Source organism: Mytilus trossulus, chromosome 4 (genome assembly GCF_036588685.1).
Source record: "Mytilus trossulus isolate FHL-02 chromosome 4, PNRI_Mtr1.1.1.hap1, whole genome shotgun sequence".
In the NCBI taxonomy this organism is placed as follows: Eukaryota; Metazoa; Mollusca; class Bivalvia; order Mytilida; family Mytilidae; genus Mytilus; species Mytilus trossulus.
The window spans coordinates 50,369,121-50,611,312 of NC_086376.1; the positions used below are offsets into that span (position 1 = coordinate 50,369,121).

The 242,192-nt window shown below is 32.8% G+C and overlaps 2 protein-coding genes and 2 long non-coding RNA genes across 12 annotated transcripts; 1 reads left to right on the forward strand and 3 right to left on the reverse strand.

Annotated features, from left to right (window-relative positions):
* Positions 1 to 10,400: 10,400 nt before the first annotated feature.
* LOC134715467 (uncharacterized) lies at positions 10,401 to 28,954 on the reverse strand. The gene is made up of 5 exons (XR_010106724.1): positions 28,821 to 28,954; positions 21,151 to 21,222; positions 18,806 to 18,902; positions 16,340 to 16,450; positions 10,401 to 10,777 (listed from the first exon to the last, which is right to left on the reverse strand). It is a non-coding gene; the product is annotated as an uncharacterized LOC134715467 (long non-coding RNA).
* A 38,149-nt stretch (positions 28,955 to 67,103) lies between these two features.
* Positions 67,104 to 202,057, reverse strand: LOC134715464 (uncharacterized). Of its 7 annotated transcripts, none has more exons than XM_063577643.1 (21): positions 201,837 to 202,057; positions 194,867 to 194,930; positions 189,615 to 191,336; positions 182,760 to 182,825; positions 179,538 to 179,660; positions 167,852 to 167,974; positions 156,640 to 156,714; positions 155,802 to 155,929; positions 148,291 to 148,383; positions 129,341 to 129,430; positions 128,069 to 128,197; positions 126,836 to 126,905; positions 120,520 to 120,732; positions 119,457 to 119,672; positions 117,157 to 117,300; positions 114,490 to 114,551; positions 106,882 to 106,964; positions 94,960 to 95,072; positions 74,201 to 74,345; positions 73,752 to 73,825; positions 67,104 to 68,110 (listed from the first exon to the last, which is right to left on the reverse strand). In XM_063577643.1, the coding sequence occupies exons 2-21, from the start codon at positions 194,904 to 194,906 to the stop codon at positions 68,061 to 68,063; spliced, it is 3,759 nt and encodes a 1,252-aa protein (XP_063433713.1). In that variant the 5' UTR covers positions 194,907 to 194,930; positions 201,837 to 202,057; the 3' UTR covers positions 67,104 to 68,060. The 7 variants fall into 7 exon arrangements, with proteins under 7 accessions (XP_063433713.1, XP_063433717.1, XP_063433715.1 ...); XM_063577647.1 differs by having other exon boundaries at positions 201,852 to 202,056; XM_063577645.1 differs by having other exon boundaries at positions 201,842 to 202,056.
* Positions 98,631 to 100,035, forward strand: LOC134715465 (putative nuclease HARBI1). Its single transcript, XM_063577650.1, has 2 exons — positions 98,631 to 99,544; positions 99,824 to 100,035. Exons 1-2 carry the CDS (start codon positions 98,836 to 98,838, stop codon positions 100,033 to 100,035), a joined length of 921 nt encoding a protein of 306 aa, XP_063433720.1. The 5' UTR covers positions 98,631 to 98,835.
* An 8,865-nt stretch (positions 202,058 to 210,922) lies between the features above and the next one.
* LOC134715466 (uncharacterized) lies at positions 210,923 to 215,503 on the reverse strand. 3 transcript variants are annotated; one of them, XR_010106722.1, is made up of 3 exons: positions 215,392 to 215,503; positions 213,378 to 213,465; positions 210,923 to 211,316 (listed from the first exon to the last, which is right to left on the reverse strand). It is a non-coding gene; the product is annotated as an uncharacterized LOC134715466 (long non-coding RNA). The 3 variants fall into 3 exon arrangements; XR_010106723.1 differs by having other exon boundaries at positions 215,443 to 215,495; XR_010106721.1 differs by lacking the exon at positions 215,392 to 215,503 and adding an exon at positions 213,936 to 214,279.
* Positions 215,504 to 242,192: the final 26,689 nt, after the last annotated feature.

The following is a 242,192-nucleotide window of genomic DNA, read 5'->3' on the forward strand; positions in this document are numbered from 1 at the left end:
CTATGTCTATCTTATCAAATAACTTCAGCAATCCCTAAAATCTTGTTCTTATAAATCATTTTATTCTGTGATTTATCAAAACCCAACCCTTCATACATGAATCACTTTCAGATTATATCATATTGGATTTTGGATTGATTGATTGTTTGTTAAATTTTAGACGGCAGCAATTTCAATAATTAAACTTATAGAATTGATGAAGACAATAGAAACTACATGAGACAAAACAGAGAAGTAGACTTCCAGACCAGTACATCCTGCCCTTACCATGAAATTCCATTCTCTCACAGATTTCCTCCCTCTCTAAATTCCACTCACAATCATATACCCTCACCCTCTCAATCATTTTATTTTTCTCCCTCCCTTCCTCGCCTTTTCATCTATTCGTAACACCCTTAACCACCTACCACCTATACCCCTCAGTTCTGCTTCGTGTTAAGTCCCTATGAGAAAATTGGGTTAGTAGATGAATACGATATTATATGATGTATCAGATATGGAAGAACTTAAATTTTAGAAATAAGAAGGAAACTTAGAACTTGATATCAAACATAAAAATATGATCCTGAGCCACTTTTAGAAATGTAGTCTTATTTTCTACACATAATGGTTATCATAGCATTCATACAAAAGATTAACAGCCAAAGTTACAGAAAGCCAAATTGTGTAATGTAAATATTAAAAATAGAATGCTACCTTGATTGATAAACATCATGAATGCCAAAAGTGTATATTTAACTTTCAATTTAAGTGTTTTAGGTGTGTTGAAAAAAAAGTACATGAAAAATACCAAATGTTATAAAAATCCAAATAGTTCAAAACACATAAAGCAAAAAGCCAAATGAAAAATGCCAAAGTTTAAAAATGCCAAATGGTATTAAAAAAAACCTGTCTGCTTGTACTAGCCAGCTGGCCTGTGGGTTAGCTGGACTTTAAGGTGCTAGTACACCAAAACAAATGCCCACAGTTAGGTCACTTATCTTTTCCTTTTGGAGTACCAGTTTTTAAGTCTTTGATTTGACTTGGGGGCTTAACATTTTTACTAAATTAAAAAAAAAAAAAAAAAAAAAAACAAGAGACAAATTTTAAGTCTTAAAAGTAAAATATTCCCTTTGTCCCCCATTCCCAAAATGGATTGATAAAATAAAATAAAATACCATTTTCCCCTTAAAAGCATGTTACAGAGCTTTCACATGCTAAAAAACATATTTGGAAAAAACATTCCCAATTAGAATTTGATAAACTCAAATAAAATACCCAGTCCCTTTTAAAACAATAAGATATTTCCAATTAAAATTTGGATAAAAACAGTAAAATATCCCCAATTAAAATTTGGATAAAAACAGTAAAATTTCCCCAATAAAATTTGATAAAAACAAATAAAATACCCATTTCCCATAAAAGCATGTTACAGAGCTTCACATGCAGACTGAGCCCCATCACTCTCAGTTTGTTCCAGTAAAAACAGTAAAATACCCCAATTAAAATTTGGATAAAAACAGTAAAATTTCCACAATAAAATTTGATAAAAACAATTAAAATACAAATTTCCCCTTAAAAGCATGTTACAGAGCTTCACATGCAGACTGAGCCCCCTTACTCTCAGTTTGTTCCAGTAAAAACAGTAAAATACCCCCAATTAAAATTTGGATAAAAACAGTAAAATTTCCCCAATAAAATTTGATAAAAACAATTAAAATACCCATTTCCCCTTAAAAGCATGTTACAGAGCTTCACATGCAGACTGAACCCCCTCGCTCTCAGTTTGTTCCAGTAAAAACAGTAAAATACCCCCAATTAAAATTTGGATAAAAACAGTAAAATTTCCACAATAAAATTTGATAAAAAAATAAAATACCCATTTCCCATAAAAGCATGTTACAGAGCTTCACATGCAGACTGAGCCCCCTCTCTCTCAGTTTGTTCCAGTAAAAACAGTAAAATACCCCCAATTAAAATTTGGATAAAAACAGTAAAATTTCCCCAATAAAATTTGATAAAAACAATTAAAATACCCATTTCCCCTTAAAAGCATGTTACAGAGCTTCACATGCAGACTGAACCCCCTCGCTCTCAGTTTGTTCCAGTAAAAACAGTAAAATACCCCCAATTAAAATTTGGATAAAAACAGTAAAATTTCCACAATAAAATTTGATAAAAAAATAAAATACCCATTTCCCATAAAAGCATGTTACAGAGCTTCACATGCAGACTGAGCCCCATCACTCTCAGTTTGTTCCAGTAAAAACAGTAAAATACCCCAATTAAAATTTGGATAAAAACAGTAAAATTTCCCAAATAAAATTTGATAAAAACAATTAAAATACCCATTTCCCCTTAAAAGCATGTTACAGAGCTTCACATGCAGACTGAGCCCCCTCACTCTCAGTTTGTTCCAGTAAAAACAGTAAAATACCCCCAATTAAAATTTGGATAAAAACAGTAAAATTTCCACAATAAAATTTGATAAAAACAATTAAAATACCCATTTCCCATAAAAGCATGTTACAGAGCTTCACATGCAGACTGAGCCCCCTCTCTCTCAGTTTGTTCCAGTAAAAACAGTAAAATACCCCCAATTAAAATTTGGATAAAAACAGTTAAAATACAAATTTCCCCTTAAAAGCATGTTACAGAGCTTCACATGCAGACTGAGCCCCCTTACTCTCAGTTTGTTCCAGTAAAAACAGTAAAATACCCCCAATTAAAATTTGGATAAAAACAGTAAAATTTCCCAAATAAAATTTGATAAAAACAATTAAAATACCCATTTCCCCTTAAAAGCATGTTACAGAGCTTCACATGCAGACTGAGCCCCCTCACTCTCAGTTTGTTCCAGTAAAAACAGTAAAATACCCCCAATTAAAATTTGGATAAAAACAGTAAAATTTCCACAATAAAATTTGATAAAAACAATTAAAATACCCATTTCCCATAAAAGCATGTTACAGAGCTTCACATGCAGACTGAGCCCCCTCTCTCTCAGTTTGTTCCAGTAAAAACAGTAAAATACCCCCAATTAAAATTTGGATAAAAACAGTAAAATTTCCCAAATAAAATTTGATAAAAACAATTAAAATACCCATTTCCCCTTAAAAGCATGTTACAGAGCTTCACATGCAGACTGAGCCCCCTCACTCTCAGTTTGTTCCAGTAAAAACAGTAAAATACCCCCAATTAAAATTTGGATAAAAACAGTAAAATGTCCCCAATAAAATTTGATAAAAACAATTAAAATACCATTTCCTTAAAAGCATGTTACAGAGCTTCACATGCAGACTGAGCCCCCTCACTCTCAGTTTGTTCCAGTAAAAACAGTAAAATACCCCCAATTAAAATTTGGATAAAAACAGTAAAATTTCCCAAATAAAATTTGATAAAAACAATTAAAATACCCATTTCCCCTTAAAAGCATGTTACAGAGCATGCAGACTGACCCCCCTCACTCTCAGTTTGTTCCAGTAAAAACTGTAAAACACCCCAATTAAAATTTGGATAAAAACAGTAAAATTTCCCCAATAAAATTTGATAAAAACAATTAAAATACCCATTTCCCCTTAAAAGCATGTTACAGAGCTACACATGCAGACTGAGCCCCCTCGCTCTCAGTTTGTACCGTTTAATATTTTGACTGAGCCACCGCACATCAGTCGAACTGAGCCTCCTCACTCTCAGTTTGTATCAGTAAGAATGGATACTTGATACGTATGGTAGGGGACGTTACTATACCTAGAGCAGAGGTATAGTATCTGTGAACCCTAAACACAGAAGGGGACTTAACTTCCCATACGTGTACACAAGTATCTAATGCTAACTGATACATAAGTTTGTCATGTTTTTCATTTTCGTCATGTTTTTCATTTTCAGTCACTGAAAATAATTTTTAAATGTAACAACTAAAAGAATAACAAAATCCTTGAATATAAGTTGCCTGTGTTTTGAAGAGAAATAACTTTTCTTTACAAGATATCTAGTTTTGATATCCTTGATGGTTTTCGTAAGGATTGAATAATATGTTTCATTCCAGTAAACACAGTACAGTGTGACAGCAACTCAACTAAAGAGTAAAACCAAAAAGATATGAAAATTTCAAAATAGTCTTTTATGTTTACAAATAATGACTTGGATGGTGAATTGCCTCATTGACACTCATACCACATATTGTTATATCTATTAAACAATGAATTGTTTCAGCTTTATTATATGGTAAGCTGTTTTACTATTTATTTAATTTCAAGATATCTCATATAATTAATAAGATATCTTATATATTATATACGATTTTTCATATAATAAATAAGATATCTTATATATTATATACGATATTTCATATAATAAATAAGATATCTCATATAGCAAATATGATATCTTATATAATCTGTTTTTCTAAGATATCTTATATGATATAGAAGATATTAGATATATCTTATATAGTTTATAAGATATAGTATGTACTTTATCTCCTAGTTTAGTAGATATCTTATAAATATATTTTATATAAGATAACCTATAAATTAAATATGATATCTCATTATCTATATGAGATATCTCATAAACTATATATGATATCACATGAACTATACAAGATATCTAATGAATTATATAAGATGTCTAACTGTATAATATATCTTTTTAACTGTTTGAGATAACTTAATATATAGATATAGAATATCTTATAAAGTTAATGAGATATCTTATAAAGTTAAAGAGATATCTTATAAAGTTAATGAGATATCTCAAATGCTTTTAATTATAAGATATCTTATAAATTATAAATTGTATAAGATATCTATATATATTTTAATTATATATTATGTAATTTATAACATATCTTATATAAAATATGTTTATATAGTAATCTCTCTTTCGTATGGAATCCATGATACACTATAAGGTATTCATTATCTTTGATCATTGGCATTTATTTTAAGGATAGTTGTCTCATTGGCAATCCTACCATATATCATTTTCATTTTGCATTTGGTCTTCTAGTTCTAGTTGCCTATGGCACTCATATCACATATCAAATATAAATCTTAGAGTAAGATAACACTATTTATGTCTGCCTTACCTTTTTTTCTTCGTGAACAGTACATAGTGGAGGATGCTGCGTTCATCTTTTAAGATAGCTGCTGATGAAAGTTGAACGTCCCGGAAGTTATACCGGATTACTTATTTCGGAACGTATACGGAATTACCCCCGGATTTGCTATTGCGGAACAGAGATAAAAATAGAAACTTATCAGCTTAGGCAGCAACCATTTGATTTTCGGGGGGGGGGGCTATGTTTTTTTTTCTGTGCAAACTTTTTTTTCGCCTCGGCGAAGAACAATCTATTTTTTAGCGACAAACCGAAAACAATTAATTTTTTTCTTTCAATATAAGCATTGCATATAGTGGCAGCTGAGGGTGAAACAAACGAATTTTTTTTCTCAGGGTCCAAAACAAATTATTTTTTTCACCACAACCTGGAAACAAACTTTTTTTTCCAAAAAAAAACATAGCCCCCCCGCCCCCCCCCCGAAAATCAAATGGTTGCTGCCTTATGGGAAGAAAAAAAACATTTCTCCATAATCAAAGAAAACACTAGTCTCACAACCTGGTCACTCTGGTGTCATTCCGAAATAGAAGGATACACTTAGCTGCTGCTACAAATGTTGAAAAGCTACAACTCTATCTAGTAACTGAGAAGTGCTACAATAGTTATAAATAAGCAGCACATAAACAGTAACAAGAAAGGCTGTTAACCCTGTTAAATTTTAGACGGCAGCAATTTCAATATTTAAACTTATAGAAATGATGAAGAAAATAGAAACTACATGAGACAAAACAGAAAACTGAACTTCCAGACCAGTACATCCTGCCCTTACCATGAAATTCCATTCTCTCACAGATTTCCTCCCTCTCTAAATTCCACTCACAATCATATACCCTCACCCTCTCAATCATTTTATTTTCCTCCCTCCCTTCCTCGCCTTTTCATTTATTCGTAACACCCTTAACCACCTACCACCTATACCCCTCAGTTCTGCTTCTTGTTAAGTCCCTATGAGAAAATTTGGTTAGTAGATGAATACGATATTTTATGATGTATCAGATATGGAAGAACTTAAATTTTAGAAAAAAGAAGGAAACTTAGAACTTGATATCAAACATAAAAATATGATCCTGAGCCACTTTTAGAAATGTAGTCTTATTTTCTACACATAATGGTTATAATAGCATTCATACAAAAGATTAACAGCCAAAGTTACAGAAAGCCAAACTGTGTAATGTAAATTTTAAAAATAGAATGCTACCTTGATTGATAAACATTATGAATGCCAAAAGTGTATATTTAACTCTCAATTTAAGTGTTTTGGGTGTGTTGAAAAAAAAGTACATGAAAAATGCCAAATGTTATAAAAATCCAAATAGTTCAAAACACATAAAGCAAAAAGCCAAATGAAAAATGCCAAAGTTTAAAAATGCCAAATGGTATTAAAAAAACCTGTCTGCTTGTACTAGCCAGCTGGCCTGTGGGTTAGCTGGACTTTAAGGTGCTAGTACACCCAGACAAATGCCCACAGTTAGGTCACTTATCTTTTCCAAAAATATATGGTTTTATTTCAAGAACTTATAAATAGTAAAATCTATCTGGTGTCATATTAAGTATTTTAGGCTTGTTCAAATCTACTTGTGCAACATTTTAAAAGTACTTTGTTTCTAGTAAATTGTATTAGGTGCCTTATAATTACTTTTATTTCAAGGATATTATGATTATTTATTATTACAAATGTTCGTAAACAAACTGATATCGTTGTACAATTTATTCATCTGAATTAATAAATGTCAGCGATTGTTGGAGTATTTAACGATGTCTGCATGTTTTAATTTCTAGGACACCTTCATCAGAATAAGTACTACAGATGAGTACAAAATGGTGAAGTAATAATTCGCACTTCAAAGTGTCAACAAGGGGAATAATCATAAATAGAAAATGAAAGTAGGTATGAAAGTAAACTTTAAAAAGAATGTTAAACAAAATTTGTTTAAAAGTGTTTAATTAATTTTGCAGAGGTACATGCTTCCAATTGGCTTCGCTCAGAGTTACATGCCTCTAATCGGGACCGCTCTGCCAGTGGTACATTACTTCCAATTAGTGTTAGCAGACAGAGATATATATGCACTGCTTCCAACTGGCTTCGCAAGGACAGAGGGTACACTCCCAATTAGCTTCACTAAGAGGTACATGCTTCCAATTGGCTTCACTCAGACAACCGTACATACTTCTTCAAGTGTTGAATTGGTACGGGACTACAAGTCTGTACTATTTCCAATGTAGGAAATGGTACATAATTGCAAGTAAAATGTCGTCCAAATTTATAAAAAAAAAATATTTTATTTAACATTCTTGATCAAGTTATCTTTCACATCTACTTTCACTACCTATTTATAATTTCTCCTAATGATGACATTGTAAAATACTAATTTTTTCTTCAGGCTTTATTATATCTCTTTAGTTTTAATTCTGATGAAGGTGCCATAGATACCAAACTACTGTCTATCTTATTAAATCACTTCAGCAATCCCTAAAATCTTGTTCTTATAAATCATTTTATTCTGTGATTTATCAAAACCCAACACTTCATACATGAATCACTTTCAGATTATATCATATTGGATTTTGGATTGATTGATTGTTTGTTAAATTTTAGACGGCAGCAATTTCAATAATTAAACTTATAGAATTGATGAAGACAACAGAAACTACATGAGACAAAACAGAGAAGTAAACTTCCAGACCAGTACATCCTGCCCTTACCATGAAATTCCATTCTCTCACAGATTTCCTCCCTCTCTAAATTCCACTCACAATCATATACCCTCACCCTCTCAATCATTTTATTTTTCTCCCTCCCTTCCTCGCCTTTTCGTCTATTCGTAACACCCTTAACCACCTACCACCTATACCCCTCAGTTCTGCTTCGTGTTAAGTCCCTATGAGAAAATTTGGTTAGTAGATGAATACGATATTATATGATGTATCAGATATGGAAGAACTTAAATTTTAGAAATAAGAAGGAAACTTAGAACTTGATATCAAACATAAAAATATGATCCTGAGCCACTTTTAGAAATGTAGTCTTATTTTCTACACATAATGGTTATCATAGCATTCATACAAAAGATTAACAGCCAAAGTTACAGAAAGCCAAATTGTGTAATGTAAATTTTAAAAATAGAATGCTACCTTGATTGATAAACATCATGAATGCCAAAAGTGTATATTTAACTTTCAATTTAAGTGTTTTAGGTGTGTTGAAAAAAAAGTACATGAAAAATACCGAATGTTATAAAAATCCAAATAGTTCAAAACACATAAAGCAAAAAGCCAAATGAAAAATGCCAAAGTTAAAAAATGCCAAATGGTATTTAAAAAACCTGTCTGCTTGTACTAGCCAGCTGGCCTGTGGGTTAGCTGGACTTTAAGGTGCTAGTACACCAAAACAAATGCCCACAGTTAGGTCACTCATCTTTTCCTTTTGGAGTACCAGTTTTAAGTCTTTGATTTGACTTGGGGGCTTAACATTTTTACTAAATTAAAAAAAAAAACAAAAAAAAAAAACAAGAGACAATTTAAATTTGGATAAAAACAGTAAAATATCCCCAATTAAAATTTAGATAAAAACAGTAAAATTTCCCCAATAAAATTTGATAAAAACAATTAAAATACCCATTTCCCCTTAAAAGCATGTTACTGAGCATGCAGACTGAGCCCCCTCACTCTCAGTTTGTTCCAGTAAAAACTGTAAAACACCCCCAATTAAAATTTGGATAAAAACAGTAAAATTTCCCAAATAAAATTTGATAAAAACAATTAAAATACCCATTTCCCCTTAAAAGCATGTTACAGAGCTTCACATGCAGACTGAGCCCCCTCGCTCTCAGTTTGTACCGTTTAATATTTTGACTGAGCCACTGCACATCAGTCGAACCGAGCCTCCTCACTCTCAGTTTGTATCAGTAAGAATGAATACTTGATACGTATGGTAGGGGACGTTACTATACCTAGAGCAGAGGTAAAGTATCTGTGAACCCTAAACACAGAAGGCGACTTAACTTCCCATACGTGTACACAAGTATCTAATGCTAACTGATACATAAGTTTGTCATGTTTTTCATTTTCGTCATGTTTTTCATTTTCAGTCACTGAAAATAATTTTTAAATGTAACAACTAAAAGAATAACAAAATCCTTGAATATAAGTTGCCTGTGTTTTGAAGAGAAATAACTTTTCTTTACAAGATATCTAGTTTTGATATCCTTGATGGTTTTCGTAAGGATTGAATAATATGTTTCATTCCAGTAAACACAGTACAGTGTGACAGCAACTCAACTAAAGAGTAAAACCAAAAAGATATGAAAATTTCAAAATAGTCTTTTATGTTTACAAATAATGACTTGGATGGTGAATTGCCTCATTGACACTCATACCACATATTGTTATATCTATTAAACAATGAATTGTTTCAGCTTTATTATATGGTAAGCTGTTTTACTATTTATTTAATTTCAAGATATCTCAATAAGATATCTTATATATTATATACGATTTTTCATATAATAAATAAGATATCTTAAATATTATATACGATATTTCATATAATAAATAAGATATCTCATATAGCAAATATGATATCTTATATAATCTGTTTTTCTAAGATATCTTATATGATATAGAAGATATTAGATATATCTTATATAGTTTATAAGATATAGTATGTACTTTATCTCCTAGTTTAGTAGATATCTTATAAATATATTTTATATAAGATAACCTATAAATTAAATATGATATCTCATTATCTATATGAGATATCTCATAAACTATATATGATATCACATGAACTATACAAGATATCTTATGAATTATATAAGATGTCTAACTGTATAATATATCTTTTTAACTGTTTGAGATAACTTAATATATAGATATAGAATATCTTATAAAGTTAATGAGATATCTTATAAAGTTAAAGAGATATCTTATAAAGTTAAAGAGATATCTTATAAAGTTAATGAGATATCTCAAATGCTTTTAATTATAAGATATCTTATAAATTATAAATTGTATAAGATATCTATATATATTTTAATTATATATTATGTTATTTATAACATATCTTATATAAAATATGTTTATATAGTAATCTCTCTTTCGTATGGAATCCATGATACACTATAAGGTATTCATTATCTTTGATCATTGGCATTTATTTTAAGGATAGTTGTCTCATTGGCAATCCTACCATATATCATTTTTTTAATATGACAGAGATATATGTATTTTTCTGTGTGAATAACCATTGCATTGAGTTGTACGTTCAGGCTAAAAATAAACTTGTAAATTTCAAGAATTAGTATATATATAAGAATTTATTTTGTAATAAGTTTCAAGAAAGAAAAAATAATGTATGTTGTTTTTGTATATTTAAGATGTAAAACATTTTCATAATTCATTTAAATGAGCAAAAATTCTTCAATTCATACTCAGAATTTACTTAAATCTGAAGAAGGCAGTACAAGTTCTTCAAGTCTTTAAACATGTAAATGCATACACATGTTTGCCACAGCCAATTATTTGCCTTGTAAGTCTTCATCCATGTAGTCTTTGAATTATTTGATAATTGTCTCATTTCTGTTTAGGCTTCACTATAATTTAATTTATTCAATGATGACGTGCTGACAACTTCTCCTCAAACAAAATAGCTTGTTCTGAACTTCTCTCAACATACTGAAAAGTAAAAATAACATTTATTATTCCTAAAGTATTCTTGACCTATAATGGTTTACTTTTATAAATTGTTATTTGGATGGAGAGTTATCTCATTGGCACTCATACCACACCTTCCTATACATTTTGTTTGAGTTAAATCAGCCATTCATATGACAAGTTTAGTTTGATAAATTTTGAATTGGTAAATTTTTATAAAAAAAATGTGGTTTGATTGCCAATGAGACAACTCTCAACAAGAGACCAAATGACACTGAAATTAACAACTGTAGTATAAGTCACAGTATGGCCTTCAACAATGAGCAAAGCTCATACCACATGGTCAGCTAGAAACAGCTCAAAAATGTTCATTGTAAAATAATTCAAACAAGAAAACTAATAGCCTAATATAAGTACAAAATAAGGAACAAAAAACAAATACATGAGACAGCCACAAATAACTACCACTGAATTACAGTCTCCTGACTTGGGACAGACACAATCATACATATTGTGGTGGGGTTAAGCATGTTAGGGGATGCCCAATCCGTGTCAATGTCAGATAAATCCAAAAGGGAATAAGGGAGAGGCCAAAGGTTAAAAAATTTGTGTACATAGGAACTAGACAAAATGATAAAAATATATTATAAAAAATTGTAAGAGTTTCACCTACTTTTGCTGTAAGTCACAAGCTCAACAAAAAAAAAATATTAAAAAAAAATCCTCCAAGTTTGGTAAAAATCCAGGAAGATTTATGAATCTTATAAATGTGTTAAAAACTTGAACTGCAGACTTTATGTAATATAAACTAGAAGAAAAACTAAGTCCATTTATAAATAATGTATAACAAAACAGGAAATCAGTTTTTACAAAATTCTCTTCTACTATAAGATCATGAAGATACTAATTTTCTATCATAAATTATTTTTAAGCTTCTGTCCATGTTTAGTAGACACCCAGGTTATTTTATGAAAGCTATTTAAATTTTAAAACCTTATCTTTAATTTTAAGGCTAGTTAAAGAAAGTTATTAAAATTGCAAAAGCTCTGACCATAGAGTGAATATTTGTAAAAGGATCCGATGACATAATGGGTAGCTTTTGTGACAATTTTTTTAAATATATCTCATATTCTCAGATATCTTTTTAAAAATTAACTTCCGGATACTATCTTATGATCATAAACAAGCTTCTGTCCAAGTTTGATTGAAATCGAGTATGGTTTCAGAAAGTTATTAAAATTTCAAAAACTTTAACCACAGAGTGAATATTTGTCGACGCCGCCCACACCAATGACGACGGAATTTAGGATCCCTTAGTCTCGCTTTTTGACTAAAGTCGAAGGCTCAACAAAAAGGAGAAACGACAAACACTTATGAACCACATCAACAAAAGAAAACTACTGAACATCATATATTTCATTTAATTTAAATACAATGTATATTTTATTCTAAAAAACTGCTGAGGACACAATTCAATTTTAAAAGATATAAAAAAAAACAAGAGGCTCTCAAGAGCCTGAATCGCTCACCTTAATTTTTTTGGTTAAATCTCTCATCAATGATTATTTTGGCTTTTCAATTTCTTTAAATGTTCTTTGAATCGTCCTATTTTCTTCAAAAGCAAAAAAAAAAATCATTTTCTCCTATGTTCTATATTTTAGCTATGTTTCTTGACATACAAGGAAATAAAATATAAAATTTATACTAGATACTCTGAAACTCATTTAGCCTAAGTTTGGCTGAAATTGATACAGCAGTTTCAAAGGAGAAGATTTTTTAAAGTAAGTCAACATGATGAACAAATTGTGAAAAAAGTCTTTAAAGGGCAATAACTCCTTAAGGGGTCAATTGACAATTTTGGTCAAATTGACTTAATTGCAGATCTTACTTTGCTTAACATTTTTGCTATTAACAGTTTATCTGTATCTAAAATAATATTCAAGATAATAACCAAAAACCGCAAAATTACTTTAAAATCATCAATTCAGGGGCATTATACCTGAATAAACAGTTACCTGATTCGGCTGAAAATTTCAGGACAGGTAGACCTTGACCTAATAAATACTTTTTGTCTTATTTGCTCTAAATGCTGGAGTTTTTGAGATATAAGCCAAAAACTGCATTTTACCCTGTGATCTATTTTTAGCCATGACAGCCATGTTTTTTGACGAAATAGAAAATAAAACACAAACTTTATTTTATACACCCTACTGATCATTCAATTGAAGTTTGGTTGAATTTGGTTGAGTAGTTTTAGAGGAGAAGATTTTTTAAAGTTATCAAATATAATATACAAATTGTGAAAAATTGTCATTAAAGGACAATAACCCCTTAAGGGGTCAATTGACAATTTTGGTCATTTAACTTATTTGTAGATCTTACTTTGCTGATCATTTTTGCTGTTTACAGTTTATCTTTATCTATAATAATATTCAAGATAATGACAAAAAATTGCAAAATTTCCTAAAAATTTCCAATTAAGTGGCAGCAACCCAACAATGGGTTGTTTGATTCATCTGAAAATTTCAGGGCTGATAGATATTGACCTAATGAACATTTTTACCCATGTTAGATTTGCTCTAAATGCTTTCGTTTATGAGATATAAGCCAAAAACTGCATTTGACCCCCTATGTTCTATTTTTAGCAATGGCAACCATGTTTGTTGTTAGATCAAAACTTCGGATACAATTTATAAACTAGATACCCTAAGGAACATTCAGTTAAAGTTTGGAAGTATTTGGCCTAGAAGTTTCAGGAGAAGATTCTTGAAATAGTTTATGACAACAGACGACGACGACGGACTATGACGGACGCCAAGTGATGGCATAAGCTCACTTGGCCCTTTGGGCCAGGTGAGCTAAAACTCCAGGTACATTTTTAGATTCAACATATCAAAGAACCGCAAGGATTCATTTTTTGTTAAAATCAAACTAAGTTTAATTTTTGACCCTTTGGGCTCCTTATTCCTAAACTGTTGGAACCAAAACTCCCAAAATCAATCCCAACCTTCCTTTTATGGTCATAAACCTTTTGTTTAAATTTTATAGATTTCTATTAACTGATACTAAAGTTGTGGTGCGAAAACCAAGAAAAATGCTTATTTGGGCCAGAGATGGGTCCGATTACTTTCAATGTAATTGATTGAATTACAATTACTTTGTCATTTGAACGATTAAATTAAATTAATGATTACATCATTTCTGAAAGTGTCTGATTAAATTAATGATTACATTGGCAAAGTAATCATGATTACATCTGATTACAATGAATTAAAAAAACCAAAATATTTTACATGATGTAAAAATTAAAATTGAGAATGGAAATGGGGAATGTGTCAAAGAGACAAGAATAAACATTTGATATATAACTATAGCATTTTTTAGAAAGTATTGTGTTGGCTATATTATAAAAATGATAACTTCAAACTTCATCTATTTAATAAACCTCAAAAGTTCACTTCATACATGAACATTTTGTCACTTGTTACGACGCATTGCACTTAATCTCTGAATTATTTTGACTTCAATTGAATATAGCTGTATAAAAAGCGTTTGCTGTTTGTCTTCTGACATATAGACTTTGATTTATATTTGTTTCAAGGTGCAGTTTATGGGAGTTAAAATATGGATGGGTTGTGCCTGATGTTCATATGATGAAATCATAATCTTTCAGTCAGTTTAATTGAAGTCTGGAGCTGGCATGTCAGTTAACTGCTAGTAGTCTGTTGTTATTTATGTATTATTGTCATTTTGTTTATTTTCTTTGGTTACATCTTCTGACATCAGACTCAGACTTCTCTTGAACTGAATTTTAATGTGTGTATTGTTATGCGTTTACTTTTCTACATTGGTTAGAGGTATAGGGGGAGGGTTGAGATCTCACAAACATGTTTAACCCCACCGCATTTATGCCCCTGTCCCAAGTCAGGAGCCTCTGGCCTTTGTTAGTCGTGTATTATTTTAATTTTAGTTTCTTGTGTACAATTTGGAAATTAGAATGGCGTTCATTATCACTGAACTAGTATATATTTGTTTCGGGGCCAGCTGAAGGACGCCTCCGTGTGCGGGAATTTCTCTCTACATTGAAGACCTGTTGGTGACCTTCTGCTGTTGTTTTTTTATTTGGTTGGGTTGTTGTCTCTTTGACACATTCCCCATTTCCATTTACAATTTTATGAAATAAAGTTACCTGTTTTAATCAAATTATAAAGAAAATACAAGTGCTAAAAATCATTGCATTTTACATGTCCAGTCCAAATACATACAACAATTTGCTTATTTTAAACAAGATATTTGTCCAACTTTTAATTATTTTTGTGCTAATTGGATAAATTATCACATGTCTGATTTATCTTTTACCATATATATTGTCCTACAACTATATTCAGTTGGTAATTGCAATAAAAACAAACCTCAATTGGTTTCCTACCTGTCAATTCAAAGTTGACAAAAATCACAACATTAACAAAAGATTACAATTTAAAAGGGTTAAAGAAAATTATTACTTGAATATAAAAGTTATTATCAAATATATACAATGTATATGTACATCTTTAAATTGTGAATATATGTACAATATCTTTTACTAAGGCCAGAAAAATAATTGTACTATATATGTCTCTTCTAAGGCTATTGTCAGAAGACTTCAATATTGTAACAGTTTATTTTTTACAGAAATATACAAACCAATTGGCATGCTTTATAAAAAAAAGTAAACCAAACTATCTTAAGATGTTCAATATGAATTGAATAAGAATAACAAAAAGTTTCCTTTATTGACCATAAACACAGTTTGAGATTTTTTCATTGTAATCAGAATGTAATCATAAAGTAATCAGGATTACAGGGTATTTTAAAAAGTAATTGATTAAATTAAATTACATGTAATCAGATTTTTGGCTGATTTATGATTAAACAATGATTACTTGAAAAATTGTAATCAATAACAGCTGATTAACGATTACAATTACAATTACCCCAACTCTGATTTGGGCCCCTTTTTGGCCCTTAGTTCCTAAACTGTTGGGACAAAAACTCCAAAAATCAATCCCAACCTTCCTTTTGTGGTCATAAACCATGTGTTAAAATTTCATGGATTTCTATTCTGTTTTACTGAAGAGTGCGAAAACTAAAAGTATACGGACGATGATGCAGAGGATGACGCCAACGTGATACCAATATATGACCAAAAAATTTCCATTTTTGCAGTCGTATAAAAAGTTAACTTTGACCACTGAACTATGCAAATAAGGTCAAGGTCAGATGACACTTGCCAGTAGGAGTTGCACACCTTACAATCCTTCTATACACCAAATATGCAAGACCTATTGCTTATAGTATCCGAGATATCGATTTGACCACCAAAACATAACCTTGTTCACTGTTTCATGAAATGAAACTGAGGTTGAGGTCAAGTGAAAACTTGCAAGGTAAGCACATACCAAATACTCGTTATAAAATTAACATTACAAAAAATCTTTTTTCAAGAAGTCACTAAACCATGAAAATGAGGTCAAGGACAATGGACATGTGACAGTCACAAGCACAACAAAATAATGTAAGTTTTCTCTGATGTGACCTCACCTTTAAAATAAGCGACTTCATCCATTGGCCAATAAATCTTTATATTTCTTTTCTTAGTTTTTATGATTTTAAGTCACATTTTCTTCATATGATTCAATCGCTATTTCTGTCCTGAAAAACATTAATTTAAAATCATGAATTAGGATTAACAAATAGGAATACTTTTGGAAAATATATATTAAGTATTACACTATATATATATATATATACTGAGTGCCAATGAAAACGCAACACTTGGTTTTTCAAAAATTAAATTTATATTACAAATGATAATCTTTCAAAATAAATTGTTTTTGAAAATTAACAATCCTAACAATAGATCGATATCAAACAAAAATGTTTCATTGTCATCTTTTAGACGCTATAGGTAAACGAAACATTCAATGTTGAATCATCAACTTACAGTCCTAGCAAAACATGTTACAACCCCATTGCAGCGCAATCTCGACATCGCCGTGGAATTAATCATCCCGGACATTTAATGTGATCCCGAGGAATGTTGTTCCACTTGTCCCGCATATCAAACTCAATCTGACTTTATGATATTGGTGGTGGTTTTCATCGACTTAACCATGTCCAACCTGATGCGAAATTTGCTCGGTCGGACCAAAATCGGGCGAAACACATGACTTTTGGCCAAGATGGGTGCCAAATGTCTATGTAACCGCCACCGACGGTTTTAGGTACACTATGAATGATTTTTGGTCTACAGAATTCGATATTTACGTCTTACGGCCGTTTATATGTCACTAAGGAAAGACTTTGGTGCTCTTTAACAATTTCTGCGCAAATGGTGCTTTACTGAAATTGCTCCAAAGGATCTACTGTGACCACCATTGAACTCTCGTGACCTTTGTACACCCATCAGAGTCAATATCGAATATGTTTAAGACCAAGTGTATCGGTTTGGCTGAGCGTTTCTTGCTTTTTGTACCCGGGATGTCGCTTATCATTAAATTATCCATTTTGGTTGAATTTGTGGATGAATTGGGTTATTGTAGAGGCTACAACTTCTGTCTTCTCGTAGTTGTATGCAGGGAAAGGCTTCATTGGATCATACCCAAAACTGCATGTTGCTGGCTGTCAGACAGTCCTGGGATTTACTCAAATGTTTATTGCAGTTTTCTTAAAATAAGGGCGGGAAAATTCATGACATTAGCCAAGCTTTAAATAACTCGAATAATTCAAGCCCTTTCTGTGTCCAATTTACTCCCCACGAGGGCTTGAACTCCTTGTGATCAATGGCCGCGTCGCCTGCTCTCTGTGACAGAGAGCCAATTGGCGGCGATCAGGATAATGAGTCTGCGCAACTGTCTTGTAATTGTCTTACCAAACACGTGTGTTCAATTAACACAAATCCGATAATAATTAATTAACATCAATTAACATCAGTTAACATCATTTAACATCAATTAACATCTGGAACTCCTCCTTCCTTAGCTGCCAATTTAAATCAAAATTCCCATATTGCATAGCGGTGGGAATTTTCCGGTCGACGGTCTTGATCGAGGAAGATGTTCAGGCGTTAATGTAGCTTTTGTAGATCAGAGGAATATAACGACTTATTCGGGTTAAGCTTTAAATGACAAAATCGTGAAAATGGTGCGTATGTTGAAAAGCGGTGAACTCGGTTTATGACTGTTCAAAATAATCCTTACTTCGCATTTGTTCCAAAAATCACTCAACCGTAAAGTCATTTTAAACCAACTGTACAAAGTTCTCATAAAAATAAAATAAAAATTATAAGATTTTTTTGAAAAACAAAAGTGTTGCGTTTTCATTGGCACTCAGTATATATAGCTAGGTAATTTTGGAATAATAAGTCAACCCTGCCCTACAAATAAACAGTGCAAAGAAAGATAACTCTGTTCATTTTATATGACATTATCAACAAAAAAAATGCCAGCTTTAAAAACTATGGTTTAACATGTTTTGGACTAAAAAAAAATTCAAAATGTAAAAATGTCTGATATGTGGCTTGGTGGAGAAAGAAACAGAAATAAGTCAAAGGGGAAAGAATATCGGGGAAACTGAAAGTGACATAAGAAAATGGTTACACCATTATTTTCAGATAAAACATGTTAAGCAGAATACGTGAATGATAGCTTTGCTGATGAATACATTCCTGATATGCCATGTACCTTAGTAAATATATATAATTAAATTTACAGAATTGGCTCTATTAGATTATCACTTTATTGGCACAAATGATACATTCATACAGTCTTTTAAATGAAATGGTGCTGAGGTAGTATTGGCACAAATGAGTTCATTTTTGGTGCAAAACGGTATATCCTACCAATATAAATCCCCTTAAACTGACACAATCACGAGTTGTCTCATTGGCACTCATATCACATCTTCCTATATTTTCAATCAGGAACTAATATAATTGTTGACATCAACAATTGCTGTCTTGCATTTTGGCTTTTCAAGTCCAGATATTAAACAGAATACAAAACTTACCATGCATGAGGTACAATTGTCATGTATACACAAAACTGTGAGGACCCTGGATGTGGTACTACATCATGTACAATCTTGGAACAGTCTGGTTCAATATCTGCAATAAAAAACATTATCATAACTGTTGTGGGTAAGAGTTTCAGTTTGATCAATTTATAATAACAAATATGTCTTAACCCTTTCCTCCATAATGACGCCTTTTGACGCGTAACCCCCTTACTCCATAATGACGCCTTTTGACGCCTGTGTAGTACCTCAGTTGAAACACTTTGACTACAAAGTGTCTGCAGTTGGCTTAATAAAATTTGTATCCAATATGAAAAGAAATATCATAGGAACATCCGACTTCAATTTATTTGATAAAATAGTTGTTTTTCGCAATGCCTTAACACTTTAAAGCATATGTTTGGCATTTTATTAAAAAAAATCATATGCGAATCAAGTATGCAAAAAAAAAATTCAATGGAGGAAAGGGTTAACATACAAGTTAATAATCAAATCAAATCAAATATTTTATTGTCATATAAACTTTACAGTTTGTGACCAACATATATTAATACAATAAACACAATAAACATATATACATACATATGTCACATATTAAACATACACAATAACAACAGCCTTAAAATTTATAACAACAAACAAGCTGTTAAGAGTCCCCTGCCCTCAGTTCTAATGACTTTTTCAAGAAGGATCCTAACTTATTTGTTTGTAAAGACGATGATGGATTTAGTAAATAATGTTTTTTTTCTTCTTCATTTCTTAGTTTTATTATATTCACAATAGAGTAAAAAATGTTTCTCATCCTCTAGTATTTTACAGGGGCCATTTTACATTTATGGCAAGGTCGTTCCTCTCTTGGGATTTTAAAATATCTCCCCTTTTATATCACTTATTCTAAATTTAGTGATTAATCTCCTTATCTGAAAATTAGATGTATTTAGATAAGATTCTAGTTTGTAATCTTTTTTAAGTTTTTTATAAAGTAAAAATTTACTTTTATCATAAATGTTTTGAAATTTAGTTTGAGTTAAATCTTCATTTCTATTTTTCATTTTTAACTTTATATTGTTTTTTATTTTATTTACATCTTTTATGTACTTTCAACTAGAAAGAATATTAAGGTCAACATTAGACTCTTTAACAATATTTGTTGCATATGTATACCATGAGTAAGTTCCTGTCAAGTCTAGAGACTGTGTTAGAGAAAAAGCTTCCTTTAACAATGGATTAATATTATTTTATATAGGCTAGCTAAATATAAAAGGGTTTGTGTTTTGATAAAACATTCTATAGGCAATCTTCCTAATTCAACTCTTCCTCCTAAATTTGTTTTTTTCGTCAGCTCTAAAGTACTTTGTGATAAATTTCCATTACAGTTTATCAATATTCCCAAAAATGAATATTCTGTTACACTCTCTATGGCTTTATTCTCATAGTAAATATGTGATGTTTCACTATTATGTTTTGACTGACTGAAATCATGGATTTAGTTTTGTTTGTATTCAAAGATAGTTGCCATTTGTTACAATATAATTTAACATTATTTAAACTGTTTTGTAGACCCTCTTTTGATTCTGACAGGATTAAAAGATCATCCGCAAAAAGAAGGACTTACCATTAATTGGTCAGTGAATTGTATCTCAATTAAGGTATACTTCATCATTTGACATATAATGAGGTATAATGGCATTTTTTATCCACAAAAAAAACAAATAAATATTGAATGAAAACAGGGCGAATTGACTCTATTGGGGTACAAACTCAGGGCATACTTGACGGTCAGACCTGATACCAGAAATATTGGAACATGACTTCTTATATTTCTCCGCCATTGATGTAATTGATTCACAAAACTCGTCAAATCAATAGTTATTCCTGACATGTTTAATCTTTAAAATATTTGGAATCTTTTATTTTGACCATTTATGCAATAAAATCATATTAGACCATATCAGTTATATGTTACAATTTGAGATATTGCAAATGTCATAAAAGAAAACTTACCTTTTTTTTTTAAATTAAAGATATCTATAAAATATGAGTAAAAACTATATCAGCACCCTTCAGTTCAAGATATAAGCAAATTTTAACCAAGACAATAGAATTTCCCTCCAAAAAAAAAACATGTGACTAAATGAACCAATCATTATAAAGAAGAAAGACTTGTCATAACCCAAACTTGTAAAACATAAGAGGTTATAAAAAACCTAACTCATTGATCCATGACGATAATCACTAGTGCATGACTTGAAACTACTCACTAAGTAACTTAGGGTTAAAAATATTAACTCATCAGATATATTATTTAGAATATTGTTAAAGAATTTATAATTGTTTACCTCCGCTTGTCTGTCTATAAGTTTATTCACTGGAAGTTTTGCAAGTTTCATGTGATATGGGGTAATCTGAATCTAAAAAAAAAATCAAATATAATTTTCAAAATTTCTATTATGGGAAGTACAGAAATATTGCATACAAGTGTTATGTAATACCAAAAGATTATGGATATTTTGATAATTTTAATAGCTTATTAGTCCAGGACCGTAAATTACATAGAGGCATGTAGGCAGTTCCTATTGCAAACCGAGAAAAAAAAAAGAGAAAACATGAAGAAAAAAAACAAATGGTTAAAATCATGCTTTATTTTAAAAGTACTGGTTGTTACTCTTACGCATATTAAAGAGGTTGGGTAAATATATTCGAGAGAGCAAGCATTCAAACGTAATGTCATGCAATTAAAACATGGAACAGGTGAACAATGACAGAAAGCAGATCGTGTAATCTCTCATACATCTACATAGAAGTCACAATGTTGCAATATTGAATGCATATATTAAGTACGTGCTAAAGGGATTCGATCAGGCATAGAAAAATCCCTTAAGCATTTGACAAAGCCTTACCGAATAAAACTTTCAGTGTAAACAAACTGTCAGTCAGGGGTACTACTTGTACAAGTGTATTTTATTTACTAAGAAGTGAAAAAAAATATGCACATATAAGTGAATAAATAATGTTTGAATAATCTCCCCTTAATTTTCTGAAAAATTTACTTGTACATGTAAATTTTTCTTACAATCCCACAAAAATCCTCAAGTTTTGAGATGTAAAATCATGCCTTTAATGATTTTTCCCAGGTCTGCTCAAATTTTTTCATTAAAGTTCAATGTTTCATCTCATTAATTCATCAAAGAAACTGATTGAGCAAAGATCTTGTATATTTGCACAAGGCAATCAAAAATTGCTCCTTTGGGGCCTGTAAATGAGCAGTGTTTAGAAGATAACAATCTTCGCTAGCCAAGGGTTACGATCCACTCCCGCTCTCTTCAGAGTAAGTAAGTAAGTAAGTAAGTAAGTAATTTTTATTGGTTTAAAATCCAAAATTACAGGATTGATACCAAGACAATACAAATTTGTTATACACAAACATACAAACATATATATATATCATACCAAATTTATAAACATTATATGAGGAGGTGGTACCACAAAGTTATTTAGTGCTTAATAGAGCATTTCTAGAAATGTACATGTCGCTTATAAATTTAACAATAATTCTAATTATATCAGTCTCAACACACGTATACAAAAATTTAAATCTTGCTTCATTAGTCATATTGAAAAAAGAGGGAACTATTTCCCTAATTCTGGAAAACAGTTGGTCTCTAATTATATTCAATTTTGTACATTTTAAAGTGAAATGAAATTCATCTTCTACTTCTAAGAGACACAAAGGACAAATTCTTTCTTCTACAGGGGTTTTAGTGTGACGCCCTTGTTCAATTCTAAGAACACTATTACTAATACGAATTTTAGCAAAATTCCCTATTACTTTTCTGTCTATATTTAACAATAAATAGGTTTCCAATTTATAATTTTCTTTAAGCTGTCTATATGTTCTCAGCTTATTACCATGTACTGATTTATTATCACAAAATATATTTTCTTTCCAATAATTAAGATATCTATCATTAAGTTTGGTATGAATTGCATATAATAAACGCTTTTTTTGAAATAGTATCATGATTTTTCCAAACATGTGAAAAATTTAATGTAGCAAGTAACTGTTCAATCTTTTTAGCAAATCCATTGGTTAATTGCAGGTTGGAACAATATACATCTTTTAGTAAACAATTGTTATCAGATTTTATGACATGCAACCAGAAGCCAATTGACAGTTTTAAAGCTTCTATAAAAACTGGATACATACCAAGTTCAGCTAGTACTGCTAAATTGACAGCTGATTTATTTACTCCAATTAAAGTTTTTGCAAATTTAATTTGGACTTTGATGGTAGCCAATGACCAATATTTTGACTCTAGATTTGTAATATCTTTTATCATATACAGAGACCAAACTTCGCTACAATAAAGAAGTATAGGTTTAACACAAGCATCAAAAAGCTTTAAGTGAGGTAATACATTGATATTTTCAGAAAATAACAGTTTTCTAATACAAAATATAGCTTTTGAGGCTTTTTTACAAAGAAGTCTCACTGCCTCTGTAAAACTACCAGATGGTTTAAACAGTATACCCAAATATTTATATTCTGTACAGTGTTCCAAAATATTATCACTAAAAACAAACTTGTCTTTTATAAGTTTTTTACCTGATTTGTTAAAAATCATAACTTTGGTTTTGTCAAGATTTACTGTTAAATCCCAACTAGTGCAATATAAACTAAGCTTGTCAAGGCATTTTTGTAAGCCATTAGCCGATTCAGAAATAAGAACTAAATCATCAGCATATAACAGACATGATATATCATTATCATTTAACTTGGGTGGTTCACATGTTGAGTCAAAAATAGATGGTAAATCATTAATATATAAAGAAAATAATGTAGGGCTTAAAATACACCCTTGTTTTACCCCAACTGAGGAATTAAAAAAATCAGTGATACCTTCCGAGATCTTTACCGAGTACAAAACCTCTTTATACATATCTTTCATTATACTAAAAAAGGGACCATCTATGTTGTAATAAGACAATTTGTAAAAGAGGGCATCTCTTTTAATAGTATCAAATGCCTTCCTGAAATCAATGAAACAGGCATATATCTTTTTTGATGATTTAAATGCTTTATCAATTATAGTTTTTAGAGTTAAAACATGATCACTTGTTCGACTTCCCTTTCTGAATCCAATTTGCTCACGACATATAAGTTCATTTCCTTCAAGATACTTTTCTAATCTGTTATGTAAAACTTTTAGAAAAAATTTTCCCAAACAACTTGAAAGGGCTATACCTCGATAATTAGATGGATAATTAAAACACCCACCCTTGAAAATGGGCTTAAAGTTGGGTAGATACCAGACTTAAGAATAAGATTAAACAATTTTACATACACATCAATATTCATATAACAAGATATTTGTAACATTTCATTCGTAATACAATCTGAACCACTTGCTTTATTATTCTTTAAAGATTTTGCTGCAATAACCACCTCCTCAGTTGTAATAGAACTGTTTAACATCTTAGTACATGTGTTACAATCTTTAAAAGTAGTATACTCTTTCTTGTCATTACATACATTTTTATCATAATCAATATTCATTAATTTATTAAAAATATTTAAACCATTCTTTAGGTTGTATGTTAGAACTAGGATCTTTGAAGTTCTCCTTTTTTAGTTTCTTAATTGTTTTCCAAAAATCATTTGGACAGCTATTATTTGAATCTATAATCTGGTTTATCATTTTATGTCTAAATTGTCTATATTTTTTCCTTATAAGTTTATTCAGTTCCTTTTTATGATATAATACTTTGTGTCTAAGACTGTCATTCCAGGGCTCAGTACATAATTTTCTAGTCAGACTCTTTAGGGACCTATATTTAGATTCACATTCATTATCATAATATGGCTTTTTTATTTTTCTTCTTTTACTTCTCTTGTCTTTACCAGGGGTCTTATTAGTATTACTTAAAAAAGCAGCATTGTATAATATTGATGATATACTGGAGACGGTGTCATTAACACTTTGAGTTACATTGGAATTACATGTATTATTCGCATCTATATTTTGGGTTATTTCTAACTTTGCATACATTATCTGCCACAAATTATCTACATCAGAATTTATGGTTCTAAAGTTCACTTTCAACATATTGGACTTAAAAATTTCTTCTCGTTTAGTAGTCCATTTAACTCTTCTAAGAGTTGGATTAACATAATCATCACATGACTTATTCACTAATTGAGAATGTAAAGTTATCGAAATTGGACAGTGATCAGATATTGTTGGTTCAAATTGTCCTACACTAAAATTGACAATACTTGGTAAAAATTCAGATGAACATAAACAATAGTCATAATTGACACACCATTATGATTATACCTTTTGAATCACCAAGAGTTCTTCCATTAAGGATTCTTAATTGAGATTCTGTGCATAAGTCAAGTATTAATTTTCCATAGTTATTAGTTTTTTGGTGTACTTGAGTATAATTAGTGGGAAGAAAGTTGTCCAAACTGTCATCTACTTCATTTGTTATGAAATCTAACTCTTTACAGTTTATATGTGCATTTAGATCTCCCATAAGGATTATATCCCCTAATATACTATATTTCGCAATATCTGCTTCAAGTTTCTCAAAAATTTGTTTATCAAAATTTGTTCTTAATGTGTAAGATGAGTTTGAAGGAGGAATATATAAAAAACATAAAAATACATTTCTATCAAAACTGAAAAATGTCTTGTCTAGTTTAAACCACATTATATCATCCATTGATTTATCCATCAACTTTACACCTGATAATATTTCCTTCTTAAAAAATGTAGCTAAACCACCTCTAACTTTATTTGAATCAGATGATCTACAGTTTACAAAACATTTATAACCATCATAGTTTAAAATCTCATTGGCGGGAATATGAGTTTCTGAAAGACCAATAATGTCAGCAGTCATAATATGACAAATATTAGCATCATCTAGTTTACAAACTCTGTTACCACTTATTCTTTTAAATAATCCATTAACATTCCAAGAGCTGATAGATAATTGCTTTGAAACTTTTATACACATGATCAAAATTTAATTTGAATTTCAAAATGCACAGGGGTCGGTGAACTGTAAAACAGATAGAGAGAGAAATTAAAGTGAAAAATAAAATAGAGAAATACTATCACTGTTTAATTATTTTCAATTCTAAAATCTTACTTGCTTAAATTATTTGCCTTTATCCAGCTTTGATTATAATATGTGAAATTAAATAAAAGTGCTTGCCCTGTACTAGCATACAAGCTGGAAAGTTACTTTAAATGCAAGTATTTTTAAAACTATGATAAAGTGTAAGTATTACAAATGTATTACAAAACTGTCTTTTGCCATCCTTGGCTAAATTTATCCCTAATCTACATGGGCGATATCTTTTTGCGCCAAAAAGTAACTCATTTGCGCCACAACTTAATTGCGCCAATACTTCTTTTGCGCCACCTAATTTTCAAAACTATAGGTATCATTTGCGCCAATAAAGTAATCCTCTAATTGTGCCAATTTTATTTATTTTTATATAACAACTAAATGATTGATCAGGTACCATCAGCAAAAAATTCCTCTGACATTGTACACAGAAAATAGCCTCGCATCCGATTAAACTGATTATCCCGCTTTGTGGGTCGTTACACATTACAAAGTCATCATCTTTGTTTGTTACAACACCAATATCATACAATATTTTGAAATTCTGCTTGATTCTATAGGTTAAGCCGGACGCAGTTTTCTTCTCTCTCTATACATAGACTGACGCATATATTTTAAATCTTTCGTTTCTAAATTTTCTCTGAATTTAATATTTTTGAAGGTCGCTCTGTAAACATATTGGTTGCTTTTCTTATGCTTGCAGATCTCAAAATTTGACGTTCTAATTTCTGGAGACTGATAATGAAATAATTATATTTTTTTTACAAATGAAAATGTGGTATTGTATTCTGCCAAAATTTGCTATGAAATTTTCATAAAGCGAAAATGTATTTTATACTCGTGATAGTTGACTTGTATTTGTATGATAACTTTAAGAAAAATTGGTTTATAGTCTCTCAAAACTCTTTATAGAGTGGCTCTTGTTGTTATCTTGTGTTTTTAAAAGCTGTACATTTTATATGTAACAAGTGGTGAGACTTTCATAAAGTATTTGTCTTGTCTTGTCTTGTACTGATATAGGTAAAACATGTACAGGTATGATAAAGGTAAAAAATATTAACAGGTAAATGTGGCGCAATTTCATTTCATTTATTGGCGCAATTTATACCATCAAAATAAAAGAGATTGGCGCAATTAATACCTTTTCAAAACCGCAATTGGCGCAAATTGATTCTGCCCATCTACATACTAATAGTAAATACTGAGAAATATCACTTCTACAGAAGCTTATGACAATAATAATAATAATTAGAACCAATAATGAATTCTTAATATATATATACCAAAATGCATATTTTAATTAAATAAACAAATAATAAATTCTGTTATAGTCTACATTTTGTACATTATGTTTATTTTTCTAGGATCCAAATTCATGATACTGATGAAAAACGCTGGCTACTGCTGATGCAATACTATCTGCTAGCTTTCTGTCATAGTACGTGTTGGGTGGCCCCTGATAGGTGTTTCCTGTTGGAGTTTCAGAGTTTCGTCCTTGATCACTTCGATTACTGCTCTTTCTGTTGGGTGTATTGTACTGATACTTGTAATCATTTCTATTGCTGATTGTGTCTTTTTGAGATTCTCTGTATGAATTCACATATAGATTGTTTTGTGAATGTGGAACCTGGTTCCTGGTTCGTGGGAATAAAGTGTTTCTTATGTTCCCAGCTAAAACACGAACTCCTTCAAATTTGTTAAGTCTAAATGAATCCCAATAGAACTTTTTTACCACATTACCATTTGAAATGAAGTTGCTATTTCTACAAACTTTTATCTTATCAGCTGTGTCATATTTGTACAGAATTCTCTCATTAAACTCTTTGATTTTTACATTAAGCCTTTCTATTTGTGAAGGCAACACCAGTGAAATAACTACTGATTCAGATGGAAGATAACAGACAAATGGGACTTTCATTGTCCATGAAATTACACTTGAATGATTAGTAAAGACATCTGCAAAGGGTACACAATTTAAAATTCTGTTAGAGCAAAGAAATCTTCAGAATTCAAGAAAAGAAGAAAGGATGATTTTTTTACCTATACAAGTAAAAAAATCTGAATGCGGAAGGGACATAACTCTGCCAATTTTTTTTTTACCTATACAAGTAAATAAAATTCACTTGTATAAGTATCCTACAAATTTACTTATATGTGTATATTTTTTTTTACTTCTTCAAGTAAATAAAATACACTTGTACAAGTAGTACCCCTGACTGACTGTGTTACGCTATAATAATTTTAATTTGATAAATAAAGTTTTGATTAGTATGCATTTCCATTTTAAGGTTTGAAAATTGTGTCTCTGAAATGAAGTGAAATAGCTCCATTTGGACAGCCAAAAAAAACCTGATAAACCATCAAAATAGATATTCAACTTCGGGGGCATTTCATTTTAAGTACGCAAATTGGTTCCCTAAAACTTAGCCAATAATAGCTTTTGAAGAGTCATAAAGCAGGACAAAGGATAAAAAAAGTCATACTTTAACCGCACACGCTATCTAACTTTGGATAATAAATATTTTCAATATATTCCAGGCGCTTATTTATTGAAATATTACATAAATTTAACAAGAGGTGAATTCTGGGGAAGTACATTGCATTATCTGCATAAAAAGGTCCACAAAATGTTTCGCCTCACGTCCTCAACTGCCTCCCCTTATAGGGAAGACAATTTACGGCCCTGTTAGTATACATGTACACTGAGACTACTATAACACATGTGTTATAGTAGTCTCAGATGTACAGTAGTATCTTAAAAACACTGCTACTTACAAAGTTGGCAAGTTATAATTGAAGTCAGGAATTGTGTTTCTATTCCTTTCTTTTCTTTTATAGTATAGAATAGAAGTATTTAAAAACATACTTCAAAAGCTAAAATCATCCAGAACTAGCAAGCTCTCTCTGTTTAAATTTCTTTCATGCCTTGTTTATCCAAAGTTCGTTGGCTCTGTTTTTGTCTGCCATATAATATCCAAAGTGCCATTTGATGAACTAATGGGAGATAACTCTATATGAGAAGCACTTCCAGAGTGGATTGGGGGTCAGAATGGGGTAGGGCATCACTTTTTAGGAGTTTGAATGTCCTTTAGCATCTTTCACCTCTCTTGGAACATTTCTATATGCACTCATATTATGAAGTTTAGAACAGATATATATAAGATGAAATGTACAAAAGTAATAGAAGCTCTTTTATGTAGTCAGGTGCGGATCCAGCCATTTTAAAAGGGGGGGGGGGGGGGCGGGGGAGTTCCCAACCCAGGACAAAAGGGGGGTTCCAACTATATTTCCCTATTCAAATGCATTGATCGGCAACCCCCGGACCCCCCCCCCCCTTTTTGGATGAATCCGGGTCCGTTCGCGCCCATTCATGTTCGCACCCACTCATGTTCGCCCCCTTTCACTTTCGCATCCTACATGTTCGCACCCAAAGTCCGTTCGCACCCTACATGTTCGCGCCCAATTTTACTGATTGGTTTTGGGTTTAATAACTTTGTAATTAAGTTTTGGTAAGTAGTATTCTTTTAAGTATAATAGTTTTCATTGTCTCAAAACTTAAAGTGAGACAGCATTTTTTATTGTGTTGAATAAATATTAATTATGTTTTGGATAGTGTATTGTTAAATGAATTTAATTTCTTTCTAAATAAAGTGGGATTCTGTCAACGTTTTATTTTTTGTTGAATAACTCTTAATCATGTTTTGCTTAGTGTATTGCTATAACTTTGATTCATTGACTTGTTTCAAATTGGACTGAGATTCTGACTACGTTTTTTTTGGTTGTTTGTAGAATAAATTTTATTATGTTTGATCATGTTTTGGTTATAATAGTGTATAGCTATATTTTTTTGTTTATTTGTTTCAGATCAAAGGGACCCAGCTGATAAAAACAATTTTCTTTTGTGTTTTTCATTTAAAATCTTCATTCTTTTACTCATACCAAGCTATAAATACATTCAGTATTTACACGATAGCAATTAAAAACAACAATCATGATTTTCCAATTATTCAACTGGAATTTGAATTAAAATTGGGCGCGAACGTGTAGAGTGCGAACGGACCTTGGGTGCGAACGTGCGAGGTGCGAACGTGTAGGGTGCGAAAGTATATTGGGCGCGAACGGACCTGATACCCCCCTGGATCTGCCAATGGTAGTAACAGGTAGATGTTTTCTATGAACACCAAAATTTGGATCTTTATATGCACAGAAGCACCAATTATTTGCTATGTTAACTTCTAGTTTGGCCTCATTTAATATAATGTTTTTAATGTACAGTTGAAGTTGAATATTATTTTTTTTGTTCAATAAAAGATGGATAAATTAATCTACATTAGCAGCAAGATCTCTTTTATGTACAGTAACAGTAAGCTGTTTTCTTTGTTCGGTAGCAGCTGGAACTTTTAATTTAAAGTACCATTTCTATGAAGACACCTTATAACATTTGTCCACATTTACAGGACATCACAGAGGTTCCAATAAAAGAGAAAATGTCTGAAGTCCCAATGGAAAATTAAGTGATAGATGTATGACGTCAATAGTGCAAGTGCTAAACAGAAATAAGTGGTTGTTGTTTGTTGCTGTTTAACATACATTGTATATCTTACATTGTTTGGAACAATAATTACATTAGATGTAAGTTTCATTATAATACGTTATTCTGATTGGCTAACATGTTATTCCGTAAACAATTGCATTTATCATGCATGATGACACGATATCCCACAAAAAAGTGCACAGGTGAATTAAATAAAACTGGATAAAAATCGTGTTTTCATGATTTTAGCTAAAAAATGTAATTATAAGTATTGAATACTTCTTTTTGAAACTTTATAGGGTGGTAAAAGCGTTGATCGTGCGTACATTTTTAGAATGAAGCGCTTCCGCGCTTCATACAAAATGTACTTCGGTCAACGCTTTTACCACCCAATAAATTTACAAAAAGAAGCATTCAATTCTTATGATTAGGCTTGTTTGTTTTGAATTGTTTTACATTTGTAAATTTGGGGCCTTTTATACATTATTTTGCGGTATGGGCTTTGGTCATGGTTGAAAGGCAGGTGGCAGTTAGGTCCGCTGCTGTATGCCCTGAGGTAATCGGTGCCCTGAGGTAATCGTGGTAATGCGTCATTGATTAAATACGCACGAAAATATAGTTCTTATTTAGATAGATCTTAATACCAAATTTTAATGTGACCAAATACCAAAGATGTCAACAAACTTCTTGTACACCGATCATTCATTTCGTATGTACGTGAAGGGTGGGGATGGCTTGTAAAATTATATATTTTTTTTTTTATAAAAGTTCAATTAATGATCTGAAGTATTCATTCATGACAGGGTTACCTGAGGTAGCTCCAATTATAACAACAAATACAATCATTAAACTCAAGTCAACTGAGGTAACTTTATATATACATCACATAAACAATACAAATCTATGAAGTCCTACATTCTAAATTAAGAAATTGTGTTATTAAAATATAAATGTATACACTAGCAAAGTGTGTACTAAAAATTCTTTCATAACAGGGTAACCTGCGGTAACCCAAACAATAACAGCAAATACAACCTATTTAACTGAAGTTAATTCAGATCACCTTTACATATACATCACATAAACAATATAATTTCAATGAATTCCTACATAACAAACGAAGAAAGTGGTTTATTACAGCATAAATGCATATACTAGCAAAGTATCTACTAAGTATTTTGCTATGACAGGGTTACCTCATGTAACCCATAAAATAGCAACAAGTATTATCCATTGATATCAAGTTAACTAAAGTCGCTTTTCCGAAGAATCACATAAACAATACACATCTATGAGGCCTACATGTAAAATAAAGAAATTGTTTGATTACAACATAATTGTTTTCACTAGCAAACCATCTAATAAGCATTCTTTATAACATGGGTACCTGAGGTAGCCCCAGACATAATTATAAATATAACCCACTTAACTTAACTGAAGTAAACTGAGATCACCTTTACATAAACATCAAATAAACGATACAACTTTCATGAAGTCCTACATTTAAAATAAAGAAGTTTGTTTATTACAATAAATGTAAACACTACCAAAGTATCTAAGAAGTATTCATTCATGACAGGGTTACACGAAGTAACCCAAATAATTCCATAAATACAACCCATTCAACTCAAGTTAACACAGGTTACATTTATACATACCTCGCATACACAATACAAATCTATGAAGTCCTACATTTTAGATTAAGAAATTGTGTCATTACAGCATAAATGCATATACCAACAAATTATCTACGAAGTATTCTTTCATAACAGAGATACCTCATGTTATTTCAAAAATAACAACAAATATAATCCATTCAAATTAAGTTTACTAAAGTCGCCTTTCCTGAATATCATATAAACAATACTTATCTATGAAGTCCAAAATGAAAAAGTAAATGGTTTATAAGAAATTAAATGTATACCCTGGAAAACCATCTACGACGTATTCTTACGTGACAGGGTTACCTCAGATAACCAAAACAATCACAACAAAGTTAACCCATCTAACTCAAGTTCACTCAGGTTACCTTTAAATATATATACATCACGTAAACAATACAAATCTATGAAGTCCTACATTTCAAATTAAAAAATGTGGAATAACAATATGAATGTATACACTAGCAAAGTATCAACTAAGAATTATTTCATAGCAGGGTTACCTGAGCTAACCAAAACAATAACAGCACATACAACTTATTTAACTCAAGTTAATTCAGATCACCTTTAGATATACATCACATGAAAAATATAACTTCAAAGAATTCCTACATTAAAAATTAAGATGTTGGTTTATTACACCATAAATGCATATACTAGCAAAGTATCTACTAAATATTCTGTCATGCACGGTCACCTCAGGTAACTCATAAAATAGAAACAAGTATTATCCATTCATATCAAGTTAACTTAAGTCGCCTTTCCAATATATCACATAAGCAATACCCATCTATAAAGTCCTACAGTTAAAAGAAAGAAATAGTTTGATTACAATATAAATGTTTACACAAGCAAACTATCTAAAAAGCATTCTTCATAACATGGGTACCTGATGTAACCCCAGACATAATTACAAATATAACCCAATGGCATATAACTGAAGTTAACTGAGGTCACCTTTACATGTGCATCACATAAACAATACAACTTTCATGAAGTCCTACATTTAAAATAAAGAAGTTTCTTTATTAAAATTAATGTAAACACTAGCAAAGTGTCTACGAAGGATTTATTCATTACAGGGTTACCTCAGGTAACCATAACAATAATAACAAAGATAACCAATCTAACTCAAGTTAACTGAGGTCACCTTTATATATATATACATCACATAAACAATACAACTTTCATGAAGTCCTACATTTAAAATAAAGAAGTTTGTTTATTACAATTAATGTAAACAATAGCAAAGTATCTTCAAAGAATTCATTCATTACAGGGTTACTTCAGGTAACCATAACAATAACAACAAATACAACCCATATAACTCAAGTTAACTCATGTATCACCTTTAAATATATATGCATCACATAAACCATACAAATCTATGAAGTCCTACATTTTTAAATTAAGAAATTGTGTAATTAAAATATAAATGTATACACTTACAAAGTATATACTAAGAATTCTTTCATAGCAGGGTTACCTGAGGTAACCAATACAAAAGCAACAACACAAACTATTTAACTCAAGTTAATTTAGATCCCCTTTACATATACATCACATAAACAATATAACTTTAATGAATTCCTAAATTAAAAATAAAGAAGAAGATTTATTACACCATAAATGGATATACTAGCAAAGTATCTACTAAATATTCTGTCATGACAGGGTGACCTCAGGTAATCCATGAAATAGAAACAAGTATTATCCATTCACATCAAGTTAACTTAAGTAGTCTTTCAGAAATATCACATAAACAATACACATCTATGAAGTCCTACATTTAAAATAAAGAAATTGTTCGATTACAACATAAATGTTTACACTAGCAAACTATCTCAAAAGCATTCTTCATAACATGGGTACCTGAGGTAACCCCAGACATAATTACAAATATAACCCACTTAACTGAAGTTAACTGAGGTCACCTTTACATGTGCATCACATAAACAATACAACTTTCATGAAGTCCTACATTTAAAATAAAGAAGTTTCTTTATTACAATTAATGTAAACACTATCAAAGTGTCTACGAAGGATTCATTCATTACAGGGTTACCTCAGGTAACCATAACAATAACAACAAAGATAACCCATCTAACTGAAGTCAACTGAGGTCACCTTTAAATATATTTGGATCACATAAACAATACAAATCTATGAAGTCCTACATTTCAAATTAAAAAATTGTGGAATTACAATACAAATGTAAACACTAGCAAAGTATCTACTAAGAATTCTTTCATAGCAGGGTTACCTGAGGTTACCAATACAATAACAACAAATACAACCCATTTAACTCAAGTAAAATCATATCACCTTTACATATACATCATATAAACAATATAACTTTAATGAATTCCTACATTTAAAATGAAGAAGTTGGTTTATTACACCGTAAATACATATACTAGCAAAGTATCTTTCAAATATTCTGTCATTGACAGGGTTACCTCAGGTAACCCATGAAATAGCAACAAGTATTATCCATTCATATAAAGTTAACTTAAGTCGCCTTTCAGATTTATCACATAAACAATACACATCTATGAAGTCCTACATTTAAAATAAAGAAATTGTCCGATTACAACATAAATGTTTACACTAGCAAACTATCTCAAAAGCATTCTTCATAACATGGGTACTTGAGGTAACCCCAAACATTATTACAAATATAACCCACTTACCTGAAGTAAACTGCGGTCACATTTACATGTGCATCACATAAACAATACAACTTTCATGAATTCCTACATTTAAAATAAAGAAGTTTGCTTATTACAATTAATGTAAACACTAGCCAAGTTTCTACGAAGGATTCATTCATTACAGGGTTACCTCAGGTAACCATAACAATAAAAACAAAGATAACCCATATAACTCAAGTTCACTATGGTCACCTTTTAATATATATACATCACATAAACAATACAAATCTATGAAGTCCTACATTTCAAATTAAAAAAATGTGGAGTTACAATACAAAGGTATACACTAGCAAAGTATCTACTAAGAATTTTTTCATAGCAGGGTTACCTGAGTTAACCAATACAATAACAACAATACAACCTATTTAACTCAAGTTAATTCAAATCACCTTAACTTATACATCACATGAACAATATAACTTTAATGAATTCCTACATTTAAAAAGAAGAAGTTGGTTTATTACACCATAAATGGATATACTAGCAAAGTATCTACTAAATATTCTGTCATGACAGGTTACCTCAGGTAACCCATGAAATAGAAACGAGTATTATCCATTCACATCAAGTTAACTTAAGTCGCCTTTCAGAAATATCACATAAACAATACACATCTATGAAGTCCTACATTTAAAATAAAGAAATTGTCCGATTACAATATAAATGTTTACACTAGCAAACTATTTCAAAAGCATTCTTCATAACATAGGTACCTGCGGTAACCCAGATATAATTACAAATATATCTACTTAACTGAAGTTAACTGAGGTCACCTTTACATGTGCATCACATAAACAATACAACTTTCATGAAGTACTACATTTGAAATAAAGAAGTTTGTTTATTACAATTAATGTAAACAATAGCAAAGTTTCTACGGAGAATTCATTCATTACAGGGTTACCTATCAATAATAACAACAAATACAACGCATTTAACTCAAGTAAACTCAGGTATCACCTCTAAATATATATGCATCACATAAACAATACAAATCTATGAAGTCCTACATTTTTTAATTAAGAAATTGTGTAATTAAAAAATAAATGTATACACTTACAAAGTATATACTAAGAATTCTTTCATAGCAGGGTTACCTGAGGTAACCAATACAATAACAACATATAAAACTTATTTAACTCAAGTTTATTCAGATCACCTTTATATATACATCACATAAACATTATAACTTCAATGAATTTCTACATTAAAAACGAAGAAGTTGGTTTATTACACCATAAATGCATAAGCTAGCAAAGTATCTACTAAGTATTCTGTCATGACAGGGTTACCTCAGGTAACCCATAAAATAGAAACAAGTATTATCCATTTATATCAAGTTAACTGAAGTCGCCTTTCCGGTAAATCACATAAACAATACACCTCTATGAAGTCCTACATTTAAAACAAAGAAATATAAATGTTTACAATAGCAAACTTTCTAAAAAGCATTCTTCATGTCATGGGTACCTGAGGTAACCCCAGACATAATTACAAATATAACCCACTTAACTGAAGTTAACTGAGTTCACCTTTACATGTACATCACATAAGCAACACAACTTTCATGAAGTCCTACATTTGAAATAAAGAAGTTTGTTTATTACAATTAATGTAAACACTAGCAAAGTATCTACGAAGAATTCATTCATTACAGGGTTACCTTAGGTAACCTAATGATAACAACAAATACAACCCTTTTAACTCAAGTTTACTCAGGTAACATATATCTATACATCGCATAAACAATACAAATCTATGAAGTCCTACATTTTAATATAAGAAACTGTGTAATTACAACATCAATGCATATACCAGCAAAGTATCTACGAAGTATTCTTTTATAACAGGGTTACCTCAGGTAACCCCAAAAATAACAGTAAATATAATCAATTCAATTAAAGTAAACTTAAGTTGCCTTTCCTAAATATCATATAAACAATACACATCTATGAAGTTCAAATTTATAAAAAAAAGTAAATCGTTTATTACAACTTAAATGTATATTCTGGAAAACTATCTACAAAGTATTCTTACATGACAGGATAACCTCGAATAACCATAACAATAACATCAAATAAAAAATACAAATCTATGAAGTCCTACATTTTTAAATTCAGAAATTGTGTGATTAAAATACAAATGTATACACTAGCATAGTATCTACTAATACTTTTTTCATAACAGGGTTACCTGAGGTATCCCAAGCAATAACAGCAATTACAACCAATTTAACTCAAGTTAATTCAGATCACCTTTACATTTACATCACATAATTAATATAACTTCAATGAATTCCTACATTGAAAATGAAGAAGTTGGTTTATTACACCATAAATACATATACTAACAAAGTATCTAAGTATACTGTCATGATAGGGTGACATCAGGTAACCCATAAAATAGCTACAAGTATAATCCATTTAAATCGAATTAAGACAGATCGCATTTTCTAAATATCGCGTAAGCAATTTACATCTGTGAAGTCCTACATGTAAAATAAAGAAATTGTTTGATTACAACATAAATGTTTACACTAGCAAACTATCTAATAAGCATTCTTTCATAACAGGGGTACCTGAGGTAACCCCAAATATAATTGCAAATATAACCCACTTAACTGAAGTTATTTGATATCACCTTTACATATATATCCCATAAACAATATAACTTCAATGAAGTCCTACATTCAAAATGAATAAGTTGGTTTATTACAATTAATGTAAAGACTAGCAAAGTATCTACAAAGTATTCATTCATGACAGGGTTACCTCATGTAACCCCAGTTATAACACCAAATATAACCCATTTAACTCAAGTGAACTCGTGTAACATTTTCATATAATACCAGCAAAGTATCTACGAAGTATTCTTTCATAACAGGATTACCTCAGGTAACCCAAAAAATAACAACAAATATAATCGATTCAACATAACATAACATTAACATAAGATTGCAGTCTTGTTATTGACTGCTCCATAGGCTTACATGCAAAACAGCTGATCTTAGAAAAAAATTCATGTTCATATCATGGATGTACCAAAGTGAAATTGTGATTTAATTGAAAAAAGGGGGTCTTGCCACGAAGAATAAAACGTGACGCAATCCTGAAGTCAACTCATTTTTTTACTACTTTCTGTTTGCTATTTTTACAAGACCTCACCACTTCAAGTAAACATGATATCCTTCTACTTTCCTGGAATGATATCCCCAAAAGATGCAAGATTTTTTTTAAAAGTCTATATTTATGTTTCCATTAACCATAAACCTATAAACAAACAGATACAAATGAGTTCCGAAAAAAATTCAGTCTACTAAATTATCTGTAAATCTCATTCTTGTCTATCTTTACGAATAACCTGACCATGCACAAGAGTACAATGGTTCCCTGAGGTAACCTGACCATGCACAGTTGTACAGTGGTTCCCTGGGGTAACCTGACCATGCACAGTAGTAGAGTGGTTCCTTGTAGTAACATGACCATGCACAGTAGTGCAATGATTTCCTAAGGTAACATGGCCATACACAGAGTTGCAATTGTTCCCTGAGGTAACCTGACCATGTACAGTAGTACAATGGTTCCCTGGGGAAACCTGACCATGCACAGTAGTACAATGGTTCCCTGAGGTAACATGACAATGCGCAGTATTACGATGGTTCCCTGAGTTTACCTGGCCATGCACAGTAGTACAGTGGTTCCCTGAGGTAACATGACCATGTGCAGTAGTGCAATGAATCCCTAAGGAAACATGACAATGCACAGTAAAACAATGGTTCCCTGAGGTAACCTGACCATGCACAGTAGTACAATAGTTCCCTGAGACAAACTTATCATGTACAGAAGTACAATGGTTCCCTAAGGTAACCTGGCAATGCACAGAAGTACAATGGTTCCCTGCAGTAACCTGACCATATACAGTAGCACAATGATTCCCTTTGGAAACCTGACCATGCACAGTAGTACAATGGTCACCTGAGGTAACATGACCATATACAGTAGTATAATGGTTCCCTGAGGAAACCTGACAATGCACAGAAGCACAATGGTTCCCTGAGGTAACCTGACCATGCACAGAAGCACAATGGTTCCATCGGTAACCTGACCATGCACAGTAATACAATGGTTCCCTGAGATAAACTGACCATGCACAGTAGAACAATGGTTCCCTGAGGTAAAATGACCATGTACAGTAGTACAATGGTTCCCTGAGATAAACTTATCATGTACAGAAGTACAATGGTTCCCTAAGGTAACCTGGCAATGCACAGAAGTACAATGGTTCCCTGCAGTAACCTGATCATGCACAGTAGTGCAATGGTTCTCTGAAGTAACCTGACCATGCACGGTAGTGCAATAATTCCCTAATTACTTACCATGCACAGTAGTACAATTGTTCCCTGAAGTAACCTGACCATGCAGAGTAGTACAATGATTCCCTGAGGTTACCTACCATGCACAGTAGTACAATGGTTCCCTGAAGAAACCTGACCATGTAGTGCAATGGTTCCCTGAGGTAACCTGACCATGCACAGTAGTACAATGATTCCTTGAGGTAAACTCACAATACACAACAGTACAATGGTTCCCTGAGGTACCATGACCATGCACAGTAGAACAACGTTTCCCTGAGGAGTCTTGCACATGCACAATAGTACAATGGTTCCCTGAGGCTACCTGACAATGCCCAGTTGTATAGTGGTTACCTGGTGTAACATGACCATGCACAGTAGTACAATGATTCCCTGAGGTTACAAGACAATGCACAGTAGTACAATGGTTCACTTTAGTAACCTGACCATACACAGTACAATGGTTCCCTGCAGATTAGTATAATGGTTCCCTGAGGTTACCTGACCATGCCAAGTTTTACAGTGGTTCCCTGAGGTAACCTGACCATGCACAGTAGTACAATGTTCCCTGAAGTAACCTGCCATGCACAGTAGAACAATGGTTCCCTGAGGTAACCTGACCATGCACAGAAGTTCAATGGTTCCCTGAGGTTACATGACAATGCACAGAAGTACAATAGTTCCCTGAGGTTAAATAACCATGCACAGTAGAACAATGGTTTCCTGAGGAAACCTGACAATGCAGAGTAGTACAATGATTCCCTGAGGTACCTTACCATGCACAGTAGTAGAATGGTTCCCTGAGGTAACATGACCATGCACAGTAGTAGAGTGGTTCCCTGAGGAGACATGACAATGCACAGAAGTACAATGGTTCCCTGAGGTAACCTGACCATGCACAGAAGTGCAATGGTTCCCTGAGGTAACCTTAAAATACACAGCAGTACAATGATTCCCTGAGGGACCATGACCATGCACAGTAGAACAATGATTCCCTGAGGAGACTTGGCCATGCACAATAGTACAAAGGTTCCCTGCACAGTATACGTAGTACAATGCTTTCCTGAGGTTATCTGAACATGCCCAGTTGTACAGTGGTTCCCTGAGGTAACATGACCATGCACGGTAGTGCAATAATTCCCTAATTACTTACCATGCACAGAAATACAATTGTTCCCTGAAGTAACCTGACCATGCAGAGTAGTACAATGATTCCCTGAGGTTACCTACCATGCACAGTAGTACAATGGTTCCCTGAAGAAACCTGACCATGTAGTGCAATGGTTCCCTGAGGTAACCTGACCATGCACAGTAGTACAATGATTCCTTGAGGTAAACTCACAATACACAACAGTACAATGGTTCCCTGAGGTACCATGACCATGCACAGTAGAACAACGTTTCCCTGAGGAGACTTGAACATGCACAATAGTACAATGGTTCCCTGAGGCTACCTGACAATGCCCAGTTGTATAGTGGTTACCTGGTGTAACATGACCATGCACAGTAGTACAATGATTCCCTGAGGTTACAAGACAATGCACAGTAGTACAATGGTTCACTTTAGTAACCTGACCATACACAGTACAATGGTTCCCTGCAGATTAGTATAATGGTTCACTGGGGTTACCTGACCATGCCAAGTTTTACAGTGGTTCCCTGAGGTAACCTGACCATGCACAGTAGTACAATGTTCCCTGAGGTAACCTGCCATGCACAGTAGAACAATGGTTCCCTGAGTTTACCTGACCATGCACAGAAGTTCAATGGTTCCCTGAGGTTACATGACAATGCACAGTAGTACAATAGTTCCCTGAGGTTAAATAACCATGCACAATAGAACAATGGTTTCCTGAGGAAACCTGACAATGCAGAGTAGTACAATGATTCCCTGAGGTACCTTACCATGCACAGTAGTAGAATGGTTCCCTGAGGTAACCTGACCATGCACAGTAGTAGAGTGGTTCCCTGAGGAGACATGACAATGCACAGAAGTACAATGGTTCCCTGAGGTAACCTGACCATGCACAGAAGTTCAATGGTTCCCTGAGGTAACCTTAAAATACACATCAGTACAATGATTCCCTGAGGGACCATGACCATGCACAGTAGAACAATGATTCCCTGAGGAGACTTGGCCATGCACAATAGTACAAAGGTTCCCTGCACAGTATACGTAGTACAATGCTTTCCTGAGGTTATCTGAACATGCCCAGTTGTACAGTGGTTCCCTGAGGTAATATGACCATGCACAGTAGTACAGTGGTTCCTTGTAGTAACATGACCATGCACAGTAGTACAATGATTTTCTAAGGTAACATGGCCATACACAGAAGTGCAATTGTTCCCTGAGGTAACCTGACCATGCACAGTAGCAAAATGGTTCTCTGAGGTAACCTGACCATGCACAGTAGTACAATGGTTCCCTGAGATAAACTTACCATGCACAGTAGTACAATGGTTCCCTTAAATAAACTTACCATGCATAGTTGAACAGTGGTTCCCTGAGATAACCTGACAATGCATAGTTGAACAGTGGTTCCCTGAGTAACCTGACAATGCATAGTATTACAATGGTTTCCTTAGGTAACCTAACCTTGCACAGTAGTACAATGGTTCCCTGAGGTTACATGACAATGCACAGTAGTACAATAGTTCCCTGAGGTTAAATAAACATGCACAGTAGAACAATGGTTTCCTGAGGAAACCTGACAATGCAGAGTAGTACAATGATTCCCTGAGGTACCTTACCATGCACAGTAGTAGAATGGTTCCCTGAGGTAACCTGACCATGCACAGTAGTAGAGTGGTTCCCTGAGGAGACATGACAATGCACAGAAGTACAATGGTTCCCTGAGGTAACCTGGCAATGCACAGTAGTACAATGGTTCCCTGAAGTAACCTGACCATGTCAATAGTTCAATAGTTCCCTGGGGAAACCTGACCATGCACAGTAGTACAAAGGTTCACTGAGGTAACATGACAATGCACAGTAGTACAATGGTTCCCTTAGGTAAAGTGACCATCCACAGTAGTACAGTGGTTCCCTGAGGTAACCTGACCATTCACAGTAGTGCAATGGATCCCTGAGGTAACCAGACCATGCACAGTAGAACAATGATTCCTTGAAGTAACCTGATCATGAACAGTAGTACCATGGTTCCCTGAGGTAACCTTACCATGCACAGTAGTACAGTGGTTCCCTGAGGTAACCTTGTCATGTATAGTATTTACATATGACCTGAGGTAACCTTGTCATGTACAGTAAATTACAGATGCCCTGAGGTAACCTGGTCATGTACAGTAATTTACAGATGACCTGAGGTAGCCTGTCCGTGAAAAAAAAGAACATAGATGTAATCTGGATTGACTAAGCTGACGAAGGGAGTTATGAACATTCAATTGTGGTAACCTGAGGTTTGTAGAAAATTAGCGTTTTGCAAAGTTTATCTGTGGTAACATGCAGCTGGTACAATGACCATGAAGTTATGACCTTAGGTAACCTCACCATATTCTAACATACAGATGTATTCTGAGGTTACATATTTATATACAGTAGTTAAGAAATGACATTAGTTAACATGTGCACTTGGCCATGTATAGAAATGCAGAAGTGCCCTGAGGAAAACTAAAAAAATAGTGTTTTGTAAAGTTTATACAAAGTGTGGTAATACGAATATGTGCAGTAATACAGAGTAACCTCACCATGTACAGCAATACAGAGGTAATATTAGGTAACCTCACAATGTTCAATCATACAGAGGTGACCTGAGGTAACCTCACCATGTGAGCAATCATAGATATGATCTGAGATACAGGAAATACACAGTAATTTAGAGATGACCTAAGGTTATCTGACCATGTACAAAAGTCCACTGGAGATGTTAGGTTTTTTCTTGAAAATATCCAACATCTCTCAAATAAGATTTATTAAGACAATTAACATTTTCAAAAAAGCAGTTATATACTATATAACCTGTGCTTGTAACTACGTTACTTTCAAAGTAATGTCAAATGAAAAAAAAAAAAGATTACTGTTCGTACTGCAATGTTTCTCTTTTTTAATACTGGTGAATAAAATCCTTACAGTGTGTACTGGCTGTTAATCATCGCGTATGATACGATTTTGATACTCACACACAGCTAATGAATATTATGCATAAATATAGATAAGATCAGCACGTGTAGCCATAGACTGAGAGTTGTAGATTTGTAGTGTAAATACATAGATGCCGTTTATAGAATACAAAATTAGATCAGAAACATAGTTATTAAAATTGAGAAAGGAAATGGTGAATATGTCAAAGCGACAACCACCCGACCATAGAGCAGACAACAGCCGAAGGCAACCAAAGGGTCTCCAATGTAGCGAGAATTCCCGCAGCTGTAGGTGTTCTTCAGCTGGCCCCTAAAAATATGCATAATAGTTCAGTGATAATTGACGTCATACTAAACTCCGAATTATACACAAGAAACTAAAATTTAAAATCATACAATAGTTATCAAAGGTACCAGGATTATAATTTAGTACGCCAGACGCGCGTTTCGTCTACATAAGACTCATCAGTGACGCTCATATCGAATTAGTTATAAACCAAACAAATACAAAGTACAAGCCTAACAAAGGCTAGAGGCTCCTGACTTGGGACATGCGCAAAATTGAGGCGGGGTTAAACATGTTTATGAGATCTCAACCCTCCCCCTATACATCTAGCCAGTGTAGAAAAGTAAAAGCAAAACAATACGCACATCATAATTCAGTTCCAGAGAAATCCGAGTCCGATGTCAAAAGATGTAACAAAAGAAAATAAATAAAATGACAATAGTACATAAATAACAACAGACTACTAGCAGTTAACTTACATGCCAGCTCCAGACCTCATTTAAACTGATTGAAAGATTATGTGTTCATCATATGAATATCAGGCACAATCCCTCTCGTTAGGGGTTTGGTATCATACTATCATAGAATATATGAGAAGAACATAACCCGTGTCATGCCAACAACTGTTTTTTAGAAATAGATGTGGTTAGTTCCGATTCAAAGACTCTATCAGTGAATCAATATTAAAGCCAAAATATGCAATCTTTAATGACCTGACAACAGTATCGTAACTATATCCCTTTTTTATAAGTCTATTTAAAGGTTTATATAGTTTCTGAGGAGAATACTGACATTTTTGTTCTTTATATAGAATACTTCCATAAAAAATTGGATGTGAAATACCTGAACGTATAAGGTGTCTACATGTTGAGTTATATTTACGAATTATTTCCTTATACTGATGATAAAATTTAGTAAATGTTTTGACCAGTTTGTGATATCGAAAACCCTGGTGTAATTTTTTTTTAGTAATACATAAATTTCTCTCGCTAAAATCTAATACGTTGTTACATACACGAGAGAATCGTACAAGTTGAGATATATAAACACCATAAGATGATGACAATGGAACGTCACCATCTACAAATGGATAATTAACAATAGGAAATGAAAAAAAACATTTCTCTTATCAACAATGTTTGTATTAATCTTCCCGTTTATGATATAGATATCAAGATCGAGGAAAGGGCAGTAGTCATTGTTATCATTAGATTTAATTAAAGTAAGTTCTACAGGATAAATTTCTTTAGTATACATACGGAAGTCGTTATTATTGAGAGCCAATATATCACCCAAATATCTAAAAGTATTGTTAAATTTTTGTATCAAATATTGTTTTGATGGGTCTTTGCTAATTTAAGTCATAAATTGTAACTCATAACAATACAAAAACAGGTCCGCAATAATTGGCTGACAGTAAGTCCCAATTGGAATTCCAATAACTTGACGATATACGGAATCTCTAAAGCGAACAAAAATGTTATCAAATAAAAATTCAAGCGCATTAATAGTATCAAAGCATGTCCAATTGACATAGTTCTTTTGTTTATTGCTACTTAAAAATTAAGAGTTTGAACATATGTACAAAAAAATGTACTCGCATTCCGACTTTTTAAATGCCCAGTTAATTAGGGATGTGATTTTTTTCTTAATAAGAATATGAGGCAAAGTGGTATATAGGGTAGAAAAATCACAACTTTAAACAGATTTTAAATCACCAATATATGCATGCAATTTATCAAGTACTTCCAACGAGTTTTTGACACTCCAAAAGTATTTTTAAAATTCCACTATTTTCAAAGGCCTTATTTGAACAATTTATTATCAGGTTTTTTATTGTACCAAGTGTACTTGTAAGTAAAACAGACAATTTAGTAGTTGAACAATGGACAGTGGCGGGTCCAGGAGTGTTCTGGGTATAGGAACCCTTTTGTTTGGAGATCAATGCATTTGAATGGAAACATATAGTTGGAACCCCCTCCTTGTGTCCTGGATTGGGAACCCCCTTTTTTTAAATGGATGGATCCGCCACTGCCCCTCATGCAGTCGGACAAGATGGACTGATTTTCAATAACCTATCTATTAAATGTAATCATTTTCTACTTATGTTACTTTAAAAGAAGTAACAAAAATCAATATATGCGTAATCTGTCCATATGTTAGTGTCATATATTATTAACTATTTTAAAGCCAATCGAGTAAAATACGGATCTATAAATGTATGCTTTGCTTAAATGATAAAGATTTATGATTATTTATACTTTGATATAATTGATGGAATACTTTTCACACATCGATTGTTTGTACAACTTTTATGAGAAAAAAAAACCGTATGTGCCTGCCCCAAGTCAGGAGCCTGTAATTCAGGGGTTGTCGTTTGTTTACTAGTATGTGCTACATATTTGTTTTTGTCTATTTGTTTTATATAATTAAGGCCGTTAGTTTTCTCGTTTGAATTGGATTTCATTGTTATTTCTGAACCTTTTATAGATGACAATGCGATATGGACTTTGTTCATTGTTGAAGGCCGTACGGTGACCTACAGTTGATAATTTCTGTGTCCTTTTGTGGACAGTTGTCTCATTGGGATTTATACCACAGCTTCTTGTTTATATGTATCATTATTGAACGCATACACATCGTTATCTAGGTTCTTCTATTTTTATTGTATATATTTTATCCAACGCAGTCATAGGTTTGAACGTAGTTTTCAATTTAGACTCGTATATATATATATATATCTACTATCCCTTTCGAATAAACAAAGAATGGTACACAAAGAAGCTTTAAATAAAACACATTTCAAACAAAGATAAGAAAAAACCAACGAAAGTGGTAATTACTTAACAATTTTGCATTAGTGTTAATGCTAATCTTAAAGTGCAAGATGCATGCAGTACACAGTTTATAGCGATATTTTTTGTAACAGCTCAGTGCCGGGTCCAGGGGTGTTCTGGGGATAGGAACCCTTTTTTTTTTTTTTTTTTTTAGATCAATGCATTTGAATGGGAACATATAGTTGGAACCCCCTCCTTGTGTCCTGGATTGGGGACTCCCCCTTTTTTCTTTTTAAAATGAATGGATCCGCCACTGCCCCTCATGCAGTCGAACAAGATGGACTGATTTTAATAACCTATCTATTAAATGTTATCATTTTCTACTTATGTTACTTTAAAAGAAGTAACCAAAATCAATATGCGTAATCTGTCCATATGTAAGTGTCATATATTACCAAACACAATGATAGTCAAAGTTTCAACAGGACATTCACGAAACTTAGGCAGCAATCATTTCATTTTCAGGGGGGGGGGCTATGTTGGTTTTTTTTAAGTTTGTTTCTAATTGTTCTGTCACTATATGTAATGCTAAAATTGAAATGAAAGAAATAAAATGTTTTCGACCTGTCTCCAAAAAATATTGTCTTTCGCCGAAGGAAAAAAATCCATGAAAGAATCGTACAAGTTGAGATATATAAACACCATAAGATGATGACAATGGAACGTCACCATCTACAAATGGATAATTAACAATAGGAAATGAAAAAAAACATTTCTCTTATCAACAATGTTTGTATTAATCTTCCCGTTTATGATATAGATATCAAGATCGAGGAAAGGGCAGTAGTCATTGTTATCATTAGATTTAATTAAAGTAAGTTCTACAGGATAAATTTCTTTAGTATACATACGGAAGTCGTTATTATTGAGAGCCAATATATCACCCAAATATCTAAAAGTATTGTTAAATTTTTGTATCAAATATTGTTTTGATGGGTCTTTGCTAATTTAAGTCATAAATTGTAACTCATAACAATACAAAAACAGGTCCGCAATAATTGGCTGACAGTAAGTCCCAATTGGAATTCCAATAACTTGACGATATACGGAATCTCTAAAGCGAACAAAAATGTTATCAAATAAAAATTCAAGCGCATTAATAGTATCAAAGCATGTCCAATTGACATAGTTCTTTTGTTTATTGCTACTTAAAAATTAAGAGTTTGAACATATGTACAAAAAAATGTACTCGCATTCCGACTTTTTAAATGCCCAGTTAATTAGGGATGTGATTTTTTTCTTAATAAGAATATGAGGCAAAGTGGTATATAGGGTAGAAAAATCACAACTTTAAACAGATTTTAAATCACCAATATATGCATGCAATTTATCAAGTACTTCCAACGAGTTTTTGACACTCCAAAAGTATTTTTAAAATTCCACTATTTTCAAAGGCCTTATTTGAACAATTTATTATCAGGTTTTTTATTGTACCAAGTGTACTTGTAAGTAAAACAGACAATTTAGTAGTTGAACAATGGACAGTGGCGGGTCCAGGAGTGTTCTGGGTATAGGAACCCTTTTGTTTGGAGATCAATGCATTTGAATGGAAACATATAGTTGGAACCCCCTCCTTGTGTCCTGGATTGGGAACCCCCTTTTTTTAAATGGATGGATCCGCCACTGCCCCTCATGCAGTCGGACAAGATGGACTGATTTTCAATAACCTATCTATTAAATGTAATCATTTTCTACTTATGTTACTTTAAAAGAAGTAACAAAAATCAATATATGCGTAATCTGTCCATATGTTAGTGTCATATATTATTAACTATTTTAAAGCCAATCGAGTAAAATACGGATCTATAAATGTATGCTTTGCTTAAATGATAAAGATTTATGATTATTTATACTTTGATATAATTGATGGAATACTTTTCACACATCGATTGTTTGTACAACTTTTATGAGAAAAAAAAACCGTATGTGCCTGCCCCAAGTCAGGAGCCTGTAATTCAGGGGTTGTCGTTTGTTTACTAGTATGTGCTACATATTTGTTTTTGTCTATTTGTTTTATATAATTAAGGCCGTTAGTTTTCTCGTTTGAATTGGATTTCATTGTTATTTCTGAACCTTTTATAGATGACAATGCGATATGGACTTTGTTCATTGTTGAAGGCCGTACGGTGACCTACAGTTGATAATTTCTGTGTCCTTTTGTGGACAGTTGTCTCATTGGGATTTATACCACAGCTTCTTGTTTATATGTATCATTATTGAACGCATACACATCGTTATCTAGGTTCTTCTATTTTTATTGTATATATTTTATCCAACGCAGTCATAGGTTTGAACGTAGTTTTCAATTTAGACTCGTATATATATATATATATATCTACTATCCCTTTCGAATAAACAAAGAATGGTACACAAAGAAGCTTTAAATAAAACACATTTCAAACAAAGATAAGAAAAAACCAACGAAAGTGGTAATTACTTAACAATTTTGCATTAGTGTTAATGCTAATCTTAAAGTGCAAGATGCATGCAGTACACAGTTTATAGCGATATTTTTTGTAACAGCTCAGTGCCGGGTCCAGGGGTGTTCTGGGGATAGGAACCCTTTTTTTTTTTTTTTTTTTTAGATCAATGCATTTGAATGGGAACATATAGTTGGAACCCCCTCCTTGTGTCCTGGATTGGGGACTCCCCCTTTTTTCTTTTTAAAATGAATGGATCCGCCACTGCCCCTCATGCAGTCGAACAAGATGGACTGATTTTAATAACCTATCTATTAAATGTTATCATTTTCTACTTATGTTACTTTAAAAGAAGTAACCAAAATCAATATGCGTAATCTGTCCATATGTAAGTGTCATATATTACCAAACACAATGATAGTCAAAGTTTCAACAGGACATTCACGAAACTTAGGCAGCAATCATTTCATTTTCAGGGGGGGGGGCTATGTTGGTTTTTTTTAAGTTTGTTTCTAATTGTTCTGTCACTATATGTAATGCTAAAATTGAAATGAAAGAAATAAAATGTTTTCGACCTGTCTCCAAAAAATATTGTCTTTCGCCGAAGGAAAAAAATCCATGCCCCCCCCCCCCCCCCCCCCCCCCCGAAAATCAAATGTTTGCTGCCTTAGGCATGTGTGGTTAACTTTTATTCTTTAATAGCTAGTTTAAATAATTGTATATACATTTATTTACATAAATCTCTATGAAACCAGTTTTTGACAACTATTAGTATAAAAGTTTAAATCGCCATTCAAAAAGTGTTTTCTTTTTAATTATTTTAAGTCATTTACGTTTCACTAAATAAATATCTGTTCACGTTGCAATGATCACAAATAAACCAAATAATTGATTTTTTTCGTGAATTATTTGTCGTAACTTATTGTAAAAAATTGTATGTGTTCCTGTTTTCTCCTATTTTTCGCACATATACTGTCAGTTGAAATAGAAAGTACAATGATGTATTTTTAGTTTATTCTATTTTTAGATCATGTTATTACTACGCATATGGGCACTATTGCCACGATTACCTGAGGGCACCGATTACCTCAGGGCATACAGCAGCGGACCTAACTGCCATCTGCGGTTGAAAGAGGGTTGAAGGCCATACAGTGACCTATAACTGTTAATTTCTGTGTCATTTTCTCTTTAGTGAAGGGTTGTCTCATAGGCAATCACACCACATCATCTTTTGTTAAAACAAGGTCTATTTTTAGTCATTAATTACTCTGAATACCTTATCAGATAGTGAATTATTGTTGCAGTAATTAAAGTATTCCCTGAAATGATAACAGATAACCTCACTTTGAAAAAATGCCGTAGGCCTAAAACTGAAAATGGCACTCAACCGGTCTAAAAACCCAACATCTATTAAAAGAACATTTTCATGTATACCCAAATTTCAAGCAACTAAAATAACTTCAAAGGGACTTTTAATATTCCTGCAAACATCTGTCCTTGCATGTAAAATTAACTGCACAAATACTATGTTTTGTATAAAAGATACTTTATTTGTATAATGCTTTTTCATAGCACAAATAACAAACGGATTTAGATGAACATGGACACAATGATATCTTGCACTCACCCTTTATATCAACAATTTAACACTGGTCAATTATACTGGTCTCTGGATATTTATTTTAGGTCCTAACAAAGGTTACATCTAATAAATGAGTTCTTAAGCATTTGTTAAGCATTGTGTTTTGGAATGTTTTTACTGAAAATTCAACTAAAAAATTAAAAACTACTTCAGATGACTATTATAAATATTTGCCAAATGTAGCCTTCGTAGATCAGCGGTATATAACGACTGAATTATTCGGGTTAATTTTATCTATAAATAAAAGGGCCTAGAGGAAGCAGTAACTGAATACTGCTCAAAACATAAATATGAGTGTGAAAATACAACTGGTTGCCATGGTAACAGACACTCTATTTTTTTTTTATTGTATATCATTGTAAAATCTTTCAAAAATCAGCTAAATCATTACAATTCAGTCTGATATGGAATAGAATCAAACATTTTTCATTAATTTTCATATGTAACATTGATATAGACGCAACGTTAGATATTGCTACTACCACGAAAAATAGCGTTAAGTAAATATTTGACGGGAATATTTTTATAAAAATGTAATAAATATTTTAAATTATACATGAAAATAAAGATTGATTCATAAATTTTCACATTATGATAGAGAAAGAATAGAAATATAATATTCATAGGCTTAGGAAGACACAGAGCATCCGACTTATGTGTACTTAGCGGTTGTCCCATGTAACATACTACACACATAAGACTCGAACTCTTCTCGAAATGTTCACGCAACTCTTCGAAATTTGGCATGCACATTCGATGACGTGATATATTTCAGTATTGGTTAACATGGCTGTCTCCATTATTTTCAAAAGAATATGATGTACGGAAATGTCCCATCGGAAATTTAATTTGGAAACTTGAAACATTTCATTTCAAAAATAAAATTTTGACAAGATAATTCATTAAATTGTAAGCACGACCGTTTTGTACTAAGTGTTAGCTTCCAAAATTCGAATTGAAAAATAAATTGAGCTACATATTCAATTCAAAACAATAGATTTGCAATGTCTTGCGGAAATGTCCGAGTTAAACTTTCATGCCTTCACAAAACTTTTACGGCCAAAAAAACAGAGATTTGACTGCGTGAAAATTATTTATTGGTTTTGATAACTATACCAATAAAAAGTACTTTTAAAGTTGAAGTTGGTACACCAAATAACATTAGTATTACAGGGTTATCTATAAAAAATACGGATTAATGAACATGTCTTGCAAGTTTGTCCGTTATCATAATTTGACGTCGACACAAGCGTAATATGCTAGGGACGGCATGCACTGCATTCGCATGTCCATTCTTCCACTAAATATAAATGGCCTGCTTTCAAGAAAACGAAATGATGCACACATTACAAAAAAACATATCTATCAGACGATCAAAAAGTAAGAAAAGTATCATAAGTATAACTTAAGTATTGTATGTCACTGCTTGAATAAAACCATACTCGGGTTGAATATAATGCAGCAATATGCCTCCAAAAACACATAATTACTAGCAGTAGAATTGAATATCCTATGTTAATTATAAAATCATATTAGATTGGATTCTCACGGTATTTATACTTGTGTGTTATGCTTTACATTTACCCAAAAGAGAAAACATGAAGAATTAGATGAAGCTCGTTTCCAATTTAACGTCATTTTTCTGTTACACTAAATGGTAGCAATATCTGACGTTGCGTCATAACTTTGTTTTAGCATCATTTTAGTTAAGATTGCATGTAATCGGGTTGTTGTCTCTTTGACACATTCCCCATTTCCATTCTCAATTTTATCAAATTTGTAAATTTTTGAAAAAATTTTGCCAAATAATGCATATTTTCAACTTTTCTGAATTTGGGATTTTTGCGAAATTATCAAAATATCTATGGTGTTTTTCAGAAAAGAGCAACTGTACGTGTATATAGCACACCCTTATGAAACTGAATTGTTTGCGGCAAACTTGCAGCAGACTTGCTGCAAGCTAGCTTGCGGCAAACAAAAAGTTTGCAGAAACACAGAAAAAAATGTTTGCAGATGTTTGCCGCTAGCTGCAAACTTCCGGCAAACATTGCTGCAAGCTTGCAGTAAGTTTGCAGAAACATCAATATAAAAAAGAAGATATCGTATGATTGTCTATGAAACAACTACCCACAAAAGACCAAAATGACACAGACATTAACAACTATAGGTCACCGTACGGCCTTCAACAATTAGCAAAGCCCATACCGCATAGACAGATATAAAAGGCCCCGATAAGACAATGTAAAACAATTCAAACGAGAAAATTAAAAATGTTTGCCGTAAGATTGACAGAAAGTTTAAGATAATAAAGAATGTTAAAACTTTGACCATTCAATATGTTTGTCGCAAGATTGCTAATGTTATCATCCTACATAATTAAGTATTAAACCAAATATATATACATGTATGTGTAATTGAAAAACTTACGTTAAGCTATTTTAAGTTTGAATTTGTTACTGATGTACTGCACCATCATGATCATGTTTATTAAGATTAAGTTAAATTCTGTAATACAATTATACCTGTAAGCTTTATACTCAATACATCTTGAGATTTTATCTTTTTCAGTTTTTAATACAGGTATATTATGTCATTTAATTTGAGAATGACTCCTGCCCCTTTTTATGCCCGACCTACGATAGTAGCGGGGCATTATGTTTTCTGGTCTGTGCCTCCGTTCTTTCGTTCGTTCGTCCGTCTGTGCGTCCGTTCGCTTCAGATTAAGTTTTTGGTCAAGGTAGTTTTTGAAAAAGTTGAAGTCCAATCAACTTGAAACTTAGTACACATGTTCCCCATGATATGATCTTTCTAATTTTAATGCCAAATTATAGTTTTGACCCCAATTTCAGGGTCCACTGAACATAGAAAATGATAGTGCAAAGTTCAGGTTAAAGTTTTTGGTCAAGGTAGTTTTTGATAAAGTTAAAGTTACATCAACTTGAAACTTAGTACACATGTTCCCTATGATATGATCTTTGTAATTATAATTCCAAATTATAAGTTTGACCCCAATTTCACGGTCCACTGAACATAGAAAATGATAGTGCGAGTGGGGCATCCGTGTACTATGGACACATTCTTGTTCAAAACTCAAATGCATGTATGTATTTCCTCACATCTCATGAGATTGCAAGAATTCTTTCAATGACTGTTTGTATAAAGACAGGAATTGACTTTTTAAAAATTTTGCTGTGTAATTTGAAAGAGATATATGTATATGTGTAGTTCCTGCAAGTTTGCCGCAAGTTTGCAACAAACAATCGCCGCAAGCTTGAAGCAAACAATTGCCGCAAGCTTGCGGCAAATCTTATTTGCATAATTATGTTTGCCGCAAGCTTGCCGCAAATTTCATTTGCTTGGTAAAATGGTTGCGGCAAGTTAAATTTACCGCAGGGCTTCTTTTTCGGTAAGGGTAGTTAGCACTTTAGTTATGAAGTTTAAATACTACTTTACCAAATTAAATAGAAAAAAGCTTGGGACTTTCTTTAGTTTTATCACCAAGCAACCAATTATTTCCTTGGAAACAGAGTTATTATTTGCAGAATATTGCAGTTTTAGAGCTTAAATGTACTGAATTGTTTCATTACTGATAAAAAAAAATACATTTAAGCACAAGCTTATACTCTAAATTACCATCGTTAATAGTTGCCGACTTCAATAGTTACCATGGAAATACATATTACCCATAGCAACATCTATTTTAAAATGTATAAACCTGAGAAATTTGTGTAAAGAGTTACATATATTATATATACGGTGTTTATATTCAAATTGGAATATGACTGCATGCTTTGCTTCACTCACAGTCTTGTCTGTTCTTTTCAGAAGGTTCAACCGATGTAATATATAATGAAACATTGGGGTTAGAACCGAAGGTTAGGGAAAAAAGGGGGTATGTTTATTTAAAAAAAATAATCATACATGTAGATTCTTGAAAAGATAACGTTTGGTCGGAGAGCCTGATTATGAATAGAATCAATTGTATTTTCAGAAATTACACATACTTAACATCGATATAACTTGGTTTAAAGATTGCATATTTTGGCGTTAATATTGAGTCACTGATAAGGTCTTTGCGTCGGAACTAAAGACATTTATTCTAAAAACAGTTGTTGGCATGACACGGGTTATGTTCTTCTCATATATGTTATGATGGTATGATACTAAACCCCTAACGGGAAGGATTGTGCCTGATGTTCATATGATGAAATCATAATCTTTCAGTCAGTTTAATTGAAGTCTGGAGCTGGCATGTCAGTTAACTGCTAGTAGTCTGTTGTTATTTATGTATTATTGTCATTTTGTTTATTTTCTTTGGTTACATCTTCTGACATCAGACTCGGACTTCTCTTGAACTGAATTTTAATGTGCGTATTGTTATGCGTTTATTTTTCTACATTGGTTAGAGGTATAGGGGGAGGGTTGAGATCTCACAAACATGTTTAACCCCGCCGCATTTTTGCGCCTGTCCCAAATCAGGAGCCTCTGGCCTTTGTTAGTCTTGTTTTATTTTTATATTAGTTTCTTGTGTACAATTTGGAAATTAGTATGGCGTTCATTATCACTGAACTAGTATATATTTGTTTAGGGGCCAACTGAAGGACGCCTCCGGGTGCGGGAATTTCTCGCTACATTGAAGACCTGTTGGTGACCTTCTGCTGTTGTTTTTTTATTTGGTCGGGTTGTTGTTTCTTTGACACATTCCCCATTTCCATTCTCAATTTTATTTAGCTTCAGATCTTAGTTAGTATTGCAGTTCAACCCCGACTTTTATATTATTTGTTAAATCAATCCATCCTTGGCCTTCCGTCAGTCCGTCCCTTCTATGACGTACCACGATTTCCCGAGAAATACAAGAAAAATGTGATATCCCCAAAACAAGCTGATATATCCAGATGGTTTAATAACCGGTTATTATCTGGCACGCAAACACAATTACAAGTAACAAATAAAAGGTATGAAATAAGCCATAAATAAGTTGATCAATCCAATATTGTTTGTGATGACAGTAATTAAAATCACATATACAGTTGAATTTTTTAATAACTTGAAAAGTTATTGCATTTTTCATTTGGTCCTGATTTAAATTTTTGTTTTGCCTTTGAGCAATTCACTATGCTGTTGAATATTAATCCTCTCAAAACCAGATGCTCCGCAGGGCGTAGCTTTATACGACCGCAGAGGTTGAACCCCGAACGGTTGGGGCAAGTATGGACACAACATTCAAGCTGGATTCCGCTCTAAATTTGGATTGTGATTAAATAGTTGACACAGCATAGGTTTCTGATACAGAATGAATGTATTCAAATGAACTTAAAATTTTTGTTTTCTCTTAGAGCAATTCACTATGCTGTTGAATATAAATCCTCTCAAAAAAATGTTTGAAGAAATTTTCTTTTTATTTATGAAATTTCAAATGAGAAAAATTTAACCCAATTTTTTATTCACATCCCCCTTTCCCTTATTCCAAAACTAATTTCAATTAAAATATTCTAATGGAGTTTGCAACAATTACTACTCATTTAAATACATGATGTAAAAAAACTGCTTGTTATCACTGAATGGTAAAGATTATTTAAATTTATCAGTTGGTAGTAAAAAGTGAATATACATTGTATATTGTATATAACAAAGATTTAAGTTGATTCTGGACAAAGAAAGATAACTCCAATTAAAAAAAATCTTGCTATTGCAAAATATTGTGCAATTATATATTTCTTGCTTACTATTCTGGACAAAGAAAGATAACTCTAATTAAAAAAAAAATTTGCTATTTCACAATATTGTGCAATTGAAAAGACTTGCTACATGTATTGCACAATACTTTTATAATAATTTTAGATCCTGATTTGGACCAACTTGAAAACTGGGCCCATAATCAAAAATCTAAGTACATAACTCCAATTAAAAAAAATTCTTGCAGATATTCTTGCTTACTATACTGGACAAAGAAAGATAACTCTTAATAAAAAAATAAATTTGCTATTTCACAATATTGTGAAATTAGATATTTCTTGCCATTGCACAATACTGTGCAATTGAAAAGACTTGCTATTGCACAATACTTAATATAATAATTTTAGATCCTGATTTGGACCAACTTGAAAACTGGGCCCATAATCAAAAATCTAAGTACATGTTTAGATTCAGCATATCAAAAGAGGCCCAAGAATTTAATTTTTGTTAAAATCAAACTTAGTTTAATTTTGGACCCTTTGCACTTTAATTTAGACCAATTTTAAAACTGGACCAAAAATTAAGAATCTACATACACAGTTAGATTTGGCATATCAAAGAACCCCAATTATTCAATTTTTGATGAAATCAAACAATGTTTAATTTTGGACCCCGATTTGGGCCAACTTGAAAACTGGGCCAATAATCAAAAATCTAAGTACATTTTTAGATTCAGCATATCAAAGAACCCCAAGGTTTCAATTTTTGTTAAAATCAAACTAAGTTTAATTTTGGACCCTTTGGACCTTAATGTAGTCCAATTTGAAAACGGGACCAAAAATTAAGAATCTACATACACAGTTAGATTCGGCATATTAAAGAACCCCAATTATTCAATTTTGATGAAATCAAACAAAGTTTAATTTTGGACCCTTTGGGCCCCTTTTTCCTTAACTGTTGGGACCAAAACTTCCAAAATCAATACCAACCTTCCTTTTATAGTCATAAACCTTGTGTTTAAATTTCATAGATTTCTATTTACTTATACTAACGCTATGGTGCGAAAACCAAGAAAAATGCTTATTTGGGTCCCTTTTTGGCCCCTAATTCCTAAACTGTTGGGACCGAAACTCCCAAAATCAATACCAACCTTCCTTTTGTGGTCATAAACATTGTGTTTAAATTTCATTGATTTCTATTTACTTTAACTAAAGTTATTGTGCGAAAACCAAGAATAATGCTTATTTGGGCCCTTTTTTGGCCCCTAATTCCTAAACTGTTGAAAATAAAACTCCCAAAATCAATCCCAACCTTTATTTTGTGGTTATAAACCTTGTGTCAAAATTTCATAGATTTCTATTAACTTAAACTAAAGTTATAGTGCGAAAACCAAGAAAATGCTTATTTGGGCCCTTTTTGGCCCCTAATTCCTAAAATGTTGGGACCAAAACTCCCAAAATCAATACCAGCCTTCCTTTTATGGTCATAAACCTTGTGTTAAAATTTCATAGATTTCTATTAACTTTTACTAAAGTTAGAGTGCGAAAACTAAAAGTATTCGGACGACGACGACGACGACGACGACGACGACGACGACGACGACGACGACGACGACGACGCCAACGTGATAGCAATATACGACGAAAATTTTTTCAAAATTTGCGGTCGTATAAAAATGTTTGAAGAATTGAAATTTTCTTTTTATTTATGAAATTTCAAATGAGAAATTTATTTTTTTCACATCCCCCTTTCCTTTATTCCAAAACCGATCTCAATTCAAGTTTCTAATGGAGTTTGAAACAATAATTACTCATTTAAATACATCATAAAATATTAAAATGTAAAATAAGTGCTTGTTATCACTGAATGGTAAAGATTGTTTTAATTTATCATTTGGTAGTAAAAGTGAATATGCTTAGTATATTATATTATATTGGCTTTACTTTTTGGACCTTTTGGATTATAGCTCTTCATCTTTTATATATGCTTTGGATTTCAAATATTTTGGCCACGAGCATCACTGAAGAGACATATATTGTCGAAATGCGCATCTGGTGCAACAAAATTGGTACCGTTGATTTTATATATATAAAACAATGATTTAAGTTGATTCAACTACTATTCTGGACAAAGAAAGATAACTCCAATTGAAATTTCTTGTTATTGCACAATATTGTGCAATAAGATATTTCTTGCTATTGCACAAGACTTTGCAATTGAAAATACTTAATATTGCACAATACTGTGCAATTGAAGATTTCTTGCTATTGCGCAATACTGTGCAACTGAAAATTTCTTGCTATTGCACAATACTGTGCAATTGAAGATTTCTTGTTATTGCTGGGTACTGTGCGATTGAAAATTTCTTGCTATTGCACAATACTTAATATAAAAATTTTGGATCCTGATTGGAACCAACTTGAAAACTGGGCCAATAATCAAAAATCTAATTTATTCAATTTTTGATGAAATCAAACAAAGTTTAATTTTGGACCCCGATTTGGATCAACTTGAAAACTGGGCCAATAATAATAAATCTAAGTACATTTTTTAGATTCAGAATATCAAAGAACCCCAAGGATTCAATTTTTGTCAAAATCAAACTAAGTTTAATTTGAACCCTTTGGACCTTAATGTAGACCAATTTGAAAACGGGACCAAAATTAAGAATCTACATACACAATTAGATTCGGCGTATCGAAGAACCCCAATTATTCAATTTTTGATGAAATCAAACAAAGTTTAATTTTGGACCCTTTGGGCCCCTTATTCCTGTTGGGACCAAAACTCCCAAAATCAATACTAACCTTCCTTTTATGGTCATTAACCTTGTGTTTAAATTTCATAGATTTCTATTTACTTATACTAAAGTTATGGTGCGAAAACAAAGAAAAATGCTTATTTTGGGCCCCTTTTTGGCCCTTAATTCCTTAACAGTTGGGACCTCATCTCCCAAAATCAATAAAAACCTTCCTTTTGTGGTCATAAACCTTGTGTTTAAATTTCATTGATTTCTATTTATCAAAACTAAAGTTATTGTGCAAAAACCAAGAATAATGCTTATTTGGGCCCTTTTTGGACCCTAATTCCTAAATTGTTGGAACCAAAACTCCCAAAATCAATCCCAACCTTCCTTTTGTGGTCATAAACCTTGTGTTAAAATTTCAAAGATTTCTATTCACTTTTACTAAAGTTAGAGGTGCGAAAACTAAAAATATTCGGACGACGACGCAGACGACGACGCCAACGTGTTAGCAATATACGACGAAATTTTTTTCAATTTTTGCGGTCGTATAAAAAGGTAAACTATGATATGGAAATTTAGTTCTTTTTCGCAAAATAAACCCAATTAACTGAACTTTAACCCTTTCCTCCATATTGAAGCCTTTTGACGCCACCCCCTTTACTCCATAATGACGCCTTTTGACGCCTGTGTAGTGCCTCAGTTGAAGCGTCTTACCTAAGACAAATGAGAATCAGACTTAATAAAATTTGTATCTAATATATAAAGGATATTCATGAGAAAATCTGACTGGAATGTCAGAGATGAAATATTCGTTTTACCAATGCATTTTAATACTTTAATCCTGATGATTTTTTTTTATTGAAAAAATCCTATGGTTATGTGAATTAAAAGTATGTAAAAAAAAATTCCATGGAGAAAAGAGTTGAATGCAAAAGACCCCTAAATGGCCAACAGATATTGCTATAAAGATCTATAAAGAATAGCTAGTCCATGATTATACATGATATTAAAGAATTCATATAATTTACACCAATTCTGTCAGTTGAATGGACTGGAATAAAATAAGTTATATAGACATAAAGGTTTTTTTCCAACAGTTGTGGAGTAAATTAAATCAGTTATATGTTATGGTTGAAATATTTATGTATATACATAAATGTAGATCATTGGCTTTTCAACTAATTGATATTTAACAATATCGATTATCTGTTTATTTTTCTATTTTTGGTATTTTTCAGCTAGCTTCATAAAAAATTTTTATTACAACATGAGCGCAAGCTTGATAGGGTGTCCTCGCACATTTAGACATGGCTGCAAACATTTTGGTTTACATATGTGTCCTCTTCTCATCGGTTATTGTTCTATTAAGAATGCATTCTGGCGTCACCATTTCATTTGAAAAGGCATGCAAAGTACAAATTCAAATGACATTCGATAACATACGGAAGCCGATAAGAGCCATTCAAAAAAAAAATTTTATATCGTTATTACGACATAACGACATCGCCATGTCGTAATTTCGACATACCATGTCGTTATAACGACATCGCTATATTTAAAAGAATATGTATTGTGATTGGCAAGAGACTAAATGACACAAAAATTAACATTATACGTCATCATAATGCCCCCGATAATTAGAAAAGCTCCCGCATAGTCAGCTATCAAAGAGAGGGAGGAAAGGTACCAGAGGGAGAGTCCCCGAAATGCTGTGTGGCAGACAATGTTATTATTCAATTACATGTATTAGCTCCCTTGGTAAAACTCCAAATTTAACATATGATCTGACCATATACATGTATGAGGGTAGTTATGGTGGTACCTTATTGAAGTATTCTTGCCAAATGAAGATTAAACGGTAATTTTTTGACATGATGATAAAATGTACACTTTTTTTCAGACGATAAAACAATCAGCTGAATTTGACATTTGATATTTGTTTTCCAAAAATAACAGTAATGATAATCATTTGAGACATCTGTCAAATCACCTTAAGGATATTTTGACTAATCACAGCTAAATTTTAACCAATTTGAAGCTAACAGTAGCCGAGAATAACTGTTTGGCGCCTGACAGTAAAGGGCATTAACACCCTCATGTATGTACATGTTATCAGCTTTTCTACATATAAGCTAGTGAGCCACAATGAACTTAATGGCGAGTGAGTGCAGCTATTGAGCTAATGTGAATCAAATTGTGTCCTCAGTGGGGGAATTTTAATGGATCTTTACGAAGAAAACCTGATCGTCAGTTCATCGTTCTGTTACTGGCTTTTTCACCTCCATAACTTAAACTATGACATTTTCTACAGACGAAAGCCAGCTTGATATTAACTTTTCCTCGCACCCATGTATATGGCAAGCCAAAGTGGACAAAAAGAGCTAATTTTTAATATTAGAAAATCATTTGTTAATATTAAAAAATCATTTTCTAATATTAAAAAATCATTTTCTAATATTAAAAAATCAGAAAAAGTCTATTTATTAATATAGAAAAAATGATTTCTTAATATTAAAAAAGGAATTTCTAATATTAAAAAATATTTTTTTAATATTAGAAAATCATTTATTAATATTAGAAATTCCTTTTTTTAATATTAGAAAATCAAAAGTAATTTCTTATATTAGAAATTCATTTTCTATAGAACAAAAGAAATCGACCTCTTGTGTTTAGAAGGTAGAAAAGTGTAATGAACTTTGTATACGGTTGTCAAGACGTCACAAAAGTTACTTTCCGTAAAGTCATTAAAAATATTTGCATTCACTATGTTTAATTTTCATATTGTACAATTGTTCACGATGCAACTTGCAAACAATCGTTTTTTAAAACGACCATAAATCAAGCTGTTACGTCATTTAGGGGATCTCCTTATAAACTGCTACTTTTTTTTGATGGACATAGAAAAAATCTAGTAAAAATTACAAAAATTGAAAAATAAATTGTCAATCGTTTAAGACCATTCCCAAAGTGGCACACCTAAATTTGACATTAAGACGCAACTTCAAAGTTGGATGTTATATGACGGGGTTTTGTTAATTAATTTACGCATCGAACACACCCGTCCTATATATGTAACATCACGACTTTTAAGTGATTAAATCTATTCATTTTTAAATAATATTTGCATGCTTGACATGTTTTTTTGTAAACAATTACAATTACACCGACAGTCATAATTTCTGTAATATTTTAAATTTTTTGTTTCACATTTTGTTACACCTTAGTTATACAGTAACCCGGATTGCTTGACCATTGTAAAGTTGAGTTTTTGGGGTAGCATAGGTTTATATCGCGGTATTCCGTTTGTTTGTGTTATTTTTTATGCGTCATTTATTGATCTTGCAATTACTTGTAATTTAGTTTGGGTCTTATTTCTTGAGTGTCATATTTTGTCTATGTTTGTGCTCGATCATACAATATAATAAGTCGTAGTTGCCCGCAAATGGATTTTTTTTTCATTTCTTGGACTCTTTGCGTCTTATTTGTTGATTACAGTTGGTTTTTGTTTTGTGTCATGTGGCGATATGGTGTGATTTTGTTTTTCTTTTCATGTGTTTGCATCCTAAATTGGGATTGCACCGAGTTATTTCATGATTTCTTTTGTGCTATATTTTCGATACATTTTTAGTCCATCAATTGTACCTAACGTGGACTTAAGCTTTGCCGTAGGGATTTTTCTATGAATTAGAGTAGGGAGGTTGTAGGGTCACCTTACCTCAACTTTGGATTTCATTTTTTTTTAAATCCGTAACTTTACCCACCTGGGTTTTTGGGTCCAGGCAACCTTAGGCAATTGCCTATAGCTACCATGTGTTTCTAGTGTGGACAAAACTTTGCTGTAGGGACTTTCATTGTGAATTAAAGTCTGGAGGTGATTGGGGCACTCTACAGAATTAAATTTAATAAAGTTTTTTTTTAACATAACCTGTATGGTCTTATGATGGCAGATCTGAGAAATATGTTTAATAATGCAAACCAGATGCTCCGCAGGGCGTAGCTTTATACGAACGCAGAGGTTGAACCCTGAACGGTTGGGGCAAGTATGGACACAACATTCAAGCTGGATTCCGCTCTAAATTTGGATTGTGATTAAATAGTTGACACAGCATAGGTTTCTGACACAGAATGAATGTATTCAAATGAACTTAAAATTTTTGTTTTCTCTTAGAGCAATTCACTATGCTTTTGAATATTAATCCTCTCAAAAAAATGTTTGAAGAAATTTTCTTTTTATTTATGAAATTTCAAATGAAAAAAATTGAACCCAATTTTTTAATCACATCCCCCTTTCCCTTATTCCAAAACTAATTTCAATTAAAATATTCTAATGGAGTTTGCAACAATTACTACTCATTTAAATACATCATAAAATATTAAGATGTAAAAAAACTGCTTGTTATCACTGAATGGTAAAGATTACTTAAATTTATCAGTTGGTAGTAAAAAGTGAATATACATTGTATATTGTATATAACAAAGATTTAAGTTGATTCTGGACAAAGAAAGATAACTCCAATTAAAAAAAATTCTTGCAGATATTTCTTGCTTACTATACTGGACAAAGAAAGATAACTCTTATTTAAAAAAATTTGCTATTTCACAATATTGTGAAATTAGATATTTCTTGCCATTGCACAATACTGTGCAATTGAAAAGACTTGCTATTGCACAATACTTAATACAATAATTTTATATCCTGATTTGGACCAACTTGAAAACTGGGCCCATAATCAAAAATCTAAGTACATGTTTAGATTCAGCATATCAAAGAGGCCCAAGAATTTTTGTTAAAATCAAACTTAGTTTAATTTTGGACCCTTTGCACTTTAATTTAGACCAATTTTAAAACTGGACCAAAAATTAAGAATCTACATACACAGTTAGATTTGGCATATCAAAGAACCCCAATTATTCAATTTTTGATGAAATCAAACAATGTTTAATTTTGGACCTCGATTTGGGCCAACTTGAAAACTGGGCCAATAATCAACCAGATGCTTCGCAGGGCGTAGCTTTATACGACCGCAGAGGTTGAACCCTGAACGGTTGGGGCAAGTATGGACACAACATTCAAGCTGGATTCTGCTCTAAATTTGGATTGTGATTAAATAGTTGACACAGCATAGGTTTCTGACACAGAATGAATGTATTCAAATGAACTTAAAATTTTTGTTTTCTCTTAGAGCAATTCACTATGCTGTTGAATAGTAATCCTCTCAAAAAATGTTTGAAGAAATTTTCTTTTTATTTATGAAATTTCAAATGAGAAAAATTGAACCCAATTTTTTATTCACATCCCCCTTTCCCTTATTCCAAAACCAATTTCAATTAAAATATTCTAATGGAGTTTGCAACAATTACTACTCATTAAAATACATCATAAAATATTAAGATGTAAAAAAACTGCTTGTTATCACTGAATGGTAAAGATTATTTAAATTTATCAGTTGGTAGTAAAAAGTGAATATACATTGTATATTGTATATAACAAAGATTTAAGTTGATTCTGGACAAAGAAAGATAACTCCAATTAAAAAAAATTCATGCAGATATTTCTTGCTTACTATACTGGACAAAGAAAGATAACTCTTAATTAAAAAAAAATTTGCTATTTCACAATATTGTGAAATTAGATATTTCTTGCCATTGCACAATACTGTGCAATTGAAAAGACTTGCTATTGCACAATACTTAATATAATAATTTTAGATCCTGATTTGGACCAACTTGAAAACTGGGCCCATAATCAAAAATCTAAGTAATTGTTTAGATTCAGCATATCAAAGAGGCCCAAGAATTTAATTTTTGTTAAAATCAAACTTAGTTTAATTTTGGACCCTTTGCACTTTAATTTAGACCAATTTTAAAACTGGACCAAAAATTGAGAATCTACATACACAGTTAGATTTGGCATATCAAAGAACCCCAATTATTCAATTTTTGATGAAATCAAACAATGTTTAATTTTGGACCTCAATTTGGGCCAACTTGAAAACTGGGCCAATAATCAAAAATCTAAGTACATTTTTAGATTCAGCATATCAAAGAACCCCAAGGTTTCAATTTTTGTTAAAATCAAACTTAGTTTAATTTTGGACCCTTTGGACCTTAATGTAGACCAATTTGAAAACGGGACCAAAAATTAAGAATCTACATACACAGTTAGATTCGGCATATAAAAGAACCCCAATTATTCATTTTTGATGAAATCAAACAAAGTTTAATTTTGGACCCTTTGGGCCCCTTTTTCCTTAACTGTTGGGACCAAAACTCCCAAAATCAATACCAACCTTCCTTTTATAGTCATAAACCTTATGTTTAAATTTCATAGATTTCTATTTACTTATACTAACGCTATGGTGCGAAAACCAAGAAAAATGCTTATTTGGGTCCCTTTTTGGCCCCTAATTCCTAAACTGTTGGGACCGAAACTCCCAAAATCAATACCAACCTTCCTTTTGTGGTCATAAACATTTTGTTTAAATTTCATTGATTTCTATTTACTTTAACTAAAGTTATTGTGCGAAAACCAAGAATATTGCTTATTTGGGCCCTTTTTTGGCCCCTAATTCCTAAACTGTTGAAACCAAAACTCCCAAAATCAATCCCAACCTTTCTTTTGTGGTCATAAACCTTGTGTCAAAATTTCATAGATTTCTATTAACTTAAACTAAAGTTATAGTGCGAAAACCAAGAAAATGCTTATTTGGGCCCTTTTTGGCCCCTAATTCCTAAAATGTTGGGACCAAAACTCCCAAAATCAATACCAGCCTTCCTTTTATGGTCATAAACCTTGTGTTAAAATTTCATAGATTTCTATTCACTTTTACTAAAGTTAGAGTGCGAAAACTAAAAGTATTCGGACGACGACGACGACGACGACGACGCCAACGTGATAGCAATATACGACGAAATTTTTTTCAAAATTTGCGGTCGTATAAAAATCTAAGTACATTTTTAGATTCAGCATATCAAAGAACCCAAAGGTTTCAATTTTTGTTTAAATCAAACTAAGTTTAATTTTGGACCCTTTGGACCTTAATGTAGACCAATTTGAAAACGGGACAAAAAATTAAGAATCTACATACACAGTTAGATTCGGCATATTAAAGAACCCCAATTATTCAATTTTAATGAAATCAAACAAAGTTTAATTTTGGACCCTTTGGGCCCCTTTTTCCTTAACTGTAGGGAACAAAACTCCCAAAATCAATACCAACCTTCCTTTTATAGTCATAAACCTTGTGTTTAAATTTCATAGATTTCTATTTACTTATACTAACGCTATGGTGCGAAAACCAAGAAAAATGCTTATTTGGGTCCCTTTTTGGCCCCTAATTCCTAAACTGTTGGGACCGAAACTCCCAAAATCAATACCAACCTTCCTTTTGTGGTCATAAACATTGTGTTTAAATTTCATTGATTTCTATTTACTTTAACTAAAGTTATTGTGCGAAAACCAAGAATAATGCTTATTTGGGCCCTTTTTTGGCCCCTTATTCCTAAACTGTTGAAACCAAAACTCCCAAAATCAATCCCAACCTTTCTTTTGTGGTCATAAACCTTGTGTCAAAATTTCATAGATTTCTATTAACTTAAACTAAAGTTATAGTGCGAAAACCAAGAAAATGCTTATTTGGGCCCTTTTTGGCCCCTTATTCCTAAAATGTTGGGACCAAAACTCCCAAAATCAATACCAGCCTTCCTTTTATGGTCATAAACCTTGTGTTAAAATTTCATAGATTTCTATTCACTTTTACTAAAGTTAGAGTGCGAAAACTAAAAGTATTAGGACGACGACAACGACGACGACGACAACGACGACGACGACGACGACGCAGACGACGACGCCAACGTGATAGCAATATAAGACGAAATTTTTTTCAAAATTTGCGGTCGTATAATAAAAACTGTCTTTATTATCAAATGTCTTTTTTGAAAAAAGGGTTTTGCATACTATTTACCTGTTTTTACCTGTAATATTGGTGCAAATGAAAGGTTTTAGTATTGGCGCAAATGAAATATGGTTTGTGGGGCAAATGAAATGCCAATTGGCGCAAAAGCAAAGCACTGTTGCTATGACATTAGACATGTTAGACAAACAAAAAATTGTAATTTTGTCGTATTTAGGTATTTCTGTACAAATGGATAGTGTTATAGTTACAAATGTATATATAACAAAGATGAGGAAAATGTAAAGCTTTATTATTTTTGATTGCCAACTTCCTTTACATCAGAAAACTTAATAAGCAAGCTATATAAGTTTTGATTCTAACAATTAAAAATGTTATAAAAATAGATAGATATATAAAATTAACCTCAAAATATCATATTTTTTTAAAAAACAATATACTTCCCAGTACATTGAGAAAAGTTATTATGCAAAATTCTATCATATGCCACTACTGCTTCAATTTATCAAAGTCATTAGTGAAAATTTCGAGTTTGAGCTAGAACTTAGTCAAAGTTCAAGTCAAAGTTATATTTCGATAAACAATGTCATGAGATTGAGTTAAAATGTTGAGTCAAGACACGACATATGAATATTAAAATGTTGCAAGTAAATAGCATCCAGATCTAGACACTAACCTATAAAATTGATAAATTCAATTTTTTATTACTTTAAGTGCATTATGCTTATCAGTACAATAAATAGTACAAACACATTTTTATGCCATAACATGACATATTACATAAGAGAAGCAAATAAATATCAATATATCCTTCCTATGATTAAATACATAAAATTGGAAATTACACAAATAACACAAATCTTTGACATAGTCAGTGCTGAGAAGTTAAAATAATTTGAACGACATTGGGCGCCTATATAATAACATTTACTAAACTGTCTCTGTAAATCTTTATACCATTCACATTGTAATACAAAATGTATTTCCTCTTCAATAGTATTCAAAGCACAAAGAACACAATAAACTATTTTCTGTTTAACCATTTTACTTAATGATGACATCCTACTTCAACAAACAAATCATTAATGTCATATTAGTTTATCTTCTTTATAAAATAACATACACAATAAAAGAGTAAATTTAAAAATTGAATAAAATGAAGCACAAATAAACAGAATGACATTACATTTATCCTTTATCACACTGTTTCATTTAAAACAGTTTAGTTTTAACTTGAGAACATATCCTGAAGCTCTTTCAGTCTTTCTGCATCAGCCTCTGCAAAGAAACAAATAATACGGCTTTTTTTTTTTTAATTCTGTGATTAACATAGAACTGATAACAACTTTTATATAATGAAAAAGCTAGTTTTGGCATGAAAAAAGAGCATTTGTAGTAAATCAGTTATTTCAACATGGAATTAATCCTTAGTTCTCTACAATTGGTTAAATATTACAGGATCTCCATAATTGGGTATCAGGATATCTAAAATTATTATTATTATCTAAGATTATTGTAGACCTCCAAAAATATTTTCTTGATGAATGCTCATCATTTTTGCTACTTATCATTTCTATCTAGTCTTACCCTACCGCATAATCACCACTTCAGGTGTTGGTTCACTTATACTCTTACATTTCTATCTAGGTATAACAGTTAGTAAGGAGTTTATTGAAATAACTTTTGTTAAATCTATTTAAATATAATTTTTGCCATTCACAGTTTCTCTCAAATTTTTACAATTTTAAAGATAATGGCCAGACAGGGAAAATGCATTATGTGAGACAGAAAATTCTATTCATTATGGTTTTTGTTGAGCCTGCGACTTTTGTTGCAGATAGCTTGACATAGGGATAGACCTCATTTCATGGATCAGTGAACAAGGTTAAGTTTTGGTGGTCAAGTCCGTATCTCAGATACTATAAGCAATAGGTCTAGTATATTTGGTGTATGGGAAAAACTAAGGTGCACATGTCCAACTGGCAGGTGTCATCTGACCTTGACCTCATTTTCATGGTTCAGTAGTTATAGTTAAGTTTTTGTGTTTTGGTCTGTTTATGTTATACTGCATGCAATAGGCAGGGGCGTAGCTAAGCATTTTTGATGTGTACACAATGCTGGGGAAGGAAATCATATGGCAGGGCGCTTAAGGCCCCCAGAAGCTCTGGGGTAAATGGTGCAAAATCCTGCATTCTCGCAATTTCCGCGGACTTAAAATTACCTCACAGAAATCTTACTTTCAGGAGAAACAAGTCTTTTTTGAAATAAATAATCAGAGAAAACCAAAGAAACCCATACTGTTGGCTTAACAATTTGATTTTTTTCCTAATGTGTAATGGGTTAAATTGGCTTAATAAGGTTTATTTTATTTGTTTTCTAATCATGCTGAACCCACTTTACATTAGAAAACAAACTAATTTCTAAGCCAACGCTTTGCAACTTAATTGGTATTTTTTTATTGAAAAAATACATAAATAGAAATTCGAATCATATATCTTTATGTTTCATTTTATGAGTGAACAATCAGTGTTTTTCATTTTTTTTTCTCTCAAAGTTAATTCAGATAAATGTCAATTCCCTGATTTCCTTTCTTTTTTTTCTACGAAAGATGTCCAAAAACGTGTCTGCTTTAATTTTTTTCTCTGGGTATATGTTCAAAAGACCGAATCCAGTCTCAGATAAACGATTCGTTAACATTGTACTTCTAAAGTAGTTTTTCACTCGTATCGTGATACTAAAAGACCGTTCTGCCGTTGCCGTCAAGACTGGCATACATGCAAATACATTAAATATCTGAAAGAATATTTTATTTCATCAGTTAATTTGGAATCTTCAGAAAAGATGTCAGGGTGAGGAGGCATAGAAGACATGAGTGACAATTGTGTTTTGACAGTCACTCCCGGAGAACTCAGCCATTTAAAATTATTTGCATCAGCAACAGAATCACGATGGTTTCGTAAATGAAAAGGGAAGTTTTCGGAATGGAATATAGCTAAAAAGTGATCATTATCATATTTGTATATATTTTTTTATTAACTTTATTACTTTAGTTTTATTCTTACTAGATAAACCATATTTTTATTTTTGTGAAATTTTCGATGTGTACGCAACTGCGTTTTTGCGTACGGGTTGCTACGGGCCTGATAGGTCTACTATATTTGGTGTATGGAATGATTGTAAGGTGTGCATGTCTATCTGGCAGGTGTCATTTGACCTTGACCTAATTTTCATGGTTCAGTGGTCAAAGTTAAGTTTTTGAGGTTTGGTCTTTATTCAAATACTTTATGCAATAGGTCAACTATATTTGATGTATGTAAATATTTTATGATCTATATGTCAGTCGTGCAGGTTTAATTTGACCTTGACCTCATTTTCATGGTTCATGGCTCAGTGTTTAGATTTTGTGTTTTTATCTGTTTTTTTCAAACTATAAGCAATAGGTCAACTATATTTGTTGAATGGAAGAATTGTTAGCTGTACATGTCTGCTTGGCATGGTTCAAGTGACCTTGACCTAATTTTCATGGTTCATTGTTTAATGTTTAGTTTTCTTGGTTAATGTTAAGTTTATGTGAAAGTTGTAATAAAGCTTTATATTTAGGAGCATAATATCAATGATTAGTAAAGAAGGGGAGACACTTCAGCGTGTGCACTCTTGTTAAGATATTGGACAATTTTATAGGGACATGCACTTTTACATTTGTGTTCAATTTTAAGCCATGGAAGCCATGTTGGTTGATTGACGAACTAAAAACATGTATTTACTTTATACTAGATACCCCAGTCCATGTTTGACTGAGCTTTTCTTACTTGTTATAGAAAAGAAGATTTTTAAATAGATATTTAAAACTATATAAGTCTGATTCTAACTAAGCAAGACCTTGACCTCTGTTGACTCTTAATCAACGGGCTTTTTTCCTTCCCTAAATCTTACATCAAAATAACATTCATTCAAATTCAAGCAAGGAAAACTCCTGAAATCAATTTTTCGATAATATATACTTTATGTAATAATGACCTTGACCTTTAAATGAATGGGGTTTTCTCCTTCTCTGTATCTAAAATCTGGACTGAAAAAGAAATTAGTTTGTGCTGCCAAAATATTTTAAAGGATTTTGTAACAAGAATGTGTTCATAGTACATGGATGCCCCACTCTCATTATCACTTTCTATGTTCAATGGACTGTTAAAATGGGGTTAAACTCAAATTTGGCATTACAATTAGAAAGATCATATCATAAATGGGAACATGTGTACCGGTACTAAGTTTCAAGTTGTTTAGACTTCAACTTCATCAAAAACTACCATGACCAAAAACTCGAACCTGAAACAGGACAGACAGACTTACAAATGAACGACTATTGTACGGACAAACAAACAGACACACAGACTGGAAAACATAATGCCAAAGTGTAGAAAGCATTTAAAACAGTCAATTCAGATTATTGTTTTATGCAATTTTTTATTACTTTTAAAGGGGCAAATTCATGTTCCCCGATTTGACTCAAATTCTCATATTTTATTTATAACAATGTAAAACATTTGTTCAAACCATCAAAAGTATAATATAAACAATTTACAGGACATGGTCTCAATAAGATGTAGCTTCGTTTCGTTTGAATTTTAGCCATGGCGCCATTCAATTAACTATATTGAGTTGACCTTCTATGACCATATAAGCGATGTAAACATAAACATAGATATGAATAGATTAAGCAACTCGTGGAACTGGATTTTTATATTTCTATTAAATTTTGTATAATAGATTAAAAATTTATGTTTATCATCATCTTAATCTTTAAAAGAATAATTTTGTGTGGATCGAATCAGTTAAACAATTTTTTACCTTTGTTTCACTTTCAATGTTGACGTTCTTTTCCTTTAAATACCCGTACACGGACAATGCTTGTGTTATTCTATCTCTTTCTACGGGGTTAAATTGGAGTTCACATGAATACAGATTAAATGAGGTCGAATTATTCACTTGCAAGTAAATAAGTCATTTTCAATGTTTGTTAGCTTAATTTGACAAAATTGAATCATTTTAGCTAATAAAAGCACAATTATTATTTCACTATTTCACTTTCATTAATGAATGAACCAAAAAAATCATACTTTTGATTTTTTATATATCTGGTAGCTAGTGCACCTTTAAGATTAAATATTTATTCTTTTCAACAAAATTGCTGATTTTTATTTATCAATTAATGTTAAAGTCATATGAAACGAGTGAGTGGTGAAAAATAATGTTTGTCCAATTCTTGAACCAATGCATGTATACATCATAAAATTAGTCCTATGTGCACTATTGTATCATTATTTTCGCAAATATATCATATAATCGTCAATTTTTTCTCTCTCTGTTTGTTATGATTTAACAAATATGGCTGCTCATTAAACCGTGTTTTGAAGCCGAGTTTTACCGATTGTCACCTTATAGTAAACAAATCACAAAAAGCATGGGTATTGAGCACGTGTTTAACATGTATAATCAGATATTTGTTTATTTCAATGACAGATCCATGAGTATTGTGGTCACCGGATTTTTAAGAGGAGGGTTACGCTCGGGTCACTATGCATACGGAAAATATGTCAGCGAATTGCTTCCTAGAAGCAAGCAATTAATGGATCTCCTGTAGTTGGTGATCGCAATACTGGTATACTAATTTTGTACCAGTATTGTGACTTTTTATAAAAAAAAAAAACAATACTGGTACATCACTGATATACCAGTATTGTAGTTGTATTGTTGACTAGACTATATTGAAGATCAAAGGGAGATTAAATTAACTCAAAAAGAGTATAGAGGATAATTGTGAAATCAATTAACAACCAGTTAAAAGTCATTACTATACTTGCAAAATAAAATAAAAGCTTATTATTATCCAAGTAATTATTTTATAAATTCAAGAAAATTATTACACTCTTGTATTAAAACACTGTAAATTCAGCATTTTCATGTATGCCATATCATATTTTGACAGATATTTTAATACATGTATACATGAATGTTAAGGGTTGAAGCAGTTGATTCAGAACCATGGACAATGTATATCTACTGGTACAAATACTTATACTAGACAAGCACTCTGATAGTAAGAGAGCTGTACAGATGCTATCTGAAAAAAGCTTGTAATCTAGTAAGCATAAGAGGGTGTCCACAATACATAAATACCAATATAGGAAGGTAGAGGGGTTGCAGAAATCACATCAGAATAAGAAGTAGACAATACCAATGCTGATGATACGGAAGCTATCACAGCATTAATGTCAATATAAAATTCACTAAGATATAAAGTGAGAGCTGAAAAAAACCAAACAGAAAGTAAAGAGTTTGTTAAAATGCTGAGACAGTTCCATTAAGAAAAATCAATCAGTAGATTTAAAACTTTACATTATGACAATCACAGTCTACCATCAATGGCATCATCAGTTAAACACAATCATTCCTAATAAAATTGTCATGTCATATGTTAATTTCATTATGTAATATGTGACACTTTTAATAAATGATTAATTACCTATATTGTTTATTTAAAAAAAAAAGCACAATACTGGTACAATACTGGAATACAATACTGGTACAAAATTTTTATACCAGTATTGTGGACAATACTGGTATACCAGTATTGCGATCACCAACTACAGGAGATCCCAATTAATAATAAGTAAACTTCTTCTAAATGTGGACTAATTAAAGAATTTTCCTCATAAAAAAGTACATGTACATAAGTTGTATAATGAAAACTATCCATTTAGTTTTAAAAAACATTTGCATATTTTTTTTTAATTTGAGGTTTCTTATGACTTTAAGACTTCTATGAAGTAAATGATTCAAATGGTTGCAGTTGATAAAAAAGCAAAAGATACCGAAGGGATATCATATCTAGAAATTTAAAAAGTTCAACCATATAACATACCTATTCTCCTCACTTGTCTCCTATGATGTTTGTCTATTCGTCTCTGTTCCATTTTCTCAAATACTACTCTTTCACTAAAACAAAATTGCTGGATTAAAATAATTTCTCTATCTTTATGTGGAACTCAGAAACATATTATTCCCCTAAAACTCGTCCAGTCCCCACAAAGTGTTCATATGATATCATTTGTGCCTATACATGGTCTATAGCTTGTATAGGATCATGAAACTTGTCCTTTTCATAACTCCAAACCATCTTCATTTATTTTATGTATGTTTGTTTAGTAGTAGGATGTGGACTCAGGAGAAGATGTAAATGTGGTCTGTTGTTATGTGGGGTATTTCAAGAATTATTTATCATGCTTATATCCCTTTTATATATTGTTGTTAACTGTTGTCAATAAAACTAAGAAACTTATGACCTTCCAAAATAAAACCTAAGAAACTTACTTATGATCTTCAAAATCAATAACCACTGTGCCTTTACCATTCCTTTTGATGAAGGTCTGTTCAAGCTTAGCCTGCGTATCTGTATCATATGTTCTCCATGTTCCATCATTTTCTTGATACTGCCATACAAAACAGATTTGTTCCTCTGAAAATTAATATTTTCATTAATTGCCGTCAATGTTATAATTTTAATAATGTAAGAACCTTGAAATTTGATTGGTTAATAACCCTAGCTAAATGTTTTTCATCCAGAAATGAAAAAAGTAGTATTTTTCTCACAGCAATCAACCAAAGCTTAATGTTTTTCTTCTGAAGATAAAAAAAATAATATTTAAGGTGGCACCAAACCTTGACTAAAATAAATTTGACTAGTTTAATTTTATTAAATTTTGACAAAATATTCACCTTGACCCTTTGACAAAACTATAAAAATTTCAAACTTGAGGTTCTAAAGAGCCTGTGCATATAAAACAAAGGATGAGATGAATTCATGTCAAAATTGTATTTTGGTGATGGTGATGTGTTTGTAGATATTACTTTGCTTGCCTGATAAGTCTGAAATTGCAGGGCAGATAGAACTTGACATTATAAACAATTTTATCTCATCAGATTTGCTCTAAATGCTTTGGGTTTAGAGAGATGATAAAAAAACTGCATTTTACCCTTATGTGCTATTTTTAGCCAAATTAAACCAAACTTGGCCACAATCATCATTTAGGTATCTAGTTAAAACTAGAGGCTCTCAAGAGCATGTATTGCTCACCTGACTCTACTTTGGTTTTTGAAATCATATAAAAAAAGATAAAATTTGGCTACAAAGTAACAACACTTGGTCAGTACCTCCCTCATAAGGAACATTCATGCTATGTTTGGTTTCATTCCATTCAGTGGTTCTCTAACAGAAGACTTTTGTATGTTAATCCCATTGGGTTCTATGTTAAATAAGTCCCCCGCTGACGGCCATCTTGGATGATTGATCGGCTACAAAGTAACAACACTTGGTCAACACCGCATAAGGAACATTTATACTATGTTTGGTGTCATTCCATTCAGTTGTTCTCTTAAAGAAGTCATTTGTATGCATTTACCATAAGGTCCTATGTTAAACTAAGTCCCACGCTGGCAGCCATCTTGAATGATGGATCGGTTACAAAGTAACAACAAAGTAACACTTGGTCAGCACCTCATAAGAAACATTCATGCCATGTTTGGTTTCATTCCATTCATTAGTTTTCTGGAAGAAGTTCAAAATGTAGAAAGTTAACGACGACGGATGACAAACAAAGGACATCAAGTGATGAGAAAAGCAAAAAATGTATCCGGTGACCCGGTCAACCAACCAAGATGGCTGCCATGGTTTAAAATAGAACACAGGGGTAAAATGTAGATTTTGGCTTGTTAAAGTAATTAAATTATGAAAACCATCCTAGCATTTTAGCTATGCCTATCAGAACATTAAGTCTAGAGATAGACTGACCCCCTGTCCCTTAGTTCCAGCACATACGAGTTAGCTCCCCCTTATGCTTTCGATGGACCTTGGTGACAGATATTATTGTGTCTGGGACAACACCAATGATGCCCAACAGATAGAAAGTCTTATTTTAAAATACCCAAAGTTGAGCATGGGAGCATAAAAAAGTCATATTTTAAAGTACACAAAGTTGAGCATGGGAGCACATAAATTTAGGGTCCACTGTAGGACTACTTCTTGTACAACTCAATACTCCACAAATGACTTTGTTCAACTATTCCAAAAGAGCCTTTCTTTATAAAAACCAAAACCCTGGCCACATGCACACCTCCAATATATGTCCAAACCGTTAAAGTACCAAAGTGAAAACTTCCTAACATTCAAACTGTAGGAGAAATTATCCAAAAATGCTTTGCACCTCTTATGCAAGAATATACTAGTGAAATGTTCAATCATTTTTTTTATTTCATGGAGAAAACAAATTTGTTCAGAAGAAAAGTGATTTTTTCTCCTCTCTTCATTAAAATGATGACTGAATATAAATTGCTATACAGTTATGTAAACTTTAATGGTCCTACATCCTCTGGATACTTATACTTTTGTTATGTAAAATTTAATGGTCCTACATCCTCTGGATACTTATACTTTTGTGATGGGCACTTTAATGGTCCTACATCCTCTGGATACTTATACTTTTGTTATGGACACTTTAATGGTCCTACATCCTCTGGATACTTATACTTTTGTTATGGACACTTTAATGGTCCTACATCCTCTGGATACTTATACTTTTGTTATGGACACTTTAATGGTCCTACATCCTCTGGATACTTATACTTTTGTTATGGACACTTTAATGGTCCTACAACCTCTGGATACTTATACTTTTGTTATGGACACTTTAATGGTCCTACATCCTCTGGTCGTCTGGATACTTATACTTTTGTTATGGACACTTTAATGGTCCTACATCCTCTGGATACTTATACTTTTAGTCCTACATCCTCTGGATACTTATACTTTTGTTATGGGCACTTAATAGTCCTACATCCTCTGGATACTTATACTTTTGTTATGGACACTTTAATGGTCATACATCCTCTGGATACTTATACATTTGGTATGGACACTTTAATGGTCCTACATCCTCTGGATACTTATACTTTTGTTAAGGACACTTTAATGGTCCTACATCCTCTGGATACTTATACTTTTGTTAAGGACACTGTAATGGTCCTACATCCTCTGGATACTTATACATTTGTTATGGACACTTTAATGGTCCTACATCTTCTGGATACTTATACTTTTGTTATGGACACTTTAATGGTCCTACACCCTTTGGATACTTATACTTTTGTTATGGCCACTTTAATGGTCCTACATCCTCTGGATACTTATAATTTTGTTATGGCCACTTTAATGGTCCTACATCCTCTGGATACTTATACTTGTGTTATGGCCACTGTAATGGTCCTACATCCTCTGGATACTTATACATTTGTTATGGCCACTTTAATGGTCCTACATCCTCTGGATACTTATACTTTTGTTATGGACACTTTAATGGTCCTACATCCTCTGGATACTTATACTTTTGTTATGGACACTTTAATGGTCATACATCCTCTGGATACTTATACATTTGTTATGGACACTTTAATGGTCCTACATCCTCTGGATACTTATACTTTTGTTATGGACACTTCAATGGTCCTACATCCTCTGGATACTTATACATTTGTTAAGGACACTTTAATGGTCCTACATCTTCTGGATACTTATACTTTTGGTCCTACATCCTCTGGATACTCATACTTTTGTTATGGACACTTTAAAGGTCCTACATCCTCTGGATACTTATACTTTTGTTATGGACACTTTAATGGTCCTACATCCTCTGGATACTTATACTTTTGTTATGGACACTTTAATGGTCCTACATCCTCTGGATACTTATACTTTTGTTATGGAAACTTTAATGGTCCTACATCCTCTGGATACTTATACTTTTAGTCCTACATCCTCTGGATACTTATACTTTTGTTATGGGCACTTAAATGGTCCTAAATCCTCTGGATACTTATACTTTTGTTATGGACGCTTTAATGGTCCTACATCCTTTGGATACTTATACTTTTGTTATGGCCACTTTAATGGTCCTACATCCTCTGGATACTTATAATTTTGTTATGGGCACTTTAATGGTCCTACATCCTCTGGATACTTATACTTGTGTTATGGACACTTAAATGGTCCTAAATCCTCTGGATACTTATACTTTTGTTATGGACACTTTAATGGTCCTACATCATCTGGATACTTATACTTTTGTTATGGACACTTTAATGGTCCTACATCCTCTGGATACTTATACTTTTGTTATGGACATTTTAATGGTCCTACATCCTCTGGATACTTATAGTTTTAGTCCTACATCCTCTGGATACTTATACTTTTGTTATGGACACTTTAATGGTCCTACATCCTCTGGATACTTATACTTTTGTTATGGACACTTTAATGGTCCTACATCATCTGGATACTTATACTTTTGTTATGGACACTTTAATGGTCCTACATCCTCTGGATACTTATACTTTTGTTATGGACATTTTAATGGTCCTACATCCTCTGGATACTTATACTTTTAGTCCTACATCCTCTGGATACTTATACTTTTGTTATGGACACTTTAATGGTCCTACATCCTCTGGATACTTATACTTTTGTTATGGACACTTTAATGGTCCTACATCCTCTGGATACTTATACTTTTGTTATGGACACTTTAATGGTCCTTCATCCTCTGGATACTTATACTTTTGTTATGGACACTTTAATGGTCCTACATCCTCTGGATACTTATAATTTTGTTATGGGCACTTTAATGGTCCTACATCCTCTGGATATTAATTCTTTTGTTATGGACACTTTAATGGTCCTACATCCTCTGGATACTTATACTTTTGTTATGGACACTTAAATAGTCCTACACCCTCTGGATACTTATACTTTTGTTATGGACACTTAAATAGTCCTACATCCTCTGGATACTTATACTTTTGTTATGGACACTTAAATGGTCGTGCATCCTTTGGATACTTATACTTTTATTATGGGCACTTTAATGGTCCTACATCCTCTGGATACTTATACTTTTGTTATGGACACTTTAATGGTCCGACATCCTCTGGATACTTATACTTTTGTTATGGGCACTTTAATGGTCCTACATCCTCTGGATACTTATACTTTTGTTATGGACACTTTAATGGTCATACATCCTCTGGATACTTATATTTTTGTTATGGACACTTTAATGGTCCTACATCCTCTGGATACTTATACTTTTGTTATGGACACTTTAATGGTCCTACATCCTCTGGATACTTATACTTTTGTTATGGACACTTTAATGGTCCTACATCCTCTGGATACTTATACTTTTGTTATGGACACTTTAATGGTCCTACATCCTCTAGATACTTATACTTTTGTTATGGACACTTAAATGGTACTACATCCTCTGGATACTTATACTTTTGTTATGGACACTTTAATGGTCCTACATCCTCTGGATACTTATACTTTTGTTATGGACACTTTAATGGTCCTACATCCTCTGGATACTTATACTTTTGTTATGGACACTTTAATGGTCCTACATCCTCTGGATACTTATACTTTTGTTATGGACACTTTAATGGTGCTACAATCTCTGGATACGTATACGTTTGTTATTGGCACTCTAATGGTCCTACATCCTCTGGATACTTATATTTTTGTTATGTATACTTTAATGGTCCTACATCCTCTGGATACTTATACTTTTGTTATGGACACTTTAATGGTCCTACATCCTCTGGATACTTATACTTTTGTTATGTAAACTTTAATGGTCCTACATCCTTTGGATACTTATACTTTTGTTATGGGCACTTTAATGGTCCTACATCCTCTGGATACTTATACTTTTGTTATGGACACTTTAATGGTCCTACATCCTCTGGATACTTATACTTTTGTTATGGACACTTTAATGGTCCTACATCCTCTGGATACTTATACTTTTGTTATGTAAACTTTAATGGTCCTACATCCTTTGGATACTTATACTTTTGTTATGGACACTTTAATGGTCCTACATCCTCTGGATACCTATACTTTTGTTATGGACACTTTAAAGGTCCTACATCCTCTGGATATTTATACTTTTGTTATGGACACTTTAATGGTCCTACATCCTCTGGATACTTATACTTTTGTTATGGACACTTTAATGGTCCTACATCCTCTGGATACTTATACTTTTGTTATGGACACTTTAATGGTCCTTCATCCTCTGGATACTTATACTTTTGTTATGGACACTTTAATGGTCCTACATCCTCTGGATACTTATAATTTTGTTATGGGCACTTTAATGGTCCTACATCCTCTGGATATTAATTCTTTTGTTATGGACACTTTAATGGTCCTACATCCTCTGGATACTTATACTTTTGTTATGGACACTTAAATAGTCCTACACCCTCTGGATACTTATACTTTTGTTATGGACACTTAAATAGTCCTACATCCTCTGGATACTTATACTTTTGTTATGGACACTTAAATGGTCGTGCATCCTTTGGATACTTATACTTTTATTATGGGCACTTTAATGGTCCTACATCCTCTGGATACTTATACTTTTGTTATGGACACTTTAATGGTCCGACATCCTCTGGATACTTATACTTTTGTTATGGGCACTTTAATGGTCCTACATCCTCTGGATACTTATACTTTTGTTATGGACACTTTAATGGTCATACATCCTCTGGATACTTATATTTTTGTTATGGACACTTTAATGGTCCTACATCCTCTGGATACTTATACTTTTGTTATGGACACTTTAATGGTCCTACATCCTCTGGATACTTATACTTTTGTTATGGACACTTTAATGGTCCTACATCCTCTGGATACTTATACTTTTGTTATGGACACTTTAATGGTCCTACATCCTCTAGATACTTATACTTTTGTTATGGACACTTAAATGGTACTACATCCTCTGGATACTTATACTTTTGTTATGGACACTTTAATGGTCCTACATCCTCTGGATACTTATACTTTTGTTATGGACACTTTAATGGTCCTACATCCTCTGGATACTTATACTTTTGTTATGGACACTTTAATGGTCCTACATCCTCTGGATACTTATACTTTTGTTATGGACACTTTAATGGTGCTACAATCTCTGGATACGTATACGTTTGTTATTGGCACTCTAATGGTCCTACATCCTCTGGATACTTATATTTTTGTTATGTATACTTTAATGGTCCTACATCCTCTGGATACTTATACTTTTGTTATGGACACTTTAATGGTCCTACATCCTCTGGATACTTATACTTTTGTTATGTAAACTTTAATGGTCCTACATCCTTTGGATACTTATACTTTTGTTATGGGCACTTTAATGGTCCTACATCCTCTGGATACTTATACTTTTGTTATGGACACTTTAATGGTCCTACATCCTCTGGATACTTATACTTTTGTTATGGACACTTTAATGGTCCTACATCCTCTGGATACTTATACTTTTGTTATGTAAACTTTAATGGTCCTACATCCTTTGGATACTTATACTTTTGTTATGGACACTTTAATGGTCCTACATCCTCTGGATACCTATACTTTTGTTATGGACACTTTAAAGGTCCTACATCCTCTGGATATTTATACTTTTGTTATGGACACTTTAATGGTCCTACATCCTCTGGATACTTATACATTTGTTATGGACACTTTAATGGTCCTACATCCTTTGGATACTTATACTTTTGTTATGTACACTTTAATGGTCCTACATCCTCTGGATACTTTTACTTTTGTTATGGACACTTTAATGGTCCTACATCCTCTGGATACTTATACATTTGTTATGGACACTTTTATGGTCCTACATCCTCTGCATACTTATACTTTTGTTATGGACACTTTAATGGTCATACATCCTCTGGATACTTATATTTTTGTTATGTAAACTTTAATGGTCCTACATCCTCTAGATACTTATACTTTTGTTATGGACACTTTAATGGTCCTACATCCTCTGGATATTTATACTTTTGTTATGGACACTTTAATGGTCCTACATCCTCTGGATACTTATACATTTGTTATGGACACTTTTATGGTCCTACATCCTCTGGATACTTATATTTTTGTTATGTAAACTTTAATGGTCCTACATCCTCTAGATACTTATACTTTTGTTACGGACACTTTAATGGTCCTACATCCTCTGGATACTTATACTTTTGTTATGGACACTTTAATGGTCCTACATCCTCTGGATACTTATACTTTTGTTATGGAAACTTTAATGGTCCTACATCCTCTGGATACTTATACTTTTAGTCCTACATCCTCTGGATACTTATACTTTTGTTATGGGCACTTAAATGGTCCTAAATCCTCTGGATACTTATACTTTTGTTATGGACGCTTTAATGGTCCTACATCCTCTGGATACTTATAATTTTGTTATGGGCACTTTAATGGTCCTACATCCTCTGGATACTTATACTTGTGTTATGGACACTTAAATGGTCCTAAATCCTCTGGATACTTATACTTTTGTTATGGACACTTTAATGGTCCTACATCCTCTGGATACTTATACTTTTGTTATGGGCACTTAATAGTCCTACATCCTCTGGATACTTATACTTTTGTTATGGACACTTTAATGGTCATACATCCTCTGGATACTTATACATTTGGTATGGACACTTTAATGGTCCTACATCCTCTGGATACTTATACTTTTGTTAAGGACACTTTAATGGTCCTACATCCTCTGGATACTTATACTTTTGTTAAGGACACTGTAATGGTCCTACATCCTCTGGATACTTATACATTTGTTATGGACACTTTAATGGTCCTACATCTTCTGGATACTTATACTTTTGTTATGGACACTTTAATTGTCCTACACCCTTTGGATACTTATACTTTTGTTATGGCCACTTTAATGGTCCTACATCCTCTGGATACTTATAATTTTGTTATGGGCACTTTAATGGTCCTACATCCTCTGGATACTTATACTTGTGTTATGGCCACTGTAATGGTCCTACATCCTCTGGATACTTATACATTTGTTATGGCCACTTTAATGGTCCTACATCCTCTGGATACTTATACTTTTGTTATGGACACTTTAATGGTCCTACATCCTCTGGATACTTATACTTTTGTTATGGACACTTTAATGGTCATACATCCTCTGGATACTTATACATTTGTTATGGACACTTTAATGGTCCTACATCCTCTGGATACTTATACTTTTGTTATGGACACTTCAATGGTCCTACATCCTCTGGATACTTATACATTTGTTAAGGACACTTTAATGGTCCTACATCTTCTGGATACTTATACTTTTGGTCCTACATCCTCTGGATACTCATACTTTTGTTATGGACACTTTAAAGGTCCTACATCCTCTGGATACTTATACTTTTGTTATGGACACTTTAATGGTCCTACATCCTCTGGATACTTATACTTTTGTTATGGACACTTTAATGGTCCTACATCCTCTGGATACTTATACTTTTGTTATGGAAACTTTAATGGTCCTACATCCTCTGGATACTTATACTTTTAGTCCTACATCCTCTGGATACTTATACTTTTGTTATGGGCACTTAAATGGTCCTAAATCCTCTGGATACTTATACTTTTGTTATGGACGCTTTAATGGTCCTACATCCTTTGGATACTTATACTTTTGTTATGGCCACTTTAATGGTCCTACATCCTCTGGATACTTATAATTTTGTTATGGGCACTTTAATGGTCCTACATCCTCTGGATACTTATACTTGTGTTATGGACACTTAAATGGTCCTAAATCCTCTGGATACTTATACTTTTGTTATGGACACTTTAATGGTCCTACATCATCTGGATACTTATACTTTTGTTATGGACACTTTAATGGTCCTACATCCTCTGGATACTTATACTTTTGTTATGGACATTTTAATGGTCCTACATCCTCTGGATACTTATACTTTTGTTATGGACACTTTAATGGTCATACATCCTCTGGATACTTATATTTTTGTTATGGACACTTTAATGGTCCTACATCCTCTGGATACTTATACTTTTGTTATGGACACTTTAATGGTCCTACATCCTCTGGATACTTATACTTTTGTTATGGACACTTTAATGGTCCTACATCCTCTGGATACTTATACTTTTGTTATGGACACTTTAATGGTCCTACATCCTCTAGATACTTATACTTTTGTTATGGACACTTAAATGGTACTACATCCTCTGGATACTTATACTTTTGTTATGGACACTTTAATGGTCCTACATCCTCTGGATACTTATACTTTTGTTATGGACACTTTAATGGTCCTACATCCTCTGGATACTTATACTTTTGTTATGGACACTTTAATGGTCCTACATCCTCTGGATACTTATACTTTTGTTATGGACACTTTAATGGTGCTACAATCTCTGGATACTTATACGTTTGTTATTGGCACTCTAATGGTCCTACATCCTCTGGATACTTATATTTTTGTTATGTATACTTTAATGGTCCTACATCCTCTGGATACTTATACTTTTGTTATGGACACTTTAATGGTCCTACATCCTCTGGATACTTATACTTTTGTTATGTAAACTTTAATGGTCCTACATCCTTTGGATACTTATACTTTTGTTATGGGCACTTTAATGGTCCTACATCCTCTGGATACTTATACTTTTGTTATGGACACTTTAATGGTCCTACATCCTCTGGATACTTATACTTTTGTTATGGACACTTTAATGGTCCTACATCCTCTGGATACCTATACTTTTGTTATGGACACTTTAAAGGTCCTACATCCTCTGGATACTTATACTTTTGTTATGGACACTTTAATGGTCCTACATCCTCTTGATACTTATACTTTCGTTATGGACACTTTAATGGTCCTACATCCTCTGGATACTTATACTTTTGTTATGGACACTTTAATGGTCCTACATCCTCTGGATACTTATACTTTTGTTATGGACACTTTAATGGTCCTACATCCTCTGGATACTTATACTTTTGTTATGGACACTTTAATGGTCCTTCATCCTCTGGATACTTATACTTTTGTTATGGACACTTTAATGGTCCTACATCCTCTGGATACTTATAATTTTGTTATGGGCACTTTAATGGTCCTACATCCTCTGGATATTAATTCTTTTGTTATGGACACTTTAATGGTCCTACATCCTCTGGATACTTATACTTTTGTTATGGACACTTAAATAGTCCTACACCCTCTGGATACTTATACTTTTGTTATGGACACTTAAATAGTCCTACATCCTCTGGATACTTATACTTTTGTTATGGACACTTAAATGGTCGTGCATCCTTTGGATACTTATACTTTTATTATGGGCACTTTAATGGTCCTACATCCTCTGGATACTTATACTTTTGTTATGGACACTTTAATGGTCCGACATCCTCTGGATACTTATACTTTTGTTATGGGCACTTTAATGGTCCTACATCCTCTGGATACTTATACTTTTGTTATGGACACTTTAATGGTCATACATCCTCTGGATACTTATATTTTTGTTATGGACACTTTAATGGTCCTACATCCTCTGGATACTTATACTTTTGTTATGGACACTTTAATGGTCCTACATCCTCTGGATACTTATACTTTTGTTATGGACACTTTAATGGTCCTACATCCTCTGGATACTTATACTTTTGTTATGGACACTTTAATGGTCCTACATCCTCTAGATACTTATACTTTTGTTATGGACACTTAAATGGTACTACATCCTCTGGATACTTATACTTTTGTTATGGACACTTTAATGGTCCTACATCCTCTGGATACTTATACTTTTGTTATGGACACTTTAATGGTCCTACATCCTCTGGATACTTATACTTTTGTTATGGACACTTTAATGGTCCTACATCCTCTGGATACTTATACTTTTGTTATGGACACTTTAATGGTGCTACAATCTCTGGATACTTATACGTTTGTTATTGGCACTCTAATGGTCCTACATCCTCTGGATACTTATATTTTTGTTATGTATACTTTAATGGTCCTACATCCTCTGGATACTTATACTTTTGTTATGGACACTTTAATGGTCCTACATCCTCTGGATACTTATACTTTTGTTATGTAAACTTTAATGGTCCTACATCCTTTGGATACTTATACTTTTGTTATGGGCACTTTAATGGTCCTACATCCTCTGGATACTTATACTTTTGTTATGGACACTTTAATGGTCCTACATCCTCTGGATACTTATACTTTTGTTATGGACACTTTAATGGTCCTACATCCTCTGGATACCTATACTTTTGTTATGGACACTTTAAAGGTCCTACATCCTCTGGATACTTATACTTTTGTTATGGACACTTTAATGGTCCTACATCCTCTTGATACTTATACTTTCGTTATGGACACTTTAATGGTCCTACATCCTCTGGATACTTATACATTTGTTATGGACACTTTAATGGTCCTACATCCTTTGGATACTTATACTTTTGTTATGTACACTTTAATGGTCCTACATCCTCTGGATACTTTTACTTTTGTTATGGACACTTTAATGGTCCTACATCCTCTGGATACTTATACATTTGTTATGGACACTTTTATGGTCCTACATCCTCTGCATACTTATACTTTTGTTATGGACACTTTAATGGTCATACATCCTCTGGATACTTATATTTTTGTTATGTAAACTTTAATGGTCCTACATCCTCTAGATACTTATACTTTTGTTATGGACACTTTAATGGTCCTACATCCTCTGGATATTTATACTTTTGTTATGGACACTTTAATGGTCCTACATCCTCTGGATACTTATACATTTGTTATGGACACTTTTATGGTCCTACATCCTCTGGATACTTATATTTTTGTTATGTAAACTTTAATGGTCCTACATCCTCTAGATACTTATACTTTTGTTACGGACACTTTAATGGTCCTACATCCTCTGGATACTTATACTTTTGTTATGGACACTTTAATGGTCCTACATCCTCTGGATACTTATACTTTTGTTATGGAAACTTTAATGGTCCTACATCCTCTGGATACTTATACTTTTAGTCCTACATCCTCTGGATACTTATACTTTTGTTATGGGCACTTAAATGGTCCTAAATCCTCTGGATACTTATACTTTTGTTATGGACGCTTTAATGGTCCTACATCCTCTGGATACTTATAATTTTGTTATGGGCACTTTAATGGTCCTACATCCTCTGGATACTTATACTTGTGTTATGGACACTTAAATGGTCCTAAATCCTCTGGATACTTATACTTTTGTTATGGACACTTTAATGGTCCTACATCATCTGGATACTTATACTTTTGTTATGGACACTTTAATGGTCCTACATCCTCTGGATACTTATACTTTTGTTATGGACATTTTAATGGTCCTACATCCTCTGGATACTTATACTTTTAGTCCTACATCCTCTGGATACTTATACTTTTAGTCCTACATCCTCTGGATACTTATACTTTTGTTATGGACACTTTAATGGTCCTACATCCTCTGGATACTTATACTTTTAGTCCTACATCCTCTGGATACTTATACTTTTGTTATGGACACTTTAATGGTCCTACATCCTCTGGATACTTATACTTTTGTTATGGACACTTTAATGGTCCTACATCCTCTGGATACTTATACTTTTGTTATGGACACTTTAATGGTCCTTCATCCTCTGGATACTTATACTTTTGTTATGGACACTTTAATGGTCCTACATCCTCTGGATACTTATAATTTTGTTATGGGCACTTTAATGGTCCTACATCCTCTGGATATTAATTCTTTTGTTATGGACACTTTAATGGTCCTACATCATCTGGATACTTATACTTTTGTTATGGACACTTAAATAGTCCTACATCCTCTGGATACTTATACTTTTGTTATGGACACTTAAATGGTCGTACATCCTTTGGATACTTATACTTTTATTATGGGCACTTTAATGGTCCTACATCCTCTGGATACTTATACTTTTGTTATGGACACTTTAATGGTCCGACATCCTCTGGATACTTATACTTTTGTTATGGGCACTTTAATGGTCCTACATCCTCTGGATACTTATACTTTTGTTATGGACACTTAAATGGTCGTACATCCTTTGGATACTTATACTTTTATTATGGGCACTTTAATGGTCCTACATCCTCTGGATACTTATACTTTTGTTATGGACACTTTAATGGTCCTTCATCCTCTGGATACTTATACTTTTGTTATGGACACTTTAATGGTCCTACATCCTCTGGATACTTATAATTTTGTTATGGGCACTTTAATGGTCCTACATCCTCTGGATATTAATTCTTTTGTTATGGACACTTTAATGGTCCTACATCATCTGGATACTTATACTTTTGTTATGGACACTTAAATAGTCCTACATCCTCTGGATACTTATACTTTTGTTATGGACACTTAAATGGTCGTACATCCTTTGGATACTTATACTTTTATTATGGGCACTTTAATGGTCCTACATCCTCTGGATACTTATACTTTTGTTATGGACACTTTAATGGTCCGACATCCTCTGGATACTTATACTTTTGTTATGGGCACTTTAATGGTCCTACATCCTCTGGATACTTATACTTTTGTTATGGACACTTAAATGGTCGTACATCCTTTGGATACTTATACTTTTATTATGGGCACTTTAATGGTCCTACATCCTCTGGATACTTATACTTTTGTTATGGACACTTTAATGGTCCGACATCCTCTGGATACTTATACTTTTGTTATGGGCACTTTAATGGTCCTACATCCTCTGGATACTTATACTTTTGTTATGGACACTTTAATGGTCATACATCCTCTGGATACTTATATTTTTGTTATGGACACTTTAATGGTCCTACATCCTCTGGATACTTATACTTTTGTTATGGACACTTTAATGGTCCTACATCCTCTGGATACTTATACTTTTGTTATGGACACTTTAATGGTCCTACATCCTCTGGATACTTATACTTTTGTTATGGACACTTTAATGGTCCTACATCCTCTAGATACTTATACTTTTGTTATGGACACTTAAATGGTACTACATCCTCTGGATACTTATACTTTTGTTATGGACACTTTAATGGTCCTACATCCTCTGGATACTTATACTTTTGTTATGGACACTTTAATGGTCCTACACTTTAATGGTCCTACATCCTCTGGATACTTATACTTTCGTTATGGACACTTTAATGGTCCGACATCCTCTGGATACCTATACTTTTGTTATGGACACTTTAATGGTCCTACATCCTCTGGATACTTATACTTTTGTTATGGACACTTTAATGGTGCTACAATCTCTGGATACTTATACGTTTGTTATTGGCACTCTAATGGTCCTACATCCTCTGGATACTTATATTTTTGTTATGTATACTTTAATGGTCCTACATCCTCTGGATACTTATACTTTTGTTATGGACACTTTAATGGTCCTACATCCTCTGGATACTTATACTTTTGTTATGTAAACTTTAATGGTCCTACATCCTTTGGATACTTATACTTTTGTTATGGGCACTTTAATGGTCCTACATCCTCTGGATACTTATACTTTTGTTATGGACACTTTAATGGTCATACATCCTCTGGATACTTATATTTTTGTTATGGACACTTTAATGGTCCTACATCCTCTGGATACTTATACTTTTGTTATGGACACTTTAATGGTCCTACATCCTCTAGATACTTATACTTTTGTTATGGACACTTAAATGGTACTACATCCTCTGGATACTTATACTTTTGTTATGGACACTTTAATGGTCCTACATCCTCTGGATACTTATACTTTTGTTATGGACACTTTAATGGTCCTACATCCTCTGGATACTTATACTTTTGTTATGGACACTTTAATGGTCCTACATCCTCTGGATACTTATACTTTTGTTATGGACACTTTAATGGTGCTACAATCTCTGGATACTTATACGTTTGTTATTGGCACTCTAATGGTCCTACATCCTCTGGATACTTATATTTTTGTTATGTATACTTTAATGGTCCTACATCCTCTGGATACTTATACTTTTGTTATGGACACTTTAATGGTCCTACATCCTTTGGATACTTATACTTTTGTTATGTAAACTTTAATGGTCCTACATCCTTTGGATACTTATACTTTTGTTATGGGCACTTTAATGGTCCTACATCCTCTGGATACTTATACTTTTGTTATGGACACTTTAATGGTCCTACATCCTCTGGATACTTATACTTTTGTTATGGACACTTTAATGGTCCTACATCCTCTGGATACCTATACTTTTGTTATGGACACTTTAAAGGTCCTACATCCTCTGGATACTTATACTTTTGTTATGGACACTTTAATGGTCCTACATCCTCTTGATACTTATACTTTCGTTATGGACACTTTAATGGTCCTACATCCTCTGGATACTTATACATTTGTTATGGACACTTTAATGGTCCTACATCCTTTGGATACTTATACTTTTGTTATGTACACTTTAATGGTCCTACATCCTCTGGATACTTTTACTTTTGTTATGGACACTTTAATGGTCCTACATCCTCTGGATACTTATACATTTGTTATGGACACTTTTATGGTCCTACATCCTCTGCATACTTATACTTTTGTTATGGACACTTTAATGGTCATACATCCTCTGGATACTTATATTTTTGTTATGTAAACTTTAATGGTCCTACATCCTCTAGATACTTATACTTTTGTTATGGACACTTTAATGGTCCTACATCCTCTGGATATTTATACTTTTGTTATGGACACTTTAATGGTCCTACATCCTCTGGATACTTATACATTTGTTATGGACACTTTTATGGTCCTACATCCTCTGGATACTTATATTTTTGTTATGTAAACTTTAATGGTCCTACATCCTCTAGATACTTATACTTTTGTTACGGACACTTTAATGGTCCTACATCCTCTGGATACTTATACTTTTGTTATGGACACTTTAATGGTCCTACATCCTCTGGATACTTATACTTTTGTTATGGAAACTTTAATGGTCCTACATCCTCTGGATACTTATACTTTTAGTCCTACATCCTCTGGATACTTATACTTTTGTTATGGGCACTTAAATGGTCCTAAATCCTCTGGATACTTATACTTTTGTTATGGACGCTTTAATGGTCCTACATCCTCTGGATACTTATAATTTTGTTATGGGCACTTTAATGGTCCTACATCCTCTGGATACTTATACTTGTGTTATGGACACTTAAATGGTCCTAAATCCTCTGGATACTTATACTTTTGTTATGGACACTTTAATGGTCCTACATCATCTGGATACTTATACTTTTGTTATGGACACTTTAATGGTCCTACATCCTCTGGATACTTATACTTTTGTTATGGACATTTTAATGGTCCTACATCCTCTGGATACTTATACTTTTAGTCCTACATCCTCTGGATACTTATACTTTTAGTCCTACATCCTCTGGATACTTATACTTTTGTTATGGACACTTTAATGGTCCTACATCCTCTGGATACTTATACTTTTAGTCCTACATCCTCTGGATACTTATACTTTTGTTATGGACACTTTAATGGTCCTACATCCTCTGGATACTTATACTTTTGTTATGGACACTTTAATGGTCCTACATCCTCTGGATACTTATACTTTTGTTATGGACACTTTAATGGTCCTTCATCCTCTGGATACTTATACTTTTGTTATGGACACTTTAATGGTCCTACATCCTCTGGATACTTATAATTTTGTTATGGGCACTTTAATGGTCCTACATCCTCTGGATATTAATTCTTTTGTTATGGACACTTTAATGGTCCTACATCATCTGGATACTTATACTTTTGTTATGGACACTTAAATAGTCCTACATCCTCTGGATACTTATACTTTTGTTATGGACACTTAAATGGTCGTACATCCTTTGGATACTTATACTTTTATTATGGGCACTTTAATGGTCCTACATCCTCTGGATACTTATACTTTTGTTATGGACACTTTAATGGTCCGACATCCTCTGGATACTTATACTTTTGTTATGGGCACTTTAATGGTCCTACATCCTCTGGATACTTATACTTTTGTTATGGACACTTAAATGGTCGTACATCCTTTGGATACTTATACTTTTATTATGGGCACTTTAATGGTCCTACATCCTCTGGATACTTATACTTTTGTTATGGACACTTTAATGGTCCGACATCCTCTGGATACTTATACTTTTGTTATGGGCACTTTAATGGTCCTACATCCTCTGGATACTTATACTTTTGTTATGGACACTTTAATGGTCATACATCCTCTGGATACTTATATTTTTGTTATGGACACTTTAATGGTCCTACATCCTCTGGATACTTATACTTTTGTTATGGACACTTTAATGGTCCTACATCCTCTGGATACTTATACTTTTGTTATGGACACTTTAATGGTCCTACATCCTCTGGATACTTATACTTTTGTTATGGACACTTTAATGGTCCTACATCCTCTAGATACTTATACTTTTGTTATGGACACTTAAATGGTACTACATCCTCTGGATACTTATACTTTTGTTATGGACACTTTAATGGTCCTACATCCTCTGGATACTTATACTTTTGTTATGGACACTTTAATGGTCCTACATCCTCTGGATACTTATACTTTTGTTATGGACACTTAAATGGTCCTACATCCTCTGGATACTTATACATTTGTTATGGACACTTTAATGGTCCTACATCCTCTGGATACTTATACTTTTGTTATGGACACTTTAATGGTCCTACATCCTCTGGATACTTATACTTTTGTTATGGACACTTTAATGGTCCTACATCCTCTGGATACTTATACTTTTGTTATGGACACTTTAATGGTGCTACAATCTCTGGATACTTATACGTTTGTTATTGGCACTCTAATGGTCCTACATCCTCTGGATACTTATATTTTTGTTATGTATACTTTAATGGTCCTACATCCTCTGGATACTTATACTTTTGTTATGGACTCTTTAATGGTCCTACATCCTCTGGATACTTATACTTTTGTTATGTAAACTTTAATGGTCCTACATCCTTTGGATACTTATACTTTTGTTATGGGCACTTTAATGGTCCTACATCCTCTGGATACTTATACTTTTGTTATGGACACTTTAATGGTTCTACATCCTCTGGATACTTATACTTTTGTTATGGACACTTTAATGGTCCTACATCCTCTGGATACCTTTACTTTTGTTATGGACACTTTAATGGTCCTACATCCTCTGGATACTTATACTTTTGTTATGGACACTTTAATGGTCCTACATCCTCTGGATACTTATACTTTTGTTATGGACACTTTAATGGTCCTACATCCTCTGGATACCTATACTTTTGTTATGGACACTTTAATGGTCCTACATCCTCTGGATACTTAAACTTTTGTTATGGACACTTTAATGGTCCTACATCCTCTGGATACTTATACTTTCGTTATGGACACTTTAATGGTCCGACATCCTCTGGATACCTATACTTTTGTTATGGACACTTTAATGGTCCTACATCCTCTGGATACTTATACTTTCGTTATGGACACTTTAATGGTCCTACATCCTCTGGATACTTATACATTTGTTATGTAAACTTTAATGGTCCTACATCCTCTGGATACTTATACTTTTGTTATGGACACTTTAATGGTCCTACATCCTCTGGATACTTATACTTTCGTTATGGACACTTTAATGGTCCTACATCCTCTGGATACTTATACTTTTGTTATGGACACTTTAATGGTCCTACATCCTCTGGATACTTATATTTTTGTTATGGACACTTTAATGGTCCTACATCCTCTGGATACTTATACTTTTGTTATGGACACTTTAATGGTCCTACATCCTCTGGATACTTATTCATTTGTTATGGACACTTTAATGGTCCTACATCCTCTGGATACTTATACTTTCGTTATGGACACTTTAATGGTCCTACATCCTCTGGATACTTATACTTTTGTTATGGACACTTTAATGGTCCTACATCCTCTGGATACTGATACATTTGTTATGGACACTTTAATGGTCCTACATCCTCTGGATACTTATACTTTTGTTATGGACACTTTAATGGTCCTACATCCTCTGGATACTTATACATTTGTTATGGACACTTTTATGGTCCTACATCCTCTGGATACTTATACTTTTGTTATGGACACTTTAATGGTCATACATCCTCTGGATACTTATGTTTTTGTTATGTAAACTTTAATGGTCCTACATCCTCTAGATACTTATACTTTTGTTATGGACACTTTAATGGTCCTACATCCTCTGGATACTTATACTTTTGTTATGGACACTTTAATGGTCCTACATCCTCTGGATACTTATACTTTTTGTCTTGGAAAACAGGATATATTGTTTAGTTGTAATTAGCTTTGAACTAGCTTTCAATATCATGGAGTAATCTTACATCGGAACTTAGTTTAGTTTAATTATTTTCTATTTTACATCCCTTATTTTCTTTTGGTTCTTTTTAAGGATGTACTTAGGTGAGGTTTTGGAATAAGTATGAAATGTTCACACTCTTTGTTTTTTTCCATACAATAAAAGGTAAATATTTTGCCCCATAACACCTATTTATCTTTTAACATAAGACTAAATAGCTCACAAAAGGTCATTTGAAAAAAATTGAGCAGACTCTTGATTTTCTTTCTTTTGATTTGAGATCCAAATCATACTAATGTAAACATAAGGTAAAAGTCCGAATCAGCCTTTTCCCGCCATATTTTATAAATCAAATATCTCAAAAAGGAGCTACATACCCTATTAATAGTTTTAGCTTATTTTGATCCATAACGTATACTCTTCCAGCTTAAAGTGTCAATTTTGAATTCTCGATTTATTGAATTTAACCTTAGATCACCTAAGTACATCCTTAAGGACTTACCTGCTAGGAAGGGACAAAGGTACAACTTCCTCTTTCACAACTACACATTTCTTGCTGTAAGGATAAGGGTTGTTATCATATTATTGGTTTATTTTGGTGGTTGCATGTACATCATATGTTCTTAATCATTTAAAGTGATAGTACCTTTTGTTACTTCTGATGCCATTGAAGAAAGATCTGACCAATTATTATCATCAGAAGTTTGAGTGGTGGATGTCTCTGTAGAATGCTGTGATTTTCTATCTTTATCCTTTTGCCTATATGTAAGAAAAAGTTTACATCAGTATTTCAATTTTGTAAAATAAACTTACCATAATACTTAATGTTGTAAATATACTCAATATTCCATGTTTTAGTTAGTTCTTAATCACAAACAAGAATGTGTCCATAGTACACAGATACCCCACTTACAGTAGCATTTACTATGTTCAGTTGACCATGAAATTATTGCCAAAAATCTAATTTGGCATTTAAATTAGAAAACTTGTATCATAAGGAAGATGTGTACTAAGTTTCAAGTTGATTGGACTTCAACTTCATCAAAATCTATCTTGACCTGAAACTCTCACTATCATTTTCTATGTTCAGTGGACCGTGTAATTGGGGTAAAAAAACATATTTGGCATGTCGATCAGAAAGATCATATCATAGGAGGGAACATGTGTACTAAGTTTCAAGTTGATTGGACTTCTACTTCATCAAAAACTACCATTATAACAAAAACTTTAACCTGAACAGGGACAGAATGACAGACGAACAAACAGAAAAACTGACAAAAGTATTTGGAATGCCATATAATTTACCTCAATTTAGGATAGACTCTTGAATTTTTAAGAGTGGAAATAAGATGAGCTGATCATATAACTACAAAGGCAAACCCAACGAAAAAATATAAACAAGTCTACATTGAAAACAACATTAAAACTTATGATTGCATTGGATAAAAACTGGAATTATGAAAAAATATAAACAAGTCTACATTGAAAACAACATTAAAACTTATGATTGCATTGGATAAAAACTGGAATTTTTATACATTTGCATAAAAAACATATTTCTTGGTAGAGGGTTCTAAATACAGCACACACAACATTTTTCAAAAGACCAAAAAATAGTTACAAAGCATGTTTTAACAAAACGCATTTAACTAACAGGTTGATCAGCTGATGTTTTTTAACCAGTATATGTATATATATAATTATGTATTATATTATAACAAGTCATAAAGGGTACAACATCACCATTAAATAACTATAAAATGAATAAATATTAGGTATTTCGAATAACAGATATCCTTTTTTAATAATAGCACAATGTCAAATGATTCATGTCAATATATTCAAACTGAGAAACTATCAAAATCTTAAAATTTATACAATTTAGGCGAACAGTCCACAGACACCTGTTTAAAAATGAATAGAAAAATAAGTTTTATCTAATAAGGTAAAATAATTGAACGTACCTTAATAGATAAAACTTATTTTTCTAATCATTATTAAACTACTATTCGTTTGGGAGGCTTAAATATGTAGTTTCTGTTGCAATTGCCGTACCGTTGTCAAATTTGAAATATTTTACCAACTTGGATCGGTTAGGGCATTTTTGATTTTTTTGTGTAAGGACTGCCCTCCATGCAGTTATAACATCTAAACTGTCACAACTTTAGAAATTTAAAGTTGTGCCAGTTCACATCGCAAATAACTATTTTTATTTGGCATATCTTTGTAATCTTTGCGCCGTGTTTGGAATGTTAAAATTGGACCAGCGTCTGTGATGTTCGCCTAAATTGTATAAATTTCAAGATTTTGATAGTTTCTCAGTTTGAATATATTGACATGATTCATTTGACATCGTGCTATTATTAAAGAAGGATATCTGTTATCCGAAATATCTAATATTTGTTCATTTTATAGTTATTTAATGGTGATGTTGTACCCTTTTTGACTTGTTATATATTATATTTTGTAGTGTACAGAATCATATTACATGATCCATCGGCCTGTACGATTAATCGTTGACTATTTATTCAGTCATTTTATATATATATATATATATATATATATATACTGGTTTTTTTTTTGTCTTTTGGAAAATGTTGTTTGTGCTGTATTTAGACCCTTCTACAACGAAACTTGTTTTACATGCACACGTATAAAAATTGCGGTTTTTGGAAAGATTAGAACTTGTTCTAAATCTTTACTTAGGCACCACCCTCCCTAACAACAGGACAGGTTAGCTACTGTTACTAAATGTATTCACACTAAAATATAGTTCCCTGTAGTTCTCATGTATGTGCACATAATACACAAATAAACTGAAAAAACTGGGTATATTATTGGAGCAGTTCATTCAAGAATGTATGTCATTAATGTGTGTTGATGTGCAGGCTTTTTTGAAAACATTTTGATTAGGTAAGTGGGTATTGATTCAACTAGTATGATTGACAACTGTCACTATCACTAAACAATCAGAGACCAATTTCCGCTAATTTAATTTCGTATTCACAAAGCCTCCGTTAATTAACGCACCCGTTAGCGTCTCCGTTAAATGTTGCGTTAAACCCGATAATTAACGGGTATGTTAACGTACCCGTTAATCGGGCACTTTGCTCTGCTTATTATGTTAATTGGTCATCGGAAATAAACCAATGTATTTATATTGTATATGTATCTTATTTGGCTTTTTTTTTTTTGAATTCTTCTGTTCATATTATCATTTGTTCGTATCACGGGTATGTTAAAAATGTAAATAAGATAAAAGAAGATGTGGTTTGAGTGCTTATGAAACAACACTCCATCAAAGTCATTATTTACAAAATTTAACCATAATATGTCAAAGTGCGGCCTTATATCTATACGATAAATACATATACATCGAAAACTATATTTGCCAAAACTGTTTGCTATTTCTAACCAAAACGGCATTTATATCACAGAAGACAACAGCAACGCGAAAAAGATAAAGAAAGCCATAAAAACTTTTGACATTAAACATAATCATCAAATATTAAATTCCCTTTCTATATAATCACCTAAGTCCGCGCTGAAGTACGTCCATTTTTGATTTTTCATTATTTAAAATTCAATAATATAATAATGAAATAGTTTAATGTTCACTATTCAATATTAAGTGATGAATAAAGAAATTTGGATTGTGACACTATATACGGTATTTCGGAATTCGTCATTTTGATGTTATCTAACTCAGATTTGAATAAATATCATAACTAAAACGTATACATGGTATAGTACAGTCTTGAATATTTTTTTTAAATTTTTTCCCCCTATCTATTTTGAACAGAAATTCCTTGGTTCAATGTATGGACGACCTGAGTGAATACCAAAACATATAAATAAAAATTAAAATACTCTAAGTCTTTATTTTTCTTATTTTACAATTTATCTTTGCTGTTCTTCATCCGCTAGTTACAGATAACACATGCCGATTGCACAGGAACGATCATTAGAGAGATTATGGAGGACCTTAATGACAAATTATGCGTGAAAATTAACAAATAGCTTATTTTGAATATTGGAATGGATTGCTGCAAACCTTCGGCCCCAAATTTCAGATATACCTAAGCTCATAAAGAGAAACAAAACGTATATAGTCAATATGTTCCATAACGCATAACTAAGGGAAACTTTATACACCATTTGAAAGCTTATTGAAAGAGGAACAAAATGGTTAAAACCAATGTGTCCCGTAATGACCATTAGAGGGGTAATCTGGGATTTAAATGTCAAAATACGCTTTTAAGACCGATAGTGTTTTACTGCTTTATCATCCAAGATGTACAAAGGTGCAAGATCTGCATTAACAATGAAAAATGGCTCCAAACTGTAGCAATATTTAGGTTTGACGTAACGATTTGTTATCTGACGTCATTTGTCTGTTCGTAATGGCGTTGATTGAAGCATTTTTTCACGGACAAAATTCAGTTAGAAAAAATAGGATATTAGGGATAGACTAAATCCCCTTGATGCATACGACGATGCAGAAATTCTTTGTAGATTTAGGATGAATAGACAGTGTATTATGGAAGTCATAGACCTTATCAGAGACGATATTTCACACGAAACAATGAGGTCGTTTGCTATATCTCCAGAGCAACAAACATTTGCCGCTTTAAGGTTTTATGCTACTGGATCTTTTCAACAAGTTACTGGGGACATAATGGGCATAAGTCAGCCGTCCGTTTCAAGGATTGTCCAACAGGTATCAACAGCAATATCAAGACATGCTGGAAGATTCATTACCTTTCCAGTAACTGCACCACAACAGCAATCTGTCAAAGAGGGGTTCATGGAAAGATTCGGGTTTCCTAATGTTTTAGGGTGTGTAGATGGATCCCTCATTCAGATCAAAGCCCCATCCGTACGAGAAGACGCGTATGTTTGCCGGAAAGGGTACCACGCCTTAAATATACAAGGCATTTGTGATAGTAAAAAGGTGTTTTTGAACTTGGTAGTTAAATGGCCTGGTTCCACCCATGATGCATTCATTTGGAATGAATGTGGAATAAACAGTTACTTAAATGAAAATCCTAACGCTGGATACTTGCTTGGGGATCAAGCTTATCCACTTAAACAGTTTTTATTGACTCCTAAAAGAAACCCAATAAATAATGCTGATCACGCATTCAACAGACTTCACCAGAAAACAAGGCAGTTGATTGAGGACACGTTTGGGAGATGGAAATGCAGATGGCTCATGCTTCACAAATTTGGTAAGGGTAAACTCAATTTCATTATTACATCGATCAAATTAAAATTTGTGTAAATCAGTATGATTTTCACTTCAACATTTAAAATTTTAAAAAAAATGAAAGCTTTTTAAAATAGTGTATCTCATTTTGTTTTATATTTAATACTTTTTGATAAATTTTATTTTAAAGTCGTGTATCGTTTCTTTTGTTGACTAGTATAGTTTGAATAACACCTTTGAATAACATTTTTTATATTTACCTTTGTGTATATATCAAACTGATTTCAAACTCTGTTTACAGGTGGAGCAATTACCATTGAACTTAGAAATGCCATCAAAGCAATTGTTGCAACTGGTGTTCTACATAACATTTGTGAGAAAAAAGGCATACCACTTCCGAATGAAGATCTGATAAACACTGATTATGAAGGCAATGATGAAATGTATGATAATGGTGACATTGTTGAAGATGGGGAAGTCTTTCGATCTCGACTTATTAGAGAAAGATTTTAAAAAATAAACTCAAACAAGAGTATAGTTATAAATCAAATCTGTATCATATAAATTAATAAATGTGTACAATACTGTCAATGTTTATTTTAACAATAAAACTTAAGAGAATGTTTAGTCCAGCAGAAGCGAGGCATACATATAACTATAATCGGATTCTCCAGAGTGATACTGGGAGCTGCTTTTGTCTGTTGTTGGTGGTGTACTAGGGACATCCAAGTGTGAATCAATTTGAGGTCTTGTGTTTCTTCGTAGAAGAATTCCAGATATTTTCTTTAGTTCTTCAAATCTTTCCCTTTCCAAACTCAGTCTATTTTCCTCATTCCTTAACCTTTTCTTTTCTGTTGACAGTCTTTCTTTTTCTACAGCTAATAGTTCAGTCTGAATACTACAATGATAAAAGGAAAAATAGGTAAAATCAGCTTGTTTGTATGAGCACATATAAATAGAGAATGGAAATGAGGAATTGCAGAAATCCGCTGAAGGCCACCAAGGGGTCTTCAACACAGCGAGAAAATCACGAAACTTTTTGGGATTCAGTTGATTCCTTATCAAAAATATAAACTAGTAAAAATTGACGTCACACTAAACTCTGAAACATATAAATGAACAAGAATTAAAACAAGAGTGCACACACTGAAATATCTCGCCTTCTTTACTAATCATAGATATTATGTTGATATACCAAATATAAAGCTTTATTACAACTGTTACATAAACTCAACATTAACCAAGAAAACAAAACATTGATCAATGAACCATGAAAATGAGGTCAAGGTCAGATGAACCATGCCAAGCTGACATGTACAGCTAACAATTCTTCAATACAACAAATATAGTTGACTTATTGCTTATTAATTCAGAAAAACAGACCAAAACACAAGAACTTAACACTGAGCAATAAGCCGTGAAAATGAGGTCAAGGTCAAATAAAACCTGCGTAACAGACATATAGATCATGAAATATTTCAATACACCAAATATAGATGACCTAATGCATAAAGTATTAGAAAAATAGACCAAAACTCAAAAACTTAACTTTGACCACTGAACCATGAAAATGAGGTCAAGTTCATATGACACCTGTCAGCTAGACATGTACACCTTACAATCATTCCATACACCAAATATAGAAGACCTATTGCATATAGTATAAGAAAAACAGACCAAAACACAAAAGCTTAACTATAACCACTGAACCATGAAAATGAGGTCAAGGTCAGATGACACCTGTCTGCTAGATATGTACACCTTACAATCATTTCATACACCAAATATAGTAGACCTTTTGCATATAGTATAAGAAAAACAGACCAAAACACAAAAACTTAACTATAACCGCTGAACCATGAAAAATAGGTCAAGGTCAGATGACACCTGCCAGTTGGACATGTACACCTTACAGTCCTTCCATACACCGAATATACTAGACCTATTGCTTAAAGTATCTGAGATATGGACTTGACCACCAAAACTTTACTTTGTTCACTGATCCATGAATTGAGGTCGAGGTCAAGTGAAAACTGTCTTACAAGCATGAGGACCTTGCAAGGTACGGACATACCAAATATAGTTATCCAATTACTTATAATAAGAGAGAATTGAACATTACAAAAAATATCAACTTTTTTTCAAGTAGTCACTGAACCATGAGATGAGGTCAAGGACATTGGACATGTGACTGACGGAAAGTTCGTAACATGAGGCATATATATACAAAGTATGAAGCATCCAGGTCTTCTACCTTCTAAAATATAAAGCTTTTAAGAAGTCAGCAAACTCCGCCGCCGGATCACTATCCCTATGTCAAGCTTTCTGCAACAAAAGTTGCAGGCTCGACAAAAAACCAACACAAGACTAACAAAGTCCAGACCTGACTTGCATGGGCAGGCTCAATATTGCGACTGGGTTAAACATATTTGTAATCAAAATGCATGTAGAACAACTGGCTACTTTTTTTCTTTCTTCTTTTTTGTATTTAATCTAAGATAAGATTTTTGGTGTTGGTTTCTTAACTTGCAGCTAGTAACTTGTGAATTTATTTCATTGTTTTTTTTTTACATCGGGTATATTTTCAAACTTTGTAATTTTTGAATGCGCAAACGTTGTTAATAGTTGATTTTAATCTATTTTATGTATAAATATACCTGTCAATTTTGATTGGTGTGGAACTCCTTTTTTTACCAGAACCAGGCGTAGTAGCTGCAGTAATTGTAATTTCTTCTGACGGTACATGAACGCTATTAGGTATAGAAGTCGTGGAGGTTCCCACTGGTAAGCTACATTCATTACTGCTGGTAGGAAATTCAATTGCTTCTGTTGCCTGAGAAAAGACATGTAAGGCCGTTAGCTCGTCTGAATTGTTTTACATTGTCTTATCGGGGCCTTTTATAGCTGACTATGCGGTATGGGCTTTGCTCATTGTTGAAGGCCGTACAGTTACCTATAATTGTTAATATTTGTGTCATTTTGGTCTTTTGTGGATAGTTGTCTCATTGGCAATAATACCACATCTTCTTTTTTATATGTATCATTTCATTAAATATGAGTTTAGTACCATCACAATCTGCCTTCGAAAGAAGCATACATTTATGTTAATGTCCTTTTTTTCTGTTTAACAAATAGAAGAAATAGCGGTAATATTGAAATAAAAAAAAAACTTAATTACAGAAACCGCTAAAATTTTACAATTATTTAGTTAATGTACAGCTTATTCGAAAACAACAATAAAAAATATAGGCCACCGATGAGTTAGAAAGATATTTCAATTTTAATGCCAAAAAAAGGGCAATTTTGCACCAAAGGGAGATAATTTGAAGCTTTTTCAATGATATCTACATTTTAAAAGTTACCTGGGGTCAACAGGAATTCATTTTTTGGAATGATTTTTGTACCATATGAAAAAGTAACAACTAATAAAGGTTATAATTAAAATTTGTAATGAAAATTTAATGTTTGTTTTTTTTCTTAAAATCTTATACCCGCGAGCCTCCTTAGAAAAAGTTTTACTGCGGGCAAATCTAAACGAATTATAACTAGATCCTTTAAAAGTCAGTAATTGACTGAGTAAACCTCGAACAATAATTGAAACAATAAAAGCGATATATTGTATAATGTGCAGATATGACTAGATTATTGCAAAGTCACTGCGTTCACACGGAATTTGAATTCGATTCGCATTATCAATATCTAACTCGAGAAGGTTAACTCCCATTCGAAACTATCTCAAAAGTCTATACAAGTTTACATTTTGCGATTCTTTGAGGTTTTTCCGGCATTAAAGAATTAAAAGAAACAACTTTGAAATATAGATATGTATGTAAGATATATATGACGTCAATATATCTATGACGTCATTACGGTTTTGCCCTTTTTGGTATTTTTGCGGACACGAATTCAGGTTACGTTTTTTTATTTTAAAGAATCAAGAAATGATTATAGTGTTTGAATTTCTCCATCAAAGCACTTACTCAGAATATCAGAATAACAATTTAGAAATTGTCCACACCACAGTTTAATTGAAATTAAAGCAAATTGTATAATGTGACTTTAAGCAATTTCAATTGCGATTATATTTAACGAAGAGTCTTTAAACTCAATATGCGAATTCGATATGCTTTCGATTCTAATGTAGTTTGAATTAATTTAATTATACATGTGAACGAGGTATACATAATCATTCAGATGCAGATATGAAATAAGTGGTGCAAAAATATATCATGTATTGAAGCAAGATTTTTAATATTAAAGTTTCAAAAACTAGGCTCCACTGACTGTATAGCGCCCACGTTAGAAAGCGGTGAGATTAGAGAGTCGTAAAAAAGGGGAGATTAGAGAGCCATGAGAAAGTTGAGATTAGCCAGTTGCAAGAAATGTGAGATAAAAGAGCCTCAATAAACGTGAGATTAGAGAGCCGTAATAAACGTGAGATTAAAGAGTTGTAATAAACGTGAGATTAAACAGCCGTTATAAACGTGAGATAAGAGAGTCGCAAGAAACGTTAGATTAGGGAGTCGTAGGACAAGTGAGATTAGAGAGTCAAAATTTTTATATGTAATAGTAGTGAGTTTTCAGGGTCTTTAGTTGTAAAAGCCATTATATTACAACTGATAATTTTTTTTATGGGTTGGTTACTGTAACAGATTTAGAATATATGAACCAACCTTGAGCTGCTGTTGGAAAGCACATATTCCATCTGGAATGCCCTATATTCTCTCTTCTCCAATCAGCGAAACTACAATTTCTTCTGTATTTGTCAGTGGCAAAATACTCCTCTCTCCACCTCCAGTTAGAGTTTGGTCCTTCCTAACACCAGCTGCTCTTTTCTTTGTGAGTCTCTTGACATCATCCCATTTCTTTCGCACTTCATCCACAGATCTTGGTACAAGGGAAGTTGCGTTAACAGAGGTTTGTACCTCACCCCATCCCATTTTTTTCTTTTTGTTGGTGATTGTGTCACTAAATCTTGAAAATAAAACTTCTGAATTCTGGTGTACTTTAGCAATGAGAGCATCCACCTCTTTCTCTGTAAATCTTGGCTTCCGCTTTAAACTCTTATCTTCCTGCTCCATTGTTTTCTCTGTTATGAAAACGTCATACATGTCATACATGACGTCATGTACAAGAACGTGAATATTCGTGCATGTCTTGTTTGTGAAAACATTATTTGTACAAATTCGTTGTATTTACTATGTTCCAGACGAACAATGATACAGTGAAGGATATACATGGAACAACTATTATTTTGGGGTTTTTGAAAAAAGCAACAACAAGAAGAACCAGTTTCAAAAGCTTATAAAAATAGCCAAACTGAAAGTTGGTGACCGATCTACAGTTTTGGAGAAGCAATTCAAAAACAGACAGTACTACAACATATAAGAGATGCAACTTTGATAATGTCATACAAGAATATACTGAAACATATTTGCATATGAAGTCAATATTTTGTCTCTTCTATTGTCATTTTTATCATTTAAATTTCGTTTTTTTTAAGGTTTCAATATTTTTTATAAGATGTCCTCTTTCTTGTGAACCCAACATCAAGTATATTCCCTCGCATATTGGATCATTTTTTCCTAATTTCATTTGTAACAGGAACGTATGGTAATGATATATCACCATCAATCCAATATATATAAGGTGTATCATTTTACCCTTTTTGTTTAGACTGTAACCAATAGCAGTAAATAATAAATTGAGAAGATTTGAGACCTTATAACCGTCAGGAGCACACCATTTGCACTAGCTAACCAAGACTAAATTAAATTGTTGATTATGTATTGTTTTAGACGTATTGCAGCAAATTTTATAAGCATACTTTTTAATCTTATTTTTACACAAGTCTTAAAACAACGCTTGATTTAAACCGTTATGATAAAAATGTAAACATTCATTTTTTACTGTATTTACCCGTTGATTCATAAACCAATCAAAGCACCCGACTCATCAATTACGTCTAATTTGCATACTAACGCACCCATTAATAGCGCATCCGTTAGCACAATGTTAACGGACACGTTTGTGAATACCACGTTAAATTTTAACGGACGTATCCGTTAACGTCTCCGTTAAGTTAACGGGTCCATTAGTTAACGGATGCTTCGTGAATAAGCTCCCAGGTGGATCTTTAATAACAATGCCCCACCTCCTAAACTGCCAATCAAATTGACCACATTACCTATCTACATCAGTCTTACATAATTGTACAGACCACTCCAATATGCATCTAATTCTTAATACACAAGTATTTGACCTCATAATTGATTACACAAATGTGTGTATTATTTGTTTGATATTTATAAGGATGATACATGTAGATTTAGTTATTGCCAATTACTTTTGATCTACATTACATAAAGTAATTCTGTAAATTATATCTGAAAGATAAATGATTAATGGATTAGCATGATCTTAAAAAAATGAAATATGAATATAAATATGAATATATAAAAGGTATTCAAGTATGGCCTATAATTTACTTGATAAATTTCCAATAATCATCTGTAATTAATCAACAATTTAGATTAGTTCACTTTTTTATCAGGAATTGGCTTGAAACAGTTTTAAAATTTATAAACTTTTAATTATAAAAAAACATTGGTTATTAGTTTATTTCCCATCAATCATTATGTCTATTTTAGTGATTTGAATTTTTATTAGAAGTAAATATATATTTTTGCAATCAAGAAAGAATCCACATTTCAATAACATTAGTTTTTAAATTAGTTTACGTTGAAAAATAAAATTGAAAATGCCCTGTGTTGAAAAATACATTAAAATTTGATCAAAAGGTACTCATAAACTTTTTAATTTTCAATGCCATATAACCTCTGTTTCAACTTACAAAATGCCCCAAAACAACATTTTTAGATTATTTTTGTTGGCATTTTAAAGCTTTTAGCTGTTGGTATAAATTTATGTCTCACAAGGATATTTGGTAACATTTACTAGAAAAATTTTTGCATTTTTTTTTTTTTGAAACATGTTCAGAACTGGCAACATTATTGCGATTAGATATAAACTGCAGTTTAAATAAAATTGTGCAAATTTAGAGAGCCATATTATTTAATTTGAGCACCTTTATCCTCATACTGGAAAAGCATGTTTCCTTCTTAAGACCTGCTGTAAATGCAATTTTCAGCACTAGTGCTTTATAAATGTTCATTTTTCCCCACCATACCTTAATATGAAATAATTCAAACGACTGTTCTAATCTTTCCATGAGTGATATCCATCACTTTGATTATCGAAAGCAATCATAGGTTTGAACGAAGTTTTCAATTTAGACTCATATATATATATATATATATATATACCATGTAGATTCACATTTATGTCATTGATACTTACTCTTTTTTTTCTTTTTTCTTTTCCTTCTCATCTTTAAGTTTTTGTTCTTTCTCTTTTTCTGCTTCAATTCTTGCTCTGAGCTCCTGTAATAAATTAAATGGTAATTTAAATAAAATTAAATTATAGTTTATACATATTTTGATAAATTCCCATGATTAAACTTCCGCTGGTTTGTTTTCATTAATGTTAAGGTCAGCTTGTTAGCTTGTCAGCTTGTCAGTTCTGTTTTAATTAGAGATTAAGGGATAGGTATTATATCATAGATGGGAAACAGCTTGATGACAGCATAGGTGTTATCAGACATGTCAGAGAATCAACTGTATATAATTTTGATAGGATGGTCAGTTGTCGTTTGAGCTGTTAGCAGTCATATTTTTACTTGTGGATAATTTATTCAGCCCACCCACCGAATCCCCAGCTGCACCTTTAAGAATTTAATAGTCTTATTTTAGTGTTAATTATTTTACATGTTTATTTAAACAGGGGCTACTCATAACATATGTGTTTTATGTTTGTTTTAGTTTTATGTTGTGTGTGTTGTTCTGTCATTTAATTTGGCCTACTTAATTTCAGGGAAATTATTTTCCCCCAATTCATTAATACATTTTATTATTTATTTAGGCTTTGTTTTATTTAAGGGTGATAATTAAGTTATTTTTTGTACCTGTTGGAATCTACCGCAGGAATTCTCATTTTTCAAATTTATACTTGTCTGGGCTCTACCAGTCAGGTTCTAATAGTACCTGTTGGGATCTACCGCAGGAATTCTCAGTTTTCAAAATTCATACTTGTCTGGGCTCTACCACTCAGGTTCTAAAAGTACCTGATGGGATCTACCGCAGGAATTCTCAGTTTTCAAAATTCATACTTGTGTGGGCTCTACCACTCAGGTTCTAAAAGTACCTGCTGGGATCTACCGCAGACATTCTCATTTTTCAAATTGATACCTGTTTGGGCTCTACCAGTCAGGTTCTTAAATTAATTTTTCACCTGTCAGGGCTCTACTGCAGGTTCTTAAATTGAATAATTTAGACAATTTACTTTTAATTAATTTAAAAATTGTTTTGAGTAGGTAGTGTTTTTCATATGGTTATTTTTATTTTTATTGTAAGTTTTTAACGAGTAGCCCCCTAGAAAGCCACATAACAAACTGACAACACCATGTGACAAACTGACAATATTATGTGACAAATTGACAACAATATGTGACAAACTGACAATATAATGTGACAAACTGACAACAACATGCCAAAAACACAAGAAACAACATAGAGATAAACAACAGTTTACAAATCTTGTCTGACATAGAAAACTAAAGAATGAGCAACAGGAACCTGACAAAAACACATGAGTGATTTAAGCCTCTAATTAAAACTTTAGGTTCACTTGACTTACTTTTTTTGAAATACGTCATTACTCATATTCATGTATGGTATTATTATTCCTAAATCCAACAAGTCTAGAAATTGTCATTCAAGTCTCTTTTTTAAGTCAATAAAATAATGGTATAATTACTAGGGGTGTCAACTTGGTGAAGATTTCCTAATGGAGTAATTGTCAGATTAACCAAACGATACTCAAGTACTCACTTGGTAAAACATTTACAAAATGGAAACACAAAATTATACTATTTAATGTGTTGTTGGTCGTTGTCTTTGGTTTAACACCTTCAATATTTGTACCTAGACTAGGACTAAAAAATAGTTTGGAATTTTATACCCTAATTGGTAGCTCATAGAAAAATTTACTACATGTACTAATTATGTAAACTGACAATAATCTAATCAAGTAATTAATAAGTATCCAGGGTTCTCACTAAGGATTTTGAAAGCAAGTCCAGGGACTCGTCATTGTTGGCGATGGTGAGTCCAACAGTAAGAGGAAGATATTTTATTGCAATATGATTTATTATTTTAGTCACAATGACCTAGCAGAGCAATGAAATGACATCAAATTCAATTACTTTTAAACTTTTGCTACAAAAGGATGATATGTGTGTTGAGTTTATGCAATATTTTCAATCTTGATGCATCTTTGGACTCACCAGTTTTGAAAATGATGACTATATTCATTTTCTGAGAGTCCACAAAGGGTGCAATGACTTTATTCATTCAAAAATATTATCTTGTCAATTTTTTCTTGGACCAGGGGGTTTCTCATCATTGTTAGGTAACTTATAGTCCTGCTAATACAAAATATATGCTCTGACGATACAGAGGTGGTTAGTTGACTAAGAAATAATTAAGGTGCTCTTGTTCAAAATATACCAATGTTTTAGAGAATTTTAAATAACAGTTAAATGCAATCATTCGAATAATATTTTAAATTTTATTCATTTTGATTTATATCTTATTCCCACGGGAGGCGCTATCAATAAAATATTTTTTGTTTCTAAATTTAAGAAAGCAACATTCTAACAGGAATTAAACCAATAAGTGGAATATCATTTTGGTAACGGATACTCTGTACCACGGAGCTTAATACTCGAATACTCCACATCCCTAATAATTACCCATGATTGAGACAACACACCCACCAACAGTGACACCCAATTAAAAAAATATATGATTATTTGAGTTCATAATATATTTGTAAGACAATTACATCATTTATCATCCTACATGTAATACCACCGTGACATTAACATTTAAGTGCTACATTTATATGGCAATAGATTTGTAAACTTAACAAAACATTGCATGCAGTTCAAATACAATGAATCTGGCTAACCTTAGACTAAAAGCACATTAATTTTGTATCTTAACGGGTTATAAAATATTTCAAATAAAGTACGACTTGGGATTTAGGTTGAGGACCTTTCAGTTTAGAATGTCGCCCTTCCAGTACCAAATGTTAACTTGAACTTCTGAAATATTCAATTTTCTCAACCGTTAGAGGGAATATAAATTAAAACTTTGTGAATGAGCTTTTTTTTAATATAATAATGAATACATTTAGATGACAAATAAAATTAAAGAACCTTAGTCAGCACCCTCACATACCCCACGTCCCTAAATTGTCATTGGAGAAATAAAATAGGTGTAAGAAAAAACTAGAGGCTCTCAAGAGCCTGTATCGCTCACCTGATTCTACTTGGGTTTTTGAAATCATATAAAACAAGAATGTGTCCTCAGTACACGAATGCCCCACTCGCACTATCATTTTCTATGTTCAGTGGACCGTGAAATTGGGGTAAAATCTCTAATTTGGCATTAAAATTAGAAAGATCATATCATAGGGAACATGTGTACCAAGTTTGAAGTCGATTGGACTTCAACTTCATCAAAAACTACCTCGACCAAAAACTTTAACCTGAAGCGGGACAGACGGACGAACGGACGAACGAACGGACGCACAGACCAGAAAACATAATGCCCCTCTACTATCGTAGGTGGGGCATAAAAATATAAAATTTGGCTAAAAGTGACAACACAACCTCATTTATAAGGAAAGGAACATGTTTAATTTCATTCAAAAGTCCCCCACTGGCGGCCATCTTGGATGACGGATCGGCTACAAAGTAACAACACTTGGTCAGCACCTCATAAGGAACATTCATGCCATGTTTGGTTTTATTCCATTCAGTGGTTCTCTAAAAGAAGTTATTTGTATGCATTTCCCATAGGGTCCTATGTTAAACTAAGTCCCCTGCTGGCGGCCATCTTGGATGATGGATCAGCAACAAAGTAACAACACTTGGTCAGCACCTCATAAGGAACATTCATGCAATGTTTGGTTTTATTCCATTCAGTGGTTCTCTAAAAGAAGTCATTTGTATGCATTTCCCATAGGGTCCTATGTTAAACTAAGTCCCCCGCTGGCGGCAATCTTGGATAATGGATCGGCTACAAAGTAACAACACTTGGTCAGCACCACATTAGGAACATTCATGCCATGTTTGATTTCATTCCATTCAGTGGTTCTCTAAAAGAAGTCATTTGTATGCATTTCCCATAGGGTCCTATGTTAAACTAAGTCCCACGCTGGCGGCCATCTTGGATGATGGATCAGCAACAAAGTAACAACACTTGGTCAGCACCTCATAAGGAACATTCATGCCATGTTTGGTTTCATTCCATTCAGTGGTTCACTAGAAGAAGTGATTTGTATGCATTTCCAATAGGGTCCTATGTTAAACTAAGTCCCCCGCTGGCGGCCATCTTGGATAATGGATCAGCTACAAAGTAACAACACTTGGTCATCACTCCATAAGGAACATTCATGCTATGTTTGGTTTAATTCCATTTAGTGGTTCTCTAGAAGAAGTCATTTGTATGCATTTCCCATAGGGTCCTATGTTAAACTAAGTCCGCCACTGGCGGCCATCTTGGATGATGGATCGGCTACAAAGTAACAACACTTGGTCAGCACCCCATAAGGAACATTCATGCTATGTTTGGTTTTATTCCATTCAGTGGTTCTCTAAAAGAAGTCATTTGTATGCATTTCCCATAGGGTCCTATGTTAAACTAAGTCCCCTGCTGGGGGCCATCTTTGATGATGGATCCGCTACAAAGTAACAACACTTGGTCAGCACCACATAAGGAACATTCATGCCATGTTTGGTTTCTTTCCATTCAGTGGTTCACTAGAAGAAGTCATTTGTATGCATTTCCAATAGGGTCCTATGTTAAACTAAGTCCCCGCTGGCGGCCATCTTGGATAATGGATCGGCTACAAAGTAACAACAATTGGTCAGCACTCCATAAGGAACATTCATGCAATGTTTGGTTTCATTCCATTTAGTGGTTCTCTAAAAGAAGTCATTTGTATGCATTTCCCATAGGGTCCTATGTTAAACTAAGTCCCCCGCTGGCGGCCATCTTGGATGATGGATCGGCTACAAAGTAACAACACTTGGTCAGCACCCCATAAGGATAATTCATGCTATGTTTGGTTTTATTCCATTCAGTGGTTCTCTAAAAGAAGTCATTTGTATGCATTTCCCATAGGGTCCTATGTTAAACTAAGTCCCCGGCTGGCGGCCATCTTGGATGATGGATCGGCAACAAAGTAACAACACTTGGTCAGCACCTCATAAGGAACATTCATGCCATGTTTGGTTTCATTCCATTCAGTGGTTCTCTAAAAGAAGTCATTTGTATGCATTTCCCATAGCGTTCTATGTTAAACTAAGTCCCCCGCTGGCGGCCATCTTGGATGATGGATCGGCTACAAAGTAACAACACTTGGTCAGCACCTCATAAGGAACATTCATGCCATGTTTGGTTCCATTCCATTCAGTGGTTCTCTAGAAGAAGTCATTTGTATGCATTTCCCATAGGGTCCTATGTTAAACTAAGTCCGCCGCTGGCGGCCATCTTGGATGATGGATCGGCTACAAAGTAACAACACTTGGTCAGCACCCCATAAGGAACATTCATGCTATGTTTGGTTTTATTCCATTCAGTGGTTCTCTAAAAGAAGTCATTTGTATGCATTTCCCATAGGGTCCTATGTTAAACTAAGTCCCCTGCTGGGGGCCATCTTTGATGATGGATCCGCTACAAAGTAACAACACTTGGTCAGCACCACATAAGGAACATTCATGCCATGTTTGGTTTCTTTCCATTCAGTGGTTCACTAGAAGAAGTCATTTGTATGCATTTCCAATAGGGTCCTATGTTAAACTAAGTCCCCTGCTGGCGGCCATCTTGGATGATGGATCAGCAACAAAGTAACAACACTTGGTCAGCACCTCATAAGGAACATTCATGCCATGTTTGGTTTCATTCCATTCAGTGGTTCTCTAAAAGAAGTCATTTGTATGCATTTCCCATAGGGTCCTATGTTAAACTAAGTCCCCTGCTGGGGGCCATCTTTGATGATGGATCGGCTACAAAGTAACAACACTTGGTCAGCACCACATAAGGAACATTCATGCCATGTTTGGTTTCATTCCATTCAGTGGTTCACTAGAAGAAGTCATTTGTATGCATTTCCAATAGGGTCCTATGTTAAACTAAGTCCCCCGCTGGCAGCCATCTTGGATAATGGATCGGCTACAAAGTAACAACAATTGGTCAGCACTCCATAAGGAACATTCATGCAATGTTTGGTTTCATTCCATTTAGTGGTTCTCTAAAAGAAGTCATTTGTATGCATTTCCCATAGGGTCCTATGTTAAACTAAGTCCCCCGCTGGCGGCCATCTTGGATGATGGATCGGCTACAAAGTAACAACACTTGGTCAGCACCCCATAAGGATAATTCATGCTATGTTTGGTTTTATTCCATTCAGTGGTTCTCTAAAAGAAGTCATTTGTATGCATTTCCCATAGGGTCCTATGTTAAACTAAGTCCCCGGCTGGCGGCCATCTTGGATGATGGATCGGCAACAAAGTAACAACACTTGGTCAGCACCTCATAAGGAACATTCATGCCATGTTTGGTTTCATTCCATTCAGTGGTTCTCTAAAAGAAGTCATTTGTATGCTTTTCCCATAGCGTTCTATGTTAAACTAAGTCCCCAGCTGGCGGCCATCTTGGATGATGGATCGGCTACAAAGTAACAACACTTGGTCAGCACCTCATAAGGAACATTCATGCCATGTTTGGTTCCATTCCATTCAGTGGTTCTCTAGAAGAAGTTCAAAATGTAAATTGTTAACGACGACGATGACGGACGACGACGACGACGGACGACGGACGCCAAGTGTTGAGAAAAGCTCACTTGGCCCTTCGGGCCAGGTGAGCTAAAAAATTGAATCATAATTTCCTGTCACCTACATAGTATGTCCTTCTTATCTTCAAAGTTTCATGACATTCTGTTGTGTGGTTTCAGAGGAGTTGTGATGACCACCTGTTGCAGTAGTAAATTGAAACAAATAAGTTCAAAGGGGCGTAGACTTCTAGAAAAAAATTGAATCATAATTTCCTGTCAATATGCAAACATCTACATAGTATGTCCTTATTATTCAAACAGGTTTCATGAAATTTTGTTGTATGATTTCAGAGGAGTTGTGATGACAAACTGTTGCAGTAGTACATTGAAGCAAATAAGTTCAAAGGGGCGTAACTCCTTCAAAAACAATTGAATCATAATTTCCTGCCGATATGCAAATCTACATAGTCTGTCCTTATCATCTAAAAAGGTTTAGTGAAATTCTATTGTGTGGTTTGAGAGGAGTTGTGATGACAAAAAGCAGGACCAACAGGCTGATTGATGGATGGATGGTATTGCGGACGGACGGTCAGACGGGTCAAAAACATTACACCCGCCGCAATTTTGTTGCATGGGGTATAAAAATGAAAATTTACTTTAAATGAAGGTTTTAGAAATTTATTTTTATAGTTAAGGTTTCAAATGCGTATCATAAGAACACAAAAACATCTCATATGGGAAATCCATTAATCAGGAACTTTCACCACTGTGATCATATACACATTTGATAATTATATCAATTTCTATATACATTTATATGATTTGAAAAGAACTTGGAACTTCATGATTTCAGGGATCAAACAATTTCTTACATTTCCTCCTTTGACTAAGATTTCATAAGAAAAAAGTCATAACCTGGCATTAAAATATTACATTTTAAAACACCCAGTTGACTTTGACATTATGATACCAAAAATTAATTGACCCCTATCAAGTGAACCTTACAGCTAATTCTTCCTTTTCTCTATTCAGCTCCTGTAGCCATATTGGTTCCACTATTTTTCTCTCTGAAACAAAAAGAACAAATAATGATCTATATTAGAAATGTTTTATTAGAAAACTATTTTACATCAAATGTTATATAAATATCTATGCAACTTGCTGGATTGGGTAGTAACAGAAACATTGAATAAATTCATTCTCTTCCCCTCTTGAATAACTACAATAGCTATATATTTTTCTTTGTGCAGGTTATTCACTGGGACCTTTAAATTTCTTCTGAAATCCATCACAAATATATAAGTATACCTGAGTAAAATATATCACTAAAAAATGAAGAAACATTTTTATTACATAAAAAATAGTGAAGATTCATAACAATGAGTGTTGAATTATTTTTTTAGGATCTAAATTCAAGAATAGAGGTGCACCACAGAATTAAAGAATAAAGGTAAACCACACATTAATAGACATTCATCAAAGTACAAATTTCCTGATAGCTCATGGCTTGAATGCAAAATTTGTCAAAACACCAAAATTGAGTATACACAAATATACAATTCTCCTCAATCCCTTAAACCAGACTTTTTACTAAATACACTAAGGATCATGTATGTTATGTTTGGTGCAAGACAGAGACCAAATAATAAAATAGCTAAGAGCAAAAGATACAGTTTTCAATATTAAATAAATAGGGGTTTATCAAATATGTCAAGCCTCTTTGATCATTACAAGTCTAAGACAGATGTGGAAAAATTCTAACAGAAACAATCAAAGCCAAGTCAGTTCAGGCAAATTTTCCAAATAATTTTAAAATCCATTGAGATTTGGAACTATTTTATTTAAATAGAGTATTAATACATAATACGTTTTGGAATGCTATTCAGTAATTACTATGGGGCACTTGCATGTCTAGGTTTTTAACCAATCAGCAATGGGGTTTCCCAGTCACTGCCTCGTCTGCTTCTCATTTACTAATTGTTTTTCGAGATCATACTAATTAACCAATGAGATTCATAGTTAATTTTGAATTAACCAATCAGCGCTTAATTAGTAGGGCCTTTGTTTTATGCACACAGACTTAACTATTCCTGAAGCAACGCTTGCTTGCAGCAGCCATTATTATTTTCTGGGAAAATATTTTCTTCCCACCCTCCAACTCCCTTAAGGACAATTACATTTATTTGCTTAAAGATCTATATGCATGTATACGCATAATACATATGTTTATTGATAAGAAGCATCAACTTCATATATCTTTTTGTATTGTTTATTTTAGTAGAGTAGTATTTTTCAAAGAACTCACAGTTATTATGTAATTTTGTTAGGAGTAACACAGTTTTTCAACTTGATTTTGCTTTCTTTGTAAATATGTTTATTGCTATATTGATATGCAAAGAAAATATTAAACTGTGATTCTTTCTCCCAAACCTGTGTCTGTTTACTTTATTATTTTATACGTGCTATAACCAGTTGGCATTTCTTGGTCCCTTAACTGAACTCTGTTAAGTGTAAATTAGGTGCTTTCATCTGCACTGTAACTCTTCAGTCAGGGCACCAAAGATATAGCATACTGGTTATTGGTACAACTGACATATATACAACATAATAAGGGAGGATCTGGGTGGGACAGTGTTATGGATTAATGACATACTTAGTCTTCAGTAACAACTGATGAATTATCTGACATGAGAAATGCTTAAGAAATTATAGTTGGGTTAAATTGGAATTCATCTTTAACTTGAGTAGCTTGAAGGTTATTGATATATCCTCATTCCAGTTGTTTTTTACTTTAAATTAGCTTTAAGTAACTGCCAGTACTCTCAGATCTGTAATTGTGTCTTTTCTGTTTTTGATATTTTTTTGTGCTTTGTATTTATCTGATAGGATAAACCCTTTTTAACTAAATTTTATATTTGATTCTGACATTGTACTGTTACACCACTGTCCCAGATTTGAGAAGGATTTGGAGCCAGCAAAAATGTTTAACCCTGCCACATTCTGTATGTGTTAGGAGCCTGTAATTCAGTGGTTGACATTTGTTGCTGTTAATCATTTTTGATTTTTCGCTTATTGTTTTGTACATAGATCAAGCCATTTGTTTTCTTGTTTGAATTGGTTTACCGATGTCATTTCAAGGCCAATTAAAGCTTACTGTGAGGTATGAGGCATGGACTATGGATTTTGCTTATTGTTGAAGGTATGGTGACCTATAGTTCTTAACTAAAAGAGTTATTCCATATTGGTACTATTTTAGTAGGTTTCTCTATATGAAATGGATTTTGAATAAAAAAGCATATTCACCTGGGAAAGTGATATTCACCGCGCTTAACGTCACACGCTTTTACATGCAACGTTATGGTAAAATGTTTCATGTAAAAAAAAATTTGGTATATGTTTGTCATTAAAAATACATTTTCTTCTCTCGGAATATGGAATAAAACAATTACTGTCTTTTGTTTCGGTAAATATGGAGTTTAATTGACTTTTGAAAAACTGATATTCACTTCGGCCGTCGGCTCAGTGAATATCATTTTTTTCAAAGGTCAATAAAATCGCATATTTGCCTCATCAAAAGACAGTAATTGTATAATATCCTTTTAAAATAACAACAATAAGTTGATAAAAAAACATTGTAAAGGAAAAAGTAAACATGAACTAAAATTGTCATACTTTTGCCTTCTGGCCAGTCTACAGCTTCCATTCCACCTTTAGCAGGCATTACATCAAATTCATAATCTACACCATATCTATAATCTTCTTCTTTCCCTGGTTCATTTGATCCTGGCACTGAATCCCATCTCACTTTTATCCAACCTACAAATATTCAATAAATATTAATATAAAAAAATAAAAAAATACAGGCTGTTATATCAAGTCATCAACAAAACTCAACAGTAATTTAATAGTGGATTTTTAGTTTAAAATTCCCAAAAGTAATGAAACTTGACCATGATCACTGTGAAGCATTTTATTTCAATATTTATCAATACATGACTCCTCTAAATAAAGTATCACAAAGTAAACCTAAAGTTTTTTAAGCAGGATGCTCGCTTATCTAACATGAAACATGAAACATGAAACTTAATTAAACGCCTATTTCTACATAATTAATCCACAAAAACTTGTCCCACCCAGATCCTCCCTTATTTGATGTTGCATATTAAGGCCAGTGGTACCAATAACCAGGTTGCTATCCCTTTGGTGCCCACACCTAATGCTGAAGAGTTACAATGCAGGTAGGCACTTGATTTACACTAATCAGAGTTAAGTAGCGGGACCAAGACATAAGCTAACTGTTTATTGTATTAAGTACAAATTGAACAAACACAGGTTTGGGAGAAGAATCACAGTTTAATATTTTCTTTGCATATCAATACGCTATAAAGATATTTACAAAGAAAGCAAAATCAAATTGAAAAACTGTGGTACTCCATACAAGAAGTACAAAAACTGTGAATTCTTTGAAACATTACTACTCTACTAATTAAACAATATAAAGTATGCATAGATTCTACAAGTGCAACAATATCTGTAATATATGTATGAATATAGCAAATATCAATAAAACTCCACCACGGAGTGGTGGGTGGGAAGAAATTATTTTCCCGAAATTTATAAAATGACTGCTACAAGCAAGCGTTGCTTTAAGAATAATTATGATTGTGCGTTTAAAACAAAAGCTCTGCTAGAGTTGTTGTCGACTGCCAAAGAGAATAAACTCTGTTTTCGCATTGTTCATTTTTAGTTTGTTACTGTTCATCCAGGTGTTTATATGAACAGCGCAGTCCTGTAAGTCACGAATTGCATCCATCTCATTCGTTAATGTTGGCACGAAACGTTTATTAGCAGTATGGTCGTCGGCAAATCCGTACACAGTAATAGATGGTGGAATAATGTCGAATAGGGTTCCGGCGTAGACTAAATAAAGCCAGGGACCTAAGCAACTTCCCTGTGGTACGCTACACTCAAGTTGTCGCTCTGATGATATTGTAGAGCTGACATTTACACAACAGCTTCGAGGTCTCAAATAGGAATCGATCCATTTAAGTGCGGTTCCATTTACACCGTACTGATATTCGAGTACATTTATCCAAATACTATGATCTTTCACGTGTTCATTCAGTCTATATAGCGCACATTTTTCAATTAATTTAGACAGGAAAGACAAGTTGCTTACTGGTTTATAATTTGAGTAAATTAGTTCAAGACCAGCCTTTTTCAGCAGAGGCCTGACTACTGCTTGCTTCCATCTTAATGGGAAGACGCCTTGACTAAGAGACAAGTTAACTAACTTTGTGATAACAGGCAACAATTCACTAAGGAACGATTTAAGTACTTTCGTAGGCAAAATGTCAAGTTCGTATTATTTATGATGGTCTTAACTTCGTCTTCTGATAGATTTTTAAATGATGTAAATAACGGAACGTCTTTGAACAATGGTTTGTAATCGTCAAAGTCTCTCAGAGAATCACGAATTGTTTTTATTTTGTTCATGAAGAAGTCCGCAAATTTATCGGGAAGTTCATTTTCGTTTTCAACGGCTGGCATCGGATTTTCCCCCTTACTGCCTGTTAAGTCTTTTACGAATTTGTATAGCTTTTTAGAATCACCTTCAAATTCCCCAACAAAGGTTTGAACGTTATCGGAATCTAATGACAATTTTTGGAGATCTTCTGTGAAATTTTGTTTGTTCATATTTTTGAAGTTTCGAAATGAAATGGATTTGCTGACAATGTTTTCTTTTTGTACCCTCGTTGTCACTTTTACGGCGCAGTGGTAAGACAAAAACGGACATAACTTAATGTGTAACATTGTTAATGCAGACTTTGAAATTATTTCTAACCTTTCATGAAGGAGTTTTATATTGACAAGCAGAGGCATTTTTACAGCTAATATCTTCAATTTAATTCAGTTCAATTAACATGTAATCAAAAAATGATGTAAGCTAAACACCTGGTTCACATTCTTACCCAGATCTTCTTGATCATAGCTGATAACTGTTCCTTCTATCTTATCTGGTATATCATTTTTTTGCCACATCCAATCAGGTCCTTTTATCACTTTTGTGCCAGTTTCTGGCATATTTGGTAGATTGTCTATTTTAGGTGGACCACCCCCATAATATTCTAAAAGTTCTTCTATTTTTTGTTTCGTTAATGGATCATTCTCAGCATCCTCTTCATCGCCTTGAATTACATGCATAAAAATATACAACAGCTATATTAAGGTCATTTAATTAGTTCCCTATAGAAATTAACAAAATTTGAATAAATATAAATAATTTTTTGCTAAAATTACATTTTACTTTTTTCTATTACGGAGTAATAAATTGCTTCGCCAAGGGCAGCTGAATGCAACCCCAGAAGTCCAACCCTGAACAATTGGGGCTAAAATGGACACACTATTCCTGCTTGATACAGGGCTGAATTCGGATTGTAAATAAAAATTTGACACTTTATATGTTTCTTACACAGAATAACTGTAGTCACAGAACTTTGTTTTGATTATATGATTTGAATTTATACTAAATTTTTTGCTTATGTGCAATACACTATGCTGTTAAAAATAAACCTCCCCTCCCATAAATGAAAAAAAATATGCCAATACTAACCATCCTTTTGTGGTATGGAGATGATGCATACACTAATAAATACAAGTTGTTGTCTGGACACTAAAAAAAATGCTTATTTGGGCATCTTTTCGGCCCCTAGTTCCTAAACTGTTTGGACCATAACCAACAAAATCAATGCCAATTTTCCTTTTATGATTATAAACCTTGTGTTTAAATTTCATAGATTTCCATTTCCTTAAACTTAAGTTATTGTACATACGACAAGGATGACGATGAAGACGACCAAGACGACATGATACCAATATACCATTGCCAAATGTTTTGCGGTCATATCAAAATAAGGAAACAGATTTTAGGTTCCCTGCCACAAGCCACTATCTACATTCTTTAAACTGTCAGTTTAAAATGTTGACTTAAATATGTAGATTCTGAAAGGTTTATTTATGCTGAATTTTACATACCTAATAACCCTGGCAGACGAAATAGCAAATCAGTTTCTTCATCATCTTCTTCCTCATCATCGTCATCATCACTATCTATACCTAGTAATTCTTCTAGACTTTTTCTTCCAGTCTTATTTGCTTTATTTTTTTTCTTTGGATCTTCAGGAAGTGGGGGTGGGTTCTCCCCCCTTTCTATTGCTTCAGCTCTATCTATCTGGTCTTGTAATCTCTCTGTTTGAGTTTATAAAGAGAAATACTTTTAAAGCTTGTCATAAAAAAGAACTCTAATTCAACAACTGTTTATAGTTGCATGTCTGCAAGGTTCATTTAGTTAATTGAATTAATTAAGGATTTAAAAAACTTTTATTGAAAAGATGAAATTCAGAGAATCATAATGCAGGGTCAACCAGATGCTCCGCAGGGCGTAGCTTTATACGACCGCAGAGGTTGAACCCTGAACAGTTGGGGCAAGTATGGACACAACATTCAAGCTGGATTCAGCTCTAAATTTGGATTGTGATTAAATAGTTGACACAGCATTATGTTTCTGACACAGAATAAATGTGTTCTAATGAACTTAAAAATTTTGTTTTCTCTTAGAGCAATTCACTATGCTGTTGAATATTAATCCTCTCAAAAAAATGTTTGAAGAAATTTTCTTTTTATTTATGAAATTTCAAATGAGAAAAATTGAATCCCCCTTTCCCTTATTCCAAAACTAATCTCAATTAAAATTTCTAATGGAGTTTACAACAATAACTACTCATTTAAATACATCATAAAATATTAAGATGTAAAAAAAAAACTGCTTGTTATCACTGAATGGTAAAGATTATTTTAATTTATCAGTTGGTAGTAAAAAGTGAATATACATTGTATATTGTATATAACAAAGATTTAAGTTGATTCTTGACAAAGAAAGATAACTCCAATTAAAAAAAATTCTTGCTATTGCACAATATTGTGCAATTAGATATTTCTTGCTTTCTTTTCTGGACAAAGAAAGATAACTCTAATTAAAATCAAAATTTGCTATTTCACAATATTGTGCAATTAGATATTTCTTGCCATTGCGCAATACTGTGCAATTGAAAAGACTTGCTATTGCACAATACTTAATATAATAATTTAGATCCTGATTTGGACCAACTTGAAAACTAGGCCCATAATCAAAAATCAAAGTACATGTACATTCAGCATATCAAAGAACCCCAAGATTTCAATTTTTGTTAAAATCAAACTAAGTTTAATTTTGGACCCATTGGACTTTAATGTAGACCAATTTGAAAACAGGACCAAAAATGAAGAATCTACATACACAGTTAGATATAGCATATCGTTGAACCCCATTTATTCAATTTTTGATGAAATCAAACAAAGTTTAATTTTGGACCCCGATTTGGACCAACTTGAAAACTGGGCCCATAATCAAGAATATAAGTACATTTTTAGATTCAGCATATCAAAGAACCCAACCGATTCATTTTTTGTCAAAATCAAACTAAGTTTAATTTTGGACCCTTTGGACCTTAATGTAGACCAATTTGAAAACAGGACCAAAAGTTAAGAATCTACATACACAGTTAGATTCGGCATATCAAAGAACCCCAATTATTCAATTTTGATGAAATCAAACAAAGTTTAATTTTGGACCCTTTGGGCCCCTTATTCTGTTGGGACCAAAACTCCCAAAATCAATACCAACCTTCCTTTTATGGTCATAAACCTTGTGTTTAAATTTCATAGATATCTATTTACTTATACTAACGTTATGGTGTGAAAACCAAGAAAAATGCTTATTTGGGTCCCTTTTTGGCCCCTAATTCCTAAACTGTTGGGACCTATACTCCCAAAATCAATACCAACCTTCCTTTTGTGGTCATAAACCTTGTGTCAAAATTTCATAGATTTCTATTAACTTAAACTAAAGTTATAGTGCGAAAACCAAGAAAATGCTTATTTGGGCCCTTTTTGGCCCCTAATTCCTAAAATGTTGGAACCTAAACTCCCAAAATCATACCCACCTTCCTTTTGTGGTCATAAACCTTGTGTTAAAATTTCATAGATTTCTATTCACTTTTACTAAAGTTAGAGTGCGAAAACTGAAAGTATTCGGACGACGACGCCAGCGTGATAGCAATATACGACGAAATTTTTTTCAAATTTTGCGGTCGTATGAAAATTATTACAGGTTATCATTATTGCAAATAATGAAACTGAGTGAGTGTCACCATGATAATAAGAACTGGCATTCTGAAATCTGAAAAAATATATTTGTACCCAGCTAACCCTGTAATCACAATTATGCAAATACTTACCACATTATTGTAATAAAAATATAAATGTTATCAAATTCAAACAAGTATGTTCAACCCAAAATGTTGTTGAGCTTGAGAAACTTTGTAGATTTATTAAATCTATTTCTGTGAAAGTCTATCCTCCTGGTTAATACAAATATGTGTTTATTTGTTATTTGTGTAAATATTTATCATATTAATTTGTATTTCACACATGCTATACCTTATATATGTAATATATATTATTGTAATATCTTCTCTGTAACTATGTATTTGGTTTATGAGAATAAAAGATCATTCACAATAATTATTCTCATATTTTGGTCTGTAATGTCTATAAACATGTAGCAAAGATTAATGCACAAATTACAGTAGTAATCCAGTACTACCAAACCCTTAACATGACACAAAACAGTACTAAAGAATAAAAGAAATGAATTTCTCCTTGATAAGCTGACAAAACAACTATGGAACTGCAAACCAAAAAATACTAACAATTGAAAGGTAGCATTTTGTTTTATAAGATATGGCATTGACTTTTTGTTATAGATAAGGTATAAATAAGTCACAAGCATGTAATTCAGTGGTTGTTGTTTGTTGCTGTAAATCATAATTTTATTTTGTTCATTGGTTTTAATACATAAATCAGGCTGTTAGGTTTCTCATTTGAATTGTTTTATATAACAATATTTTATTTTGGGGCCTCTTATAGCTGTATGAATTTTGCTCATTGTTGAAGGACATACAGTGACCTATAATTGTTAACTTCATTTAGTGTCTGGTGGCAAGTTGTCCCATAAGCAATTATACCACATCTTTTTACTTTTATATTAAGTTACAAGTGTGGACACAGATAAGTTTGGATAATACGTTTGAGTGTTTGACAGTGTTTTCTGACAAAAAGAGTTCTCTGGTTTTCCCCATAGGGTTCTTTATTGAACTGTTGAACCAAGAATTTAAGAATTCAAGGAAATCCCGATAAATGTGTATGAAGTCGGATGTTTATTTCCAGTTATTGTATGCATTTTTAGTATAGTGTTGACTAGCGATAATCATTGTAACATAAAACGTGTTTTTTATTGAGAGAAGATACAAGTATTTTAATTAAATCAATAATACAGATATCAAATATCAGTGATAATTTATTTTTTAAAATTGATTAAAACTGTTCATGGAAAATAACTGCAATTTGTTAATTACTGTGTCATAGTTTGGTTTACTAGTAATTAAAAATCAATAGCCTATAGGATTAAGTACGGGATTATTGCCCGTAGGTAATATTGTTTATGACAGGATCATTTATTTTCACACCTTTTACTTATATGACTGTTTATTATATCGTGATTAGGGAAATAAACTTTCAATCATAAAGTTTTGACTGCCTTATAGAATCCCGACAAGCATTTACAAATTGTAAAACAGATAATTAATTAGTTGTCTTTGTCCATTATTGTAATAGAAGTTTTCAATGAACACTTTAACCTAAAATGACCAATCGAGGATTTTGACAATTCAAAACTTTTTCAATGAATTCCTTCTTTTTTGTTTGTTTTATTATTGATTAAACCAAGGAGGTTATGTGATCTAATAGATCAAAAAGAAATCCACGATTTACGAATCTGATTTTTTTCTTTTGTAATCAGCGATCCATGAATTTACGTATACCACGAAACATCTTTCTTTCTCTATCCACAACCAGATGCTCCGCAGGGCGTAGCTTTATACGACCGCAGAGGTTGAACCCTGAACGGTTGGGGCAAGTATGGACACAACATTCAAGCTGGATTCCGCTCTAAATTTGGATTGTGATTAAATAGTTGACACAGCATAGGTTTCTGACACAGAATGAATGTATTCAAATGAACTTAAAATTTTTGTTTTCTCTTAGAGCAATTCACTATGCTGTTGAATATTAATCCTCTCAAAAAAATGTTTGAAGAAGTTTTCTTTTTATTTATGAAATTTCAAATGAGAAAAATTTAACCCAATTTTTTATTCACATCCCCCTTTCCCTTATTCCAAAACTAATTTCAATTAAAATATTCTAATGGAGTTTGCAACAATTACTACTCATTTAAATACATGATGTAAAAAAACTGCTTGTTATCACTGAATGGTAAAGATTATTTAAATTTATCAGTTGGTAGTAAAAAGTGAATATACATTGTATATTGTATATAACAAAGATTTAAGTTGATTCTGGACAAAGAAAGATAACTCCAATTAAAAAAAATTCTTGCAGATATTTCTTGCTTACTATACTGGACAAAGAAAGATAACTCTTAATTAAAAAAAATTAGCTATTTCACAATATTGTGAAATTAGATATTTCTTGCCATTGCACAATACTGTGCAATTGAAAAGACTTGCTATTGCACAATACTTAATATAATAATTTTAAATCCTGATTTGGACCAACTTGAAAACTGGGCCCATAATCAAAAATCTAAGTACATGTTTAGATTCAGCATATCAAAGAGGCCCAAGAATTTATTTTTTGTTAAAATCAAACTTAGTTTCAATTTGGACCCTTTGCACTTTAATTTAAACCAATTTTAAAACTGGACCAAAAATTAAGAATCTACATACTCAGTTAGATTTGGCATATCAAAGAACCCCAATTATTCAATTTTTGATGAAATCAAACAATGTTTAATTTTGGACCCCGAATTGGGCCAACTTGAAAACTGGGCCAATTATCAAAAATCTAAGTACATTTTTAGATTCAGCATATCAAAGAACCCCAAGGTTTCAATTTTTGTTAAAATCAAACTAAGTTTAATTTTGGACCCTTTGGACCTTAATGTAGACCAATTTGAAAAAGGGACCAAAAATTAAGAATCTACATACACAGTTAGATTCCGCATATTAAAGAACCCCAATTATTCAATTTTGATGAAATCAAACAAAGTTAAATTTAAAACCCTTTGGGCCCCTTTTTCCTTAACTGTTTGGACCAAAACTTCCAAAATCAATACCAACCTTCCTTTTATAGTCATAAACCTTGTGTTTAAATTTCATAGATTTCTATTCACTTATACTAACGCTATGGTGCGAAAACCAAGAAAAATGCTTATTTGGGTCCCTTTTTGGCCCCTAATTCCTAAACTGTTGGGACCGAAACTCCCAAAATCAATACCAACCTTCCTTTTGTGGTCATAAACATTGTGTTTAAATTTCATTGATTTCTATTTACTTTAACTAAAGTTATTGTGCGAAAACCAAGAATAATGCTTATTTGGGCCCTTTTTTGGCCCCTAATTCCTAAACTGTTGAAAATAAAACTCCCAAAATCAATCCCAACCTTTATTTTGTGGTTATTAACCTTGTGTCAAAATTTCATAGATTTCTATTAACTTAAACTAAAGTTATAGTGCGAAAACCAAGAAAATGCTTATTTGGGCCCTTTTTGGCCCCTAATTCCTAAAATGTTGGGACCAAAACTCCCAAAATCAATACCAGCCTTCCTTTTATGGTCATAAACCTTGTGTTAAAATTTCATAGATTTCTATTCACTTTTACTAAAGTTAGAGTGCGAAAACTAAAAGTATTCGGACGACGACGACGACGACGACGACGACGACGACGCCAACGTGATAGCAATATACGACGAAATTTTTTTCAAAATTTGCGGTCGTATAAAAATTGATACCCACGAAAATAAATGAATCCACAGTAATATAAAATCTACATATTGGCCAACGTGCTATGAATGCTTCCTGTATATGATATTTACATTCCTTTAAATAGGTTTGTCCACAAAAAAATCAATTTGTACAGGATCTTCCCAGTATCATCGATAATATACCAGTAATGGCAGTCCTGCCCCCCCCCCCCCCCCCCCCCCCCTTTTTCGGGTGAAAAATTTGGTTGATTAATTAGGGAATCACTGAAGCATGACAGAAGGAATTATGAAAATCTCTTCATTCTATTTCTAAATTTACCACCAAATTATACCATCTTTTTTTGCTTTGTTTATCTAAAACATCTGACAGTCTGTAATGCTGGAAAAAGAGGAATAATGAATGTAATCTTACTTTCCCTTCTCTGCCTCTTAGTCAAAGCAGGCCTTTGCAGTTTCTCCTTGAACCTCTTGACAACAAATTCCTGGAAGAAGAAATAAGTAATTCTAATCACTAACAGAAAATAATCTAATGCTTCCTAACTTTATATATAATGTGCATTTAAGGTAGATCAGGTATATATCAGATCTTTAATTAACAAGAATGTGTCAAAAGTACAGGGATGCCCTGTCAACGTATATTTGTTCAGCCTAACAGAAGTTCCAATGGAAACTTTTTTATAAACATTGTCATAATATCTATTCCTGTTGGAACAAATATTCTATACCATTTATTCCGTTAGGAACATATACTGTAATATCTATTCCTGTGGAAATAATATTCCAGATTATTTTTTCCTTTTGGAACTTATATTATGAAGGAACTTCTATTCCATGACAGCCCCACTCAAGCTGTCATTTTCTATGTGCAGTGGGGTCAAAACTCATTGAAATCTTTCAATAAAATTAAAAAGATTATATCATAGTGAGCTTATGTACTGAGTTTGAAGTTGATTAGATGACTCCAACTTCATCAAAAACTACCTTGACCACCAACCTGAAGCAGGACAGATGGGTTGAAGAAACGACAAATGGATTGACGAACAGACAGGTGAAGAAACAGACACACAGACTGGAAAACACGATGCCTATAAATTGGCCATAAAAATGCAAATATTGATTCAGTTATGCAATTTATTATTATTGTATTGTAAATTCACATATACTTTAAGATGCTTTAATTCAAAAGATATCTTATGCTTATGCATATAGAAGAGCTTAAACTGGACATTTTTATAGCAATTCAAAACCCATCACCTTTAGCATGACATTATTACAATAAAATTTGTATAAAAGTAAAAGACTGAATTTTCATAATATCATTAAAGTGGAATTAAATTCGTATGTATGCGTTTTCATGCAGTTAAATTTATTTACGTATCTGGGGCCCTGTTCAAACAATGTTTTCTGCATACATTTTTTTGTCAAAGAGAAACATAAAAATCAAACAAATTATTTTTATGATTTTAATTTGTGATTTAGAAAAAGTGGATCATAATCTATCTAAGTCTCAATTTTTTCCTCCCTCAACTCCTTAATGATGACCTTTGTTTTTGCAACACAAACAGGAAGTTTTTTTTTCTGGATTAGAATAAATAGTGATAAGGTGTTTTCAAAAATTATGATGTCAAAACATGACATAACTTACAATGTCATCTTCATTCACATCACTGTACATGGACTCTGCCACTTCTTTGATATGATCTTCGTCGGGTTCATCTTCTGAATCATCTGGGTTCAGTGGTGTCACTTTAACTTTACATTCTGCCAAAATTCTCTGAAATAAAAGATCTGTTGTAGGCATGCTCGAACACCCCACACCCCCATAATATATGTCACTGGGCAAACCAAATATCACCAGATCCCTAAATTCATAACTCCTTCACAAGTCAAATGATAGAAAAATCATGCCCTAATCAACTAAAAAGTTTTTTACAGTTCTTATTGGTAATTTTATTTTTAAAAGCGCTAATCTTATCTGCTTATCTGACAATAGACCACTTTCAAGTTCATCCGTCACCGGCAAAAACTCGTCAATTATGCACGCCTTTATGACGTCATTTACCAGATCGAGGGGGTCGCCTGTATCCCTGCACTATTTACGTTCATCAAGCGTCTTACTGATCGTCTTTGTGCAGGATAAACTAGAAATAGTGGTTGCTTTGTAGGTACTTACTGACAATTCCCTAATGACAGCAGTGTTGATTGTCAATTTTGAGAATTCAATTTGCCGAATAATTCGTACAATATAGAATTATAGTTTTCCAAGCACTCGCTCAACATGGGAAGGGAAGTGACGACGCCCCTAAACGCACAAATGACGGTGATAAAGGCGCGTATAACTGAAGAGTTTTTTCCGGTGACGGATGAACTCGAAAGTGGTCTATTGATTTTTTTGGTATTTATTCCGAACTTCTCTGGTCTAGCTGCATATATTTAAGAATAATTTGTATGTTCCAGAGAGATGAATAAATGCAGCCTGTGGAAAAATAAATTGAAGTTGGTACTTGAGATATCTATTATCTATTAGCAACATGAAAACCAATTTACACAAAGCATCTACATAGCCTGCTTTACTCAGGCTTTGACATCAGAACAACAATTACAACATTATATGGATTTTTTTTTAAATTGCTAACCTAACTATCAAGATTAGATAAATCCAATAATCCACAGGTATCAATGTAGGAATCTATATTATATCTATTTACAAGTACAATGTAACTTTTCTTGTGAACTTATAATTAATTGTGGAAACTGGAGAAACATTTAAAAGATAAGTTTTAAGTGTTTGTAGGACAGGTAAATTTTTTACACTAGATTCTCAACTTGCACACTTTTCTTGCGGTGATCCTTTATAATGTTACAATTTTGAATGAAGGGAACTGAAGATATTTAACCCATTTTCTTTGACACATACCTCACAAATATAATTTCTGCAAAGCCATCTGGTATCCTCTGGTGAAACATTCTCTCCAAATCCATCATGGGCAATTCTGTTGCAAAACCACTGCAAAGATTTAATTTGAGAATTATTTGATGCAAGCTATACTTTATTGTAGTTTTAACATGGGAAGGCATTATATTCATGATTATTTTGCCCAAGCAATCAACTATTTTGATTCTAATTAGGACAATTAAGGTAATTTCTATGCATGTCCCATGTGTATAAGTGTAGAGCGTTTGTGTAGGCTCTGCCATGAAACTTCCTTTTTGTTTATAAACAATCAGAAGACTGGCAATGTGGGTTTTTTTTGAGGGAGGGGTTTCATTGTGTATCATCGCCACCCGAAATTGGATACTAACGAAGTGGAGAGAAATAAAAAAAAAAGTAAACAAGTTAAGAATTCATTTGATTTAAAGCATTTCTATTCATTTGATGAGGGTTCCGCTTAAGAAATTATTTTCTGATATATATTCTTTAAATTATTAGGCCGATAAATGCAAAATTAATACAAGTTTTTGTGTAATACTCCAAAACTTGCCACTTAGTACCGGAAAATTTCGAGGTCTATCGTCCTCTGTCGCCCCATTCTCAAGATATTGAACGGTTTTTCATTATTTTTCCAGACACATTTTAAGATTATTATAGTGTGGCATCATATTTACTGAAATTTGTTGTCAAAAAGATGTATTCTAAGAATATAGACCATAAAAAATAAAGTGTAGGGTACAGCAACTTGCTCGTGTTGACAAATTTACTGTATGGCAACTTGTTTTCAACTGTATGGCAACTTGCTAATTTTAGAATAGTTAATAACCGTACTTTCAAAGAAAATAAAGTATTCAAATATCAAAGGTGGGGGAGGGGGGTGGGGGGTTACCTTTTTATGTTAAACTGTTTTTGTCTTTTTTATGGAAAGAGAATCGTCCACAGATTTGATTTCCAATAGAAATAATGGTGAAATATAATCTCTTTTTTTTATGTAACCATGGCAACAATCAGCATTTATTTGATACCAAATATTGCAAAATAGGGGGTTGAACATGTCACAAAGATCTCAAAAACTTGGTCCAAAGGAAAATTTCAATTAATAAGTGCTTTCCAAAAACCATAGACATATATCTATCAAGAGGTAAAAAAATCATATGCATTTCTGCTGTTTTTCTCCCATAAAATTGAATTGAAAAGATCGAGCGTCAAATCTTTGTTGAAAAACAATATAAAATGACTTATAAAACATGTTAAAAACAATCTAAATGTTCATATAAACCCACTAGGAAGGCTATTATATTAATATTCATATCTTAAAAACAATTCAATTGTACAAAAACTTTCATATTTAGAAAATTTACCATGGCTATAATGCGAAACTAAACTTGTAACTGTGTATTGGTATACCTGAGAGAGCAATCATTTAACTACAAAAAAGGGAGTTCAGGGGGTAGAAGTTCAATGTTTGTTTCTTGAAACATATAAATGAACCAGAACTTAAAAAATGAAATAAATACAAAGACTATATAGCAAAGGTTACGGACTCGAGTTGGGTCACGCAGGTGCAACAAATGCGGCAGTGTTAAACACGTAGGGATATTTCATGCCCCTCTTTACATGTCTAACCAATGTAGTTATTTCTGACTTCTATTTGAAATGTATCCAAAACGTTAAAAGGAAAGGCCAGTTCTTATCCAGCTAAAACCCTGGTCAGTTCTATGATGAAAATAATTTAGAGGTATATGGAATGTTTGATAAGTTATATTGACCCAGAGTACCGGGACAGAATTGTGAAAAATAAAGTACCTTTTCAATTTGCAATTCGTAAAATAACTGAATAGTTTGGCCTGGTAGAAGAGACCGAAAAATGGGGACTTGGTTCTTAAATTGATGTCAAATTTGTTAGTCTAAGACTTCAGAAATGTAAAGATGGGCCTATGCTTTTTATATATCAACTCAGAGTTTTTAATTAGGACTTGGAGATGAAAGAGTGCTTCAACTTGTGACACCTTACATGTTACTTTCTGATTTATACACTGGTTGTGATGAGTTAAAATAAAAATCAGTAAACCTTCGCAATTTTTTTAATAAAATTATGTAAGCAATAAGTCGTATGAATACCTTAACTGAGATGTAACCATGATCTATAAGAGTCCCCGCCATAAAAAAATAATGTTCCCGCCCTATAGTATTCACTCATTCTATCTGTTTGTTACACTTTCCTACGTCTTGACGATAACCCAAGTTTGCTATGACTGATTGACATAAAACATTTACTCAACAATATACATAACCAGAAGAATCCCTTTTGCTGTTTGGAGCATTTTCGATTATTCATAAAATACATGTAGTGTCCTTTTTGCTTGGATTCAATCACTCCGTCTGCTTTTCTGTCTGTTCAATTGTCTGTCCATGTGTCAATAAAAAAAAATATGGTACTTTTTTTTTTTTGTGTGTGTGTATTCTGAAAATTAGTCAGCTTTATAAAATATTCCTTATGGAGCTTGGCATTTCTGCGACTTTGTGCAGTAGTTTTTAAACTTTTGCATGCCAAAAAATTGCCTCCGTTGAAATTCAGCAAATATCGTACAGAGCAAATTACATGGATGATTAATATTGACCATTTGGTATATGGTTGTGTTCTTAGCGAGACGTACATAAAGTTCATAAATTAATTTGTTGAATGAAATTAAATCTGTATCTACTAATGGGTGCTGTAGGAGGTCCACCAGAATTTTTAGCTAGGATTTCTTGGCATGTAGGTGTCTGTCCCAAGTCAGGAGCCTAAAAAATTTGCAAATTAAATATTTTTTTATTAAAATTTTCAAATCGCTAGTTCGCCCAAAATTTTGGAGTCCAAAAATCCGTAGAACAAGAAATTAAATTGGTGTGGCCTTATTTGTTGTTTTCATAAATTGTTTTGTTATGAAAGAGGGACGAAATATACCAAAGGGACTGTCAAACTCATAAATCTAAAACAAACTGACAACGCCATGGTTAAAAATGAAAAAGACAAACAGAAAATAAATAGTACACATGACACAACATAGAAAACTAAAGAATAAACAACACGAACCCCACCAAAAACTAGGGGTGATCTCAGGTGCTCTGGAAGGGTAAGCAGATCCTGCTCCACATGCAGCACCTGTCGTGTTGCTTATGTGATTACAAATACGGTAAATAGTCTAATTCGGTAGGTCAAATTCATGAAAGGGAAGGAAAGTATTGTCACGACGTAAGGAACATATCCGATATCATTTATGAAACGGTTATTTCATAACGGTCAACCAACTCGTGATGGCGTCCGTAAAATTTACGAAGGGATGATTTCAACTTCACCATTTGGAACTCTTGGTTGAATAGCTTCCTTGTGAGCAGTAACCCTCTATCAAGAAAATCATGATAGGAAAAGCAAACACGGGAATATCGTATCAATTGGGAGATATATACCCCGTATGCAGGTGCTGCTGGAATGTTGCTACTTAGAAATGGAAAGTTCACAATTGGAAAGCTGAAATCATCTCTTTTGTCGTAAAGTTTTGTCTTCAACCGACCCTCATTGTCAATTTCTAGATGTAAGTCAAGATATGAAGCCGACTTAACTGTATCTGTAGTATCTTTTATCTCCAATTCGATGGGATAGATGCGATCCACATAGCCACCAAATTTTGAATTGAGTTAGGCCCTAAGTTTTCTTGTTGAGTCCTCCCACATTTTTCGGTCGATGCTTTTTATAGCCAACTATAACATGTATAAGGTACAAGTTTTCGTTGTTGAAAATCAAAAAGCGGTATGCAAAGAGGACTTCTGAACTAAATTAAAGGCATATATTTAATAATATGTTAATGTTAATAATAATAAAGTATGACATTTTGTATATTTGTAAGCCTGTAAAGCTTAGATATCAACAAAATATCGTCACTTGATATTATTTAAACAGTGATTTATTTCCTCTTAACATTATAATAAATTGCAAGACGCCGTACAGACAAAAGTTGTTATTTTGCAATTCGCCGTACAACAAATAAACAATGTTTTTGTCCATATTCTTTTAAAAACATGTTTTTGACATCAAATTTCAGTAAATATGATACCCCACTATTATTATCTAAAAACGTGTCTGAAAAAAATAATGAAAAACAGTTCAATATCTTGAGAATGGGGCAAATTAGGACTATCGACCTCAAATTTTTCCGGTACTAAGTGGCAAGTTTGGGAGTATTACACAAATTTTTATATTAATTTTGTACTTATCGGCCTTATACTGTTAGGAATTATATATCAGAAAATCATTTCTTAAGTGGCACCCTCATCAAATGAATGGAAATGCTTTAAATTGAATGAATTCTTAACCGGTTTCCTTTTTTTTTCTATTTTTCTCCGCCTAGTAAGTACCCAATTTCCAGTGGCGATGATACACAGTGGGTTTTAAACAGCAAGCATGAACATTGTTGTATCTAGGTCAAATATGTCAAATTGTAACACATTGTAGTCATAATATATTGTGAATCATTTAATAGAGTTTGCAAGTGTTTTAAGTTAATGAAATTTATTACTGTAAAACATTTCATATTCAGAAAAAGAAAAAGAAAAAATTACATGAAAGCTTAGTTTGTATATTTATACAGCAATTCAAAATTACTACCTATCACCTTTATCACGAAAATGACTAAAATTATTATACAAACTGAAATTTTCAACTTTTAAAGACTATTTTAAGTCGTATAGAATTGTAAGTATGCTTAATTATCTCCTTACACTAATTAACAACTTGTGTGAACAGTATGTTCAACATTCTGACCAGTAATGAACAGTTTAAATTGGTTTTGTAAGACAAATTGAAATTTGGTCGGAATTTTTAATAAGTTGCGATAGGTGGAGAACAACCCTAACAGTAAAGTCACAGAAAATACATGACAATTTCATATTGGAATTAATATATAAGGACAATAATGATCTATAATTCAAGCAAGAAGGACATTTTTTTTCATTATAGAATGTATTTATTACACTATTTATTGTTATTTTAAGATATGGTAAGATATGGTACATGTACAAAAATCAATCAAAAAATCGATTCGTCTTGGCCCTTAGCTCCAAATTATCTCCCTTTGGTGCAAAAATGCCATTATAAGGCATTAAAATTGAGATATCTTTTGTTACTCATCAATGACCTATATTTTTTATTATCATATTCAAATAATACTCAAACTACACAATTGTAAAATTTAGGCGATTTCTGTTATTCAGTTCTTAACAAAATTTCTAAGACAGATTGTTAGCTTCAATAAACAGTGACCCTATTTTTTTTATATTTTTTTTTTCTATTAAGTATATGATAAAGTTTATTTATAGAAAAAAATAGCAAAATCCTATATCTAAAAAAAACTAGAGGCTCTCAAGAGCCTGTGTCACTCACCTGACTTTTTGAAGAAAAAAAGAGGATACAATTCATTACAGGTACTTAAATAATGATCAAGGCCAACTTTGGTTTAATATTGCATTCCATTCTGTGATTATCTTAGAAAAGACATTTGTATGTATTTCTCAAAGGGTCCATAATGTTAAACTAATATAAAAAAGACGATGTGGTATGATTGCCAATGAGACAACTTATAATCCTCAAGAGACCAAAATGACACAGACATTAACAACTATAGGTCAACGTACAGCCTTCAACAATGAGCAATGCCCATACTGCATAGTCAGCTATAAAAGGCCCCGATATGACAATGTAAAACAACTCAAATGAGAAAACTAACGGCCTTATTTGTATAAAAAAGATGAACAAAAAACAAATATGTAGCACATAAACAAACGACAACCACTGAATTACTAACTAAGTCAGAGTCCCCCACTAGCGTCCATCTTGGATAATGAATCGGCTACAAAGTAACAACACTTGGTCAGCACCTCATAAGGAACATCTAAATAATATTCAAGATAATAACCAGAAGCTGCAATATTTTCTTAAAATTACCAATTCAGGGGCAGCAACCCAATAATAGGTTGTCTGAATGGTCTGCAAATTTCAGGGCAGATAGATATTGACCTAATGAACAATTTTATTCTGGCAGATTTGTTCTATTTAAAATGCTATTTTTAGCCATGTTAGCCATATTGGGGCGCGGGAAAGGTCGTTGGGCACAATTCTTAAACTATATACCCTAATGATGATTGTATACAACTTTGGTTAAATTTGTATGAGTATAGTTTTAGAGGAGAAGAGTTTTGTAAAAGATTTCACAAATATAAAAAATTGTTAAAAAATAACTATAAAGGGCAATAACTCCTTAAGGGGTCAATTGACCATTTTGGTCATGTTGACTTATTTGAAGATCTTACTAAAAAGTAAAATCACAAAAATACTGAACTCAGAGGAAAATCAATTTGGAAAGTCCATAATCACATGGCAAAATCAAAAAACAAAACGCATCAAAAACGAATGGACAAGAACTGTCATATTCCTGACTTGGTACAGGCATTTTCAAATGTAGAAAATGGTGGATTAAACCTGGTTCTATAGCGCTAACCCTCTCACTTTAATAACAGTCTCATCAAATTTAAATTGCTGTACATTATTGCTGTTTACAGTTTATCATTTTTATTTACTTATATGTAATTTAAGTATTGTTTATACAAACAGAAAAGACACTTCAGTTTACAAGTAATTAATTTAATGATAAAGATGCTGACATCATGGATGCATTAATTAACATACACAGACCACTTGTTATCTTGAGGTTAATTTGTCTAACATTTGACACTTTGAAGTTACAACTGGAAACTCACTAGGAGGCACACTAATCTTGTCTTAATCAGATACAAATTATGTCACAAACATCACTATGGGAGAGGAAACAGAATATGATACCAGATCTCTTTAATAATGATTACACAATAATAGTATATTATTTGAGGGTCAGTAGGTCAGTCTCCTCCACTGGATGTTAGAGGTACCCAATCTGTGTGTAAAGCCAATTGCATGGTCTTTGTATAATCAGTTTCTTGGTTCATAGCAGCCTGACTAGTTGATGGAGTTTTACAGTGCTATTATTCAATTTATTCACTGGACTTCATTTGTTTTTTAACTTTTACCATTATTATGTCACAATCTGGCTGCATTATTTTCAACTGCTACTATACTAATTTTAGATATCTACTTCTTGCGATATGAACTATCATGTTTATTACACCTTTGGATCTTATTTACTTATACACAGCTGAGTTTATTTTGTTTGCAAACTCGTGTAGTTTTCATGTGAAGTTTATAACCATGTTACTGTCATAGAGAGTATTATGTGATCGAGCAGGATCTATTTATCATCAGATCCTTATACATTTGTGACCATACAGAGATTTCCATGAGTGTTATATATTGAAGTGGCTCAAGTTAACATTCTACACAACTGTTCTAGGCAAGTATATTTGTTTGAACTTTTATTTCTTATATACAGATGTATGGTGCTTGGAGTTTTCTTTGCATTATTATTATTATCTGAAGGCAATTTAGAGACAAGCTTGAACAAATATTCACTTCTGTTATTTAAATATTATTCAGAAACAGCCACTTGAAATTTTACTTATCCTGATTTTTATTTTTTTTAATTTTTTGGATTAGTATATACCGGTAGTTATCATGCTTTATTTTATTTTTATTTCTTTTTTTTTATATTATTTTACTTGCTGTCTTCATAAATACCCTGCTGCCTTCATGCATTCTGAAAATAATTATTTAGTAGTTTCATGATCTTAGATAGATAAGATATAAGATACTTTTACATAAAATGTTTTAGTATATTTTATTTCAGTTTTTGAATTATTCTAAATAATTCAAACTGTTATTTTCTTGTTATACAGTTTACATTTATAGAATTATTACATAAGTACAGCTTTTGATATTGCCTATTACTGACACCTTTCTTCATTTCTTATATTGCATATTTAACACTGAGGAAATGGAGACATAGACACATCCTGTATGCCCTTTGGTTTCATCAGATTACAACAAAGGATTAGACATTATCAACATGATCAGTTCTTCATTTTACTTTGGATGTGGTAATTTATATATACAGCTTGACTTACTTGGCATGGACATACTTCCACTCTTGTTTTAAACCTTACAGCACATTCAGCACTATTTCTCACTTTTATCAAGTTCAGAATGATCCCATGTTTTCAAACAGGATTACATTACAGACATGGCAGCTATTCAACTTTGAAATGAGACTTAATGCATTTCAACATGGACATAAGTGTATATATCAGTTCCTTTATTTGTGTGGACATATTATTTCTCCAACCTTTCAATGAGATCATGTAGCACATTATAGCTATTGACTAGAAGGCAGTAGTACAGCCTCATCAGTGCCCGTGCAAACATTCCAGAAGTATGTTACTGATTGTGAACCAAAACTGAAACCTACTCCTTAATTGTGATGTATCATAAGGACAAACTACAGCCTCATCAGTGCCCAAGGAGTCTAGAAGTATATTATAGCGAACCTTATTGTAAACCTACTCCATAACTCGGGATGTAGCTATTCCAGCAACTTGAATTCTTAAATTTGGACAACATACACTTTTTAAATAGACAACTTTACATTTTAATATGTCAAAACCAAGGATCTATACAGTTTTCCTATTTATTTAAGATATTATAGAGATTGTTTATATCGTTCTTATTGATGTTAAAGATATTTATACTATGGGATATAGTGATATTTTCTGTAGAGTATTATGTATTTTAAACTTTTATTTACTCACAAAATGTTAAATTACAGATGGAAGTATACATAGCTTTAATACTATGTATACTCTAGAATCTAACAGCACTTTATAGCTGTGAATATGACTCACCTCGTAAAAATGATTAAATATATAACTGCATATACTAATAACATCGTATTCAATGATGAGAATTTTTACAACCCAAAAGTATTATTTTATAATTGCCTTAACTGAACAGAGTGGCATTTTCTTCACAAATTTGTTGAGGAAAATTTATCATGTTTGAATTATGGATTTATAGTTCTCATGCCTGTATGGTAATGTACTAGCACAGGGATATCCCCAAGCATACCTTGCATACAAACATCTACGATGAGATGCCATGTCTCACTCTTCGTGGAGAATCATCGCTCCACATTCCCTAAACTAGCAGATTGTTATACAGGCAGTTTATCCCCCACTCTGAATTGAAAACTGAATGCATTTCTTATAAGGTTCAAATCTAATCAACCATTTGGTGCAGCTGACTGATACTGACACACTCTATCATTGAAGCATTCTCATCATTGATATACTGAATAATTTTTTTTATAGCATTCTCATCATTGAATATACTGAGTATCGTTTTTATAGCATTCTCATCATTGAATATACTGAATATCATTTTTATAGCATTCTCATCATTGAATATACTGAACATCATTTTTATAGCATTCTCATCATTGAATATACTGAGTATCGTTTTTTATAGCATTCTCATCATTGAATATACTGAGTATCGTTTTTTATAGCATTCTCATCATTGAATATACTGAGTATGGTTTTTATATCATTCTCTTCATTGAATATACTGACTATCCTTTTTATAGCATTCTCATCTTTGAATATACTGAATATCATTTTTATAGCATTCTCATCATTGAATATACTGAATATCATTTTTATAGCATTCTCATCATTGAATATACTGACTATGGTAGTATAAATATGTTTGAATCTTTAAACATATAAAATTTTGAATTAATCTTGTTTGGATACTGGATTGCATTTTTGTATAGCATTTTTTTTAAATTGGAATACTGAATATAATTTTTTATAACATTTTCAAATTTGGGATACTGAATTCTATGTTAATAGCAGCACTTAATGTTTCAAATACTGGATACCATTGTTTATAAAATTCTCATGTTTATTTCCTAACAAGTATGCAGATTTGTTAAGAAATTTTGATCATTAACTTCTAATCTTATACAATGTACTAAATATCATTAGTAATACATGTAGTAACATTATTATGAATCAGTATGTACATAGATTTTCATAATTTTTTTTTATTTTTCTCATGACTTTATTGAAGGTGAATAATCCAAACTCCTAAATCCTTGGGGGCACTCATCTGTTTCCATCTGAGTTTTTGGACCTTAATGGAATTTTATCACTGGTCATTTCTAAAATTTCATTCATCCCCAAGCATTTCGGGAACAAATTTTATCAAATTTATTCCAGTGCCAGTTTGATAGACCCCTGCTACTTCACAAGTACATATGGGCTATCCCCCAGGCAGACCCTTGCACTACCTGGCTGCCGATGAGACGCCTAGTCTCATCACCTAAGTGGAGAACCCTCGCTTCACATTCCCCGGCTGGCGCATTGTCGGGCAGGCAGGTTCTTCCTTACACTGAAGGTTGCAAGCTGACTTGCTCAGGCAGGAACTCAAAATTGCGTTTGTGTGCTGAGTGTTTCTCAAGGGCCAAAATTAAATGATTTTTTAATAAATATTATTATTATTCTAACTGTCTTTATGCTTTAAGCCAGTATGATTTGCTGAGACTATGTTTGGTTTACACACAGAAACCCCTTATATTTGCCTTGGTTGTAGTTTGTTTTGGAGCAGTTATATGGTCTTTTTTGCTCATTTATGTGGGCTAGCTATCATATTGCCAGGCTGACTTTATTGAGATTTGCTATATCAGGATCCCTCAACAGTTATATACACAAACAAAGATTACACAAACAAAAGATTACACAACCTCCTACTGAAACTACAGAAATAATATTTCCATATGAGACCACAAGAAATATATAATAAGAGTCTACAAGAAAATACAATAGAACACTACAAGAAAATACAATATGAGATAGCAGGATACAAACATGCACCTTTGAAGTTTGTATAAATATTTACTTATATGTAATTTAAGTATTGTTTATACAAACAGAAAAGTCACTTCAGTTTACAAGAAATTAATTTTATGATAAAGATGCTAAGATATCATGGATGCATTAATTAACATACACAGACCACTTGTTATCTTGAGGTTAATTTGTCTAACATTTGACACTTTGAAGTTACAACTGGAAACTCACTAGGAGGCACACTAATCTTGTCTTAATCAGATACATGTCACAAACATCACTGTGGGAGAGGAAACAGAATATGATACCAGATCTCTTTAATAATGATTACACAATAATAGTATATTATTTGAGGGTCAGTAGGTCAGTCTCCTCCCTTGGATGTTAGAGGTACCCAATCTGTATGTAAAGCCAATTGCATGGTCTTTGTATAATCAGTTTCTTGGTTCATAGCAGCCTGACTAGTTGATGGAGTTTTACAGTGCTATTATTCAATTTATTCACTGGACTTCATTTGTTTTTTAACTTTTACCATTATTATGTCACAATCTGGCTGCATTATTTTCAACTGCTACTATACTAATTTTAGATATCTACTTCTTGCGATATGAACTATCATGTTTATTACACCTTTGGATCTTATTTACTTATACACAGCTGAGTTTATTTTGTTTGCCAGTTTGATAGACCCCTGCTACTTCACGAGTACATGGGCTATCCCCCAGGCAGACCCTTGCACTACCTGGCTGCCGATGAGATGCCTAATCTCATCACCTAAGTGGAGAACCCTCGCTTCACATTCCCCGGCTAAAAATCAAAAATTGATATTATGTTTATTCTGTATAAAAATGCTCAAATTCATAGATATTAAAGTTTTATTCTGCTAGATAAGAGATCACCATCGATTTTAAATTAAGAGTATAGATTCTCTGTGGTCGGCCATTTTGTCACCTTCTCTGATTTGCTGTCACGATATGTCTAAGAACCAAAACTACAGTAACCCGATGTATTCGTAATTGGGTGTCGATATCTCGTCAATCGTACAGTTGTTTTATCCGACTAGTCAACTAGTTAACTAACTTGATACGGAAAATTTTCTTTTTTTTTATGCCATGATCTGTTATTTTTAGACTGATAATATAGGAATTAGTGAAAATGTCAAAATTTCAAATCATAAATAAGTCTTCCGTGCAACTTGAATTGTTTTCGGAAATCTAATTAGTTCATAATTCTTTGATGTAATAAACTTTATTCAAATAAATAAGAATCTTGGCTCCACTGATGACCCCCATGGCTAAAGGTATTACTCCCAAATGTATTGTAGGGGGGTGAGGTGACACGTCCAGGTATTCAAGCGATTTCCTGTGGAGTTTGCAAATTCATGCATCCTTTCACTTCTTAGTGTATTGATAAGTGTACACGGCCAATAACTTATAAATTTCCATTTTGAACTATTAGGTGTATAATATACATCTCTATCTTGAGTGTCCGAAAGTGATATTACTAAACTCATACCCTTGTTTATGAATAACATTTCTGGTGAAAAGAAAATTATTCATAAAAATATAAATAATACCAAAAAAAAAACCAAACAGATTTGATGAAATAAAAATCTATATACATATTTTTTCCAATGGTAAATTTGGTAAAATGTAATATTGTCAATGGTGAAGGCCAGAAATATTGATTTAAAAAAATGTAGGCACTTGTTGACCATTCGTATATACGCCTGGATTATAAGTAACAGAACTATAGCGCAAATTAAAATGTATTCATAGAACATAAGAAAGAAACATACATTTTGCGTAAATTGGGGTAAAAGTTTCGTAAAATGACAAGTCCACGTATGCCAACAGTATGTTATCATCAAATGTCGATAGACTATTGTATACCAAAAAGAAGAAGAAGAAGAAGAGATTTAAATACAGGTCGATATATAACTTTATTTGGCTCAATGAAGCTATGGAGATTTATATATCAATTAGATTGTTCTCGAAAAAAGGAAGAAATTCGTCATCATCACAATTGTTCCGACATGCATGTAATATATATGCAGCTGGAAGTACACTAATACCGAGGGATGTGAATATTTTCCAGGAAAACTAGAGTATCAAAGTTTCAAATCAATTTAGGGATTTATTTTCTCTCTTGATATTCAATGACAGCAATTCAAAGAATAAACTACTTGTCCTCTTAAGTGGTATTCTTGCCAGTTGAAACAGACTTATAATTACAAAAAATAGGGAAAGATGACAATTAATTCGTTCATTTTTTTTTAAATACATTGTTGGTCCAATAGCTAAAGTATTATATATGGTTACGGCGTGAGACGAAGAGTATTTTAAGAAGGACATTCCCGATTATGTATAAATTTTGTTGATGTTTTTCACACTTGAAAAGCATATCTGTTCGTAATTTGTTGACTCCATTCCAATCAGATCCTTTAATTTCCTGTCAATTTTTTAAAACATCTTTTTTCAAATATCTGAAGTATTCATGTGTTGTGAGATTTAAAATATTTTGATGAGCACATTAATTCCTAAATATAAATAGGTAATTAAAGATCACTTTGGATGGACTTAAATATATAATTGCAATTGTTAATGATCTGTTTGAAACATTTAAGGCTGCCGATCCTAATTTGAAATAGTACAATTTTTAGTTCATAAACTCGTGTTTAGAAGGCTATTTTTATTTATAAATACTTCAATTAAAATAATTCAGTATTTTATCGTTACTAAAGTAATCAAAAGTCATAATTCATTAAAAATGATCTTATGCAAAATAGAAAAATATACCTTGACAACAGCTATCCAGTTATTGTGCGATCTTATTATTCCCTTTAATTAATAATTTTTTATTACATTCATGTGTCTGAAACTTTGTCTGACTCCCGTTTACAATTGATACGAAAAATGTTGTTCACACCTGAAATGCCAGTTAACCGTGAAGCCTAGATTTCACTGAACGAAAATCAAAAGATCAGAATAACATAATGCAAATCTTTTAATTACCTTGAGTTAAACTACGCATTCCACATTCTTTAGGTGTCACAAAACAATACACATTTTATTGTTTCCACCGTACAAGCAAGTGAAAATGATTGATGGAATGAAGCAAAAAGGTCAGAATACAAACATGTATTTTTAATACACTATCGATCATGTCAGTTTCATATGTTTTTTTAAAGCATTTTTAAACATATAATAATAAAAATGTTCTATGGTATGATTTACTTTTATTATTAAATATGTTTAAAAAAATTCACACTATCTAATTTTAAAAGTTGCATGGCTATCACTTATTTTTCGTTGGTTAATAGCTACACCAAAAGTCGTCAATTCGCTTTAAATCGCATTATTAGACGGTTAAACAACAAGACTTAAATGAAATATTTTCACTCCCGGCATGCATCAAAGACTTAAACTACGTCACATGGTCCGAGTACACAGTTATTTCGTAGTGCATTTCTTTTAGACAATAAATGAAAATTTTAAAAATCCCTACTGCGCTTTCTCAATAATATTTTTACAGTGTGTTGTACTACTATTGGGACAAATTATATCAAAATTATAGAAAACTTCATCAGCTCTAACTCAAAATATGGACAATTGTATGTTGAGGGGGTCTTGAAATCTTTTGACAGCTTCCGAAGTGCTAATTTTTTACCTTTTTCAGCTGGACCTAATCACTACTTTACATTAATATTTATGTCCCAAATTTTTTTACAGTGTCATTTCACCCCCCAACTTGCAATATGAGGCATAAAACATGGAGAAATAAATTTGGAAGGGGTATAACAAACATTGGCAAGTAACACACTGTCCACTCTAAGGACTATATTCGTGGACAACGAAAATCAAAGGACGATAACTGTGTACTCGGACCTAATAGGATAGAAAAAGTTGACCAATCTTAATAAAACTTGGTATGGATTAAGCTTAATATATCATAAGACAGCTAACAAAGTTTCATAGAAATAGGATACACATTAAAGACAATATGATTAATTCTATATTCAACTTTGCGTGTTAAATTTAGACGTTAAAATAGTCCAGTCAAACTAAATTTAACCTCAAACTAATTGCAACAGAAAATGTTTTAGTTCTAATCTATAGCATTATGCCCTTTATATACATAGAAAAAAGTCCCAAAAAATCTAACTTGAGGAAAACTCAAAATCAGCATTTCAAATTTCCTATGGAAATTAACATTGGGAGGGGAGATCACTCTTGCAAAAATTAGTCTTTTTAGGCCAGTTTAGTTTGTTTTTCTTGAAATTTATGTATAGTATGATACTTTGATGGGGTTATAAGTTTGTATTTGACTAAATTATTTAATCTTCTGCTCATGAAATGTACAAAACCGAAGTGTTATGGGTAGTTTTATTTTTTTCGTACATTTTTCTTTAAAGAAATTGCAAATTTGAAGCTTTGTAACCATTTTGAAAAAATAATGTGAAAATTTGGTATTGTTTATATCTGTATGTTATATTTTTTCAGTAACTTACTTATCTTAAAAAACTTTAAACCACAAAAAGAAGAATACATGCTTAATTATTTTTATTAAATTTGAGATTCTTTATCTTGACTTGTTGAAAAATTCAATAAATGGTCAACTAATAGGTTATGAAATCTAGATTATTGCTTGATAAAATATATTAAAACACCTTTAGAGTTGTTTGTTATACTCTAAAGACCGCTAAAAAATCAAGAATCAATACATTCTGATGAATAGAAGCGGTAAAGTTATAATTTTGTATAAATTTTTATAGATATTTCTGCCTTTTTTGCAAGAGTTATTTCCCTTTTCAATGCAAATCTCCATAGGAATTTTAAATGGTGATTTTTTTAGTTTTCCTCAAGTAAGATTTTATGGGACTTTTTTCTGTGTATGTTAGGGGTATAATGCTAAAGATTAAAACTTAAAAATCTTCTGTTGCAATTACTTTCAGGTTAGGGTCAAATTTATGCTAGATTGACTGGACTAAAAATTGAGAAATTTCAACTATCAACATTTGGGGCTTTTAAAATTGAAATATTGCAAAAATATACTTTTAAAATGCCTTAATATATAATATATTATGTATTCAAAGCAATAGAATACTCATTTGATATATCAGACTTAGCATAATTTTTTAAAAAGTCAAATTTATATGAGCCTGTGCCTAAAAATGGAGGTTTTTCAATGAATGGGGCCTTACATGAAGATGTAATATTTTCCAGCAATTTTAAATTTGTGAAGCTTTTTGATTATAAATAATCCTTACACATGTATTCAATGTACTTTAAATGGAAAGAAAACTTACAAATAACATATCATATTAGTTTAAAAGGGTCTTAGGCCAAGTAAGACTATAAATAATTTAGTGTCAATTTAGGCCGTAGCACATATTTACATTTAAAAATGCATATTGAAGCTATAGCAAATAAAAATTTGTGTCTTTTCTATCATTTCTATACTCAAGTGACATGATACAATAAATCTAAACACAAAAAGGCTCTTACATTCAACTTTTTTAGCAGACAGTATGGTCTGATACAAAGATTATTCACTTTTTAGTGAAAAATTGCATGCAATTTTAGTCTCAACAGGCCTATATTTGAACCACATGCTATCCTATAGAAGTAAAGAGAGATATTATGTGAAATAAAACAGGTACAAAAGACATTGTTAAGTGCTTTTTATACAAATTTAGTGAGGTGTTTATTATGGATTTCAACTTTTATGTGCTATGCTCCTAACATTTAACTTGATCCAAACAGGGCGTTAGACGAGGGTCATTTATACAACACATTTTGCTCATATTGTCTGAGATAATCTTCTTTTCTTAAGATTCAGAGTTCACAAATGAATAATACAACTGGATTAAAGCATAGAAACACAAAAATTGACACATGAAAATATGTCAGATAGAAAGTCAGAATGCCACTTGTGCATCAAAATTGAAAAAGCTATGAAATGCTTATTTTGACCATATAATGCCAAAATTGGTAATTTTTGCAGAAATTCTATCAAATAAAAATTTAAATCCTTTATAGTTTTATGCTATTTGACAAATTGAAACCATCAAATCATTCAGGGAAGTTGCCAAAGTACAGATTCTATATTTCCTGATTTCACCTCTTAGGTCCGAGTACACAGTTATTTCGTAGTGCATTTCTTTTAGACAATAAATGAAAATTTAAAAAATCCCACCTGCGCTTTCTCAATAATATTTTTACAGTGTGTTGTACTACTATTGGGACAAATTATATCAAAATTATAGAAAACTTCATCAGCTCTAACTCAAAATATGGACAATTGTATGTTGAGGGGGTCTTGAAATCTTTTGACAGCTTCCGAAGTGCTAATTTTTTACCTTTTTCAGCTGGACCTAATCACTACTTTACATTAATATTTATGACCCAAATTTTTTTACAGTGTCATTTCACCCCCCAACTTGCAATATGAGGCATAAAACATGGAGAAATAAATTTGGAAGGGGTATAACAAACATTGGCAAGTAACACACTGTCCACACTAAGGACTATATTCGTGGACAACGAAAATCAAAGGACGATAACTGTGTACTCGGACCACATAAGTCAGGAAGTTTCAAAAAATAAAATTAATAATTCCCAATTTTCTTCTTTATTAGATTTCATATCAAAATAAAACTTGGTGAATATGTTTTTTATGGTATTATGAACATAATAAGATGAAAAGTGAAAAATCGCGAATTATCCCTTTATCTATAATAATATTCAAGTAAATAACCATAAATGGCAAAATTTTCTTAAAATTACCAATTCAGGGATACCAACCTAGCAACCTATCAATGGGTTGTCTGTTTTATCTGAAAATTTCAGGGCAGATAGATAATGACCTAATAAGAAATTTAACCCATGTCAGATTTGATTTAAATGCTTTGGTTTCAGAGACAAAATCTACATTTTACCCTTATGTTCTATTTTTAGCCAAGGCGGTCATCTTGGTTAGTTGGCTGGGTCAACAGACACATTTCTGAACTAGATACCCCAAATTATGATTGTGGCCAAGGTTGGTTAAATTATGCTGAGTAGTTTTAGAGGAGAAGATTTTGCAAGACTAAGGCTAAACTATAAAGAAAGCAGCAATTTCCAACATTTCATACAATAATATTTACATGTGATGGTGCTGACAATAAAATGTACTATTTTTAAACTTAACATCAACTTGACTAAACCATTAAATTTCAGAAATGATTATCATTAATAGTATAACCTTTTGAGAAAAACCCATTGTTGTGTATTTTTTTACTATTAGGTCTGAGTACACAGTTATTGTCCTTTGAGTTTCGTTGTCCAGGAATATACCGTATAGCGGGTTATTTTCGCGGGGTGTAAATTTTCGCTTATTTTCGCGGATAGAACAAAATCGCCAAAATAAATTCTGCCAATTTAAAAGTGTACATGCAAAGGTAATGTTAAAAATGTTGAATCCGCCAAAATAATAACCGCCAAAATTTTTTGTATACCTTATTCAATGAAAATCGCGAAATTTTACACCCGCGATAATAACCCGCTATACGGTAGTCTCGTGTGGACAGTGTGTTACTTGCCAATTTTTGTTATACCCCTTCCAAATATATTTCTCCATGTTTTATGCCTCATATAGCAAGTTAAGGGGTGAAATGACACTGTAAAAAAATTTGGGTCATAAATATTTATGTAAAGTAGTGATAAGGTCCAGCTGAAAAAGGTAAAAAATTAGCACTTCAGAATTAGCTGTCAAAAGATTTCAAAACCCCCTTAATATAAAATTGTCCATATTTTGAGTTAGAGCTGATGAAGTTTTCTATGATTTTGCTATAATTTGTCCCAAAAGTAGTACAATACACTGTAAAAATATTATTGAGAATTAAAGCACAGGTGGAATTTTTTAATTTTCATTTATTGTCTAAAATAAATGCACTACGAAATAACTGTGTACTCGGACCTAAGAATTATTGTTGTGAATTTTTTTACTATTATTGTTGTGTATTTTTTTACTATTATTGTTGTGTATTTTTTTTACTTATAAGTACATCATTGTAAATTACAAACCTCTCTTGTATTCTCTCCAGTTGGTACTGCAAACAATCTTACATGATAATCATGTGTCAGATCTTGGGAACTTTCAAAGAAGTTTGCATCAACCTTAAAATTTGAAGTAAATGTACTGAATTAGGTAATTATAATAAATAGATACGTTTATGAATTTGATATCAGATTTGATAGCGAATGTCTATTAATTATTTATTATTTTATAAAATAAATCAAGGAAGAGGTAAGATGAGGGCCTAAAATGGCCTTCATTTATGGCTTAAGTTATAAGTAAGGATTCATTGGCCAATATCTAAGTGATTATTGCTAATACAGTGATTAGATAGGACATATGTCTTTTTGTCAGCCAAATTTTTCTTTTAAATTGATGACATGAGAAGAAAATACTCAAAGGATTCAAGTTCATTTGCAAAACATCTAATGCAAGGTTTGCGATAAAGTCTTTTATTCAGAAACCATAAAAACATAATACAACTGAATGTTATGAACAATTATGTAATAAACCCAAACAGAATTAAAAACCAATTGTTCAGAGAACAATTGAAGGTCTTTCCATCAAAACAATGTATTTTGATATGAAAGTTGTGAAACTAAGTTTAAAATGTCATTTCAATCGTCAAATGATAGCTCCTAGTAAGGTTAAGCTGATTCCAAAAATATATTGTTTCCATACATTTTTTTTAAAATAAGGGAGATAATTTGTTACTTCCGCTTTGAAAAATGTTACTTACGATTATATTTGAATATTTACTTGACACTGATTCCAGAAATATCTGGTTCTATATACTTTTATATAAATAAAGTACAAAAAATAGCTACTTGCGGTTTACAAAAGGTCACTTCCGGTTGTTTTTTCAAGGTTAAATGGTTTGATACCTTTTTCTAAAAGTTTCATAGCTTTATCATGTAAACATATAGAATAAAAGCAAAGGTCAAAATCTAGAACGTCAAATTAAGCTATGACCTTGATATCAATTTCAAGGTCATAAACCAAGGACCTCAAATCAAAAGACCATATGTCTTAATTATGTATAGTTAATGAGTTATATCACCAAACGCGTATTTTTAAATACAAGAGGGGAGAAAACTCCCTTTTACATTCAACGTACGCTTGCAATCAAAATTTACATCTTACCACATGTCGGAACTAACAATTTATTAAAAATAATTTGTTGATATCTTATACGGTTTCTGGAAATTAGTGGAAAAAGCCAAATTCAAAAATGAGAATATGACCTTGACCTTTGACCTTGACCTAATTTTTATTTTTTTGGGCCAAGGACCTCAAATCAAAAGATCCTTGGTCTCTAGCACTTATGGTTTACAAGATAGAAATGCATATCACTTATATCAAATGCATAAGGGGAAGTAACTCTCATATGGAGCGTTCATATCACTTCGGTCAAAATAGGACCAATCAGGATATAACGAGCAATTTTGTAAAATAAATTTGTCATAATATTTAACGGTTGCAAAGAAGTTGCGCTCACAAGGAAAACAGTGTTTGGGGAGATAACTCCTACAAAGACAAGTATTTGTTTATACAGGGTAAATTTCAAAAGCGCATAAACTGTTCGTTATCATATACCAAATATCTAAGCGACATATTGGGAAACAAATGTTTATCGCAAGAACAAAATTAGGCGGAAGGAAAATAAAAAAATAATCAGAAGAAAAACAATAGGAGAACAATTGAAGGTCTTTCCACTAGTAAAGATCTATTTTGATATTGATATAGGAAAAATTAGTTAATAATGTTAGTTCCTATGGCTTTATTATGTATTTATATGAATTTAAAGCCAAGGTCAAAATCTAGAACGTCCTATTAACCTATGTCCTTGACCTCAATTTCAAGGTCACAAACCAAGGAACTCAAATCAAAAGACTATAGGTCTTATTTATAGTTGGTTAATGAGTTATATCACCATACGGGTATTTTTTAATACAAGAGGGGAGAAAACTCCATTTTACATTCAACGTACCCTTGCAATCAAAATTTACGTGTAATGACATGTCGCAACAAACAATTTAGGTAAAATAATTTGTCGTTATCTTATACAGTTTCTGGAAATAAGAGATAATAAGCCAAATTAGAATATGACCTTGACCTTTGACCTTGACCTAATTTTCATTTTTTGGGACCAAGGACTTCAAATCAAAAGATCCAAGGTCTCTAGCACTTATGGTTTACAAGATAGAAATGCATATCACTTATATCAAATGCATAAGGGGAAATAACTCTCATATGGAGCGTTCATATCGCTTCGGTCAAAATAGGACAAATCATGCGAAGGATATAACGAGCAATTTTGTAAAATAAATTTGTCATTATCTTTTACGGTTGCGAAGGAGTGGCGCTCACAAGGAAAACAGTGTTTAGGGAGATAACTCCTACAAAGAAAAGTATTCGTTTACGCAGGGTAAATTTCGAAAGCGCATAAACTGTTCGATATCATTTACCAAATATCTAAGCGACATATTGCGAAACAAATGATTATCACAAGAACAAAATTAGGCGGAAGAAAAAAAAAAAAAAAAAATAATCAGAAGAAAAACAATAGGTCTTTCCACAGAAAAGTGGAAAGACCTAATAAATGACAATAATAAATACCGCCACCCTCAATAACTAAATTACAAAATGTATAGACAAACAAATATTGTACAATAAAAGATTGAAATCATCAGCATATGAAATTCAAAATTTTTAATTTAAAAAATAGTACCTATAAATATAAAATTGTTAAAGAATCAAGGGAGTAGGTGGGTGGGAAATTAAAAATCTTCACTTTTCCTGAGAAAACTAAAATGGCGTCCGCTAACATTCAGTGCAATTGCGAGAATGCTGGCTAATCTAAACACATAACATTTGAACATAATGTTTGTTATGACATTTTACATGTCTAACTTGAACATTCAGTTTGTTGATGCCTGCACTGAAAGTTTTCTGGTCCTAAATTTGGCTAAAAATCCTGTTAATTTTGTCATATTATGCAAAAATCTTTTATTTTGACCTATAAATTGAGATGTAAATATCAATGCTTTAGAATAGATTTCTGACAGAAATAGTTCTGTATATCTTTCTTTCATGTCTTTTAGTCAACTTAAAACTTTTTTTATTTTATGACATTGAACTTTATAATTGGGCAGAACTGAACTTACTCCTTTGCTTTAGCCTAGATTTTTAGTTTTATTGAAGGAATTTTTGTCTGATTTGAAAAATATACTTTTTAAATTGTGAAAATATTGGAAATTAGTTCTTTACTCTTGAGCTGTACCTAGATTGTTTACGAAATAATTCATGGGGCTTGCATATATCGTGATTTTACCCCTGGTTGGCCCTTTATGACCAATATTTCACTCTGAGCAATAGCCCCATGAATTATTTCGATTCTAATAGGGCCAATAGAGAATTTTTTAGGACTGAAGCGCTCTAGGTGGAGGCAAATGATTTTTTCGGTTTCACCAGGGTGTATTTTCCTGTAAAATACTTAGATTTGTATGTCATCCTTCTATGACATTGGAAAGCTCATTCATATTCAGGTGCTCCACAGGATGCAGCTTTATACGACCGCAGAAGTCGAACCCTGAACAGTTGGGGCAAATATGGACACAACATTCAAGCTTGATACAGCCCTGAATTTGGATTATGATCAAATTCTTGACATAATATGAGTTTCAGACACAAAACAAATGTCAAGATCTTACAAATCTATCATGCAATATTATTGCAGATTATGCATTTTTGTAAACATTGTAAAGGAACATTGGTTAGAAAATTGCAGAGTAACACAGTAAATAAAAACGTATTTATAATTGATATTTGAATATTGAATGTATCTGAGAAATATTTGCATAATCAAATGAACATGAATAAATGACATTTGATCAGAACTGAAATACAAATTTTTAATTTTTCAGCATTTGATGACTTCAGTTATCTTGGACAAGAAAAGTCTGTCATCTCATTTAAGCCAATAGCTGTTGCTGTATCTCAATAGCAACAATAATGCAACTAGTCCAAATAATTATGACGTCTTGAAAGGCTATTATAATTTTTAGATCGACGTCGATGTAAGGCGTCAAAGAAAAAAATTATAATAGCCTTTCAAAACGTCATAATTATTTGGACTATAATGCAACCAATCAGAATCTATCATGTGATCAGTAATTAATCCAAGATGGTGTTTACTTTGACTGAAACTTAAAAAGCTCTGCACCGTGATGCAAAGCAATAACGGTACAGACTGGAACAAAATTCTCACTTGATCTGTAACTTTTCATGATTAAACTATACACCTATTTTCAAATCACTGTCTTCAAACATGACATTATAAATAGCTGTGCATTGATGAGCACATGATACCGATGTCTCGTTTTCAAAGAATAAAGTTCAATCCTTTCTTAATGTTACATCTGAATTTATAAAATACTAAAGGGAGGTCCCCTTAATAGATATAATTCAGTCACACAAAATTTAATGAAAACTGCTCAAAGCACTTTAATGTCCAAACACTGGTAATCCCCCCTTTTTTGATGAATATAGTATCCAGTACATAGTAAAAGTAAAATTTGAAATTTATTAAAATTGAAAGCTTATGTCAATATATATAAATTATTCACCAAAGCATTTAAGTGATATTGTCGGAAAACTGGAAAATCACCCTTTTTGTAATGAATAAAACCTGAAAATTAGGAAATGTAAAAAAAAAACAGAAAGGGAACTCACATCAATAGATATTATCAATACATCCCATAAACAGTCGTATAAAAAGTGCAGAAGACTGATGATTCCAGTCAATTTTCTAAGTCTTAGGACCATTACTCTGCACAAAATAATCAGACCGGAACAAAATTAAACTTGATCTGTAATTTGTCATGATTAAACACTATATACCAAATATCAAATCAATATCTTCAAGCAAGAAAAAAAAATGTGGGGAAAACTGATTTGCCCAACTGACAGATAGACAGACAGACTGATGGAGTGCAAACCAAAAGTCTCCTATGACATCAATAATAGGGAACTAAAAAATTGTGCAAAACTGATTTTCAAGTGAATTTTCTAAGCCCAAGCACTATAACTCTCTGCAAAAAATCATCAGACTGGAACAAAATTTCAAACTGGATCTGTAACTTGTCATGATAAAATAATGCACAAATTATTTAATCAATATCTTCAAGCATGAACAAGAATGTATCCAGAGTACACATATGCCCCACTCGCACTTTCATTTTCCATGTTCAGTGGACTGTGAAATTAGAGTCAAAACTTTGCTTAATGGCATTTAAATAGTCCATTTGCCAATTACTGATTGAATTCTGTTATTACACACTTTTTAAACAAATTATTTCCCTTTGTCAATCATAGACTGGTCCCGTACCAGCAGAATTTGGCTATTGCCCATGCAAAGCATGATGAATTGAAAGTGATGCATCTGCAGTTTAACTAATTTTTCATGAAAAATAATTTCTGTGATGTTAAAAGTATTTAGCTGAACAACGAATTAATGTAACTAAAAGATTTGTAAACCTTAAGGATAACTCACATTATGCACAGGTAAATTTGCTCTTTCTGCTAACCCTTAAATTTGGCATTTAAATTAGAAACAAAATCATATCATGGGGAACATGTGTACCAAGTTTCAAGTTGATTAGACTTCAACTTCATCAAAAACTACCTTGACCAAATACTTTAACCTGAAGGGGGACGGACTAACGGATGGACAAACGAAAAAACAGAAGAACCGATGCACAGACAAGAAAAGATAATGCTCCTCTATAATGGTAGGTGGGGCATAAAAAAAGAGTGTAGAAAACTGAAATTTTAGTGAATTTTCTAAGCCAAAGGACCATAATTCTGCACAAAATTAACAGACCAGAACAAAATTAGAACTTGATCTGTAACTTGTCATGATAAAACAATGTACCATCTATTAAATCAATATCTTTGAATATGACAAACAAGAATGTGTCCATAGTACACGGATGCCCCACTCGCACTATCATTTTTCATGTTCACTGGACCGTAAAATTGGTGTCAATACTTTAATTTGGCATTAAAATTAGAAAGATCATATCATGTTTAACATGAGTACTAAGTTTCAAGTTGATTGGACTTCAACTTCATCAAAAACTACCTTGACCAAAAACTTTAACCTTAGTTTCACACTATCTTTTTTTTCTTTGTTCAGTGGACCATGAAATTGGGGTCAATACTTTAATTTGACATTAAAATTAGAAAGATCATATCATAGGGAACATGTGTACTAAGTTTCAAGTTGATTGGACTTCAACTTCATCAAAAACTACCTTGACCAAATACTTTAACCTGAGCTTCACACTATCTTTTTCTTTGTTCAGTGGACCATGAAATTGGGGTCAATACTTTAATTTAACATTAAAATTAGAAAGATCATATCATAGGGAACATGTGTACTAAGTTTCAAATTGATTGGACTTCAACTTTATCAAAAACTACCTCAACCAAAAACTTTAACCTGAAGCGGGAGGAATGAACGAACAGAGGCAGACCAGAAAACATAATGCCCCTCTACTATCGTAGGTGGGGCATAAAAAAAGTGTAGAAAACAGAATATCAGAGTAAAATTTTGAAGTCCATGGACCATAACTCTGCACAAAATTATCCGACAGGAACAAAATTCAAAATTGATCTATAACTTGTCATTATAAAGCAACTGACCAAGATCAGTCAATATCTTCAAGCATGAAGAAAAAAAAACTAATTTGCTGGACTGACAGAGAGACAGACAGATGGACGGAGTGCAAACCTAAAATTCCCTTTGACACCGTCAATAGGGGACTAAAAATTGCTTACACTCAATAACTCAACATTATCAAATTGTAGACTAAATTTAAAATCTTTCTCTTTCATAGAAGCCAAGAAAACTTTGAAGTGGATACATAGCAGACGTAAAATTGCTTACTGGCTTAGTTAGAACTCAACAGCAAGTTGTTTTTGGCTGTCAGTAACTGCGATAATCTCAGATCTGTTCTTAGTGTCTTTTTTTGTGTTATAAGCAATATATAATTACCCTACATGGGTCTGGTTTTTTTTGTGGATGTTTTTCTTCTTAAATAGATCTAATGAGTATTAGTCCTTTTCAACTGACTTTTATAGTTTGTTCTTCTGTCAAGTTGTAACAAATTACCCAGGTCAAGGGGGGTGTTGAGCGTTACAAACATGTTTAACTCTGCCAACATTCTTTAAAGGACTAATACTCATTAGTGCCTTTCCCAAGTGAGGAGTCTTCAGTCAAGTGGTTGGTGTTGGTTCATATCTGTCATTATTGATTTTTGTACTTAATTTGTTATAAAATAAGCCATTAGTTTTCATTTTTCATGTCAGGTCCTTTTATAGCAGACTATAAAGTATGGGTTTTTCTAAAAAAAAAAAATCATTCAGAAATTATGCCTTGTTATGATCATTTAAAAAAAAAAAAACTAACCAAAATCTACCAAAATACAGTAAATTATATATTTTTGTTACATACACTTTTTTGGACTCTCTCTCGGACATATTCTTCTTGTGTTGCATCAAATCCTGGTGGTGTTACTATACAGTCAGAAAAAATGATAGCTCTTGTTAAAATTTCATGTCCTTTAATCTTTACAACTTTAGCTGAAAGAAAAATAACAATGATAATTACTAACTATAAATTCCTCTTTAAAGTTACAACTCTTTTTATTAACTTTAAAGACGGAGTAAATATTTGTGGACACTACTGACGACGACAGATTGTAGGATCGCTATGTCTCACTTTATATCAATAACAAGAGGGTCTCAAGTGCCTGCATGTGTCACACACCTCTATTTACCGATGCTTTGTAAATCATGTGAAATAAGGTTAAAACATAATAATTGTATTAGATATAATATAATATCAGATACTATAATGATATCTAAGTTAATAACCAAAAGTTTCCAATAACCAATTCAGGGACAGAAACCCAACAAAGGGTTGTTGAATATGTCTGAAAATTTGTAGGAAGATAGATCAGATCTCTTAATCTAATAAACATTTTTACCCCCAGTCAGATTTACTCTGAATGCTTTGGTTTCAGAGATACATGCCAAAATCTACATTTTACCCCTATGTTCTATTTTTAGCCATTGAAGCCATCTTGCTTGGTTGGCCAGGTCACCGGACATATTTCTTAAACTAGATACCCCAATGATGATTGTGGCCAAGTTTGGTTAAATTTGGCCAATGGGTTTTTGGAAAAAGTTCACAACGACGGACAACAGACGACAGATGCCATGTGATAAGAAAAGCAGCTTTGGGCCAGGTGAGCTAAAAATGTGTAATATCATAGAAAACAAATAATTACCTCTTGCTGCCATTCCCTGAATAACTGCAAGTGTCATTATCAATGGTGAAGATCCTCCCACATCTTCCAAATTACCTAAAATATTTTGATTAAGACACTATCAGAATGTAATTAAGCTAGCAGCTTAAAAAATCTCTCATCCTAAAGGTTGCACTTTGTAAATACAGCTGTTTCTCAAACCACACATCTTTCGGGGAGATCTAGCATATTCATAGAAAATTAAACATGTCATTTAAGGATAATTGTTCCTATATTAAAAGGACCGCAAACTAACATTTTGGGATATGATCACACTTTTGTAGATCTTGTCTTGTTTATCATTTAAGTCTTTTACAGTTTTTCTCATTTAGGCCACACCAAATAAATTCCTTGTTCGAAGAACCCGCCTGCACCTATTTCTTTTCTAAACAGAAAAACATTTGTTGTGTTTTTTTAATATTCCCTCTTCCCGCATCTGGAAATGTAATCATATCCATTTCCCGCACTGTTTTTTTTTGGTGTAAATATTTTAAGAAGAAAATAACACTTGTTTTTAACATCCACAGTCTGTATATAATGTTTTTAAACATATAAGCACCCAATCAAACTGTGTAACTGTGAAACTATTTGATTAAGCATTAAAACCATATATCCTGGAAGTGCTCCAATAGAATAACAGAGAAAACTACCTGTACAGAATAGAACATTGGTTTTCTTTCCCCTTACTCACAATCCCTATCAAAATCATGCTGATTCTTTGTTAGAATAAAGTACGCAGAACTTCTGAAGGAGAACAGTTGCCTTCCACTACAATGGTATTGTATGCGGGCGGAACAATACTGTCTATACCTGCTGCATGTTTATGCACCTGTCCTGATTCAGTAGTTATCATTTGTTGATGTGGTTCATACATAGGTATATTTCTCCATTTCTATATATAGATTAGATGGTTGGTTTTTCTGTTTAAATTGTTTACACTAGTAAGTTATGGGGTCCCTTATACCTTGCTGTTTGATCTGAGTCAAAGCCCTGGGTAAAAGGCTGTACTATGTCTTTGACCTGTTTTAATTGTTATTATCAGGTTGGGAACAACCCTTCCCAGACAAGGGATCAGTCTTTTTACTGTTGTAGAGAAGAAAACAGAAAAACTTAGAATTTTTAACTTTAAAGGGGGAGATATACATCATATTTGAAACAATTTTTCTAAAAGAGTGGTAATATTCTTAGTCCATCAGCTAGTTCTCAAAAGCGCGCTAGTTAAGGAGTTTGTGTTACACCCCAGGGTACCGCGATTTTTTTTGATAGAATTCAACTTCATTATCTTATTGATAAAATACAAGGTGTTAGACTAAAAAAAAAGTGTCCAAAAGAGGATTAAAAATGTCCCTTTCAATGGTCCCCTCATTTAGCAATCACGACTTAGTAATTTGTAATTAAATTTTTTAATATAAAGCGATTAAAAAAAAATAAAGTAAAAGTTTAAACAACTAAAAGAGATACAAAACTTATCATATTAAATGTAACACGGAAGATTTTTTGTTTAAAATGAAATGTTTTTTACATTACAAACAATCAAATTTTTTGGATTCAAATTAAGGCATATTTTCACCTTTCATAAAGAAATTCATTATACAATTAACCGTTTTAGCTAATTAAACTTGAGAATTAATTATTATGCAATGTTTAAATCATTTACAGTACTTATATATCGTCTAAAATATGAATTATTTAATAAAATATATGTACGTGCAAATACTCGTGAAATACCGGAAATCATCAAATTACCGTATTTGATTCAGTATACAACATGTACAATGTATTCACACATAAGCATTATCAATTTGCAACTGAAAACAAACATTTAATTGTCGATTTATGATGTTTTTGTGAGACAAATTATTTTATAAAGTGAATGTGTAAGGAAATATTTATGAAAAAAATACAAATTAAGGTATTTTTGTTTGCATTCAGAAAAGGTGCACTCTATCGAACTCAATAAAGGTGTGCTTGATAACATTTTGTGTTGTAGCTATGAAGAGATTGAATTAAGATTGTTAAGTCATTCAATCGACAAACAACGCTTTAAACGAAGGTCAAATAGGCAGTTGTGGGGTTTGGCAACTTTTGATAACTATTGGCAATACTTTTTACTCTCTAAGGTTTCTTAGAGATACAAAAAAAATTGGCTTTGTTGGTTTCAGTTTAAATAAAGATTCTGATAAACATTGGTTGCTAAATGCACATGAAAGAGCTTCAATATCATTAAAATGTCGAGACTTGGTAGGAATGGTTAACCCTGAAACATCCGCCCAAAAAGAACTCAGAAAAACTCGAATGAAGCGAGACGAATCTGATGTTTTGAAATTGTTTCAGACACTGCAGAGCTGGCCAATTCCATTATAACATCTGAGCAGTAAAATGGCTTGTTCACGGGTTCGGTTGCTTCTTCGGAGTTAATGTGCTACCTTCTTAACACGTATGGAAAGGGAAAATTTTGCTTCAGAAATTTTCATTACGGAAAAAATTATTCAAAAGTCAACCGATATCTTCAAAACACTCAAAAGAAAATCATTGCTTACATTTTTAAAAAAGGAAATAAAAGGCAAGCAGTTAATGGCTGGTAAGAAGAACAAAACATTGAGATCAGATGAAAAAAATGTCGCCTGCTTGTCATAGCCCAGACAAGATAGTTGGTTATGCGATAGGTTCTCCAGTTTGATTTAGGTCCTCTTCCAATGTCTCTTGCAAACTTTGATTGTACACATGTAATGAAAAATTAAAACCTGTCCCGAGTGGCCTTTTAGAAAAGACTCATTCCTTAGGAAAGCATGTGGATATTTGATGACATGGCAGTTTTTCAAACGATTAATAGGATACCAAGCACTTTTTTCGATATGGCAATTGTTATTTTAAAAACCATCCTTTTAATTTCAAAAAGGGGTCCCGCATCGATTTTGTCACTGAATAGTATCGCACAATATTCATAACGAAATTAGAACGGCAGGTCCTTGGGAGGGCAAACCATTACGATAAGTTCTAAACCATCAGTCACAATCGTGTTCTTGGGAATGGAAGAAATTTTTGTTAGTTGGGGGAAACAAAGTTGCTTTTGTTGAATTCTTTTGTTTTAAAAGAGTAAAGAATCCTATAGATTTACACTTGAATGTATTGATTTATTTGAATCACATGGAAGTATGTGCCACAAAGTATATGTTGAAAATGAAATAGCGTAAAATGTTTTTAGCTTATAATCAAACAGGAAGAAGTCGATAAAAAATGTGTCTTAATAAAATGCAAAAACTTGCAGCTGACAAAGGTTACGACTCCCTTGTTATCAAACCTTCTGACACTGTTGTGGAAGTATTGGCTTACTATTTTCACAGTTGCATATCAATTCTAACATTGTAAGTCTGACATATACATCCTCCAAATGCAGATTATTAAATGTGCAAACAATGTGTGCAAACTTGTTGAGAATTTTTGTAGAAAACTGCCAGGACTTCGCGCCAATACAGGTTGTGATTCAGTAAGTGTTTTGTCTGGTAAAGAAAAAAAGCAAAGCATTCGGCTTTTTGACACGTTATGTGGAGTTTTCAGAAGGTCTATTCCATCATGGTGAAACCTTGGAAGAGGTTGGTGAAGAGTTGTCGTGTTCTATATATGGCTACGAAATTAAAAATATTGATAAATAAAGATCAGAACGTTTTGAAATGCAAAAGATGCAATGTTAAAGCACATTAAACAAGCCAACTTTCAGACGAAGATTAGGAAATCTGCTCTTAAACACAACACTGGTCTGCTGCCAAACAACTATGATTGGATTGTTTAGAGCGCTATGATCAGTATCAATTTGCTAGACCAACCACCAGTGTTAGATGCTTTGGTAATTCTGATGTGCTGTTCATGTAAAGTTGGTTGTGCCAAAAAAAGATGTTCATGTGTTCAACAAGGTTTATCCTGAACAGATAGTTGTATGTTAATGCTCAAAAGCTTGTAGATATAAGATTTATCAAATCGTTGATATTGCTAACCATGACGACGAAGATGATGGAAAAGATGATAATTCGGTAGATGCAAGTGACCAAACTGATGATGATTCTATGGATTGACCTTATGTGTGACCTTAAAATGTGGTGATGCGGTTGTTAAATTAGAAAAAAAAAAAAGATACTTAGAAACCCTGGCAGTTTTGTGTGTTTTAATATGTGAGTTAATTCATGCATGTGATGTATAAATTTGTGACAGAATAGTGCATTTCTGGTTGCTTATGTTTGTATTTGTCGTTGATTCTAGTTGTTTTTGTTTCTTATCTTTAAATTTTTTTTCAACAGCCTTTATATACTTTATGCTGTATGTTTCAATGTGAAACAATATACCATTTTATCACGAAAATTAGTACGTATGCTTCTTTTCATTCAAAATCATGACTTTTGGAAATTGACCCTCCCCCTTTTTTTCTTGGTCCTCTACGATTTAAAAAATAATTAAAAATTAGCCTGCGTTTTAATAAGATATGATGTGTTCCTTTAATAAAAAGTAAAGTACTGAATACTTGGTCATTTTTGATTTTTTTTCTGTAATAGTGTGCAAAACAAAATTTTTGATAAACCCTGAAATAAGTCCCCTTTTAACCCCTTTTGGACACTTTTTCAAAAGTCTAACACCTCTTAAAATATTCTTCAGATATTACTCTTTAAATTTATAAAAAAAAATTGCGGTACCCGGGGGTGTAACACAGAACTGAATTTTTGCCCTATCAGCTGATGGACTATCTTGGACTTTTAACATATATCATTTTCTTATATTATTCAAAATAGAATAATATAAAAGAAAATGATATATGTTAAAAGTCCAAGAATATCAAACCAGATGCTCCGCAGGGCGTAGCTTTATACGACCGCAGAGGTTGAACCCTGAACGGTTGGGGCAAGTATGGACACAACATTCAAGCTGGATTCAGCTCTAAATTTGGATTGTGATTAAATAGTTGACACAGCATAGGTTTCTGACACAGAATGAATGTATTCAAATGAACTTAAAATGTTTGTTTTCTCTTAGAGCAATTCACTATGCTGTTGAATATTAATCCTCTCAAAAAAATGTTTGAAGAAATTTTCTTTTTATTTATGAAATTTCAAATGAGAAAAATTGAACCCAATTTTTTAATCACATCCCCCTTTCCCTTATTCCAAAACTAATTTCAATTAAAATATTCTAATGGAGTTTGCAACAATTACTACTCATTTAAATACATCATAAAATATTAAGATGTAAAAAAACTGCTTGTTATCACTGAATGGTAAAGATTATTTAAATTTATCAGTTGGTAGTAAAAAGTGAATATACATTGTATATTGTATATAACAAAGATTCAAGTTGATTCTGGACAAAGAAAGATAACTCCAATTAAAAAAAATTCTTGCAGATATTTCTTGCTTACTATACTGGACAAAGAAAGATAACTCTTAATTAAAAAAAAATTTGCTATTTCACAATATTGTGAAATTAGATATTTCTTGCCATTGCACAATACTGTGCAATTGAAAAGACTTGCTATTGAACAATACTTAATATAATAATTTTAGATCCTGATTTGGACCAACTTGAAAACTGGGCGCATAATCAAAAATCTAAGTACATGTTTAGATTCAGCATATCAAAGAGGCCCAAGAATTTAATTTTTGTTAAAATCAAACTTAGTTTAATTTTGGACCCTTTGCACTTTAATTTAGACCAATTTTAAAACTGGACCAAAAATTAAGAATCTACATACACAGTTAGATTTGGCATATCAAAGAACCCCAATTATTCAATTTTTGATAAAATCAAACAATGTTTAATTTTGGACCTCGATTTGGGCCAACTTGAAAACTGGGCCAATAATCAAAAATCTAAGTACATTTTTAGATTCAGCATATTAAAGAACCCCAAGGTTTCAATTTTTGTTAAAATCAAACTAAGTTTAATTTTGGACCCTTTGGACCTTTATGTAGACCAATTTGAAAACGGGACCAAAAATTAAGAATCTACATACACAGTTAGATTCGGCATATTAAAGAACCCCAATTATTCAATTTTGATGAAATCAAACAAAGTTTAATTTTGGACCCTTTGGGCCCCTTTTTCCTTAACTGTTGGGACCAAAACTCCCAAAATCAATACCAACCTTCCTTTTATAGTCATAAACCTTGTGTTTAAATTTCATAGATTTCTATTTACTTATACTAACGCTATGGTGGGAAAACCAAGAAAAATGCTTATTTGGGTCCCTTTTTGGCCCCTAATTCCTATACTGTTGGGACCGAAACTCCCAAAATCAATACCAACCTTCCTTTTGTGGTCATAAACATTGTGTTTAAATTTCATTGATTTCTATTTACTTTAACTTAAGTTATTGTGCGAAAACCAAGAATAATGCTTATTTGGGCCCTTTTTTGGCCCCTAATTCCTAAACTGTTGAAACCAAAACTCCCAAAATCAATCCCAACCTTTCTTTTGTGGTCATAAACCTTGTGTCAAAATTTCATAGATTTCTATTAACTTAAACTAAAGTTATAGTGCGAAAACCAAGAAAATGCTTATTTGGGCCCTTTTTGGCCCCTAATTCCTAAAATGTTGGGACCAAAACTCCCAAAATCAATACCAGCCTTCCTTTTATGGTCATAAACCTTGTGTTAAAATTTCATAGATTTCTATTCACTTTTACTAAAGTTAGAGTGCGAAAACTAAAAGTATTCGGACGACGACGACGACGACGACGACGACGACGACGACGACGACGACGACGACGACGACGACGACGCCAACGTGATAGCAATATACGACGAAAATTTTTTCAAAATTTGCGGTCGTATAAAAATTCTTGGACATGCTTTGATCATTAATACCAGATGGATTATTGTAGAATTGTCTCATTGGCACACACATGTGGTCCGAGACCACCATTGTCGTCCCTTGATTACAAATATAGTCCCTAGTGTTGACAGTGGGTTACTTGCCATTAATTTTTATACCCCTTCCAAATTTATTTCTCCATGTTTAATGCCTCAAATAGCAAGTAGGGGGGTGAAATTACACTGTAAAAAAATTTGGGTCCAGAATTTTAAAAGAAAGTAGTGATTTGGTCCAGTCAGGATCCTACTTCTTCAAAATTATCTCCCCATCACGCCAGTTCACTTTCACAATCGTAGAAACGGAAGCCATTGTAGGGATGACGCGCTTCCAATTTTGCTCCTGGAAACCAATTAATTTATTTATATTGCACCATCTTAAGTGTCAGTTGTATTTTTAAAGACAAATATATCAATTAGCTAATAACCATCAGTTAATAATCTTGTCTGCATTGATTCAACTTAAAACTATTGTCTGATCGGTTGTCAGGTGGAATTTTCGAAAATTCATAAACATTTAAAAAAATTCTAATTAAATATTTCGTGGAAGGGCAGACTAAATTTTTTAAGTGTATGAAGACTATAAACTCTAGTTATCACACACAAAAAAATAGAATTTTTCGAAGATATGCATTTTCATCATCCAACTTGAAGGACTGTCGTCAAGTACTTTCAGTAAAAAAATAGCTATTCGAATACACCTTCTCTGTTTTTGTGACTCATTAGATAGGTATTTCACTTGACCCATATATTTCATCTTTTAGTACTGTGATTTTTTTGTGTTATAACGTCAACCTGTAGCTTTAATATATAACTAAAGGCTCTAAAGAGCCTGTGTCGCTCACCTTGGTCTATGTGAATATTAAACAAAGCAAGCAGATGGATTCATGACAAAATTGTGTTTTGTTGATGGTGATGTGTTTGTACATCTTACTTTACTTAACCGTCTTGCTGCTTACAATTATCTCTATCTATAATGAACTTGGCCCAGTAGTTTCAGTGGAATATGTTAATAAAAATTTAAAAATTTTATGAAAATTGCTAAAATTGACTATAAAGGACAATAACTCCTTAGGGGGTCAAGTGACCATTTCGGTCATGTTGACTTATTTTTTTGCTGAACATTATTGCTGTTTACAGTTTATCTTTATCTATAATAAAATTCAAAATAACCAAAAACAGCAAAATTTCCTTAAAATTACCAATTCAGGGACAGCAACCCAACAACAGGTTGTCCGATTTGTCTGAAAATTACAGAGCAGATAGATCTTAATCTGATAAACAATTTTACACCAATGTCAGATTTGCTCTAAATGCTTTGGTTTTTGAGTTATAAGCAAAAAACTGCATTTTACCCCTATGTTCTATTTTCAGCCATGGCGGCCATCTTGATTGGTCGACTGGGTCACGCATTTTAAAAACTAGATACCCCAAAGGTGATTGTTGCCAAGTTTATATTAATTTGGCCCAGTAGTTTCAGAGGAGAAGATTTTTGTAAAAGATAACTAAGATTTACGAAAAATGGTTAAAAATTGACTATAAAGGGCAATTATTCCTGAAGGAGGCAACTGACCATTTCGGTCATGTCGACTTATTTGTAAATCTTACTTTGCTGAACATTATTGCTGCTTACAGTTTATCTCTATCTATAATAATATTCAAGATAATAACCAAAAACATCAAAATATCCTTAAAATTACAAATTCAGGGGCAGCAACCCAACAACGGGTTTTTCGATTCATCTGAAAATTTCAGGACAGATAGATCTTCACCTTATGAACAATTTCACCCCGTTGTCAGATTTGCTCTAAATGCTTTGGTTTTTGAGTTATAAGCCAAAAACTGCCTTTTACTCCTATGTTCTATTTTTAGCCGTGGCGGCTATCTTGGTATGTTGACCGGGTCACGCCACACATTTTTTAAACTAGATACCCCTATGATGATTGTTGCCAAGTTTGGTTTAATTTGGCCCAGTAGTTTCAGAGGAGAAGATTTTTGTAAAAGATAACTAAGATTTACAACTAGAGGCTCTCAAGAGCCTGTGTCGCTCACCTGTTACTGTATTTACTGATGTCAATCATCTTGGTTGGTAGGTGGGGTCATTTGACACTTTTTTTAAATAGATACCCTAGTAATGATTGTGGCCAAGTTTGGTTAAATTTGGCCCATAGTTTTAGATAAGAAGATTTTTGTACAAGTTACAAAAATGACGAAAAGTTGTTCAATATTGACTATAAAGGGCAATAACTCCTTGAGGCGTCCTCTTACAATTTTGATAATGGTGACTTATTTGTAGATCTTACTTTGCTGAACATTATTGCTGCTTACAGTTTATCTCTATCTATAATAGTATAACAAAAAACTGCAAAATTTCCTTAAAATTATCAATTTCAGGGCAGCAACCTAACAACAAGTTCTCCAATTCATCTGAAAATTTGTGAGGGAATAGATCTTTTTATGATTGACATTAAAATCTTGAGAGATTTGCCCTAAATGTCTTAGTTTCAAAGATATAAATCAAAAACTGCATTTTACCACTATGTTCTAATTTTAGTCATGTCAGCCATTTTGTTTGGAAGGCGAGGTCATCGGACACATTTTTTAAACTATATACCACAATGATAATTGTGGCCAAGTTTGGTTAAATTTGGCCATGTAGTTTCAGAGAAGAAGATTTTTGTAAAAGTTACAAAAAATGACGAAAAGTTGTTAAAAATTGACTATAAAGGGCAATAACTCCTTAAGGGAATGACTAACAATTTTGATCTTGCTGACTTATTTGTAGGTCTTAATTTGCTGAACATTATTGCTGTCTACAGTTTATCTCTATCTATAATAGTATTCAAGAAAATAACCAAAAACTGCAAAATTTCCTTAAAATAACCAATTCAGGGGTAGCAACCCAACAACAGGTTGTCCGATTCGTCTGAAAATTTCAGGGAAGATAGATCTTGACCTGATCAACAATTTTACCCCATGTCAGATTTGCTCTAAATGCTTTGGTTTTAGAGTTATAAGTCCAAAACTGCATTTTACCCCTATGTTCTATTTTTAGCTGTGGCGGCCATCTTGGTTGGTTGGCGGGGTCACGCCACACATTTTTTAAACTAAATACCCAAATGATGATTGTGGCCAAGTTTGGTTAAATTTGGCCCAGTAGTTTCAGAGGAGAAGATTTTTGTAAAAGATTACGGACGACGGACGACGGACCCCAAGTGATGAGAAAAGCTCACTTGACCTTTCAGGTCAGGTGAGCTAAAAATGATAGAATCTGAAGCGAGACGATGTATGAAATATTCTTACTTTGTACAATATCAAGACAAAATACTCAACTCAAACACGCCCTAACATAAAAAGGTGCATCGATTTTCCCTTTTCGATACGATCGTAACCCATTTTTTTGATTTTTTTCTTCAGTCACATAATGGAAGGGCAGACACGAAAGTTACTGAACTTATAGATTGATATGTTTTCCGTCCGTGGTAATTTTTTCAAAAAAATCGGAGGTTATGCATTTTTGTCATCCAACTTGAAAGATGCCCATGTTGTCAACTTGATATCTTATTGTTCTGTGTAACTATGAACTAGATAAATTGAAAACTTATGCAAATGGTGTTTTTAAAATAAAACACCTCGTAATTGAAAAGAAAATTGCTATTTTGTTTGTTTCTATTAACTTTTAAAATGTTTGTCACTATAGTAAACAATACAGTAAACATTTATCGCCTTCTCTAACAAAGAGCTTTGATTCTTTTGTTCTATTTCAACCTGGTTTCCGACTGGGTCCAGCTGAAAAAGGTTTAAAATTAGCCGTCAAAAGATTTCAAGACGCCCTAAACATGAAATTGTCCATATTTTGAGTTAGAGGCGATGAAGTTTTCTATAATTTTGATATAATTTGTCCCAAAAGTAGTACAACACACTGTTAAAGTTTCTTTGAGAAAGCGCTTGTGGGATTTTTTTTATTTTCATTTATATTCTAAAAGAAATGCACTACGAAATAATTGTGGTCTCGGACCATGTACCACATGTAATTATTCATTTATTTCTAAGTTCTATTTTTAGCCATGGCAGCCATCTTGGTTGGCTGGCCAGGTCACCGGATACATGGCCAAGTTTGGTTAAATATGGCCCAGTAGTTTCAGAGATGAAGATTTTTGTATCAGTTAACAATGTGGTGAGAAAAGCTCATTTGGCCCTGTGGGCCAGGTGAGCTAAAAAAAATAAAATAGGTTAGAATAATTATAGGGCAATAACTCCTACAAGGAGTCAACTGACAAAATTTTGCGGTCCGTATAAAAATGTTATTTGAGGTATCATGGTCTACCTAAAAAGAAACATACTTATAACATTCCTGATTTTACTGTATTCACTCGTAAGGTGTGTAACATCGAAGGTGTCACCATGAAATACAATTAATCCTAAGTTCTCTTCTAAACCATAATCTGTCTTATTCTTCTCAAGACCTGAAAAAAGCAGTGGATATAAGTCATGGTCTATAAGATAAACTGGCTTCATTTCCACATCTAATTTTATTGGTGTCTTCTGGCGGGTGCTTTGCTTTTGCGCCAATTGGCATTTCATTTGCGCCAAAAAAATGTTTCATTTGCGCCACAAACCATATTTCATTAACGCCAAAAACTAAATCTTTCATTTGCGCCAATATTACAGGTAAGTACAGGTAAATACAGGTAAATACATGTAGATACAGGTAATAATAGTATAAAACATAACATTTTTCAAAAAGTCTTTTAATAGTAAAGAAAGTTTTAAACATATTCCTCAGACATCAGTTATCATAAAATCATACAAGTTATGCTAAAACCTCGATAAAATCATACAAGTCATGCTAAAACCTCGATAAAATCATACAAGTAATGCTAAAATCATACAAGTAATGTTAAAACCTGAATAAAACCTTAGTTGGTAAAATCATTTATATAATGTTAAAACCTGAATAAAACCTTGGTAAAATCATGAAAGTAATGTTAAAACCTTGATAAAAGCAGAAAAGAAACTTTAAGCACTATACACTGGAGTACATTATTTAGACAATTGTTAGCACTACAGTAAAGTTACAAGTCTGTTCTGGCACAAAATTTATAAGCAACGGTCTTGATGTAGTCATGTCATGAAATTTCCCCTCTTAGATGCATGCCATATTTCTCCATAAGATAGTCAGTTTTCTCTTTCTCCCATCGTCGAAGGACAGCCGGTGTGTCCATAGATCTGATTTTGATGTACGTTGTAGCCTGAATCTTCTTTACAACGTCATCATAAATAAACATGTTTGGATGTTTTGAATACAATTGTTCATTAAAATGTGCATGGAATGACTCCGGTCCAGTGTTGGTTCTTTTGAAATTTGCAGTGGGTGTAGCAGCCCAAAATGACGGTGGATATCTAGATTCCGGGCTTATATAATTAGAAATGAGTATGAACTCACACATATATCCAGGGGGAGTTATGTTCAAACAAAAAACAAAATAAATCGTAAATAATATTTAACTTTTCCATTTATATTACCTGTCATACCTGTAAAATGTTGCAAATGAAGGGGTTTTTTTTGTGGCGCAAATGATATATAACCTTGTGGCGCAAATGAAATGCGCCCTTTCTGGCTATTCCTACATTTTGTATTTTACTATTCTGGCTATTCCTACATGGGGGATTAGTGGAAGAACAATACATGTTTTCATTGCAAAATATGTTGTTTTAGTCATTTGTGTCTAATTTGGTCAAAGGTAAATTTACCTGTGGAAATTAAATAAAAATCATTATTTGTATGTAAAAATTAGACTTTCTTGTTTGAAACATGCATAAAGTAATAATTTTAAGTATTTTAATACCATGTATTTCTAAAAAAATAAAACTAATTGAAACAAGAAAGAAGTAAAAGCATTGGAAAAATAAAAATAAAATGAAATAAAAAGTTAATTTAAAGCATTTAAAAGTCTGGAAAAACATGTTACATATAATGACTACAAATAGATTTAAGTAAAGAAACAGTACAGTAATGTTAATGCTTTGAGTAACATGAAGTTTACTATGGTTCATTTATATATCTGCATATATATGTAATATAATTTGATATATATAATAAAATGGTTCATTCTGGCTATTCCTACATTTTATTTTATTACATATATCAAATTATATTACATATATATGCAGATATATAAATGAACCATAGTAAACTTCATGTTACTCAAAGCATTAACATTACTGTACTGTTTCTTTACTAATATCTATTTGTAGTCATTATATGTAACATGTTTTTTTCTGATGACATTTTCAAAACACAAATTTTATCTTGTATAACTAAAATATTAGGTATGCAGTCAAAACACCCATTTTGTAAAACTCACTAGAAGCACTAAAAAATAAGTGCATTTTTGAAATGCTATGATCTTTATCTGCTTAGATACAAGAAAAAACACCTGCGTTCTATAAAATCTTCATTTTGTGATGTAATTTTCAGTTGCACAATTTTATTGAATATCAGTGCAAAGTTGAAGAGACAGCTACATACAAAATCATTTTTTCTTTATTGTTATTATTTTTATGGCTCAATTGTTGATAAAATATGTATAAAATGAGCTTTTGGTGAAAAGATTTTCACATAGTGTTCATTTTGCTTGAATTTATACTTCTTTTCCTGTCTGCGGCAGATCATGGTTAATTGAAAATTCCATATTTGGGTTAAAGATTTGTTTAAATAGTATAATTTTTCTTAAACTATCCATCATGACAAGGATTTTTGTGATTAGGTGTGACAAGTAATCAATATTCTTACTTGATTTTGTATTTTCTTAATTTTTATTGCAAATTCTATATGCACTGGGGTGTCAAGTACAGTCTAAAAACCATGATATAGTAGGCATGTATGAAGGCCTGTATAGTCAAACTACAGGCTCCAAAGAGCCTGTGTCGCTCACCTTGGTCTATGTGAATATTAAACAAAGGACACAGATGGATTAATGACAAAATTGTGTTTTGAAGATGGGGATGTGTTTGTAAATCTGACTTTTCTAAACATTCTTGCTGCTTAAAATTATCTCTATCTATAATGAACAATAGATTCAGTGGAAAATGTAAGTGAAAATTTACAAATTTTATGAAAATTGTTAAAAATTGACTAAAAAGGGCAATAACTCCTTGGGGGTCAATTGACCATTTTGTTCATGTTGATTTATTTTTAGGTCTTACTTTGCTGTACATTATTGCTGTTTACAGTTTATCTCTATCTATAGTAATATTCAAGATAATAACCACAAACAGCAAAATTTCCTTAAAATTACCAACTCAGGGGCAGCAACCTAACAACAGGTTGTTTGATTCATCTGAAAATTTCAGGGCAGATAGATCTTGACCTGATGAACAATTTACCCCTATCAGATTTGCTGTTACTGCTTTGGTTCTTGAGTTATAAGCCAAAAACGGCATTTTACCCCTATGTTCTATTTTTAGTCGTGGTGGCCATCTTGTTTGGTATGCCGGGTCACCAGACACAAGTTTTAAATTAAATACCCCAAGGATGATTGTGGCCAAGTTTGGTTTAATTTGTCCCAGTAGTTTCAGATGAGAAGATTTTTCTAAAAGATTACTAAGATTTACGTAAAAAAGTTTAAAATTGACTATAAAGGGCAATAACTCCTTAAGGGGTCAATTGACCATTTTGGTCATGTTGACCTATTTGTAGATCTTTCTTTGCTGAACATTTTTGCTGTTTACAGTTTATTTCTATCTATAATATTATTCAAGATAATAACCACAAACAGCAAAATTTCCTTAAAATAACCAATTCAGGGGCAGCAACCTAACAACAGGTTGTCCGATTCATCTGAAAATTTCATGGTAGATAGATCTTGACCTGATGAACACTTTAACTCCATGTCAGATTTGCTCTAAATGCATTGGTTTTTGAGTTATAAGCCAAAAACTGCATTTTACCCCTAAATGTTCTATTTTTAGCCATTGTGGCCATCTTGGTTGTTATGCCTGGTCACCGGACACAATTTCAAACTAGATACCCCAAGGATAATTGTGACCAAGTTTGGTTTAATTTGTCCCAGTAGTTTCAGAGGAGAAGATTTTTCTAAAAGATTACTAAGGTTTATGAAAAAAAGTTTAAAATTGATTATAAAGGGCAATAACTCCTTAAGGGGTCAATTGACCATTTTGGTCATGTTGACTTATTTGTAGATCTTACTTTGCTGAACATTTTTGCTGTTTACAGTTTATCTCTATCTATAGTAATATTCAAGATAATAATCACAAACAGCAAAATTTCCTTAAAATTACCAACTCAGGGGCAGCAACCTAACAACAGGTTGTCCGATTCATCTGAAAATTTAAGGACAGATAGATCTTGACCTGATGAACAATTTTACCCCTTTATCAGATTTGCTGTTACTGCTTTGGTTCTTGAGTTATAAGCCAAAAACTGCATTTTACCCCTATGTTCTATTTTTAGCCCTGGTGGCCATCTTGTTTGGTATGCCTGGTCACCGGACACAATTTCAAACTAGATACCCCAAGGATAATTGTGACCAAGTTTGGTTTAATTTGTCCCAGTAGTTTCAGAGGAGAAGATTTTTGTAAAAAGATAACTAAGATTTACGAAAAATGGTTAAAAATTGACTATAAAGGGCAATTATTCCTGAAGGAGGCAACTGACCATTTCGGTCATGTCGACTTATTTGTAGATCTTACTTTGCTGAACATTTTTGCTTTTTACAATTTATCTCTATCTATAATAATATTCAAGATAATAACCAAAAACTTCAAAATTTCCTTAAAATTACCAATTCAGGGGCAGCAACCTAACAACAGGTTGTCTGATTCATCTAAAAATGTCAGGGCAGATAGATCTTGACCTGATAAATACTTTCACTGGTTGTCAGATTTGCTCTAAATGCTTTGGTTTTTGAGTTATAAGCCAAAAACTGCATTTACCCCTATGTTCTATTTTTAGCCGTAGTGGCCATCTTGGTTGGTATGCCGGGTCACCGGACACAATTTATAAACTAGATACCCTAATGATGATTGTGGCCAAGTTTGGGTAAATTTTGCCCAGTAGTTTCAGAGGAGAAGATTTTTGTAAAAGTTTACAGACGCCGACTTAACAAGAGTGGAAAAATGGGAGAGGGGTAAACTATTGAATGTGGTTCAATCAAAGAGAAAGAAAAAAAATTATAAAATAATAGATAAGAATACTCTTCTAGCTTCAGGGTGTCCAATTAATAAGAAAACATTTATAAAGATAGACTAGAATGAGATTTACAGATCATTTGATAGACATGACTGATTTCCAAATTTTGCCTGTTTTCAGAAAGGGGTACTGCTTTACTAGTGGGGTTATTTTTATTGGTACATGTACATGTACAACTAAACAGTTCTTTTAAAGGCATTTTTTATGTTCAAATATGGCTACTTAATGAAACTAAGTAAATGATTTATTTTTTTAAGACATGTCAATATTGTTATAGGTACCAGTCTTGTATTACATCACAGTACTCTAGTTTCCAGTGCATGTCAAAACATGGAGGGAAACAAATCCACATGTATTTGAACCTATTTGCAAACACTTTCTGATTTTATTGTATTAGAAATTTTAATAAAACAAAAGACAAAAGAACTTTTATTCTTATTTGGATGTATATTAATAAAAAGAATTTTAGATACTTCAACTAGTTGTGTTTATTTCCTAAATATAGTAACACAGCTATATTTTGTATAATGTCAATTTCATCATGGAACACTTTCTCCACAATCAGGGGTTTATTAAGGGATGACAATAAGATTGATATTTATGTTACGATTCTAAAAGCTATCAATATACTAATTTAAGTTGCAGTTTAAAAACAATATTTAGTCAATGTCACAAAAATATAAACTTGTTTGTAACTGTTCCGGACCATATGAGTATTTGGACCATACGTGTAAGGTCATGACCATATGCGTATACTGGTCGGACCATATGAGTATAATACTCGTTTGGTAATTAACGGGCCGGACCATATGAGTATTTGGACCATATAGGTATTTTTTTTTCAAATTACATTATAAACGTTTCAATACAAAAACTATCTAAAAAAGCAATGATGGTGACATGAAATGTATTAATTTTATAATTCAAAGATTATGTAAAAATTAAATATTGATGCCCTAGTTAGTTTTCATCGCTAATTACATTCTTGCATGTAGGCTTCAGGTGACAGTTACTTCCACATGGTATCATAGCTTTTTTGCATTTACTAGTTGTGCATGATCCTTTTCATTGACATCTTTTGTTTGCGAATGAAAAGTTTGCCTTTTTGCAGCTGTGTACAGTGATACCGAGGTCTTAGACCATTCCGATATATCAACGATATTTTAAGAAGCTCTAGATCTCAATATCGTAACACGACTGCAATACACCATATTCACAAATCAACGTGTTACTTTCAATTGACTTCTTGTGTAACAGTTCAATAAGAAATTTTTTGAAATATTTTTTTAGTCGACATATTGCCATTCCCTTGTTATAACAAATCGGTAATGACCATCGGCAATGGCCATTGGTATAAAATGTGTTTATGATAGTTTTGACAAGTAAATGAAATTAACTTTTTTTTTTGTCAAGAATTTCAATAACGGCCGGGAAACAGACTATACCCATTTGAATTAACTTATTTGTCATATTAGAATCGAAATAATTCATGGAAGCCATAAATTTATTGTAAATTTAAACATGACCTGGGCCGTGATATTCGTTAATTTCATCCCTTGCTAACGCTCAGGATAAGATTCAAATATCACTGCCATGTGTCAATTTCCAACAAATCTATGGCTTTCATGAATTATTCCATAGTTGAAACATATATATAGATTTTTTTAAAATCTTGTATGTTTTTGGAAAGTGGAAGAGTCATTTTTAATGGAAGTGGTGAGGCCTTGTAAAAACAGTAAACAGAAAGAAGATAAAAATTATTTTGACTTCAGGGTTACGTAACTTTTTATTTTTCATGACATGACCCCCTTTTTTCAATAAAATCACAATTTCACATTAGTACATACATGATATGAACATGAAAAAAAATCTCTATGTAGCATATTTTATTTTTTTATTTTCAAAGATCAGCTGTTTTGCATGAAATAAAATTGAGAATGGAAATGGGGAATGTGTCAAAGAGACAACAACCAGACCAAAATAAAACCAGATGCTCCGGAGGGCGTAGCTTTATACGACCGCAGAGGTTGAACCCTGAACGGTTGGGGCAAGTATGGACACAACATTCAAGCTGGATTCAGCTCTAAATTTGGATTGTGATTAAATAGTTGACACAGCATAGGTTTCTGACACAGAATGAATGTGTTCTTATGAACTTAAAATTTTTGTTTTCTCTTAGAGCAATTCACTATGCTGTTGAATATTAATCCTCTCAAAAAAATGTTTGAAGAAATTTTCTTTTAATTTATGAAATTTCAAATGAGAACCAGATGCTCCGCAGGGCGTAGCTTTATACGACCGCAGAGGTTGAACCCTGAACAGTTGGGGCAAGTATGGACACAACATTCAAGCTGGATTCAGCTCTAAATTTGGATTGTGATTAAATAGTTGACACAGCATAGGTTTCTGACACAGAATGAATGTGTTCTAATGAAATTAAAAATTTTGTTTTCTCTTAGAGCAATTCACTATGCTGTTGAATATTATTCCTCTCAAAAAAATGTTTGAAGAAATTTTCTTTTTATTTATGAAATTTCAAATGAGAAAATTGAACCCAATTTTTTTAATCACATCCCCCTTTCCCTTATTCAAAAACTAATCTCAATCAAAATTTCTAATGGAGTTTGCAACAATTACTACTCATTTAAATACATCATAAAATATTAGGATGTAAAAAAACTGCTTGTTATCACTGAATGGTAAAGATTATTTTAATTTATCAGTTGGTAGTAAAAAGTGAATATACATTGTATTGCATATTGTATATATAACAAAGATTTAAGTTGATTCTGGACAAAGAAAGATAACTCCAAATAAAAAAATTCTTACAATTAGATATTTCTTGCTTACTATTCTGGACAAAGAAAGATAACTCTAATTTAAAACAAAATTGCTATTTCACAATATTTTGCAATAAGATATTTCTTGCCATTGCGCAATACTGTGCAATTGAAAAGACTTGCTATTGCACAAAACTTAATATAATAATTTTAGATCCTGATTTGGACCAACTTGAAAACTGGGCCCATAATCAAAAATCTAAGTACATGTTTGGATTCAGCATATCAAAAAACCCCAAGATTTCAATTTTTGTTAAAATCAAACTAAGTTTAATTTTGGACCCTTTGGACTTTAATGTAGACCAATTTGAAAACAAGACCAAAAATGAGGAATCTACATACACAGTTAGATTTGGCATATCAAAGAACCCCATTTATTCAATTTTTGATGAAATCAAACAAAGTTTAATTTTGGACCCAGATTTGGACCAACTTGAAAACTGGGCCAATAATCAAGAATCTAAGTACATTTTTAGATTCAGCATATCAAAGAACCCAACCGATTAATTTTTTTTCAAAATCAAACGAAGTTTAATTTTGGACCCTTTGGACCTTAATGTAGACCAATTTGAAAACGGGACCAAAAGTTAAAAATCTACATACACAGTTAGATTCGGCATATCAAAGAACCCCAATTATTCAATTTTGATGAAATCAAACAAAGTTTAATTTTGGACCCTTTGGGCCCCTTATTCCTAAACTGTTGGGACCAAAACTCCCAAAATCAGTACCAACCTTTCTTTTATGGTCATAAACCTTGTGTTTAAATTTCATAGATTTCTATTTACTTATACTAAAGTTATGGTGCCAAAACCAAGAAAAATGCTTATTTGGGTCCCTTTTTGGCCCCTTATTCCTAAACTGTTGGGACCTAAACTCCCAAAATCAATACCAACCTTCCTTTTGTGGTCATAAACATTGTGCTTAAATTTCATTATTTTCTATTTACTTAAACTAAAGTTATTGTGCGAAAACCAAGAATAATGCTTATTTGGGCCCTTTTTTGGCCCCTAATTCCTACACTGTTGAAACCAAAACTCCCAAAATCAATCCCAACCTTTCTTTTGTGGTCATAAACCTTGTGTCAAAATTTCATAGATTTCTATTAACTTAAACTAAAGTTATAGTGCGAAAACCAAGAAAATGCTTATTTGGGCCCTTTTTGGCCCCTAATTCCTAAAATATTGGGACCAAAACTCCCAAAATCAATACCAGCCTTCCTTTTATGGTCATAAACCTTGTGTTAAAATTTCATAGATTTCTATTCACTTTTACTTAAGTAAGAGTGCGAAAACTAAAAGTATTCGGACGACGACGACGACGACGACGACGACGACGACGACGACGACGTGATAGCAATATACGACGAAATTTTTTTCAAAATTTGCGGTCGTATAAAAATTAAACCCAATTTTTTAATCACATCCCCCTTTCCCTTATTCCAAAACTAATCTCAATTAAAATATTCTAATGGAGTTTGCAACAATAACTACTCATTTAAATACATCATAAAATATTAAGGTGTAAAAAAACTGCTTGTTATTACTGAATGGTAAAGATTATTTAAATTTATCAGTTGGTAGTAAAAAGTGAATATACATTGTATATTGTATATAACAAAGATTTAAGTTGATTATGGACAAAGAAAGATAACTCCAATTTAAAAAAATCTTGCAATAAGATATTTCTTGCTTACTATTCTGAACAAAGAAAGATAACTCTAATTAAAAAAAAAAAAATGCTATGTCACAATATTGTGAAATTAGATATTTCTTGCCATTGCACAATACTGTGCAATTGAAAAGACTTGCTATTGCACAATACTTATATAATAGTTTTAGATCCTGATTTGGACCAACTTGAAAACTGGGCCCATAATCAAAAATCTAAGTACATGTTTAGATTCAGCATATCAAAGAGGCCCAAGAATTTAATTTTTGTTAAAATCAAACTTAGTTTCAATTTGGACCCTTTGGACCTTAATGTAGGCCAATTTGAAAACGGGACCAAAAATGAAGAATCTACATACACAGTTAGAATTGGCATATCAAAGAACCCCATTTATTCAATTTTTGATGAAATCAAATAAAGTTTAATTTTGGACCCAGATTTGGACCAACTTGAAAACTGGGCCAATAATCAAGAATCTAAGTACATTTTTAGATTCAACATATCAAAGAACCCAACCGATTCATTTTTTGTCAAAATCAAACTAAGTTTAATTTTGGACCTTTGGACCTTAATGTAGACCAATTTGAAAATGGGACCAAAAGTTAAGAATCTACATACACAGTTAGATTCGGCATATCAAAGAACCCCAATTATTCAATTTTGATAAAATCAAACAAAGTTTAATTTTGGACCCTTTGGGCCCCTTTTTCCTAAACTGTTGGGACCAAAACTCCCAAAATCAATACCAACCTTCCTTTTATGGTCATAAACCTTGTGTTTAAATTTCATTGATTTCTATTTACTTATACTAACGTTATGGTGCGAAAACCAAGAAAAATGCTTATTTGGGTCCCTTTTTGGCCCCTAATTCCTAAACTGTTGGGACCTAAACTCTCAAAATCAATATCAACCTTCCTTTTGTGGTCATAAACATTGTGTTTAAATTTCATTGATTTCTATTTACTTAAACTAAAGTTATTGTGCAAAAACCAAGAATAATGCTTATTTGGGCCCTTTTGGCCCCTAATTCCTAAACTGTTGAAACCAAAACTCCCAAAATCAATCCCAACCTTTCTTTTGTGGTCATAAACCTTGTGTCAAAATTTCATAGATTTCTATTAACTTAAACTAAAGTTATAGTGCCAAAACCAAGAAAATGCTTATTTGGGCCCTTTTTGGCCCCTAATTCCTAAAATGTTGGGACCAAAACTCCCAAAATCAATACCAACCTTCCTTTTATGGTCATAAACCTTGTGTTAAAATTTCATAGATTTCTATTCACTTTTACTAAAGTTAGAGTGCAAAAACTAAAAGTATTCGGACGACGACGACGACGACGCAGACGACGACGCCAACGTGATAGCAATATACGACGAAATTTTTTTCAAAATTTGCGGTCGTATAAAAACACAACAGCAGAAGGTCACCAACAGGTCTTCAATGTAGCGAGAAATTCCCGCACCCGGAGGCGTCCTTCAGCTGGCCCCTAAACAAATATATACTAGTTCAGTGATAATGAACGCCATACTAATTTCCAAATTGTACACAAGAAACTAAAATCTAAATAATACAATACTAACAAAGGCCAGAGGCTCCTGACTTGGGACAGGCGCAAAAATGCGGCGGGGTTAAACATGTTTGTGAGATCTCAACCCTCCCCCTGTACCTCTTACCAGTGTAGAAAAGTAAAAGCATAACAATACGCACATTAAAATTCAGTTCAAGAGAAGTCCGAGTCTGATGTCAGAAGATGTAACCAAAGAAAATAAACAAAATGACAATAATACATAAATAACAACAGACTACTAGCAGTTAACTGACATGCCAGCTCCAGACTTATCAGGCACAATCCTTCCCGTAAGGGGTTTAGTATCATACCATCAAAACATATATGTGAAGAACATAACCCGTGTCATGCCAACAACTGTTTTTAGAATAAATGTGTTTAGTTCCGACGCAAAGACCTTATCAGTGACTCAATATTAACGCCAAAATATTAAATCTTTAATGACTTGACAACAGTATCGTAATTATATCCCTTCTTAATAAGTCTATTCAAAGGTTTTGTAAGTTTATGAGGTGAATACTGACACCTTTGTGCTTTATAAAGAATATTTCCATAAAAAATTGGATGTGAAATACCTGAACGTATAAAAATTCTGCATGTTGAGCTATATTTACGAATGATGTCTTTATACCGATGATAAAATTTAGTAAATGTTTTGACTAGCCTATGGGGCAGTCAATTACAAGACTGAAACCTATGGGTAAACCACTAATCTAAATGTTCAACAAAGTACTTGCCATCAATGAACCCCAAAGCTGCTTCTACAGCCTGTCTGATAGGTTCTCCTCTCATGCTTTCTGACACATCTAGAAGAAGAATTGTACTGGGTCCTGTGCATAGTGGGTCACTGCATTCTACAGCTGAAAAATATACATAAATAGTTAACAGCTGGTATTGCCAACCCAATACTAAAATCTATTTCTGAATAACAGTAACCATAACCTTTGGCCTTTTAACCCTAAATTCAAAAGGCATTTTACCTTCCCATTAATTGGGATAACTATTGTGATTTGGTCCAGTTGCATAAGGTAAATAAGAGTAGGTCTGAAGCTGCAAAACTGAATTAGAACTGTTCTAAATTTTGATGTGAAGCTGATGAAGTTTTCTAACATTTGATATCTTATTAATGTTCCAAAATAAGAAGATAACTCTGTTTTTAAGACATATGTAAACTTAATTTGTTTTTTGTATGTTGTATGTAACATACAGAAAATATATGGGAAAATTACGCTATATACAAGAACAATACTTGGTCAGGACCTGTTTGTTGTTCTTATGTTTACTAAAATTTTGAAGTAAATGCCAAGTTAACAGGGTGCGCATGTTTACATGAGTGTATGCAACTGAACCCAACTATTAATTAGTTAGAGTCAGGGGCCAATTCAGCAATTTTTCATCTTAAAAAAGAGATGTCAAGAATTGATGAATTGAAACCATTCAAATTTAAACCACAAAAAAATATCCCCTACAGAAAAAAAATTGAGGGCCAGTTGATGGCCATGTGGTGGGCAATTGAGGGCTAGGTGTTGAGCAGCTTAGCTCAACTCAAACCTGGCCAAGCAATGTATGTTAGATATATGTCGCTCAACTGGCCCTCAACTGAAGCTGGCCATTAAGCTGAGGAAAAGTTGAGCAATTGATCTTTGGTTTTCATATAGTTGAGGAAAAGTTGAGCATTCAGACTTTGAAATTTTTGTAGTTGAGCAAAAGTTGTGCGTTCAGACTTTGATTTTTTTTTCAAAGTTGAACAAAAGTTGAGCAATTAGAAATATGACCTGGTGATATAAATGTTATGTGTCATCTGTTTTATCTGTCTTTAGTGCAAATGGACAGGAAGTATTATTATAAATGTACACAAAGTTTGAGTCAAAATTAAGGGAAGCACATGTTTTTATACATTTTTCTGTATTTTAACTTAACTAAATCTTTGACATAAAGATAAAAAATAAACAGCATTTCTTTTATAATAAGATATATCAAATATTCAAGATTTATGTGATTAACAGTTATTATTAGGGGCAATTCTCAAAGTGATCACACTGTCGCAATACCCAAAAGAACCTCAAACATTTAAAATTTGAACTGGGTTTGATCATGCACATGGCAAGCAAAGATGTCTCCTCAGCTATCATGAATAAAATGTGAATTTAACAATGAATGTAGATAAAAAAAAAAAATACAAATAACTGTATTGACATTGAAAAGTGCAGTGTATTCTTCTGATGACATGACTCTTGGATTTAGGAAGATTGAATGATGTTTTAACACATATTTCTGGAAACATCTTTTGGCAAGTACATTGGATTAGATTTGATTTCCACCATTTTAAATAAGTGTATAATTATGCTCTTTTAGTTCAAAGTAGTGATATTTGAAGTGTTTTCTTTATAAACTTTAAAGAGTGAAGAAAACATTGAGACAATATATATTTATGCATTAATTTACATATTGTCAAAATATGTAAGACAGGAGACATGTTTATTTTAATGCAATGGAACAGTAAAAAATAATGCTTTGCATCAAGTTTCCCCTTGGAATATGTACAAAATGGCCTGTCTCTATTAATAGTTATATCTTTAGTTTTGATACATTTTCGTACAAAAATGGCTACAGAAGGGTACATAAACCTAAGAAAGTATTACTAATAAAATAAGAAGATTCTATGATGTTATGTTATGATGGTATGATACTAAACCCCTAATGGGAAGGATTGTGCCTGATGTTCATATGATGAAATCATAATCTTTCAGTCAGTTTAATTGAAGTCTGGAGCTGGCATGTCAGTTAACTGCTAGTAGTCTGTTGTTATTTATGTATTATTGTCCATTTTGTTTATTTTCTTTGGTTACATCTTCTGACATCAGACTCGGACTTCTCTTGAACTGAATTTCAATGTGCGTATTGTTATGCGTTTACTTTTCTACATTGGCCTTTGTTAGTCTTGTATTATTTTAATTTTAGTTTCTTGTGTACAATTTGGAAATTAGTATGGCGTTCATTATCACTGAACTAGTATATATTTGTTTAGGGGCCAGCTGAAGGACGCCTCCGGGTGCGGGAATTTCTCGCTTCATTGAAGACCTATTGGTGACCTTCTGCTGTTGTTCTTTTTATTTGGTCGGGTTGTTGTCTCTTTGACACATTCCCCATTTCCATTCTCAATTTTATCTAATATAATGAATTTGGTATAAAACTAGATATCTATTCTTATTTGTTAGATAACTTCTCAAAAGCAAGGATAAAGCATTCATGTAGTCTGTTGTGAGTTGAGATCTTTCAGAAGTATTTTGGCTATAAAAATACACAATTTTAATTTATTTTTTCTACAATTTTGTGTAGTCATCAGTTTGCAATTACCACATAATGCTCAACTTTTAAAGATCTAGCCCTCAACTTCTAATGACCTAGCCCTCAACTTTTAATGACCTGGTCCTCAACTGTTGGCCAGGTAGCCCTCAACTCTAATTGCTCAACTGTTGGACACCTAGCCCTCAACTATGATATTTTCTCAACATTGCTCAACTAATTTGCATAAAGTTGACCATTGATAGTTGAGGGCTACCTTATTTGCATGGCAAAAATCCAGCTAGCCCTCAACTATTTGCTCAACTGATGGCCAGCTAGCCCTCAACTGTCCCTCAACTGTTAGCTCAACTGGCGGCCATTTGAGCAATGCAGTTGGCCTAGTGATCATTTTTTCTGTATGGGATGTTCTGAGTTTTGGGGAAATCAGCATTGTGTATAAGTTTCATAAAATTTGGTTGACGCAAACTAAAATTAGAGATTGGAAACCGATTTTTGACATACAGAAGGGTAAATCTTGATGCTCCCCTCGCCTTGCACCATAGAATAAAAAAATAGTTTCAAATGAAATACATCTATATAGCAACAATTGGAGGTAACAAATCCTTTTTGTTTAACACAGTATAGTAATCTAATCAAGGATTTAAAGTACTTACCATCTTTAGACCATTTATCAATCAGATGTTTGTAGTAACCTTCTAAATCAATGCTGGAACCATGAGCTTATGAAATAAAAACAACTAAATCAATATCATTCAAAAGTTCATAAAATCTATGTGGATACCATGCTAAATGCTTATTAACATCACAGAACCCTGGACTGGACTTTGAAATCAATGCTATATACCATACCATATGGTGCAGTTGATTGACACATTCCAATTGTTTGAAATTTTAAGTCCAATACAAAATTCAAAAAAAATCTTGGTTATTAAAATCACCACAAAAAAAATAATACTGTAAATTCTGAAATTTTTATTAAGGATTGACTGTAATATTTTTTCTGTCTTTGACGAAAAAACATAAACTAGAGGCTCTCAAGAGCCTGTGTCGCTCACCTGTTACTGTATTTACTGATGTCGGTCATCTTGGTTGGTAGGTGGGGTCATTAGACACTTTTTAAAAATAGATACCCTAGTAATGATTGTGGCATAGTTTGGTTAAATTTGGCCCATTGTTTTAGGAACGAAGATTTTTGTACAAGTTATAAAAATGACGAAAAAATGTTCAATATTGACTATAAAGGGCAATAACTCCTTAAGGGGTCCTCTAATAATTTGATCATGTTGACTTATTTGTAGATCTTACTTTGCTGAACATTATTGCTGTTGACAGTTTATCTCTATCTATAAAAGTATTCAAGATAATAACCCAAAACTGCAAAATTTCCTTAAAATTACCAATTTTAGGGCAGCAACCCAATAACAAGTTGTTGGATTCATCTGAAAATTTGTGAGGGGATAGATCTTATTCTGATGTACATTTAAATCTTAAAAGATTTGCCCTTAACGTCTTAGTTTCAAAGATATAAATCAAAAACTGCATTTTACAACTATGTTCTAATTTTAGTCATGTAGGCCATTTTGTTTGGAAGGCGGGGTCATCAGACACATTTTTTAAACTATATACCACAATGATAATTGTGGCCAAGTTTGGTTAAATTTAGCCTTGTAGTTTCAGAGAAGAAGATTTTTGTACATGTTACAAAATATAACGAAAAGTTGTTAAAAATTGACTATAAAGGGCAATAACTCCTTAAGGGGTTGACTGACAATTTTGGTCATGTTGACTTATTTGTAGGTCATACTTTGCTGAACATTATTGCTGTTTACAGTTTATCTCTATCTATAATAGTATTCAAGATAATAACCAAAAACTGCAAAATTTCCTTAAAATAACCAATTCAGGGGCAGCAACCCAACAACAGGTTGTCCGATTCGTTTGAAAATTTCAGGGCAGATAGATCTTGACCTGATGAACAATTTTACCCCATGTCAGATTTGCTCTAAATGTTTTGGTTTTAAAGATATAAGCCAAAATATACATTTTACCCCTATGTTCTATTTTTAGCCATGGCGGCCATCTTGGTTGGATGGCCAGGTCACCGGACACATTTTTTAAACTAGATACCCCAAGGATGATTGTGGCCAAGTTTGGTTAAATTTGGCCAAGTAGTTTCAGAGGAGAAGATTTTTGTAAAAGTTTACGGACGACGGACGACGGACGACGGACGCAGGACGCCAAGTGATGAGAAAAGCTCACTTGACCTTTCAGGTCAGGTGAGCTAAAAATGTGGTACACACTGAATTACGCACATGGAGGGTTTTTAAACAGTATGCACCACATTTTTATGTTTTCCAATAGACTGACAAAATATTACAGTTATTTCTTATAATCTAATTCTAAATTCCATTTTTAACCAGCGTAAATCATGAAAAAATGTTGATGACATCATGGTCAAATGACAAAATTGTGTCTATGATTTGATAAACAAAATCAGAAGATGCATTATAACCAAAATTTATTTAATGAATGGCTATTATCTATTTTGAATTTATTGAACCATAAAACTATTTTTTGACTCTTCACATTGAATAATCCGCGAAGCGGATTATGTAAAATGTAAAGAGTCAAAAATTAGTTTTATGGTTCAATAAAATCAAAATAAATTATTGCCATTCATTATAAATAAATTTCTATCAAAATAAGGCTCAAAGAACTTTTTATATTATTTATATTAACAATTACAACGTACACACATGTTGGCGTATGAATACACAACGTCAGAGTGGGCGTGTCACCATAAAAATTGACAACATTGAAAATAAAACTAATTATTTTAACCAATCAGAAGACAGTAAAAACACCATATTTATTTATTGATGAATATTGCCCAAATTGCAAAGAATATATATACTTCAACCATGTCAACCAGATGATACGCTGGGCCCAGCTTTATTCGACGGCAGAGGTCAAACCCTGAACAGTTGCGGGAAGTATGGACACAACATTCAAGCTTGATACAGCTCTGAATTTGGATTGTGATTAAATAGTTGACACAGCAAAGGTTTCTGACAGAATGAATGTGGTTAAACTTAAAGGATTTTTTTTGCATTTGAGCAATACACTATGTTGTTGAATATTAATCCCCTAAAAAAAATATTTGAAGAAAATTTCTTTTTAATTTCTGAAATCTGAAATGAGAAAAAATTTACCCCTCCCCATTTTTTTTCACCTCCCCTATTTCCTTAATCCAAAAATAATCTCAATTCAAATTTCTAATGGAGTTGGCAACAATAACTACTCATTTAAATACATCAATAAATATTAAAAAATAAAATGACATACAGTCATGGTTTAAGTCAATATTAATTAACAGTTACTTCTAACCAGATACGCTGCAGAGCACAGCTTTATACGACGGCAGATGTCGAACCCTGAACAGTTGGGGCAAGTATGGACACAACATTCAAGCTTGATACAGTTGTGAATTTGGATTGTGATTAAATATTTGACACAGCATATAGATTTCTGACACAGAATGAATGTTGTCTAATGAACTTATAAAAAATATTTGCTTTTAAGCAATACACTGCTGTTGAATATTTATCCCCTAAAAAAGAATATTCGAAGACATTTTTATTTTAATTTCTGAAATCTGAAATGAGAAAATTTGTACACCCCAACAAATCCTTACTTACTCCCCCCCCCCCCCTTATTTTTTTTCACCTCCACCTTTCCCTTATTCCAAAAAAAATCTCAATTCAAATATCTCATGTAGTTTTTAACAATAAGTACATCATAAAATATTAAAATATATAATGACATACAGTCATGGTTGAGATAAATTAATATTAGTGAATAGTAACTTCTAAAACCAGGTGCTCTGCAGGGCGCAGCTTTATACGACCACAATTTTTTTTAGTCGAACCCTGAACAGTTGGGGCAAGTATGGACACAACATTCAAGCTTGATACGGCTCTGAATTTGGATTGTGATCAAATTTGGATATAATATGAGTTTCTGACACAAAACAAATGTCAAGATCTTACAAATCTATTGCGCAATTTTGTGCAATTAAAAATTTCTTCTTTTCAAAAATTTTGAATTTGAGAAATTTGAAGAAAAAAAATTGAAAACAATTACCCCCCCCCCCCCTCCCTTTTTTTTGCAATTAGTCCAAAACCTGACATTTCTTTATACATAATATACAAGTTGGACCATACCCAACATTGTATGTTAAATGTTTTAGAGTACCTCCTTTACATTGCTTTTAAATTGTCTTAATTGGCCATTGACCAAAAATACCTAGTTTTTCCCCTTTTTTGCCCCTAATTCCGAAACATTTTGAGCCATAACCCCTCAATGTCAATACTAACCATCCCTTCATGGCATGGAAACTTGTAGTTTAATTTCAGAGAGATCTATACACTTAAACATAAGTTATTGTGACCATAACCTTGTTAAATCAATCCAAACCTTACTTTAGTGGTATTGAACCTTCTTGTAAAAATTTATAGAGATCCATACACTAAAACACAAGTTATTGTTGTAAACTAGTAAAATGCTTCTTTTTGTCCCTTTTTGTCCCTAAATTCCTACATATTCAGAAAAAAATTAACACAAAACTGAATCCCAGCCTTTCCTGTGTTGTATGGAAACTTGTGGTACAATGTCAGAGAGATCCATACAGTCACACACAAATTATTGTCTTGAAACTAGAAAAACGCTTGTTTTGTCCCCTTTTTGTCCCTAAATTCGTAGACTGTTTGCCCAATAACCCATTGAAATAAATTCTTACCTTCTCTATATAGTATTAAACATTGTGGTACAATTTCAGAACAATTGAAATACTAATACACAACATTTTGTCCTGATAAATGCTGTTTTTAGCCCCTTTGGGCCCCTAATTCCTAAACCTTTTGGACCATTACCCCCAAAATCAATCCCAAACTTTCATTTGTGGTTATAAACATTGTGTTAAAATTTTATTGATTTCTTTTTTCCTTATTCAAAAGTTATTATCTGGAAATAATCCGTCTTCAGATGACAACGACATACCAATAAATGACCAAATTTTTTTTTATTTTCACTTTGGTATAAAAAAAAAAATTACAGCTAATCATCTAAAGACCCTCTTATTTACCACCCCCCTTTTTTTTCACCTCCACCTTTCCCTTATTCCAAAAAAATAGCAATTCAAATTTCTAAAGTACATACAGAAATGGTTAAAAAATTTATATAAGGTGAATAGTAACTTCTAACAAAAAATAACAGCTAGTCATCTCAAAACAATCATCATTTCTTAAATAATTTTCAAACACTTTAAAGGGTAAAGAGGTAATCAAACCTATATAAATAACAGTATTCTTTAAATTCAAATTGGATTACTGCCCTTACACTGCTTTTAAATGGTCTAAATTGTCCTTAATGCCCCTAATTGCTAAAAGATTTAAGCCATAACCCCTCAAAGCCATCCCTCTATAGTATGGAAACTTGTGGTATAATTTCAGAGAAACACAAGTCATTGACTGTAAACTACAACAAGTTATTGTCTTGAAAGTAGAATAAACAGCTGCGCCATAAGCACATGATATGCCCACCGTCTTATGTGAAAGTTATATGCAATAATCATAAATAGATTCTGAGAAAGTTTTAAGCAATAACCATATATAGTTTTAGAGACACCCTGGTTTTTTTTACAAAAAACTAAGTATCACTAAAATAAATTTTGAATCAAAACCAAAAAGTATACAGATCTTTAGATTAATATAACAAAGAAGTGTGTAAAGTTTTAACCAATAATCATAAATTATTTTTGAGATACGGCGCGACATGTAAACTAGAGGCTCTAAAGAGCTGGTGTCGCTCACCTTGGTCTATGTGAATATTCAACAAAGGACACAAATGGATTCGTGACAAAATTGTGTTTTGGTGATGGTGTTGTGTTTGTAGATCTTACTTTACTGAACATTCTTGCTGCGTACAAATATCCCTATCTATAATGATTGGCCCAGTAGTTTCAGTGGAAATGTTACAAAAATTAACAAATTTAATGAAAATTGTTAAAAATTTACTATTTTGGTCATGTTGACTTATTTTTAGGTCTTACTTTGCTGTAAATTATTGCTGTTTACAGTTTATTTCTATCTATAATAATATTCAAGATAATAACAAAAAACAATTTTTAAACTAGATATCCCAATGTTATTGTGGCCAAGTTTGATTTTATTTTAGCCCAGTAATTTCAGAGGAGAAGACTTTTGTAAAAGATAACTAAGATTTACGAAAAATGGTTAAAAATGGAATATAAAGGTCAATAACTCCTAAAGGGGTCAACTGACAATTTTGGTCAAATTGACTTATTTGCAGATCTTACTTTGCTTAACATTTTTGCTATTTACAGTTTATCTGTATCTATAATAATATTCAAGATAATAACCAAAAACAGCAAAATTTCCTTAAAATTATACCAATTCAGGGGCAGCAACCCAACAACAAGTTGTCCGATTCATCTGAAAATTTCAGGGCAGATAGATTTTGAGTTATAAGCCAAAAACTGCATTTTACCCCAATGTTCTATTTTTAGCCGTGGCGGCCATCTTGGTTGGTATGCCTGGTCACCGGACACAATTTTTAAACTAGATATCCAAATGATGAGTGTGGCTAAGTTTGGTAAAATTTAGCCCAGTAGTTTCAGAGGAGAAGATTTTTCTAAAAAATTACTAAGATTAACAAAAATTGTTAAAAATTAACTATAAAGGGCAATAACTCCTTAGGGGGTCAATTGACCATTTTGGTAATGTTGACTTATTTGTAGATATTACTATGCTGAACATTTTTGCAGTTTACAGTTTATCTCTATCTATAATAATATTCAAGATAATAACCACAAACAAAAAAAATCCTTAAAATTATCAATTCAGGGGCAGCAACCTAACAAAAGGTTGTCTGATTCATCTGAAAATTTCAGGGCAGATAGATCTTGACCTAATAAACACTTTAACCCATGTCAGAATTGCTCTTTATGCTTTGGTTTTTGAGTTATAAGCCAAAAACTGCATTTTACCCCTGTGTTCTATTTTTAGCCATGGCGGCCATCTTGGTTGGTATGCCAGGTCACCGGACACAATTTTTAAATTTGATACCCCAATGAAGATCGTGGCTAAGTTTGGTTAAATTTGGCCCTGTAGTTTCAGAGGAGAAGATTTTTCTAAAAGTTTACAGACGACGGACGACGACGGACGCCAAGTGATGAGAAAAGCTCACTTGGCCCTTTGGTGAGCTAAAAAAGTTGACATCATACCAATATACAACAAAACATTTTCTAATTTTGCGGTAGTGTTAGCTTGTATTTAGAATTTTTAATGCTATACATTATAATTGTATCCAGCATTTTCTAAAATCTGAATAATCAATCTAACATTTCATCCTCTGTTCAAAAGTAACATTAATGAGTGCATGCAAAGCTTTCTGAATCTACAGTACATTGTAATTTCATTTTGACTCACTTCTAACTATTACCCTTTCACCAAATCTTCTCTTTCGTCGACTCATTGGCATCATGCAATCCATTTTACCACGACTTTCAGCGCCTCCGCTATGTATAGGTAGTTGGAGAGGTTGCCTACGATGGAACTGATACATTCCTGGACCAGTTGGCTCATAAGGCTCAGGTGGAGGTTCATAGTTCTTATACCTTGGTTGTGGGGCTTCAAAAGTCTCTCCATGAGTGCTTGGACCTAAATTGCTTTGTTGAAGTATGTCAGGATCAGTTCCCATAGCTTGTAATGCTGCTTTTTTGTCCTCTTCACTTAAATTTTGTAATCCTTCTAAGGTTTTGGCATCAATTTGTCTATGGCGGGGCCCCATACTACCAAGTTGCGCTCTTCCTCTTCCTCCTGAACCAAAAAGTCCTCCTAAATTTCCCTGACCTCCCTGCCCAAAAAGGTCTCCTGTATTTGATCCACCACCAATTCCCCCACCACCAAGCATTCCACTTAATCCTGAATTCCCTGGACCAAACATTCCTCCTCCTCCTTGACCAATACCTCCTGCACCCTGACCCGAACTACCTCCACCTGCCAAGGAATTTAGCGAACCACCTTGTCCCATCCCCATTTGTTGCATTAAGGGTGCTATTTTTTCACTGTACATCTGAACATATTCTTGCCCTCCCATTGCCATGAGAGCTTCTTCTTTGTCCTTAGCCGACATTGACTCAAGCATCTGAAACTGTTGAAGCATCTGCATCACATTTTCTTGATTCATTTCACCATTTCCCCCACCCATACCAGGAATTCCTCCAAGTCCCATTCCAGGTATCCCTCCACCATTCATTCCAGGTATCCCTCCACCATTCATTCCAGGTACCCCTCCAACATTCATTCCTGGTATCCCTCCACCATTCATTCCTGGTATCCCTCTACCACCCATTCTACCATGAGGAGTATCATTTCCATGCCCTTGTCTTCTTCTGTTTTGTTGATTAGATGACATGCCTCTTCCTCCAAGCATTCCACCTCCTCCTGGAACTTTCCTCTGTTCATTTTGTAGCATTCCTCCAACTGAAATATTTCCCGATTCATTTAACCCACTGACTCCTGATCCCATCATCCCTCCTCTTCCAGATCCCATCATCATTCCACTCCCCGGTACCATTCTCATTTGCTGCATAGTAGGTCCAATAGATTGGTGATATTGCTGGAGTAATTCTGGTCCACCCATTGCTAAAAGGGCTGCTTCTTTATCCTTTTCTCCTAAATTTTCTAAGCCCTTAAACATCATTTTTTCTTCTTGTGACATTTCACGTTGTTCTTGTTGTCCTCCACTTGAAGACTGTATTCCCATATTTTCAAATCCTGAAAATCCTCCTTGCATTCCATCTATTCCTCCTTGTCCACTTCCACTTGCCCTCAAACCTCCTCCTTGTCCTGTTTCCCCTGCAAATGAATCATCTTCTCTACTACCTATAGGATTTCTTACTCCTTCTCCAACTCCTAGTTTCTTCATTAATTCTGCAAGTTCCTCCTTGCTGCGACCAGCATGATTAGACCCAGCTTCATAAGCACCTTGTCCAGCAGTCTGTGTCTGTTTCATTTGTAAATTTTGTAAAGATTCTGGTAACTCAAAATTTCCTGTGGAACCTAAAACTGACTCCATGTCAAGACCCTGTGTATATAAAGTGTCTCTTAAAACGTCTTCCTCATCAGGCTTTGGTGGATTTATGGAATCTGAAATTACATAAATTGATCAATAATTTTAACTTTCACATTAGGAGAACTTACTTTATCAATATTATCTGCTATATACAATGCAGTGTACTGGAGAGACAGGACACCAAGGATCTTCATCAACATGAATATCTAATTCCTAAATGTGAAAATAACTCAAAGCCTAGTTGCTTTTGAGAGGTAAACCATACAACTTGACTATAAAATAGTAGCATGTCAATGCACCATAATACCAATACAATTATACATATTTACAGGAAATTCTGAATGGATGCATCTAGACCATATTTTATATAATCAGTTGTGAGATAGCAAGCTTTTTAGAGAAGCTAATATGTGTGCAATAATAAATCAATTGAGCAATTACCCATGAAACAGTTCTACCCACATAGTATTGCAATGTATGCTGAATGCTTTTTTTGTTGTTGATGTCAGCTTAATATCAGGGTCAGATTTAGGCAGGGTGTGGCGGGCGTGTGCCACTCCCCCTAAAATTTGCAAAGCAATGGTTGTCTTCAACTTATTTTAACCATTCCATCTTTTTTTAACATTCGAAGTATATAAAACAGTCAGTTCAACAAAATCAACATGATTACTTATCAACTGACCTACGATTTATTTAAGTTCTATAAATATTATATACTTCAGCTGCGTTTCATGACAAATATAATATGCTTTTAGCAGTTCATAAAGTAACCAGGTGCTCCGCAGGGCCAAGCTTTATACTACAGCAGAAGAACAGTTGGGGCAAATTTGTTCACAATATTCCAGCTTGATACTGTCTGAAATTGGATTGTGATCAAATTATAGACATAATATAGGTTTTGGTCACATTATAAATGTGGTCAAAGATCTAACAAATCTATTACACAATGCAATACTGTGCAATTGAAGATTTCTTCTTTGAACTTTTGAAAACAATCAGTGTAAGTGAGGTAATCAAGTAAGCAAACATATATTATAACAGTATTCTTTAAATTTTAATTGCATTACCTCCCTTACACTATTTTTAAAATATCTAAATTGTCTTTTAACCAGAAAAAAGCTTGTTTTCCCCCTTTTTGCCCCTAATTGCTAAATTATTTGAGCCATAACCCCCAATAACCATCCCTTCGTTATATGGAACCTTGTGGTACAATATCAGTGAGATCCATACAGTTATAAATAAGTGTTTGTCCTGAAACTACAAAAATGCTTGTTTTTGGCCCCTTTTTGGTCCTTAATTCCTAGACTGTTTGCCCCATAACCCTTAAAATAAATCTCAACCTTCTACTATATGGTATGAACATTGTGGTACAATATCAGAGCAATTGAAATGCTTATAGACAACTTATTTTCCTGAAACTAGATAAATACTTGCGAAAGGTGAGTTTATAATTTGTATCCTTGTATCTATATATATTGCTTACTAGCAACCTAAAAAATTTACCGAATTTATGTACCGTATCTGTCATGGTGTGTTATTTGGCTTATATACGTGTTAGTGTTATTTTGGATAAAATATATGTTTTATTTTAAGAAAAGAAATTTTATGTTTGCATTTTGTAAAATTTTTGATTAATTTGTCTATAATCTAATTTTACCTATGCTGTGGCATTAATACTCAATATGTCACAGTTTGATTAAAGTAATATTAATTGTAATAAGCATATGTCACTAGGATATTTGATTTTTTTATCAAAACATTATAGGATTAGGCTTTAATTGTTAATTAAAGTATATTTTTGCTAAATTATGAAAACCTTCCTTGCGTTTCAGCTATGACTATCAGAACAATAAGTCTAGCGATAGACTGACCCTCTGTCCCTTGGTTCCAGCACACACGACTTAGCTCCCCTTATCTAATAGTGCTCTCGAGTGGACCTTGGTAACAGATTCCCAGAAAATTTACATACATGTAAGTTTGTCTCATTCTGATTTTAGTGGTATGTGGCTAACACAGTCTATAAAGTCTTGCACAACCTCCGTAAATAAGAAAAATTAAAAACAGATATTATGAAAGGACAATTAAAAATCATGGGGAAAAGAAGAAATGTTTGTTTGCAAGACCTTATACTAGTATGCTGTTGTGATCTGTCTCATCTCACTTAGCGTGCATCGGTGCGCCTGTCTAATTGTCAACTCTTCACATTTCTGTCATCTTTACCAAGTTTGGCAGGGCTGGTGTTATGGAGTGTTGAAGTAATTCTTAAACTAACTGGTTTCATTTCACCTTATTGAAACCATGTACAATCGGCTTAGACACATTGACGATATGCAAAACAAGGGTTATTTTTTTTGTGATGATCCTGTATTTCTTTATTAAATCGGTCACAACTACCACTGTACCAGCACCAGGTCTTTCAAGGATTAGTTCAGTTATTACCTGATATTGCTATATATATAGATAATTTTACAAGTACTGGTGTTTTGATTGTAGAACAGACACAGAATCAAAATAAAATGTTTGCATGATCTTCAGCTTCTGTTTTAGGGGTTGAAGCTTTATAACTCTAACTTTATAAACTCATATATGCAATATGAATCTCTTAATGCGTAGTTAGGGGTGTTGTAGATTTTTTTCTAATTTGTAGCAGACCTTGCCATCATAACTAGGAGGTTCTTTGCAGAACAGAGACATATTGTTTAACCTCTGTCCATCCATCCGTCAGTCACTAGTGGTTATAGATTGTTTTCAGGATTGATTTAGGCGGTTTCTGCTTGAAACTTAAATTTCTTGCTAATTTTACCACACAAAAGTTTGAAATATCTACATTGCAGCCCTATAGAAGAATACATATTTCAATATATTTACCTAAAAAAATATAAAACTTTCCTGTTTATACTTTTCACTTTCTATCCATCTAGCTATTATTGAGGTAAAAAAACTCAAAAGATGTTAAAATGTTGTTCAAGATTGACAACTCAAGGAGTAAGTGATGGAGCTGGTTTCAATCAAATTATCACATCATATTTTGAAAGAATTAATTTTAATTATTTCTCAATGTCATATTAGAAATTTATGAAAATCAAACCGGAGCTTACAGTAATACAGTGGAACTTCTGTTAGGCGGAACAAATATACGTTGACACACTGAGACAACTATCCACCAGAGTTTAAAGGCAATGTACCATACAGCCTTCAACAAATGAGAAACATCTATACCTCAGTATTTTCTGTTACCTTTCCATGCAAAATGTTGAACAATTAAAAAAATAAATCAAACAACAAAATTTTTTCTTTATTAAATAATGAAAGTCAAACAAGACCAAGAATTTTAACGAAGATATCAAAATTTTGAAACTAGAGGTTTATTTACAAAAACTAGTATTAGCGACCATAATTTACTCATAGAAATGGGGAGATATCTTATAGTACCCAAAGACCAAATAACATGTCTTATGTCTAACTTGTAAAACCATAGAAGTGAAAATCACTTTCTCCTCTGCTGTCAAATTAATAATATATATAACTCATGACATTGAAATAGATAATCCTATGTTCCAAATTTGTCTAATACATTGAATAATATGAATTAAAGAATAATTACCATTGACATTTTTCTTTCTTCTTGGCCTTTTAGTAGACATCTTCTTGTACACAGAATTTGTCTTCTACAAAAAGAGATATATACAGCATTTCATCATAATATAAAAGAAGTATATGTGTGAGGACATGACGGAATACCTAAAGCTTGCTTATAATATGTGAAAATACTTTGGGACGGACAGGTATTTTAATATATCTAGAGATTAATGACTGTGGATCATTTTTCAGCAATGTTATTAATGGCCTGGGGCGTGTGGGGTTACACATGTATTTTTACGTAAATACTATAGCTGTGGAACTTTTTTATATAATTTTAGCATTATAGAGTATTGCATTCTGATGGGTGGAGTCCATATATCCTTGCTCCATACTTTGATGCTTTGACATGGTCATAATTGTCATCCTCAGCCTTAGAAATGTGTTAATACTTTACTTTGAATTTCAAAATGACTAATTTTAGATTTCAACAAGAGAAATTTATGTATTACTGAAAAATTATTACACCAGGGTTTTCGATATCAAAAACATTTACTAAATTTTATCATCCGTATAAAGACATCATTCGTAAATATAGCTCAACATGCAGACTTCTTATACGTTCAGGTATTTCACATCCAATTTTTTATGGAAATATTCTTTATAAAGCACAATTTAAGGTGGTAGACCTTGGTTCAGGGAGATAACACTTTAGATCAGTTAAGCGTTTGTAAAAGTCAAGTTCTTCAATGTTTTTTAAGCATTTACATAAAACAGATTGTAAATAATCTATGTAACATAGAAGCTTAGAATATATTTTTGAAAATGGTTGACACAAACGTACTGATGATTTTACGAGTTATTTCCCTTAACCTGGGTCTACCTCCTTAAAGGTGTCGATCAGTATTCACATCAGAAACTTACAAAACCTTTAAATAGACTTATTACAGTGACTTGACTGTTACTGTAAAAGTTTACCTATAGCTCAACCTGTTTTTAAAATTGACAACACAATAGGGACATTTAAATTGACCAGTTGGTATTGTTAGATTTAAATCTACCTTGATGCTACCTGTAAAAAAAATTATTCACCTAACCCAAAGTTTCAGCATGCTATATTCCTGAACTTTTTCTAACCTAGGATTATTCTATTGAGAGATTTTTTATTTTAATGTCATTCAAAATATTAGGAGTGATCAAGCCTAACAAGAATGACTATATCATGAATGTTATTTTCTTGCAGTTTATTTAAAATTGCATGGCCTAAAATGCACTACATTTCATCTTAATGTTTGCATAGCCACTACTAGCAGTGTTTAATACCCTAAATAATCCAGTCATTTCACTCACCTTATGAGACATCAAAATCATATTCATGATATTTGAATAAATAATTTCATTTATTTTTTTACACTGATATTGGACATCTCATCCAGAATTCCAAAGATTTTAAATAATTCCCAATTTTATTAATTTTTCACTACTTCACTAGATTTTTTTCTAAATCCATAGTATAAATTCTGATTAACTTCCCATGATATACATCCCAATTAAACAGGTGCAGAATCTTTACATAATCAGAATCTTTCAATTTTGCTTATCATTTCCATTACTATATTTCAAATAGTTATACTCACTTTACAAATATTTTGTAATATCTTAGTTATATTTTTACTATATAACACTTGATTTTACTATATCCACAGAAAACATTTTATTTCATTTCCTATGATAAATTTCCAAATCAAACAAAATTTGATTCAGAATTTTATAATGACTATTTCCAATTTCACATTCACTTAAAACATATCCTCACATTAGGAATATTTTAGAATATTTTACTTTCATTTTCACTTTATCACTAGATTAGACTATATCCACTGCATTAATTCAACATTTTTTTTCATTTCCAAGATCCCATTTAATGTTAGTTCATCTTTAGTTTGTAATAGATCCCAAAATTAATAATGAATGTTTTTAAAATCACATTTAAAGCCACATAAACATATTGGATGAACTCACACTATATCTCCTACTTGAATTCCCAGTTTTGAAATTTTTTAATCTTTAACATAACTAAATCCCATTGTATGAAAATTTGAATTTCCTTGAGTGAACACAGCATTTTATGCACAAAACTCCTGCTAATATTATAATAGATTTTAAAGAAAAACACTGCATGGTATACTCCAAAATTATTTCGAATTTTACATGTACAACATCATATGTAAGCCCCACAAAACAGTTTGAATGAATTATTTCCTCCTTGATGTCCTTCGTGACAATACAATCTTGAAAAAAACACATCACATTTTAAGAAGCAAAATTGCTATAAAAAATCTAAGAAGTGAATTCAAATAAAATAAATCCAATATTGTATTCACAATGACACCAAAAGATTTCAAACATTGCAAATAATAATCCAAAATGAGAATCTTGAAGGGTCATGTGAAGAAATGAACAACATATCCCTCTGAAAATTTAAAAAAATGTAAACACCTGAACAGCTATTTCTTGTTTCACTGGCAGCTGGACAATACTATATATATAGGGGTTAGAATTTTAAAGAAGCATTTAGTGTGTTAAAACAGTTTAAATTTTCAAACATATTAATACATATATTTAATTTAATCTTTTACTGATTTAGAATTTTAGGTAAAAAATAGATAAATCATATATATTAGGGATTTAAAACAATGAAAACCAAAACTATTTTCTTCCCTATCACTTTCTTAATAGAATAATCCTAGGTAAGAAACGGTTCAGGAAAAAAGCATGCTGAAACTTTGGGTTAGGTGAATAAATTTTTTTACAGGTATCAAGGTAGATTTAAATCTAACAATACCAACTGGTCAATTTAAATGTCCCTATTGTGTTGTCAAATTTAAAAACAGGTTGAGCTATAGGTAAACTTTTACAGTAACACCTACAGTCAAGTCACTGTAAGAAGGGATATAATTACGATACTGTTGTCAAGTCATTAAAGATTGCATATTTTGGCGTTAATATTGAGTCACTGATAAGGTACGTCTTTGCATCGGAACTAAACACATTTATTCTAAAAACAGTTGTTGGCATGACAAGGGTTATGTTCTTCTCATATATGTTATGATGGTATTATACTAATCCCCTAACGGGAAGGATTGTGCCTGATGTTCATATGATGAAATCATAATCTTTCAGTTAGTTTATTTGAAGTCTGGAGCTGGCATGTCAGTTAACTGCTAGTAGTCTGTTGTTATTTATGTATTATTGTCATGTTGTTTATTTTCTTTGGTTACTCTTCTGACATTAGACTCGGACTTCTCTTGAATTGAATTTTAATGTGCGTATTGTTATGCGTTTACTTTTCTACATTGGTTAGAGGTATAGGGGGAGGGTTGAGATCTCACAAACATGTTTAACCCCGCCGCATTTTTGCGCCTGTCCCAAGTCAGGAGCCTCTGGCCTTTGATAGTCTTGTATTATTTTAATTTTTGTTTCTTGTGTACAATTTGGAAATTAGTATGGCGTTCATTATCACTGAACTAGTATATATTTGTTTAGGGGCCAGCTGAAGGACGCCTCTGAATTTTGAGAACAATTTATTAAGAAATGTTTCTCATCATCTAGTACTTTGCATTTTTTGCAAAGTTTCTCTCTGGGGGGATTTTAAAATGTCTTCCTTTTTCAATTAATAATGAATGATCACTGATCTGAAGTTTAATTTACTTTCTAAATTCAAAGTTTTAGTTAGAGAGGTAAGGTTTTATCAATTGATTTGGATCAAGTCCTTTATAAAAATTATTAATTTAATATCATCAAAAGTAATCAACTTATTGATCAACAGGTTGTTGTAATGAGTTTGTTGGGGTTTAATATAGTTTTTAATATTTTTTAATTGTTTTAAATGATCACAGGTTTTCAGTCTATCTATATTAATGTTGGTTTCAGGAAGAATATCTTTTGCAAAAGTGAACCATTAGGTCCCGCTAGAATCCAAAGTTTTAGTTAATTGAAAAGACTCATGTAGTAATGGATTCACATTTGAGGTGAAAAGCTTTGCTAAATACATATAGTTTGGGTTTTATATGACATTCAATAGGCATGCAGTCTTCCCAATTCATTCCTTGTACCAAAATTTGAGGCGCTCTTGTTAGTGCAAAGGGTAAACTTGCAATAACCAAGATGCAAGTTTTTTATTGGGAGTCTTGTCAATAAAATAATTTTTTTCCAGAAACCAAAGCTCTTTTTTTTAGCTTTGAAATTTGTTATATATATATATTAGTCTAAAGTATGTCTGAGTCAGTGACAACCCTACAACAGATGTATCCATCGGATCGCCATCAATGATGGTGATACATGGCTGTGTACATAATGTATATACAACTCGTCTAAACATCAACCCAACAATGTTAGATCTGTAAATTTATAACATCTTCATGCCTTATATATCATGTACTGTAGTACGCCGCTAGATTAAAACTGATGTGGAAAGGTAACATATGGCCACCGAAAGCTCTTTTTTTGAGAGCCCAGGGTGTCGTGTGGTCTAGCGGGACGGCTGTAGTGCAGGCAATTTGGTGTCACGATATCACAGTAGCATGGGTTCTAATCCTGACAAGGGAAGAATGAAAAATTTGCGAAAGCAAATTTACAGATCTAACATTGTTCGGTTGATGTTTAGACGAGTTGTATATTAGTCTAAATATATAAGTAATGATTTGTGGCATAAAATAAAAAGAAAATGGTGAAGTCAACGAATTCTAGTCTAATCAATCAATTAAAAAATCATAACTGCCACCTCTGGATCTGCCATGCACTGCATTGACAAATGAACTAGAGGCTTCAAATATTAACCAAATGCCTGTGTTGTAGTGTTGTGATAACAACCTATTAACCTAGAAAAAGGTCTATTTGCATATTTAACAATGGACACTCCATATCTTTGTGGACTATAATACAAGGGATGACATCAAAAGTTCAATGAAGGACGAAAAAAAAACTTAATTCACATATTTTTTTCGCTGAACCCCCACCCCGTCTTGTTCTTAATTAAGGCGTTAAATCGAAGTAAGGCGTCAAAGAATAAAAATATAAAAGCCTTTCAAGATGTCATAATTATTTGGACTATGCATAGGTCAATCCGAGATTACTCTGACGTCCAACAGCTGTTTTGCCAGACAAGCTGCATGGGGCCAATGAACTGAAAAATTTGATGAAATTGGACATTCATTGTCCGATATCCAAAATCTAAGAACATTATTTGAAACAGTATTTCACAGGACTTCAATAATTCATTTTTTTAATACATTCCCATCCCCCTCATTGATCCTAATTGGAATCAAGATATGATCCCCCTTTTTTTCAATTTACTTTTTAGACTCTTAATTTTTGTTTCATCATCGATTTTCAGAGTACATATTTTCAAAAATTGTTTCATTGCCCCCAGTAGTTGATATCTTTTGAAAGTAGATATAATATATTATCGGTCGTCCCTCCGTCTATATCACTCTGTTCAGTTCTTAGTATTATTCCGTATCATGTCTTTGTGACGTCAAATATGTTGACCCGGCCTTAATAACTTTGACCCGGACATATCAGCGACGTCATAATGTTTGAACCGACGTTAATAACTTTGACCCGAACTTATCAAGTCATCTTTTGTGTGCTGGCGGAACAAAGAAAACACTTCCGAAACACGCAAATATAGCCCGATAAATCGATTATCAGATTATCTGCATATAAATATGGCACTGGCTACGGTTACATGGAAATGTAACAATAATAAAAATATTTTTGTTACATTGGAGTCTAATTGCCGGAATGCAAAGTTGGGTAAGGAACCGATAAATTACGAATGTAACAATAATTATTGAGGCTACGGTTACATTGAGTTATTGTTACATGAAAAACAGCAATGCACGTACACTAGATTTAAACTTAAATCTTCTATAGTTTTATTGCTTAATTCTTTCATATGTACTAATTTAAATAATACTGGTAATAATGAAAAATAATATATATTATTATTCAACAAATGGTTTGTAAATAGTTTTATGTATTAATGGTTTTGATGTTCTTAAAGATACTACTCCAGATTGAGAGTGCACCAAAGGCGAAAACTATAGTTCAATGGTTTCACTTTTTTTAAAGTATTTAACTGCACACATACTCTTATTACTGTCATTATACTTAAGCTTTTACCAATTTTGTTAAGGGTGAAAAATTTAAAACTTGGGATGCGTTTGAAACGAAACCGAAACAATACCAAGACACAAACTTCACACAGCCAAGGATTTGTAAAGTAAGAAGCCTTCTTACTATACAAATCTTTGACACAGCTATGCACACGCAGTTCTAAAAAAAATATACATCAAAAGCAAAGTTTGCTAACTGTGAACTTAAATACTGGGAACTGTATAAATGTATATCCATGGAGGACGTAAGTTATTTCAACAAAGATCATCAAAAATGTGTAGGACTTAAACATGCTTTAAAAAACACTTACTAGAAACATTTCATGGTAGAAACTGTCATTGTAAATAAACAAAAATAAGGAAATTGTATTTATAATTGTATGTATCGTAAATATAAAATAAATGTCTTAAACTTTTATTATTTAGTACATATTACTAGTCCCATCGTACATTGCTGTTTTTCGTGTAACAATAACGCAATGTAACCGTAGCCTCAATAGTTATTGTTACATTCGTAATTAGTCAGGTCCTTACCCAACCATGCATTCCGGCAATTAGTCTCCAATGTAACAATAATATTTTTATTATTATTACATTTCCATGTAACCGTAGCCAGTGCCTATTAATATTGTAAAATATCAGCTGCTTGGCATCATATGAAGGCTTTTTGATCTCGTTCGCTACGCTCACTCGACAAAAAGCTTCATATTATGTCTCGCAGCTGATATTTTACGATATCTACATGCAGATAACCTGATAATCGGTACAAATCAAATTAAAAAAATAAATAAACCGAAAGCGAAAGTAAAATTATACCTTACTAAGGCTTACTGATTCGATAGTCCTTCTTCACTGTTCTTGTGGGTGTTTTTATGTTCTGAAGATGACACACATTATATTGTAATTTTCATAAACTTTTTAATCTGTAAATATTTCCTTAACTTCTAAAATCGTTTTAGACATTAAGTCAACAGAAAACTTCCCTATGAAATAAGAAACATAAAGTCGTGTGGAAATCCCCAATTTCTTTTTCTTCTTCAATTATATGGATATACTTCCAGGTATGGAGCACCATATTGTTGTGTATTTATATTGAAATGTGTCACAATTTTAAAACGTATTTTATACCAACTGGGAACAGTATGTCAATATATATGTTCCAGGGTACTTATAAATTTAATGCGGGGGCCATTAGAATCATTAGACTAGTGGCAAGGTTTCGGTGCAAAATATAGTTGACATGCATTTTGTGTCCGGACACATGGACACAACGATAAATTATAGTAATTCACACAAAATGCATGCTAACTTTATTTTGCACCGAAAATAGGACATATCTATCTTGGCTCTACGCCCCCTTTGAATCCGCTTTTGTTCAAACTTGCTCATCCTGCCTTTTTTTTTTTATTCAAAACTCCTGTCCTGTCTATTTTTTTCAAATTTCATCCTAGCCCCCCCCCCCCCCCTCCATAAAAATCAAATGGTAGGTCCATACCTGTCAACCTGTGACGATGAAAATGCAGGTCATGACCTGCATTGAAGAATCAAATCTCAGGTCATACCGCGTACGAAGTTTTTCGAGCTGAATTTCAGTATGTATGGTTCATTTTCTTACAATGTATATCAAAGATACCAAAACATCAATGCATGTTCACTTGGTTCAGTCATTTTAAATCTTATTAATTTTTGTTTCATTGCACTCTTAGAGATTTTTATAAATTTGTGTAACTCTGTCTTGTATACCTTACTTTTTGTAATAACCAACCACTTTTCGGACCTTTTGGATTATAGCTCTTCAACTTTTATATAAGCTTTTGATTTCAAATATTTTGGCCACGAGCATCACTGAAGAGACATGTATTGTCGAAATGCGCATCTGGTGCAACAAAATTGGTACCGTTGATTTTATTACTACCACTGGGTCGATGCCTCTGCTTGGTGGACTATTAGTCCCCGAGGGTATCACCAGCCCAGTAGCCAGTACTTCGGTACTGGCATGAAAATACGGATTTTTTGTGTTATTAAAATTTGCTGTTATAAAATATTAGAAATTATTATAAATTAAGAAATGTATCTCCCTCATGCAAAGCTCTGATTCCTTTCACGAATTTGGCTATACTTTTCGGACCTTTTGGATTACAGCTCTTCAACTTTTATATAAGCTTTTGATTTCAAATATTTTGGCCACGAGCATCACTGAAGAGACATGTATTGTCGAAATGCGCATCTGGTGCAACAAAATTGGTACCGTTGATTTTATTACTACCACTGGGTCGATGCCTCTGCTTGGTGGACTATTAGTCCCCGAGGGTATCACCAGCCCAGTAGCCAGTACTTCGGTACTGGCATGAAAATACGGATTTTTTGTGTTATTAAAATTTGCTGTTATAAAATATTAGAAATTATTATAAATTAAGGAATGTATCTCCCTCATGCAAAGCTCTGATTCCTTTCACGAATTTGGCTATACTTTTCGGACCTTTTGGATTATAGCTCTTCAACTTTTATATAAGCCTTTGATTTCAAATATTTTAGCCACGAGCATCACTGAAGAGACATGTATTGTCGAAATGCGCATCTGGTGCAACAAAATTGGTACCATTGATTTTATTCCATTTAATATTTTATTGTAATCTTAGAAGGTGTAAGGTTTCTAGCTATGTTGCCTTTAAACAAATCATTTCCATTGATTCAGGGAAATTAGAGTATGATAAAATATAGTAGGTACAGTAAAAAGAAGTATAAATGTAAAAAATAATTTTCAACCTTTTTTTTAAATATTGTATTAATAAGGTATAAAATATTGAAAATGTTATTTTTCAATATGTATTTGAATTTTATATTTTTTATGATTTAATTTTTCACCCATAAAACGTAAATATAAGGAATAATTTTGAATGGTGACAAATAAGGGGAAGTAACTAGTTGAAATATGTTTGTTTATGTTTATAGTGCAATTTATTTACGACCTAAAGCTTAGGTTATTGGTGTTAATGAACAGTGTGTTTGATACCAAAGCTGTCAAATGAAGCCATGCACTTAATGGGTCTACTTTGACAGTTTACATAGCTAGATGAACTTCCTGTTCATGGAAGAATTACGAATTTGCCGGTATTTCAAAGGAATATTACTTATGAAATCAATCTCAAGGCTAAGAAATACGGGTGAAATCGGGTAATTTTCGGAATTCCCGGGTTATTTCAATGACCCGGCGGATGTCCCGGGTGATCCCTCAGAATTGTGAAAATCTCGGGTCACACCCGCAGAAAACGGGTCAGTTGACAGGTATGGGTAGGTCCCTTAATATAAACCGTTGCTAGGCAACCTTCTTTTCACCGAACACAATAAAATCATTATTTTTTCAAGTGTCTTTACTAAGACCTGGGAACAGTATATCTAACATAAATATATATGTTCCTGCTAAGACCACCATTGATATCAATATAAACTTATTTGGAGAAGGGGCCAACAATAGCCCTTATCATACCTTGTCCTTTCCATCTGTTTAACATTGAATCAACAGATGGGTACATAATCCTTAATGTAAAGTATCATTTCTATGAATACACCTAATCACTATTTGTCCACATTTACAGGACATCACAGAGGTTCCAATAAAAGAGAAAATGTCTGAAGTCACATTGGAAAAGTGATAGATGTATGACGTCAATAATTCAAGTGCTAAACAGAAATAAGGCAGCAACCATTTGATTTTCTTGTGGGGGATGGATTTTTTTCCAGACAATTTTTTTTTTGCGACAAGTCGAAAACATTTTTTTTTCAATAGAGAAATGATAACAGATAAGGGGACAACCATTTTTTTTCTGGGGGGGGGGGGGGGGGGGGGGGGGAGGAGGATTTTGAAAATAAATAACTCAGCCTTGATAATCACAAAAATAAATGGTGGTAGTTTGAAAATAAATTACCTGACTTGCAATGTTTCGAATATAACTAATCGAAAGTATTAGATGGCACCAGATTCTTCATAAATTCATCTTATTTCCAACAAAAAATCGGGAAACACTTCCCAATTTTTTTAACAATGAAAGTATAGTTTATTTAAATATACTTGAAATGTCTGAAAATTGGTTTCATTTGAAATGAGGTATATTGTCTCAGGAAACCTTTAACAGGGCCGTAATTACATTTCATGCTTTCCCTCAGATGTACATGTAGCCCTGATTTTTCGGGATCAATGTTTCTTATTTATTTGTCTTTGATCATGAGTTTAGAGAGAAAAAAACAACAGCCACAGACTTAACTATATGAATTCCATTTTTGCTTTATCATGTACATTGGTCTTTTGATGTTGTCCCTAGAAAATTAAGTCAGCTTTCACTGAATTTATACATTTATATAGAATACCAAAATATTGTCAAAAAATTATTAAAATTGCATTTTCAGATTATGAAAGGGTCTTTTGAACACCAAGAAAGCATGAATTGCATCCTTTGTTCTATAGCTTCTTCGACCTTCAGTGGCTCCAAAACCCTTAAAACAAAGATTCATTTCTGCAGAGGATGATCATTAATTCTAGTTAAATGGTATATAATCACTTGACTATACATGTAACATTTATAATAAACAAATCATTTCAAAATTGTATGTTTTTTCGAATATCATAAATATAGTTGTGAAAATGAATAAGCAGTCCCTTGCTTTAATGAAAATGAAAAATCTTGCTTCAATAGTGCAGAAAATGAATAATCTGTCCTCTTAGTTTACAAAAATAAATACCCGATCAAAAACAACTGTATGCCTAAAACAGAAAATGGCACTTAACCCAAAATCTGTTTAAAAAACATTTTCTGGTATACCTAAATTTCAACTTCAAGCAACTAAAATAACTTAACAAGAGTGCACACACTGAAATGTCCTGCCTTCTTTACTAATCATTGATTTTATTTTGATAGTCCTCAATATAATAAAATTGAGTATGGAAATGGGGAATGTGTCAAAGAGACAACAACCCAACCATAGAAAAAACAACAGCAGAAGGTCACCAACAGGTCTTCAATGTAGCAAGACATTTCTGCACCCGAAGGCGTCCTTTTTACAGCTGGTCCCTGCCTGAACAAAAATATACTAGTTTTAATACAAAGCTTTATTACAACTGTCACATAAAGTTAACAGTAACCAAGAAAACTAAACATTGACCAATGAACCATGAAAATGAGGTCAAGGTCAGATGACACCTGCCATCACAAGAGAAAACACTCATCAAAAAAACTTTGGGAGTCTCACGACCTGGTCATTCTTGTGTCAATCCGAAATAGACAGGATACACTTAGCTGCTTCTAAAACTGATGAAAAGCTACAACTCTATCTAGTAACTGAGAAGTGCTACAATAGTTATAAATAAGCAGCACATAAACAGTAACAAGAAAGGCTGTTAACTCTGTTAAATTTTAGACGGCAGCAATTTCAATATTTAAACTTATAGAATTGATGAAGAAAATAGAAACTACATGAGACAAAACAGAAAACTGAACTTCCAGACCAGTACATCCTGCCCTTACCATGAAATTCCATTCTCTCACAGATTTTCTCCCTCTCCAAATTCCACTCACAATCCTAACAATCATATATCCTCACCCTCTCAATCATTTTATTTTTCTCCCTCCCTTCCTTCCTCGCCTTTAAACACCCTTAACCACCTACCACCTATACCCCTCTGTTCTGCTTCGTGTTAAGTCCCTATGAGAAAATTGGATTAGTAGATAAATACAATATTATATGATGTATCAGATATGGAAGAACTTAAATTTTAGAAATAAGATGGAAACTTAGAACTTGATATCAAACATAAAAATATGATCCTGAGCCACTTTTAGAAATGTAGTCTTATTTCCTACACATAATGGTTATCATAGCATTCGTACAAAAGATTAACAGCCAAAGTTACAGAAAGCCAAATTGTGTAATGTAAATTTTTAAAATAGAATGCTACCTTGATTGATAAACATTATGAATGCCAAAAGTGTATATTTAACTCTCAATTTAAGTGTTTTGGGTGTGTTGAAAAAAAAGTACATGAAAAATGCCAAATGTTATAAAAATCCAAATAGTTCAAAACACATAAAGCAAAAAGCCAAATGAAAAATGCCAAAGTTTAAAAATGCCAAATGGTATTAAAAAAACCTGTCTGCTTGTACTAGCCAGCTGGCCTGTGGGTTAGCTGGACTTTAAGGTGCTAGTTCACCAAAACAAATGCCCACAGTTAGGTAACTTATCTTTTCCTTTTGGAGTACCAGTTTTTAAGTCTTTGATTTGACTTGGGGGCTTAACATTTTACCAAAAAAAATAAACCCAAAAAAACCAAGTCTCTTGTACAAATAAAATATTCACTTTGTCCCCCATTCCCAAAATGGATTGATAAAATAAAATAAAATACCCTTTTCCCCTTAAAAGCATGTTACAGAGCTTTCACATGCTGAAAACAGTAAAACATCCCCTATTTGGAAAATAAACATTCCCAATTAGAATTTGATAAAATCAAATAAAATACCAAGTCCCTTGTCAAACAATAAAATATTTCCAATTAAAATTTAAATAAAAACAGTAAAATATCTCCAATTTAAATTTGGATAAAAACAGTAAAATGTCCCCAATAAAATTTGATAAAAACATGCAGACTGAGCCCCCTCACTCTCAGTTTGTACCAGTAAAAACAGTAAAATACCCCCAATTAAAATTTGGATAAAAACAGTAAAATACCCCCAATTAAAATTTGATAAAAACAAATAAAATACCCATTTCCCCTTAAAAGCATGTTACAGAGCTTCACATGCAGACTGAGCCCCCTCACTCTCAGTTTGTACCAGTAAAATACCCCCAATTAAAATTTGGATAAAAACAGTAAAATGTCCCCAATAAAATTTAATAAAAACAATTAAAATACCCATTTCCCCTTAAAAGCATGTTACAGAGCTTCACATGCAGACTGAGCCCCCTCACTCTCAGTTTGTACCAGTAGAAACAGTAAAATACCCCCAATTAAAATTTGGATAAAAACAGTAAAATGTCCCCATTAAAATTTGATAAAAACAATTAAAATACCCATTTCCCCTTAAAAGCATGTTACAGAGCTTCACATGCAGACTGAGCCCCCTCACTCTCAGTTTGTTCTAGTAAAAACAGTAAAATACCCCCAATTAAAATTTGATAAAAACAAATAAAATACCCTTTTTTCCCCCCATAAAAGCATGTTACAGAGCTTCACATGCAGACTGAGCCCCCTCACTCTCAGTTTGTACCAGTAAAAAGAGTAAAATACCCCCAATTAAAATTTGGATAAAAACAGTAAAATGTCCCCAATAAAATTTGATAAAAACAATTAAAATACCCATTTCCCCTTAAAAGCATGTTACAGAGCTTCACATGCAGACTGAGCCCCCTCACTCTCAGTTTGTACCAGTAAAAACAGTAAAATACCCCCAATTAAAATTTGGATAAAAACAGTAAAATACCCCCAATTAAAATTTGATAAAAACAAATAAAATACCCTTTTTTCCCCATAAAAGCATGTTACAGAGCTTAACATGCAGAATGAGCCCCCTCACTCTCAGTTTGTACCAGTAAAAACAGTAAAATACCCCCAATTAAAATTTGGATAAAAACAGTAAAATGTCCCCAATAAAATTTAATAAAAACAATTAAAATACCCATTTCCCCTTAAAAGCATGTTACAGAGCTTCACATGCAGACTGAGCCCCCTCACTCTCAGTTTGTATCGTAAAAACATGTTACAGAGCTTCACATGCAGACTGAGCCCCCTCACTCTCAGTTTGTTCTAGTAAAAACAGTAAAATACCCCAAATTAAAATTTGATAAAAACAAATAAAATACCCTTTTTTTCCCATAAAAGCATGTTACAGAGCTTCACATGCAGACTGAGCCCCCTCACTCTCAGTTTGTACCAGTAAAAAGGTAAAATACCCCCAATTAAAATTTGGATAAAAACAGTAAAATGTCCCCAATAAAATTTGATAAAAACAATTAAAATACCCATTTCCTTAAAAGCATGTTACAGAGCTTCACATGCAGACTGAGCCCCCTCACTCTCAGTTTGTACCAGTAAAAACAGTAAAATACCCCTAATTAAAATTTGGATAAAAACAGTAAAATGTCCCCAATAAAATTTGATAAAAACAATTAAAATACCCATTTCCTTAAAAGCATGTTACAGAGCTTCACATGCAGACTGAGCCCCCTCACTCTCAGTTTGTATCGTAAAAACATGTTACAGAGCTTCACATGCAGACTGAGCCCCCTCACTCTCAGTTTGTACCGTAAAAGCAAAAATGTTTTGACTGAGCCTCCGCACATCAGTCAGACTGAGCCACCGCACATCAGTCGAACTGAGCCTCCTCACTCTCAGTTTGTATCAGTAAGAATGGATACTTGATACGTATGGTAGGGGACGTTACTATACCTAGAGCAGAGGTATAGTATCTGTGAACCCTAAACACAGATGGCGACTTAACTTCCCATACGTGTACACAAGTATCTAATGCTAACTGATACATAATGTTGTCATGTTTTTCATTTTCAGTCACTGAAAATAATTTTTAAATGTAACAACTAAAAGAATAACAAAATCCTTGAATCCAAGTTGCCTGTGTTTTGAAGTGAAATAACTTTTCTATACAAGATATCTAGTTTTGATATCCTTGATGGTTTTTGTAAGGATTGAATAAGATGTTGCATTCCAGTAAACACAGTACAGTGTGACAGCAACTCAACTAAAGAGTAAAACCAGAAAGATTTGACTTGGATGGTGAATTGCCTCATTGACACTCATACCTGACACATATTCTTATATCTATATAACAATGACGTTTTTTATATGGTAAGCTGTTTTACTATTTATTCGAATTTCAAGATCTCATATAATTAATAAGATATCTTATTTATTATATACGACATCGCATATAACAAATAAGATATCTTATATATTATATACGATATCTCATATAATAAATAAGATATCTCATATAGCAAATATGATATCTTATATAATCTGTTTTTCTAAGATATCTTATATGATATAGAAGATATTAGATATCTTATACAGTTTATAAGATATCATATATAGTATATAAGATATAGTATGTACTTTATCTCCTAGTTTATTAGATATCTTATAAATATATTTTATATAAGATATCTTATAAATTAAATATGATATCTCATTATCTATATGAGGTATCTCATAAACTATATATGATATCACATGAACTATATAAGATATCTAATGAATTATGTAAGATATCTAATGAACTATATAAGATATCTTTTTTTTAAACTATTGGAGATAACTTATAACTATATAAAATATCTTATAAAGTTAATGAGATATTTTATGAAGTTAAAGAGATATCTAATAAAGTTGACGAGATATCTATAATATCTCAAATGCTTTTCTTTATAAGATATCTTATAAATTGTAGAAGATATCTTTTATAATATAGAAGATATCATAGATATCTTATAAATTGTAGAATATATCTTTTATAATATAGAAGATATCATAGATATCTTATAAATTGTATAAGATATCTATATATTTATATTATAAGATATCTTATGTAATTTACAAGATATCTTATAAAGTATATAAGATATCTTATATAAAATATGTTTATATAGTAATCTCTCTTTCGCTTTGAATCCATGATACACTATATATGTATACATTATCTTTGATCATTGGCATTTATTTTAAGGATAGTTGTCTCATTGGCAATTCTACCATTATCATTTTTTTAATATGACTGAGAGATAAATGTAGTTTTCTGTGTGAATAACCAGTGCATTGAGTTGTACGTTTAGACTAAACTTGTTAATTTCAAGAATTAGTATATAAGAATTTATTTTGTAATAAGTTTCAAGAAAGAAAAAATAATGTATGTTGTTTTTGTATATTTAAGATGTAAAACATTTTCATAATTCATTTAAATGAGCAAAAATTCTTCAATTCATACTCAGAATTTACTGTCTTAAACAAATTCTACTGAAATCTGAAGAAGGCAGTACAAGTTCTTCAAGTCTTTAAACATGTTAAATGCATACATATGTTGCCACAGCCTGCCTTGTAAGTCTTCATATGAAAAATACCACATTTGGGTCATACAAATGTTAGTCCAGATAACATCCATGTAGTCTTTGAATTATTTGATAATTGTCTCATTTCTGTTTAGGCTTCACTTCTAATACAACTGACTTTATTCAATGATGACGTGCTGACAACTCCTCTTCAAACATAATAGCTTGTTCTGAACTCCTCTCAACATACTGAAAAGTAAAAATAACATTTATTATTCCTAAAGTATTCTTAACCTATAATGGTTTACATTAATAAATTGTGATTTGGATTGATAGTGATTTCATCTGCAACATTGTGTCAATAAAAATTTTATGCAGTGAGAGTCAACAAAGCACAATTTGACCCAACATTATTTGGATGGTTTAATCAGCCATTCATATGACAAATTAAGTTTGATTAATTTTGAATTGTTAAATTTTTATACAAAGATGTGGTTATGATTGCCAATGAGAAAACTCTCAACAATAGACCAACTGACCAGAAATTAACAACTGTAGTATAAGTCACAGTATGGCCTTCAACAATAAGCAAAGCTCATACCACATGGTCAGCTATAAAAAGCTCCAAAATGTCCATTGTAAAATAATTCAAACGAGAAAACTAATGCCCTAATAAAAGTACAAAATAAGGAACATAAACTGTTATCACAGAGATATGTCTCGCCTTTTGTAATTTTGATAAATGTTGAAATTAAAATAGCAATACTTAAACATGTAAGTTATGCAAATATTGAAAGTAGATGAACAATGACTGAAGGTACATGGCTAAACAATCTCAATGGAAAGAGATGTGCCACTGCTAATACAACTATAACCACTGAACCATGAAAATGAGGTCAAGGTCAGATGACACCTGCCAGTTTGACATGTACACCTTACAGTCCTTCCATACACGGAATATACTAGCCCTGTTGCTTATAGTATCTAAGGTATGGACTTGACCACCAAAATTTAACCTTGTTCACTGATCCATGAAATGAGGTCGAGGTCAAGTGAAAACTGTCTGACTAACATGCATGAGGACCTTGCAAGGTACACACATACCAAATATAATTATCCTAATACTTATAAGAGAGAATTCAACATTACAAAAAATCTTAACTTTTTTTTCAAGTGGTCACTGGACCATGAAAATGAGGTCAAGGACATTGGACATGTGACTGACGGAAACTCTGTAACATGAGGCATCTATATACATGTACAAAGTATGAAACATCCAGGACTTCCACCTTCTAAACTATAAAGCTTTAAAAAAAGTTAGCTAATGCCGCAACAACCAGATCACTATCCCTATGTCGAGCTTTCTGCAACAAAGGTTCCAGGCTCAACAAAAACTAAGTCCATTTATAAATAATGTTTGGAAAAACGAAAAAATTTCCTTCTAGATACTAGTATTTGATTACTGTGGATTCATTATTATTCGTTGGATACCAATTTTCGTGGAATTCGTGGGCACAGTCAAACCACGAAATTCAATATTCAACGAATGATAATTTTTCTATAGGTTTGAATGCAGACTTCAGCAAAACCACGAAATTAAATATCCATGAATATGCAAGTTTTTCTAAATCCACGAAAATTGGTACCAACCAAAATAAATGAATCCACAGTATAAACAAGCTTCTGTCCAAGTTTGGTAGACATCCAGGATATTTTAAGAAAGTTATTTAAATTTAAAAAACTTTAACCACAGAGTTATTAATGTCCATAATGTTAACTGGCAGAAAAGTTATAAGTAAATTACTGTTAAAAGGATTTTTTTTTTTACATTTAAGTTGTCAAAATTTCATTAGCTTTGACCACAGAGTGAATATTTGTGGACAAGGCTGATGACACAACGTAGGAACACTATGTCTACCTTTTGCGTAAAAAGTCACAGGCCTGGACAAAAGTTTATTACATTGCAATCAGAATAGTAGGTATGTGATGTGCCAGATAAATGAAGACAGGTTAAATCCCTGTCCTGTGCATTGGAAGTCATTTTCATATCGTTCAATTTTTAAGATATCCTATCAATTCAAAATATATGTTGTATATTAATGCGATATCTTATTTAATTTGAAAATCCCCGTGTTGTGGGAAATATCTAGTTGATTATATAGGTAACCACTGAAGCATTGTGGTAGTTATGTGTGGCGTCATAACATTTTCATATTGACCATCAATATATGAATTAAAAGAAACATAGCATCAGTACTATTGATTTATATAATTTTTAAGTCGAGAAAATTAAAAGAATGCAAAACCTACCTTGTATGAGGTACAAATGTCCTGTATAAACAAAACTCTGGAACCTTTGTGGTACTACATCATGTACAATCTTAGTCTGGTTCAATATCTGCAATAAAAACATAATAACTGTTGCTGCTAAAAGTTTAATTTGTTTATACACTTAACTGAGATAAATTATGTAATTGTCTAACAGAATGATTGTTTTTATTGTGCTAATATTTTTTACTGATTATGATATATACAGTTTTATTCCCCCCCCCCCCCCCCCCCCCAAAAAAAAAAAAGAAGAAAAGAAATGTTGAACAAAAACCAGGGCGAATGGACTCTATGGGCAAACGAACTCAGGGTGAATGGACCTCAGGATACCAGAAATATTGGAACATACCTTCACACATTTCTCCACAATTGATGTAATTGATTCACAAAACTTGGCATTTTGATTGTTATTCCTGACATGTTGAACCGTAATAAAATATCTAGAATCTTTCATTTTGACCATTTATGCAATAAAATCATATCAGTTATATATTGAAATAAGAGATATTACAAATGTTTAACATGTTATAGAAAACTTACTTTTTTTTTTTTATAAAATCAAAGATGTCCTTTAAATATGAGTACAAACTATATCAGCACCCCTCAGTTCAAGATATAAGCAAATTCTAACCAAGACAATAGAATTTCCCTCCAAAAAAAACATGTGACTTAATGAACCAATCATTATAAAGAAGAGAGTTGTCATACCCCAAACTTGTAAAACCTAAACGGTTACAACATTAACCTAACTCATTGGTCCATGAAGATAATCACTAGTGCATGACTTGAAACTACTCACTAAGCAACTTAGAATTAAAAATATTAACTCATCAGATATACTATTTTAATAGAATATTGTTATTAAAAGAATTAATAATCGTTTAACTCAGCTAGTCTGCCTATAAGTTTATTCACTGGAAGTTTTGCAAGTTTCATGTAATATGGGGCAATCTGATTCTAAAAAAAAATCTATCTGTATCTGCAGAAATATTGCATACAAGTGTTATGTATGTAATACCAAAAGATTACATATCAGCTCCTTTGTTCTAACAGGGGTGATCTGAGCCGGATCACCCCAGTTTGAATTTCTTTATTGTGCATGCTTTCCTTTGTTCTGTAACAATTTGGCGGGAATGTCAAATCCACTATCAAACTTAATTTTATAATTATACAGACATGACAGAGACCGTCTATCAAAATTGACGTAGAAAAAATCCAGTGTATACGGACTATATGCTGGGATTCCAGCTCATGCAAGACCTTTGGCATATCAAGCCACGACACATACCACTACATGGTACCAGGACGACTGGATATGAACTAACAGTTATTCAACATACTTAAGGAAGCAATATTTTTTTAGTAAAGTGGGTCGAGTTGGCAGACCTTTAAAATTATTAGTAGGGGTTTAAAACTTTTTCGTTAAGAAGTGAGTTGTCCGACTGATTTGATTTGATTTCAATTTGATTTTACACTTTTTCAAAAGTGAGGCGAGTCGGTAAACAATAATGGGGCGATTTTTTTTTTGTAAAGTGGCGATATAGTATGGGCTGATGGGCAAGCGGGTCAAGTTGACATTGTTTGATATTGCTACTCATCTTGTTCAGGGGTTATAAAGGGTATACATCATATAGTAATATATAAAGTATATTTTAATGGTTGTGTGCCGTTCTAAACTAGATTTTATGAATTGTAAATGTTTTTTTCGTCTAATCTGAATGAGCTGGCATGTAAAATAGTTATCCCATTCGGAATTGGTGTGTCAATGTTAGGTCACCCTCTGGCCAGGGGTGATCTTACACTGACACACCACATCCTTGTGGGATAACTATTAATTATGGTTATTATAATAGTTTTTAGAATAGGTTTTTAGTACATCTATCTTAAAAACACTGCAGCTGCTTATAAACTTGGCAAGTTATAATTGAGCTCACTCAGAAATTGTGTTTCTATTCATTTTGTTTTCTTTTATAGCACTAAGTAGTATTAAACATACAACTGCAAATACTAAAATCAGCCAGTACTAGCAAGCTCTCTCTGTATAAACCTTGTTTATCCAAAGTTCTGTTGGTGTTGTGTCGGCTCTGTTTTTGTCTGCCATATATATCCAAAGTGCCATTTAATGGGAGATAACTCTATGTGGGGGGTCAGGATGGGGTACGGCATCATGCACTTTTTATAAGTTTGAACAGTGGCGGATTCAGATGGGCGTAAAGGGCGTACGCCTCCTCCCTTTTTGCTCGGATTTGTTGGTTTGTAAAATGATTAATCAGACTAGACTTCGTGAACTTTGCCATTTCCCGTGCACTCTTTACTTTATGCCGTTTAGGCACTGGCTACGGTTACATGGAAATGTAACAATAATACTGAAAAATATTATAACTGCACACCTACTCTTATTACTGTCAATACTCATTATACTTTGAACCAAGGATGTGTATATATATAGTCTAACTATACAAATCCTTGTTTGAACAAAGGATTAAGAGATTCCTATTATCAATTTTATCTAGGGTGAACAATTTAACTTGAACTTGGGATGCGTTTTAAACGAAACTGAAACAATATCAAGACGCATTGTTCATACATGCAGCTATAATACAAACGCACGGAGATAAAAAAAAATGATACATCTAAACTAAAGTAAAGTTTGCTTACTGTAACTCAAATACTTGGAACTTCTGTATGTACATATATCCATGGAGGATGTAATTTCGTTCATCAAAAAAGTGTTTGACTTAAACATGCTTTAAAACCACTTGCTGGATTTGTAGAAACTGTAAGCAGCAAATTGAATGTATTAGTTGGATCCAAACCAATTTATAATGTGGAACAGGGTTTTACGGCATGTGACAAAACAAATGATTAGCAAGTAGCTATTTTTTGTCTTATTGGTAGGACTGAATAAACATTCCACATTCTATGAAACACAATAATCGTATACAGACTATTAGTTTATACTCTCATGACAAAAAAGTACCGCATCAATATTAAACACCTACGAAAACATGTTTAACTTTTATTTTTGCCCATCTGATGAGTTAAGCCTTTTTCAACTGATTTTTATAGTCCGGCGTTCTTATGTTGTACTGTTATACCACTGTCCCAGGTTTGGGGAGGGTTGCAAACCCGCTAACATGTTTAGCCCAGTGGCGGATCCAGAGGGGGTTTCCGGGGGTTGGAACCCCCTTTTTTTCGGATCAATGCATTTGAGTAGGGACATATTAGTTGGAACCCCCCTTTATCCTGGGTTGGGAACCCCCTTTTTTAAAATGACTTGATCCGCCCCTGTTAACCCCGCCACATTATTCATGTATGTGCCTGTCCCAAGTCATGAGCCTGTAATTCAGTGGTTGCGGCGTTTGTTTATTTGTTACATATTTGTTTTTTCGTTCATTTTTTTACAGAAATAAGGCCGTTAGTTTTCTCGTTTGAATTGTTTTACATTGTCTTATCGGGGTCTTTTATAGCTGATTATGCGGTATGGCTTTGCTCATTGTTGAAGGCCGTACGGTGACCTATAGTTGTTAATGTCTTTGTCATTTTGTCTTTTGTGGATAGTTGTCTCATTTCCAGGTGTCCTATTCGCTCCCTTGGGCGGTGTTGGGTGGGAATTGTTCTGGTGGTGGGATAATATTGTGAAGGAAAATATTGTGAAGGAAACATTACCATTAATCCTTAGAACATGGAATCGCTGTACCCTTGTAGTCAATCGAGGGGTGCGTCTAAATTGGCGGAATCTCGAGTACATACATACATTATAAAAAAGAAGATGTGTTATGATTGCCAATGAGACAACTATCCACAAAAGACCAAACTGAAATGACACAAACATTAACAACTATAGGTCACCGTACGGTCTTCAACAATGAGCAAAGCCCATACCGCGTAGTCAGATATAAAAGGCCCCGATAAGAAATGTAAAACAAATTCAAAAATCATACCCTTGACATCTTTTTTTGTATATTAACTCCAAACGCCCCAGCCTATTTTACAATAACATAGCTGAATAATGATCCCCAGTTAGCATAACATTGTATAAGCTCTATATACATTTAAAGTCTAAATGTACGAACAATTTGATTTGAGGAGACAGTCTTAGATATTGGAGAGAAATCAATTGATTCGGATTTTTGCTTTATACAAAAATTCTGGTCGTATCTGGATTGAAAACAATAATTTTGTTCACATTTTTGCTTTCAGAAACATAAAATTTCCAACAAGATTCAATATTAAGCATGCAATGAACATGATGAATAAAAACGGGCATATTTTATTTTGTGGCAAGAATTTGCACGTCTCGGAGCTGATATATTGAATACTTTTTCAAGCCGCCAGACTGCAACCTGTCTGGTGGATGTGGCCTTTATGTCTCAATTTGTCGGACGTCAATCATGATATTAACTTCGATGTCATTTCAGACTCATTATTAGCCTTTGGTTGATTTGAAACCCTCACTTCCCTTAATTTTGTTGGGTGAAATATACCAACCAAACATTTGGATAAAAATTGCTTGTTTGTTTTTTTTAACTCGTGAATGTCGTATTCTATATTCAATCATATAGCCTATATCTTGTTTACAACACGAAATTTGTGAGGTGATGATAAACATATTACTTATTACCGGTGAGAATTTTCCATGTCTATTTTTTACTGATAAGTCCCATGCACATCAAATTTATTAGAACATAGCTTTAGATCCATTCTACTAGTATCATTTAATGATAGACAATAATATAAGATAAGATAAGATAAGATAAGATAAGATAAGATAAGATAAGATAAAGATATCTTATTTCCTAATCATAGGGCTCATAACAAGCATGTAATCACATAAAGTAAAAATAAAAAGCCTTTCTCTCCCACTCGCATACACTCATACATACAACTATCGTTCTGATTAAGGATGATTGATTTAACAGTACAACCGTGGTGTAGTGGTTAGTGCATCGGACTACTAACACAAAGGTTCCTGCATGGTTCGATTCCCGTTTGGGATGAAAATTTCAGGAACTCAATTTTCGGCTCTCCCTTGACACCATTTGCGAGTATGGTCTTGAGGAAACGATGATAGTCCTTCGGAAGGGGACGATAATGGCTGACCCGTGTTAAGAGAGAGCCATATCTCTTGCACGTTAAAGACACCCTTGTAGATTTCGAAAAAGAGTAGGCTAATGCCGCTACAAGGCAGCACTCGCATCCGAAAGTGGAAAGGGATTAATATAAGTTGCAAAACTTGTTTCCCAATCCACTGTAAATAAATATGTTTAAACTAAACTAACAGTACAACATGTAAATTGGAAAAAAAAGTTGCTTTCTTTAAAAAAAGAAAAGCAATACATGAACCTAAGACCGCTGACTGCCGGGTCACCAAAAGATGTTGCTGAATTTGTGTTTGCTTTTGAATTGAAATAAATGACTGTGAATATAAGAAGCCAGTTGAAAGTATATATTTACAGCTTCTATTTGAATAGTTATCTTAAAGCTCAACTATTTTATTTTTTACTTGGGAATGTACATAACTTTCCCGATATAACCCTTTGGCAAATCCTAATTTCTTCGTACTGAATGACTTATGCAAATTGCACAATCCTACTCAGTTTACTTTATAATGAGGGATTCTTGATGCATTTATTTTATCTATCATATCTTTATATTTTGTTTCCTACATTAATTCCTTTATATCTTCAACTCGTATTTGAAGCTGTCTTTACTCATGGTAGATGATGTACGCGGTGAAAACAGTGGCATGCAATTGATTGGGACCTCTAATGAAGAGACATATTTTGATCTCATAAAACATCTCAAATTTTACAGATTTCCTGATTTTATTTACTTAAATCAATTCAAACATTATACAGGGAAACTTAGTTTGGCCGAAGAATTTCTTAATTCAGAAGTTTATGAATACCTGTACACACTTTCAAAATAACCAATCTATATAAAAAGGTATGCAGATATAAAAAGATACCAGAATTAAGATGATGAACGCCAGACACGAGTTCAATAGATCGATACAAAAAAAAGCATCAGTGACGCTCGAATGAAAAAAGTTAAAAGGCTAAACACATTACAAAAGTTAGGGAATCTATTCCTTGGGTAGACAATCCTTAGCTTTTCGAAAAGGTCAAAGTTTATAATAGGACAGCGACTAAAAAGAAACAAAAGAGAAACAACTGGAGGTCAGAATACCGTTAGAAATGATGACCGTGCTTGAAAGTCACATGTGAAGCTCTTTCTGCCGTGTCCTGAATTAAGATAACAAAAACGAAAATAAGCTTTCACGAGTAAATTTAATAGTAATGCATGCAAGTAGTATCTTAGCGCACCTCACTAATACTCAGGAAAAGAATATCACATATCTTAATCTAATAGTTGAATTCGAATGTCAAACGGCCTACATTACATGTTTTCACGGACTCCGGATTCATTGACTAAAATTTTATTCGGAATTTTTGAGAACGCAAATTAAGAGGTGTAGGATAGTTGGTCAAAACAATGAATACAATTTTCAAAACCGTACCATATAGTACAAATATGTAAATTCTATACGGTTAAACTATTAAAACAAACAAACAAAAATTGAATAAAATTTTATAAAAAACTAACGTTCCTGTTAGGTTGTTTTTTTCAAATTCTTTTGAATATATAATATGAGGCAGGCGTAACCTGTGAATGGGGACGAAGTCTGTATGTATTATTTTTTTCATTCAAAATGTTGATAAAAGAAAACGAAATACCGTGCGTAACGTTCCCGATTTTGGTTATGTTGTTAGGGAATTAGCTGTGACGTTCTTTAAGTTATGACGTCATATTCGATGTAAACAAAAGAAACGCTTTCATCAGGTAACGTTTTTTTCATATCAAACAATTATTAAAATTGAAATTGTATTGAGATCCATTGTTATATTTTACTAGACTGATAAATAAAAAAAAATTCAAAGTCTCATGCAAACAAGACAGTTATCTGCGCAAATGCGGGGAAAACTGGAACAGGAAGTAGATCTGGAAAAAAAAGTTAACGATTTTGAGGATTTTTTTTTTTTTCTTGATTTTTCTACCGTAATTGGGGACTTCGTCCCCATAATATGAGGCAGGCATAACCTGTGAATGGGGACGAAGTCTGTATGTATTATTTTTTCATGTTTTTAATTCAATCATGTTGATAAAAGAAACCGAAATACCGTACGTAACGTTCCCGATTTTGGTTCTGTTGTTAGGGAATTAGCTGTGACGTTCATTAAGTTATGACGTCATATTCAATGTAAACAAAAGAAACCCTTCCATCAGGTAACGTTTTTTTTTTAAATCAAACAATTATCATATTAAAATTTTATTGAGTTCCAATCTTATATTTTACTAGACTGATCAATATAAATTTTTTTTCAGTCTCATGCAAACAAGACAGATTTCTGCGCAAATGCGGGAAAACCGGAACAGGAACTAGATCTAAAAAAAAAGTTAACGATTTTGAGTTCATTAGTAGAATGAAAAATTCGGGAAATTTTCCCGATTTTTTTTTTTTAATTGATTTTTCTACCGTAATTGGGGACTTCGTCCCCATATATATAATATCAATAGACACGAACGTCAAGTATTTACGGATGGACAGTTTATTTATCGAATGAAACTCCTTTTTAATTCTAACATTCCACTTTGTGAATATATTACTTTACAAAATATAAGAAAAGACGTCTAAATCCATACTGAAACGGTATAAAATAATCAACATTATGGTTGTAATTAAATTTTGTTGTGATTATTGTAAATTATTGTTACGGTTGTTTTGAGTTGCAAGGATTTTAAATCATGCTTTTAGTTTATAAGTTGAAAACAACAAGTATTTTTGATTCACGACCGTTTAAAACTTGAATATTTACTAGATTTATCTTACTTTCCGTTTTATGGATATATTACAATACAAAAAATAAATAATAATTACTCATAAAATCTAAATACTAAACTGGTATGAAATAATTAGCGTAGAAATATAACGAATATTGTTTTTAAACGGTTTTTTTTTGTAGGATGCAAGAATTTATTTAGATTTAATTTTAATGTTTCCTTTACAATGAGTATTTAAAAATACCAAAGCAGAGTTTCTTGTAATATAAAATACTTATTTCTTAATTAATTGCAACTCTGAAAATATTCTGATTTCAATCATACTGATTGTTAGTTTCTTCCGAAACATAAATAGGTATGTATTTTGTATATATTTCTTTAATTCCGATTAAATTAAATACTTTTGATTAGAATATTATCTTTCTGTTCCGATCTAATATTAATATTTTAACCAGAATCTTCTCTCCCGTAAGTCTATGATGAAATACACACTCAGTATCTCGTGGTTAAATTTTAAACATAATTAGTTCACATGTTATCGAGACAACATACAATACCACGTTATAATTGACCAAGATACACACAGTGTACAGTGGTAGATATGTACTATTTTCGGTGCAAAATATAGTTAGAAATGCATTTTGTGTCCGGGGATACATGGGCACGTTTTTTAGTGAAAAACTTGGTTTAAATTTAACACTTTGTAAAAAACTCAGTAAAAATAAATTCAAAATTTTACTTAGAAAACGTTTCGAAACTGATTTTTTAACATATTGGAGTCATCAAACAGACTTAATAAAAAAATATGATCACAGTAAATTGAGCAACTACTTTAAATTTAAACACATAATTTCACTTTTGAAGATTACTTCAATATCAAGAACAGAGATAAGAGAGTTATATGGGGACGAAGTCCCCAATTACGGTAGAAAAATCAATAAAAAAGAAAAAGAAAAAGAAAATCGGGAAAATTTCCCGAATTTTTCATTGTACTAATGAACTCAAAATCGTTAACTTTTTTTTTCAGATCTACTTCCTGTTCCGGTTTTCCCCGCATTTGCGCAGATAACTGTCTTGTTTGCATGAGACTTTAAATTTTTTTTTATTTATCAGTCTAGTAAAATAAAACATTGGATATCAATACAAATTCAATTTTAATAATTGTTTGATATGAAAAAAACGTAACCTGATGAAAGCGTTTCTTTTGTTTACATCGAATATGACGTCATAACTTAAAGAACGTCACAGCTAATTCCCTAACAACAGAACCGAAATCGGGAACGTTACGCACGGTATTTCGTTTTCTTTTATCAACATTTTGAATGAAAAAAATAATACATACAGACTTCGTCCCCATTCACAGGTTATGCCTGCCTCATATTATGGGGACGAAGTCCCCAATTACGGTAGAAAAATCAATAAAAAAAAAAAAAAAAAAAATCGGGAAAATTTCCCGAATTTTTCATTGTACTAATGAACTCAAAATCGTTAACTTTTTTTTTCAGATCTACTTCCTGTTCCGGTTTTCCCCGCATTTGCTCAGATAACTGTCTTGTTTGCATGAGACTTTGAATTTTTTTTATTTATCAGTCTAGTAAAATATAACATTGGATCTCAATACAAATTCAATTTTAATAATTGTTTGATATGAAAAAAACGTTACCTGATGAAAGCGTTTCGTTTGTTTACATCGAATATGACGTCATAACTTAAAGAACGTCACAGCTAATTCCCTAACAACAGAACCAAAATCGGGAACGTAACGCACGGTATTTCGTTTTCTTTTATCAACATTTTGAATGAAAAAAATAATACATACAGACTTCGTCCCCATTCACAGGTTACGCCTGCCTCATATTATGGGGACGAAGTCCCCAATTACGGTAGAAAAATCAATAAAAAAAAAAAAAAAAAAAATCGGGAAAATTTCCCGATTTTTTCATTCTACTAATGAACTCAAAATCGTTAACTTTTTTGTCAGATCTACTTCCTGTTCCGGTTTTTCCGCATTTGCGCAGATATCTGTCTTGTTTGCATGAGACTTTGATTTTTTTTTATATTTATCAGTCTAGTAAAATCTAAGATTGGAGCTCAATACAAATTCAAATTTAATAATAGTTTGATATGAAAAAAACGTTACCTGATGAAAGCGTTTCTTTTGTTAACCTCGAATATGACGTCATAACTAAAAGAACGTCACAGCTAATTCCCTAACAACAGAACCAAAATCGGGAACGTTACGTACGGTATTTCGTTTTCTTTTATCAACATGATTGAATTAAAAAATATAATACATACAGACTTCGTCCCCATTCACAGGTTATGCCTGCCTCATATTACTAACTAGATTTAGGATTAGCAATCATTGTCTCCGCATCGAGAGAGGCCGTTACGAACGAAAAATTTATGAACATGGAAAAAATTCATTGTCACATTATACTTGAATTGTTCTTTTCTGGTTATTAAGAGTTATCCTTCGTTCCATATATACAGGCATATATGTAGGCAACTGACTCTCCTCATAAAAAACAACAACATTTGTATCTGTATTTTTATCTGAGGGGTTCATGCACAGGCGCTTGGGTCTATGATACAGATTTTTTTTTTTTTTATTTTTTTTTTATTAAAATATTCAATTCTCTTTATTTATAATACATATATATCACTTCTGTGCATGTCTCACCTAGTTTCGAGTGATTTAAACGACCCAGAGAAAATACCAAATTTTACTATCCATACTAAGAAACAAAAAGGCAACTAACTCGACGCCATTTTTCTGCTATCTATAAATAAATAGATTGACCTACCTGGATTCCCCAACGATTTCTCTGGGAAAACGTGCCTTCCTTGCCGTCAGATCGCACACATCGTTGATATTTATCAAATTGGTATTGTTCGTAACATTTTTAGTCCATCTCCAGCATATAATAAAAATATTTTAACTATTTTGACTAATTTCAAATTTACGTGCCCGGAAGTTGACTGTTTTTCCCGAACTTTTGTTAAAGGGAAGTAATATTTTCCCGGACTTTTTCGGAACATCTCTCCAAGTACGTAGGAAAATAACAAAGTGATACGGTGATTTCCGAACTTTTACCAAAAAGGCGCAAATTTCCAATTGCCAGAAAAGAATCTTCATATTCAGTCTGAAATGATGACAATTCAACCAAAGGAAGTTACTCATAAAAATGATAATTTATGGATATACAAATACTCGCACAAAATTGACTTATGAGAGGAATTAAAAAAAAATAGCCATTGACCTTTTGATCTGATATTTTTATTTATTTGGTGGAAAAGGGGGGAGGGGTGCAAGAAAATTTATTAATATTTTCTTTCCACGAAAATGTTTTTGACTTTGTTTTAATTATTACAAAACACTTACATGGTCATGTTAACTGAAGTAAAAAAAAAAAAAGGGGGGGACAATATTTCCAAATTTTGTAGTTCTAACATAAAATCGAAACTGTGATTTTTGAAAATTAAAATATTATGACCACTAACAATCAAATAAGCCAATAGGGGAGGGGCTTGGTTTTGTTCGTTGTTCATCATATCTGTTTGTTAACATATAGTATTAGTTCGGAAGTCATCGTATCACTTTGTTATTTTCCTACGTTCTTGGAGAGATGTTCCGAAAAAGTCCGGGAAAATATTACTTCCCTTTAACAAAAGTTCGGGAAAAACAGTCAACTTCCGGGCACGTAAATTTGAAATTAGTCAAAATGGTTAAAATATTTTTATTATATGCTGGAGATGGACTAAAAATGTTACGAACAATACCAATTTGATAAATATCAACGATGTGTGCGATCTGACGGCAAGGAAGGCACGTTTTCCCAGAGAAATCGTTGGGGAATCCAGGTAGGTCAATCTATTTATTTATAGATAGCAGAAAAATGGCGTCGAGTTAGTTGCCTTTTTGTTTCTTAGTATGGATAGTAAAATTTGGTATTTTCTCTGGGTCGTTTAAATCACTCGAAACTAGGTGAGACATGCACAGAAGTGATAGATATGTATTATAAATAAAGAAAATTGAATATTTTAATAAAAAAAAAAAAAAAAAAAAAAAAAAAAAAATCTGTATCATAGACCCAAGCGCCTGTGGGTTCATGCTTATATATGAGTTATGGGCCACTCGATATCTCTCGGCCGGAAGTCAGAATAAAATTCTCGGAACGTCTCGAAAGTTTTCGGTCATTTATACAGATCTTAACAGGTTGTTATATGTATATGTCTTTGATATGGTCCCTTGGTGACCCTTGACGACGCAATTATATTTGTTTCAAAACGACCGACTAGTGGCAAGGTTTCGGTGCAAAATATAGGAGGTTTTATCGATGACGTCATCTCGGTTCTATTTTTAAATCCGGGGAAGCCTGGCCGTCAAACGGCCAGTTCCGTTCGGCGCCATGTGACTGAAACGGAAGTCAGCTGTCGTCTGTTTACCAACACACCATGGGTAAAGTGTGCATAGTTTTAGGTTGCCGAAATCGCGATAGCCACAAAGAACCGGGAATCAAATTCCACCGGATTCCAAAAGATGAAGGAAGAAAGGAGCTTTGGATAAGAGCTATAAACCGGAGAGATCCTGTAACAGGGAAAGTCTGGATATCTGGTGACGAGGGAGCCAGAGTTTGCAGCGTATATTTCATTGATGGTAAAAATTAAAAGCAATGCTTTATTTAAAGGCACTGGCTACGGTTACATGGAAATGTAACAATAATAAAAATATTATTGTTACATAGGAGACTAAATGCCGGAATGCAAGGCGGATAAGGAACCGATTATTTACGAATGTAACAATAATTACTGAGGCTACAGTTACATGGCGTTATTGTATGAAAGGCCGTTCATGTCAAAAACCCGATAAAATTACACGCTATCATTTAACGCGATAAATGTAGTTTAAACGCGTTAAAATTATTTTTAACGCGTTAATTGATAATTTAACGCGTTAGGCAATTCACTACAAAAAATGACAGAAAAAACTTTCTACTTTCGTCTTAACTAAGTTTTAAGACGTCAGGTTTTACTCGAAACCTAATAAATGAAATGGCCGGATGTGTCATATCTTCGTCAATTAACGCGATAATGTTGAGAACATTACGTAAAAGCTTCTTTAACGCATTTTCATAGAGCGAGGCATTTAGAGTCCAAGTTGTTCAAGATACCTGTTACAGATAGGACATTAGAACTTGTATGGTTTTCAGTTAACAAACAGTGTTTCCTGATTTGAAATCTGGTTAGTTAAAGAGAATGGTTTAATCGTGAGAGGAAGACGCAATTGTAATATCTTCATTATTCTCCTCGTCTGTAATGTCCTGGACACGATACTCCAAAAAATGCGAACAGATCATAGTACTTTGTTAGTAACATTATTCTATAACTCCATCCAACGATGTTTTATCGCGTTAAACAATGTTTTATCGCGTTAAAAGAGGGACGAAAGATACCAAAGGGACAGTCAAACTCGTAAATCTAAAACAAACTGACAACGCCATGGCTAAAAATGAAAAAGACAAACAGAAAAACAATAGTACACATGACACAACATAGAAAACTAAAGAATAAACAACACGAACCCCACCCAAAACTAGGGGTGATCTCAGGTGCTCCGGAAGGGTGAGCAGATCCTGCTCCACATGCGGCACCCGTCGTGTTGCTTATGTGATTACAAATCCGGTAAATAGTCTGATTCGGTAGGTCAAATTCATGAAATGATGTTTTAACGCGTTAAAGTAATGTATCGTAGCAACGTAATTGTGTTAAATTTAACACGTAAATGTGATTCATTATGACACATGTGGCCAGTGCGACGGGTATTTTATCGCGATAAACGTCTTTTTTCACCTACGGGTTAAATTCCAAATTTGATAATTGTTAAGTTTAACACGTTAAATATATTGATTTCTTTACGCGTTGATATCTTGTTTTAACGCATTAAAACTGTATTAATCGTGTTAAATATGATTTTATCTCGTTAAATGTTAAAACGCGTTACTTTGTCGGGTTTTTGACATGATCGGCCTTTCATAGGAGTAAGTCCAGTAAGATCCATTTTTGGTCCCAAAATATAGCAGTTTAACTAAATTGTTAAAATGTAAACGATTTGCTATTTATTGGAAAGTAGAAGACTTCTTCTACATAAACATGGGCTGTTTTTGATAACACAATGCACATATATCAAATACTAGCATCATTAAGTCATGCTAAATTACTGAAATAATCACAATTTTAACATTTGAGCTAATTTTTTAACGGTTTCCGTCTCAAAGTGAAGTGGCCGCATCTATGGTCGTTCTTAATATTTGAATGCAAGTTGTATTTGATGATCATTTACATGATATATATGTATTTTTAGGATGAACAAGGATGCGGCCTCATTCATTTCTGACAAAAACCATCTGGAAAGTGACATATTTTGGCATATTTGATAGATTTTTCATGATCTTTCATATTTAAGCTTAAATTTGAGCGTTTTTAATGACTACAATAGTTCAAATTTTTTTCACATCAGCTAATTGAGTCGGCTGAAGTAGACACTTAAGTGTTTAAAAAGTGTCCAAATCTTTCACCAGATGAACCTGAAATTTGAGGCCAAAATCGGCCCTTACCGGACTTACTCCTTTAAATTTCCCAGTGAATAAACTACGCAGAAAAACAATAGCCATTCATTGTATTTGGTCGATGGGACAAATGAACTGCCAAGTTTAAATGAACAGGTAACTATCAGGTGAATCTGTTGTAAACTTTCATTGAGTTCGCAATAGTTGAAATAAAATTGAGAATGGGTATTGGGAATGTGTCAACGAGACAACATACTGACCATAGAACAGACAACAGCATAAGGTCACCAATATGTCTTCATTGCAGCGAAAAACTCCCAAACCCGGAGGCGTCCTTCAGCTGGCCTACACAAAAACTAGTTCAGTGATAATGGACGTCATACTAAAAACCAAATTATACACAGGAAACTAAAATTAAAAATCATACAAGACTAACAAAGGCCAGAGGCTCCTGACAGGCTCAAAAATGAGGCGGGGTTCAACATGTTTTTTGAGATCTTAACCCTCCCCCTATACCTCTAGCAAATGAAGAAAAGTAAACGCATAACAAGACACAGAGTAAAATTCAATTCAAGAAAAGTCTGATGTCAAAAGAGGTAACAAAAGAAAATAAACAAAATGACAATAATACATAAATAACAACAGACTACTAGCAGTTACTGACATGCGAGCTCCAGACCTCAATTTAACTGAAAGATTATGTCTTCATCATAGAAAAATGAGGCACAGTCACTCCCGATAGGGGTTCAGTATCATATCATCATAACATATATGAGAAGAACATAACCCGTGTCATGCCAACAACTGGGTTTGAATAAATGTGTTTAGTTCCGACGCAAAGACCCTCTATAAGTGAATCAATATTAACGCCAAAATATGCAATCTTTAATGACATGAGAACAGTATCGTAACTATATTCCTTCTTAATAAGTCTTTTCAAACGTTTTGTTAGTTTCTGAGGTGAATACTGACACCTTTGTGCTTTATAAAGAATATTTCCATAAAAAAATGGATGTGAAATACCTGAACGTATAAGAAGTCTGCATTTTGAGCTATATTTACGAATGATGTCCTTATACCGATGATAAAATTTAGTAAATGTTTTGACTTATTTGTTATATGGAAAACCCTGGTGTAAACTAATAATTCTTTAGCAATACATAAATTTCTCTCGTTAAAATCTAAAACGTTGTTACATATACGAGTTAATCGTACAAGTTGAGATATGTAAACACCGTAAGATGGTTACAAGGGAACGTCGCCATCTAAAAATGGATATTTAACAATAGGAAATGAAAAATCATCTCTTTTATCATAAATTTTTGTATTAAGCTTTCCGTTAATGATATCAAGATCGAGGAAAGGGCAGTGGTCATTGTTACTTTTTAAAGCTTTATTTAAAATAAGTTCAACAGGATAAATTTCTTTAGTATACATACTCAAGTAGTAATTATTGAGAGCCAATATATCATCCAAATATCTAAAAGTATTATTAAATGTTTGTATCAGCTGTTGTTTCGATTGATCTTTGTTGATTTTAGTCATCAATTGTAACTCATAGCAAGGATTTGTATAGTTAGATCTTATGCATTTTATCTTTGTTTGACTCAAAAGTATTTTCCGCCACTTTATTCCCTTATTTTTGCATTATTTTTGTTGACGGGGCAGGAATATTGCCACTTTATAAGATTTTTCGTAACCCGGCTGATCTAATGGAAACCTGAGAAAGACAAACCTGCATACCAAAGTTTATTGCTGCAGCTTTTGGACCTTTTTTTGTTGAAGAATTCTCATCATATAATTTGTACTTGTCAGATATGAACTGACATTTGTCACAAGACAAACAAGCTCACCAATCAAATCCCTTTTGCTCTTTCCTACTTGTTTCCCAATATAGATCCCCTGTGCAGATAGTATAGATATCTAACTATACAAATCCTTGCTCATAGCAATACAAAAACAGGTCCGCAATACGTGGTGCACAGTTAGTCCCCATTGGAATAACTGACGGAATCTCCAAAGCGAACAAAAATGTTATCTAGTAAAAATTCAAGGGCAGACATAGTATCAAAGCATGTCAAGTTGACATAGTTCTTTTGTTGATTGCTACTAAAACATGACTTTTTTGGCAATTAATGAGCTCTATTTTGAGATTGATCATACCATAGCTATATTTATCTACAAATTAAGAAGGAGTAATTTTTCAGCTTTATAAAATGAGCTAAAAATTTAGAAGTAGTTTTAGAGAAATTAATCTTTAAAGACTGTTGGTTGGAGTCAGCACATTCCGATTGTAGTGCTACCTTAACTTTGCTTCCGCTTACCTTATGCAAACAAAATGACATATTTTCTATTTTCCAGCACAGGTAACAAATTCATTATATTCTGGTACCAGTCAAATAGGTAGTTCTATACGAAAATGCTATGTTTCCGGCTTGAATAAAGCTTTTTAAAATACTGCCGGCAAAATAGCCACTGCCTATTAATTTGTTTTGCATTTTTAAATTATATTTACCTAATTCCATATACTAGAATTTGTTTTATTTTTTCTATCCAACTTAAATATGTTTTTTTACTATAAAAAAAAGTGCCATTGATGTGTATTTTCCAAATGACGTCGAAATACCATGCGATAATATTACAGGAAGGCATGCGAAAATAACCGGAAGCAGTTGATATGAACCAGAATTAGTTGATACAAGAGAGTTAATTGGTGCACGCACCAAATTTTTGGCCGGAAATATGGTGGCTTTTATTGTAAAAAAAAGTGCAAAATATTATTTAAACAATCTGAATTGTATCCTCTTGCAAGAAACTGGCTCAATCCAATAAGTTATTATAATGCTATAAAATGTTACTTAATTGTGCAGTTGATGAATATCTTTTAAGTGCAGTTGATGATATGGAATATCATCCAATTAATTTTCGGAACTTGATTTTGAAACTCGTGACTACCAAAGTAAGGTCCATTTACTGACAAAATATCTGTATTCCTCATTTCAGATATGGACTAAACACAGCCTTTTACCTTATTTACTTATCAATGAATTTTATGTCAAGATGGCATATTCTTTGGACCCTTGAATCTGACTAATACAGACGCAGCTACTAATACTATTCTCCACGAGTTTCAGGACTCTTTGTTTTTTTCAAGACTAATCAATGAACAAAATCTCATGAACTATCCCTTATACTTCCACAGATAGATGGAGAGCCGTGATGTAGCAGTCAGTGCACCGGATTGCTTACACAAAGATTCCTGGTTCGATCCCTCTTCAGGGGAAAACATTTCAGGGACTGAACTTTCGGCTCTCCCTTGACACCATTTGCGAGTGTGGTCTTGAGAAACGATGAAAGTCCGTCGGAATGGGACGATAAATGACTGACCCGTGATTAGAGAGAGAGCCATATCTCTTGCACATAAAAGACGGTCTGGTAAAAGACACTCTTGTAGATTTGAAAAAAGAGAAGACTAATGCCGCTACAAGGCAGCACTTGCATCCGCAAAGTTGAAAGAGAATAAGATCAGTTGAAATACCTTGTTCCTCCATCCACTATAAATGAATATGTTTAAACTATATAGATGGACTTTAATTTTATGATGGACAGATGAAACATTATATCCCTTTCCCAACTTTGTTTGACAAAAGATAAAAAAAAATCTTAAAGCAAACAAATATCAAATTATTCCCCTAAAAATAACCTGGTTTGGGAAATCCCTACGGGTCTCGCATTTGTGCATAATACACTCGTTTTTATGAATATTTAGCATCTTCTTCTCATACAAAAATTATAAAAAATGTGTTTATTTCAATTGCCTAATTTTAAAATCTTTAATTTTTATATACCACAGATCCGCAGAAACGCATGTAACAATCTAAAACCCATATCATAAAAGAAGTAGCTTTTCAAAAAAAGGCTAGCCGTCTCTTAGCTGATGAAAATGGAAAGTGTTCTAGCTTTGTAGATTAATTCATTTAGAATAGACTTGTATATCAATCAACAATTTTTACCACACACTTGATGTCACACGTTATGAAGTAGCTTATCGTTTAACGTTGTGTGTGTTTACAAAACTCCAGGAGATTCGTCTATTTATAAAAAAAAAGTTACCTGTGTACCAATATCATGAATATGCATGATTAATAACCAAGCAAACTCTAATTTCTAAAATAGAGAGGAAAATCCGATACTCTACGGGTTTGAAAGACTTTAACGAGGTTTGGATTGTCCTAACCAATCAACGAATTTTAATCATTTTCGTCTCGTAATATCTACCAATCAGGTGGTAAGAATCATTCAGCCCACATACTGTCCATGGTCCATTTCCTAATAACGTCTCCGAGGAAACGTTAATGATGGACCGGCTTAGTACCGGCCCATAATAAATCGAAAGCAGTTTATAACAAAAGTTATGTCACACAGCTAAGACAATTGTTTAACTTTAAGGAATAAAGTAATGAAGAAAAAAAGTTTTATCATGGGGTACTATTATACCATTATCTTTTTCTATAATTAAGTATACGATAAATGTTCTTGGCAGAATAATCATGTACATCAATTCCAATACAAGTACAAATGTCTGAAAAACTATTGTGACCATTTGTTGCATTTGGGTTTCCTTTATCCTTTCTTTGGTTTTTTCTTATTTTTGTTTATTTGCTCCTTCCATAAAAAAATAATCCCAATTATGAGTTTTGTTTTAAAAACCAGTTTTTGCTGCATTTAGTTTTCTTGAAAATGTTTATTTTTATCCCAGCTTTTAAGCAGTTCGAACCCTTTTACTCTTTCTTCCAATTCCCTCTTTTGCATGTTATCGTAGCATATCAACACACACATATTTGATCTTAAATACACAAGATGAAAGATTCGTATCATTCTCTGTTGGTCTTGGTACAATATCAACAAACTGCTTAAAATTAGTTGGTGGTTCATTAAATGTCGGCAACTGCACATGTGGTTGATTAACACTACCTACTGTACCCATCAATGACATCAAGTACATTTCACGCAATGATGGAAGTTTAATTGCATATTAAACAATAATTTGAGACGGAAATGTTTTTTTGTTGTTTCTGTTTGACAGAAGGAATTGGGAACCTGAGAAGTCTTTTCTCAACTATTTTCGAATTTTTGGAACACAACTCCTCGGTCGTTATATCGAAAGACGATATTGATTTTTTCACAATTTTTCTCTCGTTAATCTGTCAAACGAAGTTGAAACTTAACAATAAAGACATACAACATACGCAAATTCTGACTTCCAAGACCTTGTTGGTAAATATTTCGTATCAGCTAAACAAATAATACACGAATTGTCTTCAAGTACAAATTCTAGATACTGATGTGAGAGGTTTTAGAAACCAGGTTAAATCCACCATTTTCGATATAAGAAAATGCCAATATTAATTCAGGAATATAACAGGTGTTATCAATTCGTTTGAACTTTTGATTTTACCCTTTGAATTGGAACCCTCCGTTTTGAGTTTACCTTACAGTGTGGTATTTTTTTAATTTCATTTTGTTCATAGATATGTCGAGGTGTTAAACACTTTTAGTTGCCATCAATACAATTAATTCTTTAATCGATGCGAATTTTTGCTGGCTTCTCCTTTTGTATAATGAGTAATTCTTGCTTATTTAAACGAAAAATTTCGAAGGATCTAAAAATATCAAAGATATTGGGAGATAAATGGTCACAAGATTTGACATCTCTGTCTCGTTTTGTTTGATCCTTGGTTCCCGAAATATCAGATCGGGAGCAATTCAATGACTAAACTTTAATTAGATTGAAATTATGTATATTTTGAGAAATTCTAACATGCTAAACATAAGGGAACATTCCAAAAATTCATTTATATAAAATAACTGAAGCAGAAAAAAAGAAAATATTATACAAGTGACCTAACAATACAATGATTCACGAATTGAACCTTTTCAATATTTGAGTTAACTGCTTTTGTTTTTTTATGACATTGGTAATGAACCATTAAATGAAAACAAGTAGACAATCGAAGGAACTTGATCGTCTCCTACGCATTCTCAATTCTTGTGATGCTAGGTCAACTTCTTGACAACACTCGTTGTTTTATTGTCACATAGTAGTGATACTATTATTTCATCTGTGTAATAACTTTTTTTTTATTTTACTGAGAAATCACCAATGGTTAACTTTATCTTTTATGGACTTTTTGATAAGGGTGCGTCTAAACACTGATAAGTACTTCTTAGTGCATTAAGGACTTATAATATGCCACTTATATGTAAACAGATTTAAACTATGTAAAAAGTAAAATCACAAAAATACTGCGAGGAAAATTCAATCGGAAAGTCCCTACTCACATGACAAAAACAAATGACAAAACACATAAAAAACGAATGGACAACAATAACATTATCGGTACCAATTTTCCTGCACCAGATGCGCATTTCAACAATTCATGGCTCTTCAGTGTTGCTCGTGGCCAAAATATTTGATATCCAAAGCTTATATAAAAGATGAAGAGCTATAATCCAAAAGGTCCAAAAAGTATAGCCAAATCCGTGAAAGGTAACAGAGCTTTGCATGAAGAACTGTCATATTCCTGACTTGGTTCAGGCATTTTTAAATGTAGAAAATGGTGGATTGAACCTGGATTCATAGCGCTAAACATCTAACTTGTATGACAGTCTCATCAAATTCCGTTATATTTACGACGATGCGTGAACAAAACAGACAATAGTCATAATATGGGTACAGTAGTCATCACTGTGTTACAATTTTAAAAGGAACAATTTAAAAAAAAACCACAAAAACATCTATCAAATTAAAAACACATTCATTGCTTGACGTGTCGGACGTCAGAATATTTATACGTCACATAGGAAGAAGTTTTGTCGTTCAATGTTTAAACAAAACAATTTATAATTTCACATGTGGAATGTTGGCATACAGGGTAAAGAAATCAAAAGTATGTTAGAATTAATTTCAAAAATAGACAGAGATTAGGTCATTATAAAAATAACTGTGTGTGTAAAGCCCCGGATGTCACTTCCTATAATATAATATGGTGTACGGGGATGTGCCTAATAAAGGGGGTAATCATTTTGCAAGATTTGATATAAAAATTACCCTCCTTTTTTAACATAGTAAATCATCCTTTTTTTTTTAACATAATACATCAAAATGCATTTGTGTTTGATAACTAAAATTGATAATGGAAATGAGGAATATGTCAAAGAGACAACAACCCGACCGTAGAAAAAAACAACAGCAGAAGGTCACCAACAGGTCTTCAATGTACCGAGAAATTCCCGCACCCGGAGGCGTCCTTCGGCTGGCCCCTAAACAAATATATACTAATTCAGTGATAATGAACGCCATACTAATTTCCAAATTATACACAAGAAACCAAAATTAAAATAATACAAGACTAACAAAGGCCAGAGGCTCCTGACTTGGGACAGGCGCAAAAATGCGGCGGGGTTAAACATGTTTATGATATCTCCCCCCCCCCCCCTTATACCTCTAGCCAGTGTAGAAAAGTAAACGCATAACAATACGCACATTAAAATTCAGTTCAAGAGAAGTCCGAGTCTGATGTCAGAAGATGAAACCAAAGAAAATTAGCAAATGACAATAATACATAATTAACAACAGACTACTAGCAGTTAACTGACATGTCAGCTCCAGACTTCAATTAAACTGACTGAAAGATTATGATTTCATCATATGAACATCAGGCACAATCCTTCCCGTTAGGGGTTAAGTATCATACCATCATAACATATATGAGAAGAACATAACCCGTGTCATGCCAACAACAGTTTTTTTAATAAATGTGTTTAGTTTCGACGCAAAGACCCTATAAGTGAATCAAAATTAACGCCAAAATATGAAATCTTTAATGACCTGACAACAGTTTCGTAACTAAATTCCTTCTTAATAAGTCTGTTCAAAGGTTTTGTTAGTTTCTGAGGTGAATACTGACACCTTTGTGCTTCATAAAGAATATTTCCATAAAAAATTGGATGTGAAATACCTGAACGTAAAAGAAGTCTGCATGTTGAGCTATATTTACGAATGATGTCCTTATACCGATGATAAAATTTAGTAAATGTTTTGACTAGTTTGTGATATCGAAAACCCTGTTGTAATAATTTTTCAGTTATACATAAATGTCTCTCGTTAAAATCAAATAGATTGTTACATACACAAGCGAATTGTACAAGTTGAGATATATAAACACCGTAAAATGGTGACAACGGAACGTCACCATCTAAAAATGGATGATTGTCGATTGGAATTGAAAAATCATCTCTTTTATCATAAATTTTAGTATTCAGCTTTCCGTTAGTGATATAGAAATCAAGATCGAGGAAAGGGCAGTGGTCATTGTTAGTATTAGCTTTATTTAAAGTAAGTTCAACAGGATAAATTTCTTTAATAAACATACTGAAGTCGTCATTATTGAGAGCCAAAATATCATCCAAATATCTAAAAGAATTATCAAATTTGTGTATCAGATGTTGTTTCGATAGGTCTTTGCTGATTTTTGTTATAAATTGTAACTCATAGCACTACAAAAACTGTATATATATATATATATATATATAAACGAGTCTAAATTGAAAACTACGTTCAAACCTATGACTGCGTTGGATAAAAACCGCAATTTTTATACGTGTGCATGTCAAACAAATTTCGTTGTAGAAGGGTCTAAAAACAGCACAAACAACATTTTCCAAAAGACCAAAAGAGTGAAAAAGTAAATTTAAACAAAACGCATTTGACTAACAGGTCGAACAACTGATGTTCTTTAACCCTGCTGACTGCCATTGGCGATTGCCAAATAAAATTGATCACAGGTTGTAACAAAATGGATCTTATTATAAATTTAATACGTCACAGAAAAAAAAAAAAATTGTTAACTTGTGGACAGGATGTTGTGCCACAAACATTCGGTGACAATATTTCTTTAGTACACCATATCCGGATTTCGACAATAAATGTCTCTTCAGTGATGTTAGGGATCGAAACGGTATTTGGAAGGCCATATAAAAAGCACCCTCATTTTTAGAGAAAGTACCCTCATTTTTAGATTAACTCTTGAATTTTATATATATTTGGGGTATCTATGATCTTATCATATATAAGTATGATATTCGGAATCACAATATCAATGGTTTATATATATTTTAATTAAACAAATTCATTTGAAAGTTCAAATAAATTTTCCGGACCAAATGAACTCCGGACAATTGTCTCCTGATTTGTACATTAAGTGTTGGTTATTCTTTTTGAAATATTTATATAACTATAGGTACTGAATTTCAGGGAATGATATATATGAATATAGCAAAAATGGCACACCCTATCCCTCGATGTAAATTTTGTTTCACTGCCATAATCAACTGTTATATTAGAAATCATATACTACACCATCTTATACACATTTAGAGCATCGCCAATGTATTGTATTGATTGTCACATGTATTAATCTGTATTATCTCCCTTACTCCATGTGTCATGATTAAACATGTATGATTGATGGGTTATTTCCCTTTAATGTTTACCGCCTCACGATAATTATTAAATGTGCCTTTCTAACGATCACATGTGTTATGTTTTCTCTGCTTACTTGCGTGGCGGCAGCGGTTTAAGAAACCCACATCTCAAATAAATCAACAATTTGAACATTATTCCACTCTAGAAGTAGAAGGTTAGCAGGAAAATTTGTCATTTATTCTGACTAACACGACAACATTTTCTATTGTTGGACTTAACTAATCTTTACAAAATGGCAGGCACACGTGCTCCAAAACAATGGTCACTCTCAAAAGTTGAAACAATAACATCATTTGAAGCATGGAGACAAAACTTACAATATACCTTGTCCCTTGATCAAAACTTCGCAGCGTTTCTTGTAGATGGATTTACATGGCTGAAGAAAACCAACGCCAATCCTCTACGTGGCATTGCTGACGATTGACCTTTTGCTTGGGAAAATTGCAAATTACTGTCCGATTATTTCAAAAAAACACTTTAATTAAAAATTCGACATCCATTAATTCTGCAGTCAATTCGTCTACACTACGGGTTTTAGTCTGCTGGTGGACATTTTCTTGATTTTTATAGCATCTTTTTGGAACCAGATGAGCGTCCTGAGTACTTATTTCAGCGATTGGCTAGTTTTATTGAAGACAATATTCTTCGTGCCGGTGGCAATATTCATCACCACGGAGAAGTACCTGATGCCGACGAAGAACTATCGCCTTCTTTGGAAAACCTGATTGTACTAATTTGGTTAAGACTTATTAATCGTGACTTGCCCAACCTAGTGAAGCAGCGATATGGAACTGAGTTATGGTCAAAAACATAAGCTTCTTTGAAACCTGAAATTTCACAGGCACTTGATAGTTTACTTGACGAAATTCATTCAGCAACTGATGCCAAGGTTTTACGGGCGTCAATAAAAGACAAACATTTTGACAGAAGTACAAAAAAGACTGGTAGTACTAGTATAAGAACTGGTCGTCAAATAAAGTGTTGTATTTTATGTAAGCAAACAGTTCGTCCGTCTCAACATTTTTTAAGTACTTGTAAATATTTACCTGATGAATACAAACAATATATGTCCAGAGTAAGGCAATCTTATTGTACAGAAGAAGGTGATAGTGAGTCTGAGGACAATGTTGATAATGTACAAGTCTCATTTTTAAATGATAATGTAGGTCCTAGTAAGCTTAGAGTTGTATCTGCTTTAAGACGGGTGAGCACTAAACAGTCTGCTTACTTTAAGGCATTTTATAAACATTTCCCGCTTGAGCTAACACTAGATATGAGTGCTGAGGTGAGTATGACAAAAGTTTCTTCCGCGGATTACATCGGCGTAACAATCAAGAAAAGCAACCATTTCGCTTTACAAGCTGACGATGTTACCCCGTTAAATAGAGTGGAGAATGTCATTTCACACTTTCGAGAGACGGAATCGAGTTACAGTAAGAGGCCAAAGTAGTGAACGACTTGGACGTTGATATACTCGCCGGTATTCCTTTCATGTCATCGAACGACATCGCGATTTTCCCTAGCAAACATAAAATCGTAATACGCGACAAGGTAACTGTTATGTATGGTAGCCCAAACGAGGAACTTAACTCTAGTAATATTCGCGTACGTAGAACACATGCCTTTCTTATCCGGGCTGCATCAGCAAGTTCAGTAGTTTGGCCAGGATGTTACGGCGATTACGACATCCTATCTGAAATAAAATCGGATTGCATTGTCGCGATCGAGCCTCACACTGGCGCTTCTCGCACGAAAGATTGGCCCAGTCCCCAAATTGCTCAGTCCGTCGCAGGCAAAATACGCATCGTGAATAACGCGTCGATACCGCAGTTCATACACCGAAATGAACGTTTCTGTCAAGTACGACTTACGACTACCATAGACAACGTACCAGAGGCTCCAGACAATATCCGTGACATAAAAACAACAAACTACATAGACTCAACACATACTTCCCAATTTTTCAAACAAGTCTCTGTAGACCCAGATAATTTACTTAGTCCAGATCTCCAAACCCAGTTTAATGAACTTCTGCGAAAGTTCAGTGAAGTTTTTAGTCCTAACTTTGAAGGTTATAATGGGGAAATAGGTCTGTTAATATGGGTCCTGTCCAGTCTCCCAAAAGGAACGGTAGAATGCCACAGTATTCAAAAAATAATTTGGTAAAACTCCAAAACAAATTTGACGAATTGGAATGTAAAGGAGTGTTCCGTAAACCCGAAGACGTCGGAATTTCAGTCGAGTATTTTAACCCTTCATTTCTTGTCAAAAAAGCTTCCGGTGGTATCCGACTTGTAACAGCATTTGCCGATGTTGGCAGATATAGTAAGCCGCAACCCTCTCTTATGCCCGACGTGGATTCCACACTCCGTACGATCGCACAGTGGAAATATATAATCAAGTCTGATCTTACGAGCGCATTTTACTAAATCCCCCTGGCAAAAGATTCGATGAAGTATTGCGGAGTCGCGACCCCTTACCGTGGAGTTCGCGTATATACACGTTGTGCGATGGGAATGCCTGGTTCCGAAACGGCTCTTGAAAAAATAATGTGTCGTATAGTGGGGGATTTCTTACAAAAGGTTGCGTAGCTAAGTTGACAGATGACTTATTTTGTGGCGGTAATATCCCGGAGGAGCTTTTGGAATTTGGCTATCACCTAGCAAAACTGTTATTTGCCCAAAATCGATTACAATCCTAGGTTGGATTTGGTCACAGGATTCAATTTCCGCTAGCACACACAGAGTAGCAACACTAGCCTCGTGTCCCGTACCAGACACTGTGCGGGGTCTGCGAACATTTATCGGTGCGTACAAGATGCTAAGCCGCGTCATTCCGAATTGTTCCAACTTAATAGCCCCATTAGAAGAGAAAATAAGTGGTATGAAATCAGCTGACAAAATTATTTCGAGTTTGCCCAAAAGTCTCTGAGCTCCCGTAAAGCCATCACGCTACCTAAATGCAGTGATCAACTGTGGATAGTCACAGACGGATCCGTCACAAAACGCGGTATCGGAGCGCCCCTATACATAAATCGTGACGGTAAAGTGTCCTTAGCAGGATTTTTCAGTGCTAAGTTGCATAAACATCAAGTTTTGTGGCTACCGTTTGAAATCGAAGCGCTTTCAATTGCCGCTAGTGTCTAACATTTCAGTCCCTTTATTATTCAGTCAAAACTGCAAGCTAATGTGTTGACAGACAGTAAACCATGCGTACAGTGATTTGAAAAACTATGTCGCGGTGAATTTTCGGCCAGTCACATCGTTTCTTTCCGTTGTAAGCCGATACCAGGTCAGCGTAAACCATTTATCCGACTTTGCAAGCAGAAACGCACCCGTTTGTACAGAGCCTAATTGTCAGGTTTGTTGCTTTATATCACGTACCCAAGATTCTGTCGTTCGAGTTGTAAGCATTCAAGATTTTCTCAATGACGAATTTCGCTTACCTTTCACCACCAGGTCGGCCTGGATTAATATTCAATCAGAATGCCCTGTTCTAAGACGCACTCTCGCTCATTTAAAACAAGGCACTCGGCCCTCCAAAAAACTGACAAACATCAAAGACGTCAAACGTTACCTGAATGTTGCATCAATCGCCAAAGACGGTTTGTTAGTTGTTCGGCGTTGTGATCCTCTTGCTCCACCCAACGAATTGATCATGGTTCCACGTAGCGTTCTTGACGGACTCGTCACCGCTCTACATATCAAGTTGGACCATCCGTCAAAACACCAATTAAATCTCGTCTTAAAGCGTCACTTTTACGCTCTAGATATGCCAAAGGCGGCCGAACAGGCTAGTGACGCCTGTCACACATGCGCGTCTTTAAAACGGTTCCCTAAGAGCCTCGTCGAGCAGTCTTCAGAAGACCCACCGGACTTGGTTGGCATATCTTACGTGGCCGACGTTCTTAAGCGCAACCGTCAACTCATACAGGTCGTCGGAGAAACTGTAACGTCGTACACTAGTACATGCTTTATCAAAGACGAAAAACTGGGTAGCTTGCGAGATGGGCTAATACACTGATTGATACCTTTAAAGCCTTTAAACGGTCCCAGTGTTGTCGTTCGAGTTGACCCGGCCCCGGGTTTTGTCCTTTATGTGACGATTCATACTTAAAGCAACTCAACATATCAATTGAAATTGGCCGTGTTAAAAATCGGAACAAAAATCCACTTGCCGATAAAGCCATCGCTGAGCTCGAAGACGAGTTACTTCGTGAGAAACGCGATCATCCTCCTCTACCTGAAAATACACTAGTTATTGCTACTACGAGAGTTAATTATAGGCTTCGCCAGCATGAATTGTCCTCCCGCGGACTATGGACACAAAGAAGTCAGTTTACTCATGAACAATTGCCAATTTCTGACATGAACCATATTCGCGCACAGCACGAGGCTCGCAATAAAAATCACGGATTTAGCAAAAATTATAAATGCAGTCGTCCGACCCCTGATATAACTATAGGGGATTTGGTTTACCTTTATACCGACAGGTCAAAGACCCAATCGCGAGATCGGTACCTTGTTGTAGCGCGTGATGGCGAATGGTGTTTCATCAAAAAATGCTCAGGCAATCAACTCCACGCCTCGTCCTACAAAGTAAAACTTTCGGAATGTTATAAAGTTTTATACACTATAAGTGTCCAGCAAAATCCAAGATATTCTCAGAATGTGTACAATCAGGAGTCTGATTCAGATGACTATGACGAATATAGCCTTCCTGTGCCTATCCGTGACCTACCACCAGATCGCGCGGAGCCCCCGCCTATTCTTTTTTGCGAAAATATCGACGATGTTGAAAATCTGGACGAGCCGACTGCGCAACATGACTTGACAC

Coding starts and splice junctions, on each gene's coding strand:
- LOC134715465 (XM_063577650.1), top strand. CDS start 98,836: ATGAATAGACAGTGTATTATGGAAGTCATAGACCTTATCAGAGACGAT. Junction 99,545..99,823: donor GCTCATGCTTCACAAATTTG/GTAAGGGTAAAC, acceptor CTCTGTTTACAG/GTGGAGCAATTACCATTGAA.
- LOC134715464 (XM_063577642.1), bottom strand. CDS start 196,218: ATGAATATGATTTTGATGTCTCATAAG. Junction 114,552..117,156: donor AGACTGGCCAGAAGGCAAAA/GTATGACAATTT, acceptor TTTTTGTTTCAG/AGAGAAAAATAGTGGAACCA. Junction 95,073..106,881: donor AAGAAAAAAGAAAAAAAAGA/GTAAGTATCAAT, acceptor TCTTACATATAG/GCAAAAGGATAAAGATAGAA.